The 287583-nt window shown below is 50.7% G+C and overlaps 2 protein-coding genes and 3 long non-coding RNA genes across 9 annotated transcripts; 2 read left to right on the top strand and 3 right to left on the bottom strand.

Moving 5' to 3' along the window:
* Nucleotides 1-4687: 4687 nt before the first annotated feature.
* FOXC2 (forkhead box C2) lies at nt 4688-21977 on the top strand. Of its 2 annotated transcripts, none has more exons than XM_061172569.1 (2): nt 4688-6869; nt 21817-21977. In XM_061172569.1, exon 1 carries the CDS (start codon nt 5187-5189, stop codon nt 6690-6692), a length of 1506 nt encoding a protein of 501 aa, XP_061028552.1. In that variant the 5' UTR covers nt 4688-5186; the 3' UTR covers nt 6693-6869; nt 21817-21977. The 2 variants fall into 2 exon arrangements, with proteins under 2 accessions (XP_061028552.1, XP_061028553.1); XM_061172570.1 differs by lacking the exon at nt 21817-21977 and adding an exon at nt 7190-7546.
* Nucleotides 15875-18903, top strand: FOXL1 (forkhead box L1). Its single transcript, XM_061172574.1, has one exon. The coding sequence runs from the start codon at nt 16079-16081 to the stop codon at nt 17114-17116; it is 1038 nt and encodes a 345-aa protein (XP_061028557.1). The 5' UTR covers nt 15875-16078; the 3' UTR covers nt 17117-18903.
* Nucleotides 21357-32431, bottom strand: LOC133077833 (uncharacterized). Its single transcript, XR_009697794.1, has 4 exons — nt 32369-32431; nt 29569-31126; nt 25637-25844; nt 21357-22106 (listed from the first exon to the last, which is right to left on the bottom strand). It is a non-coding gene; the product is annotated as an uncharacterized LOC133077833 (long non-coding RNA).
* A 1447-nt stretch (nt 32432-33878) lies between these two features.
* Nucleotides 33879-61025, bottom strand: LOC133077832 (uncharacterized). 2 transcript variants are annotated; one of them, XR_009697792.1, is made up of 5 exons: nt 60913-61025; nt 55619-55731; nt 42234-42412; nt 41433-41510; nt 33879-34092 (listed from the first exon to the last, which is right to left on the bottom strand). It is a non-coding gene; the product is annotated as an uncharacterized LOC133077832 (long non-coding RNA). The 2 variants fall into 2 exon arrangements; XR_009697793.1 differs by lacking the exon at nt 60913-61025 and adding an exon at nt 55935-56085.
* Nucleotides 61026-90737: 29712 nt separating this feature from the next.
* On the bottom strand, nt 90738-208817 carry LOC133077827 (uncharacterized). 3 transcript variants are annotated; one of them, XR_009697789.1, is made up of 10 exons: nt 208768-208817; nt 200398-200574; nt 139253-139337; nt 123570-123728; nt 109538-109918; nt 108012-108105; nt 100397-100571; nt 98309-98504; nt 93002-93086; nt 90738-90891 (listed from the first exon to the last, which is right to left on the bottom strand). It is a non-coding gene; the product is annotated as an uncharacterized LOC133077827 (long non-coding RNA). The 3 variants fall into 3 exon arrangements; XR_009697791.1 differs by lacking the exon at nt 108012-108105; XR_009697790.1 differs by lacking the exons at nt 108012-108105; nt 109538-109918.
* Between the last annotated feature and the right edge of the window lie 78766 nt (nt 208818-287583).

The following is a 287583-nucleotide window of genomic DNA, read 5'->3' as shown; positions in this document are numbered from 1 at the left end:
CAGCTGGGGTTGGCTCAAGACGAAGTCAATGAGACTTGGGCTGTTTGTTACTGCAGCATACACCAGCCTCAACTGACTAATACACTGTGTAAGCCAACCAATTGCATAGCAACATGCATAAGGGCAACTGTATAGAACTGGCATGAAACGGGCAGCAGAGAGAGGTATGCAATTGACTCTCTTTAAAAAGAAACATATGTATATCTTTAATGTTCTGTTTTGGAAACATCTACAGTACTCTATTGGATTTCTTGCAATTTTGATGGTATTAATTGTGGCGATGCTTGAATTATAAAGATAGATAAGCTCCTTAGACAATCAGCTTTTGGTTGTTGTTGTTTTTTTAAAACAACCACAAGTTAATGTGATAAACTCCATGGTTGTTCAAGATTGTTTTCCAGAAACTTCCAGAACACAAGGAGAGGGGACATTGGGGGCCAAATTAGGCCCCCACATTAGTGTTTGCAATATGGAAACCCTAATTTCCTTCCATGGAAAGATGTTTGCTCTGTGTCACATCCCTTTTTAAATTTCCAGAGTAACAAAGGTGGTTTTCTCCCAATTTTTTTTTTAATTTTGAAAAATTTCAAACTTAGAAATTGCAAGACCAATAAACAATGAATACCTACATACCATAGGTTCAGCAATTGTCCTCATTTTAGTACATTTTAGATAACTTTCCCTTTCCTTCTCCTCTCTGTCCACACCCTCCCCCTTGGTTGAATCTTTTAAGAGTTGCAGGGATGATGAATATCAGCTCTAAATATTTTGACATGCATCTTTTAAAAACAAGACATGTTCTTACTTGACCACATACAATTATCACACTCAAGAATTTTAACCTTGATAAAAGATTATTACCTAATACACACGTGAGATTCAAACTTCCCCAGGTATTCTCCTCTATTAGTGTTTTTAAAAAATTTCCTCCATCTAGGATTAAGTATTGCATTTAGTTGTTCAGTTTCTTTAATCTTTTAACCAAGAATAGTCCTTACCCCTGTTATTTTGTTGTTTATGGTGCTACCATTTGTGAATGGTGGTTTGGACAGTTTTCGTCAGGGACACACTTTTTGTCCTGGAAAAAATTTCTAGGAGCTGGATTGCAATGGATTTCTAAGAAGCAGCATTGGCTCTGATGAACTCAAGGGTTCATAAGATCCCAAGTAGCTTTTGGAAGCCTGAGACTGCTCTCATTGCTGGTGCCTTTCCCTAAAACCTCATGAGCCCAGGAGAGAAATGTATTGAAAATAGTGAGGAGAGACACAAAAATCCTTTCACTTGTCTAATCTGTTGTTCCTCAAAAGCAGAAGCGGCTGCAGAGGTGTTTTAAGTCTCCCTTAACTTTGGTTAAAGTTAAGGGTTGTTAAAGCCAATGTCAGGCACACACATGCAGCCCAAACATTTTTGATGAGTTCCCTGAAACTCACGCCACACATCGGGCAGAAAGACAGCTGTCCTGGGAAGACACGGAGGAGAGCAATTTGTTAACAGCTCTGGCAAAAATATAGCCAGACTTGTAGACACCTAAGAGGCGCAGGTTTTATTTGCTTAAAACCTCAGCGAGTCTCCCTAGAGGGGATTTCTTGCTCCCCAAGCAGTTTCAAAGACATTTCTGTTTTCCAACACATCATGTTCTTGACACATCGCAAAGCTATGGAAAATGTTTTTTTTTCTTGATCGACGCGCCGCGCACAGTTTATTTACCTTCTCTCTCAGAGATTTTGAACTTTATTCCTGCCATGCAATGCTAAGGTGCATCCATAAGGTGTCAGCACCTCCATTGTAACCAGAATGGTTGAGCTTCCCCCCCACCCCGCCCCACTATTTCAAGAGTAGTTCCCTGATGGGCCTCAAGGTGGCGCCAACACCACAGGTCCGCCCGAGCCGCCTCCAGGTGCAGGAGCCCGCGGCGCCCAGGCAAGGACTCGGTGCGGTGGGGCGCGGGGCCGGGGGTGGGGCAGTGACTTGAATATCTTCTGCCTTTATCGTCGCTTATTATTCTACTAATGCACAGGGCTCTCTGGGGCCCGATTTGGCTTTCGGCTCACTGACAGCAAGGTCAAGAAAGGAAGAAATCAGCAGCCCCCAATCCAAAATACCTTGGCAGGAAAAAGAAAAGATCGGAAACATGGTTTTTGCAAAGTCCAGGTGTGTGGAAGGTGTTGTTTTAATAACCTGAACAAACATCTCTCCCGGAGTCCTACCGAGCGGAGAAGAAACCTAATTCCAGGGGCAAAGGAAAATGTCTCTCTCACCTTTTCTGTCTTGATTATAAGGATTTTTTCCCTCCCATCCCACTTTTTTTTTTGGCGGGGGGAATAATTTAGGCCATTCAACCTAGTTCTTTTCAGATGTCATTGGTTTAAACCTGGACACCCTTGGAAATATAAACTCAGGCAGAAACTGCCATTTTGGGATTTATTTTCCGTGGTCCTTAGCTATTTTGGTTTTTGCCCTGTGCAGTGATAAGGCTTTTTTTTTTTTAAAGCACCTCGTAAAAGCAGAGTAAATAATATTCCTCCAGGAAGTCTACAGACTGAGGAGTGTTTCTTGATCAATAGTTTGAATTTCCAGTAAAATTGTGAGAACTCGGGCTGCCTGTCACGTACTCCAGGAGAAAGACACTTTTTGCTAGAGTTTTTTTTTTTTTTTTTTTAATGGATGTGAAAATACTAGAGGTATGAAAAAATAATAAAGTTGTAGTGGGAGTTGGAGGGTTGTGGAGAACGCTCAAACCATTCACCTGTGAGCTGAGGACTGGGCAGTTTATTTTACTTCGTCGCCCCCCAAAAAATCAAGTTAGAGAAAGAACCCAGAGCACCCATAAAAAAATATAGCGAATGTCTCAGAAGCAGAATATTCGAGGTAATAGGAAACTATTTGGTACTTTCCCTTTGATTTTGAATTTATCAGGAGATAACACCATTCAAAGATAATGCATATAAATGTTTTTCTTTTGTTCTGTTATTGAAAATGAATGAAGTATCCCCAATGCGTTCTATTCACCTCCCCCAAAACTAAGACTGACCGTAGATTCTCTCAAACCCTTTTCCTGGGAATCTAATAAACAACTGATGGGAGAGTGAGGAGGGGAAAAGGAATCCTGAAATACAAAAGTTTTATCCGAAGTCTTCTTCCCTACCCAACCGGACCGACAACTTCCAGAAGAATTCTGACCAGCATTTAGCCCGTCTTATAGATGTCCTGCCCCTTCAGGGAAGCGAGCGGAGGGGGACCTGATTATTCGAGGTGTTGAAGAAATAAATACTCAGTCCACAAATAAACAAACTTTCTGGGACTCCTAGAGAGAAGGAGAAAGCTTTGAAGGGCGAGGATCTCCGAGTCGCTCCAGGTCGATATCCCGAATAATACCATCTCCGGAGGTGTCTTTAACCATTTGCAATCGCTTGCCCCATCCTCTCGCGGAGCCCCAGTGCCCAAATCACCTTATCAAACAGCAGCCAAACAGAAAAGACTGAAATACAGAAAGTTAACTTGGAGAATCCCAAGGGGCTTCTCCAGGAACTGGAGGCAAGGGCTGCGCCCAGGGTTGTGGGTTCCAGCCGGTGGGGCGGCGGTCGGGGGCCCGCTCTACGGACGCGCGTCCAGCGCGAAGCCCCAGCGGACCGCAGAGCGCGGAGTGCAGGGCTCGGAGTGCAGGGCGCGGGGTGCGGCTCGGGTTTCTCCTCGCGCGCAGAGGAACCCGGCTTTCCCGGGGCCGGGTGGCTGGTGCATTGTTCCCATCTTTGGGGAGCGCGGGAGTCAGCCTGTCAAAGGAAATTTATCTCTGGGAAAAGGGAGACACGCTGCGAAGCTGGAGTTGGTGGGCTGCAAGCGTCTACGCGGGAGGGGAAAGGGGGAAATGAACAGAATTATTTCACTCTCTTCCCCAAACCCCACAAAACGGCTCCCGATGTCGTGGATGATTTACTGAATCCACGGCGAATTTAGAGGATTATATTGTCAAGATGTCGCTACTTTCCCCACTTCGCCTTTCCCCTATAGACGCCTTGGCCTGCCTCCTCAGGTTGGGGTGAGGGGCACTCGGTTTCTATAATTTGCCTCTAAAACCTTTATAGGTTATTCTTGACTGCCCTGAACCTGGTAACTTCCCGTTGATTATTAATTATTTGCTTAAATAATGACAACATACAGCGGGGGCTCCTCCATTCCAGTCCAGCACGTTTACTTGGAAGCCATTACACCTGGGCCCTGATAATTAGGAAATCTAATTATTTGCCTCATCACTCATTAATAAGAAAAATAGTCCCAGGTTCTTTGCTACTTACAAGGTCTTTGGGGAGATACTGGACTACATTAATCAATTTGATTTTTTATCTCAAACTGACTTTTATCTGCGAAGGAGCGTCGGGGTTTTTTTTGTGTTGTTTTTTTTTTTTTTTTGCTCTGGGCACGTGGGACCATTAACCAAAATGTGATAATAAAATAAATTTTAATAAGATATAACTTTTTAAAAAATCTTTTCAAGTTAAGACTGAGCTGCAGAAGTCTGGTTTTGCGCGGCTGGGTCTTAGAGCCGACGGATTCCGGCGCTCCTCGTCCTGATTGGTGCCAAGTCCCCACAGCGGCCGGGTTATTGGTCCAAAGTTCCCGGAGGGGGCGTGGCCGGAGGAAAGTAAAAACTCGCTTTCAGCAAGAAGACTTTTGAAACTTTTCCCATTCCCTAAAAGGGACTTCGCCTCTTTTTCCGGGCTCGGCAGGGTAGCACTCTGGACCCCGGCTCTCCGACCCTCACGGCTGCCGATTTGCTGGGGGGGCTTGGAGAGCCGCCTTCCCCTTCCTGACGCGGACCGAGGGGCCAGCCTTGGTCCACCGCGCGCGCTGCATCTTCGCTCCGTCCCCGGCCGCCCGCCCGGGCTGCCACCCGCCGAGTCCCGAGAGCGAGCGGGCGAGCGAGCGGGGGCCGGCGCTGCGTTCGCCCGGGCGCGCCCTCCAGGATGCTGCTCCGCCCGGTCCGCTGAAAACGAGCGCCCCTTCCCGGCCCAAAGGCGGGCGCCCCTTCCCGGCGCCTCCTCCAGGTCACCCCTGAGGCTTCTAGGCGCCCGGGGCTCCCCCCGCCGGCTCCCTTCCTCCCTCTCTCGCTCTCTCGCTCGCGCTCGCTCTGGTAGGGCCTTCCTCGCAGTCCGTGCGCGCAGGCGGTGGCTAGCCGTCTCGGACGCAGCATGCAGGCGCGCTACTCTGTGTCCGACCCCAACGCCCTGGGAGTGGTGCCCTACTTGAGCGAGCAGAATTACTACCGGGCGGCGGGCAGCTACGGAGGCATGGCCAGCCCCATGGGTGTCTACTCGGGGCACCCGGAGCAGTACGGCGCGGGCATGGGCCGCTCCTACGCGCCCTACCACCACCACCAGCCCGCGGCGCCCAAGGACCTCGTGAAGCCGCCCTACAGCTACATCGCGCTCATAACCATGGCGATCCAGAACGCGCCCGAGAAGAAGATCACCCTGAACGGCATCTACCAGTTCATCATGGATCGCTTTCCCTTCTACCGGGAGAACAAGCAGGGCTGGCAGAACAGCATCCGCCACAACCTCTCGCTCAACGAGTGCTTCGTCAAGGTCCCCCGCGACGACAAGAAACCTGGCAAGGGCAGCTACTGGACCCTGGACCCGGACTCCTACAACATGTTCGAGAACGGCAGCTTCCTGCGGCGCCGGCGGCGCTTCAAGAAGAAGGACGTGCCCAAGGAGAAGGAGGAGCGGGCCCACCTCAAGGAGCCGCCCCCGGCGGCGTCCAAGGGCGCCCCGGCCGCCCCCCCACTAGCGGACGCCCCCAAGGAGGCCGAGAAGAAGGTGGTGATCAAGAGCGAGGCGGCGTCGCCGGCGCTGCCGGTCATCACCAAGGTGGAGACGCTGAGCCCCGAGAGTGCGCTGCAGGGCAGCCCACGCAGCGCGGCCTCCACGCCCGCCGGCTCCCCCGACGGCTCGCTGCCGGAGCACCACGCAGGCGCGCCCAACGGGCTGCCCGGCTTCAGCGTGGAGAATATCATGACGCTGCGAACGTCGCCGCCGGGAGGCGAGCTGAGCCCCGCGGCCGGGCGCGCGGGCCTGGTGGTGCCGCCGCTGGCTCTGCCCTACGCCGCCGCGCCGCCCGCTGCCTACGGCCAGCCGTGCGCGCAGGGCCTGGAGGCTGCGGGCGCCGGGGGCTACCAGTGCAGCATGCGCGCCATGAGCCTGTACACCGGGGCCGAGCGGCCGGCGCACATGTGCGTCCCGCCCGCGCTGGACGAGGCCCTCTCGGACCACCCGAGCGGCCCCACATCGCCCCTGAGCGCCCTCAACCTCGCCGCCGGCCAGGAGGGCGCGCTCGCCGCCGCCGGCCATCACCACCAGCATCACGGCCACCACCACCCGCAGGCGCCGCCGCCCCCGCCGGCTCCCCAGCCCCAGCCGGCGCCGCAGCCCGGGGCCGCCGCGGCCCAGGCGGCGTCCTGGTATCTGAACCACAGCGGGGACCTGAACCACCTCTCCGGCCACACGTTCGCAGCCCAGCAGCAGACTTTCCCTAACGTCAGGGAGATGTTCAACTCCCACCGGCTGGGGATTGAGAACTCGACCCTCGGGGAACCCCAGGTGAGCAGCAACGCGAGCTGTCAGCTGCCCTACAGATCTACGCCTACTCTCTACCGCCACGCAGCTCCATATTCCTATGACTGCACGAAATACTGACCTGCCCCGGCCCTCCTCTGCCCTGACCCGCTCTGGCTTCGCCTCCCAGACGCGACCCTCTCAAACAGTTCAGGCTGCAGAGACGCAAAAAGAACCCAAACTTGCCCGCCGCTATTTCCGCAGACCCGGGAGCAGAGAGAGCGCGCGCGCCAGCCTCAGCCCTCTGCGAAGCTGCAGGTAACTTTAATTCGCCGCCCCGTTTCTGAGATCCCAAGAGGCCCCAGTACAGGGACGCGGCCCAACGAAATGAATAATGATTTTAAAATCCCCCACCCCTTCCAGGATGGCTGTGCTCACTGCTCCACTCGGGGTTTCAAAAATTATAACTTATGGACCAAATCCCATAGCGACCCAGTAATGACTCTCTGTAGAGACCCCCATAGGTCTATGGGGGTCTCTATAGATTATGTATGTGCTGTGTGTAATTTTAAATTTCTCTAACCGTGCTGTACAAATGTGTGGATTTGTAATCAGGCTATTTTTTTGTTGTTTTTCAGAGCCATTAATATAATATTTAAAGTTGAGTTCACTGGATAATTTCTCATCTTGCCCGACCATTTCTAACTGCCAAAGTGAAAATTCAAGAAACCTATGCGGGGTTTCCCCCCTGTACAATTATGAGATATAATTCTTTTCCCAGTTGTAGGTCTTTTACAAAACAAGAAAATAATTTATTTTTTGTTGTTGTTGGCGGATAAAGAAGTCAAGTATCTGATACTTTTTATTTACAAAGTGTGATGGTGTTGTATAGTAGATTCCTCCCCCAGCATTCCTAAAAGAAAAAAAAAAACACTAAAAATTTAACTTGACCTGTGTTTGTCTTATGTGGTCTTAATTGTTGTACTTGCCTTAAAATAAACCCATGTTGTTTTTCTGCCCAAAGTCCGGACAGTGTGTTTGTATTCTCGAATTTTTAAAAACCAGGTGTGTTCACAAATCCACCTGTTTTGATTATTTTTGTTACACAGGTGGGTAAATGTGTAGACATCTACAGATGATCACAGAAGACTGGGGGAACTCCCCTGTTGTCCTGCTAGTGTCAGAAAAGGCTTTCGATTAATTCAGAATCCCACCCTGACTGAGGCAATCAAGAAACAGTCCTGCTTGGACGTGGCTGCCTGAAGGGCTGTGAGCCGTAATGACATTTGCTGTAATGCATTTTGTTAAACGCAGAAAAACATGCCAATAGTCAAAACAAACAGTGCCATTCCATCCCAGTGTCCAGCCATCTCCAATTTAGGAGGTGAGGGAGGGGAGGATAAATATTTTCCATTAGCTAACAACAAACCAGGGGGAGTCCTGCTTTTCCTCAGTTTCCTAAAATACGGACTTCCTTCCCCACTTTAATAGTTCTCCAGAAAAGAATTTGAACCCGGATGGCGAAAATCCAAAGGGGATTGATTCTGTACCGTTTAATGACCATCCCTGGCGGTGACCAGATCAGAGGTGAATCTCTGACCTCTTTACTTCTGGATTTGATTTCTAAATCTTTACCCTACTGCAGTGAAAAATTTTAAAGCCTCGTCGCACTTCAAAAATAATTTACAATGCTTTTAGAGTTTTAAATTTGTCAACTTTTCCAGGACTTTAAATAATAGATTATTTTTCTTTTCAATTTTGATACCCCGTCCTTAAAATTTTAAATAGCAATGCAGCCTTTGTGAGGTGTGGCTGCGCGGGGTAGGGGGGGGATGGCTTTACTATCTGTTTCACTGGCCAAAACACGCAACTCCCCTCTTGGCCTCTGTGTGTGACTTTGGGGTCCAGAGCTCCAAATTGGGAATTAGTTTCCCAGCCCAGCAGGTGAGAAGGCACTCTGTACCTTGCCTAGAGTGCAGCTCCTGTGAACTTAACACTTCAGGAGATGATGATTTTCCAGAAGGTGATCTTGCTGGATGCAGTAGCCTTGAATGTAACCTGGGCGTTATGTTGTTTTTAACATGGCATTTTGTCTCTATGTTATGCTGAAATCGAATTGGGGGAAGTTTGAGCATAATAATTTCCCCCATATGTGCAACACAGATTCTTGCAATCTGTGGCCCCAGAGGTGGCACCTGGCTAAGACTTAAAGATTGCATTTTATTCCTTTTCATGACCACAGGAGTGGTGAGCCCCCGGGTCCCTGGTGCTCAGTTGAGTGGGAAGGACCAGAGAGAGGGAGGGAGAGATCGCTGAGACCATTCTCTGAGCTGCAGAATGAGGCCGCAGATCGCTCACTGCGGACTCGGGCACTGGGGTTTCACTTTGCTCCCCCCAGGTATTTCAGAGTCCTCCCTGAAAGCCTGCCCTCACCTTAAGATTTAGAACTCAGAGGAGGTCTCAGAGACACATGGAAAACAGTGGAGAGAGAAATGGAACCACGGGGTCAGAGATCTGATCTGCCCTGGACACCGCGCTGGGGTCTCCTACCTTTGAGAAAGCGTCTTAAAGAAGTCCCCGCTGTGCGTGGGCCGCTCACCTGAGCGAGTAGCTCAAGAAGGCCACGGAGGCCACGGCGAGGGGCCCTTCCATTCCCCTGGGAATGGGGCCACCTGGGGACTGTTGGAGGAGTTATCCAGGCCTCTGGAGGCGGCAGAATGGAGGCGAGTCAGGCCCTGGGGCGCGGAGGTCGGGAGTGCGGGAAGCGCCTGGAGGCCGGCCGCGTGCGGGGGGAGGCCCTGCGCTCGGAGCCAGGCTCAGCCCCGGCCTGAGGCAGCCCGAGCGGCTTCGGGGCTCAGTGGCCTGGGGCGTCGGTTGCTCCGCGGAGTGGGAAAGACCGGACGCCGGGACTGAGCGCGGAGCCCAGGCGCCACCGGCTGCCTTGCCGGTCTTCGCGCCACCCTACGCGTCTGCCCCCGTCGCGCAAAGACTGCGCGGGCCGTCCTGGCTCCGCGTCTCCATCCGCTCGCCGCCCCTTCCTCCGCCGCTCTCCTCGGGAGGCCCAGGGCTTTTCAGGAAAAGCGGAAAGGAGGTCGGGGCTGGAAGGGCCGGATTGCAGGCCTGCCGGGACTCCTTGCTGAGGCGGCTCTGTGGTCCACCGAACGCAGTTTGCGTGAAGCTGCGTCTGATAACCACGTTTCTTCCTGACCCAGTAACATACAGCCGGGCAGGTCTCAAAGATACAGCAAATAAAATGGAAGTGACCCGAACACCACAACAGAGACCGTTTCCCACAGAGATAAGCCTGCGTCCCCGACTGGCCTTGGCTGGGTAGACTGTGGCCCTAACCAGGGTCCAGTTTTGACAGATGATAAAGGCCGCCAGAGAGACCCAGTGGCCTCTGAGCATCCTGCACGCTGTTCTTAGCCCCGGAGAGCCCGCAACTGGAGTAGCCTCGCTTCTTGTTAGACTCGGAGAGACACCCAGGCTCACTGCTTTCAGGGAGAGAGGCTGAAAGTTGGGCTTCTCCCACGGCCAGTCTTGGGTCTGTGGCCCGGCGGCCCTCACTGCTCTGGTTCAAGTGGCTTTTCCCCGAGGACGCCAAAATCGGTAGCAACATGCATCCTCGAGTTGCTGGAGCAGTGGGCTAGGGGTTAGAGGAGCACATCTCGCTGTGTGAACAAACTCCTTCCCTCCCTCGCCTTGGTCTTCTCATCTAAAGTGAGCAGGTGAGTGCAAGGGCATTTCAGGGCAGCGGGCATATGTTTTCCTGCATCCCCGGCTCCTGCGATGGGCCCTCGCTTATCCCCACTCCCCTTCTCTGCTCGCAAGAAGTGAATATCAGAAGTTAGTGGGAGAAGAAAATGCAGGGTCCTGGGAACTTCAGCATTTGGCTCATAAATCTTTCCAGGTCCATCTCCTCCCCTTTACCCCAAGACTGCCTGGGGGGTGGGATCACCTCTGGGCCTGGGAGAGGCTTGTGAGCTTCACTCAAAGCACAGAGCAGAGCTCCCAGGTCCCCAATGGCCGAGTGCTCGCCTCCTCCATCCTCAGCCCCAGCCCAAATCCAGAAATCTGGACCGGGGGGGGGGGGTTGGGCCAGGTTGGCCAATGGAAATTTATTGGTAACCATAAACCTGAGGTGAGTGGAGAGAGTGACATCGAGAAGAGACTCCCGTGACGAATAAGCAGAATGCACTGGGGCTGGGAGCCCGTACCGGGCGTCTCAGGGGATGTGTGCCTGCGTCCTCAGGACCACGTGCTCCTGCCGCTCAGGGTGTGGTGGGAGTGGATAAGTAGAGAGTAGAGACGCCCTTGGGTGCAGCCAGGCCAGGGATGGCTGGGGAGTGGGGGGCAGACTCCAGGTCAGCGGGACCCCCTGGTCAGAGCCACCCCCGAGTGCCTGCTGGCACCACATACTTGACATGCTTTCCCAAACTTTGAGAAGCATTGCCTGCCTGCCTCTTTCTTGCCTGGCCTCAGCTCACCAAGGCATTTGAAATGTTTGCTTTTTGACATAGGCATGTAAGGAAGGGGGTGGAAAGTTTCAGGGAGTCGGGAAGGCTGGGCAGCCGCTGCTGCACCTGGGAAGACGCCACCGCCTCCACTTATGCAAGCCTTCCCCTCTCTGGCTTCTGCAACATTTCTGTTCTGCAGCAGAAGCAGACAGACATCGCTTGTGTAGAGTTTGATTCTTGAAGGTGCCTCTCCGGCGCTGCGTTTTTTCCTGGGTCAGGTCCGTGGGGACTTTATGCTGGGGCTGTGAGTGTGTGAAGGCTGGAACGGAGGAAGGGGGTGGGTTGACAGCTTGCTGGACTTGCTGGCACTGATGGTCCCTTTAAGGGAATGGAGTTGGGGAGCACTGGGAGGGCTTTGTGCTCACTCCATACGCCCACCCAGGCTGGGAGGTCATGGAGGCCAGAGAGGCCGCTCTGACCTCACAGAGGCTCAGTGGCCCTTGATCCTGGACCTTACCTTTCCAGCAGCCCCTCTGGGCGTTCTCTCTGCCCTCATGTTATTTTTCCAGATGGGTTCCCCAGTGGAGATTTTCTCTCTAAGCCAAATCCACATGCACCAACTCAGGCCCTACGCACACAGGCCAACTGAGGGTTCCTGTGACCTGGGGCATGCTACCTCAAGCTCTCTGAGCCCATTTCTCAACTGAAAAAATAATAGGATCATCAAATAGGGTTATGTTGAGGATTAATGAACCCAACACCCGTGGGGAAAGTGCTTCGATATCATCCATTCCATAGTAAGGGCTGTCAGCTATTAGGATTTACCTGGATAACAGAAGAGAAAGGATTCTTTGGTCTCAATTAACTGCATATATCAGGCTAAATGCTGATATGCTTGGGCAGGGTGGTGCCCGGGCCCTAACTGCCCCTTTTCTCTGGGCTTCAATCAGCATCAGCTGACCGGCCAACCATTACCTTTATGGCTCACTTCCCCTGAGAGAAGCAGAAGACACTGCCCCCCAGTCCTTTCAAAGTGGAAGAGGAGGGTAGGGGAGGAGAGGGTGTCCTGGGTTTTGGCAGGATGTGAGGACTCTGGGTCTCCTACTTACAATGCCCCAAATCTCCCAGCTCTGGCGGTGGGGCACTCATCTCTCCTCTCCAGAGGGCCCCCTTCCCCTTTGATTACTCCAGACACACATTCCTCAGCTTCTGTGCTCACCTGAGGGTGTCAGACCTCAGAGAATTCCCCCTTTGGAGGAAACCGTGTGGGTTCCAATCCCTGTTCTATTTACTACCTCCGTTGTTTTCCGGTGCTCTGTGCCCGGCCTCAGTTTCACCATCTGTAAAATGGGTGAATCCATCCTCCCATCTTCCATAGATGCTGCCAGGGTTCTCAAGAACCACACACAGTAGCTATTATAATGTGATTGTTTTCCTGTGTTTGGAACACTTCCTCCTAGGAGACCTGAGGTGAGTTAACTTCCTGGCCTCAGTTGCCTGGTCTGCAGAATGGGAATGATAAATATTTCTGTTTCTTAGGGTTACTGTGAGGATGGAGTGACTTAATACAAGGAAAGCACTTAGAACAGTGCCAGCACATAGTAGTGTTCAAGACATAATTAGTTATTCGTATTATCCTTATTAGCATCATCCTCACCAACATTTTTAGGTTGTCATTAAGGTGACCTTGCATCTTTCCACCCTCACTCTTCTCAAACATATGGTAGAATCATTCATTCGTTCAACTGAATGAATCATTGAATGGATCATTCATTCATTCAAATATATATACAATTTGTTAACCATCTTCACACTTTAAAAAGTGAGGCAGATATTTGGGAATATGGCGCAGATCATCGTTAACTTGAATGTCTGCTCTTTATTTACCGGTGAAGCAGAAGAAGGGTAGATGGGAGCGGGGCATGGGAGGAACTCCTGTCTCTCCTCCGCAGCCTTTTTTTGTGAGGCCTCTTTGGTCCGGGCTGGTGCCTGTCCTGTCCAAGGAGCAGGCTTTCTGCTAGGGAACTGGGAATGGTACTTCCTGCCCTCATTCCACACTGAACCCAATTTGTGCTTGGGCCCCAGAGTTGGAACTGCCACGGTCCTTCCGGAAGCATGATTTCAGGGCTTTCCTGCAATCTGGAAGACGCGCTCCCACTGACTTCAGAGATGAATGTGCTTTTCTGGGATTTGAAGACCTATGAACCTGCAGGGAACTTTCGGCGTCTCCATCTGGCTCTCTGAGTCACCCAGTCTGCCCGGCTGTCTCCTAGGCTCAGCTGGTCCCCCACCGAGCCTCCGATAGGTCCTCACCGGACAGAGCTTCCGCACGAGGGCGCATCCACACTCGGACACTCGGTGCTTGTTCCCTGCGCTCCCCGGAAATAAGCCCCAGCGCGGGGTTCCTTCCTGCAGCGTCCCCTCCTAAGCTCAAGTTACACACTTCACCTGGGAGCCCAGGATTCGTCCCCCCGCCGGAGCCGGGTTAGGGCGCCCTGCCGGAGTTCTGCAGCTGAAACCTCCCAGAGAGGTTGCTAACTGCTGCAAGCACGTGGGGCTCGCCTCTCCAGACCGCGACTAGAACTGGGGTTGTTTTTTCTTTACTATCAGTGCCCTGCCCACCAGCTGCGCGTGTCTCCGCCTGCGTCCCGCCCATGCCCAAATTGGGCGATGTTTATTATTGTACGAATTCAAGCTCCGATTTGCCTTAGAGTTTAGAAGGAGCGCCGCGGCGGCGCGCCTTTCCGGAAAGGCAGGGATGTGCGTGCTGGACTTTGGGTGCCTGGGAAACTCCAGGAAGGGCTCCGGGAGCGGAGGTGGGGGCTCCGCGCAGTAACACCGGTTTGTCTCTTGCTCTGGGTCTGTTAGAGCCGGCACCGAGGCTGGATCCAAACTTGAGCTTGCAGGGGGCGCTCTGGTCTGGAGGGGTTGGGTGACTCCGGCGATTGTGGTACCCGTGCGTTGCAAAAGCGCCGACATTGAGGTTGTTTTTCCATCCCAGGGTTGAAAAGGGTGCTCCGAGGAAAGCCAGGGATCCAGAGAGAAGGCAGCGCCCCGCCCCCTCTTGGCTAGAGGGCCATCCTCAAGACCAAAGCCGGGACCAGGCCAGGCGGGACACTGGGCATAAGTTAGAAATGCAGCGCTGGGGACGGAGGCCTGGATGTGTCCCAGGGCCTGACCTGGCTCTCCCTCAAGACACGCCTGCACCCAAACTGGTTTTTCGACCCTGATCGCGACTTCCTTTTTGGTATTTCAAACGTACCGGGTCCCCTGTAGTCTATTCGGAACCCCCAAACACATGAGTTACTTTCTGGATTCCGCATTTTAGAGTGGGATTCTCCCTGCTTTTCCGTGTTCAGGGGTGACCTGAGCACTGGCAGCCGGTCCCCAGCATAGGGTCGCCTCTCTGTGACAGCAGCAGCAGACAGGCCCCCTCCCTCATTAACGCAGGTTTAGTGCCTCTCTTCCCAATGGCCGGGGAGCCTCGAGGGCCATTACAGCCCTCACCTGCCATCTTCACTCCTATGCCTTCTCTTTGGCATCCACACGGTTGACTCAATGAAACGTTAATTCAGTTATCCCAAACTTTTTCTTTCTTTCTTTTAAAATATATTCAGCAAAGATCATAAACCAGGAACTAGTCACGTTACGTGCCACCCCTCCAAGGCGGTGGAGTAGGGGGAGACACCTCCTTCTAAATCAGCATCATTCAGGGTTTTTGATTCAAACCGGGACGTGGCTAAATGTAAAATGAGACCGGGTGGGGAGTGCTTACACCCCAGGGTGAGTGGGGGGGAGCAGCAGGAGGGCGAGCAGGCTTCCCAAACGCTTAATGTAATCACGGGCCAGCTGCGTGCACTTGTAAAGTTGTTATAACCCCCTCCTTGTTATAAACAGGAAAGCACAGAATATAAAGCAAGAGACCCGCATTCACAAATACCAGCTCTCCTGCACCAGCTGCCAAATTCCCCTTTTATGGTGTTCCTCCTTGCAATCTCAGACCCATCAGAAAGACCTTAGTTTCTCCCCCTCAACTCTCCAAAAGGGTTTATTTTGAAACCTCCCCAACCAAGCTATGGACCCGGTACTGCACGCCCTCTCCAACTCTCAGTGCCCTGTGCCACTGGCTTCGGGAGAAACTGGGCTCCTGGAGTCCTCTTCCCCAGGTCCCCAGGGAGCCCCGAGGCTTGCCCCTTTCGGGATACTAGGCCCCCAGGGAGTACGCCTCCACCCCCCAGCTCCTCTGGGGCATCCCAAGGATCTCTCCAAGGAGGGCTGCATCCTCTTCTAATCAGACTCCCATCTATCTCCTCTCCCCCGCCAAACTATCTAAGAGCTCTTAAAGACCTCAGAAGGCATTTTATGAGACTGTGTCATCTCTACATTTCCTACTAAGCCTGGGAGAAGAAAAGATCTTTTGTGGGAAGCCATGGGATTTCGGGGCTCCCCCAGGCCAGAGGTAAAACTCACCCCTGCGCCCCTCCCACCCCCACCTCTCCTTCCTGGCCTGGCAGACCCCGCTCTGAGCCACCGCGATCCACATCCTGCCTCACTGACTGTGTGTGCTTACAGCGTCAAGGGGTGGACGTGATATTTCAAACATCAGATCAGTGCGTTTATATATTGGGTGCCCGGAAATTTTTCCAAATAAACACAGCTTGATTCAACTTGGGTGGGCGGACTTATCAACAGACTAATTCTATAAACAAATGAAGGAATAACCCCGAAACCGATTGGCTGGTATCAAAAAGACACGTGGAGGGAAAAGCTTGGAGTTTTTCAGCAATGAAATTTTAATTAATGTGGGTGGGCTGAGAACACAGCGACTGTTTATCATAGACAATTTATTTTCCAGCGCTAAGTCAACATATAATAGCAAACTTACAACAATTATTTAACATTTTTAAAGCCATGAAGAAGGGACAGAGCCCTGAGCCGCCGGGGAGAGCGGCAGAGCGGGAGGCAGGCGCAGGGCACGCTCCCCTGGAGGGCCCTTGCGGTGCAGGGCACAGTCCCTAAGCCGCCTGGGTCGCCTGCGACGCCGGAGCGCAGCGCGGGCTCCCACTCGCCATGAGCCACCTCTTCAGTCCCCGGCTGCCTGCTCTGGCCGCCTCGCCCATGCTCTATCTGTACGGCCCCGAGAGACCCGGGCTGCCTCTGGCCTTCGCCCCCGCGGCCGCTCTGGCGGCCTCGGGCCGGGTGGAGCCCCCCCAGAAGCCGCCCTACAGCTACATCGCGCTCATAGCCATGGCGATCCAGGATGCGCCTGAGCAGAGGGTCACACTCAACGGCATCTACCAGTTCATCATGGACCGCTTCCCTTTCTACCAGGATAACCGACAGGGCTGGCAGAACAGCATCCGCCACAACCTCTCGCTCAACGACTGCTTTGTCAAGGTGCCCCGCGAGAAAGGACGGCCCGGCAAGGGCAGCTACTGGACGCTGGACCCTCGCTGCCTGGATATGTTCGAGAATGGCAACTACCGGCGCCGGAAGAGGAAGCCCAAGCCGGGCCCCGGAGCCCCGGAGGCCAAGCGGGCCCGCGCCGAGCTGCAGGAGCGCGGCGCAGAAGCGCAGCCGGAGGTGGGGAGCGGGGGAGCGCGCCCCCGCCCCGCGACCCCCATCCACGAGGGAGCGCCTGCGCGCCCCTCGCCCCTCCGGGAAGGCTCCTCTCCTCCAGCGTCCGTCCACTGGCCCAGGCCCGCGTCCCCCTCTGGGGACGCAGGCGACGCGCTCCAAGGCGCAGCGGCCGTGGCCGCCAGCCAGCCCGCGCGCACAGTGGATGGCTCGCGGTCCCCTCCGCGCCCCGCCTCCCGCAGTTCTCCGAAGAGCTCGGACAAGTCCAAGAGCTTCAGCATAGACAGCATCCTGGCGGGACGGCAGGGGCAAAAGCCGGCTGGAGGGGGCGAGCTCCTGGGGGGCGCCAAGCAGGGGCCCGGCGGCTGTCTGGGCGCCTCGCTTCTGGCCACCTCCTCCGGCCTCCGTCCACCTTTCAACGCGTCCCTGATGCTCGACCCGCACGTCCAGGGCGGCTTTTACCAGCTCGGGATCCCTTTCCTCTCCTATTTCCCTCTGCAGCTCCCCGACACGGTGCTTCATTTCCAGTAAAGCAAACAGTGCCTCATTTTTCCCCTGCCCTGGTCTGAGCTTCTTGTGAGCAACCAGGACTCCCACCGCTGGAGAAAGAAGTTGCGTGTTTTTTTAAAAATGGTTTCCTCTGCCGACTCCTGGGAAGTATTAGCAACCTCTGCGCAGGGATGGGCACACTCCCCTGCCTCCTGCAAGGCGGACCTTCCCAGAACCCGGAGCAGCTTCGGAGATCTAAAAGACGCTGCCCACGCTGGGACTTGGGCATCTCAGACCTCCTACTGCGGGAGCAGGAAAATTCCTTGACCTTAGGTCAGTCCCACTGGCTACCCAGACAGGCCCTGCGTGTCTGGGGAACGGGAGGGCCCAGACAACCCGAGAGCAGATACGTGGCCGCAGTGTGGTCCTTTCTATCTGAGAGCCACGGTCTGACCATCACCAGCTCGGTTGTCACTGTGGCCCGGGCCTTGGCTTTGAGTTCGTCGGAGTGATGGGTGTTCACAGCTAGGTTTGTCCCTGAAGTCCAGGGAGAATTTTTCTCTTTTCCTTTCTAGATAGTAAAAGGAACATGCTATATTCTTTGGCTAAAATGCTTGATTCTTGTTACTGTAAGGACTGCCCTCTGAAAACATCTGTATTAACAACTTCTATTAAGAAAGTGCACTCTATATAATTTAGCATTTTGTTGCATTATGATAGCTTGTTAATCAATACACATGTTCTCCAACGCATGTTACCAGCAATAGCCCTCCTCCTATCTTTTGCTTTTTTGTTTAAGGGGTCGAAAGATTTCTGGAGACACCGGAAGTGTGTGAGGGGGAGGGAAGATGTCTAAGACAGTGGAAGATTTTCCATTTCCATGTTTTTTTCAAAATCTAGGCTTGACTGTTGCTACATTTTCCAGAATTGTGTAGTGAAGGACTACTTTTCATCAAAAGAGTTGGGTGAAACAAACACATAGAAAGCAAGTAGAGGGAGAGATGGGTTAGTGCCAGGAGGAGTAAGGGAGCCCACTGGTGTCTGTGGAGGCGGCTCTCTGGACCCCAAGGAACAGGAGGCCTGGTGGGAGGCTTCCCAGCCGACTGCAACTGGCCCCTCCCTCCAAGCCCCAACCAGGCAGGCCCAGAGCCTGCCGCTAAATAAACACCTATGGAGGTGACTGGAAGTCTGGTGTGAGGGGTGGGCGGGAAGGCGGGGGGCTGAGACAAAGATCTGGTTATGAAAATTGAGATTTTCACAGCCCCGTACAGCTTGGAACTTTTGGGAAATGCATCTAATCTCTTATGGTATCTCTCTTCGGGTTGTTTTGGTGGTTCCGAAACTTGATTTCCTGAACCTCCAAGTTACTTTAATTTTATCTGATGTGGGAAAAGCACAATAAGCCATGAGTTCTTGGAGGGAGGTGGAGACAGGTCTCTGAACTTTTTAGAGCAGTTTCCAGGACATATAAAAATGAACACAAACTTTACATCAGGAGAGCCTGTTGGTTAATATGTTGGATATTTTGGACAGGCAGAACAATTTAATAACTAGTAGGCACAGAGCTGACTTACTGAGAATTCATCCTGAAGGCCGTGTGCTACCGACCCACACATGCATCCATGACTGCTTTCTGCCCGGGCTGGTGGGAACACTTTGGCGGACGAGCTTCAGGGTCCTTGACGTTAAGAACATTGATGAGGTCCTATTGTTGAGATGCAGGATCACTGTGATTAACTTAAAATGTGGTGGAAGGGCCGTCATTCGATATTTTGTTATCCCGAAGTCTCAGCCTCTGTGAATAAAGTTGTTTTTTCATTAACCTCTCAGTGACTGGTTCAATGGATTACTGGGGGGGGGGGGGATAAACAAACAGTGTAATAAGAAAGGGGAGGCTGGGATTATATCTCGGAACCCCAGCAGTGTCTCTGGAGGCTCTGGCTTTCGAGGGAGGGTACACAAACATGGACTGGAGAGTAGGAGCTGAAAACCCCAGGACTGGTTTTCAGTCCTGAAATGTCAGCAATGAGATGAAGATTCTGCTATGTAGGATATATTTTTAATGTTTTCTTTTTATGTTTGATTTGCGATCTTGGGTGTTTTGTTAATTTATGATGGCTGTTTTCTGGAGAAGCAAATAATCGAATACTGTCATTTTAAAAGGATGGTATCTTAGAGTTGCAGTTCCAAAAAGTATAGTACAAACATTATTTTCATGGCAAAGAAAAAAAAGGCAGGAGTATGTATCACTTTGTAAGGGTGTTTATACATACATAAAGAGGGATTCTGTTACCTAATCCCCACATTCATCTGGTTTAGGAAAGCAAAGAGAAACGGACAGTGGGGTCATTTCTATGGATTCTATACAATTCCATGTGTATTCCTTCCTACTGAAGAGAAAGAGGGGCTTTGGGACTTAGCACTCGAAATAGCTGTTCTAATGTTCCAGTCTTAGTCATGTGCTCCAAATTATGGATCAATGAGAGCGAGGAAAGGTTTCCACTCTTAATAAAAACAAAATCACCTAGATTTCAAGTAAACTAGAAGCAACCATATCGTTCTGTTCTTTGGCAATCTGAAGTATGCCTCAGTGTTCTCATCTAAACAAAGGGAACAGATTCTGTTTCCTGTAGATGATCTTTGGTTTAAGCCTTGATTACACACACACACACACACACACACACACACACACACTCTTATGAGTACACTGATCATAATAGGGGTTATGGCAGGTGTATGTACAGTGATAAATGTGTATGTGTACATATATGTATACATGGATGTATGTATATACATACATGGATGTATGTATGTTCTACACACACAAACGGTCAGAAATTCACCTTTATTGCATAGCTGAGACAGATAAACTCAGATCAAGTGCTGAATTCCTTTAGATTTACACAAGTATTGGTACTTTGGGAAAGATTTTGTTTTTCTATATAATTTGAACAAGGAATAATTTAGTTTTTTGCACCATTATAGTGAAACTAACAAGGACTTTATAAAAGAATCTTGGAAGACATACCCACCTGAGACCTTTACCTTCACAACTTTTGCAAGGGCCTTCACAAAGGCCTTTTGCTTTGTCTGCTCTTGGATATTACCTGGCTCTTGTGGAAGCTGATGGCCTCCTGGGTCTTACATGCCCCATAAGGTTTTCCAGAATTGGAACAGGATGTGTTTTGCCATTTTCCAATACAGCCGCATCTCTCTGGAAAGAAGCCCACCCCGTGGTCTCTACCATTTCATGAAGAGTGGTCAGTGTCTATGCATGTGTGGGTTAATGAATTAGCCACATGTGATGTTATTGTTACAGCTGAAGGCCAGAGCCCATCCGCCCGGGCTGCACCCATGTGAGAGCCACGACTCGGTGTACTTCCCATCTTCATGGTGGCTGGGGTCTTGCTTCCATGAAGCAGGGGTTGTTTCATAGAGTCAAAAATACACACGATAATAAACCAAGTTAATTATTAAAATTGAAGAACATGAGTTTGTTGGAAAAGTAAAATTCTTTTTATCCACATTTCAAGCAGTTTTTATGCCTGAATAGCCAAGTGTCAAGTCCTCATCAACACTTGTCTTTATCCAGAGGCCCCAGACTCGGGGTTCTGCAGGGTCAGACAGATCCCATAGATTGTACAGGGACCTAGAGGGGTCCATAGGGAGCGGTGGGGCCTGGGCCCAACTGGGAGGGTCTGTTTCTTCCAATGGCGTCCAGTTGCCAACTGCCCTGGGAAAACCACACAAGTGGCTCATAGGCCAGATGTGGATTCAAACCCAGGGTGTACACTGTGGTGGGCAGATGAGACCAAGTGGAAAATTCACTTCTTCCCCCGGAAGGTGGCTGGAGAGAGGGAGGTGGGAGGGCCTACCCTAAGTACTGGGGATGGGGGAACATTATCAACTCAGGCGTCTTTATTTACCCTGGCAGTGATAGGGGAGGGCAAAGGGTAGGCACTGGGGCAAAGATTCAGTCCCAACCTCCTCTTCCCATTAGCGTGAATCAGGGTTCCAGCAGGAAACAGAAACCTACTTAGATGAACCACTGGAAAAGACCTGGTTGGAGGGACTACTTACAGGGGAGTACAGGGGAGTAGGTGGAGTGAGTGTAGATGTGACCACAGTGCTGGCGCAGGCAGGAGCTGAGGAGAATGACCCGACTTCTCTCCTCTTCCGCCTTCCAGCCTCACGTTGATGCCTCTGATCGGCTAAACCCCACCAGGAGTCCAGCCTACAGGGAGCCCAGGTGATATAGTCCATAGGGCTCAGCCTGCTGGGGCAGAGAGGGGTAGAGAATGCACCAGGGTGGGACCGAGGCAAACAGAGCATGGCCAGCACAGTGGAGGGTCCTGCCTCTGGGGCCAGTTGGTGGCAGCTACCCGGACCACACTGTTGATGTCCAAGGGCCAAGACCAGGATGTCTGGGACAATACCGGCGGCTTCATCTGGCATTCTCAGAGATTGGATTCTCCGGTCTGGCAAGCTTCCAGGAGAAGGTGGTTCTAGACCCTAACCTGAGAGCCTCTTGGGTGGGCAGAGTCTGGACTTAGCTCCTGAGGGCCCTGGCCCTGGCCATACAGTCTCTGCCTTCTCACCTCTGAGCCTGGAAAGGACTTGCTGAGTTGCTGGGGGCTGCGATGACTGTACATAGTTTGTATCCATTTGCTGAGCATTTAACACAAAGTTACTCCTTCCTGGCTAGTGCGAGGAGCGCGACTGATGCTGTGTTACTCTTCCAGAATGTGTGGCCCACACGCCGGTGAGGGCGTCCTCCAGCCGGAGTCCAGGGAAGGGACACAAAGGAAGTGTCTCGGCCGGAGGTCAGGCCCTCTGGGAAGAGTGGGGAAGACGCCCTGCTGTCCACAAGACCATGTCACCTTGGACAACACCAAGTTTAAAGACTGACTCAGGTCCTCATACTGTGCAAAGTGAATATGACACATGTCCTGTCTCCCCAGCATCCTGGGGTCACAGTTCTTTCCCAGGTAGTGGTCACCTTCTACTGTTCCACAGGTCTCTCTGGACACACCTACGAGTGAGGAAAACCCCTCTCATTAATATCTTATTGACTCATTACCATTCAGTAATTTGATGTTCAGAGGAAGGTGGGGAGGGGTATGTTAGCCTTGTCAAGAGTGAGCCCACCAGACAGAGAATAATAACCCAGCTCTGCTCTGACTTGCTGTGTGACATCAGCAAAATGACTTAACCCTTCCGTGCCTTAACTCTCTCATCTGTGCAAATGGGGGCAACGTTAGTAACTGCCTCAGCAAGCTGTTGAAAGGAGTAAATTTAATGATGGGTATAAATTCCTAGGACAGCACCTGACCCAGTTCTCATCTGCAAAATGGGACTAGTCATAATGCCTTCTGCATCGGGCAGTCGTCAGAATTAAATTAGTTAATATATACACATAAAATATCTGGCATGTGGGAGGCATTCGGTAAATGGGAGGTCTTGTCTCTGTATACAGACGTAGCCTCTAATCTAAACACTTCTGTTTTACAAGTCCATTTGTGAACCCACAACTCTGCGCGCATTCCGTAACTCCTCCTGGCCTGACTTCTTCAGCTCTTCCTCCCGGGCAGGCTGGCAGCCATTTTCATCTCTTCCTTGCACTGTTATATCTCTTGAGATGATCCAATCGTTTGAACACAAAACCAAAAGCAAAATAAGCCGCCACACGCGGCGGGGGATCCTAGGAAACCACAGGAGAGCGATTTTCACGAGCGAGGAGGGCGAGTCCTTTGGTGTTTCCTTGCCTTGCCCAGGAGCTTAGAAGGAGCTTCCCAGGGCTGGCCGTCCAGCCATAGTGAACTCAGGGGCCTTGGGAATGAATAAAACTCTTCATTTCTGCCCTCCCCCCACCCCAGCACCAAGACCATGCCTGTTGATCAAGGAGAGGCTCCACCCCTCTCCTGGGGACAAAGGGACCAGACTGGGGAGCAGCTTTTCCTAAATTCATGCGTTTCATAGCCCGCCTTATAAAGTGTAAGGAACATTTCTTTAAATGCTGTGGCTAAATATAGCAGGGGCTGGGTCAGCTAGAACATTTTTAGAAAGCACATTACAAATCAGGAATGTTTTAGAGAAATAAATAAACTTTCCCACATTTTTGGACTTTGTGTCGGCCCTGCAGGCTCCATCTTGAGAGCATGATGGGAGGTGGGGGTGATGAATAATTCACGATGGGCTCTTGCGGGTGCCCGGAGCACCCTGCAAGTGGCTGCTCCTTCCCTTCCTTGGGCGTGGGGCTCTAGGACAGGGGTGGGGTGGGCACGGGAGAGACTGTCAGGCTAGGGACAGCTCAGCGTCCGCATAAGGGCCACTCAGTGACGAGAGGAAGACGGGATCAAGGAGATCAAGGAGAAATACATCTATTTCCAGTGCGTTTCATTTTTTGTCTCTGCTTTCTGTTCCGGGGGTTCACTGGCCTTCCACGTGGGGTGAGAACAAACCCAGGGGGCCGTGTGCCCACCCCTCTGTTGCAGGATGACCTCCCGGTGCTTGTGTCCTGTTCCCAAGGGCTCCCATTCCGTTGGCCTCTGGTGGGACCAGATGGTGTGTTTCTAAAAGTTCCTCAGGGGAGTCTGCAGCCAGGGTTGCGAGCCACCGCAGCGAGGTACCAACGCCATCAGGCGGGTCTCTGGGGGTGAAGGAATTGTGCAAAGCAGGTTGTTCATCTCTTACTCTTTCTTATTTATCCACATTTGTACTCAATTTCCACTTGGTCAAAATAAACTCTCAGCTTCTCTCCATGAACGAAAGCATCCTTTTTCTATTTCTTCGGGTAGAGTTGCCTCCACTAAAACACTCGTAGAAGTTATATGTGTTCACGCAAGAAGTGTGGAATATTTAGAAGAGTACTAAAAAGAGAACCGATGTGTGATCCCATGACCACCTGTAATAATCCCACCACCAGAGATAATGGTTGGTATTTCCCCCCTAGACTATATATATACCTGTATCGACCACAGATATACCATTGATATTAGATCTGTATGTATATATACAAATTGTTCTTTGCTTCATCACTGCTACCACCATCACCATCATCATCACCACCACCATCACCATAGAGCTTTATTTTGTACAAAAATTATTTTGAGAGACTTATTTTGTACAAAAAGTTTTATAGCCCTTTTCTCATTTAAATTTAACCACCTATGGCATCACCATGATCTCCGTTTACACAGACACGGACACAGACACGTACACATGCACACACACACACCCTCTCTGAGAGAGACAGGTGTCTTGTCCTAAGGCACCTGGCTAGTCAGGCTCAGAGTTAGTCCTGGAGCACACGGCCAGCACCGAGGTTCTTTCTGACCCCCTGCCATGAGGTCGGGACCAAGGATGGGGACAGACTCCCACCACATGACCACTGGTCGACAGACCCAATCCGCACCCTCGCTGTCCCCTCCCTCCCCATCACGGGGGAGCCACGCCAGCACCTAAGATCCATTCTTTTATTGGTTTTCATGCTTCCAGCAGTTATGGGTAGAGCTGCGAGTGAGACCTCGACTTTTGCTGTCTGTTTGGATGAGTGGATCTCTACCTGCACTAAGCACCAGAATCCCCAGGGGGTCTTTAAAAAAATGCTGACGGCCGGGTCACAGCCCCAGATGGTATTTTAGGATGACCTCCCCCACCCCCCGCAATAATCCTAGTGTGCAGCTGGCGTCGGGAAGCAGTGGTTTTGGTATCAGTAAGGGAAGGCTTAAGGTCAAGTGCCTGGATTATTCAGAAAAACCTCTGGGCATGAAGAAACAGAGAAGTGCCTTTTGGGTTGAATGAAGCAGCCCAGCTGCTGACATTCATCAGGGCTCACGGCCTCCCCGCCTCCTTGCACACCGTCCGGGGGGAAGGTACTGAGCACATCACCTCTTTGAATCATTTCAGCAACCCTGTGAGGCTGCCTCGAGTCTCCCAACTTGATGGAGGAGGAATCAAGGCTGCGTGAGTGCATAACACACAGTCAGGGAGAACCCGAGTCAAACATTCAGGCCATTTGTTCCTAAAGCTCCGGCTCTCTTTCACAACATCTTCGCTGCACAAGCTAGTGTTTCACAAATAACCACCCACGTTCAGCTTGGGGTAAAGGAAGCACATGCATTTAAGGATATGCACAAAGGAGTAAAAGAGTTTGTTTTCCCATGATCAGGAACATGTTCCAAGTGCCTCTGTCATCAGAATAGCTTGTCATTCTCCATCCATCAAATAGTCATTAAGTGCCAGGCCTGTGACACACCTTAGCCATATACAAATGGACCAGACCCCGGTCCTGTTCTCGAGGGGCTTATATTCAGGTGGGGAAAACTAGCAAAGCAAATTGACAGGCACCAGCGGATGCACTGTTGACATTTATGGTTACTCAAAATCTTTTAAACACTCTCCATTTCCTGAGAGATTCCCATTCCTTCAAGCCGGTCTTTCAAATACAAGACGAAAAGAAAGAACCCCCCGCTCGTCTCTGTGTGCTAGGATGGGGCCCACCACCAGACATACAGGTGTGACCTTGGGGGCCAGGTGGGCAGGGAGGAGGGCATAGTGTACCTGCTTTGATGCTGCAGACCACGAGAGTGGTCCTGGGACCTGGAGCCGTGAGAGCCGCCCAGGATTTGAAGTCCTTGGATCCTACTGGAGGTGGTCGCTTCCGTGGTGGCCAGCCCTGCAGTATTGGCAGGGATTCACTCCTGGGAGCTCAGCTTGGAATCCACTTTGCAAAGATCCTGTGAGCTACTCGCAAATTCTTTCTGTGTAACTGAACAAGAGTTTGCAGTAAAAACTTAAGCTACTCAAAAAGTGATAAGACCTATGAGGGGCTAATCATCATCTTAGTATTTGCTGAGTACTCGGTCTCTGCTGGGGACTGGTCTAAGGATAATACTTGGCATGTATTATTACTCACTCACTTTTCCCCAGGCCCTGTGAGTTAGGGATGGTAGTTTTCCCTCCTTAACAGGTGAGGCAGCAGGTTTAGAGAGCTTAGTCACTTCCAAGGTCTCGTAACCCATACATGGTAGAGCTGGGTTTGGATTCAGGCTCTCCGGCTCTGAAGCAGCTGCCAAGCTCTGTCCTGAGGCCTTTATGTGCACAATCTCTTTTATTTTGAAATGAACTTGGGAGCTGGGGATTACTGTGTCCAGTTCACCAGTGGCATTTTACTAGTGCGCTCCCCAGGTCGCAAAGCGAATCCTTGGCAAAGTATCAGACCCAAGCACACCTGTCTTTAAAGCTCATAGCTGCTCTTCAGTATCACCTGACCGGGTGTGAAAGTAGTGGGCCTACAGGGCAAACACCCCCTCACCTCTTAAAGTGAAGGACACAGGCAGGGAACACACCGCCTATCAAACAGCATCCTGTATGAGGTTCTCAGTCAGGTCTGCACATCAGAACCATCCAGGGAGCTTAACAAAATGTGCTTCCCAGACTCCACTCCCAGACATGCTAGGGCATTTGGCCTGGGTGGGTTGCATGACCACCTGGTGATTCTAATGCGGAATAACCATTGACCTCATCTGGTCCAGCATTGGTCTAGTAGGCTGGTTCTCAACTGGGGGTAGTCTTACCCCCTGGGGCAGCTGGCAATGTCTGGAGACAGTCTGGGTTGTCATAACCAGGGGAGGGGTGCTAATGGCATCTAGGGTGTCGAGGGATGCTGTTGGATAGCCTACAAAGCACAGAACTGCCCCTCACAATGGAGAATTATCTGACTCTATAGCCCTGAGGTTTGAGAAACCCCGTATATTCCCTTTGTGAGATCTCCACACCCAAAGAACAGAGCTAGTGGCGTAGACACATTTCCATCTTCTTCCCGTCTCTCTGGGATTTTCAAGCTAAAGGGCCATAGAATGCTTCTTGATCAGGGATGTATATTTGGATCTTGTAGACCAGTGAGCCAAAAAAGAGTAACTTAACAATTTTAGTAGCCACCTTAAAAAAGAAAAAAGGAAAGGAAACAGGCAAAGTTCATTTTAGGGAATCTATTTTTTTAACCCCACCTATCCAAGACATTATCATTTCAGTGTGAACTTAATATAAAAAATTATCGACATGCTTTACATCTTTTTGGCACCAAGTCTTGGAAATCCAGTGTGTATCCTGCGCTGATGGCACATCTTAATTGAGATAAGCCGCATTTCTTGAACTCAAGAGCAATGTGTAGGTACTTAGCCGCAGCCCCGCTGGACGGCACAGCTTCAGATTCTCTTTGGTTGCCCTTTCATACACTTTTATAGAATTCTGCAGCTCTTTAGATTATTTATCCCAACTGCAATTAGGTCATTATTTGCCCAATGATGAGTTTCGCATCTGTCCCTCCCCACGATGCGATGTGCTCCATGAGGGCAAAGGTTACGTCATTTTCTGTTCTGCCCCCTTTTTCCTATCTGTCCAGCCTAGTGCCTGCCACTTAGCAGGCGTCCAAAAAAAGTCTGTTAACGGGATTGCACTTTTTCCACGCCTGACTCTCCTGCCAGAGCGGGCGTCCCTCAGCTTGCTGTAACCCAGTGCTTGGTGCATAACAGACAGTGAATATTTGTAGGACAGGCATGTGAAGGCACTTGTCCGACTCCGGATGCTTCTTTCCATACAGACTGTTCTCTACTCCTTTACTCACTCAGCCCAGGACGGGCGGGTGGTGGGGCTTATCAGACGGGTAAACATGCGTAGAGCTAGGCAGGCATCCGGGGTCCCAGCCTGGCTTTTTGCCCCTGGGAGTGAGCTGCCCTCTATTTTGTTCTCAAGGGTCTGCTCACTCCCCACCCCAACTATGGGGTGGAGGCTGCAAGAGTCCAGAGGGGCCACTGACTAGCGGGCAAGTCTGTTGCTCACCACAGATACAACCCACAGTCTCCAGCTGAGCTTTCAAAATAAATGTTTTTGACTTCTCTCGGCCCAATCCTGTCATTTCCCAAAGGGTTCAGAATTCAGGCAATCTCCTGGTTTTCCTGGCGAGGACCCCACCGAGGAGCAGGGAGGGGAAGTGAATTCCCCAGGGCACAGAGTTACATAGTGGAGGGTCCCGTGGGGGCGCCCGGCTCCCAGTCTGGAGGGCAGGGGAGCTTAGGCTGCAGCTCATGAGAAAAATGCCTGTCTCGACTCTGGACGCGCCTCTGTAGGCAAAGACCTCCCTGAAGAATCAAAGAGGAGGGCGGTCTTTACAGCACTGTGCACCAGACCCAGGGGTTCCATATTTAATCCCCGCGACTTCCCAGAGGGGCAGGGAGAACGTTCAAGCTGCAGGCGTGACCTCTGGATTTATGGGTTGGCGAGTGAGTCGTATCCCATTCCCCTCTGGCGAGAGGATGCTCCTTGGAAGCTGGAGTTGTGTGGGTGGGGGCGGGGAGGGCTAGGCTCAAGGAGGTGGAGTGGCAGCTGGGGGCTGTGAGAAACAGGAAGAGCCCTTCGAGCTCCATTAGGAGCAAGCGGTTGTCGTTCCCAGCGACCGAAATTCTCCACGGGCCCCATAATTCATACCGCAGAGCCGAGCCTGAGATCAGCTCCAAGAAGCTGCACTCGGTACGACCGCACGATTAGGACGTGCGTGTGTGTAGTTGCGTGTGCGTGGATGCGTGTGCGTGGTTGCGTGTGCATGGGTACATGTGTGTGGGTACGTGTGCGTGGGTGCGTGTGGCAAAGTTGGAAGGCAGAAAGAGACCTTGGGGGGATCGAGAATCTCCATCACTGACTCTCCCTCTGTCCCCAGATTGCGGGGATGCCCGCCAGCATCCAGCACAGCTTCATGAGGCTCGTAAGGATCCCTTCGGTGTCTCCCAGTGCTTCCCAGGACTTTGTTTTCATTAGCAAAGCAATATGTAATAATAGTTGTTAAAATAATTGTATTTCTGTTTTTACATCTGTAAAGATTAAGTTAAACAGTATGAAGCCCATTAAAGTATTTCATGACACGCTGCCGTGAACTGCCCTTCATTCCCTCTGCTACTATTATTCCAGAGTAAACTTCAGAGATCGGGCGGCTGCCACGAAGGGTTATTTATAGCGGCTCATTCATCAATAAAAAACTTCAAAAGGAATCTGTTACTCTTCTATTGGGAAGCCAAAGAAAACTCACATAAAGACAGCCCTGTTAAGAAACAAAGCGGAGCGACCGCAGGACATTTTGTTAAGTAAAATCCTGATTTCTAACAAATACCATGTCGCAAAAAGAGATTGCTGGCAACGTGAATCCATTTAAGCAACTGGGTTCCCATTGGATAGTTAAAATAAGCTGTTAAACAGTTGTATTTACGTTGGCTTCAAAGGCCCCGAGTCTCCTCTTTGGGTTTTAAAAGCGTAAGAGGTCTGTGATCCTGACATAGCGAAGCAAGCCTTTTTTTCATCTTAAGAAAGCGCAGGGGACGGACACATCCCTGCGCCTATGGGTTATGGTTTGATCTACGGTTTTCTTGGCTCTTGGCGTGAAACTGGACTGGGGATTGGAATAGAGTCCCCCCTTGTGGGAAGACCATTTATCGAGCACTTACTGTGTTCCTGGTACTGCCCCGTCGAAGCAGGTGTTACTGGCTCCATTTTGCAGATGGGAAAACCACGGTTGAGGGAGGTTGAGCCCATTACCCATCACGCTGGGCCATCTGTAGGATCCCGTCTTTGGTGGCATCTTAGAATTGTAGCGATTGGTTTGGTATTGGATCCTGAAGCGTGATGAGATGCAGATGTCTGCATGTTCACGAGCAAAACGACCACGAAGGCCAACCCCAAAATGTCAGTGGAGACACGCAGACAACTGGAGCCCCGGCATTTCGTTGTGTTTCCGTGCCTTGACACCAGACAGGTTCTGGGAGGCATGAGGCTGGGTTGTAGAAACGAAACTGCCTTTGAAGGACTCTGCTATGGAGACATCTTGTCCTTCTGGACGTGGAGGCTGGAGGGTGGGTGACGACACAGTCCGGAGCCTCCATAATTGTCGGGCAGCTAGCAAGTGCTGGGAACTCTGCCAAGCGAGAGCAGCAGAGGCCTCTGTCATTTATTTTTTCCAGCCTCGTGACGTAAATACCAACAACAGGCCCATTTTACAGATGAGGGGATTGAGGCTCAGTAAACGATTTTGCTCACAGTTACCCAGCTGGGAGGACACAGAGCAGGGCCTGGACTCTGCGCTGCAGGTCCGGGCGGGGGCGGCCTCTCCTTGGCTAACAGGAGTGGGAAGCTTTGGATTCAGACAGGCCCATGGTGACTGGTCACGCAGCTTGTCCACTGCTCAGAGCTGGCCGAGGGGCCGAGCTAAGGCTGAACATCCAGCCCGTGCATCTTGGAGCAGAGGCGCCTTCTGGGTTCCAGGTGGCCCGGGAACCAGGCCTATCTAGACTGGAAATCTGGTTTTGCTCCTTGTTAGCAAGTTATTCAGCCTCTTGGAGCCTCAGATTTCTCATCCCTCAAATGGGGTAATGACATCAGGGCGGTGCTGAGGATGGAGCAGGGTGAGGTCATTTATCTGCAGGGACTGGCACAGCGTAACAACCACAACAGTGGACGTTGACCGCACGCGTCCCCTGGGCCAGACCAACGCCGACAGCCTTCGTGTAGAAACTCATGCAGTCCCTCCAACCGCACGCTCAGATGGGAGCTATGAGCATCCTCGTTTTATAGACGAGCCAGCTGGGCCACAGAGGGGTTCGGTAGCTCACTCAGCATCGCACGGCTCTACGTGGGATGCAGGCCGGCCCTGAGTCCATTCTCTCACCGCTCTTCCCATCCACCTCTTTAGCGGGTCCTCCGTGAATATGATGGATTAGGCGCCACCCCGTAGATAGCACTGACATGCATGCCGAGAACTGGTGCTTATTCTAGGAACGTGGGGGCCACTGATGCATGTCTGCACCCCTCTCAGGGCTCCATCCACAAGGATTCTCATCGTTAGTTGTGCTCTAGAATGTTTTCTGGTTGTGCAACACGTGATCTGAGATGCGGCCTGTGTGTGGCCTGGGGATCGGGAAGCTTGGCGTCCACCCCCCTGCATTGCTGCTGTGTATCCCGACACGTGACCCCAGGGGGCCCTGTGCCCTCAGCACTCAGTTTCCTCACCTGTAATAAAAGAGAGTTGGCTCCAGGGCTGGCTGAGGGCTGCTCCGTCGTCACCCGCTTTGGGTGTCCACATTTGAGTGCAGAGGGACCCCTGAGTGCATGCCTGACCACAGACCTCCCTCTAGAGGGACTTAAAGAACATGTGCTCGGTTTCTGTCCAGAGCCTGAGGGAGGGGCCCCATCTCAGACACAGAGCTGTGACTACATTACTTTCTTTTGCTGAGCGCCATTTGGGTTTCCCACAGATGGCTACAGGGTGGGTTTGGAGGGAGTCTCTAATTCGGGGTGGGGACCTGAACAGAATGGAAATGCTGCCTTTTGCAATTTCCCTTAATTTCCTTTAAGGCAGTTATCAAGAAGAATGGTGGCTACAAAGACCAGAACCCCTTTATGGCACCGTTAGCCGGAGCTTCAGCTCACAGCTTTCCGGTGTGTGGAGGGGAGGCCTGTCTTCGTTGGATGGAGGAGAAGCTAACAGCCACCCTGGCGTGGCGTCCCCAACTTGTTCAGCAGATCCTTTCCCAAGATCCGCTGTTAGCACTGGATGAATTCAGCTGCATTTTGGATTTGCCAACCATCTCACACTGTTTTTAAAATGCTTGGGGTTTGATAAAACTGAAAAAGATATTTGCCAAACTCCATTCCCCTTCATTTTTTAAACCCATGTGGATTTTAAGGGGAATTTAATCCATATGTTTCTGATTCATTTGCTCTTAACTCATCAAAACCTTGTTTTAAAAAAGCTATTTGATGTCCAAGGAGCTTTTGGAGTTGGGTTTTAAATCTTTTAAAGTCCTCCCTTCCTGGCTTTGAAATGAGATGTTGCCGTCTGCCAAGCATAAATGAGCTCCCTAGCTGAAAAAAGGTTCATGTTTGGTTCACAATTAGAGAACTGTGAATTCTCAGTGGGCTGTGAAATGGGCAAAACCTGCCTCCTTTGAAGACCGGTCAGGACCCCCTCCCCTAAAGCCAGGACCAGGGTCCCACCGCCTGTGTGTCCAGGAGTCATGCCACTGGCTGGGTGAGGGACAAGAATGATGGGTCCTTTTACTTTAGCACCTTGATTCTATCAGCCCAGAGAAGGGCAGCCTGGAAGATGTTGAGGACTGGGCTCCCCACATTTTAGAAGAATATAACTTAGAAGGGACTTAATGTTTACAAAGCCTGATTTACTTTAAACTTTTTATAATGGAACCTTTAAAACATATACAAGAGTAGAGAATGTCCTCATGTATTACTCACCAAGCTTCAGCCCTTATCAGCTCAGTATCAACCTTGACTTTGAGATGAATCCTGGATTTTCTATCATTTCTTTCTTCTCTATTTCTGTCCATATCTCTAGAACATAAGGAAAGACTCTTTAAAAGTCCACAATACCTTGATCACAAATTGGCAATAAATTCCTAAATGTCATAAAAATCCTGATTAATTTCCCCCTATTTTCTCATAAGTTTTAAAAATTGGGTTCTTTGAATCAGGATCTAAACGAAGCCATACATTGCATTTGGTGGCTTTTAGTCCTTTGGTTTCTCTCTTCTTTTTTTCTTTGGCAATTTATTTGTTGAAGAAATAGGTCATTTATCATGTGGCATTTCCCACATTTTGGATTTTTCTGATTACATTCTTGTATTTAACAAGTTTCTCTTCCCCTAAAAATGCAATTTTTTAAGGTTTATGTTTTTGAAAAACTTCATAGAGTCAATTCTAGTAGAACAATATTTTACATTTTGATAGGCTTAATATTTCCTTTTTTGTACCTTGAAATATCCCCTTTGGCCCTATATTTAACTCCATTCTCTGAGTATTACTCCCCCCCATCTCTCTCTCTCTCTCTTTCTCTCTCTCTCTCTCACACACACACACACACACATACACATACACACACACGTACATTTTTGTTTTACTTATTTGGTGCCACAGTTACAAGACATCAAATGCTGCAGTGGCAGGACCCTGTTCCATTATGTACTAAGACCCGGAAGGAATAAGGGGGCAGGAAAAAGCAGAGATATCCTGAAAATGAACACACAACCATAATAAACATGCTTTTCCATATTTGATTTTGAGTTAACATGTCATGAATCACCCAGTGAGAAAGCTTTCCCCCTTTCCATTCTCTTTCGCGCCATATGATGGCATCAAGGAGAGTCTCAGTCGGTGGGGCCGTGGTCTTTCTTCCCTCTAACACCTGTCAATCTTCTCATGTAAGTAAGGCAGATCAAGGCCTGGGGGTGGAGCTGTGGCCAGGTAACAATATCTAGCTAGGGCTGAACAGCATTGCTTTGCTTTTCTTGTACCTGCTTTTGTTTACAATCTACATATCAAGAGATACGGATTGTCCATCGTCAGCCATACTTCAAAGTTTACTTTTTTTTTTTTCTTTCACATAGAAATATTTTAATGAGCCTTTATTAAAATAGGTATTTCAGATGCAGTTACAAGAGATAAAATTATGCCATGTCAGGTTAACAATCTGTTATAGTTCACAGCATAACTTTTTGGGAGTTCAACATAAATGTAGTGTTTTCTAAAATTTGGTGAAGATGTTTATGCCATCCAGGCTGAGGGACTTTTCTCACTGAGGGAGTATGTATAGACAGGGAATTTCAGCACCAACACTGAACCCCATGCTTACGTTCGGATTAGGCCTACTCACTGTGTACAAAGCTTACTTTTAAAGTAAAAAGTGAGAGTCGACTTAAAGGAAAACATTAATGAAATCGTGGAACAGTGGTCTGTGCTTTGGTAAGCCTCACACTCCCGGCGCTGGCTGATGTTTGGCAAGCGGCGCAGGGGAAGAGGGAGATCTGGGGGAGGCAGCGAGAAACTCTGGGTCCTTTTCCTCCCCTTCTTCGTAATCTAACCAGTAAATGCAGGCAGCCACTTCACCTCCCTGCAGGCTGTCTCCCCCGTGGAGTGGGACGTAATCCCTGCCCCGAAGAAGCCCGGCCTCACCTCCCAGGGTTCTGGTGGAGGAACAAAGAGATGAGGAAAGTGATGCCTTGTAAACAATAATCATTACGCATAATTTAATCGTCTATTTCGCACCCCTCCAGACACCATTTCTTCTCTTTTCTCCTCTCCCCCTTCTTCAATAGTCTTTACCCTCTCTTCTTGATGCCCCCATTCACTCACCGTCCTTCTGGAACTATAACAGGAGGAAAAGCAGGTGGTTGGGTAGAGACTAAAAAAACCCCCACAAATCCTTGTCTGAGGGACCAGAAATAATTGGGGCTGGCGGCCCAGGATTCCTCCAGTAGTTACGTCTGCATCAGACTCCACCCCTGGGCCACAGTGATTGGGCCCAGCTTCGGACATGTGACTCCCGTTGGGCCAATCAGAGTCTACCACAGGGTTTTTCCTCACTGGAGCTGGGAAGCACGCGCTCTTTCTCTGAGAAAGATGGGAGCCTGGAGGTACCGGCAAATGTGGTTCCCACCTTTGGTGGGTGGATGGAGCTGACCCGAAAGTCACCCAGTGAGAAGGTTTCCCCCTTTTCAGTTCTCTCCCACACCATCCGACTATATCAAGGAGGAGAATGTCAGTTTGGTGGTTTCTTTTTTCTTGGAATAAAAAAGAGAAAATGTCAGGGGTGGGAGGGGAGAACAGCCTTTGAGTCTCTGAGGCTCACTCTGCCCCAGATATTTGATTAGAGGAACCGAAAAACTCTTAAGCCAATTTACTTAAGCCAGAGTGTGTTGTGTTTTTGTCACCTGCAACCAAGAGTCCTAATGAAATACATCTGTTAAAATTACATTTAAAAGCACATATTGGACAAACAGGATGTCTGCAAACAGATTTGGGACTGGTCTAATTGCTTTGCGATGGCCAACCTGAATTGCTTCAGAGGGAGAAGTTGTAGTCCTAGACTAGGTATCTGAATCCAAGCGTCCTCAGCATCATCGTTGCTAACAGCTGGCTTCCTGTGATAGACTTCCAGCTAGCACCTTGCATTTTGATAACCTCACCGAGTATTTTCATATTTACCCCTTTTTCTCAGCACGTCCCTTTGATATGGTCCAGAATGACTGATTGATTGACTGATTGATTAATTTGACCAAGCAATGTTTGCTGAGCACCTTCAGTGAGTGGGGCACCCCGGTGGAATGGCAAAGATGTAAGATGGAGTTTCTGTAGCCAAGCAGGTGATACTCAAGAACCATCCATTTGATAAAGAAATGGAGGCACTGAGCAAGGTTAAGCGACCTACTCCAGGAGTCTTAGGTCTTTCGGATGGAAACGGGACCTTTTAACTGCCCAGCCTGGGCCCCTGCGCCGCAGCCTGCTGCCTGTTTCACAGTGTTTGAAAGAGGCTCACTCTCTTTCCACCACTCAGCTGTGCCAGCGGTGTCTCTGGGCCCCTGCGCTCCCGACTGGAGAGTGAAGGATTGCATACAGAGGCCTCAGACTTGCAGCCGATGGCTGGGGGCATGAGAGCTTGGCCGTTTTCTTTGGTTCAAAGAAACATATTTTAAAACACACTGTATCTCACAGATCTTATCCTTGGTAGCAATCTCAGCAGCCTAGTGTCTGTTGCCTTACACCTGGCCCATGTCAGTGACTCTTACTATCTTCCTGGCCCTTGTAGACTTTTGAGTTTGCATCACAAGGTGGTCTCTTAGGTAGTTTCCAGTCTTGATATTTCTATGATTATATCTTACTCTTAATATATATATATATATATATATATATATATATATATATGTACAATATCCATAAAATTTTAGACATGTGGACACTCTTTTGATCACCTCTCAGGTTATGATTTGGAATATTTCTGTCACCCAGAAAGTTCCCTTGTGCCCTTTCCCAGTCAATACCCCCCGCCCTAGAGATAACTGCCCTTTTGACTTCTGTCACCACCAGTTAGTTTTATCTGTTCTCGACTGTTGTATAAATTGATTCAAACAGCATGTGCTCTTGTGTCTGCCTTCCTTCCCTCGGTGCTATGATGGAGACTCATCCACGTGGTTGTGTGTGGCAGTGGTTGGTCCATTTTCACTGCTGTGTAATATTCCCCTAGATGAAGAAACCACGACCTCTTCATCCTGCTGCTGGTGGGAGCTTGGGTTGTTTGAAGTTCTTGACTGTTGGGAGTAACTGTGAGTGTTCTTGCACATGCCTTCTTGTAGAACACAATCCTAGATTCGACTGGGGATATACTCAGGAAAAGAAATTGCTTGGTCATGGGCTGTGTGCCCTTTGAGCTCTGTCCCGCCGGACAGTGTCCCAGCGAGACAGAACTCTTGTTCCTCTACTTCTTACTCTTTGCAGAGGGGCTGCATTTACACACGTCTTCCTCTCCCAATACGTGGTGAGCACCTGGCACGCAGTAGGTGTTCAGCTAATGCGGTTCCTTTTTGGAGAATGAATACTGATCAAATCCCCCTTCCCATCATACCACCATCACAGTCACCGCCAGCACCCTGTTCACCGTCATGAGTGACATTCGAGCACTGCCCGCTATGGACCTGATCTCTAATCTCCACGAAGCCCTGAAAGGCTGGCATCATCTTGCCCGCTTCGCAGATGATGAAGCTGAGGCCCAGCAGAGCTAATCACTTTGCCCGAAGGGTCCCAAGTGGAGCTGGGATGCAGGTCTGCCCGAGGCCCATGTGCTGTCACTATGCGGTCTCCTGCGAACATCTCCTCCGCCTCTGGCACCCCCGCAACCCACTTCCCAGGCGGCTCCCAGTGCTTGTCTGTTCCTGTGGAACCGTTTGCAGGGACCAGTGCATTTCTAGACAGCTCGGTTCCCCTGGGAGGTCTCTAGGGTCTACGGTCTGTTTATAAATGGCCCCTGGGTCTTTTCCTTTACTGGCCATTATTGACAAATAAATGGCTGACTCACAAGAGTAAAAATATACTTCTGGTTTAGAGTCGTGTAGAGTTATTAAGAGTTTGTTGTGTCTACTCGGATGGTACAGCCACTGCCCGAGGACAAGGCAGCTGACGCGACTGTAGGACCAGCACAGATAAATGTTCCCTCTCCTGACTCAGTCGCGGCCATATGTTGTGGGTCACGGTGACAAGGCCCACGAGGTTCTAGGGGTCCGTCCCCTCTGGGCTTTGGGTGGAGCAGGAGAGCACTGCATCTGGAGCCGGGAGACCTGGGTTGATGCCACAGCTCTGTCGTTTTCCGGTTATGTGACCCTGGCCAAGTCACCTCCTTAAGGCTTTCCTCCACCCCTGTTGGAAAGTGGGAATCATATAGCTTGCCTCCCGGGGTTGGTAGGAGGTGTGAGCAAACACTATTTCAAACGAGTTGCCAGAGTGACCATTTAGGGATAGAAAGGGTTGGCCTGATATGAGCTCGGAGAGGAGGGCTGTGGCCAGGGGCGCCCTCAGGCAGGGCTCAGGAGCTTGCCCTGGGAAGCCGTTGGATGTTCAGGCAGGGTGAGGGCGCGAGGGCAGGGCACTGGCCGCCTCTGCTGCAGCAGAGGTGGCCGTTGGCCCTGCCAGGAAGCTGCCCCAGAGGCTGGAGAAAGAGCCGTGCTTAGTTCAAAACTCCCCCGCGGTCAGGCGCCCTTCTGCCACGAACTTCCGCAGTGCTTCAGCTCCCTCAGTGGGCAAGCATCTGATGCTTTGAAAGAGAGGCAGGATTCACTATGCAAGGAACGTAGTAAGTACTGAAGACAGGAAAAGATCGCAGATACATTTACCAGTGAGCCGGCAAATACAGGCCCGCTGCTCAGGCCTTTCCCACCCAGCACGCTTCTCCTGAACCTCTGAGCCTCCAGCGAGCCCTGCAGGCTGCACCGCCGGCTCGGAGTTGACGCATGTTGAGCGCTCCTCTCTGCCTCCCAGCCCTGGTCCCCAGAAGCTTACCCGCCGCCGGGCTGTGCTCAAGGGATGGGCTTTGGCAACCGTGGTGAGACAGTATTTAACATTTCCGAGACAGAAATGGCCATCCGAAAAGGCTAAAATGATATGTTTTGGCCCCGTCTCTAACCTTTGGAAGGATGCCCAGCTTCCGACAGTCTCTGACGCTGTTTTGGGGGAGGAAACCTTATGTTGAGGAAAAGCACATTGCTTTTCTTCAAGGTTCTATTCGCTCTTTTCGAAACTCCCATTTCAGGGACCCCAGACGCCGTGTCCCATCGTATTCTTCACTGCCTGACAGTGGGGCATCCCCTGGACTCCCAGGTGGTCAGAGCCTAGACATCTGTTCCAGAAAGGCTTAAAGAGGAAAAAGTCTTCTAAGAAATAACTACTCCTACATACAAAACACTCATGGTTCCTTCCAAGAAAACATGCTCCCACAGTGATTTGAAAAAATTACCCAGTTAAATCCTTTTATCAGGAAGGGATTTATCCCCCAGTGACCAACTCGTAGAAAACAGACGTGTGCCATGATTCACAGAATGAACCCTGGTTTCCATCACTCGGCTCTTACAGACATTGTTGCCAACATCCCATTTAAAGTCCTACTTAGGGTTAAGACTCCACGCTCACAATGCAGGGGGCACGGGTTCAATCCCTGGTGGGGAACTAAGATCCCACAGGCTGCACGGTGTGGCCAAAAAAAAAAAAAAAAAAAGGGAAAGAGAAGAATTAAAGTCCTACTTAGAATCTTTGAATCTGAATCAGATAGAAAACATGGTTTGATTTGGGAATAATAATAATCAAAAGAAACCTAGCACCATATTATTTAAAAGGCAATTGGTTGAATCCATTGAAAAATCAATGCTAATGGGTTATTTATAAGCATAACTACTTATTTGTTTTTCTTTTACCATTCTTAATGGTTTGTTTGTTTGTTTGTTTGTGTGGTGTTTTTAATGACTGAAAATTGTTTCCTGGATTAGTGTCGTATTTGACATGAAAATAAACATTTTTGATTTGAACCACCAGATGACTCAAATTAGTGGAGGGAAGTAAGATTTGGCCTTGTCCGGCTCCTGGGAAATCTTGAGTCACTATCTGAATCTGGGTTTCAGTTTTTCCATTTGTAACACAAGTGATTTGGAAGGAGTCACCCCTCTAGTGCTTCTACAAAAGGGGCAGAGATTTACAGACGATTGCCTAGAACAGCACTGTCCAAAAGAACTTTCTGCAGCGACGGGAATGTTCTCTAATAGAATATACGTGTGCGTGGTCTCCCATATGGTGGCCACCAAGCACTTATAATGTGGAGACGGCAATTGAGGAGCTGCATTTTAAATCTGCTTCAATTGTAACTCATTTACATCTAAGTAGCTGCATGGCTGGTGGCCCTGGTTCTGGGCTGTGAGGATTCAAGGAGCGAGTCTGCAAACTGGTGACTGTGACAGAGTGTTTTCCCCATGGACCACTGTTTTCTCCTCAGAAAAAGAGATGTTTGGGTAGATGAGAGCTTCTTAAAATTTTCCACCAGAGTTCACTGTCACAGTCAGGGTCCAGTTAGGAAAACTGAAGCAATACTAGGTATTTCAAAGGGAAGGGACTGGGTGTAGGGCATTAGGGAATCAAACCTTCAGAGAGCCTGGCGGAGGGATGTCAGGAGAGGTTGTATCCAGCTTGCAGGTTTGCCACTGTGAGTGGAATTCAAAGACTCGACGGGCTGGTGCTGTTGTCCAGAGGTCAGAAAACTGCAGGAAAGCCTTGCTGACAGGGCTGCCTTGTGGGCCCGAGCAGGGGAACACAGAGGCAGCTACAAAAACATGCATTTGCCAAATGCGTCCTCTGTGGCTGCCAGAGAAACACGGGTGGCTTCTGCCTTCCAAACCTTGTGTGAGAGCTTGTCGTCTGTGGAGAAGCGTAGTTCCCTGTCTTCCAGCCCTGTGGTACACGAAGCGGGAATCCATGTCCACTGCCCCAAAACATGTCCAGCGAGTGCTCCTAACATCACAGGAAGGTGAACAAGTGTCCCCGCCCACGTCAGAGACTGGAGGAGTACAGTGCAGCGTGGCCCGGCCCCAGGACAAGATCGACATTTGTTGTTTTGCCCGCTCAGTACAGGCACACCTTGTTTTACTGCACTTTGCTTTATCTCACTTCCAGATTTTTACAAATTGCTGGTTTGTGGCAACCCTGCATCAGGCAAGTCCATCGGCGCCATTTTTCCAACAGCATTTGCTCACTTCATGTCTCTGTGTCACATTTTGGTAATTCTCACAGTATTTCAAACGTTTTCATTGTTATTATATTTGTTATGGTGATTTGTGATCAGTGACCGTAGACGTTACTACTATGACTCGGTGAAGGTTCATGGTTAGCTTTTTTTAGCAACAAATTTTTAAAAAATTAAGGTTATGTACGTTGTGTTTTAGACATAATGCTACTGTACACTTAATGGACCACGGTGTAGTGTAAACATAACTTTTATATATATTGGGAAACCAAAAAATTTCTCTGACTGGGGTAGCTCAGGGAGATAGGATGCAAGCCTGGCGCTCAGGCAGGCATTCTGCCTCCATGAGGGCAGTTCCTGCCTGAGACTAGAGCCAACGTCATCCAGTGTTATGAGGGAGAGGTGTGGGCCCCACAGGGCTGTGTATAGGTCTGGGTTTGTAAACAGCCTGGTGGGGCTTCAGTTGGCAGCCACAATCATTTCAAAATCTTTCTGTGGCAAACAAGTTCCAGCGACTGGGCTCCTAGCTTCTTCCTTGTGTCCATGGGTCCACCAGGGTTCCTGATTGAGCGTGTGTCTTTCTGTCTTGTTACTATGAGCCCACGTCCTGGCCTGATGCTCTATCTTTCCCAGGCTTGGGGCTCTGTTTGACTTTTCTCAGTCCTTCCAGGCTCTGGGCTCCTGTCCCTGAATCCAGCATCACAGAAGACCCTGCAAGGTGCACCCAAACCTCACTGCCTCTGGCGTCTGTCCTCCTACCGCTGGGCTGGGGCCCTGCCCACCTGCTGGAGCTCCTGGTCCCTGGCCACCTGCTGCCCAGCACCACGCTCTCAGATTCTACAGCCCCACCTGCATCACCCAGCGTCCAGCCACCGAAAGTCATTCTGCTTCCCGACCCCGGCAAACCTTCCCAGGGGCTTTGTTTGATCTATTTCATCAACAGCTCCCAGCTGACATTTACATTACTCCTTCCAGACCCGTGCCAGCCAGGCGAGTGGAGAAACTGAGCCACAGAGTCTGAATTGTCCAAAACCTTCCATGTCCCCAACAAATCTTTTACCAACAGCCATTTGGAGCCCAGACACCTTAGAAGTCATTGCAGACAGGCAGCTTCCATCAATTCCACAATAAACATTTAGCCAAGAGAAAAAACTACCTCAAATCTCAAATGATGTGAGAGTGATGTGAAGCCCAGGATGTGGGCATTGAGTCCACGCTGAGCAGAAAATCTCCCTTCCTCCCGAGTGGACCCACCTTGGCTTCAGAAGAGCCATTTCAGCTCAAGCATCACAGTGGCTCATTGTAGAAAGGGCCATCCTTGTGTCCTCTGTACTAAAACGACAAAATGGTTTGGGTAGATTTAGGTCATTTTGGGAGTTGGAGTCATGGACAGAAGCAGACCGTGGGGGTCAGGGCTTGGTCCAGGCAGGTTGGGGGACGGGTCTGGAGGGTTAGTGATGGGCTGAAATTGAGCGGGGCTCGGGCTGTTTGTGGTTGTCAGCCCCCAGAGGGGAACCAGTGGCATTGTTGGCCTGCTTTGCACGCCGGGCACAAGGAAAGGGGCAGCTGGGGGTGGAAATTTGGGGAGAGACACTGGGACATGCACTGAAACTTGAAGAGGAAATGCCAGATGCAGACCTGGAGCCCCCCTGGACATAGTGAGTCTAACTCGGGAAGCCAATAAACAGTAAGATGTTCGCGGGCGGGTTAACAAAAGCTGCCTTCGTGGTGAAGGAGGAGGGAGTAGCTGACTAACGCTCCTCGCCACGCAGGACGCGGGGTCTGGGAGCCCAGGGACTCTTAGCTCGCTGCCCTCACAAGAGCTGCACCTATTCTCAGACTCCCTAACACAGCGCCCGCCGTCCAGAAGAACGGTCTGCTACAACGGAACGTTCCAGAACCTCACTGTCCCAGGTGGTTGACACGTGTGGCTCTTAGAGCACTGAAATGGGGCTGGTGTAACTGAGGAACGGAATTTTCAGTCTCGTCGAGCACAAACCCCTGCCTCGTTCATCTGTTTCTCTGCCCGAAGTGAGTGCCTGGCGGACAGCAAACCTGCGCTGCACGGTGATCTTGTTTTAGTTTTCTCTTTCCCGCTATTTGTTGGGTCCTGGAGATCCAAGAGGTAAGTGGAAGCTGCTCTCTCCTCAGCATATATACATAAAATTCATGCAGGAATTCAACTGGCCAGGCCTGGCCATGGGTCTACTCTCTGTACAGGACCATCTTCACACCTGAAAAATGAACAATAATTCTTCAAAATAATCAGATATCCAGTTACTGCTCAACATTTCCCAATTGCCGTTTCTACATCGATCTATATTATCTGTCATCCACTTCTACCCGCCCATCTCTGTCATCTATCATCTATCTACCTATCTATGATCTATCATCTATCTATACATCTATCATCTATCTATTATCTATCATCTATTTATCAATCATCTATCTATTTATCTATGTATCTATCATCTATATATCTATCATCTATTTATCTATCTATCATCTATGTATCTATCATCTATCTATATATCTATCATCTATCTGTCTATCACCTATCTATCTATCAACCACCTATCTATGTATCTATCATCTATCTACCTATCAATCATCTATCTATCAGTCACCTATCTATCATCTATCTGTCTACCATCTACATATATCTCTGTCTCTATTGCCTGTTTATTCATCCATCTGTCTAGCCCATCATCTATCTGCATCCATGCATCCGAGGCAGGGTGCAGCAGCGCCCACACACGCATGTGACATCAGGGTCTCCGCTCTTCACTGCGCGGCCGATTCTCTCATCACCTGGTCAGTGACACGGACAGAATCAGGGGCCTTCCTCCCAGTCCAGTGCTGCTTTCTATCCCCCACGCTAGCTCAGCCCCCGGGCCACGTCTGGCCAGCTCCCCAGCTGACAACTGTCAGCCCTGCCCTCCTGTCTCCCCGTCGGTCGCCAAGGATGCGCTCGCTGAGCGTGGAGCGTGGAGCTGGCAGCCACACAATCTGATACTACTCCGTCTCGGGCAGATTTCAGCACTTCGTCATCCTCCCAGTCCTGGCGCCAACGTGCGGCCCAGCCCACTGCCAAGCGGGGCTGTCAGGCCCCACAGTGGAGTCTCGCACTCTCGGACACGGCCAGGCCATGTCGAGACAATCCTGAGCACCCAGGCAAACACCCCAGGTCTGGTCAGACTGGATTCAGCCCGACTTCCCGGAGGCCCTCGGCCCATCTGGGCTCTGACAACCCTGGGCGCTGTTTTCAGGGCACACAGCTCTAGAAAGCAGCCCTTTTCTGCTGAGACTGGAAGCCTGGGGGCGGTGCTGTCACAGCTGAAAAACAGATTTCCATCGGGAGCATTTAGATGTTTTCTGAAAAGTTGAAAATATTTTTTCTTTTAATTTCTCCATTTTCCAACCTGACCTCACAATCCTACCTATTCCTTAACACCTATTTCATTCAAGCCAGCACAAATCAAAATAATAATATTTATCATGTGCACATAATGCCTCTTTTTACCTCACAAAGACCTTAGAGGGATCCTTATCATTCCTATTTTACACAGATGAAGAAGGGAGCCCAGAGAGGTTAAGTCACTTGCCCAAGGTCACACAGCAGGGCTGGGGTTTGAGCCTAAGTCTTTTGATTCCAAAGCTTGGAAGGAACTGATTGCCCATCAGACTAGTTTCTTCCTGGATGGCAAGGCCTTGGGGTACCCAGGGGCGTGAGAAGGGCAGAGCCAGGGGGCAGAGCCTGGCAGGATCCCCAAGGATGCTATGGGGACAAGGACACTCTCCATGTGGCCGACGGGCCCAGTCCCAGAGTGGCCCTCCTGTTTCACTGATTTCTCTCTCTCTCCCTCTCCAGAAAGAACTCCAGGTTCTGTAAGAACTGCGTTTTCTCAGGATGCTTCCTCATGCTTCTCAGCCCAGGTGAATAAAAGTTGGGTGTCATCTGCCCACCAGACCACCTGGCCAAGTCTAAGTCCCATTCAAGGCCCCCAGGACACACACACCATCCCTATTTTATAGGTAGGGAAACTGAGGCTCAGAGAACAAAAGAACTCATCCACGGCCCCACGGCTGTGGGATTCAAAGCCAGGTGTTTGCACCCCTAGACCCAAGCACATTAGAATCAAGGGCACAGTTTCAGGAAAATACGGAATGCTGCCTCTGGGACCTGGAAACTCAGGTTCAATTCCCCTGGGATGGGGTCTAAAAGCTCCCCAGGTAATTATTGTGTTCAGCCAGGGTTTAAAACTTGATGTTCCAAGTGGGGTCCCTGGATGAGCAGTATCACCTGCGAGCTTGCAGAAATGCAGAGTCTCAGGTGCCACCTAGACCCAGTTGTTTTGAAAACAATATTTGTTCCTATTGCCTTGGGCACTGGAATCACCCTTAGAAACAACCAGTCCTCCTGCCCCACCTACCGCACCCCTGGGTTCTGACTTAATTGGTCAGGCTGTGACCTGCACATTGGGAGGGTTAAAACCCTCCAGGTGGCTCCAATGAGTTGCAAAGTTGGAGCACCCGAGTTCAGAATCTCTGCTAAATTAGACTTCTGAGAACTAGGTGGTTCTCAGAGTATCTCTTTGGGGTAAAGGACTCTTTCTTTAGTGTAAATAACATTTGTATTTATTGATTGAGCAAATGAAAAAAGTCACGACAAAAAGGAGGGTTTATCAATAAGAAAATGTTAACTTTGGGGAACATATTTTTGGAACACTGGGATAATGAATTGTAGAATCAATAAACAAGTCTACTGTTGGTGGGAATGTAAATTGGTGCAGCTATTATGGAAAACAGTGTGGAGGTTCCTCAAAAAACTAAAAATAGAGCTACCATATGATCCAGCAATCCCACTCCTGGGCATATATCTGGAGAAAACTCTAATTCAAAAAGATACATGTACCCGTATGTTCACAGCAGCACTATTCACAATAGCCAAGACGTGGAAGCAACCTAAATGTCCATCAACAGAGGAATGGATAAAGAAGATGTAGTACATATATACAACGGAATACTACTCAGCCATAAAAAAAGAATGAAATAATGCCATTTGCAGCAACATGGATGGATCTAGAGATTATCAAACTAAGTGAAGTCAGTCAGAAAGAGAGACAAATACCATATGATATCACTTATATGTGGAATCTAAAATACAACACAAATGAACTTATCTGCAAAGTGGAAACAGACTCACAGACATAGAGAACAGACTTGTGGTTGCCAAGGGGGAGGTGGGGGTTGAAGAGGGATGGATTGGGAGTTTGGGATTAAGAGATGCAAACTATTACATATAGAATGGATAAACAACAAGGTCCTAATGTATAGCACAGGGAAATATATTCAATATCCTGTGATAAACCATAATGGAAAGGAATATGAACAAGGATATATATATATATATGTATGTATAACTGAATCACTTTGCTCTACGGCAGAAATTAACACAACATTGTAAATCAACTACACTTCAACAACAACAAAAATAAACAAGGCTAGAATAGAATAGAAAATTCCAGACCATATCGGGGGAGCAGGAATGTTGTCCTGGTTATGCCGGGGTGAGGTGTAAAGCATGTTTCTCATCGTGCATGTGGTACAGACAGGTGGATCTCAGAGGCCTGGGGGCTCTCGCGAGAGTGAGATGTGGTCCTGCCAAATTGTCCTGGGGCCCCGGACTGGGATAGAGATGAGGTTAAGTCCCCTGGAGGTGAAAGGTCGAGCCAGCAGATTGATTAATCAGTGGCTGGGGAGAGGGTCATGAGCTGACTGCAGGCCACTCCCCACCACCGCTGCCAGGATTCCAGGCTTTTCCCAAAAGGGTAGTCTCCCCGTTCCGAGGCTGGCCCATGGGTTACACTCGGAGGGCAGGAAGCAGAGCCTCAGCCTCTCGGGCTGGGTGCTCCTTTGGGGAACAGGGCTGCTAGGGTTCCGTGAGGATGCCATGAGATGATCCACAGCAGACGCTGAGCATGGCAGTGTCTGGGGCGCCTGGCATAAGCCTTGGGTGACAGCAGCCTTTGGACGACGGGGCGTGCTGTCCCAAGCCTCCTGAGGGGTCCAAGGAGAGTCAGCTATGGGGCAGGAAAAGTCCAGTTCCCGGGGTGCCCTCTGAAGCCCGAGACAGAGGCTGGTCTGGGCGGGAGATGCCAGAGGGCTCGCCTGCGTTCCCAGGCCGAGATCCCCAGGGCGTCCATGGCCTCTTTTGATCTGGCTTCTCCTCTGGAGCCTCCTGTCAGGGAACCAAATCACTCTCCGACCCTGGCAGCTCCCCTGCTGCATGTCTTTCCACTATGGGCTGGAATCCTGACTTTTCGGCCTCTTTAAAGGCATGGGCCCCCTGCTCCCCACATCTGCCACTCACTTCTGTAGAGGCCGTGCTGCTGGCGTGGAGGGCTGAGCGGGAGCCCCCACCCGCGGCCCCGGGGACAGGCGCCTTCCCAGAGCCCCAGGGGCCTCTTGCCAGGTGACTTCAATTTGCTGTGACCCTGTACAAAGTATCACTTCGTGTGAATAGTATGTGCCCCTGGTGACATTTTAATTACCGACCTGGGTCCAAGAGAAGCTCGGGGCACCCTGCAGTCCTGATTAGACCCACCGTCTCTACTCACCCCACACCCTCCCAGCCGCCCTCCCCCCACGCCTTTCGGCCCCTAAAGATGCTGGGAGGAGCCGAGCTCAAGCCCTGTGACTGGTGTGTGAAGTTGACGCACGACAGGGCCCGGCCCGACTGTTGGGTGCCGCGCTGGGCAGACGCCAGGCACCCGCTGGTCTTTGACCCTCACAACTGGCGGGGGATCCCCAGAAGCCTACTCTGGGAGAAGAATCCAAGTACAGCCCTTTCTCTGGACTCGCTCTGGTCATCACTGCAATGTAACAAATAACCCCGAAACTTAGCGGCTTAAGACAACGGTGTCTTTTCTTTTGCTTATGAGTCTGCGATTGGGCAGGGCTTGTAGGGACCCCTCGTCTCTGCTCCATTTTGTCGGAGGCCTTGTCTCCATGATGGGAACTGGGGCAGTGGGGTGAGGCATCTCCCTCTGCACGTAGGTCCTCTCACTGGGCCGCGAGGAAGCCGCCTTTCCTACAGGGTGGCTCAGGGGCCGGTTCAGGTGTTCTGAGAGCCCATGGGGGAAGCTGCAAGCCCTTCTGTGGCCTAGTCTAGAAGTCACCCGTGTCACCTCCCAGTATTCTACTGGTCATCTAGAACCAGCCCCGATTCAATGAGGGCCACACAAAGCATGGGCTGCTACCGTGTGCCCAGCTCTGGGCTAGGTGTGGGGATACAGCCACGAACAAACTAGAGGAGGATCAACCCTAAATGGAAAAAGATACACCGTATCAAGTGGCAAAAAGTGCTGGGAAGGCAAAAGCAGGGCCAGGGAACAGAGAGTGACTGGGGGTGGGGCGGGGTGGGTGGAGGGGGCAGTGGTGTCACTCAGGGGAGCGGGACAGCCTCTCAGAGGAGTGGCATTTGAGCAAGGTCAGAGGCACGTGAGGATGGAGGGTGTCTTGGGAAGAGGGGATGGAATGGCCAGTGCAAAGGTCCCGAGGCAGCTGTCTGTGTGTGCAAACGGTTGGTGTGTTGCAGCAGAGTAGGCAGGGGGTCGGGGGGTGGTATGTGGAGGACAGGAGGGTGGGGGTGGGCGAGGGGAGCAGGGTTTGTGGGATCTTGCAAAGACTTCATTAATTCCAAGTGAAGTGGGAAACCACTGGAGGGTTTTGAGCAGGCGAACAGCATCTGACTTAGGTTTTAAAAGAATCCCTGCAGCTCAAGTGCGGGCAGGAGGGTGCAGGGCGCTAGGAGGGAGACATGGAGACCAGGTAACTACGTTCTCCCCTTTCCAGGTGAGGAGGCTCAGAGATGCAGAGAGAGAGAGAGGTTTCCACGGCTGTTCCTCAGCCTGCAGCACCCCAGCCCTTTCCCCTGCTGGCCGCGCTCGCCCATCAGCAACAGCTTGAATCTCTGTGACTCCCCATATCCCCGACTTCAGATGTCCTGGACAGCGTCTGCCTTGCTCCCCTTTCCCCGCCGCGTCCCTAGCTCAGGGCAGACTTAGCATCGAATGGAACAGATGAAAGGGCTGGGCACAGTGGCCTGAACTCAAAGCCTCGGGCCGTCCACAGCCCCACCAACCTGGAAAGTAATGACACAGGTGAGAAGGAGCCCAGGAGCAGGTGAGGCGGGCTTGTCCAAACACGGAGGACTAAGCAAGATCGCCTGCCGTGGGAGAGATTCAACGGCGACCCTCCTCCGGGAGACATCACGGAGGTGAAAGTGGGGGACGGTGGGTGTTGTCTGCATTCCCTTCTTTCCTGGAGAACCGACCATCCCAAGTCAGCACCCAGGCCCAGGGTGTGTTTCTCCCATAGGAAGTATGGTCATTCCAGGTGGGGCTGGGGAACAGATCACCCCAAGGAAGCAAGGAGCGGGCACCCGAGCACCGAGCTTAAGTCTCCAAGTAGCTCCCCTCGCACAAGGCCCCCTCTGTAACTAGCAGTCAGCCCCCATTCTGGTGGGGACCCGGTGACAGTAAGCACGGCCACAGGCCGCCGGGCCGCTGCAGCTCTTTAATCTTCCTTGTAAGATCTGCTCTCACAGATTTGGAAAATGCCTCTCTGATAAAGACTAGGGACTCACGTGACAATAATCGCCAACAGACTGGGCGTCCTGGCCATCACTTTGTCATGAGAAATAAGTCACACGTGGGCTTTAACAATCTTATTTCTGTGAGGTTAGTTACCATCGAGGGAGATCGCTGCTCTGTGTTTTCGGTGCCAGGAGGAGGCGGCTGGAGCGTCTGGCCTGCGGTCAGAGCCCTGTCTGACCTCTCACCTTCCACCAAATAGTACAAAGTGGATGGTGTTCTCCTTAATAGTAACTGAGAGCACAGGGCTTTTCCTCTTCTCTCCTCATGCACACGTCGGCCTGCAGCTGGCCTTCCATGAGAAGTGCACAAGCTGAGGCTCCAGGTGGGGAGAGGAGGTGGAAACAGGAGCCCAGGGGCTCTGGGCGTGTGGGATTTACCAGCATTCCAGGGTTTTCAAGTTACATCATGGCACCACTGCACCACCCTCCACCCCTTTCCTTATCCAGGCTCCCCAGCGATTTGTGGGATCCACTCGTGAGGACAGAAGTCCTCCTGAGGGAGGAGTAGGACCTCCCCACTCTCTGTGTAGGGTGCCTCGGAAGGATATCGAATTATGGGGTGAGACCGAGCAGCTGGGGTGTCTCTCTCCTCCCTAAACATTTCCCAACTGACTCGCAGCGCGTGTTATAAGAAGTCTGGCCTTCGGAGGAAGTGGTTTTCATCCCTAAGACGAAAATGCTGGTGTTAACCCAAACAACTTTGGATCAATTTTTTTCTTCTTCTTCTTTCTTACTCTCCTTTTCTCTCTTTTTGGGAAAAGGAAAGTTATTGATTGGGTAAACACAGATGTGTTTAATGTTTTAAGTCAGTTCACAGTGTATGTGGAGTCAACTAAATATCTCTGGGCAATAATTAGCCCAGAGGTTGTTCATTATGGCTGTAAATGGGAGGCCGCTGATGAGAAAGATTTTTAACGTACGGATGACAGAGTTCAGTAGTGTTGGACATTTGCTAACTGTTTCCACATGATCCTTTAACGTCCGTGAGAGTGCAGGGTTGACTTCTAAGCTCTCTGGTGAAAACCCAGAGACCATCTCCATCACCAGCTGAAAACTACTGTTAGATTCCTAGGTATACGTTATTAACTAGGCTTCCTCCTGGTCCTTTTCGCGTCAGTCCTTCATATGCAAGAGTATAAACACCTACGACATGATGGTTGTGTCAGGCCGCACTGCCCAGGATGGCTGCACCCGTCTACCGCAGCCCCCTGCTTTTCCTACACTGAGACGCTGACCGTCCCCTACTCCTGCATCTGCCCAGGCTGGTGACTGTGGTGTGAGCCATGCTGTGTGACAGCTGAGGCTCAGACATGAAAGGTGATGCTGCGTCCACCTGGACCTCCGGGGATGCTCAGCCTTGGAACCCAGTTGTCATCCTCCGAGGAAGCCAAACAGCCACCCGGAAGGGCCACACGTGCGGTTCCTGATCCCGGCCCATCTGAGGTCCCCACCAGCATCGACCACTAGCCAGGTGAGCCAGAGGGCCTCCAGACGATTCCAGCTTCCACCTTGAGCAGTCCTGGGTGATGCTGAGTGGAGCAGAGATGAGTCGTCCCTGCCCAACCCTGCACGATGCAGAGATTCGTGAGCAAAATAAATGTCGTCGTTGTTTTAAGCCACTGCATTTTCGAGGGTTTCACTCTGCAGCAAGAGATAACTGGCACACTGGAGGTACAAGCCCAGTGCACAGAGAGCTTTTTGCCCTTGGCTGGCTTGATCTTTTTTTTTTTTAATGTTTTATTTATTTATTTATTTATTTTTGGCTGTGTTGGGTCTTCATTTATGTGCGAGGGCTTTCTCTAGTTGTGGCAAGTGGGGGCCACTCTTCATCGCGGTGCGTGGGCCTCTCACTATCGCGGCCTCTCTTGTTGCGGAGCACAGGCTCCAGACGCGCAGGCTCAGTAGTTGTGGCTCACGGTCCTAGTTGCTCCGCGGCATGTGGGATCTTCCCAGACCAGGGCTCGAACCCGTGTCCCCTGCATTAGCAGGCAGGGCTGGCTTGATCTTATTTTCTTTTATCTCAATTATAAGTCATTTTGTTGGATTATTATCTTGGTTCTATCATGTATTTAAACACACTGAAAAGAAGTTGTTGTTTTTAAAAAAAATCTAGGGCAAAATTCACAAAACATAAAATTAATCATTTTAAGTGTACAATTCAGTGCCATTTAGTACTTTCACAACACTGTGGAACCACCATCTCTATCAAGTTCCAAAATATTTTCATCACCTCAAAGGGAAACTCTGTATTCATAGAGCAGTTGCTTCCCGTTTTCCCCTCCTCCAGCCCCTGGAATCACCAGTCTGCATTCTGTCTCTATTGGTTTATCTATTCTGGACATTTCGGACAAATGGAATCATACATGGTCTCCTGTGTCTGGCTTCTTTCATGGAGCATAATGTCTTCAAGGTTCATCTGTGTTGTAGCCTGTATCACGAATTCATTCCTTTTATGTGGCTGAATAATATTCCACTGTGTGGATGGACCACATTTGGCTTATCCATTCATCAGTTTCTGGACATGTGAGTTGTTTCCACTTTTTGGCTATTATGAATAGTGCTGCTATGAATATTCAAGTATTTTCTCAAGTCTTTGTTTTCAATTCTTTTGGGCATATTCCTAAGAGTGAAACTGCTAGGAAGATAAGAATCTTTTTTAAACACCAACAGTGCCATCTAATGCATGCAGTAGTGAGAGGTTGAGAATCTCTTTCACTGAATCATCTGAAGTGTCAAGAAGTGACAGCATCCCAGGTAAAACAGAACATTTAAGATCTATTCTTATGGTTCTTAAGAGACCAAATGCTCACCCCCCAAAAAATGTTGGAGAGTGGCAGTTTGCTACTGCTTGTTATTTAGATTTATAGTTGATGAAGATGTTTTAATGACATTTGGAAAAAAAATTACCCATGGTAGGTCACACTTTGTAACTGCCATTTTGTAAGTCCAAATAATCAACTATTGGCAACTTCCTATGATTCCACTTAATATCAACTAGAGTAGACTCTGCATATCACAGAAGCTTAACCCAGTGCTTCATCAAATGAAGTCAGGCTATGAGGCTTGATTTTCCTGTGCGACAAGGATTCCAAAGATGGACAGTCCAGCACATTGCAGTGGCTGAGGGGCTTGTTAAGAACTGGGTCTCCTTCTGGCTTACTGCCCTCGGTCCTGAGTGCAGGCACTAAGCCTGCATTTCAGGCGTGGAGGAGGTGATAAGAAAAGGGGAAGAGGTGTGTGCCAAGATTTTATTTAAAACAAAACAAAACACGCACACACACGATAGCTTTCCTAGAAACCCATGTCTGTGGACAGACATCTGTTCACATCTCGTTGGCCAGAACCGGGTCATTTGGCTGCCTCTAACTGCAAGGGATGCTGGGTATTTCTTTATTTTGATGATGTTTTATTTTGGAACAATTTTAGATTTTCAGAAAAGCTTCTGAGACAGTGCAGAGGGCTCCCATATACCCTGCACCCAGTCTCCCCTTCTGTTACTATCTTCCATCATGATGGCACACTTTCAAAAGTAAGAAGCAACACTGATACATACAGTTAACTAAACTCCAGACCTTATTTGGATTTCACCAGTTCTCCCACAAGGTCCTTTTCTGTCCCAGGGTCCCATCCAGGGTCCCACACTGCATTTAGTCACCATGTCTCCTTAGCCTCTGCTGGGCTGTGACAATTTCTGAGACTTTCCTCGTTGTCATGACCTTGACAGTTTCAGAGGGGAATGGTTGGATGTTTTGTAGACTGTCCCCCAGGTTGAGTTTGTCAACTGGGCTTTTCTCATGCTTTGACTAGAGTTATACGCACAGAGATATTGGGGCAGGGGCATCATATCCACAGGACTTATCACTGGTGACGTTGCCCTTGGTCACCTGATTAACATAATGTCTGCCAGGCTTCTTCACTCTAAGGCTACTATTAGTCTCCATCCTTTGGAAGCAATGCACTAATTCAGCTCACACTCAAGGGCGGGATGAGGCTCCACCTCCTGGAGCAGAGAGCATCCACGTAGATTATTTAGGATCCTTCTGGAAGGAAGAGTGATGGCTCTACTGTCACCCTGAATAAAATCGGGGTCTCTTGGTAAGGAAGTAGGGGAGCATGGATATTACATCCTCAGTTGTAAATGGGGGTACCAGCATTTGCCTTATCTATGTGGATAAGAGGATTTTTACTCTACTTTTTAATGTTGGGACTTCCGGAAGCTTGGAATAATGGTTGGGGTTCTTATCTGAGGTTGGCAAACTTTGACAGGTGAGTTTATTTATTCAAGACTTATGTACTGGAGATGGGGACAGTCACTGGGGACACAATGGTGCATGGATTGTGGCAGACACAGCTATTGTCACCCAGTATCACTTTCCCTTTCCCTTAGTAATAGAATCCCAGGGCTTCAGCTGGGTATGTGGCTGCCCAGGTAAGGACTTCATTTCCCAGCCTCCCACGCATGGTCGTATGACTAACTTCTGGCCAATGGGATACGAGTGCAAGTGACGTAGCCAACATCTGAATTAAGCCGTGGACCAGGTATCCAGGATGGATAAGTGGGAAGAAGAAAGTGACCGCTGGTTCTTACTCTTTACTGGAGTAGAAGCTTTTGGTGTGGTGGTCCCTTGGGTCAAAGCTGTGGCATCAGTGATTGTAAGATACCCATAAATTGTACACCTGTGGACGACTCAGATGACAGTGAATTCACCAAAGAGAACTTTGTCCTGGGGCCACCTCTTATTTTCTGTGTCAACTCGAGCAAACCACACCACTTCTGTGCCCCTCTGTGAACTTCTTTGTGAGTGTCAATGCCTCTCACACAGATTATTAGGAAAATCCAATGCGCTGAGTATGTAAGATACTCAGTACGGTGCCTGGCAGGTAGTGTCTCACAAATGTTTGCTTCTATTTTTGTTATTGTTATGATTATTACCACAATGTTTGTAGAATTAGAAAAAAACATTTATGATAATAGGGTCAGAGATCATAGTCTTCCTCTGTTTTTTTGTGGGTTCTTTTGGCGGCGGGGGGGGGGTCTGTTTATTAAACATGACTCTAAACTGTAGCCCTAACAAGGCTAGTCTTAAATGTACGAAACGATTTCCAAATTTGGGACCCATGAACCACTTCAGGGCACGGGAATTAGTCTGCATTCCAGATCAGTTAGGGAAATAGTTTGCAGCAACTACGACATTTTGGAACACATCAAATACGAAGAGAGGTCACTGCTGTATGTCAGAGTCAGAGAGAAAAAGTAAGGCATTTCTGTGTGATTTCAAGAATGGTTCACTCACAGAGTCCCCTCTGGAGACGCAAGAAATAGCAGGCCTGTGTCAAAACCACAGTGAACTTTTCACTGACTCAAAGACCTCCCACCCAATCCCAGGGGATGGGGTAATTCAATGGAGATTAAAGGCTCACTCAGTCCTGGTAACCAGAGAAACGCAAGTTCTATTAGGTTACCAGTTCCATTTTTCTGCCAAGCAAAAAGGCAGAGTTTCCCTGGAGGAGACAGAATATTTGCTCTCAGTCAAAAGACCCCAGAAGACCAGAGCTGTTTAACCGAGATTACGAAAAAGAAAAGAAGTTGAACTGCACAGCTTTGCTGGGCCTGGACGTTACTGCCAGCCCCACACTCTGAGCTAAAGCCCCTGGCATTTAAGTCAATGAAAAATGAATAATGCACTTAGTTAAACATTTCCTCCCGCCATGAAAGTCCTCGGTCACCCTAATTTCTTTTTCTACTTGACATTTGCACTTCTTTTTCTGACTAGATATCCATAATGAAATCTGGCACTCTGAGGACAAGTGCTTTCTATGCAAGTCTTCGCCAACGTTCTATTAGGAGCTTTGAAACTCAACACCCTCTTTTTATCCCATATTACTTCCTCCCCTGGATCTGTTCAATCTCTACTCAGCAATCCCATTAGACTCTTCACTTCCATTTTTTTAAAAGCTGATAAAAATGTGTAGGTGTTTGAACCGCATCCAGGGAGGTCGGCTTCCAAGCTCAGCAGAGAGCGGGAGAAGGCTGCACTGGGTGTGTAGGGTGCTGCCGGGTGCTGGGTCCCCTCCCTGGCTGCCCGCCCATGCCTTTGGGGTAGGGAGGCGGCCCATTGTGGGCACATGTGTGGCCTTTGCCGCATGCTCTGGCCGTGGTGGGATTATTGCACAGATTTTTATGTGGCTGGAAGTCCTTGTTTTCATCTTCCTGGTAAGTGGCTGAACTTTGTAAAAGAACAGAGTGACTTAGCAGGAAATGGTGGGACTAATACAGTATTTTATCATGTGGAGCCGGCCAATGTATTCATGCTTTTCCCCTTCTTTTTCAGGAAGGGGAGTTGCCAGCTTTGTTGCGGGGGAGGGAGGGGCGGAGGAGCCTGTGAGGGTGTCCACGGAAGACCTGTGGCCACCCTGGGAGAAGGGGGAACTCTGTTGTTGCAGCAGATGGCGGGCTGTCCCCGGAGCCCGTCCCTGCTCCGCCTCTGCCCTTCTCTGCAAACACCTCCCAGAGGCCTTGCACCCTGGCTCCGGTATAGGTTTGCCCCACGGGGAGCCCTGGCTGAGACCAGAGGTGGAGAGCTCTCTCCATCTCAGCTCCCTCCATCTGAGCCTCCGTGGTGCTTCCAGCCCTTCCTCCGTGGTCCTCAGATGGACCGGGTTCAGCCCCTGCTCTGCTATTGCCTGGCGGGGGGCAAGTGAATCCGTCTCTCTGAGCCTCAGTTTCCACATCCGTTCAGTACAGCCACTCGCACCGACCTGGCACCTGGCTGGGACTCACCGAGACCGTGGTGGTAAAGCACTGCTCAGCCTCTGGTCCCCGCGGGGCTATTCTCATCTGCGTTGGGAGTCGCAGCCCACCAGCCATGCCGTCCGAGTGCCACGGGGACAGTGCTGTTGAAGGACAAAGCAAACAGTTAAACTGAAGATGCATATTTTGATCTCCAGCGTTGGATGTTATTTTACTGATTTTTATCAGAGCACCTCCCCTTCCCTGGCCCCTTCGGCATTCCTTCTGTGATCTGACAAGGAATTGTGTCAGGGGAATACTGCCTGTGGCTGTTGGGTGACTGATTGGATCTATGCCCCACCCTCACCTCTGCAGCAGCTGGTCAGCTTTTCCTCACTGTCATTCAGCCAGCATCTCAGGCACTGCTGTGTGTGGGTCAGTCGTGACAGGTAGTCGTTGTCAACAATCACAATTACAACAGCAGCTGATATTTATCGAGCCCCCTTCTGTGCAGGTTCCCAGCAAGCGTTGTATTGGCTTTTGTCATTGATTATTCTCCTATTTCACAGATGTGCAAACTGAGGCTCCGACTGGCTGAGAAACTGTGCTAAGTGCACACATAACAGCAGCTGCCCTGCGTGTGCTGCTTGTTCCCTGGACACACATGTTCTCTTGGTCCTTCTGTACTTGGACTCGGTCAGTCCTGAGGCTGATAACAGGAGGGAAGTGCCGTTATCACACTCACGTTGCAAAGGAAGAAACTTGAATACGTGACCTCACTGCCAGGGCCCGGCTGCTAAGGACAGGCGGACACTTGCATCCGGCTGGGAGCTGGACACAGAGCCCGCGCTCCCGGAGGCCACAGGGCCAGCACCGTCTGAGTCTGGGTCTTCCCGGAGCAGAGCCTGACATGCGGCTTGGGCAGTGGTGTGTTGGGAGTGAGACGGGGAAGCCAGAAAGGCAATAAACATTCCTTGGTGATGCTTTCCCGCTGTGGGCATGCGGGCGGGCCAGGGCAGGGTCCACTGAGGGCCCCGAAGCTGGGGACGCACCCTGGGATGCTCCTGGGGGCACTGGCTCCTTGGCCCATCTGGCCTGTCCTGGGTGGGGTTGAGAAGGTCCTCAGGAAGCCGTTGGCATGTGTGATGCGGCCTGCCGATGACCTGTGGGGGCCGAGGGCTGCTGGGCGGGCTCCGAGGTAAGTTCTCTGTCGTTAAGCCCCTTTCACACTTATGGTGCCCGGGACTCGTCCCAAGTCCCATCAGAAAGGAGCTGGAGGACACGACGGCAGTGGACAGGACCCTTCCTGGGGGTGTCACTGTGGACTTAGACCCTGCCCAGCACCCACAGGGAAGCAGAGCCAGCACCAGAGTCCGCTGACATCTCACAGGGCCACACGCTGTCCTGGCTTCTCAGACCTCACGCAGACGGCAGGACATCAGGAGGAAAGGTCAGGCCCGTCTCCTCCCGTTGCTCCAAGTTCCAGGCGAGGGGACTCAGCATGATCAGCCTCGGGCGCTTTCGTTGAGGATTGGCCACTCCCTCAGCAGATGCTCTGATGCCAAGCACTCCGCGCCTCTGGGACCTCAGGATCTGATGACGAGTGTGAAGGATGCCAGTCCTCGGCTGACAGGCACAGCCAGGGGCCCCGCACCCTCGGGGAAAGTGCACTGTCAGGGCCGAGTCTCTCCTGGGTGCCTGACCCCAGCCAGCGTGGGGCTGGGAGCCAGGTACGGAGATGCGGCCGGCGGCGTGGCTCCTGGCTGCAGGGATCTGCCCCAGGAGAACATCATTCACGCAAGAACAGAGCCTGCAGAGACCACCTGATCCGCTTCTGGAGTGTTCAGAGGAGAGGGGAGAGTGCAGTCCTGCTGAGGTTTAGTGAGTGTAAGCCTTGTGCCGGCACTGGGTTCAGCGCTCACAAATACTAACTCACTGAACTGCAACAATCCCGCGGGCTAGGGTTGCTCTTATCCCACCTGCTGCAAAGAAACTGAGGCTCGCAGGGGTTAAGTGCCTTGCTGAAGGTCACCAGGTGGTCTGGCTTGGAAGTTCATACGTGAAATCCCTAGGCCATGCAGCCTCAGCTCCATTCTGAATCACAGCAAAGTGTAATAGAGAAAAAGCCTCTGGTATAGCTCATATTCACAGAGTGTTTATTAAGTGCCAGGCTCTAGGGGAAGTGCTTTCTGTGGCTTCTCCACTGAATCCCGACAGCAACCGGTGAAAGTGGCACAATCAGCGTCTCCGTTTTGCAGATAAGGAAAGTGAAGCTCAGAGAGGTTGCATAACTGTCCCAAGGTCACTCAGGTTGGAATCGTGGAGCTGGGATCTGAACTCTGGCGATTGGGCTCTGAGCTCACCCTCTTGAGGGAGTGTTGACTTCTAATGCAAAACCCAAGGGACAAGCCACATGATCTCCCAAAAAACACTTTTACCATTAAAATGCGAAGTCTCGATGTTTTCAGGCCTGTCCTTGTGTCTTGTTCATCCACGGTCCAAGCGCTAACAGAGCGCACCGGATCAGCACTGACTGAGGGGGTGTGAGCTCGGTTCATGACTGGCCCCTTGGGAGACACCAGCTCCTCAAGATGGAACCACAGAATATTTTCCGAGATGCCTCCAGGTTTAGCTCATCCTCCAAAGTGCGCCTGATGGAATAATCCCCCCAAGAGATCCTCCAGAAAAACAGAGTTCCAGGGCCGAACGCTACACTCCCTCCAGGAGATTCAAAATGCCCCTCAGCCCGTGAGAGGCGGTAAAGGTTGTAAGATGCATAAGTTCCGGGGATCTAATGTTCAGCAGGGGATTACAGCTAATAATACTGTATCATGTACGTCGCTGAGAAAGTCGACCTTAAGTGTTCTCACCACAAAAAGAAGTAGTAACTGCGGGCCAGGCTGGAGGCGCTATTAGTTGATGCTGAGCTGGTAATCGTTTCGCTACATATAAAGGTCTCAAATCAACACGCTGCACACCTTAAGCTTACACAATGTTAGGTGTCAATTATATCTCAATAAAGCTGGGAGGAAACTAAGGCATACCTCTCAAAGGAAAAATAAATAAAAGAAGATGTTTCTCAGACTGATTCTTTACCCAACACAAGTTCACGTGCCCGATGCACACTGAGGCCAAACAAACCGAAACGTCAGAGTTTGGAGCAGAGAAAGGTTTGTTGCAGGGCTAAGCAAGGAGATGGGTGACTCTTGCCCCCCAAACCGAAACTCCCTAACAGGTTTCAGCAAAGCATTTTTAAAGGCGAGGTGAGGGAGGGGTGTGGTTAGTTGTTGCAAACTTCTTGGTGTCGGAATCCTTTGTTCTTGCAGTCTTTATTTGTTGCTTTAAAAAAAAAAAAGGACGAGAAACTATGATACTATAATGGTCCTTCCAATAAATCCACAATAGACAGCATTATGGGGAGGAATAGATAAATCATCTGGTGTTCACTAGCTGGAGATTTTTATTTTATTTATTTATTTTTAAAATAAATTTATTTGTTTATTTATTTTTGTCTCTGTTGGGTCTTCGTTGCTGTGCGTGGGCTTTTCTCTAGTTACGGTGAGCGGGGGCTACTCTTCGTTGCGGTGTGCGGGCTTCTCATTGCGGTGGCCTCTCTTGTTGAGGAGCACAGGCTCTAGGCACGTGGGCTTCAGTAGTTGTGGTACATGGGCTCAGTAGTTGTGGCTCGTGGGCTCTAGAGCGCAGGCTCAGTAGCTGTGGCACACGGGCTTAGTTGCCCCGTGGCATGTGGGATCTTCCCGGACCAGGGCTCGAACCCGTGTCCCCTGCATTGGCAAGCGGATTCTTAACCACTGCGCCACCAGGGAAGTCCTAGAGATTTTTAAATATACACTTTTAGACCCTGAGAGCTCAAAGAGACAAAAATAATACATATATGGACAATAACATCATAACTAAGTTTGCTCTAGTAGAAGTGTACAGAACTTTATGCCCAACAAACAATATAGTGATTTTTTTTTATTTTTTTTTATTTTTTTTTTACCACATTGCACAGCTTGTGGGATCTTAGTTCCCCACCCAGGGATTGAACCTGGGCCTCGGCAGTGAACGCGCTGAGTCCTAACCACTGGACCGCCAGGGAACTCCCTCTAGTGATACTTCTGTCCTGGCTCTAAACACATTCCTTTCTTCTTCCTGTCTCCCTTCTGCTCAGCCCTCTGAACCCCGTTCTGTTCTTTTCTGACATGTTCTCCGCGCACTCTATGATTTTAAAATGGCTTGTGCTAAGCATTGACTGAGCATTGAATGGCATTTGCAAATTACTTTGAGTTTGTGGCTTTGAAAGAAGGGTTATGTAAAGTATTGATAGCTAAACTACTTTCTCAGGGGGCGGGTTTGAAAAAATGGCAGATCAAAAGCTTCTTAAGAATGTGTATGGGTATGTGTTGGGAGTCTGTTCTGTCCAAAGGAAATCTCTGGCAGGTATTAATTTGAGGGAGAAAAAAGGAAGTTTTTAAAGGCAAGTCATCACTAGGAGGAAAAAAAGGCAAAAGGAAGAAAAATTACAGCATGTTTTAATTGTGACTCGGAAACTTTATAAACACAATTTACACATGTATCACTTATAATCATTTTCCTGGCCAGAGCAATAATTATGATAAATCCTTTGTCAACCCTGCTTAGGGATCTTTATGAAGTAGTCGGAAATTAGTTCACATACTAGAGAATACTTCAATAAAAATCCGATCCAACCCAGCCTCTCTGCACATGGAATTCCGCATGGCTTGTAATCAGATGTTCACCAAATCACACTTTTTCACTGCCAAACGCCTTGGCAGGTTAGCATAAACAAGTCTTGAATTCATTAAGTTGCATTTTTTAGTCTTCTAATTAGCTAAAAGTTGTACATTTCAAGCACAGCATGTCAAGAACTCAATTTCAAGGTATAATGATATGGCATAGGAGCAAAAGTCATGGCCTTTTGTCAAAAATGTTGGTTGATGACTCTCTGCTTAACTGGTCTTGGGCTGGCTTTGGGAGATGTAGAGAGGGGCTGGCAAGGAAGCATTCTTAACACATGGTCATTCTTACTAAAATGTCACCCACTCCGATCTCTCTCTTTTCCAACACCATCTGAGGTTGGGATGCTAGAAATTAGGTCCTCCCACACATTCACCTAATGCGAAATTTTTTTTAAAACACTTTCAGTTTTCTTCCCCCGCAGTGATTTCACATCAGCAAACTCAGCCACAATCCATGTCTTATCATGATCATGTTGAAACATAAACATTTCTCTCAATAATGTTTCACACACTCATCTGCAGTGCATTCATGCAAAAACGACAGCGTCCCCATAGTATTCCAGCTCATTTGTTTAAACTTACAGTTAAGTAGCTTCGGACCACATAGAGAAGACTCAGGGTGGGGACAGCAAAAGCAGATTCTAAAATGTCAGACCTTAAAGACCACCAAATCTGATTCTCTCCTGTGTTAAAACTGAAAGCTGAAAAAAAAAAACAACAAAAAAAAACCAATCAGGTTCAAAAACAACAACAACAAAAAAGTGAAAGCTGAGACCCAGAAGGGAGGAAACTCACTCAAGTGTACATGGTTGATTAGCAGCAGAGTGGGAATTTGAAGAGGATAATCACATCTGTCTTTCAGAGCATCCTTCACTTTGCTGAGATGCTTTGCCTTTCTGATCTCATTTCACACTCCGAGGAGCCCGTGAATCAGGGAGCTGGGTACCATGCCCCCATCTCACTGCTGAAATACTGAGGAGCAAGAAGGCCAAAGGTCTTGCATGAGTACACGTAACCAGTGAGTGCTAAGGCTACAATCCAACTCTCCTTAAGTTCAGATCATGCCCTTTTCATTAGATCAGGGGATCCTGGGGGCTTTCATAAAGGACAAGAAAGAGTGTCCATGAGGCAGTGGCTTTCAAACATTTTTAAACACATCCCTAATAAGAAGTCATTTTACCTGGGTCTCCGGGGCAGTGGAGGATGCTACCTGGCCTCCATTCTCTCTTTCTTGCTTTTAGTACTAGAACCCCCTCAATTTGAGTGGGCAACCAGTTGCTCAGTTGGAAGACTACATTTCCCATCAGTCTCTCCTAGCAAGTGGGTATGACCCAGAGGCTACCTTCCGGCCTATAGGATGTGGGAAGAAGTGTGTGCACCTCAGGTGGGGCCCTTGGAAAAGGAAAGCACCTGCCTTCCGCTTCCTCTCCACCCTCTCCTGTGGGCCGTACGGCTTGCTGCAGGCGGGGGCCAGGCCAGGCCAGGCTGACGAGGGTCACACCCAGGGGAGGTGGAACACACTGGGAAGGATCTGGGGGTCTAGATTATCCCACAGAGCACAGCTGTCTACTAACTCTGGCCCCCTGCCCACCTCTGGCTGGGTGCAGACAGGGAAGCAAACTTCTACCTTGTTGAGGCACTATATTGTGTGTCCCTTTAATACAGCAGCATAGTGTAGCCCTGACTAACGTGCCCAGGCTACACTCACACACACACGTGCATACTCACGCAAACACACACACACACACACACACACACACACAACAAAACAGATGTTTCAGAGATGATGCCTCTTCTTACCATGTGAAATGTGCCTTGGTCTAGCCCATTCCATTCCATTCCATTCTGCCCTGCTCTACTTTTTTTTTTTTTTTTTTTAAAAAACAGATATGCCTCCTTCCCCTGACCTCATGACCCACTAATGGGTTACGACCTGCAGGACTAGAGCACCTGTCTAGAGACAATGCACTAACCTTTGCCGAGGGACCCTTGAGCAAAGCACTTTGCAAAAAGAGGTGGAAGGAAGCACCTACCCTGGCAGTTACGACAGATATGCACAAATGCAAAGAAGCACGGAGTGGGCTTCCCTGGTGGTGCAGTGGTTGAGAATCTGCCTGCCAATGCAGGGGACACGGGTTCGAGCCCTGGTCTGGGAAGATCCCACATGCCGCGGAGCAACTAGGCCCGTGAGCCACAACTACTGAGCCTGCGCGTCTGGAGCCTGTGCTCCGCACTAAGAGAGGCCGCGATAGTGAGAGGCCCGCGCTCCGCGATGAAGAGTGGCCCCCGCTTGCCGCAACTAGAGAAAGCCCTCGCACAGAAACGAAGACCCAACACAGCCATAAATAAATAAATAAATAAATAAAGTTTAAAAAAAAAAAAAAGAAGAAGCACGGAGCTCGGGAACGACAGGGGCACACTGTGGCTGGTCTCTGGAGTCGGTGGATGCCGCCGACGGCATCCGCGGCATCCGCCTCCGCGGAGGCGAGTTCATAACGGGACGGGCACTGACTTTGCATCCAGTAGCGTTAAAGCATCCCGAGAGTCCAAGTGTGCACCTCTGCACTCTCCAGCCACGCTGGCACCTTTATACACTCAAGCTCAGGTGTGCCAAGGACCAGGTGCCGGGAATAACGAGGCCCTGCTCCTCTGGGCAACTCACTCAGACCACCCGTTCTCTGCTTTCCATTTTCTGGGAGAATTTTCATCTTCCTCGGGTCTGCTCCCACCTCTCCCCTCCTCTTGGCTAACTTTACAAGCAACAGTGGCATCGTAAGAAAGAGTCCTTTGGGCTTACATACTGGCCGCGTGGCCCTGAGGAACTTAGGGGAACTGTTCAATACTCGGTCTGTTCACCTGTAAACTGGGTGCAGTGGCACCTGTCCAGAGAGGACCGAACTCCAGTGAAAAGAGTCAGGTGGCTGGTGTTCTTGAGCATCTACTATGTGACAAGTATTAAATCGGGTACTGGGTTCAGAGAGCATAAAAGCGGTGATGTATGTAGGGCGCTGATGAGGGGTCTGGCTGGGTTTTGGGTTGTCATGTCACCTATCACGGTGTGGCTTTTACCATCATTCTGGGATAGTTGGCAGGTAGCAAAGGGTGGAGAGAGGATTTTCACCTGCAGAGCTGACAACAGAATGAAACTTTCATGGCAGTCAGGGCAGCCTCAGAGGGGAAATTTCCATCTCAGCAAGAAAAGGCATTCATTTCTACCTATTTGGGTTGATGGATTTGTCCACTGAAACCCATTTGAAGAATATATATATATATATATTTTTTTTTAAAAACGACATTTAGTTTATTTTGAGTTAAAATAAGCCTCAGTAAATATTTTTGTGATCTCTCCTTACCCTGCCACAAATAAAATATAATGAGCTCGACGTTTAGATAATCCTCTGATTTTTCTCAGTAGACATTTTAGATAAAAGACAAAGAGTTTCTTATTTTTGGGTTCATAAAGCATTCTACATTTATGGCCTCATTTTTCTGAAATCCAGATCAAAGCCTGGCTGTGAAGTTTTACTGTTCCACTGCTCACGGGTCTGTTGACTTACTGCATACTTCAAAATTCCCTTCTTCCCTCTAGACCCTCTGACCACCTTCTTTTTTTTTTGTAAAAAAAGGACATTTGCATTTGGTGCTATTCAGGACCCTGAAGATGTAGATTGGCAGAGTGAGGCGGGGGGGAGCTGAAACAACATTTTCCTGGGTTCTAATTAGAAGAATTAACTGTATTCATAGCAAGGCCCTCTCCTAGAGCCCCTGATTCCCCCACGAAGCAAGATGTTCTTGTGCTGAATGCAAGTGAGGTTGGTCATTCATAGCCTGTGATCTCCGCCCCCTACCCCGTTCACTAGATGCTTTTATGATCTTTGTTTATATTAATCCCCAAAGAACTAAGCTTCATTTCATTTTATTTGGTAGAGAAACCCAACAGCGAAAAGTTCAGGAGACCCAAATGTTTCCATAATTGCTTTGAGTTCTGAATGTATTTCAGGCTGACAGCAAAGATAAAAAGCCCCTTGCGGTCTGGTGTTGGGAATCATTTTTCAGTGCTGTGTGTGGGAAATTGAGCCTGGGCTGTAACGGGGTGGGTTCAGGGAGGCTGGAGTTTTCAGACTGCAGTGAAATGGGTCCCGGCTGTCACTTTAAATCATCCCTGCATTTGAGGCCTTGGTATCAATCACACCTCGGATGAACAACACCACGTTGGAAACAAATTTGGGGAGAAGCAAACAGGGGGTGGCTGGGCTCTTGTTTACGCCTTCTGTCGTGTTTCTTAAATTGTTCACATTTTCTTTTTCCACCCACTTGGATAATTCCTGCTTTCAGTGGTGACGGAAATGAACAGGGGCCAGAATACTACAAGCTATTCCCATGATGATTGCAGCTGAGACCACAGGCCAAACCATGGATGTGTCATGAGAAAAGCTGGGTCCTGCACAGTTTCCTGGGCTGCAGAGGCTCCCGGGAAGTTTGGAGAACTGGGGGTCTTCCTCCCCCATAACAGGGTGGATCCACCCAGGATCTGCTCTTTGGCACCATCTCAACTTTTTACCTTTATTTTTCCCATCTGAATAATGGGCCCATTTTGTGTTGCCACTTCGTATAATTCTAAAAATCTCTGCAAATAATTTCAATATGGCTGTGAAATACACAGGAGATTGAGATCCTTAGAGCGAGAAGAGTCCTGCATAGGGCATTTTCCTAGGAACTCAATGATCATGCCTCTAAACTTTTCCAGTATCTTAGGAACCATTCCCACATGGAGTTCAGTTTGGGGGGAAATTTCAAGAAGTACTCAGTTTGAGCAGTGGTTCTCAAACTTTTTGGTCTCAGAACCCCTTTACAATCTTAAAAATCACTGAGAGTCCCAAAGAGTTTGGTGTCTGTGCGTTGTATCTATTATTATTCACTGTATTAGAATTTAAAACTGAGAAACATTTAGAATATTTATTTTAAAATAGCAATAATAAACCCATAACCTGGGGCTTCCCTGGTGGTGCAGTGGTTAAGAATCTGCCTGCCAACGCAGGGGACACGGGTTCGAGCCCTGGTCTGGGAAGATCCCACATGCCGCGGAGCAACTAAGCCCGTGCGCCACAACTACTGAGCCTGCGCTCTAGAGCCCACGAGCCACAACTACTGAGCCCTGTGTGCCTAGAGCCCGTGCTCCGCAACAAGAGAAGCCACCGCAATGAGAAGCCCGCGCACCGCAACTAAGAGCAGCCTCCGCTCGTCGCAACTAGAGAAACCCGCGCGCAGCAACGAAGACCCAACGCAGCCAAAAATAAATAAATAAAATAAATAAATTTATTTAAAAAAACCCCATAACCTACATAGTTCACTTTGAATGAAAAATAACAGTATGTTCCCAACCCCTCCCCCAAAATCAGTGAGAAGAGTAGCATTGTTTTAGCATTTTTGCAAATCTCTTTGATGTTTGTTATAATAGAAAACAACTCAATTTTTAGTCTGCTTCTGACTTTGTTGTAATATTGGTTTGGCCCAAATGAAATTTTTGGCCAACCCAATACGTTTTGATTGAAGTATAAGAAGAAAATCCACCTCACACAGATAGTTGGAGAAGGGAGGAGTATTTTGATAAGGTTCTCCAGATCACTGTAGCTTTTCTTCTTTGATACTACACCAAAATTTGACAAGTGGCAGCTTTGTAAAGGTTAGTCGCAATGTGGAATCTGAAACCCTGTGAATGGACTTTTAATTCTCTGGTGCATTAAAATCCATTGGTGTAACTGGTGTCTCTGGTACTCTGAATGGATCTTTTACCTGAGGAAGGAAGGAAATCACCAAGCACCCACCGCGCGCCCATTCTTTCTGTTACATCATTGAATTCTTTCCCGCATTCATCCATTATTGAACTGAGCACATAAAATAACCAAATACTATATGAAGCACTGGCAAAAAGTGAAGTTGTCAAAGACCAGCTCCTGCCTTCAAAAGGAGCTATGAAATGGAAAGAGGCTGAATGGGAGTTAGACAGACCTCAGTTGAAATCCAGCTCGATCTTTCACTGTGTTGATGTTCAGAAGTAAACAGATTTGTGAAACGCTCCTTAGAAAACAAAACGATTTGAGGTTCAAATAAGTTTGTGAAGCACTTCCTCCCTCATGAAGATTCTGAATGCACAATGGGAAGATAAGGACTCTTTAAGTCCTTTAGCAAAGAAACTTGTTTAACCCAGCATCTTCCAAACTTACTTGATCACGGGCTCTTTTTCACGAAATGCCTGCTGGACTGTTGACTAAGCATGAGAGCATCAGACCTGGGTAACCAGACTTGGTTCTGGTGAGGTCTCCTAAATCGCTGGGTACCCTGGAAAATTCTCACCATCAGTGGACGCTGGGGACAGTAAGACCTGCTCTGACTGCCTTGCCCCGGGTTATGCCATTTAATTCTTAGAGCAATCTTAGAGGGGAGGGTATCATTCATTACACCTGCTTTACAGCCGAGGAAGCTGTATAAGGATAGGATAGGGAAGGATAATAACTAACGAGGTTGCTCATCGGGTTTCTGGTGAAGCCAAGACTCAACCCAGATCCGGCTGGTAGACACCACCTTGCCTGATGGTCAGGGTCCCCTTGCTTGGTCTTTTGCATTGACTCACATTGCATTCTTATTTGCATCTTGCATTTTATCTAATTTCTGGCCTCTTAGTCTTATCTCTTGGCTGGATTGCAAGCCCCTGGGGGGGGTCAGGGATGGCTTCTTGGCCAGTTGATTTCTGCTCAGTGCCAGTTATGCCTTCTCTGTGGTGGGTGTTCAACGATGTGCATTAATGGAATGACTGAGCCCACACTGGGCTTCTTTTCCAGCCAAGTGCTCAACTCCTGGTGCCCCGAGTGTCCGTGCTCTGGTCTTTGGGGCAGGGGTGGACCAAAAGGCAAGCTGATTGTTCTTCTCATCCCTCTGTGAATGCTGCTTAGCACTGAACCCGCCCTGTCTACACACTTAATGCTATGTCTCCCAGCTGCAACCATGCAGAAGACACAACCCAGAGACCCCGCTGTTGTCTGGTCCATGGGGAAGGGAAGACGTTCTTCTAGCGCACACGGCCACAGAATAGATATGAGCCATTAGACGGGCAGCTCCACGGATACGATGCCTAAGAAAAGGGTCAATTCCTTGCTCAACTTCTTAAAGAATGTGTTTGGAAGTGTGATTTTATTAACTCGCTCGCACATATTCATTTGGTTTCTGCCATGTTCTCAGCACCATGAGTTATTCCAGAGAAGTTTAAGACCCCAGTCCATGAATCTACTCTGAATTTATTTAATCAGAGTTTCTTTGCTGTCAGGGTTTCCATAGATTTTTTTTTTAAAAAGAAAGCCAGAGATCTCATTCATTTTCATGAGTATTTCACACGAACCTGCTTTCTATCAAATCATCTGTGTTTCCTAATCTACAAAAAGATGTGTGTTAATTCTTTTCTTTCTCAGAAAGTGTTTGTGAACTTTCAAGGGAAAAAAAAAACTTGGAAAAATGAATAGCAATTTCAGGAATTTCCAGAGTAAATGAGGCTTTGAGCAGAGCCTATGATCAGTGTGCATAATTCATTAAAAACAAATCACTCTGCAAAATTGGGAAAACCAACATCCTAAGACTGTCTCTGTGTGCCATGTGGCGGCCATTTAGTCCATGGCTGTTGCTAATGAAGCTCTTTATATAAATTTGAGAGTAAACAGATTTGGACAAATTTATTTGCTGGGAAAGCAGCAGCCGCTATCCCTGCCCAAATCACACAGGCCCTTAAAATGTGGTTTGGAGAAAATTATCCTTCTAGAGACGTGTGTGTGTGTGTGTGTGTGTGCGCGCGCGTGTGCCCGCATGCCCATGCGCCCTTGTGTGCATCGTGTAGAATTATTTTGCATTATTGCAAAGCTCTGGAGACAGATACTCTATGTTTTGAATAACTAATTGCTTTCAAATAGGGGACCAATTAAGAAAACAAGAGCAGTCATAGAACTGAGCTTGTGCTATAAGAACAGGTGATAACATAGTGAACCCTGTTCTATGCCTCGTGTCTTATCATCTTCTCAGCAACCCCGTGAGATATTACAGCCCAGGCTGAGCTAGGGGAAGGGATTTGCACTTTATACATTAAGCATCTTGTAAGCAGCAGACTGAAGACTGAAGAAACTCAGGTTTTTGAGTCCAAAGTATTGCACTTTATTCATAAACCTGGAAGATTCTTTGGAAGAAAATGAAACTGAGAATGCATCTCTTATTTACCAATTTGAATGTAAAAGGGTAATTCTGGGCCCATATGTTCCAGATTAGATGTGGGCCATGCTCATATTCACCTCCAAATTGCGAGTCCTCCATTTTGTCTTTTGTAGATAGGCATGGTTTTTAACGTTTTTAGTTGTTTCTGTTTTCTTTCTGTTTGTTTGTTTTGCTTCATTTTAAGATTATCCTAATAGGAGACAATCAATTTAAGTTCAGAATTATGACTCAAAATATTCCAGTGAACATAGTTCTGGATTGTTGATGGAGTTCTGCAGGAAGGAAAAACACTATCACTTTATCTACACAACGGTTCTCGTCTGGCGTTGGACAGAGTTCTGTAATGATTTCATGACTGATGTGAAAATGTCACCTAGTCTTAGACATTTAAAATATATTACGGTGAGCTCTGTGAAAAGCAACAACAATGACAACAGTGAAGTTTCACCCTAAAAGCACGTTCCTATGCCTACAGATTCATTCCGGAAGTAACCCTGAGCTAAATGTTTCCAGAGGCAAAGCAAAGGATCTGTGTGGTGCGGTGACCAGGACAGCTCTTAGAAAAGTTTTTCCAACTTGTTTTGCAACCTGGGATCTTGTTATTCCTTTGTTGACTTAGCTGTTTTCACTAGATTTGAAAGTGGCCATTTCTGGCATCCCTCTCGTTCCACTCAGTATGGAAGCCAACCTCAGATACGGAAGTATCTCTTCCTAAATAGACATCCATGCTAGGCTAGGTTCACGGAGAAATGGTTCGCAAGGGTGAGCCATGGCAACTCGTTATTTTCTCCCTGTGGTCTGGATTCCTGAGGAAAACTTTGACTCTTTTCTGATGCTTTTCCACCTTATTTACTTGGGGAAAAATTACAGAACACGTGAATATTCTGAACGGTTTCCAGAATGATTACACTTGCTGGTGAGTGATTCTTTCACGTTTCCGCCACATAGAACACCGTGCCATCCCCCCACCAAGCCCTTTTTGGGGGAAATCAGGAAGGAAACTCAGAGATTATGTATACTTCAACGCAGTGAATTCTATTCCAACGAGAGAAGGACCAAGGACCTCTTGACCGCCCGTGTTTGCCTCTATTTTTTTGAACCATCTTGGAGTCTGCCTGGCTGAGTTTCTGTTCTCTGGTGCTTGTGGGCTGGTTGGCGTTGGCCCTGGTCAGGAGGAGAACAGAAAAATCCTCAGGGAAAGTACAGGATGTGACAGAAAACTGAGCTGGTGAATCAGGGGTGGGCTGGTCTCCATTGTGTCAAAAGTGCAAGAGTTCTAGAAGGTTGTGGGCAGGAAATGGCATTGCTGAGTCAGAGGAGAGGACCTTGCCCCGTGAGTCAGGACCCTCGACAGACACACCTTGGGGCGCAGACGTAGATGAAGCCCCGGAGACAGCTGTGGAGGGGTTAACGGAAAAGAGAACTCGCAAGCTTGTTGAGTGTTATTGCGTCCCAAACCTCAGTGCATTCTAGGGAAAAAGATATCTTGAGATGCGGTCTTGGGCAGGTCCCCGAGAAGCAGACCCTGGGGCAAGGTTGTGTGTGAAAGGGGTTGATTCGGAAAGTTCACAGGGAAGACAGGTTGAGGAGGCGTGAGGAAGTGGGAGTGGGAAAGGAAGGAGGCCAGGCCAGGGCAAGGCTTCAGGCAAAAGCCTCAGCCACCGGGGTTGGCTGCTGGGCAGCCAGTGTGCCCACAGGCGGGCAGGAGGTCGGAGGGCACGTGGGGGAGGTGCGGGGCCCAGCTCGCACTGCATCAAAAGAGCAGACTGCGTGCTTCCCAACTCCATGCTGCGCGATGGCCATGTGGGAGTATTTACACCATGGGAATCAGCAAATGCTACAACTCAGGACTTTTTTTTGGAGAGCTACGCATTTACCAGCCTGGGTGGACCTCTGACAATGTCTGGCACAGACACACCCAGCAGACATTTACTGAGTAGCTCCTGTGTGGCAGGCTCAGGTATAAGCATTCCTCTACACATCAGCTCTGTAGTCCTCACAACAATCCCATGGAGAAAATACTATTTATCATCCCCATTTACGAAAGAGGAGACCGAGGCACAGAGATGGCAGGTGATTTGTTAAGGACAAGTCAGCCCGTTCATAAGAGTGGAGCTGCAGCCAAAGCAGTAGAGCCCCAGAGTCTGTGCTCTTCAATATGCAATATTCAACCATGTAAAATATACAGGCTTGCGCTGCACAGAAAAGACTTTCCTTGATGATGAGAAAGCATATGTGTGGAGGTCATTCACTGCAACATGACTTGCCATTGCAAAATATTGGAAATTACCAAAATGCCCACACCTAGGAGATCCGGTTGAACAAACTATGGCCCATCCACACAGTGGAGCCCTACACAGCTGTAAAGAGGAATGAGAAGGTGTGATCCGGACTGATATGGGGCGATATCCAGGGAGCGATGTTAAGGGGGAAAACAACCCTGAGTGCAAAACAGAATGCATAATGTGCCATATTTTTGCATATAATATATATTTATTTCGTATGTGTATCTCTTATGTACACACATAGATATGTATGTGTGTACAGTGTGTGTGTGTGTATGTGTGTGTGTGTGTAATATTTTCCCTCCTCCAAAAGACATGCAGGATGGATAAGCCAAAAATAATTAAGGAGATTGATTACCTAGGGGGAGTGGGAACGGGTGAAGGATTAGGGGAGGGAGTGGAACTTCCAAGTATTCATTTTTTGAATCGTTTTGATTTTTGGAACTAAGGTACTGTTAATATTTTCCCTATTTAAAAATTTAAATCCATGAGGATGGGGGAAACGTCTGCAAGGTTGTAGGTACACTTGCTCGTGTGGGCCCTCTTTGCAACGGCGGTCCTTGGCACGAGGGATTGTCACAATTCACTCACACACGTGCCTGTGGCTCGTACTGCTCTGAGGGAAGCCCCGTCACAAAGGCTACGACACGGCCCCTGGTTGCTGAGGGCATGGGCGCTGCAATAGAGGCCAGCAATGCGCTCCTGGGAAGGCCACGTGTCAAGAAAAGGTTCCCAAAGCTCAGATTTGAGGGTGCTTGGAAACAACAGGGAATCATCCAGGAGCCGGCAGCATCCAGAGACGACTCTCTCCACGTTGCAGAAGACAGCTCTTAGGGGACCCCAGGGCAGCTATGTTCCTCGAGCAAAGAGTCTGGTCATGACCCCCAAAACAGGGGTCAAGAGGTCACGGTGATGGGCTCTAGGTAAAGACCTTGGAGTTCGGCTTTTGTTCAGATCGGTGTTTGCTGTCCCCCTTTTTGTGCCAGATCCTCTCTCGTGGGGGCTGAAAGACTCGCTGGAGACGGGGCCAAGCGAGTCAGCAGATAAGAGAATGTGAACTTCCCTTCCCACTCCGAGCAGCCCAACCAGGCCGTGCATTTCATGAGAACAGCTCTCTCTTGAGGTTTGTGCTAATTCCTTTTCCCAACTGGGCTGGGAATGCCATCAGACAGCTGCGCTGGTGTGGTCCAGGGTGTCTGCGTCTGTCCTGACAGCCACCGGAAAGCGCGCAAGTCCACAGACACAGGGAGGACGTGTCGGGGACTGGCGGCCGTGTGAAATCAGAGCTCCGTGTTTAAGAAGAAGGGTCGCATTGCTTGGTTTTCCAGCTCATTCTCGGGACTGGTTCTGATTTCACATCCCTGGTCACAGGGGCTGAGTCACCTTCTCATCTAATGTACAGGAAAGAGCATCAGTTAGTACAGACCAGCCCTGTATGCTTGTCCTGGTTTCTTCTCTTCCAAGCTGTGTGACCTTGGAGCAGTCCATTTCCTTCTCTGAACCCCAGATGATACAATGGAAATACTGCTATCTGCCTGCATCCAGGGCTAGACCAGGTTGTCTGCTGAAAGCCCTCAACCACTTACCTCTCTGATAACAGCAGCTCTGGGAATTGAACCCAGTCTTGTTCATTCAAAGCCACCAGCCCTTCCTCCCGTCCCAGAAGTCCATGAGGTAAGTGGTTAAAGGTGCAGCCTCCATTTTACTTTGCCTTTTACTGAGCACGTGACTCAATCCCTCTGCCCCTCAGTCCTCTCATCTTTAAAAAAATGGGCCAATAATAGTCCTATCTCCAGGGGTTGATGAAAGATCAAATGTGTTGAAGTCTCAGAATGGTACAAAGAATGTTGGCTGTTGTGGCCATGGTGCCTCTAGACTCACATCCGTGTGTGCTGAGTTCTTTCCTCCGATTAGCCTGAGGTCTAGGTCGGGAGAAGTAAATCCAGGGTACACACTCCACCACGTCCACGGCAGATGTCACCAGTCGCTGGCCTCACCCTTCTCCACGGTCGGGGTGGAGCCTCAGAAGCCTCAGGCAGGCACAGCTAGTTGACGGCAGCTGACGCGTGAGCCTCGCCGCCGTCCACCGGTGTAGGCGAGCGTGGGCCTTTGATCTTCTGCAGGATGATCTGCTTTGCATGGAAACTGAGGCCACCTTCGCAATCTGGAAGATATCCAGGCGCCTTTCACAGGTTCAGAAACAGGCGGCTCCCTCCGAGGCCTCCCCAAATGAGGAGAGCCTCTGTTTCGTCCTGAAGGAACAGGGTCAGACGCTGCTCCTGCTGCCCGGGGTCAGGAAGAGCCCTCTGGAGGGAAGGCAGGGGGTGTCAGTGCACAGGATGAGATGATTCAGGGAGGCCGACAGTGGACTACAAATCCCCGTTGCGCAGAGGAGGCCAAGGTTACGCAGCCAGTGAGCGGGGAGGGGCCAGGTGCCCCCCGCCCGAATGCCGGCCTCCTTACCCCGGGGGCAGCTGCAGCGCTTCCCCTTGCTCTTACAGCTGTTTAAAGTCTGTAAAGCCGCTAATCCCCGGCCATGTGTCATTCCCAGCCAGTCAATGGGCCTCGCTTCAGCTCAAAGCTGAGAGGCCTGGCTCCCCCTCTGCACACTTAGTGTCCAAATTTCTGATTTAGTGGGAGAAGCCCAGCACGGCCCCTCGGTGCCTTCTCAACCAGAGCCAGCGTAGAAGGTGCCAGAGACAAAAGGGCCTTGGGATGCATTTTCAGACGGAAGGAGAGGAGAATCTCTTTTCGGCTTCTCCAGGGAAGATCTCAGAAACAGCTGATCTCTGCTCACCTTCCAGGTGCCGGGACACCGCTAACCTTCACCAGGTAAACCTGGAATTCTAAACCTAAGACGCAGCCAGAGAGGGGCACTCCTGCTGGGCAGAAGGTGACGATGGAAAAACAATTTGAACCTTTTTAAGTTAAGCAAGTGGTTTATCTTTGGGTCTTAAATTCTGCAGAAAATTCAGGATAGAAATGAGTTTCCTCCCAAACAAAGTCTGATTTACAGTTACCTTGGTGGACACTGGAAACTCAAGCCGAGCGGCCATGTCTGTGCTTTGCTCATGCGCTGGACTCAATCAGGCCTGGGTTTAAATCCCAGCTTGGCCCCTGTTATGACTTGGGCCACTTCTGTCACTCTCTGAGCCTCAGTTTCCTCATCTGGGAGATGGGTGATTTCAGACCCCCAACGCCACTCAGTCATCCCAACCAGAATCTTCCGGAAGCGAAAGGTCCCATCGGGGCATCCGACATGAAGAGGGACCCTCTCAGGCAAATCAGGGCTGTTTTGGGAATCATCACCGGGACGAGCTCCAAGACTGTCACCTCGGGTTATGCACTCCTGTTCCAAAGTCCAGGTCCTCCTGGACACCCACTCACAACTCTGAAGTTTGTTTCTGTGGCAAGTGGCACAGAGAGGGAGGGTTGTTATCACTTCTGGAAACACAGGTGAGTCGACTCCGGAATAAAGAAATACTCCATTTTATTTCCGTGTTGCAGACGTGACGCTGGGCGCTCCCTTTGGGGAGGCTGAAGGGGAGCCGCTGTTGTCAGAGGCATCCAGGGGGTGTTGCGAGGACCCCCTCCCGGCCCTGCCTGCTGCCCTCGCCCAAGGGGCCCTGGGACACGGGAACCATTGCCGAGCGGTGAAGACTCACTGACGGCTGTCTTCCCTCAGGCTCTTTCCTGACGTTTCTCCATCACCATCTCTGAAGCCACCAGTCCTTTTCAGGAAAAAGAAAAAAAAAACGCAGTAGTCTGACATTCCAAGAAACCCCAGAAGGAGGAATGTAGAAAATCAAACAGGCTGGTCCCCATCCAGCGGTTCCTCCGGGGAGAGAAACGATTTCGCACGCTAATGGCCCGGCCTCCGACGCTGACATTTTCTTGCAATGTACTTAAGTCCGGTTTGTTTTGCTTTCTGTCTCCACAACAATTACCAAGATTTATTTTTTATTGCTTCGGTTCACGCTGCCAGGACCACACTTCCTTTTTCTCTTTAAAGGAACAGCCATACTGAGCGGAGGGGCCTAGGAAGTGAGCATTTTCAATCGCAAAAATGAAAATAAACAAGGCTGCTTGCCTCTTCTGGAGACGGCCGGCCGCTTCCCCCACGCTCGGTGCCAGAGGGGCTTCTGGCTCTTCTCTGCTTGACACACGGGTTCACCCAGCGACTCGGCGGCAGCGCTCCGCGAGGCGGGTTGTCACAGAGAAATCATCCCCCCGCAAAAGGGGCTCCTCGGAGGAAGCCCGGGCGCTCAAAAGGCACTTTGTTCTCAACCGCGGGAGACTGGGCTTCTTGTGGGGTGACAGGGATGAGGTTGGGGGGTGAATCTTTCTCAGAGTTGATGTGGTTTTCCAAGGTGATGGTTTGGAGCTGGGGGACTCCTGTGAGTGTCCAGGTTGTCTGGGATGGGCTTGTCTGTGTCTTCCCTGTCACGCGGTGGTGCGGGGCCATTCCAGCAAGGGCGGGGAGAGAACCGGCGTGTGTGCATCCCCACTCCTCGAGGTCCTGGAGGTGTGACCCTGGGAAAGTTACTCACCCTCTCTGAGCCCCAGTTTTGTCACTGGAAGCACCTGCCTCCCTGGGCAGCTGTGAGGACCCCCTGAGACCATGGATGGGATGGGCTTGCACAGCCTGGCAGAGGTACCTGGGTAGGCTGCATAAGGGCCCCATCTTGAGATGGGAGATGATCCTGGATTATCCAGGTGGGTCCCATGTAGCAACAGGAAGGGCCTTATAAGAGGGGGGCAGGAGGTCAGAGTCTGTGACGATGGAAGTGGAGGTTGGAGGGGTGCGGGGCAACGAGCTGAGGGATGCAGGCGCCTCCAGAGCTGGAAAAGGCAAAGGAGTGATTCTCCTCTGGAGCCTCCAGAAGGAACCAGCCCTGCGACACCTTCACTTGACCCGGTGAGACCCACGTCAGATTTCTGACCTCCAGACTGTAAGAGAACACATGTGTGTTGTTTTAAGCTGAGTTTGTGGTCATTTGATACAGTAGCCCAGGAAGTGAGCACACAGTGCTGGACCGCTGCTGTCACATCACTGACGGTGGTGATGAGCCTCTTCCCCGGGGCTGTCTCTCAGTTTCCATGTTGGCCTCCAGTGCCCTGAGGCTACACGTTTGTCTGTTCATTCATTCATTCCTGGGCACCCAGAATCTGCTGAGACTCTGCTGGGGCCGACATCTCAGGTGCCCCCTGCCCTTGCTCACTCTCCACCTTGGGCCCGCTCCTAACGCAGAGCCAGAGTTATCCTTCAAAACCAGGTCAGGCCACCCGGACAGGGATTTGTGTCTGTTTTGTCCTAGAGCAGCGTCTGGCTCGTAGTAGGAGCTCAGTAACACTTGATGAGTGACTAAATACGGGGGCCCTGCTTCCATCAGCTCTCTCCCAAAGGCGAATGATGGGCCTGGGGCTGCAGAAGGGGAAGGAACCTCTAGCTGCTCTGGGGTCTCTCCCTCCAGGCTCTCACACACACACACACACACACACACACACGTGTTCACATGAATCAGAATGTGTTTGACATGGAGAGAGCGGGAGAGGTCTCTGTCCAAATCCCCCCTTTTTAATAAGGGCACCAGTCATATTGGATTAGGGCTCACCCTGAAGACCTCATTTTAACTAATTACATCTGCAACAAACCTATTTCCAAATACGGTCACATTCCAAGGCACTGGGGGTTAGGACTTCATCATACGAATATGGGTGGGGGGGACACAATTCAACCCATGACAGCCTCCCTGACATGGACACCCCCTCCTTCCATCACCGCCATCACAGACAGCTCCTTCCTCTGAACTTTCTGAGCATTTTTTACATTCTTCTTTTTCTACATTTGCCATAAATTTAAACCCCATGAAGACAGGGGGTTTGGTCTTGTTTGTACACTGCCATGTCCCAGCACTCCCCAAATAGTGCCTGGTGCATAACAGGGGCTCAATAAATGTTTGCTGAGTGAATGAACAAGAGACCTGACTCCCGAATCCTTCGTTAGACTGTGCGCCCACCCAGGGCAGGAACGTGGCAACTTTATCAGGGCAAACACTCAGTGAATGCTTGGGAAATGGAATCACTTTTTGGTCCAGCGGCGAAATTTCCTGTGACTCAGTAAATCACTTTAACTAATGAAGGAATAACAATCCCAGAGGAACAGAAGTTTCAACTATGCAGATTATTTCTGAGTTTTTAAAAAGTGTCTCTTCAAAGAAATAAGTCCCTGGGGACTGCTGGCTCTCCATAAAGCCTGACTTTCCACTGGCTTAAGTAGCACATTTTGGCCCTGAGACAAGATCCAGTTGGTGGTTTTTAATAAATAATGTTTTCTGTGTTATAAAAGCAAAATTGAGAAAATTTACAGAAGTAGAAGGAATTAAGAAAAAATAACCCATCAGCCACAGACAACCAGATTGTTAATATGTCACTGTATTTCTTTCTGGTCTTTTTTTATATGTCTATTTTTACGTGGTGATAAACAAATTTAAGTGCAATTGGGTTGCTGCTTCAATTAAACAAAATCCATCTTGAAAATATCCTCCAGTTTCCACACAATTCGAAAACCCCAGAGGCGAGAGTCTGGATGGGGCTGGAGGGAGGGGATGGGGAGGGGCTGAGAGCTTGGGTCTGGGGTGGGAGCGACAGGGTGCAGCTGGTCCTGGGCAACATTGTTCCCGGAATCCCAGTCCTTGAATGCCCACGTGGACGGCACTATTGAGATGGATGTAAAACAAGGACAAACACAGCGCCATAAAACCCATTTCCTGGCCTGGGCTCCCAGTTCATCTGCAACTTGCACTTTTCCAATTACACGGCCCTTCTGGAGCACGGGTGGGAAAGTGCGGCCACTTCCCACCGAGTGAGCGGCTCCAGGTCGGCTCGGATCCGGGACAATGCCGTGGGTATTTTGGAGGGGAAATGATACATCCCCACGGCCGAAAGCAATGGGGCCGATTCAGGCTTTGTGGTGGCCGCTGATGTCATTTCAGGGAAAGAGCTAAAAAGCTGCTTTGTTTTTCAGACTGTGTTTCTGAAATTGTCTTCTTTAAAAAAAAAAAAATTCTGATTTTATCCCAATGTGGATGTTCCAAACCCCAAACCTCTAATCCAGGCCTGCTTGAAGGTCCCTGCCCTGGGCTGGTGCGGGCGCCAGTGGGAAACGCAGAGGTCACCCAGTTCAGTCTACCACAGAGCTCGCTGCCGGGACCCTCGTTTGCTGCTGGCCTGCTGGGGGGCCCGCGAATGGGTGGAGGGCGGGGAGGCCAGAGAGAGAGGGACATGTGTCTTCTCGCAGGCCGCCGTGGCTATCCAAGAATGCCACAGCGTGTCTTCCAAAGTTCTGCCTTCTGAGAGTGCGGGGGAGGCTCACCCTTGGCTGACATGCTGGGAACGTTGTCGGGCTGGCACTCGAAGCCGGATAAAGAGGAGAGCGGGACAGGAGAGACCAAGGAAAGGCCCCGCCTGCAAGGCTGGAGGGTGGAAGGGGTTAAAACAGGCCTCCTCCCAGCCTGAGCGCCCCCTCCTTGACCCCCTCTGGTCTGCCCAGTCTCCCACGCAGGAAAGGACCAGCACGGCCCCTCCTCGCAGTCCCGGAATGTGACATTGCTGTCTGGCGGGTGCAGTACGGTTGACCACTAACTGCCAGGTCAAAATTGTGCTGGGCTGCCCAGTCCTGAGGCCCTACTGTGTGGCTAAGTTCAGCTCCAGGGCCGTCCTATGTGCCACCTCAGTCGATCCTCACGGCAACGCTGTGGGTGATCCATTTTACAGATGGAGAGACCGGTGCTCAAAGAGGTGAAGGCCACCCCATGGGAAACAGCAGAACTGGGATTCACGCCTGGGGCTGATGGCTTTTCCTTAATTCCTGAACCGCACTGCCTTTAAGTAAAGGATGCCATGGGGGTTGATATGCCCAAAGATATGCTGACATCCTGACCTCTGGTAGCAGTAAGCGGGACCTTATTTGGAAAAAGGGTCTTTGCAGATGTGATCAAGGATCTTGAGATGACAAGCGTCCTTATAAGAGACAGAAGGGGAGGTGACACAGGCACAGGGAAGAAGGCTGTGTGGAGATGCAGGCAGGGATTCGGTTCTCCACATTTCTGCTTCTCCCAGGAATGCTCAGAAGGCTGCCTTACGATGCTCACTCTACTGATGGAAACCCCGAGGCCCTCAGAAATTCGGAGGCTCATACCAGGCATGGGCTGTGTGCCAGTTACGAACGCTAGCTGCGTGACAAGCCGCCCCCAACAGTAATATACTAATGCAACAACAGTCCCGTCAGCAGCTCAGTCAGGGTCTCTCACGCGGGTGCCCCTAGACGGGGGCTGGTCGGGGTCGCCTCGTGGGTTCAGCACACCCTTCTCTCTCTGACTGTCCCCCCACCCCCCCCCATTGTGTCCCCCCTGGCCCGGCCACCCCCGACCCTCCCGCCAGCTATATGTTGGCCATGGAGTGACTGGCCATCTGGGCATCTTACGTGTCCGTCAAAGATTCCCGAAGTGTCCCAAGATAGACCAGCAGAGGCTGCCTGGCCTTTTCTAACACACCTGGGGAGTCACACAGAGCCATGTCTGCCATGTGCTATTCAGGATGCAGCACCCCCCTAGACAAAGACCGTCACAGAAAGCCTGGCAGGTTTCAAGTCCTCTCTGACTTGACGGCCAATCCCAGCCCCTCTGGCTCTCCCACGCTGGCTCCTCTGGACCCTCTCCTCCTCTGTGTCTCCCTCCTCTGCTCTCCAGCCCCCCGGCCGCAGGGGTTCACATCATGCCCCGAGAATGCCAGTGAGGACGTTCCCACCAGGGAGCGGGGCCAGCTTGTTTGGCTTCGGAGGCCCCGGCTCCACAGGGGTCTCGTGCCCTCACACCCCCAGTCCTCCCCGGCCATGTGAACACAACTGCATCCCAGGGAAATACCTGTGATGGTATTTGGACAAATACCCATGATCTGAGCTCTTCCTGTGACACGGCCACAGAGCTGTCAAACTTCTGAAGCAATACTTTTATAACTGAAGTGTATTTTGGGTGCTGGAAATGTAAACTTCAGTGCTTGAGCAGGTGTGGCCATGGACTCGGCCCTAATGGGACAAAATGCACAGTCTGTGGATTTCTACCACAGGTTTATATTTTTAACATTTACAACCAATAAACATTAGCTCCAACATCAACATAAGAAAAGGAAGACCATAAATCCTTCCTTTCTAGTAGTAAAGGGAACGGAGTCCCAGACCGTAACGCTCGCTGTCATATTTTAATAGCAACTGTTCACAGACTGCTTGCCCCGTGCCAGATTCTGTACTAAGCTCTTTGCATTTATCGTCTCATTGGGTCCTTAAACAACCCTATTATTATTATTATTCCCATTTTACAGAGAGGGAAATTGATGCTTAGAGATGGTTAGTCGCTTGCTCAAGGTCATATGTTAGCAAAGGGCAGAGCCAGGGAACGAACATCCGTGTCACTAAATGAATACTGCATTCATATCCCTGTCACTGAAGCTGTTTTGTAAGGGGGCAGAGTATTTCAAAATCTACACATGGGCATTTACTGAAGTATCTGATTGGAATGCTTCGCCTTTGAACAAATTGATTGTCACATGAAACTTGGAGGTACTGGGGCTGAGGGGGTTTGATGAAATTGGGAGCTAGTAGATGACTTTGTCCTGGAGCTCAGCCCTAGACCAGGGACAAGTGAGGTATTGTCTTAGGGGATTCCTTAGGCACAGGGGAAGCAAGAAAAGGCAGTGCTTCTTTTGTGGAGACAGATTCTGAACAGGAAACAATAGAGAAGACCAATGACCCCCAAAGCTGGTTCTTTCAGAAGATCAATAAAAACAATAAACATCAGATAAACAACAAGGTCCTACTGTATAGCACAGGGAACTATATTCAATATCCTGTGATAAACCATAATGGAAAATAATATGAAAAAGAATATATATATGTATATATTTATGTATATATACAGTCACTTTGCTCTACTGCAGAAATTAACACAACATAGTAAATCAACTATACTTCAATAAAATTTTTTAAAAAGCAATGTCAAACTAAATAAAAAACAAAACTCAAGTACAAAAAAAAAAAATGATAAACATCTAGCCAATCTGATCATGAAAAGGAGAAAAGACACGAATCACCAGTATCAGAAATGAGAGTATTGACACCACTACAGATCTTACAGACAACTTGGAAAAAGTGGACAAATTGCTTGAAAGACACAAACTACCAAAGCTAACTCTAAAAGAAACAGATGATTAGATAGATAAGAGTACTCTCTATTAATAAAATTATATTCGTAGTTAGAAACCTTCCCACAGAGAATACTCTAGGCCCACAGGGCTTCACTGGTGAATTCTGTCAAACATTTAAGTTGAATAATTATTCCAATTTTACCCAAACTTTTCTTAAAAAGTGAAAAGGACTCATTTAATGAATCAGCATTATTACCCTGGTACCAAATCCAGACAAATTTTAAGAGAACTACAGACCGATATTCTTCACGAACATGGAAGCAAAAATGCTAAACAAAATTTAGGAAATCGAATCCAGTGATATATAAAAAGGAGAATGCATTGTGACTAAGTGAGGTTTGTCCCACGAAGGCAAGATTAATTGATTAGAAAGTCAATGTAATTCATCATATTAACAAACTAAACCAGAAAATCATACGATCATCTCAATAAAGATAGGAAAAACCTTTGACAAAATCTAACACCCACTCCTGATTAAAAAAAAAAAAAAAATCTCAGAAAACAATGACTAGAAGGAAACTTTCTTCCCTTGAAAAATACAAAATATCACAACCTCACCATACACCAAAGTTAACTCAAAATGGATCATAGATCTAAACATAAAACCTAAAACTATAAAACTTCTGGAATAAAAGGATAAAACATTTGTGACCATATGTTAGGCAAAGATCTCTTAGATTCGTCATATCTATAGCTTTTACATACACGTGATCTGTGCATGAACAGTGAGAAATTTTGAATTGCATTAAAATTCAAAACTTCTGCTTTCAAAAGACTCTATTAAGAGAACTGAAAAACAAACTCTATCATGAGAGAAAATATTTGAAAATCATAGATCTGATAAAGGACTTTTATTCAGAATATATAAAGAACTCTCGAAACTCAATCATAAGCAAACAAACAGCCTGGTAGAAAAATGGGCAAAAGATTGGAACAGGCACCTCACCAGAGAAGATCTATGGGCGGCCAAGAACCACATGAAAAGACGCTCTGCATCATTAGCCATTTGGGAACTGCGCATAAAAGCCACAGTGAGGTACCACTGCATACCTGGGAAGACAGCCACATTGCAGATGGACCACACCTGTGCGGGGTCTTCCTCCGCTCGTTGCTGGTGAAACCTGGTGGAGTTTCTGGAGGTAAAAGCCACGAAACCGTGGACGTGCCCTAAGCCTGCCCCCCTGGGAGTTTCTCATGCTCACAGCAGCCCACACTCAGCCTCCAGCAACTTGTCATTTGAACAAAATGTTCCTCCCAGTTTACGGCTCCTGCAGCTCCTGTTGCAAGGAAGTACATTGTACTTACGACCTTCTGATGGTTTGCCCTTTGACCCCAGTTCTCTGACGTGTCCGAGGAAAGCCATCGATCTTCAGGTTGTTCAGGATTTTTCTTGTGGTAAGAATGGGAGTGATGCCGATCTTTTTACATGTCAGAGCTGAAAATGAAAGTCAGGACAACCACTTTGGAGAACAGTTTGGCAATTTCTTAAAACGTTAAACATACACCTGCCATATGATGTGGCCATTCCACTCTTAGGTATGTATCCAAGAGAAATGAAGGCAAATGTAGGTAGCAGTTTTGTTTATAATAACCTCAAACTGGAAACAACTGAAATGACCATCAACGCATGAATGGATAAGCAGAATTGTGTTATATCCATATAAGGGAATATTACTCAGCCATAAGAACAGAAAAAACTATTGATCCATGCTACTGTACATCAACTATAATTAAATAATTTAAAAAATAATTTAAGAAATTAAAATAATTTAAAAAATAATTGGAAAAAAACTATTGAAACACGCTACAACATAGATGAATCTCGAAAGAACTGCCAAATGAAAGAAGCTACGCAAAAAAGAGTACATAGTTTACGATCAGATACATACAATTCTAGACATCTATAGGGACAGGAGGCAGATGGGTCACTGCCAGGGGATGAAGGCATTGCTGGGTGGAAGCAGGAGGGAGGGATGGTACAGGGACATGAGGAACATTTAGGGGATGATCGTGGTGATGGCTGCACAAGCACGTACACATGCCAAGACTTACTGAATGGTTCACTTTACACATGTGCAATTTATTCCATACCAATTATACCTCGATTAAGCTCTTTAAAAAAAGAGTCTGAACAAAGAAATACTGCCCAATTAGAGATGTTTTTCTTTTCTAAGAGGGAGGGACATTAGAAACTGAATCTAATCTAGACATTAGAGATTTTCAGCTGTGATTCTTGAAGCCTGAGGCAGAATATGATTTGCAAAGACGGCCACCACCGTTGTCTCATGCCCAGGTGCTCTTACACGTGACCTGCCTCTATAATGCTGTCCCCTCCCCTTGAACCTGGTGACCTTGTGACCACCAGTAGAAAGGAGTGGAGGAAACACTGCATGATGTCCGAGGCTAGGTCACAATAGGTCACCTGGTTCTCTGGAAACTTTTCTTAGGGGAAACTGGCCACCAAATAAGAATTCTGAGCACACAGAGACCCCCATGCTGGAGAGGCCACGCATGGGCACTCTGGGCGACAGTCCCAGCTGAGGGCACAGCCAACGGCCACCATCGACCACCAGCCATGTGAATGGAAGACCTGGGATGTCCAGGCCAGGGGAGCCATCAGCTGCCTGCAGCCCAAGCTGACACCTGGCTGCACCCACACGGGAGACCACGGGGGTAACTGCCCAGCTGAGCCGCTAAATGCCTGATCTGCAGAATCGTGAACAAAATAAAAGGGCTTTTGTTTGACACCAGTTTGTTCTGGGGTAGTTTGTTACACAGCAATAGTGGCGAGACTGGACCCTGTCAGGGATCACCGTACAGCAGGCAGAGGGCATAGGATCTAAAGGGGTGGGGGCTCTGGGACATTTGCTCAGATAAGGATGACTTTGACTGGTTAAGGAAAAGGTCCTCTGATCCAGCCCAAGCCCTTCACCTTGGAGATCAGGCTGCAGAGGCAGGGACAGAATAAAACTAAGTTAGGACAGTTTATATGGCTAGTAAGCGGATGTGCTGGTTCTCACACTTGAACCTTACAACTCCGAGTCCAGGGCTCCGGCCTCAGCACTTCACCCACCCGTTGGGCCATGGGTTAACCCCCAGGTCGGTACGGTACTCTTTTAATGGACCCACTATCATCTCAATAATATAGACTTTAAAAGAAAATGCAAGTTGTCGATCTTCCAAAAGCAAATCTATTTATTAGAGTAGCGTCATCAGCCCTTGTATTTATGAACTTTCAATGCTGATTTGAGAGATCTGCTTTTAATCCGGCAGATTACTCCCATGTGTGTGTAATGTGTGACTATAACTTTGTTTTTAAAACATTACCTAGGGAAGCACGTCTTTAAGAAAGTTGTAGAAAGAACACAGCGCTCTCGCCCACATATCTTTCCTTCCAGTTTCCACCTATGCAGTGCTGGCAGCTCCTTTGAGCATCTGCTGTGTTACCTGTTCCCTTCTTCCCCTGTAACGCCAGGGACTTCTGCAGGCCAGTAAGCCACAGTCGGGAACGCATTCAGAGACCATTAGTACAGGAAGCACGGTGAGATCCAAAGAAACCATGAACCAGTGAGTTGGAAAACACTCCCTGAAAGGCCTTTTCAGCCTGTTTCTTTCAGCAGGAGTTTGTTTTTGGATTAAAGGAGTTTATTCAGGTATTCACAAATACCCAGGCCCTGCACCAGCCGGAGAGTGGAAACCTGCCCGGCATGATCAATTGCCGTGCGGGAGACTGGCATGTTCCGACTGGGGAACACGCGGATGAAAGCGGCGTAATTAGGTGACACGCCTTCAAAGGAGATGAAAGGCCCAAAACATCCTCAAAAACGTAGGCAAAAATATACCCTGAAATCACTACTTTCTTTATTTTGGATGTAGCAGTTCCAATTAAAGGCTGGGTGTCAACGGCATGGAATGTAGCAGTCTTGCACTGGGGTTCTTTCATTCTTTTTCTTTTTTTCTTTCCTTGCTGGGGGAAGAAAAATGATGAAGTGTCATTCCTATATTACCTCCACTCCATTGGCAAGTGGTGTAAATTCCTCCCTCCTTAAAGGAACCTTAGACTAAGTTGATGCTTTCATGGCCTTCCACTCGGGGAGGAGAGGGGACAAGAGGACCAGGGGCTAATGGCACAAGTATCTGACAGCCCCCACCCCGTCCGTCAAATTTTTCTCTGAGTTTTCTGAACGGCTCATTTGTATTCTCAACTCCTTTGCTTCAAAAACAGGGTCTTTTCTCTGCTTATACCGCTAAGAAAACACACAAAGTTCCACAAGCTTCTTGCAAGCTCCTTTTCCTTAGACAATTCTTATTCTCTGATTTTGTTAAATTCAGGAGACTGGCAGGTTTTGATGATGAGGGAGTTCTGTAGCTGGGGGATCGATCCATCTATTCCCCTCCGCTGTTCATTTTCAGATGAGAAAATGGAGCCCCAGTGAGGTTGGGTGTCTTCCTCTGAGCAGGAGGGCTAGAGGCAGAACAGAAATTTGGGGGATTTCGATCCCCACGTGAGTGCTTTCCCTAGTGTTCAATAGTGCTGAAGAGTGTTCAAGCTATTCCTTTTCCAATTGCCTGTATTTTTAATCCTTTAATGGTCACACTCTGACTGCGTTTGCAGCACTCATCAACACATATTTAAATAATTATGGAAAAATCCGCGTTTTATGCATCCTTAAGCACTTCGCCCTCTGGGTCTCTGCAGCTGGATCCGACGGAGCTTCAGCTATTTGGCGCACTGTCATCAGCGCTCTGACGGCCTCTTCTGCCCGTGTGGTCTTGAAGCAGCCACAGCACACCTGCCTTATTGAGCCCCGGGTCTCCAAGACGCTCTCACAAACACTGGGCTTTTTCTTTTTCTTCTCTCTCTCGCTCCCCCTTCCCTTTCCTGCCTGAATTCGAGGGTGCAGAATGAATGTGCTATTGAAAGGCCATTTTGACAACACCACTAAATATGGATTCCTCTTGGTTGCCAGGATTTCTCCAGTTTAGATCAGGGCTGCACGGAAGGGGATGGGAGGGTATTCATTGCCAAGACAGTGGTTATAGCTTGAAGTAGAAAACATGTATATATATATATATATATATATATCTCTTGAGGTAGAAGACATAAGTATATAGGTATATATAGATAGACAAATATATGTCTTCTTTGTCTATGTGTGTGTGTGTGTGTGTGTGTGCGCGTGTGTGTGTGTATGTATCCAAACATGGAATCACACTGTCGTGTGCTTTTGTAGTAGAACATTATATTATGCTCATTTTCCTTGTCAATACGCCTAAAGTTAATGGCATAATATTTCATCATATGGAGGAGCCATCAACTTTAAAACCAAGTGTCTGCTGATGGACAAACAGAAATTTAGTTTGTTTATTTAATTTTGCTATTATTGACAGCATTTGATAGACACCTTTGCATACACACACACCTTTTCAATCTGGTCTGAACACTTACTTGGGACAAATTCCTACAATGTTGTCCTATAAATGTCTGCATGTTTTAAATGCTGACACATACTGCTCTTTTAAAAAAATTCTTCTTGGGGTATAGTTGCTTTACAGTGTTGTGTTAGTTCCTACTATACAGCAAAGTGAATCAGCTATACATAAACATACACCCCGTCTTTTTGGATGTTCTTCCCATTTAGGTCACCACAGAGCACTGAGTAGAGTTCCCTGTGCTGTACAGTAGGTTCTCATCAGTTATCTATTTTATACATAGTATCAATAGTGTGTATATGTCAATCCCAATCTCCCAGTTCATCCCACCCCCTTTTTTCCCCCTTGATATCCACACGTTTGTTCTCTACGTCTGTGTCTCTATTTCTGTTTTGTATATAAGATCGTCTATACCAATTTTTTCAGATTCTACATATATGTGTTAATATACGATACTTGTTTTTCTGACTTACTTTACTCTGTATGACAGTCAAAAAGACACCTGCAACCCAATGTTCACTGCAGCACTATTTACAATAGCCAGGACATGGAAACAACCTAAATGTCCATCAACAGAGGAATGGATAAAGAAGATGTGGTACATATATACAATGGAATATTACTCAGCCATAAAAAGGAACAAAATTGGGTGATTTGTAGAGACGTGGATGGACCTAGAGCCTGACGCATATTGCTCTTAAGAAAGGTGGGGGTGATTGAGAATTCCATCCCCTGTGTTAGAGGATGCCCACTCCCCACTGCCTTCACCAGCACTGTGTCTGGTCATTAAAAGCAGTCTTTGCCCATGAAATTTTGAAATGTCCCATCGACAGAGCAGGTTAGAATGGAAGGGTGAGGAGGGCCTGGGCTGGGAGGGGATGGGCAGGGGCGCTTGTGGAGAAACTGGGACTCTCGTGCATGGCTGTGGGGGATGGTGCAGCCACTGTGGAAAACAGTATGGCAGTTCCTCAGAGAATTAATAAAATTACTATACGACCCAGCAATTCCACTTCTGGGAGTACACTCAAAAGAACTGAAAGCACAGACTCAGACACTTATACACCCACGTTCATTGCAGCATTATTCACAAGAGTCAAAAGGTGGAAGTAACCCAAGTGTCCATCGACAGATGAATGGATAAACAAGACGAGGTCCATCACACAATGGAATAGTATTCAGCCTTAAAAAGGAATGAAGCACTGACACCTGCTACAACATGGATGAACCTTGAAGACATTATGCTAAGTGAAAGGAGCCCATCACCAAAAGATAAGTATTGCATGATTCCACTGATACGAGGTACTAGACTAGTTAGACTCATAAAGACAGAAAGTAGAACGGTGGGTGCCGGGGGTTATGGGGAGTTAGTGTTTAATGGGGACAGAGTCTCAATTTGGGAGGATGGACAAGTTCAGAAGACAGATGTGGTGATGGTTGTACAACAATGTGAACGTACGTAACACCACTGAACTGTACACTTAAAACAGGTTAGGGCTTCCCTGGTGGCGCAGTGGTTGAGAATCTGCCTGCCAATGCAGGGGACACGGGTTCGAGCCCTGGTCCGGGAAGATCCCACATGCCGTGGAGCAACTAGGCCCGTGAGCCGCAACTACTGAGCCTGCGCGTCTGGAGCCTGTGCTCCGCAACAAGAGAGGCCGCGATAGTGAAAGGCCCGCGCACCGCGATGAAGAGTGGCCCCCACTTGCCGCAACTAGAGAAAGCCCTCATACAGAAACGAAGACCCAACACAGCCATAAATAAATAAATTAATTAATTAATTAAAAAAAAAAAAACAGGTTAAATGGTAAGTTTTATGTTGTGTCTGGTTTACTATAATTAAAGGAACACCTGACAGCAGTAGCACCCACGAGGGGTGCCTCCCTCACTACTTGGGGGCCCCAGAGTGAGGCGTTTGGGAGCCCCGCCCCCAGAGGACCAGTGATGAAAGGAGGCCCTTAGAGTCGACACAGGGTGGGGGGCTGTGCCCGGTGTGCCCAGTGCAGGGGCGGCCCTGTCCCATCCATCCAGGCCCAGGTGCCAGCTTTGGGAGCCAAAGGTCACCCAGAGGACACGCTCCCGCAGAGAGGCCACCGCACTGCCAACGTGTCAACACGTCTGCACTCAAAGGCACTGGTGGAGATAAGAATGCAGAAGAGGTGTAACCTAAGTGTCATCTGAAAGCTACCAGGGGCTTAGCTGCACTTCAAAGACGACACAGGGCGGGGCCCAGAGACAGCCAGCGCAGACAATGCACTGGGCCAGTGATTGTGACTTATCACGTTCCACCCGCTGGCGGCGGCTGGTGTGTGAAAAGGTGGCGGGACCTCTCCGTGGGGCTTTACGGGGATGGTAACTGATAAATCCCAGGAAAGTCAAGAGAGCTCTGAGCGGGAAGGGACACCTCGTCCCCAGCAGCAGCTGAAGTCTTGAGCCCCTGATTAACCGATTAAGCACAGTGAGAAGAGCAGGGCCGGGACACCAGGGCAAGAAGGAAGACTCAGGCGGCCCCAGGCGGGAAGCACGCAGTGTGCCCACGGAATCTGACTCGCATTCCAGGAAGATGAATGAAGGCGGAGAATCTAACTCCCCCAAGTCTGGGCTACTTTAGTCCAAATAAGAAAAAACCCCAAGTGCCTGAAAGTGCCCTGTGCTAGCAAACACGACGCCTTCTCTGCAAATGGCCGAGGAAATAGGATTCCCACCATTTGGTGGTAGTTTCGTTTCAGGAGGAGTTGCTGGGGGGGAGGGCAGAAAAGAGCGCATTGCATACCTTCCGTTGGCCTCCGGGGTGGGGGTCAGGAAAGGGGGGCCGGTAGGGGCCGGAGGTGAGAGGGAGCTGGTGTAGGAGGGATGCACTCCCGTTCCCTGTGGCGGGAGCACAGGGTGGGGAGTGCAGGGGGATGGGAAGTGAGCCCAAACAATCACAAATTATTTGGGTCTTTACCTGAGGACCGCGAGAAGCCCTGGGATGGTTTCAGAAGAGACGGTGGGTCCCACGGCTCAGGGTCACGGCTCAGGCTGAGCACTGGGCAGTGCGTTGCATTGGGTGGGGCAGGGAGGCAGCTGCTGGGGTGTCCGGGCGAGCTGACGCTGCGCGGGCCAGGGGAGTGGCCGTGAGGACCCAGAGGTGAAAGGAACTGGGTGAGGCTTAATGGGGTTCTTAATGAGCTTTTCCTAAAGTGCTTTATCACAATTTTTTTTTTTTTTTAGCCAGCTTCTGCAGTCTGTCGTAGAAAAGAGGTGACATAATTTGTATGGCAGGCATGATCTGGGAAAGGAGAGGGAGGGAGCGTGCAGAAGCAGAAAAACCAAAGATACGGTTGGAGTCCGTTTCCTCTGCCAGAGCTGTCGTGAGTGTGGGAATCCATCGACCACATCACCTCCACTCTAGCGCAGAAAAGAGCAGAGAGCCGGCACCCGGCGTCAGGAGGCCTCAGAATCCAGAGCCCACTCTACTGCTGGCAAGCCTGGCCTGCCTGACCCTGACGTGGCCTGCCGGTTGCAGGCACAGACGTCCGTGGCCCCCGAGCCTGGACGCCCCCGTTGCTCACATGTTAATGCAGAGCTCTGGCCCTTAGCCTGTGCAGTCTGGTGGGTGCCAGGATGACCAACTGGGTGAGCCACCTGGGATGGCACAAGTCCAGCATGTGCCGCCCAGTCTGCTCCATCAGCAGAGCAAGTAGACGCCCCAATATGGAAACGTGGGGATGGAAAGGCAGGGGGTCCCCAGAGGGGCCGTGACTTACCTTGGTGGTTCAGATCAGCAGGGGTACGCTGGCGGCTGTGCATCTGTGTGGGTCGCAGGCTCCCGGCGGCAATCTGGGGACACAGCCCGGGACGAGTGGCCGGGGCCTCGGGTGGGGCCCATCGCCCGTCTGATCTCAGTGTCCTCTGGAGTAGGACGAGTGGGTGGCCCTTCCATGGTGAAGGTCAGGGTCAGTTTTAAACCCGCTGAGTCTGCAGTAACTGAGGTATCAGAGGAGACCTGTCCGAGGCCCAGAGGCGCAAAGAGCAGAGCCCAGGAGCGAGACTGCGGCCGGAGACGCAGATTCAGACTCATCGGGAGGCTGACGGGAAGGCAGCTTGGAGGCTGGGATCACAGCCTGGCTCCAGAGCCCCACTCCGCCCCCTGCCGCTGTGCCGCCTGAGGCCACTGGCTTCCCCCCTCCTGTGCCTCAGTTTCCCCATCTGTGAGGGAGGGACAGTAACAACCCCCCCTCCCCGAGTTCTGGGAGGTCCGGGAGCTGCATATGGAGGATGCACGGCACGGGGTCGGCCTCCAAAGATGTGGGTCCATGGTTTCCGCTCCCTGCTCAGCATTTTGCTGTATATTCTGGAATCAAGAGACGTCAGAGTGTAGGATAAATTATGAGACCCATACGGCCCAGGTCAAACTTGCCCAGACTGCTAAACACACCTCTGATTTAACTCTGCAGAACACTGAGTGGTTTAACCTTCCGGGTTCTTTAAATAAAGTCTCTCTGCTCTGAACGCCCTGCTAGCTCGGACTGGAGCCAGCAGAGCAGACGCCCCTCTGCCGCGGCTCCGTGCTCGCCGGACGGGCCTCCTCGCCTCCTCGCCGGGCGGCGGGCTCGGGGCCGTCTGCAGTCAAGCTGCACGCGTCAGCCGTGAGCGAGGGCCTTGGACAGACAGGCACAGACGCCCTTGGCTTGAAGGAGACGTTTGCCTTTTGCGTTACTCCACTACCGGAATGTTCTGCTTCCTGCCAAAGACGGTCCAGTCGGGGCACATCTCCCCATTTTAGACAAAACAACAGTTTTACAGGAAAACTCTGACGCAGCCTTTCATGAGCACGAACGAAGGCTCCCATCCCTCCAGCGCATCTGGGGACCCAGGAGATGGCACGGAGTGATTTGTGATTAAAATGCTCCCTCTTTTCATGTGCAAGAACCTCCTGGAAAAGTGGACCTGAAACAGCCCAATTCCAGAGGGGAGGCTCCCAGATGGCAGGTCACTCCCGCAGATGCCAGGATTGAAGACCCCAGGAGGTTATGGTGCTGACTCCAGGTCAGACTCAGGGAGACCCCATCCAAGCTCTGCGACCTCGGGCATCTTCTTACTTATCTTTTTGTCTGTCTATAATGCTGTTGTGAGCATCACGTCAGACCATGCGGTGAATGACGGATAAATCACTACAGTTTACTGAGTGCTTGCCACACACGAGGAACTAATGTTAACAGCGTCTCATGTTATCAGTTTTTTAAAATCCCGAAAATAAAAACCCTGCGAGATGATAATCATCATCCTCACCTCACAGATGAAGAGTTTGAAGCACAGGAATGTTAAGTAATGTGCCTCAGGTCACCCAGCTGGACAGTTCGGTCTCTTACCAACCATAGCACGTCCCCTCGTGTTAGCTTTCCTTCTTCTTCTATTACTCTTCCTACTTTCCAACCCCTCCCTCTGCCACACCCCTGCCATCTGACAGCCCAGCTCATTGATGACCTTGTCCTAGTTTCTTTTCCTTCCTGGTTCTTGTTGCATGAATAATATGCATGAACTTGACTCTCCCAGATGAACTTGAATTCGTCTTTCAGGGCTGGGGCTCAAGCATAACCTCCCTTAGGAAATCTCCCCGGGTCCCTGCAGTCAAGGTCATGGCTCCCTGCTCTGTGCTTATCTCAGTGCCTGGTGTCTGTTCTTCCCATTGCGTCTGAGAAACGGTCACTCATTCTTCCTTCCCACTGAGGCTGCAGTCTGTTTCTCCACCCTTGAACCTGGGCTTGGCTGTGGGACATGCTTTGGCCAGGGGGACTTTAGCAGATACGATGGGGGTGCTCGTGCCCGGGGCTCCATCCCTGGCTGCTCTTGGGACGCTGGGAACTGGTGTGAACGAGCCTGGGCCAGCCTGCTGGAGAGTAAGGGCCACAGGAGGACCAAGACACGTGAATGAACACTTCCTACTGCATCTAGCGCCCAGCTGACCACAAAGCAGGAGAGAGCCAGCAGATAGCAGCCAGCCCATTCCAGGCCAGAGGAACCAACCAGCCTCCTTACAGAATTGTGAACTAAATAAGTTTTGGGGTGGACTGTTACACAGCACTAGCCAGCTGATACACTCATGTATCTCCACTGCCTAGATCAGTGCAGGTACTGACACAGGTGCTCAAGGAGTGAATGAATTATGGCTCAATTCATAGTTGGAAGAATGGATGGGGAGGACACCAGAGTGTGACTTGGAGGAAACTTTACCTAAATCAGTCCTGGGAATGTTCCCGTTTCCTCTATTTCCCATCTTCAGCTGCTGTAATGAACTCCACTAACACCTGTCAGCCCGAGTCACCACGTCAGCACTCAGCAGTTACTTCCCGTCCACTGTGTCACCCAGACTGATCAGCAGTCAGCACTTAGAGCTCACTCAGCTGCAGGAACAAATACCCCCATAGTCTCTTTGGTTTACAACAGCAAAGATTCGTACTTACCCACGCTGCAAGTCCACACACGGCTGGCAGGGGCTTTGCACCTCGTGTTCACCGCTAAGGGGACAGCCTTCGTCCGCAGCACCGCCTTTGGGGGGCAGATGGAAAAGAGAAGACAGTGAACTCAGTGCTTTCCAGAGTGTCCTGCTCACCCCTCTCCCCAGCATGTAGCACAATGCCTGACAGGTAGCAGGTGCTCAGTAAAACTTAGTTGAATGACTGACTGAATGATGTGGTAGGTCAGTCGTGGGGCATATGACCTCCTAGCACCTATGATTCTTTCATCAGAGGATTAATTTTGAAATAATTGTAGACTTACAGAAAAGTTTCAAAAATCACAAGGAAAGTTTCCATTTACCCTCACCAAGCATCCTGTAACATTAACTTCTGACATAACGACAATAAATTCAGCAAAACCAAGGAGTTAATATTGGTAGGGTACTAATGAAACTACAGACTTTATTTGGATTTCATCTTCCTTTCCCACTAATGTCCTTTATCTTCCCAAGATCCAGCCCAGGATCCCGTGTTGCATGTAGTTGTCACGGGTCCTTGGTCTCCTCCAGTGGGGGACAGTTCCCCAGTCTTTCCTTGTATCTTAGGCCCTCAGCATTTTTGAAGAGTGCGGGTCATGTATTGGGTTGGCCAAAAAGTTGGTTCGAGTTGTTCCGTAACAGCGTACAGAAAACCCGAACGAACTTTTTGGCCACGCCAATATTTCGTCGAATGCTCTTCCGTTTGGATTCTTCTGAAGTTTGCTCACGATTCGCTTGATGTACTACATTCTTGGCCTGCGTACCCCAGAAGTGATGTTCAGTCCTTTTCAGAGTATCGAATTGAGGGGTACATGATGCCCATGTGTCTTATTACTGGTGATGGTGACTGGATCTCCTGGTTAAGGTGGTGTCTGCCAGGTTTCTCTAAAGATGCTCTTTTCCTGGTCACATTCTAATTCAATGGCCAGCGTGCTTGTCCAGCTCCCCTGGATGGACGCCACTGGAGGACAGGTCCGTCTCTGTTTCCTCATTGTATCCCCAGCACCTACGACCATATCTCGTAGTTTTTTTGCGCTCAGCAACATCTTATTAAATAAATGAATGTCCTGAAAGATATAACCTATTTTCAGGGAGCTGATATTCAGGGAATAGTGGGTTTTCAGACTAATTATCCTGAATAGAAAGGGCAAATGATTCCATCCATGCCTCTTGCATTTCTCATGCATTTTATTTAATCTCATAGTTTACCTTCTCTATCCTCTGATTCTTACCCCACAGCTGAAGGAGACAATTCATTTAGGGGACCCATGATTTGGGTCCTATGAAATTTTGGAAGACTAGGTACAAAGCAAACAACCTTTACATAAGCAGTAGAGAACTGATATTTCTTACTGACCCATTTTCATGAAGCCCACCTTCCCCTAGCAGCCATCCTGATTTCCGAGTCTTTGTGAAGGCTCCAATTGCCAACGTCACAGCCACTTCCAAAAGGAGGTTCAGTGTGATGTCTCAGCTACAAGTGACCAGGAATCTGACTAACATTCGTATAAACAAGCTGGGTAATTATCTCTGTCTAGAGAAGCACACAGGGAGTTCCAGGTTTGTTCAATGGCTTCATGATGTTATCAAGGCCCAGGCGTGTCCCTCCTCAGCCTGTTGGCATTTCGTCCTCAGGCTACAAGACGGCAGCCCCAGACGTAGGCATCACATCCTGTCTCACGACAGCGTCCAAAGCAGATGCGGGGAAGGGGGTTTCTTTTTGCATTTCCCTTATGTCTTCTTGGTGGGAACTGGGTCATAAGACCCTCCCTAATTACAGGAGAGCCTGGAAAAGAGAGCACCTAGCATCACAGCCTCCACCGTGGGAGGTGGATCTGCCAGCACACAAGCGGGACGGTCTGACTTTGCCTAGACAACTCGTACCATCTGCTATGGGAAGCTTCTAGGTGGGGTTTCTGAGTGGGAAACTGGCTGGACCCCAGGGCCATCCAAGGAAGTGGAAAGGTAGAGGTGGTCTGGGCAGACTTTCTGCATTTCCGAAAGTGTTTTATCAGGTCAAGACCAGAACTGGAATCCAAGTCTCCCATTTGCTATCTTCTTGGTCACAATCCCCATAAAACTTACAATATATAATCACAGTGAAGCATGCATGAAGAGCAACTGAGGGAAAAACCCCATCCATGCATCCTTCCATTCATCCATCCATCCATCCATCCATCCATCCATCCATCCATCCTCCATCCATCCATCTATCCATCCATCCATCCATCCAATCCATCCATCCATCCATCCATCCATCCACCCATCCTTCCATTTGCCCATCCATCATTTTATCCTTCCTTCCTTCCATTCTTTTATCACTTCTTCTCTCCCTCCCTCTTTTCCTCCCTCCTTCCACCCATACTTTCAATGTTTGGGGGAGCCATTTGACCCAGTTATGACCAATGAGACAGAACAAGTCTGCTTCTGGGGAATATTTTCACCCCCTTGTGTAAGGCAGGGACATTCAAGAGAGGCCTCCTTCTTCTTGGGACGCTATCGGGAGAGAGTAAGATGCTCGGAGCTGCCACAGCCATGTTGCAACCATGAGGCAAGACACGTGAGGATGAAGCACTCTGAGTCTCACACTGAGGGTGCACAGTGGGGAGGGAACAGTTCCTGCTCTTCCGGGCTCGCACTCCAGTGCAAGAGACAGAGAGAGACGGGCAATTACAATCCCGTGTGAACTCGTACTGTCGGGGGATGTGCTGGGAGGTAAAACTGGGTGGTGATGTAGAGGCTCAATGAGGAACAGAAGGGAGCTAGAGAAGAGAATTCTGGGCAGAGGGCACAGCCTGAACAGAAGAGCACGGAGCTACGATGCATTCAGAATGGAAGGGCTGAGAAAGAAGGTGGAGGTAAGCAGGCTGGACGAGAAAGACAGTGGGACCTCCGCCGCGGCTCACTCTCCCCCGACAGCCCTGGGCTCCCGAGGTTGTACCGCCAGCTCTGTCTCCTTTCTGTCAGGTTCCTCAGTTAAGCTGGTGCCCGCCCAGCCCCATCCTGGGGGCACACTCAGTGGCGAGTTGGGGCCTTGCTTCTCTCCATGATGTTGAGAACCTCCTGGCCTTTGATATCTGCGCTGGACTCCTGTTTCCTGCTCTCTGCGGTCTGGGGGTGGACAGAGGATGACAAGCCCCTCCCTGGCTGCCCCTCTTCGCCCCTCCCCCTTGATAAGTTCAGTATGAAAGGCCCGCAGAGGAAAGCGGCAGAACTCAGGCCCGCGCTGCCACCGACAGGTTCATCGTGCACAGAAGCCGCTGACGGTCTGGCTCTGGGCCGTCACCTCGGAAAGCCGGAAAGCCAAACTCGCCCTGAGCCATTGGCAGGCACGGCTCCTGGGAGAAAACCTCCGGGATGTACTATTGACTGCTGGGGGGAAAATCCCGAAAGATAACAAAAGAGCAACAGAAATGAAAATGGCCAGGGACATGGACCCACCGTAGATTTTCCTGGGCAAGGTGGGCTGGGGAGCTGTGGGGACACGCTTTCCGAGAGACCGAGGCCAAAGGAACAAAGGACCTGCCACAGCTTGGCAGGAGCCCCTTCCCCTGTGACATTAACTGCTTCCTGTTCCCTTCCAACGGGGCAGGAAGATGGAAGTGAAGGAAATGGAAAATGCAAACTACACACCAATTTAGCTTTTTGCTGCTTGGAGCTCAATTTTTGCTAACTCTGGAAAAGCCAGAAGAGAGAGGTGTTTTGTCAAGACATTAAAAAAATTATTTTTTAAGGGAAACAAGACAGGCTATTCATGACCAGCAGGGAAAGCACACCTCTCGGGGTGCTCGGCACTCCCACTGCGCCCGGTAATTTGATTTAATGAGATGATGAGGCTGCCATGAGCATCCTCTCTCAGCCCCAACGCTGTGCCACGAGGGCCAGGGCGTTAACTCAGGCACAGCCAGGCCTCTGAAGCTTTATTTTGTTTTCCCCTCTCCCCCCTCCCACCCCCTGCCAATTAACACCAGGGAGAAATCACATCCAGGTGCAGCCTCAAGCTGGCCCTGCCAGTAGAGTCATCTTGTCCCTAAGGGCGAGAGGGCGCTTCAGGGCCAGGAGGTGCCAGGCGAGTCTCCAAGCAGAGCGCCTGGCATCAGGGCTGGGATGCAGGGGCGGCGTGCCTGGGCGGCTGGCGTGAGCAGCTGATCATGGGACGACGACCCTCTGCGTACCTTTGTAACCGTGGCTCCGGCACTGGCATGCCCTCCCTCCAGAGCCCTGCGTGGCTGCCTTCCTCATGCAGTTCAGGTCCGGGCCCAGGTGCTACCTCCCTCAGGAGGCCTTCCCTGACCCTCCCACATCTAAAAATAGAGCCGCCTCCAAATGGATCACCCTCCATCTCCTTACCCGGATTTGTTTTGGTTATTTTTCTCTGTGGCACTTGCCACTACTGAAAACACATTATTTATCTCTTGTTTTCTTTACTTTACTTGTTTGCTTGTTTTTCTGCCTCTTGCATTAGACTGTCACCTATAAGAGGGCAGGGGGTGGTGGTATACACTTTTGTATTCCCAGGGGGATACCGGACACAGAGCAGGAGCTTAATAAACATCCCTGAGTGTGTATGTGTGAGTGTGTGTGTGTGTGTGTGTGTGTGAGCGTGTGATCTCCTAACACGGAGCCTGGCGTGCAGCACACACAGGTGCCATCAGTATCGTTCATTCATTTATTCACTATCTAGGCATTTGTTCATTTCACACTCATGACAGCTCTTTAAAGAAAGTATGGACACCAAGGGGGAAAGGGGTGGTGGTGGAAGGAACTGGGAGATTGGGATTGACACATATATACTATCGATGCTATGTATAAAATAGATAACTAATGAGAACAGACTGTATAGCACAGGGAACTCTAGTCAATACTCTGTGGTGACCTAAATGGGAAGGAAATCCAAAAAAGAGGGAGTATACTTATATGTATAGCTGATTCACTTTGCCGTACAGTAGAAACTAACACAACGTTGTAAAGCAACTATACTCCAATAAAAATTTGAAAAAAAACATTCTTATTTCTGTAAAAAAAAAAAGAGAAAGTAGCATAAACCCCCTTTGGCAGTTGAGAAGACTGAAGCTCAGAGAGGTTATGTGAATTGTCAGTGCCACACAGCTGCGGAGTCGGGTTTGAGGCCCAGGGCTTCCTGACGCCAGCATCCCCACCCACCCTTCTGAGCAGCACCTCCCCACCCAACTGCTCACGCTGGGGTAACTGGACCCTGTCGATCCCGGGAGCTGCCGAGTCTGGGAGGCCCAGGAGTCCCACATGGGGCTGTTACCAGGGCGCATGCTGTGTTCCCCGGCAGGGTTTCCATTGCAGAGACGGGTCTCAGGGATGGGTGGGATGGCTGGCAGTTGGCCTCTCGCTGTGATAACGACTGCCCTTCATTCAGCCCGTTTGCTGACGGCCTGCAGTGGGGGGTTGTGTTGCACGGCCCTGGTGTCCGTTGGTGAGGGAACGCTGGACAGGACCTGCTATAGAGCATATGTAGGTCAGATTTTATCCTTGTAGCCACACACCTGCCCATGTCTCACACATACACACACACTCACACACACACACACGCCAGGTCATTAAGGCAGGGGAACCTTGCTGCATCCACTGAGGTCATTAGCTCGTGGCTCTTGGTCATTAGCTCGTGGCAGCTGGACCAACAGCCACGGACCTGAAGAAAGACTCCAGGGCTGAGGACACAGGCACCTTCTAGCCCCAAGGAAGCTGGGCTGAGGTCCTGGTCACAATCTCCTTGATCTGGGGCACGAATGACTTTCCAGTGGACAGCGACGGGTCCTGAAGCCGTGAGGACCCACCCTTGTGTTCCGTGTCCGGTGGGATAATTCCGTGCTGGTTAAGATGGTGCCGACGGAGCGGTAGCTGAGCAGGGACTGAACGTGCCAGCGCCTGGGGTCCAGACCAGGGAGTGGGGAGCCCAGAGGGCTGGAGCTGCTGGATCCCGCGGTTGCTCCGGGTTTCACAGTTCGAGGAACTGCCAGGCTCTTTCCCAAAGTGGCGGCCCCATTTCACATTCCCAGGTGGTTCTCTTTGGTAATGATCTTTTTCCTCTTCTGCTTACTTGTATCTTATAAATTGTTGGCAGCGCTTATCTGCCTCTTACAGGTTTTTTTTTTTTTTCCTGAAGATAACGTTACCCAACAATAGAAGGTGGCATGGAAGACGGGTCATATCTGGCCATATCGTCTGGGATGCTCTTGGAATCCAGAAGTGGCCACATACTCTGAGGCGATCGGGACATCTCAGGGGGGGAGGGACGTTGTAAAGGACACAGGTTCTATGGAGAAACAGGGGGTTTCTTGAAGGGCTCACAGGTGCTTGTGTAGATCACCAGACCTCAACTCCAGCAGAGGTTTTATATTCCAGCTTGCATCACTGCTGTGGAAGTGAGGTGCACCCCACATAAAAGTGAGAAGGGGCTCCCGTCCCCCTTTCCTTTCTACACCTGGAGTCCTACCTCCTGACCCTGGGAGCCTGGAACGGAGGCTGCTCTGGGCCACATGGGAAGTTGCCACTAACCACATCAACATCTTTAAAATTAATGACATGAATTCCATAGCGAAGGGGCCTGGGCCGGAGATGGAGGGCTGCTGGCTGCTCCTGGGCCCCATGCTGCAGGTGCGGAACAGGAAACCTGAGGACAGGTGAGCGCTGTCCTGTCGGGACATAAGACCTTGAGGACTTGGCCGTTACTGGGATCAGATCCATCCAGGCTGACTGGGGATGGGTTTCCCGAGGTGTAGAGCTCTCATTTCAACGCACACTGTCATATATTTATGACTTAGATCGAAAATAGGCTCTTTCTACTCCCCCCAAATGCACCTCTCCTCCGTGTGTTTGGTTTATAAGGATCCAATCTTTTTATTTGAGGGCTATCCTATGATTCAGGTTTTGTAGAAGTCCGAATTCTTAAATTCTGCAGCTTCAAAGACTTCAGAAAGTCATCCAGTTCAGACTGGCCTCTCCCTCTATCCAAACAGACCCTTATACTGATCTGAAGATCAGGAGGGATCCTCTGGGCAAGTTTCTAAAGCTCTTTCTCTAAGCTTCCTTATCAGCAAATTGGGCAAAATAATAAGGTCCATCTCAGAAGGTTGTTGGGAGGACTAAATAAGATATGTATGTAATGTTCTTAGCGCCATGCCAAGCACATTGCGAATATTCAATATATGACTGGGTTATTACTGTCATCCGCATCACCAATGCACAGTATTTTCTTTGTGTCCACCTCTCACCTTGTGAATCAATCAAGTCTGTAGTTGGCTCATAAATGAAAGCTCCCTTCCCAGTTCCATTACAACACAGGGCGCAGAGCTCTTAAGTTCATTCCAGACCAGTAGGAACAAGCTCTTACCTTCTCAAGGGCTGAGGTCAGAACACTGGGACAGCCCAGGTGGCACAGTTGGCATCTATGACGCCACGCCCTCTAGTGGAAGGATGAGGCTCCTGAACTCAGGTGTGCAAGGAGGCAGGTGAACGGCAACGTGGCAAAACCAGGCGAATCTTCATGCCATCTGAATTCAGTCCTCCTGAAACACAGACAGTAAAAACGGTAATCAAGATTACAAGGCAACGCAAACAAAAAAGTATCTTGAGGAATTTACATTTGCAGTGCCCTTTTCGTGCTTTGTTTTCTAAATCTATGCTCAAAACCAAAGAGCAAGATAAGGGAAGGGGCTGCTCATACGGAGGGGGCTTCCTTTTGAGCTGAAAAAAAAATGTTCTAAGATTAACTGTGCTGATGGTTGCTTAACTCTGAAGATACTAAAAACCACTGAATTTTATACTTTAAGTGGGTGAATTGTATGGGATGTAAATTATATCCCAAAAAAGCTATTTTTAGAAGTTGACTTTTCAAAATGTTTTATTGTTTTTAGATATTCCCCCAATACTTATTTATTATGAAAATAGAAAACACCCATAAAAATAGATTTTTCTCGAAGTATTTATTTGCATTCTTTGAGTTCCAGATGCATTTGTAGTTTGCCCCACCAGAGAAGTTTCCCTGAGGTCAGCAGTACATCCCAGCGTGTGCCAGGTGCCGTGGAGATGGGAGACGTGCAAACCTGGACGGTGAATTGAAGTCTCTTGTCCAGTTGTGGAGCCCAGACTGACCCTTAGAAGCAACGGGACGAAAAGAGACAAGATGGCTCAGAATAAGGGGCTACATTATTTGTTGAGTGAGTTAAAAGAAGGTTACTATTGAAGGTTCAAATAATCCAGGAAGGCTTCATGAAGGAGGGACCTGAGCTAGAACTTAATAGGTTTAATAAAAAGAACAAATGAAATATAATACAAATAAGTAAACTAAAAGTAACACAGAGTTAGGATAACAGCCTCAGCTCTCCCTCCCCGGGCCCTACCGTGGGCTGGCACTCTGCATCCTGCGCGTCGCGGACGTTCCCCAGAAGACAAGCGTATCATTCAGGGAGGAGAGGGTCCCGCTTCCCCCTCTCCAGTCTCCGGCTGGCACTCCCACTGGCGGACCCCAGCCGGAAGCCAGAGAGCAGGGACCACTGACACAGACCATGTGGCCAGTCCCCAGGGAGAGAGGATGGAGGAAAGGACGGAAGGGTGATCGGGAGGGCTGCGTCGAGGTGTCCAGCACCTCTAGCTGGGGCTGCAGGGGGTTAGAGTGTGACCCATCTGTGTCCCAGAGGAGAGGGGGTTTTCTCAGGCAGACTGACGGAGGACAGAGATGCGGGCCCTGAGCTGCCCCCGGCTTTCAATAGCAGAGGGGCGAGAGTGTGACTTTGATTGTTAGAGTTTTGATTGTTAGAGTGTGCGGGGCTCTTGTTAAGGTCTCTTTATTCGTTTACTTTAGAGCCTCGCTACCCCGCAGGTGAGGTGGTCCTCAGCCATCACCTGGGAGCTGGTTAGAAATGCAGAATCTCAGCCTCACCTGCACACGCTGCCCTAGAACCTGCATCTCGACCAGATGTGCCTGGCGATTCAGGTGCAGGCTGCTCTTGGAGAAGCTCTGCTTTCAATCACCCCAGGGATGTGGGTGGGTGGGGGTGGTTAGGAACAAGCCAGGTTAGAGTTCAAAGGTGGGCGTGTCCACCCTGCTGCAGGTATTGGGCCTCAGGCATAGGAAGTCACGGCTGCTGGCCTGTCCGTCCAGCAGGGTGGACACCGCTGCTCCACCGCCTCACTCTTCCCTGCAGACGCCAGGAGCAGCCCCACAATCCTCTCTACACAATATACCTGTATCCACTTCTTGGCCATCAGAGCGGGCAAGTGAGACGAAATTTAGTTGCCGAAAGTATTTATGTAATATCGCCCATGTATAACTTTTGGCAGAAATATAAAATCCACTGATTCCCAGAAAACAAACACCCTGCCTGTTTTGTACATTCGTTATCCCTGTAGACCCACACAGTCCGTGGCCAGCAAGCAAGAAGCTCAGAGTCCGGTCAGGAGGCGGAGAGATGACATTGACATTGTACGTCCGAAGTACCAGCCCTGAGAGAAGTGCCGTGTGCTGTGGTCTCTGAGGCCAGCTCTGTCCCCACGGGAGGGAGGAGGAGGGAGGAAATGCCCTTGACCCAGGCCTGGGAGGATGGGCCTGTGTGGCCAGAGGACACAGACAGGGAGACAGAAAGTCACTCCCACCGAGAAGGAAGCCACCTGCTACAGAGCAGAGTTGAGTCCAAGGCCCGACAGCTGTGCTCACCTGTCGAAAGGTGTGGGTCTGAGCCGGAGGAGCAGCAGGTGTGTCTTTCTTTGGCTCCCAAGCATACCTGAACTGATACTGTTATTTCTTAAACTTCTAAAAGCGAAGTTAAACATAGAAACGACAATATGGATAACCACGCGTATTTGACAACCATCTTGGAAGTCTGTCAATGCGGAGATTTAAGGTGCGCCCCCTCCCCTTATCTAAAAGCGCTCTGCTTGAGATTGATGCGTCGGTCACCTGTGTATCTTGAGCAGATGTTGAGAAAGGCAAAGGTCCAGTTCTGAGGTCTTGCAAACTGCACAAGACGGCAAGAGGCGGTTGCTGCAGCTCATGGCGGCCTCACACCATGTGGATGGAGACGGCTCTACCTGTGGGAGAGCTGGGCTGTCCACACACTGTGGGCCTCGCAGTGACCCTTGAGAAATGGAACAAAGGGACCTTAAGTTGCATCTGATTGGATTCCACCCGGTGCCTAATGCAGTGTAGACACGAACTGATGGCGGGTGTGGGGCAGCGTGACTTGCTGGGGCGGTGACATCGTGTCACATCGAGATAACCTCTGGCGTCAAAGGAGACATATGCTGGCTCTGCTGTGCACCAGTGAGTAACCTGGGGGACGCAAAAGTACCCAGAGCTCCGAGCCCCTCCCTGCAGTGGAGAAACAGCAGTGGTTAGCGCAGCCCCAGCGCTGAGGGAACACTCCGTGCAAGTGGTGATGGGAGAGGGTTGTTATCCTCCTGTTATCTTCAAGATACTGCTAGTGTCCCTGCACAGGGAATTTGCTAAAATTGTATTATACAACATGTTTTATGTTAAAAAACATGGGGTGGGGTGGCCGCTCTTGGAAGTATTTCACCCATGACTACTGTGTAGGATCCATGAAACGACAGGACCCATGTGCTCTTAAGTGTACACACTCCAACTCTGCGTATGCCATGTCATCGACACGGAAAACACTCCACACTTACACGTTCTCCAAGCTGTCAACACGTGTGGGGCGTGTGGGCTGTTCCCGGGCTGTTGCCAATATCGCAGTAGAGGGAGGGGTGGCTTCGATGATTCAAACCATGACACTGACAGCGGGGCTGGGAGAACCCAGTGATGGGGGGACGGCATCACGGGCGCAGCCTCTTCTGGACTTTCAGTCTCCCGGCGGCCAGTCCGTTCCATGACCGGCTCCACCAAGCCTCTCACTCTCCGTCCCTGCTCTTGAATTAGTTGTCTGTTTTCTCCGCAGGTGTCCCTTGGAGACCACACAGCCTCCTTTTTTTTTGACACGATTTCAGACAAATGGAAGAGGAGCACAAAAATTCTCAAGATGCCCTTCTCTGAGATTCCCCAAATATGAATATTTACCTTCTTTGCTGTATCCCCTCCCCCACACACAGAGGAAGCTGCATATAAGATCTGCCTCTCCACTAAATACTACCATGTACATTTCCTAAAAATGAGGGATTCTCTTCTGTAACCACAGGACAATAATCAAAATCAGGAAACTAAAATTGACACAACTCTGGGCTAATCTACAGCTCTTATTCAGATCCTCCGACCGTCCTAAGAAAGCTCTTGATTGGCTGAAAGTGGATGGACTGACAGGCTGAAGAAGATGTGTCTCATCTTCAGCTGGCTCCTGCCCTACTCGGCCTCTCTGTTCCACTCCTGCATCATTTTTCATTTTTGGTCATTTCTAATGATGTCCTACTTCAGAATCAGTAGTCATACTCATGATAGGAACGGTTCTGTATGGGCTTCTCTTTCTGTAATAAATCTCCGTTTCAAGCAACACTCCAAAGACTAGCCAGTAGGCCACGTGTTTCAGAGCTATGAATGATCACTGAGGTCTGCTTTGATTTTGAGATAACTTATGAAACTAGTTGTGTGTGTGTGTTTTGTAGGAAGCATGTGTGCCCATGTATGTGAGCACAGAATAATACTGGGGCAGCTGAGTTAGGCTATCCGAGTGGTGGTCTTGAATTTATACAGCCCTCCTGGTTGACTCTGGGCAAGTAAATTCAGTCCCCCGGAGCTTTACCCATCACCTGTCGACTTTCAGGCAAGACCATTGTTATTTAAAGGGATCTGTTTTGTTTCAACATTCTAAGTCCATAGATACGCTGAGAATCTATCAGTGGAATATTATTCAGCCTTAGAAAGGAATGAAGTACTGACAGATGCTACGACATGGATAAATCTTGAAGACATCAAGCTAAGTTAAATATGCCAGTTACGGAAAGACAAAACCGTAGCATTCCACTTCTATAAAGTACTAGGGGAGTCAAATTCATAGAGACAGAAAGTAGGACGGAAATGGTACAGAGGAACTTATTTGCAAAGCAGAAATGGAGTCACAGATGTAGAGAACCAAGGGGGGAAGCGGGGGTGGGATGAGTTGGGAGATAGGGATTGACATTACATACACTACTATGTATAAAACAGGTAACTAATGAGAACCTACTGTAGAGCACAGGGAACTCTACTCAGTGCTCTGTGGTGACCTAAATGGGAAGGACATCCAAAAACAGGGGATATATGTATATGTATAACTGATTCACTTTGCTGTACAGCAGAAACTAACACAATAGTGTAAAGCAACTATACTCCAATAAAAAAATATGTTAAAAAAAAAAAAGTAGAATGGTAGTTGCCAGGGACTAGGGGAGGGGTAGGGTGGGTTCGGTGTTCAGTCATAGAAGATGAAAAAGTTCTAGAGAAGTTCTAGGTGGTGACAGTCAAACAACAGTTTGAATGCACTCAATACCACAGAACTGTGCACTTAAAATGGCTACAATGGAAATTTTATGTCAGGTATATTTTACCACGATTTTAGAAAAATAAATAATTTTTTAAAAACTTGCATTTCAGAGGAAGTCAGCATTTTAATCCCTTGCACGGAGAAGTTTTGCAGCAGTGTCTACAGCTGTCATTATTCTGGTCCCTCTAAAGCCTTCCTAAGTTCACTAGCCACCCCAGTGTCGCTGTCCCCGATTCTCTTGAATGTCACCCAGAAAAGTGAGCAACAAGGGACACACTCGTAAACGTTTCTCCCGACAGCAGTCGTCAGCCTGACGTTAGAAGTGAATGATTTTCCATTGTACCAGTGACCCTGTTGTGGGTTCTATTAGCACCATATGTTACATGTCTACGTTTTTAGTAAAGCCTGGCGTTGTGTGTCCTCTGCCATCTGCCCTGGCATCAGCACAGCCCACGTGGTGCATGGAGGCCAAGGGCTTCCTCCACCCAGCATGGTCTTGCATCTCTTCCCAGCCAGAAAGCACACGTGGGCAGAATGCACGGGACCAGGGGAAAGGTGGATTTTATCAGCTCCGCAAGTCACAGTGAAGTGGGCCCGTGTTTTGTAAAACATGTGTTTGGCAAATGATTCCCTGTGGGCTGCAGAAATCCAGATGGAGGAAGTTTTCTAAGTGCGATGTCAGAATTTTACATCTGCTGATCCCAACAAGTGCATGGCGCCAAGGAGAAGAAGCAGGTTGTCTGCCCACAAAATCTGAGAGCACGGATGTGGTTCTGGGGGCTTGTTCAAATCTAGAAGACAAAGGCACAGTGTCTTCAACCCCCGCTGGGCTTGGGCATGGTGAGAGCAGGAGAAGTCTTCGCATCGCCCAGAAGGGCTCTGTTTCACAGACGAGGAAACAGAGGTATGGGAAGGTGGGCAAAGTGAGCTGCCCAAGGCTGCCCAAGGTTGCAACTTGAACTTGGGGCTCTGTGGACTCAGTGTGGGGTCCTCTGGCCTCACCACGCTGGACATGGCATTGGCAAGTAGCCCCTGACACTGTGGGTCTGCTTGTCTGGGTGCTGCCGTTCACTGCTGTGCTGCTATACCCTAAGTCTGGTGCTGTGCCACTCTGATTCCTGGTTCCCTGTGCGCAGATGGGAGGCTTAGCTGACACAGTGCCTGGTCCGTGAGGGACTGCTAATGGTGAGTCACGGTACAGGAGAGGCCAACAGGACACGGCCTGGGTGTCCATGGCGGGTCAGAGGGAGGGCTGGGAACAGCGGGGGAGATTGCCAGCAGAGAGGGGCCTGCAGACCCCATTGCCACATTCAGGCTGGGTGTCCTGTGGGCTGAGACAGGGCTGAGAGACGGGAGGCTTGTCCGCACGAGCCCTTTTGAGGCTGCATGGCCACGTGCTCCACTTTGACGATGGTACATGGAAGCCGTGTTGGCTGTTCTCCACTCACCCCTCCAGATCCGTCCTGCATGCCTCTCTGTGCCTTGGGAGGCTGCCCTGCAGGGACTGTGTGACGGGGCTCCCACACTTCCGGTCGGGATCAGCCAATGGGACATGCCAGAAGCAGATTGGAGGGCGGGAGCAGAGAGAGGCCGGGGGCTTCTCCTCTGCACCCCTCATGCCTGGCTGTAGCCTCCCCGGCTCTTTCCCCTGCCCCTTCCAGCCCAGGTGGTAATGGCCCCCCACTCCTGTTAGCCTCTGGATACCTCCCCATCCTCGTTGGTCCCCAGAGCCCTGCCCTTGCTCTGTAAATACTGCCCTCCCGCCCTGACACTGTCTTCAGTTATCTCTGGCGGAGGCTGCTTTCCTGGTGGGACCATGATGGATACAGGAGGTGATCGTCAGACCACAGGAATGCTGACATCTAGATTCAAGGTAAGGACAACGCATATTCTGTACAGTTTGGAAATCCCCTCGAGATCCCACATCAAAGGGATGAAGTGTTAGGGAAAATGACCAGAGGCCTGGGCTACTTCTGCAGTCGTGGAAAAGTCTGCAGAGACCAGAGCTTATTTAGAGGCCACAATGACTCCCCTCCCACCCAGACGGAAGGGTGTCTGAGGTCTCTGGGGCTGTTCTGGGAGTTAAATTGGAGTTCAGTCTATTGTATTACTAACTAGCACCCTCCCTCCTTCCTTCCCTCCCTTCCTCCCCTCCCCCCTGTTCCCTCCCTCGCCAACACCCTCCGCAACCCGCTTCCTTTCTTCAGGAAGCACAGGGCCAAAGAAAACACATGTAAACCCCATTCTGGAGCTTTTAACCCAGTTCAGCAGTTATCAACAGTGGTCCTTGGACCCTGAGGTGTTTCCAGGGCCTCTTCATAACATTTTGGAATGTTATAAAATCATGCATGGGTAAAAGATCCATGCAAAGTTCAGGACAGACCAACAGAATTGAATGTAATAAGTACAAAACGTTCATTCATTTGGTTTCAGATTCCACATTGCTACTAGTCTTTAAGGAACTACCTCTTGTCGAGTTTTGGTGTAGTATTAATGAATAATACCCATAACCATCCAAAAAGACTATTAACTTACCTCTTAATTTCCAAATCCATATCTGTGTGTGGCCAGGCTTTTTTCATATGCACCAGATTGAATGAAGAAGCAGATAAGAAAACCCAGCTGTTTCCTAAGCCAGACATTAAACACGTTTGCAAAAATGTAAAACACTGTGAATCTTCTCACTACTTTTCTATTTTGCAAAACATGATTATTTCTTTCAAAAATACGTCATTTGTGTTAACATGCAATGGGTTTACCCTCGTTCTCATTTATATGACTTAATGGATAAGATATTTTTAAATTTTATCAATTTTACTGTTAAATTCTGTAAATTTTGACAGATATAAGCCACAAAAGCAAAGCTCTTCAGGGTTTTCAACCAGTTTTAAGAATGTAAAGAGGTCCTGAGATTTAAAGGTTTGAGAGCCTCTGTTCTAGGAACGATATTGTAAACACTAATATCAGTTGATGCCTGAGGAAGGGGCAGATGGTGCCCATCACCCATGCTTTCAACAAATCCCCACTACTAAATTACGCGCCAGAGATTTAGGGTCTGGCCATATAGTGTCAGAGTGCCCAGGAGGTTAGGGTTTTGTTCCATCAGTGGGAAAGCTGTGCCACCCTGGGCAAGTTCATTTCCTTCTCTGAGCCTCATCTGGAAATGGGGATTCAGTGCTTCCCTCTTGACAGGAGTGTGCGTTGTGGGAACTAAGTGGTGGTGGAGCTGAGGAGGGTGAGCACGGGCTCACCCAAACGGGTGCGTGTGCCGGCCCTGCGCTCAGCATTTCACAGCCAAGTTCTCCCTAAGTCCTCGTGCAGCCCCTAACCCGCTACTGTCACCCCTAACCCACTACTGTCACCCCTTCAGGCTGCTTGGGAGGGTGAGTGGGACGGTGCCTGTCCGTGCGAAGACCGTAAACCCCAAACCTCTTCAGCGCCTTCCTATCGCTAAGGGTAAGGACTCTTGCAAAGATCCTTTTCTGAAGGTTAGGGATGCCCGCTGGGCAGCAGGGAGCCTCACACCTGGAGGACAGCACACATCTGGGAAAAGATGCCAATAATCTCCATAAAACTCTTTCCCGGCCTCGGGCCAGTGGGTTGTTTAGAAACCTCCAGGGGGCAAGGAAGACCAGCCCGCTGAGGGGCCTGCCCTTCCCGGATCCTTGAGAAACAGGTATTTCACGCTGTATTGGCACACAGGGGCGGCCAACAACCCCTGCGCCTGTCTGCCTGGCTGTTGGGTAATTTTACAAATTGGCTTTTACTGGCAAGGGAGGTGGGCGGATGTGGGTAGTGGAATATTCCGCAAGGTCACAGGATCAGATCTGGCCCGGCTATTGGAGACTTCTGGGGTTATCTGCCCTCTGAGAAGCTGTCTATTTTGGGGACCTGGGTCAATGCTTTCAGCCAGCAAGTGTCTGTGAAGCACCTACTGGGTTCTAGGCACCGTGCTAAGTGCTGAAGACACAGTTGTGAGCAAGGCTGATAGAGTTCTCATCCCCACGGAAGGTCACGTTCACAGGTTCTGGGGATTAGGATGGGGGCATTATTCTGCCTACCTCATGGAGGGGCAGAGCTGTGTCTCCAGCCCGCCCTGTCAAGACTGTGGATGCTGACCGGCTGCGCTCCTGCATGGACGCGTGGCTAATGATTCGGTCAGTGGCTGAGCTCGCTCTGGCTGCCCCACACGCAGCCACGGAGCACGTCTCTTCTCTGACGCGGCCACGTGCCGTCTCCTGCCAGCGTCTCCTTTTGTTTCCAGAGCGGAGTCCTCAACTTGACTGCACATTCAGTGGCCTGGGGCCTTGCTGGAGGGCCGGCGGGGCCCAAGAGTCTGCATTTCTAGCCCATTCCTGCTCCTGGGGACAGCGTGGCTGCTGGTGTGGACCACACATGGGAGGGCATGGGTGGAATTTCTGCTCAGTGCTGATCCCCATGGCCTGGAACAGAGGTCGGCACATAGTAGGTGCTTAATAAATACCCAGTGAATGAATGGATTCCCCTTGGTCCCTCCCCTGTTTCTCAGGACCAGGACCTGGCATCTTTCTCTCGCTGACAGGCCCTCTGGAGTTCTGGTGGAGGGAAGGAGCCCGAAAGGCACCAGCTGGAGTGACAAGTAACAGACCCGACAGGCAGACACCGCTCCCTTTCCTCCATGATTCTCTACCTCTATTATTTGTATACTGTTTCACTTGCTATGTGTAACCCAAAACCTCATGTTGCCACACCAATCCCACCAAATCTCCAAAAATGAGGGCCAATTGAGCTGCAGTGGTCCCCTGCCCACCCCCCCGCAAAGGCACGCACACATTCGCCAGCTACTGTTATGGCCCCCCAAGCTTAGTTCCCCTCCCGCCTCGCACCGAGGTCCAGCCACGACTCAACATGGGCTCTGTTTATTATTCTAGAGAAGCAATTTTCAAGGGGCTGAAATACTTGTTAAAATTAAGGTAAAGAATGTAAACCACAGCCAGGCCGGTTCACCTTGTGCTTCAAAGGCCTCTTGTTTCTCCAGGCACCGCCTCCTGCAAGCTTCCTGCAGGTCTCCATCAGCCCCGGCGAAAAGGAAGGCCGGCCGCCCAGCGGACGGGCAGAGCGGGGCCCGGGAGTGCGGCCCGTCTCCGGGCCTGCACAGCTGTCCTGGGGCAGGAGGCACCTGCTGGGCCCGGGTGGAAGACGGCCCGGGAAGGCTGAAGACAATCAGTGGAGGGGGCTTGACAAGTGATGAGGGAAGACGGGAGTCTGTAGCGTCCACAGGCGTCTGAGGGGCCCTCTGTGCCCGTGGAGCCGACTCTGTCTCCCAGTGGGTGGAGGTACACGTCTCTCCAGGCTGAGTCCTGGCATCGCGGAGCCTGGCTTAGGTGGAAGGGCAAGGGTGGAGGACTTTGACAACGTAAACGCCGAAAGGCAGAGCCCTTCAAGGAGAACCACCCAGGGCTGCTTCACGGCATAGACTGCCGCCTTTTGTTCCAAAAAACTGCTGCTTCCAAGCGGCTTTGTATTTTCTGCAGACATCTCCCTTAAAAAATGATAACAGGGGAAGGAGGGCTATTTAGGGAGCTTTAGCCTTGAAAGCCCCTCTTGCAGTTGGAGGAGGGCCCTGGAAGGCTGGGTGTGCGTGGGGCTCCCGTACTGAGATTCTTGAGAAGGTCTCGCCCTCCCAGTGGGTCCAAATCGGTGGTCCAACTTCCTCTGGAGATTAGATCGGCAAATGGGGAGAACGATTAATTAAAATAAAATGGATGAATCTGAGCTTTTTCCAAAGTTGGTTCAGATTCAAGTTCAGGCTACATCTCCGCGGGCTCTTGGCACCAGCACGGCGCCCTCAGCCCACGCCTGTTAGATGACTCACTGCTTCTGGTGGAGGGGGTTTCAGGACCCAGGTTCCAACCCAGTTCCTCCGCTGTTTGGGAGCTGAGTGATGCTGTGCATGCCCATCTTTAGAACATCTTCTAAAGACAGGGCGAGGGCGCTGCAGACCCCGACATGGGGCGTGCACTGTGGCAGTAGGTGAGATGGTTAGAACTTCAGACGGGGCCCTTGCAGCCAGGCAGGTGGGGACCAAGTCCCCTGCGCGTTAACTATGGATGGGCCCTCGGCTGTGTGTTCAACCTTCCTGTGCTGCAGGCCCCCCTCTGTAAAGGTGTGCATGTGAGAGCACCTGTGAGGAATGCAGTCCTTGGGAGCTGTTTCTATTCATGTCTCTGGCATCATCCGTTGGCCATGAATTAGAAATAAGATGACACATCCAGAAAGCAACGATTTAGGAATACAAAAGGCACCCTTCTGGCCTTGATCAGTGGCCGGACACATGCTCAGTGAATCAGGGGAGCTATGCTGTAAGCCCCCATCTGAATCTAAAAGCCCAAGAACCAGGAACACTGACGTCCGAAAGCAGGAGAGGGTGGATGTCCCAGCTCAGCAGAGAGAACAGATTTGCCCTTCCTCCGACCTTCTGTTCTACCCGGACCCTCAATGGATTGGGCGATGCCCACAATGTTGGAGAGCCATCTGCTTTCAGAGGTTCACCATCTCAATGCTCATCTCATGCAGAAACACCCTCCCAGACAGAAAAAGTGTTTCATCAGCTACGTGGGCATCCCTGAGCGCGGTCGAGGGGACACGTGAAATTGACCATCACATCTGCATGGCAACCCGCAGCTTCCCCGACGGCCGTGCAGAGCCCCCGTACCCTGTGAGGCCTGCGGAGCTTGCCGCCGTTGGGTGTACCATTTCCAGGTGAAGAGCGTTGATTTAGGTGTCTGCCGCTTTGGAGCCGTCGCACGTGAGGCTACAGGGGACCCCTTGGCACCTTTCTTTTGGGCGTTGATGTCTGCTTTGCCGCGGGAAAGCTGAGTGAGATTCCTGGGGCCCAACGGGGCGGGCACTGAGTGTATCACCACGTGGCCGGAGCCCTGTGGGTCGGCTTTGAGCTGTGCAGCCAGCCAGGGCCCTCGCGTGAGTCTAGGACAGACGAGAGACCCGGCTAATGCGTTCCTCCGTTGGAACGCAGAGTCCATCACAGGAGAGCCTGACTCCGGGTTTAGCAAACGGAGGGTAATTAGGACAGTGGGTGGTCCCATCGTCATCAGGCAATTAGATCTGAGGAAGCACTCCCCCCACAGAGGACAGCCTGCATTTATTCAGCTGCCGGGTGAGCTCAGCGCCCTGCACGCCTATCCCTCCTGACAGCTGCGGGAAGCGTGGGGAAGCGGCATCCCCGGCTCCAAGTCAGGCCCTGGAAGTGCCACAGGGCGCAGCAGCAGCCACCACTCAGGATGGGGAGAGGAAGTCTGTGCTTTACTTCTTGAGGGAGACAGTGGAAATGGTTCCCAGAAGGCAGAGTCTCTCCGGGAACGCTTTAATAGCCGGAGTGGGCGTGGATTCACTCCGTAACATGGGTGTCAGGAGAATTCTATTTATTTATCTGATTTTTCTCAATCACACAAATCCAATTGCAACTGTCCCTTCCCTCTCCCCCTACCACGTATTGAGGTTTGTGAGAAATTTAACCTGTGTCATTTTGCCTTTTTTGAGGCGGGTAGGTAGCAGGGAAAAGTCAACTCCCTAGAGACAGTTACCTGTCTTAGGCGGTCTTAAGCAATTCAGAATAGTTGAGGGAGGGGTCTGGTGTGATTTCCACCATGGCTACTTGGAGCCCAAGCACAGCAGCCCACGTGGTTGGTCTAGTGCAGGGCAGACAACTCCACCATAGTCTAAACAAGCGTAGGCCAGGAGCTGGTGGAGGTGCAGGTGGAGGTGAGGAGAGCCTGCGGCGGGCAACCGCCCCTCTGAGCACTTTGCAGATGCCCTGCCTGAGTCACCAGGGAAACGAGCACAGGGGCAGGTCTGGGACACTAACCGGGCCGTTGTAACCACTGCTCTGGAGGGATTCCGGGAGTAACCTAGAGTTGCCAGATCCAGCAAATAAAAATGCAAGATGCCCAGTTAAATGGTAATTTCAGATAAACAACTGTATGAGTTTCCTAGGGTTGCCATAACAAATTATCACAAACTGGGGGGCTTAAAGCAATAGAAATGTATTCCCTCGCTGTTCTGGAGGCCAGAAGTCTGAAATCAAGGTGTGGGCAAAGCTGTGCTCCCTCTGGAGGCCCTGAGGGAGGGAGGGACCTTCCTGGTCTCTTCAGGCTTCTAGTGGCTACTGAAATCCTTGGGGCTCCTTGGCTTGTGGAAGCATCACTTCAATCCCTGCCTCTGTCTTCACGTGGCTTTCCCTTGGTGTGTCTCTGTGTCTTTACATATTGTTCTTTTTTTTTTTTTTAATTTATTTATTTAATTTATTTTATTTTTGGCTGCGTTGGGTCTTCATTGCTGCGTGCAGGCTTTCTCTAGTTGCGGCGAGCAGTGGCTACTCTTCGTTGCGGTGCGTGGGTTTCTCATTGCAGTGGCTTCTCTTGTTGTGAAGCACAGGCTCTAGGCGTGCGGGCTTCAGTAGTTGTGGCACAAGGGCTCAGTAGTTGTGGCTCACAGGCACTAGAGCACAGGCTCAGTAGTTGTGGCGCACGGGCTTAGTTGCTCCGCGGCATGCGGGATCCTCCCGAACCAGGGCTCGAACCCGTGTCCCCCTCACTGCCAGGCGGATTCCCAACCACTGCACCACCAGGGAAGCCCCTACATATTGTTCTTATAAGGGCACCAGACATTGGATTTAGGGCCACCCTCATCCAGTGTGACCTCATCATAACTAATTATATCCGTAAAGACCCTATTTCCAACTTGACACGTTCTGATATTCTGGGTGGACGTGAATTTTTTGGAGGACACTTATTCAACCCATGACAATAATGAAAATAGTTTTTTAGTTGCATGGGACATATTTTATACTAAAATTATTCATTTTTTTCTGACATTCAAATATTTCAAAAGACATATTTATACTAAAAATTATTAATTTTTACCTGACATTCAAATATTGCATGGGACATTATTATATTAAAAATTATTCATATTTCATCTGGCCACCCAACTCCTGAGACCCATGGCATCTGTGTCCTGTGCCATCTGAAGTGCAGGCCAGTGCAATCCCGGGAGAGAGCACAGCCCTTCCCACCCCGAGGCAGTGTCAACACCCCCTGGGCCCCGGGCCCACCCTGCAGGTGTAGGAGAGCTCAGACTTTGGAAACTGAGTAGTGGTCTCCCCTTCCTGGATGGGGGTGGGGAAAGGAAGTGTTTCACTGAGGTTGCAAAGCAGAAAAGAAAATCAATGTTACCTCTTTTCTCTCTGTCCCTTAGGGCAAGAGCTGAGCCTCTCAACTTGAGGAGTGGTGGCCTGAAGCGCGGCACAATCGCCCGTGCAGATAAAATGCAGGGCAAGGGCTGAGAACCAGGGCTGCCTGCTCGCTGATTCAGCAGTTTGTTAAGCACCGGGCGGGGGGGCGGTGAGGGGACACAAACACGCTCAGCCGTGAGCGTGATGCGTTCACGCCGTTTGGGCAGCCCCACACCAGGCTCTGTGGGCGGCCGCTTGCAGCCGCGGCACGCCGTCAGTGCGCCCAGCCCTGGGCACCGTCTCCTATTCTCATGACCACCAGTAGTTCTCTGAGTGTCCCTGTTTGCACCCGAGGGGGCTCTGGGGGGTCAGGCAGTCAGTGACAGAGGGAGTGGGCTTTGAACCCCCTCCCCTGTGCCTGACTCCGACTCACACACACTCGCCAGCCCAGGCACCGAGCTTGTCCCCCACGTGGTCACGCATGCGTTTATCCACTGCACAGGTGGTTAGCGTGTTTTATCAAGTGCTTGTGGCCACTCAAGGCTCGGGGTCCCTGCAGGAGGCTTCTGGAGCTTCCGCCGTATGTGCAGGGGGTGATGACTGCATGACGGAGAGTGAAGAGGGTGAAGGTAAAAGAGCAGTGAGCGCGTGCGAGTGTGTTCGTCTGAGTGTGCACGCGTGTGTGCGTGCGAGACGGCCTCTATGGGTGAGTGTAGGAGTGTGCACATTTGTGTGGGTGAGGTTTTTTTTTCTTTTTGGTGGTTTCCTCTTTATTAATGTGTCTCCTACCGTCCCCCCACAATTTCAGTCCCTTCCATCTACCCTCCCCAAAAGGAGGCAGTGAAAAGAAGGGATTGTTGGAGTTCTGAGCCCCTTGGGCAGTTAGAAAGGGAACAGAAACCAAAACAATCAGTGGATGTGACAGGGACTGACAATCGAGAAATCTAAAGCAGAGCGGGAAAGGTGGAAGAGAAAGAGGGAAGGAGTGTTTGCACACGCGTGCACACGTGTATGTGGTGGTGTGTACCTGTTATTCCATTTAAATAACAGGGTATCTGGCCTAACTCTGAGATGTAGATGTCAAATGCTTCCTTTTTTATTACTTTATAATTTATTCATATATTCAACAAAGTGCCGAGTGCCTACCATGTGCTGGGCATGTCTCTTTTATTTGATGACAGTCCCCTAGGCTCCTATGGACGAATGACAAGATTATATTTAGACGAAATAAAAGTGAGACCCCAAATCATCAGAGGGCTCACTGAGTCACTGTATACCAAAAGGCAGCTTTGAGAAAGCATCCTCTTGGGAAGGAGCCATGACCGTAATGGCCGTAAATATCCATGCCCCCAAGATCGCACCTCACTCTTCTTCTAAGACGCAAAATCTCTCAAAAGGTTCAGGAAGGGGAGCCAGAAACACAATGGTAAGAGAGTCTGCCAGCTTTTAGAAGATCAGGTGATGGAGAAGTGCTGTTAGTTTGACTTACTGAATACACAACAAAAGTTGTATTGAAAAGGGAAACCCCAGGCTGGTGTCAGCCCAGACACCACCTCTTCCCCCTTCTTCTCAGGGACTAGACCTTCGTTGTGACCTTGGCCTCCTGGGGAGACTAATTACAGCTCAGCGCTGGGTCCTGCCGTCTTGCAGGGACCCTGCAGCCCCACTCTCAGCCCCCTGCTGCCCAGCCTGTTGCCCGGTCTAGGGCTGCCTTCCACTGGGTGGTCCCTCCAGCACTGCAATGGCCCTCACAGCCCGTGGGCCCTAAGCCAGGCCCAGCAGCGCCCCCGCTGTCATCATCCCGCTGGATGGTGCGTTAGAGCCTCCCAGACCACTTCCTGCCGAGATGCCGGGAGGGAGTTGCACACTAAGCTCTGGACTGTCCAGCCTGTGAGGGGCTGGAGCCCAGTCAGCCAGCCTCGATCCAGAAGCCTGGGAACTCAAGCCTTGAGCATCTTAGGGAAAAAACAAGAAAGACTTTCCTAATTCTGCTGTCTTCCGAATACCACTCTGGATTCTGGCTCCAGCCCCTCTGAGATTGTAAACATCTGGGGGGACAGACAGCCTGACCCTGTGACTCCGCCACAGGCCCCCTGTGGATACGCAGATGACGGGTGGAGAGCGGTCAGCCGTCCCAGCCCGATAAGGGTCCCTAAAAACCCCAAATCAATGGGCAGATTTAGCCTTCTCAAACCACGCCACATACCAGCATCTGTGACATATGGTACAAATAAAATGGGCTTAGTCTTACATCGGGAAGGAGGTCATTAGAGGCAGCTGAAACTGGGAAACCTCACGGCGAAGACAGAAAAGGCCAGGCTTGGAGACGACACGGCTGCACGTCCAGCTGCGCACGCTCCGTGGGTCAACGCTGGCTTTGCGTCCAGCCTTGGAAGACTCTGCTCCTTCACTGGAGGCTAAATTTGTCCCCGAGCGCCCACTGCCCTGTGGAAAACCTGGGCTAAGACTTCAAATATGACCTAAGTCTTGGTCAAAACACAGGCAGGCATTCATGTGAGTAACAGACGTGTCACTGTGTGCCTGCCGCATGCGGTGCCCGTGGAGGGGAGGAGACCAGAGCTTCTCCTCTGTTTCAGGACCCGCTTTGGGTCCAGCTTCCCAGGACAGGCCTCCGAGGGTCTGTCCTCCTCTTCCCTCTACTCCCAGCGCCCCGAGTCTGCACTTCCTGTGCATCAGAGCCGGAGGCCACTCCTCAATTCCACAAGCTCGGGTCTAAATGCACCAAAGAGGAGGGTCCTCCCCCAAATGAGTGCCTCCTTGATAAATGGATGGAAAGGGCCCCAAATCTCCCACCTGAAAAGGGCCAGGATGTAAGGAGGCCACAGAACACGAGCGGTGATGCGGCCATGGGGACGGGGACCTGGCCGCCGTTTTCAGTAAATGCTTTTACTTCGTTTTATTTCCCCCTTTCTCTGTCCAGGCTGAAGGGTCCCTAATGGATCCGGGTCCTGAACATGCTCTGGGACAGACGTCCCCTACCTTTCGTCCTCACAAACTATTACATCCAGCACCCTCCCCACCCCCGCACCCACTGCCAGGCCTGGGAAAGCCCGCTGAGCCATCTCTGTTTTGTTTGTGTTGATCTGTTTAATTGCACGATTGCTTTTGAGGCTTATTTAAGGAGTGGTTTAATTTGTTTCTTCCTGGTCTCCTGGCCCCGCCCCAGACGTCAGGTCCTACAGACAAAGGACCTGAGCTGTCATTTGCACGGAAGTGTCTTGGCGCCTGGAATCTAGTGAGCGGCGGCTGACCAGAGGAGGGGGTTGCCCATGACATTGTGGGGTGCAGCCACGGCGAGCACTCGGGCTTTAACTTTGACTGTGGCTTTTACCAATGAAACATTCCCTCCCTCTGCATTTTGTTCTAAGAGAAGCAGTAGCGAGCGGTGAAGACCTCGTTGTTTCCATCACCGTGGAAGCTGGCATCTCATCTGGAAGGCACCAGCCCTGTCAGGCAGGCCCGGCCCATCCAGCCCCCAGATGGGTGTCAGGCTGCTGGGACCATCCCAGCTGGCTGATATTATGGTGGTTACAGTAATAAAGACCAGGGTTAGCTGACAAACTTGGTATTTTCTTATACGGCTGCTGTGAATTTTACAAAGTGTGAGGCAAGCCTCAGGTCGGCAGCACTGCAGCAAAACAAAAACACACAACAGAAAAAAACCACACTGCTGAGGTCAGCTGTTGAGGTTCTCCTCGTGTACAGCTGGCTGAAAAATACAATACAATACAACACAACACAACACAACACAACACAATACAATACAATACAATACAATACAGGCAGCTGCGGCGTGGGGAGAAGTTAGGTCAAATCCAGGACTGAAAGAAATCTGTTTGGAGCTGCGATTGGGGGTGCAGGGCTGCCCCGTGGAACTGTTGCAGGGATTTAAAGAGGCAGAAGTTCATTTCCTGCGATTTAAGGAACTTTGCTGACGCCTGTGCTGGCGCGGGGTTCGAAGGACTGGGAATGGACCTGGCTGCCCAGGCGCACAAGGCGCACGCTCCCCCTGCAGCTCGTCTAAATGCGGGGCTGCTCCACCTTGATTGATGACCCAGGCAAACGACCTATTAATCCAACAGCAGCCCCACTTCTACTCCTAACTTACTGGAGGCAGAATGGCCACTGGAAGTGGTTTTGAACTGCTTCCTGTGGTTCCCCCGACTCTGTGGGGCGGGGGCTTCTATTTTTAGAGAGTGACCATTGCCATGAAGGTCCAGTCGGCCATAGATGCGATGTGGGGACTTGCGGGTGGCCAGGGCAGACTGGGTGGGCTCTTCATTCAGATGGTATTTTAAGAGTTCCTTTCAAGTGACGCATAGTGGAGAAGGCCACCACTTCCTCCTGAAGGGTAAGAGGGTGTGTCTAGGCCAACAGACGCTAGGACGCTTGGCCGTAAAATGTGTCTTTGTGTTTGGAGGGCTGGTGACCTCCCCATATGAGGCTGCACGGCTGGTGTCCATGAGACACCAAGATGTGTACATGCTCATTTGCATTTACCATGTACCTTCTCTGAATATGACGGTACGCTGTGGAGTTTTGTTCAGAATGGCTCAGTTTCACATATTCTGTTCTCTTCCAGTCAACGGGTCCCGTGTTAGTTTGGGTTTCCTGGGAAGCAAATCCTGGCACAAGGGTTCACGTGCACGTTGCTTCTGTGGGAGATGGTCCCCGTCAGCACCCCTTGCGGAGTGGGGAAGCGAGGCAGGGATGGGCGAGAGCCAAGAATGAGTCGGAGATTCCTCAGAACGCACTGCGGGGCCAGTTGGCCCATTTCTCCAGCTCTCCGAGGCCGCAGGTTCTTCTGAAGGTGAGGGACCCTCTTTGTGGCCAAGATAGGGCTCCAATGGACAGGTAAGCCTCCAAACATGGGACTAGGAAGCAGGGAACGGAGCAGGGAAAAGAATTCACAGAGAATTTGGACGGCGAGAGCTGTGGTTTCTGTTGGTTTTCCTGCCCCCTTGGCTGTTTTTTCTCATGGCTCTCATTGCATCACAGATGAAACTTTGTCACAACTCAGTATTTGTATAGCACTCCTCCTGGCTATGAAGCTTGATCTGAATGCTTTAGATTCGTTTCTTTTTCTCTCTCTGTTTACTCTGCATCTTATTTTGTGCACTCATTTTATGCAAATCACACCCCCAATGAAATATCCCCACGCGGCCACAAGGACAACTAAGGTTAAAAAGGCTGATAATTCCAAGTGCTGGCGAACATATGAGCAACAAGGACTCTCACACGTTGTGAAGAAAACAGGATGGCCTATCTTATAAAGTTAAATACAGACTCACCATATGACCCAGTAACACCCACTTCTAGATGTTACCCCAAGAGAACACATGTCCACACAAAGTCCTGTGCATGGATGAGCACAGCAGCACTATGCATAGTAGTCCCAAGCTATCTGGAGCATTCTGCCTGGGTTCAAGCCCCGCCTCTGCATGTTGAAATGCTGAGTGATCTTGGCTTAGGAACTTAGCCTCTTTGAGCCTCTCTTCCTCATCTGTCTAATGCAAATAACAGTAGCGACCACCTCATAGGGCTGTTGTGAGTATTAAATGAGTATTAAATGAGAGCTCCATATTGGGTTACTTGTGTCCCTCAAAAAGATATGTTCAAGCCCTAATCCCTGGAACCTGTGAATACGACCTTATTTGGAAACACGGTCTTTGCAGACCTCACCACCGAGGGCTGAGGTGAAATGCCTGCTGGGACTGCTTCCCAGAGGTGCACGGCACCACCCAGGGCCTTCTCCACCGCGTGCAGCAATGAGAGACGGGCTTCACGGGCATCCCTTGGGCCAGCAGATGGCCAGGGGTGTGGCCCAGCTCACCTGTATCCTACCTGGGCCATCTTAACGGGTCCATCACCCCCTGGGGCTGCCCCCGCAGAGCTCCGCCAGCCTCCCTCCAAGCACATGTCCTGACATCGGCGGGCGGCCAGGCGCGCTCACACACACATGCTTGAGCGGAGATGCGTATCAGAGCCCCTGAGACGTGGGTTTTCTTCCAGATCAGATATCGGCCGAGGCCTCGCAGCTCCAGCAGAAGGGAGGAGAGGCACCGCATCTGAGTTGCATTAGCCAAACCAGCCCCAATTTATTTTTCCATGCCTGAGAATAATGATACATTTTTAGTCTTGTGAGATGCTGCACTTCAGGGAAAAGGCACAAAGACTCAAGTAACCCTGAATGCGGTTGTGGCCAGGCCCCTTCCGTGGATTTCTCTCCACCTTCCCGGGACTCCGAGAGACCCAGCTCCCATTCCTGGCGTCCTTCATCCCACCCCATTCCGCTCTCGCCCCCAACACCCCTCTGCAGGTTGCCTTTTATTTCAACACAACACGTCAAAGAACGAGGTTTGGTTTTGGGAGCCCAGGTTTGTTGCTTGCAAAAGACTGTCTAAATGGGGTGACGCAGGTGTGCTTTGGGGGTGGTCTGAGAGACAGAGAAGCCCGGGGACAACACCAAGCCCGTGGGCTAGTACAGCCCCAAACCGGAAGCTTTCCAGCCAAGCAAGCACGGTGAGGAGAGATTGCATGGGTCTCAGCTCAGACCACAGTCATGATGAGATCCACGTCGGTTCTCGGCAAGTGTCTGATAGGAGAAAAGTCTGCCTTCCGTCCTACACCACTTTCTGTTTGTGCTTTTTCTCCCTTATTTTAATGCAGCTCCCTCTCCCCTTTAACACACGTTTAACCCTCTGTGACCTTTTGCACTCTCAGCAGCGCCGCCCTACTGAGACTTGTTCCAACACACCAGGGTCAGTCACTTACACATAAGTATAAATAAGCCATGGACGGGCTCCTTTTCTGGGCTGGAAGTGGCATTTCAGCCTCAGTTGTCCAGCGCTTGAACCAGCAGGCAGGTTGCGGCTGGCCGTATCTGTAGCTGAAGCTGCTCCTGCCTGAGGTGGACAAAAACGTGTTTGCAGCACATACTCATCACGGGCACATGGGCACACGTGCGTGTGCATGCGTGTGTATAGGTGCATACGCACACTCTTCCAGGATCCCAGGGTGGAATATAAGTCACAGTTTCCAAAGGTCTTTATGGGTGTTCCAGCACTGAGAAGTGCTGCCAATGTTGTCCTCCGAAAAGGAAGCAAGTGAGTGTTCCCGTGCTGGAACGAGCCGGCTGTGTCTACCCTTAACGGTGGCGGGTGGGGGGAGGTCAGGCCCCAGGGACGCTGATGACCCTGGGTATGGGGTGTACGGGGCTTTGCACTTATTACAGAGTCGTGTTATAAACAGGACTTCTTTTTAATGGTAGTGGGCACCAACTCAAAGATATCTGCTGAAAAACTCTGTGCTCTTCTCTCTGCTGACTCATTTGGTGGGAATTACAGCCCCAAATGCCAGCATGTGGCTGAGCCACATGACCCTCCACTGAAAAATAAGGACAGGACAGTTTCAGTCTTGCAACCAAACAACGGAGATGCAGCCAGATCTTCTTCCTCTGTTTGTTTTTTTCATTCACATCAACAGCTCTACACCCAGCATTCAATGTGACCCCTCTGGGTCAGTGCCTCCAGATTTGAGAAGAGAGAGGAATGGGTCACAAAGTGACCGCACCGCTTTTTTTATTTTTTAACAAGTGAAAAGGAACCTTGGTATGTAACAGAGGGAGGAAATGAAAACTCTGAATGGTCTGATTTTTCGGCTGAGTCCTAGAAGTAGTAGCACGATAAACAAGCTGAAAGGAGAAACAAACCCTGGATTCCAGTTCACTCTGCTACTAACTAGCTTTGTCACCTGTACTGCTATTTTCCCTCTGGGACCCCAGGTTTCTCATCAGTGAGACGAGGAGGTTGGTCTTGGCCAGAGTGGCACTTCCTTAGAACATACAACCCCAGGCCAGCACCCACCCCAGGCATGGCTTATTGGTCAGCTCATGTTCTCCGGCAGACCTCTGAACCCTTCTCAACCCCGCTCTCTGTGAGCCATTAGCAATCGGTCAGAAATCTAACTGCTACATGTGGTTGTCATATCCACATGTGCTGTGTTTGCCAACTATTTCCAGTAGTTTCCTGTCCAGGATTTTGGTAGGATTGCACTGCCTGCCTTTTTGGGTGACTAGTTCAGGCCAGTGAGTCATGAGCCAGTGAGAAGTGGGTCACTTCTGGGCTGGGGTGCCTCAGTGCTGCCATGAGACCCTCCACATCCCCCATCCCTCACAGGGCAACTGGAATGATCAAGTCATTGAGCAGAGGTCCCTGCCGACCTACAATGGACCTGCCCCATGAATGAGAAATAAGCCTTTATTTAAAAAAAAAAATAAAAAAGCAAACCTCAGAATTTGGGGGTTGTTTGTTACTTCAGCATGTCTTGGCCCTTCCTGACTGATACATCATCCTCGGCCTCTTTGGCCCTGCGGTTTTACAAGTCTGGGTCTGGTGACTTGGCCGTTCTGCCTGACTCAGAGCTGTCCCTTGGGACACTGACACCAGACCAAAAAGTTTATGGCAAGGACTCCCATGATGTTAGCGCTCAGATCTGTTTATGGTCCTTCAAGGACAGTTTTCCCAGCTAGTCGAGACACACCAGAGCCAATGTCCAAACACTGACCACACCCTTCTGGTGTCAGGATGTCCTGAGAAGCAGTATAACAGCTAGCAGTTCTGCGTTCACCTCTCTTCGTTTGTACGACATTTGCCAGCTTGAAAAACAAGTTCTCACACCAGTTTTCCTTTAAAAATGGTGGGTCCGGGGCTGTCCAAGGTTCTGTGTTTTACTCCTAAACCTTTCCTCTAGACCAGTAGGAGCCATGACACTAAAGCAATGTGTGAAGACGGAGGGAAGGAACGCCACCCGTGATGCTAACCGACCGGCATCTTACTCACCAAAGAGGTAGCTTCCTCCAGGAATCATCCGGGCCCACGTGTGTGCGGGGCTGTGTAGGCGCAGAGATGGAGAGAAATGGACCCTTTCCTCGGGGCGTCACTGTCCAGGGGGTAGAGTGCAGTGTAGCAGGAGGTGGAGTCTGTCAGGCTTAAACCTCCCTGTTAGAAAGTGAGAATCCCGAGGTTAGTCTTCAGCAGAGAGGCTGAGTCAAGTAACGCTCAGGCCTCTGGAGCCTGCAGACCTGTCTTCACAACCAGTTTGCCCACTTTACCACTTAATTCACTGTAAACTTGGGCCAGTTGTTTAACTGGACAAGCTGAAAAATCACCTGTAACTAACACAACACTGTTAATCAACTATACTCCAATATAAAACGAAATTTTTAAAAAAGTCATCTGTAAACCAGGCAGCAACATCCATTAGCACAAACTTACATATGAGGGATGGAGCCCATGCTTTGCGCCCGAGCCTGCTGCCCGACATCTGCTGGGGACTCCCTAACCGCTGGCTGCTGTCACCCCACTTCCAGCAGGAAAGGGACACCCCGACACTTGAGGGCACCCCACACGTTCTGTCCCTGCCACCCTGTGCTCAAGAAATCTAAGACTCACTCCCTGAAAGAAACATTGGGCAAACGAAGAGGCTCTTAGGAGCCCGACAAGCCTTTGAAGGTGCCGGCAGCCCCATCTCTGAAGCTTTAAGTCCCGAGAAACAGTCACTATATGAACAGAACACTTGCATTAAATGTGCTAGACATGTCTAAGAGAATAAGAATAGAGAATCCCTGCTCTTTTTTTTTTTGCCATTTACAAAATTTTTATTCAAAAATTAACATACCGTAAGATTAATTTTCAAAATTCCATTTATAATAAGGAACTAATTCAAACATACAGAAGGGCTCAACCAGCCCTTGCTTTGCACACTGCCGTGTCAACCCAACTCACGCAGAAACCCACGGGCACGTGTGCCCGTGAATGTGGAGCCACCAAAGCCAGGACTCCTTACAGAGAGATGTGGTAAACACTTCTCTACCCCCTCATGGGTTTGACAAGCTTTTTAAACACTGCAATGGGATTTCTGGCAATTTTTGTTCCATCCTTTGCACTTCTCTGTGTTTTTTTCCCCTTGAAGTCTGTATATGGAACATGCATTCCCTCTGCAATCATACGTTACGGTTAAAATAATAATGCAAAACAATAATGCATCTTGAACTCTGCTCTTGAAATGTTTACACTTGATAGCTTGTTTCATTTCCACCACACCCATGTGAGATACTTGGGATTAGTACTATTTGATTGTTGAGGATACAGGCTGAGAGAGGCGACGTGAGTTGCCCAGGGTCACACAGCTCCTAACGGGGTGAGCTGGAGAGTCAATTGGTGTTTTTTCATGTAGGACAGCTCTTATCATTGAACCAGAGCCACCTCCTTGGACGGTGAAAAGTTCTTGGGAAAATCTTACTGCTGAGATGATATGCCTTTTATTTTAAAATTTTATTTATTTATTTATTTTTGGCTGCGTTGGGTCTTCGTTGCTGCACGCGGGCTTTCTCTAGTTGCGGCGAGTGGGGGCTACTCTTCGTTGCGGAGCGCGGGCCTCTCATCGCGGTGGCTTCTCTTGTTGCGGAGCATGGGCTCTAGGCGCGCAGGCTTCAGTAGTTGTAGCACGCGGGCTCAGTAGTTGTGGCTCGCGGGCTCCAGAGCACAGGCTCAGTAGTTGTGGCGCACGGGCTTAGCTGCTCCGTGGCATGTGGGATCTTCCTGGACCTTTTTTTTTTTTTTTTTGGAAAGATGTGGCATTTTATTAACAGATGGTCATAATGGAAATGTTTCACAAATAGGGAAACTGAGGAACACATAAACGACTGGAATCAAATCACAAGACCTGAATGAATACTGATGGGATCGGCTCAGTCACAGTTACAGCTCTGTTTGCTGCCCATTTTTCTTTGAACCCGTGTCCCCTGCACTCGCAGGTGGCTTCTTAGCCACTGCTCCATCAGGGAAGCCCAAGAGATGATACGTCTTTAAAACAATGGCACACGCCCCTGGTTGAAAGAAGCATTTCTCTTGAGTTAAGGGGTAGGAACTCACTCTCCTTCAGAGAGGATGCTGAAAACAAGCCGTCAGCCCTTTCTCCCTCTCCCTCAGCTGAAGAGTAAATATATTTTGGCTGTGTTTAAGTTAGGAGAACGTAAAGAGAGAGAAGTTACTAGTTGTGGGTAATCTATACAATCTGTAACTACAAAATCATTTCTGTTTATTTTGAAGGGTCTAACCTGGTATTCTTTTAAAACAACCCATGTGTTGACTGCAGAAAGGAAAGCTAACCATGGCAACCGTGGTCGTGGAAGACAGAGAGCTGACAACAGACAGCGTGCAATCGGAGTTTGGGGCTCAGAGATCATCTAAAGCAGCACCTCCTGAACTTCGCTCTGCGAGCAATTTTCCTGGGGCTCTTGTTCAAATGCATACGCTTATTTGAAGGTCTGGCGTGGGGCCCAGGACTCTGCATTTCCAACCTGGCGTCTCAAGGGCCTTGGATCTGGTTTCTCAGCTCGGAAGCACATTAGAATCACCTGAAGCTTTGAAGATCCTGGCACCTGAGCCCAACAGCAGACAGATTAAATCACATACCCTGGCGCTGGACCCAGGTGATCCCAGTGTGTGCAGCCAGGCTTCAGAATCACTGCTTAGAACAAACAGTTCTCAAACCTTTAATCCCAGGAACACCTGACACGCTTAAACATGATTCAGGATTTTTTATTTTTATTTTTATTGGAGTATAGTTGATTTACAATGTTGTGTTAGTTGCAGGTGTACAGCAAAGTGAATCAGTTACACATATACATATATCCACTCTTTTTTTAGATTCTCTTCCCATATAGGCCATCACAGAGTATTGAGTAGATTCCCTTGTGCTATACAGCAGGTCCTTTGATTCAGGATCTTGAAGAGCTTTTCCTATCATATTTATCTCATTAGAAAATAAAACTAAGTCATATAAAAATTCATTTATTGATTCATTTCATTTTACGTTAAAATGAAAACGTGTTTTATGAAAAGTAAGTATCTCACCAAACAAACAAAATCGAGTGAGGAGAGTGGCACTGCTGCATGTCTGTGCCTCGAGCATCTGCGTGACTAGGACACGGCTGGGGCTTCCCGCTGCCCCTCCCTGCATCCCACCTGCCGCTCTTTATCTTGTTTCATCCCCAGCGACGCTGACCCAACGTGGAACTCACGGAAGAGGAAGCCGAGCTCCGAGGGTGCAAGGTCTCTGCCCAAAGTCACACCGTGAGCACCAGGGCCCAGGCTGACTGACTCTAAAAACCAGCACTCTCAACCGCTAGGCTAGATCCCCCCATAGGTGGATGAGACACAAGGGACTGGGTCTCATGCTCCTTAAGACCCCCGTGAACGTTTCCTGGAAGGTGCTCAGTGGGCCCCCAGTGTCCTTCTGTCTGACGCCTGCAGCCTGGACTGTCACGTGTCCAGCCTTCTCACTGCCCAGCCTGCAGTGACTGATGCGTTTTTGTTTGATTCCGTGAGATTGCGCAAATTCATGCAGCGCTTCCTGTGGGTCAGGCACTCCTCTGGCATTCCATAAACACCAACCCCTTTAATCTCCATGGTAACCCTGTGTTGTAGGTGCAGTGTTGCTCCCATTTTACAGGTGAGGAAACTGAGGCCACACAAAGCCAGGATTTGGACCTCTGCAGTCTGGCTCCAGCTAAAGGTCTGTCCTCTGCTGCGTCCAGTGACAAAGGGACCTGCTCTGGTCTAGAAGGCCACCCTGAGGCGGTGAGGGCCTCTGCCTGGAATACTGGAGCATCTTTCCCTCCAGTTCAGAGTGTCCACCTTGGCACTGGGCTCTGGAGCCATCCACTGGCCCTGCCACTGCTCAACCGGGATTACCTCTGTCAGCCTGCAGTTCCTCCTCCGTTCTGTTACCTGCTCACAACAGCCTCTCCTCTGTACCTTGCTGGCCATCACTGTGGCTGGGGTGTACTTCTCTTCCCCCTTGGTGATGGCTTTGGTTAGTGGCATGTGGGCAGGAGTGACAGCATGTGAGTTCTGAACCAAGACCTGGAGAGCCACAGTGGATTCCTCTTCACCCTCTAGCACTCCTGCCACCATCACGGGAGAAGCATGCCCGTGTAGCTGCTGGTCTTAGACTAGGCAACACGTGGAGCAGATCTGAACCTGGCCCACAGCAGAGCCGCCCGGCTTACAGATCTGAGAGAAAGAAACACGTATTTGCTACCGGAAGCCTCTGCGATCTCAGGGTCATTTGTTACACAGCATTAAGTGCCGACTGTGTCATTTGATGACAAGGGTGGAGACGACGTGTGAGCAGCTCTTAGTGCGGTGTCTGGCTCCGGGCAGCCCCCGTGAACGTGAACCATCGTAACAGCTACTTCAGATGCAGTTTCCACACGGCCCCTCCTCTTTCTCCCTTCCTTAGTCTGCCGGGGCTCTGCAGCCTGCCCACCCTCCCCACCCAAAGGAACAAGGTGCTCACATACCACTGAGCAACAGGCTTGGGAGCCCGGCCAGGTTTGTGGAAAACGGGAAAAAGCCCTGGCCTCAGTGAATGGGGTTTTTCAACTTTATCTCGAATTCTCTTGGTGTGGCTGGTGGGTTTGTGCCTGACGGTGTTTTCTGAAAGGGTCTTTGTGGTATGAGCGTGGATGAAAAATGAGAACCAGGAAGGAAACAGGCTTGACTTTGTTAAGAAGTGTTCCGGGTTTCAAAGGAAACTTGAAGGTGAGTCCAGGGCATGGGCCTGGCTACGGATTGACAGCAGGCCCAGGACTCAGTGCCAGGCATGGAGGGAACCTGCCGTCCCAAAGGTGTCCTGGACGCCGTCCTGAGCCTGCTGGCGCCGCACCTGCTTTCTCTCGTTGACGTCTCACACAAACACACAACTTCAGCTATTTACTGGACCGGGAGAGCAGCCCATGATCCAATCCTTTTCTGATCATCTACAGAAGGTAGTAGAAAGGATCTGCTGTCAGGAGCTCGTTTCTCTCTGAGCTGTGTGACCCTGGGCACGTTACTTTAGCTCTCTGAGCCTCGGTTTCCACGTCTGTGATACGTGGACACTGTAATGCAGACCTCATAAGGTTGTGGTGAGGACACAGCAAGAGCGAGCGTGTCCGAGCTTCCAGCCCCTTAACTGTGGCACGATGCTGGCTATTAGGACTGCGGTCCTCACCTTTCTGTTTCAACGGATGCCAAGCTCTCCCACTTGTCTCTCAGCTCTGACTCACAGTGGCCGCTGCTAAACTGAAATGCCCTCTGTTTATTGACATTTCTCATCTGCAATTAACATGTAATGAGTGCCCTGGATGGACGAACGAAGAAGAACCTTTTCCTTCCAAGGAAAGTGGGAACTTACTCTGTGGTACTGGGCAGCATAGTTAAGACGAATGGAATGAATGAGGCAAAGGAAACTCAAGCTGGATATCAAGAAGTTGTGCGCATCACAGCTATTAGAGGAAATGGTGACAGGGCCGTGTGGTGAGCCAGGCGGAACCAGGCTGGGAAAATACTGGCAATCTGTAATTTCACAGCAGGACAGTGGGAGACGTCGTATTCGTGCCCAGGCAGAGAGGGAAGCAGGGAAGCAGGACGCAGCCAGCAGGGTGGCAGTGACTTGCTACCCTCACGCAGGTGTCGTTCGGGGGCTGTTGCTAACCACTAGGGGTCATTGCGACTAAGCTGGGCTGTCATTCGGGTCATTGCTGAATCTCAGAACAGCGCAATTATCGGCGAGAATTTGGAATCAGGCACTGTGAAGGGACGCATTCATTTAAAGGAGGGGCTTAATAATAATCTATAACAACTAAATAATAAACAATAATCTATCATAGGTAAACAGCGAGCAATAAGCTATAAATAATACGTCATAATCTATGACAATGGAAGGTACCCCACCTTCTTCACTTTTCACAACCACTAAGAATTCGTTTTCCAGAACATTCCCCTCCCCACCCCCAGTTCTCTTTTCCCAGACCAAGTCAGACACAAAACTCTCGCGGTGCTGAAATCACGTCTCCATCCAAGGCTCGCACGTGGACCGGCTTGCTTCCTTGACTTGTTTTTATTCCTCATTAATCATTACTTGAATGTTCTGGAGGTTTTGCATTCTGGAATCTTCTTTGGCCTTCTCGTTTTTTGTAGTTTTCCCAATGAGATAAGACATTTGGGGTCTGTTTTGGGAGTAGTGAGGGGTGAGTGTCAGTAAAAAAGAAAAACCCAAAAAACGGGAAAAACTGTCTTCCCTTCGACATCCACAGACTCTCAGTCCATAAATGGCTTCTTTATTCCATTCCTGTTTTGGAGATCGTCACAGACAATCCCTGACACTGCCTTCTGCTGATCTGCAGTGTTTCTCTGTGTCTCAGGAGTCACTGTTTTAGGGCAAGAACACGGGGAGATGGGGGTGACCCAGCTGACACGGCAGCTTAAATGCGGCCCCAGCGTGTCCCCACCCCGGGGAGACAATGCTGGATGGAAAGTCGGGTGGATGCACTCATTGCAGCAAAGTGGGGATTGTGCTCCCTGAGCAAGTGCTCTGCAGACAAAGGGAAACTGAGTCGAGGAATGTTAATTGCTTCTGGTACCGTCCCGTTTAGCCATGGATTAACCCTTATCAGCAAGTGGCTTCTTAAGTCTAATTTTGTCCCAGAAGGGAGGCTTGGCCTGTGCCGAGCTGAAGTCGGCCCTCATTTCCCAGGATTACCTGGCCAGTGGGGTCCCACACTAATCCCCACCTCATTTTAGTTAATTTCAACCTCCTGCACAAACCCTTTCCCCGAAGCTTCCAATAAGAGACAAAAAAAAAAAAAAAAAAAAGCCCAGCTTTGCTTCCTCCTCCTGTCCTTGCCCAGATTTTCGGAGATAAGAATGAGCCTGGAAAGGCCACCAGCAGACTCCAGAGCCCCAGAGAAGTGGACAGACTTTCCCCTGGGGAAAGGCCGACGTCCTCTTTCTTCCAGGCTGTGCAGAGGTGCCATCTGTGCCCGTCGCTGGACAGGGGCATACGTTTGGACCTGGCAATCCCCTGGGTTAGCTGCTCTCTCAGCCTCGCTGGTTGGGGACGACCAGGGCCCCTTCGTGAGGCCGATTTGGGGCTTACAGCCTCTCCCGGATCCCACATGGGGCAGCGTGCTCGGTCGCGATTACTCCTCATGGTGGAGAGTTGGTCCAGGACTTTTTCAGGGGTCCCACTAGAGACTGCATCTTTTTTCTCTCCTTTCTTTCCCCAACTAGCATGGGGAGCAGATTCTACAGGAATAACCAGGACAGGCCTGTGAGTCTGTGCCCTCCTTGCTAGGGATCAGCTCAGGGCAGGGGGGCGATCACACTGAGTCTACCCTCAGTGGGAATTAACGGGGCGGGGGCAGCGCTGCAGCTGTGTGAGCTCACAGAGGACTCGGGGCCTGAAGCAGCCAGGTGCCTGGGGAACAGATTACGCCCCCCAGATCGACTCCTAGTGGCTAAGCTGGGGACTTCAGCCAGAACTGGGGGACCCGCAGGGAGAGCAGAGGCACCCCCGTGGGGGAGAGGCTGCACTTTCCTCCCACTGGGTTTTTATTAATACGTCGCTCTCTATTTGAATTTCCTCCTGTATGCAAGAGAACAAGACAAAAATTCAAAACACCTGGTAGTTCAAAACTTACTCATTAAAAAAAAATCCTGCTAATAAAGATGATAGCAGAAAAGATGAAGTCCAGATGAACCACAGCTGCCGGTTCAAGTGACAAATTCGCATCCCTTTCTTCTCTGTGAGTGGGGAAAGGGGAAGGTATCAGCGGTTTAAAGTCGTTTAATGCAGATTTCCATCATTGTTATCCTAAGTGGAATCATTGTTATCGTTGTAATAACATTTACCCAGCGTGCCTGCGCTGGGTGCCCTGCATATGGCGACCACATTGTCTCACAGAAGCCTGGAGCTTCCCGGCCCTGACAAGGGGGATGCTTCACGGGGCGTGGGGAGGGGGCTGGCGGGCAGGACGCGTAGCCCTCCCGATTCGGTTTGGCAGTGTTTCTCAGAATCTCGTAGACTGTTTGCAGCAGAATCCTAAACGCCTGTCACATCGAATGCAAGGGGACTCTGCATTTGTTTAAACAAATGCTGCAGATTACTCTTGAGCACATGAAAGTCTGAGTTTCCCCGTCTATAAACACAGACAGATGCTAATGCCTCCCTCACAGAATTACTGTTGGGGTGTTCAAAGAAGATGATCCGGGCAAACAACAGGACAAGGGCACTGATTACTATTAAAATTCAGCAGTAATTATTATTGTGGTTGTTACTATTATTGTTATTATTGACAAGCAAACCCAGGCCCAGAGAGGGAAAGCAACTGGCCCAGGGTCACACGGTGATGAGGGGGCCAGCACCCACTGTGAACCCCACTTTGGGGCTCTCCCCAGCTCCACACTCCCTAGCTCCCTGTTATCACTTATCGTGTGGACCAACTCCAGGGCTGAGGTGAAGGGTGCTGAATGCTGAGTCCCTTCCCTCGTCTGGGTTCCCTACAGGCCCTCCCCCAGAAGGCATTTCCTCTGCTTCCAACAAGAAGAGAACATTTCAGGGTTCTCCCTGTTAGAGGCGTGATGACTCTCTAGATGTTTAAGTTCCCATCAGCCGGAACTCCGAATGGGGCTGACATGAACCATCTCAAGGCAGGAGGTTCCATCAGAATGACCTTGTGGCCATTTTCTTAGGGAAAACAGGCCAATCAAGGCTTGATTCTTCTGGTTCCCACACACTCCAGTGGGATGCGGACGCCAGTTTGGCTGCACGATTTTGTCCGCATTCAGAGTTTTTTCTCGCTCATTCCGTAACCCGATCAGGATTCCGAGCCCATGTGTGTTGGGCTGTAGCAGGAAGCCCAAGCTCAGGGCTATAATCGTGGCCTTCAGGCCTGTCTCAGTGACCCAGGCAATTTGGGGGTCAGTTGAACAGAAGCGGGCTGCAAGTTCACAAGAAGGCCAAGTTGTGTGAACAAAATGCTTATGAGATTCCCGGGTTCACATCTCGCCTTGAGATGGCCTCACAAGTCTCCCCGGCAGGCAGCAGCAGGCCAGGCGGTACAGCTGTCGACGGGGAAAAATGAAGAAAGGCTGGCCAGCCAGCGCATGGGGCTGGCACAAAGCACATATGGATCATTGGTAGATTATAGAATCGAGTGGTTCAGAAACGTAACACGTCGTGTTCTCTTCCAGTAGTGGGTGGAAAGATCTGGGTAAGATGAGAAGCAGCTTGAATCCGTTCCATGGAAGATTCCAGGAGGGGCTAGTGTTCTCTAATTCCCACTGCCGATTCTGCCCTATAGATTTTGTCAGGCACTGGGGGCTGAAGCATACCACCTTCCTCATTCATTGGGTTTTCCATCCAGGATAAACTAGGAAATAATTGGAAACTTGAAAGAAATCCCTCAGCATGTGTTTCCACGCCAAAGAGGCTGTGTTGTTTCCCTGTCTGGAACCTCTGAGTAACTTAAGGTCAAGGCACCCATCAGATGAAGAGTTTGGAGGCTAACATCTGGTCTTCGGTCAACTGCACCCAAGGGCATGTCCAGGAAAGGCTAGGTAGAGTGGACTCTCTCTGGTTGCCTCTGTTTGATTCTGGGTCACTTATTGCCTCCGTGGTCATGGTCCATTTGGTCTTGGCATCTCAAGAGTGTGAGTTCTGGAGCCAGGCTGCTCCTCCCATCCCTGCTGTGTGTCCTTGGAAAGTCAGTTAATGTCTCTGAGCCTCAGAGGTTTACACTCTTCATATGTAAAGCGGGGATATTAAAAGTACCACATCACATGGCTGTGAAGATGAAACGCCGGGGGCGGGGGGGAGGGAGGGTGATGCATGTAAAGTGCTTCACCCAGTGCGGGGCACAGAGTAAGCCCTCTTTAAGGATATGTTGCTATTATTGGTGTTATCATCCTTATTCAGAGAGTACCCATTAGTAAGCATAGCTGTGATCCCAGCTTCTCTTTTGTAGAATAAAAGAGCCAGAGGTGGGAGAAGGCAAAACCAGGAAGAGAAATTCGTGGGAAAATGTCCGAGTCTTTCTGAGCTCCTTTGCTCCCTCTGTGAGTGGGATGGAGAGGATGCACCAATACTAGCTGGGTTGCTGAGCTCTTGAGAGGAAAGGGGTCAACGGCAGGGCTCTACCTGCAGGAAATATGTTCTTTAGGCAAACCTCTGGGACCTTTCCCTTCCTGGGCTGGTGTCTCCTTCTGACCTCAGAGGTGAGTTTGGCCAATCCTTTGGGTTATTCGTGTCTGTCTTGTTTGAGATCCCCAGAAGCTGCCCCAGGACAAGGATTCTAATGTGAGTTGTTTATTTGGGTGGTGATCCTACGGAACACCAGCAGGGGAGTGGGCAGGTGGAGAAGTGACCCAGAGAAGGGACAGAGTCAACTGGGGAGGGGTTGGGAGTGTCATTATCAAGCAAGTTAATCTGGGAAATGATGTAGAGCACAGACCTCAGAATTATCGCACCCAAGGAGAGGGAGCTGGGGTATTTACATGCCAACCCTCATTAGTCACTGACTGGGGGCTACTCCTGTGGCGGGGGAGGGCGGTTAATTCCCTGGAACTCTGTCCCGCCACACGTGTGTGTAGGCAGAACAGACTCTGGGGACCTTGGACAGCCCTCCACCAATGAGATGGGGGTGCTGAGAGCTGGAAGAGGTTAGGCAGTGCCCCGATGGTGTCTGCTACAGATCACTCAAGAAAATCGTCTGCCTTCCTCTAGCCTACCTTGACTTCTTCCTCTGGTTTTCTTTCTTTCGTATTTATTTCCCAGTGTTGAAATGCTGCTGCCCTGCAACTATATTTTCAACTTATTTTACTGGGTATATCTTGTGCCCTGTGTAGCTGATAAGTTCTCTTGAGGGCGGGAACACGGTTTCCAAATGCTCAGATAACAGGACACAAATTCCAAACACAGGTGTGTTCATGGGTTTCCTCTGTCCCTTGGGGCCAGTGCAGAATATTCTAAAATCGCCAACGCTGCCTTTCTCTTCCCAAAGGAAAGTCTTCAGCGAATGAGCAGCTAGGTCTATAGCATAATAATGGAATGCGGGGCTGGGGGGAGAGGAAAGTGGCTCAGGGCTCAGAGTGGAGTTTGGGAAGAACTTTCAGTGTGAACAGCTCTGATGCAGCATCTGGGCACACAGGGAAAGGAAGACAAGGAGGGTCCTTCTAGGTATGCTGTTAGGGATGGTGGGTCCAAGTCCCTTTGTGGTTTTAAAGAAAAGTAAGTAAAGGATTGGAGTTATTCTGAAATTACTTTTGATTGGTATACTGTGTATTTGGATTGCAATGGATTTTTGAGACTGAACTATGTAGTTTCTGGGCTTAGATAAGGACTCAACTGTATTTTCCAGAGGGCAAAAATGCACATGCCATAGGTAATCAGTAAATGCTTGTTGAATGAATTAGTGGATATTTATGAACGTTTAGAGCTGGAATATGCCTTAGAGACTCTAGTCTAGGTGTGTGAAGCTCAAACGCCTCTAAAATTTCCAGATAAGATGCAAGATGCCCAGTGAAATTTGAATTTCAGACTAAAAAAGAGTACTTGTTAAAGTATAAATATGTCCTAAATACGACACGGGACAAACTTACACTAAATTTGCTAAATCTGGCAGCCCAGGTTTAGGAAATGTGCCGGTCGTGGAATTTAAATCAAGTGCAACAAGCCATCAGAGGATCGGGAGCGCCGGGGAGTGGGGAAGTTTCAGGATTGGTGGGCACAGGTCCTAAGTGCCTTTCTTTAAAAAAAAAAAAAAAAATCATCCTCTGCGCAAAACAAAATGCATCTTTTAAGCTAATGTTCTTATTTTAAGTAAGGAATCTGAAATGCAGAGGAAAGGAGAAGCAAGGAGCCTGCAGACCCCAGGCAGTCAAGGCAGAGACGAGGCTGGACCCAGGTTCCTCCCCGCAGGCCGCTGTCCCCCTGGCCCCACATCACAGGGCAGGCTGTGCGCGTGTCTAAATGTATGGCTTTCGATGCGCGCCCACCTTCAGAGGGCAGGTGATGGGCGAGTATTCAGGGTAAGAGCAATTTCGTGGATCACTAGGTGTAGCCAGTGCACATTCTCCCCGAAGACAATTAAGCCAGACTCTGAGTGGACCCCCCTGGTCTCCTGTTGCATCCAGTAGGCACTACGGCTTTTCTCCCAGTGCAGCCAGCTGGTATTATTTTTCTTCATTTTTGCCATTTGAGGTGCTCTTGATGAAGGTATAACAGTTGGGATATTAGGTAACATATTCCATATCTTGGGCAAGTTATCCTGCCTTTCGAGTCTCATTTCCCTCATCTGAAAAATGGGAGAGCTGGGAGGATGTCAGGTCTCTCTGATCTCTAATGAGGGGGACCAGGCGCCCCACTTTGCCTGGGAGTGTCCTGGTTTATGCCCGTTGTCCAGTGTAGTCATCAACTGCGTTCCCTTTGTACCCTCCAAAGCATCCTAGTTTGCATGAAAAATGGTACACTCCTTCCAGGCAGTGGTGTGCTGGAGTCACCCAGCATGGGCTCTCCAGACCTGATGACAATGTGTTCCCAGTGAGGTCCCATAGGTAGCTTGAAATCAGCCATAGACAGAGTAGTTACACCACGGCCATGAGCAAGCACTGCTTCCGCCCAGAGAGCTGGCTGTTAACACTAGTCAGCACACCACGGACTCTGCTCTCATGGTCGACAACCACGTTACACACATGTCTGGACAAACTGCCAGGTGGTCAGTGAGTGAGCATTTGACTACAGAATCCATTTTATTTTTATTTTTATTTTTTGGCTGCATCGTGTCTTCATTGCTGCGCACAGGCTTTCTCTAGTTGCGGTGAGTGGGGGCTACTCTTCACGGCGGTGCGCAGGCTTCTCATTGCGGTGGCTTCTCATGTTGTGGAGTATGGGCTCTAGGCGCACGGGCTTCAGCAGTTGTGGCACGTGGGCTCAGTAGTTGTGGTTCCCGGGCTTTAGAGTGCAGGCTCAGTAGTTGTGGCACACGGGCTTAGTTGCTCCAAGGCACGTGGGATCTTCCCGGACCAGGGCTCGAACCCGTGTCCCCTGCATTGGCAGGCGGATTCTTAACCACTGTGCCACCAGGGAAGTCCCCAGAATCCATTTTTAAAAAGATATTTTGGTCCATCCATGTTGTTGCAAATGGCAAGATTTCATCGTTTTTACGGCTGAGTAATATTCCATTGTACATATGTACCACATCTTCTTTATCCATTCCTCTGTCGATGGACACTTAGGTTGCTTCTGTATCTCAGGTATTGTGCATAATGCTGGGAGGGCAGAACGGGTGGTGGGGGTCAACAGCATGGGACGGAAGGAAACTAGACTTCTGGTGGCGAGCATGCGGAGTGTGGACAGAAGTACAAATGGAATACTGCACACATGAAACTTATATAATGTTATAGACCAATAAAAATTTTAAATAATGAAAAAAGCTACTTTGGTGACAACTGACTTGACATAATCAGTGTTCTAGTTCTTCTGTAACTGACCCATGAAAATGTCCACTTAAGCCAATGTCTGTCCTGGTCCTCAGCGGTTATAATGCCGTGAAATCAAAGTTCCCCGGCTTTGAGTGAGTTTTTCTGTTTCATCCGTCAGTTTGGTTGGATGCACCCAGTTACTGTGGGACACAGTGTCTCAGCAAAGCTGAAAGCCCCAGATGCTCTCAAGGAAAGAGCAGCCTGCAGTTAGCTATTCCGGGTCTCCCCCTGGTTGGGTGACCATTTCACCTGATGCTCTTCTGAAAAAGCGCATTTAAAATGCAGCCCTTGCCACATGTGGAGAGGCTGCAGGTGAGGCTAGCTTCGCTCCTGGGCTTCCTTCCCCGTGTCTAGGCCGACAGACTAGGAACTTTTCCCTTGAGATGGGGAGTCTCTTCCCCACCTCACCCTTGGGAAGGGGTACAGATATCTCCCCACCCTTCAAGAAGGCATGCCTGAAATATGCCATGTGTGTCCTGAGCACAGCCACTCACAGAGCCACTCCCCCGACCTCTGACCTCCTTACGTCATCGGCAGGGAGCCCAAGACCCAGGGGTCATGGATGCTAAAGGCAACACAGAGGGTGAACGCCGAGGGTTCGACTCCCAAGAAGGGTGAGATTCAAGCAGCCTAGAACATCAGAACGGTGAAGGCCCTTAGGGGTGATAAAGTCAGCCCAACTCATTTTACAGATGGGGAAACCCAGGCTGAGAATGGGCGGGGCCTCCAGGGAGGCGTCTGGACCTGGTTCCCCAGGAGACCTGGCGCCGATGAGACACAGATACTTAGAACACTGCACCTCTTGGGTCCCAGTTTGCTCATCTACAAAATGGGGAGATTAAGTGTCTACAGCTGAGGGGTTTTGAGACTGAAATGAGATAAAGCCTCCAAGGCGCACACAGAATGAGACGGTTACGCAGCATGGTACTAGACCCACTCAGTTTGATAATCAGAAGTTTGCTGTTATTGTTAGCTGTTGTTGGGTTTTTTGTTTTGTTTTGTTTTTTTTGCAGTGGCTTCTCAGAATCTGTGATCCCCCTTCCTCCCTTCCTGCAAGGAACCTGAACCTCCTAGTCATGTGGTTTGTTCAGGCCCCAGGTGGTTTGGAACAATCACATACTTCACCTGCTTTGACGCTGTTATGGATTCAAGAATGGGGCTGCAACATAAACCCATCCAATCAGAGCAAATCTCGGGACTTGGGTTGGGTGAGGTGGGGAAGACACCCTGTCTCTTCTCCTGTAGGTGAAGAAGGAAGCATGGAATCTGGTGCAGTTGGCAGCCACCTGACCACCTCGAGGGAAGTCATTCTGTAGGTGAAGCTGCCCTCGAGAAAGAAGCACAAGTCTGGTGGCACTGTCAACTGCTGGAACAAACTGAGCCTGAAGCTCGCCTGATCTCTGGATTCTCCAGTTATATGGGTCCATAAATTCAAATTAATGCTTAAACTAGTTTGGATATGTGCTACTTGCACCCTAATCCGTTGAAATGCTTTTCTGCGGTGAGGCAGTGCCAGAGCCTTCCAGCTAAATGAGATAGTGTACTGTGAGATAGTGATAGTGAAAAGCATCTCCTACAGCATTTAACACATAAAGGCGCTCCATTGAAAATTCTTAGCTCTCCCTTCCTTCCATCCCTATTGTATTCAAAGCAATTTCAACTAGACCGTCAAAAGTTAGATTTCCAGACTGCTCACAGAAAAAAGGCTTTTTAGCCTGGACTGTTTGGGGCTTTTTCAAGTAATTGCATGCCTTGGCAAATCTTAAGACGATGCCTTTATTCCTCCCTTGAGACAGAGTATGTGACACACAGACCCGCTTGGAATGCAGTGAAGCACTAGAACACTAGCTACAGGGTTGAATTTAAATCTGGGAACTGGTTATGTTCAGTTAAGATTTTAAGAGCTGCTTTTCCCCCATTCCGCTTGCTGCTTGGGACTCAGAAGCAAAGACAGGGAGTCCAGCTGAACGTCACTCCTTAGGCCAGCGGGCAGCTCTCCCCTCCAAAGTGCAACTCAGGGACCCAGGCCTCTCCCGCACTGCAGCTCTCACCTCCTGCAGCAGGGGTTCATGACCTGCACCCTTGGACCACGTGGAACCCAGGAGGTCCACAAACCAGGATGGGAAAAACATTCTACCACTATTTGCACTAACCTCTCGCTGAATCATAGATTTTGCTTCCGATATGAATGCGGGCAGCAAATGATGGCAGCATAGCAGCACCAAGGAAACTTCTCCCCTGCAGAAATCAGATATTTTCATATCACATTTCCGTTGTTGTGGATACCTTGAAACTTTGTCTATCTTCATTCGAAATTACAGTTGACATCTTGTTATTGAATGTATTTTTGTCAAGAAATGCATACATTACTACATCACAGATGTTTACGGTTATTGCAATGCTCTTCTGTGACCCTAATATGCTGGTTGTTGTTACTATTATTATGTAATCATTATGTCCCCACATGTCAAATGTCCCTGTCATTCTCCCCAGGGAGACTGTGAACCCCTTGATGAAAAGGGCCGTGTCTGACCCATTTTTATTTCCTGCATTGAGCACAGGGTTGAGAACCCAGTAGGAACCTAGCAAATATTGGGCCAAGTGAATAATGAGGATGTACAGTTACTTTATGACACTCTTGTCATAAGCAAGGTGAGAGGCCTTCTCAAGGGACATGTTGGGACATGCACTTAAACGTGGACCACATCCAAAACCCTGCTTCCAAGAGAGGTTTGCCTGCTCGGTCACACTCGTTGAAAATCAGTCCCACAGAGGTTGGGATTGACATGTATACACTAATATGTATAAAATGGATAACTAATAAGAACCTGCTGTATAAAAAAATAAATAAAATAAAATTCAAAAATTCAAAAAAAAAAAATCAGTCCCCCCCACACACGTGCACACATGTACACGCACACACTTACACACACGTACACACATACACACATCAGCCAGAAGCTGCCTCCTGCCTTCTCTGACTGCCCCCTGCCTCCAAGGAGAATATTTATGATTTTTAATAAATTGGGACCACGGCTCATTAGGCTCCTCACCCACGCCCCCGAGGCCCCTACAGGGCTGTGACGGTTGACTTTTCATATCTGAGCACAGTGAGGCCGCGCATGCCACACCGATGAACTCACAGGGGACCCGGCTCTGTCCCTGCCGCCCAGAGAGCGCTCCTCTTTCAAATCAGATTAAAAGAAAACAAGAGTGTGGCCCATCCCCAGTGCGAGGAGCACGGAATTGTGTACTTCACCGAAGGAGGAATGTGGCCCATTAATTACTATTTGTCGTCAATTAATTGCTATTTGAAATATGGCCCCAGCTGTGAGGAGAAGGGGGAGTGACAGTCGTGTGCTTATGAGCTGGTGTAATTCATCCCGGGGGCGGGCAGGGAGGCCCACGGTGGTTTGGGGCATTTTTGTCGGGAGAGGAAAGATCCAGCAGCACGTTTCCTGAACTCATGAGTAACAATGATAAGTGAGGGGCTTGGGCCATCGGGGGCCCAGGCCAATGTATCCCATGCAGTTTAGAGGTGGGTCTTGGAGCCGGCACGGTTTTCTGGGGCAGTAACTGAACATTCCTGGCCACTGACGCCAAGGGCGGGCTTGATATGGGGGGAGGTGTGGGGCAGCAAACTCCTTCCCTGCGGTGGGTTAAGGGACCTCATGGTCAAGAGACATTCACGGGCCAGCTTCTCATGCAGGGGAGGAAGGAGCGGGGTGGCAGGGGGGTAGGGGGCGTGATTTCACTCCCGTGGTTCCCCACCCCGACCCCGATCACCAGCCCAGGGGCCTGGGCAGTGACTTAGGTTAGTCAGTGAACTCAGGGCCAGCTGGTCCCAAAGCTTGGCCGTGGGGCTGAGTGTCCAGCAGTGCAGTTATTTCAACTGTTAAGACAAGAGTGTCCCTCTTTGGGGGGATTTTTGAGCGAAGGATAGCAGACGTAGGGTAAACGGCACAAATCTGAAGTTTGATAAACTTTGCAAAGCAGACGTGCCTGCGTAACCATGACCCAGCTTGAGAGCCAGACGCCCACCAGCCCTCAAGGCTGTCCTGTGCCCCCACCCAGGTGGTTCCCCCCACAGAGGAGCCCCCTGTTCTGGTCGCTGTCGCAGGAGAGGTCCTGGCTGTTTCTGAGCCTTTGACCGGGCTCCGACCGTTCCTCTCACTTAGCGTTAGGGCTGTGATGCCCGTCCGGCCCGCAGCGCGCAGCCCAGACTTTCTCACTGTGAAACGGCAGCACTTCTCAAAGCCTTTGGTCTCAGCACACTTTCACTTTCTTTATGTCTATGAATGTATACTGAAATTTAACAAAATGGAGAAATTTAGAAACATATTTATTAGCTTATTTGGAAAAGTAATAAACACACTACGTGTTATTATAAATAACATGTTTTAATAAAAATGACTGCATTTTCAAAACATGCAGTGAGTGGAGTGGCCTTGTTTTGCCTTTTTACAAATCTCTTTGTGTCTCACTCAACAGAGGAGAGCTGGACTCTCACATCTGCCCCTTCATCCTGTCTGCTGCGATGTCACATCACGCAGGAGTTCTTCTGGAATTCTCCTCCAGATGCTCTCGCGATGGGAGTATGAAAGCAAATGGATCTTGGTGATGTTATGAAAATGCTCTCTCAGATCCCCTGAAAGAGTCTCGGGGACTCCCAGGGTCCATGCACCCCACTCTGAGACCCTCTGCTGGACACTATTCCAGTGTGCGAATATGTCACAACGTACTTTCCATCCTCGTGTTGATGGACATTTGCGCTGCTTCCAGTTTGGGGCCATCATGAATGAATCTGCTATGGACATTTCTGCGCGTGTCTTTTGGTACACCCCCCCCCACCCACACATACACAAGCAGTTTTGTTGAGCACATACCTAGGGGCAGGATTATTGCGTCCTAGGGTGGCTCATATTAGGTTCAGCAGCTCTTCCCAAACTGTTTTCCAAACTGGTTGTTCCAGGTGGTACCCACCCCCCCAACCCCGGGCAGCATATGAGGGTGCCAGCTCATTTTTCTCCTCTTTTATTAAAAGTAATTGATCTTATCACAGCATAGTGATAGTCAATGCAGGGGAAGAAAACTTGTGAACCACGTATATTTTTAAAACCTCCCATTTGGAAATAATTTTAGGTTTTCAGAGTTGCAAGATTAGTAAAGAGAGTTCCTGAATACAGTCCACCCACTAAAGGTAACTTCGCACCCGACCCGTGGACCTTGATCAAGATGGAGAAACCAACACAGCTACAGTACTAAGACACGACCTCACTGGGATCCCTGTTTCCCACGAAGGCCCTCTTCCTGCTCCAGGATCCCATCCAGGGGACCATGTCACATCTAGTTGTCATGTCTCCTTAGGCTTCCCCGTCTGTGACAGTTTCCCAGACCTCCCTTCTTTTTTGTGACCATAATGCTCTGAAGAGTCCTGGTCAGATCTTTTGCAGAATGTCCCTTAAATTGGGTTTGTCTACTGTTTGCTCATGATTAGACTTGAGGATATGGATTTGGGGGAAGAATATCACAGAATGGATGTGTCCTTCTCATCCCATCTATCAGGAGGTGCATGCTGTCTGAATGGCTTATCATGGGTGATGATCACTTGATCACTTTGGGTGATGCCTGCCAGCTTCCTCCACTGAAAGTTCCCTGTTCTCCCCTCCCATACTCTATTTGGTTAGGAGAGAGTCACCAAGTCCAGCCCATATTTAAGCTGTACGTCTTGGAGGGCAGAGTATCAGATAATTTGTGGACATACCGGCTACAACCGTAACAGCAATCAATAAATCTTTTAGGGGAGACACTTTGAGGCTCTGCAGCTATTCTGCTTCTCTTTAAAGTTCCACCTACTAACTTTAGCATCATCAGTGGATCTTGCCACAGCAGCTCTTCCTAATGGTGATTTCTTATTTCCCTCATTCCTTGTACATTTATTATTTGGAATTCTTTTGTAGGAAGGATTTGTCCCTTCTCTTCCATTTATTTATTTATTCAATCATCTATTTATATCAGGATGGGCTCATGGACATTTATTTTATTGTTCGGGTAATAACCCAATACTCTCATTATTTTATTGTTCAAATTGTTCCATTTTGGCCACTGGAAGATCTTTTGGATTATTGACTTCTGTGTCCTCTTGACACTGCCCATCTTTTTTTCAAAAGCACACACTTTCTTAATTTCTGGCACTACAAGATGCTCCGGACTCATCTTGTATTTTCCCAGCACAGCCTTCGAATCAGATCTTCAAGGAGCTTTGAACCAGGCTCCTTTTCAAACTTCTCTAAAGTTATGCTGATCATTTACACGTGGAGAGTATTGTATAGGGTATTCTGATTTCCACAGGGTAAAAGTGAAATGTTTTGTGTCATCAGTGGTTGAATGTGTGTTTTATGCTCTATCTTTATGATGTAATCAAGCAGCTGTTTTCCTGGTAACTTTCTTTCACAATTAAAATGCTTATTTATAAAGCAGGTAAGGATTGCTACATGGTGGGGGCACCCTGTTGGTTGAGGATCTGTCACACTGGAGTCAGCAAGCGGCTGGCGGGGACGTGGGCGGCGGCAGCTGAGTGCACAGACATTTCAGGCTTCTCCGTGATTGGCGTGATGTGTGTTGACCAGGTCACTACACCAGCGTTCGGCCATTACTGCATCAGAAAGCAATGCAATCACCCAGGGTGACTGCGCTGGCAGACGGGACTCTCAAATATAAACCCCTAGGAATTCTACCCATTAAACGTTCTTCATACCATCCTCGACATGGGTGACGCACTGAGTGGGTAATTACACAATTTAGTGATGATGATTTAGACCCGTGACGCTACTCTAAACACATGTAAAAACATAGCTGGTGTTGAAAATGGTGCTGAGAATTCACGGCACGGCAGGGCCATGGCTCTTTTCTGCGGGAATGGAAGGCTTCTGATTTCATCCCTGGCCAGTGGTCATTGAGCTCCTGAAGCCATAATTTTGGTTTCCTCCTGAGCCCCCAAATGTCAATGCTCTTTGACACTTTTCCCTTGAAGTGAGCAGTGTGACCTGGGCATGTGGGCCACCTCTCCATTCGGGTAGGAGGTCGCAATCTGCACACACATCTGCTCTCCCTCCCAGAGAAAGGCGCTGACATCTGAGGGACAGAATGGCATTTCCATGTTGGTTGCTATGGTGTTTTTGGCAGGAAAGGGACTAGAAAGGGTCTCCCTCTGGGGAGGGTATCTATCTTCTGATATAATTAGCCCATGTGAATCTCACCTCCTGTGGTTCCCTGGCCCAGGAGCTGTGCATTTGTCAAAGGGCTGTGATGGGACCCCCCACCTTGCAAGGGCGACACGGGGCTGAGGAATTTGCATCACCAGGAGCCCGCCTTGGGGGCTCTTCGTTCCTGATTCATGACCTAAACTGCCCACGAGCCGCCTTCTCTGAGCAGCCTTATTCAACCGGAGCTGAAGCCATTGGAAATGAGAGCTTATGGAAATTCAAAAATCACCATCAAAATTTTCTTTCTTTCAAAGGCTGGATCTCAGTGAAAGCCTTTCAGTTATTTTAGTGAGTCCTATTGAAGAATAATTTGGGGCAAAAGGGTCCGTCAAAGCACTTAAGGAAAATGCATATAGCAATGCAGAGTCTTCTAGGCAGAAAGGGTTCTTGTATTTTAGCTCCTCTCAAGCTAAAGTTGAAAAAAAAAAAAAAAAAGCTATTATTTATTCAGTGCTTTCCAAGTGTTGGCATTCGGCTAAGCTCTTTATATATTTGAACCATATGAAACTGCCCGTTTTGTAAATCAAAACAGGTTGAAAGTCAATACTTTATACGGTTCAAACTAAGAGCTTGCCTCATTTCTTGCAAGTCTGTGAGACAGTTGGTAACATCCCCATTTTATGGACGAATAAAGCAGAGGCTCAGACAGGTCAAGTAACTTGACTTCGGTCACATAATTAATAAAAATGGCAGAACCAGTATTTAAATCCATGGCTACATGACTCCCAAATTCACCCTTGAAATGACCACGATACACGGCTCATGCTGCACAGATTAATTTCTGTGAAGTGCTCAGAACGGTTCTTGACACAAGGTAACTGCTACATAAGCAAGGCTCAATAATAACAAATTACAAAAGCATTTTGTATTCATTCCATTAATTACAGCATTAGATCCTAGTCAGCTATTTTGCATAAAATCCTCCATATATGGCTATGTTTGGGACTTGCCAAAAAATCTCCCAATCCCCCAGTCTTGCCGTAAACCATCCACGTGGCCCCAAACACCACCGCCTCATCCATCAGAGAACACTGTCCGCCAGATTCTTGCATGTAGAATTCGCCCACAGACCCTGGTCAGATTATAAATCTCCATTTTTCTTTCTGAAAACGTGGAAGCCATTACAGGGGCTGTGTTTTCTTTTTTCATTACAGGATTCTAGAAACTTAGAAATGGAAAGTTCCAGGGAGAGCATCTGGCCTATTAGAGCATCTTCCAGGAACAGAGGCTGGTGACAAAAGGCCTGGATGTTAATCCTATTTGTGCCCCAAACCAGCTGTGTGGCCTCAGGAGCACCTCCGACTTCTCTGGATTTGTCTATCTGTCTGTGACATAGGGGTTGGGCCAGATCTTTAACATTCTTCTTTAGACCCAAGGTTCTATATGATTATACGATCTCACCATGAGACAATGAATCCTTGTGAAATGCCATGTTCCCATAGAGCAGGACCTCATGAGAGATGGTCATAGGCTTCTACTTAAAACTATTTTGTTGTCTACCCCCGATACCAAAACCAGACAAAGATACCACCAAAAAAGAAAATTACAGGCCAATAACTTTGATGAACATAGATGCAAAAATTCTCAACAAAATATTAGCAAACACATGAAAAAGCTCATACACCATGACCAAGTGGGATTCACCCCAAGTTCACAAGGATGGTTCAACATACGCAAATCAATGTGATGTGCCACATGAACAAAAGAAAAGACAAAAAACACATGATCATCTCAACAGATGCAGAAAAAGCATTTGACAAAATTCAACATCCAATCATGATAAAAACTCTTACCAAAGTGGGTATAGAAGGAACATATCTCAATATAATAAAAGCTATTTATGACAAACTCACAGCCAACATAATACTCAATGATGAAAAGCTGAAGGCTTTCCTGCTAAAATCTGGGACAAGCCAAGGATGCCCCCTCTCACCTCTTCTATTCAACAGAGTATTGGAAGTCCTTGCTACAGCAATCGGACAAGAAAAAGAAATAGAAGGTATCCAAATTGGAAGGGAAGAGGTGAACGTGTCATTATATGCAGATCACATGATACTATTTATAGAAAACCCTAAAGACTCCACACAAAAACTACCAGAACTGATAAATGAATTTAGCAAGGTAGCAGGATACAAGATTAACACACAGAAATTGTTGTGTATTTGCACGTGTTCCGAATGGCTAACACATGCACCCGGAACAAAATTTACAAGGTACAAAAGGGTTTTTAGTGAAAAATGACTCCCCTGCCACCACTGTCTCTGGCCACCCAGCCTCCCCTGGAGGAGACGCGTGCAGCCATCACTCCCTCGAGGGTCCTTCCAGAGGGGGGTCCCTGCGTGGGAAAGCAAATGCCCTCAATGTACAGGGTGCAGTCAGCTCACCTCACGTCCACCCAGCCATCTGCATCTCACCCGACCCCCGGGTAGCTCCTGCCTGTGTTGAGACAGACATCCCTGCTGTCGTCTCTGTGTCTCTCTTTGCTTTGGAAACTGAGTCCAGTTCCTCGGACCCAGACCTGATGGACCTCCCCGCATCCAGAGGAGAAGCAGCTGGGAGAAAAGGCCAAGTTCAGGTAGGGTGTGGAAACGGCGAATGCAGTTCACTCCCTTCAAGAGAGAACCCACCAGGAAGGGCGGGGAGCATCTTTTCTGCAGCATTTTTTATTGCGTGTTCATCTAAAGCAAGTATAAGTGATTCCGTTTGGACTGGGAACCCGGAAAAGCATTAACACTGCCAATGTCTCCCACGAATCCATGACGGGAGGCATTAATGCAACAAGCTTTGCACGTGGAGTAGATGGGAATTTCCTCACCGCAGCCCACACGCCCTCTGGGGTTTGGTCCTGTCCATCTCCATGGCCTGACCCTAAAGCAGCCCTGCCCTGGGCTCGGGGCCCTTTTTTCTGTTTCTCCACCACTAGAACCTTTCCAGCTGGGGTTTTCGGAATATGCTGATCAGTCACGCACTCACTCTTCCCGTGGCGATTCACAAAAGTGGCTCGTTTCCACCATCCAGCCACCACTCCAATGTCACCACCTCAGAGAAGACACCCCGGCCCCTGGGCCTAAACTAGCTAGTGCAACCGAGGAATGAATTTTCACTGGTTTGATTTTAATGTATTTACATTTAAATGGCCATACATGGCTAGTAGCTACCATGGCTACCACACTGGACCCATTAAGTCAAACCAGGATGACAGTGTAATGGCTCAAAGCTCAGACTCTGGAGCCAGAAGACCTGGGTTCCAATCCCAGCTGTGTCCAAGAGCAGATTCCCTGACTGCCCAGTGCCTCGGTTTCCTCATCCTTTACATGGGAGATACAGCAGTGCCAATATCATAGGGGTTTTTAAGGATCAAATCAGCTGGTGTACATAAAGCACACTGCAGAGGGCCTGGCATGCCGTGGACTTTGGGTAAATATCAGCCATTATTTTGAATTACGTTGGAGAGATGGTGGCCGTGACTCCACCGTGGGGCTGTTTATTTCTTTTTTAAATATTTATTTATTTATTTGGTTGCACCAGCTCCTTAGTTGCAGCACGTGGGCTCCTTAGTTGTGGCATATGAACTCTTAGTTGCAGCATGCATGTGGGATCTAGTTCCCTGACCAGGGATCGAACCCGGGCCCCCTGCATTGGGAGCGCGGAGTCTTAACCACTGTGCCACGAGGGAAGTCCCGGGGCTGTTTATTTCGAATTGGATGCTTCAAGACCTCAATGACCAAAATAAGAGAGGATTTAGGTGGGATGAAGGGTCAGCGAGAGAAGGTATTCTGGGGTTAACACAACGCTGACAGCTAACGACAGTGGGGGCTCCAAGGGTTCAGGGTGCCGTCTGTTTAGTGTACCACCTGCGCCTGAGCACCGTGGTCGGGGGCCTGGTTGGGGTCTCTGACAAGACGGGTATCTTAGGAGCAGCGGGCTCGGCCTACAGGGGCAGATCCCCCTCCTCTGACACACCAGGAAAGACTTCCGGGGGAGGAGAGGCTCATCCAGTCCAAGATCTCATGAGTTGGTCCAGAGAGCAGGTTCAGCTGGGATGTCAGGACCCAAAGGGAGCAGCGTGGTTTACCCCTGGAGAAGGGGTGTGTCCACCACAGCCCTGCCACCTCTCCAAGCCCCTTCGCCCCAAATGGGACATCAGGTCCTCCCACCTGCCGTGGCCCCTGCCTCACCTCCTTCCTTCTGGAGGCGGGGATGATGCAGCCTAGGTCTGGAAGCAGCAGATTCCCCAGAAATGGCCTCACATTTTCCCTTTCCAGGCCAAGCAGAGGAGAAGGATGCTCTGAGTCACGGCTCTGCCTGCCCCTGACCAGGCTGGCCAGAGGCCCTCCCTTGTGTGAAGAGCCAAGAGGGCAGCCTCAGACGTTCCTGCCACATCACCGGCCCCCGTGTCTGTCCTGCGTCCACAACTGCTAGAGGCTCCCAGCTGGTGAGGGCTCAGTCTGCATTTCCCCACTTATTCCTTGGGGCAGCTCCTTGCTCCAGAGCTGCCCACGACCCCAGCCTCCACGAGCGCCGTCCCTGCCCTTCTCCGCGCGTAGCGCACGCGTGTCCAGTCGTGAACGTGTAAGGGAGCCCTGCTGTGTTTGAGCTCTACGAAGCACCATCTTCGTGGCTGTGTACTGGTGACTTGCTTCCTTTGCTTGCCACCATGTTCACGAGTTCATCTGCAGCCATTCACCGTCATTCTTATAAGACGGCACCACCGTCATCCACTGGTGTGATTGTTCTTACATATTTGTGTTGTTTCCAGCTGGGGCACCTGGTGATCATGCTGCAGTGGAGTGTCTTGTGCACCTGGACCCGGGTTTCTCCAGGGGATACACCCGGAATGAAATGTACACAGCTTCCACTTTCTAGATGATTCTAAACTACCTCTCCAAGAGGCATCCTGGTGTGTGTATGTTTTCCATCTGCAATCAGCCTCCATGTAACGTCTACCCATTGGTTCAAATTGTGTCCTCTGAGATCCAGAAGGGCCCTGCTCCTTCCTGCCCTCCTTCCCTTAGATAGCAGACTTCCCAGTGCATAACAGATGCTCAGAAAAACACTGTGGAATGAACGAGTGCATGAGTTCAACTGGAAAGTGGTGTGTCCACCCTCCTTTTGTATTTGATGGTCAAATTCTTTTGACCAGAGCGATGCTCGCCTATGAGGCATCTTTGTGCGAATTAGGTAGGGGCACCCCCTCTGGGTGGGAAAATTGCAAAAAGTCACCGCTCTGCTAGAAGCAGTCCCAGCAGTTCATGGCATGGCCAGCCGGACCCAAGCTGGCTCCAGTCCCCTTGGCCTGGTGCTTTGGTGAAACACACAACAGGGCACAGCCCACGGGGAAGGGCAGCCCCACGTTCACCTGCCTCCCCGTGGTATCCACGCTTGTCCCCGCTAATCAGTGTTCCTCCTAAATGGCTACTCCCAGAAGGTCACATAATTCCCCCAATCTTTCTAGTTCCCAGGAAAGCAAATTTTCTAAACCATGAAGACAGGGACGTGGAATTGAAAAATATTACAAAACTTCTGTTTATCCGTGAACCTGAGGGAAATGACAGCCATGGATGAATCCAGCCAGGGACGTCCCCAACCCCATTTTTAAGGCTGAGCCTGATTCTAAACCTTGGAATCCCCTCTGGCTTCTGTTCTGGAGTCTCAGGCTGGTTGCCCAGGCAGGTGGCACAGTGACACACAGAGACATCGTCACACCACGGCCCCCACTGCGTGAGGGTGCCGGTAATTTCAGTGCACGATTTCCAGAAAAGAACTTGACTCAGACCCAGTGGTTTGGAATGAACCTGCTCAGTTCACCCAACTTGGGAGCAAATCAGATTCCACATTCGGGGGCACTGTCTGTGCTGGAGGCGCCGCGGCAAGTCGATGAGCAGGAGTGGAACTTCTTAGTAAACAAAGGACAGCGCTGGGCAGCCCAAACCCTGCCAGTGTTCTCTAAAATGGCGTTTTATTGCTACATAATGCAATTTCATGACAAATCCTGGGCTGCCCTCCCACGCCTCTTATTAAGTTATTTCTTTTTATTTTGCTGGTTTTATTGATGATGTCATGACATGGCCCATCAACCTTTAATTAAAACCATGGCCGCAATGTTAGGCTTCCTTTAAACCGTGAAAGCCAGGGCTTTGGAGAGGTCCCTGTGGAGAGTCACGATGCTCGGGAGCAAACAGTCACTGTGGATTTCAGGAGGCACCAAGAGGTTCCCAGAGGGGCTGGGGTGTGGAGGGACTGCTGGGTGTTATGGGCTGAATTGTGGCCCCCGGAAGAGATACGTTCAAGTCCTGATGCCAGGCACTTCAGAATGTGACCTTCCTTGGAAATCGTCATCACAGATGTAATCAGAGATGAGGTCAAGATGGAGTAGGGCGGACCCTAACCGAACACGGCTGGGGTCCTTACGAGAAGACAAAGGCACAGAGGGTCAAGGAAGGACCCCTACAGGTTGCAGAGGGAGCACGGCCTGCCGACACCTTGATTCCAGACTTCCACGACAACCAGACAATAGTCTGCTGTTTTAAGACACCCAGTCTGTGGTTCTTTGTTATGGGGCCCCCGCAAACAATACACAGGGTTTGCTTGGATCTCACTGGGTTCCACCGTGCCAGACCAGAGACGGCAGGCGTGCGGCAAATCCCATGTTCCCTCCATCTGAACCCCAAGCCGGTCTTCCCCAGCGGCGTTCCTGCCCCGGCATTCAAAGGCATCCTGTGCATGGCTCTGCTCTGCGCGTGGCTGGGTCAGACCCAGCCCTGGACACAGTTCTGATCTGAAACCTCAGCATTTGGGGGAAATCAACACACCCGGCTAATTAATGCTAGGAAGACGGCTAGGGAGGCTCTGAGAGTTCCCTGGGTTTGATCTCGTCTGGGCTCCCTAAAAGGGCTTTGGAAAACCGGGACGGCTCCAACATGACGGCTCACTTTCCCTTTATGCAGCACAAAGTTTAGGACCCCAACGTTGGGACCCCTGGACCTGGGCGAGTGTTTTTACTGAATCCTGGCGGGAGCCTTGGTCTCCGTTTTCAGGAGAAGAAATGGCTGGGCCCGAGGTCACACCGGGATGTCCGCACGGCCGTGACAAGCATGCGGGTTGGCTGGGGTTACAGATGTGGTGTGTGTGTGCATGGGGAGGTGTGAGTACATGTGTGTGTGTGCTTGTGAGACAGGCATGTATAATTATGCCCCACGAGGAAGGTGAGAGACCCGCACTCTTGTTCTCTCCCTGAGGTTATCAATGGTCATTTTTCATTTAAAAAATTTCTTCTCACTGAATAGCTTCTGTTTCTTTCCCATTGCTGTTTGTGTTACTGTGGTAAAATACACACAACACATTTGCCTTTTGACCGTCTAAAGGTGTGCAGTCCAATGGCGTTAAGTACATTCACAACTGTGAGTGCCCATCACTTGGTCCAGGACCCGAGCAATTTCATCACCTGAAAAGACCCTGCGCTTGTCGGCTGCCACTGCCCACCCCCAGCCCTGACACCCACACTTCTGCTCCTCCTGGTGCCACGGCACACGTCCCTAGGCTGAGAGACCCGGGGGGGAGACCTAAGGGAGAAGGTGACCCTCCTTTATTTTTTTTTAAAATTTATTTATTTATTTATTTATTTTTGGCTGCGTCAGGTCCCCGTTGCTGTGCGCGGGCTTTCTCTAGTTGCGGCGAGCGGGGGCTACTCTTCGTTGCGGTGCGCGGGCTTCTCATTGCAGTGGCTTCTCTTGTTGTGGAGCACGGACGGGCTCTAGGCGCGTGGGCTTCAGTAGTTGTGGCACGCGGGCTCAGTAGCTGTGGCTCACGGGCTCTAGAGCGCAGGCTCAGTAGTTGTGGCGCACGGGTTTAGTTGCTCCGGCAGCACGTGGGATCTCCCCGGACCAGGGCTTGAACCCGTGTCCCCTGCATCGGCAGGCGGATTCTTAACCACTGTGCCGCCAGGGAAGCCCTGAAGGTGTCTCTCTTCCTTGTCATTCTCCACTGTGGCTTATTGTGTAAGTGGCCAAACTTATCTGATTAGGCAGATTAGGGCCAGGTACACACCAAAGGGTCCAGCACCTGCTTGGACCCAGGGCCGTGTTCTCTGTAAGAAGTCATGCTTCAGATGCTTAATCCAGCTCAGACTTCAGGGCAGTCCGGGGTGAGGGGTGTGGTGAACTCTCCCTGGCCCACAACATGCTCACAGTGTCAGGGGTCAGAGGGCACGGTGTGGGATTTAAACCAATCACCAGCTCGCAATTCTACGGACAATTATCCATGACACATGTTAAAAGGCCAGCGAGGACCGAACCCAGTCACCACACACGTCCTCCTGTAAGGGCTCATTTCTTACAAATGCACAAACAAATAAACTAAAAAGCCTGTCTCAGGATTTGGGTAAAATTATTTTCAGGATTTCTCAGGATTTGGGTAAAATTATTTACTTTGCTTAGTGATACAGATGCAGTAAGAACAGCTTTCAAGGGTACGGGGATGCCTGGTGATTTAAAATGAACGGAGCCGGGTTAGGGAAGAAAGAAAATAGGATGTTTCAAACACCAAAACCCCCCAAATTCTCATCCCAGGAAGTCAGTGACCCCATGGATGGGCAGTTGGAATAAAGGGTCACTCGGAATGAGAACCTGAGACCGTCTCTATTACAAAGAAAGCAGAGGCGTAAGGGAATACCAATTGGTAACAATTAGAGCCGGATCAGATAGGTGGGGGAAAGTTCAGATCCCCTCTGGGGTATATTTATGTATCCTCTCTAGAGCGCAAGGCTCGTTAACCTGTGACTGGCTATCGGCTTCCTCCATCGGTGACCTGATTCAGTCCCCCTGCAAGGAATTTCAACTGTGGATGACTTTCCTCCACATGAGTTGTGAACACGTCACAGAGGACAAGTTTCCCCAACTGTGTGAAGCACTGCAGACCCAATGGCCTACGGGGACCAGGCAGGTAGTGTGGCCTAGGGGGGCGGGTGGGGGCAGGCAATAAGGAAGAGGGGGGACTGGGCAAACTGAGAGCGCAGGGCTTGCCCAAAGTGGACGCCACAGCTGGACTCCGGGCTCTTGTTTCCAGAGGGGAACACTGGCCTGCTGTGGCCAGATCTTCGGAGTTTATCAAGAGCATCAGGCTGTGTGGATTTACACATGGGATGTCCTCATTTTTAAAACATCGAGGGCCAACAAAATATTCCTGCAGCAGTTGAAGACTCCTGGACTAAAGTCACAGGAAATGACAGTGACTTCTCTGAATGCACTGACCAAAACCTTCTTCTCCCGTAAAGGGGTGGCCTTTGGTGCTGGGCAAAATACAGGTCTGCCCACTGCCTTCTGGCTGGGCCAGGGAGCATCCCACCCCAGACCTTTGCCCAATCTGTGCCTCGTGCCAGGAGGCCCTTCTTGCCCCTCTCTAAGCGCAAGTGGAGTATGAAGCCACGAGGTGAGATTTTCTTTATGATTTGCAAGGAGTCTGCCCGTGACTTGACCGTGTAGATGGTCTCCAGTTCCCCACTTGGCTGGTCCACGCACCCTAGACCTTGGAGTTCCAGTACTTGGTCCCGTCTCCAAGGCAGCTTTATTCATTCACTCACAAGAACTGACCAGATGCCTTCATGGTCTGGACACTGGGCTCTTTGGTGGCATTGATCTAAAGCTCAGCCACCAGTTCACCTGGCGAAGAAGCTGACACAGGTCTGATGCACGAATGGTGGATCCATTCGAATCTCTGGCAGGGTGTGTATTTATAAAGCTCCCACTGAGATCGATGTTCGTTTAAGCCTGAGCGCTTCCATGAAATCTTCTTATCCAACGAGCATCTCTCCCTCAAAATGTCCCAAACTTGTTTCTGTTCATTTGATACATGGGACCACAAAAAAAAAAAAAGAGTACATTAGAGATGACCCGTAAGGTCAGGGACCACATTTCAGCACCTCCGATACCATGTTGTTCAAGAAATGGCTGTGACGACGGATGTCTCCACTTTCAAAATGACCAGGTTTATCAGCGTGAAGCTCTGGTTAGGAGAAAATCATCAGTTACCTGGTTTAATAAGCTAACGGCATGTCCCTCTAGAGAGGCTCAAACTTGAAACCCACATGAATTTAAAAGACGCAGAACTATGGTGGGGTCCGATCGCCCTGGAATACGGAGCAGAGCTCACCAGAGCCGTCACCTCTGCCCTGGGATGGAAACATGTCCCACTGGGTTCAGCTCTAGCAACTTCTTGCTGTGCAGCGGGTGTGATACAATTCACATGAGCAAACAAAGCAGCCCAAGTAACAGGACCGGCCTCGGCCTCAGCGTTCAGATGTTAATCCACCTAAGCCCCTGTGGTTGATAACCATGACATTCTGGAAACCAGACACCGTGGCTCATTACAGAGCAGTGGCTTGTGCCCTGAACTCTCCCCAGTCCCTGGGTTCAAATCCCAGAGGCCGACTTTAGTTCTAGATTTTTTTTTTTCTCTTTTCGGTGGGACACAGTGTAACCTCCACTTCGCCTGAAACCCTTGGGCCAGGGTCACCTTTCAGCAAAATAGAGGCACCCTGCACATGGTCAGTGTTTATTTTTCAGTTGTCATCCCCAGTTTACCTTGCAGAACTTGATCTTTAAGTGAGTAACAAATAGCTACTGAAATCTGCCCAGGACTTTTTTGCTTTGCAGGCAGAACAGCCAGTAAACCAATCCCGGTAGGAAAGAGTGGGGTGTCCACTGCAGAGCAACAAGCTTTTGAAAGACAAATCACACACCTCCTTGGGCACATAACATGAAAACAAATGACCCCGGAACAATAACATGCCTTCTTTTTGGCTGTGGGAGTAATGTGTCTATGTGGATGGTTTTCCAGGAGCCCCTCACAGTTACTTTGCATAAAGCGAATCTGGTTGGTCTCCTTGGCCTTATCTTTTCCCTGCCAACTTCAAAAGCTGGAGCAAGCCCTGTCCCACAGGGTAAAGTTTCCAGGGTGACAGATGCGAAGAGCAAATCGACTTGAGGTCAAAGGCAAAAAGAAAACAGTCTCTCATCTGATTAATGGTTTGAATTTAATTAGTGAGGAAAAGCGCAAATCAGACAGTTTGTGACTTGGTCAAGCCCCAGGTCCCTTCTTGCAAAATTGCAAAACAGAAAAAGGGTCGGTGGGGCTGAAGGCTGACCTTTCCGAGATGCCTGCCGCTTCGCGCTGGTTTAATACGAGTTAAGTGCGAGTGGGCGGGTTGGTGACGTTCCAAGCCAACGGTGAAAAGGTGGTTTCCAAGGTTGTAAATGTTAAGGTTTTGGCAAATGAAATAAAATTTTGAAAACATGGCAGCAGCACCATCCCATGTTCTAACCTACCACCCTGTGAAATGTGAGGGGCTTGGTTTTCGAGTTTCTAAGAAGTCTGGATTTAGAGCCATAAAGGATTAAAGCAGGTAGGGAGGGTGCCTTTCCAGGATTAAGTTCAGTTATTTGAAATAACCCTTGCATTTGCTCATGCGTTCATTCCACAAGTATCTGTTGCTACTGGTGCCGGCAGCGGGCTGGGTGCCAGGGATAGGGATTTAGACAGGGTCCTCCTGAGAAGGAACCGGGGGCCAAGGAGCCAAGGGACTCAGCTAAGACCACACAGCAAGCCCGGGCGGCGTCTCCAGGGTCCAGCCACCGCCCTCACTATCATACACGGGTCCCCAGTGGCACCCCACTTACAAAAACCAAAGAAGTCTGCACTCCTAGGAAGGGGAAATGGGCGAACGCATAATCGTATTTGAAAAGAGCTGTATTTCAGAGTCGCTTCTACCCTGGATGCACCTTAGAATTAACCTGGAGATCATTACAGAAAGTAAAGAAGGAGTGAGACTCCGACCCCTCCCAGACCGGCCCAGCCAGGATGGCTTAGAGGGGGCACTTGGGCACCAGGCCCTCTCAGAGCTCCCAGGGAGCCTGGGTGAAGAGGCCATCCATGGCTCAGGGAGCTTCAACACAGGGCCGCTCTGGGTGAAGGCCAAGCTAGTCCATCACCATGGTCTCCGGGTACCACGTTCAGCAGCCTCCTCCCTGGTGGAGAGCATGGAATCTCTTGTTGTCCGGGTCTGCAAGTAGAGCCCTGAGTCACCCCACACCCCCGTCCCTCTGCACCACCCCCAGTCCTGTCCATCCCGACCTCCTAATCCTGTCTCCACTCTCTCCACCCCCTCTTCCCCCAGCTCCCCACCCCAAAGCCTGACCTGGGCTTCCAGGCTTGAGTGAGAATGATGTTTTGCTATTCTTCCAAGATCAGTCTCATTACTGTATTTCCACTTGTCTTACGTCTTACTGATCCCAACGTCCCCTTGGGTCCCTCCAGTTTCGGTTTCCATTTCCTAATTATTTTAAATCCTAGGACTTCTCCTCCATTCTGAAATGGATAGCACAGAGGCATAACAGCTCCAGCTTGGGGATTCCATGTCTGATGCTGGAGAAGCAGCGTCTTCATCCTTTATCCTTGTGAATTATTCACAGAGGGACCAACGCCTTCCTGTGTACTCTAGATGACCTTCTGTAGACACACTTCCCATCCTTAATCATGTCTTCAAACAAAAAGGAGTAGCAAAGGGCTCAAAAAATCCTCAATAAATATCTGATTAGTGAATGAATGAAGGAATGAAGGAATTGCAGAGAGCCCAGATTCTTAGGGCAGATGGACCTGGGTTTGAATCCTGGTTAAGCCACTTATTAACTGGTGACCTAAGGCAAGTTGCTTAATAGCTCTGAGCCTCGGATAAGGAAGCACAACCTCAGAGGGTGGTAGCGAAGATTAAATTAGAGAATCTTTGTGAAGACCCAGCAGAGTGTCTGGCACGAAAGAAACAACTAATTAGATGAGCTGAAAACAACAGCAAGGAATAATGTTGTACAATCATTCGGAGGTGAAGATGCCAAGCAGTGTTTGTTCAACTGTCGAGTTAAACAAAGCTTTTTTATTTTTTAAAAAAGTTGGAAGACCGTCCCTACCCTGGCCCTGTTTCTGGAGAGAAACTTGCTTTCCAAGAACTGAGAGTAGCTCCATGGTTTGGTATGAACATGGTTTAAATAATAATACTATCATCTTTATGCCTTAAAAGGATCATATTTCACATACGGTTCTACAACTTCCTTTTTTCATTAACTATACATATCATTCACGATATATTATTCACAGCACATCAATTTACAAAGATATCTCATTTTTAGATGTTTCCATAATACTTCACCACATGAACATTCCATAATGTTCTTGCCTCACCCCCTATTAATGCACTTCGGACTACTGCTAATTTTTTATAATTCGAAGTTTGATGTATATCCTTGGACATAGACCTTCATACTCTTTTTTAAGGGGTCAGTTGCTGGGAATGGAATTTCTAGATAAATTTGATAAATGGATAAATAACAATTTGATACAAAGGGCCTAACTGGCTTCTCCAAAATGCATACCAGCCATGTTTGAGAGGACTTTCTTCCTGGCATTCTGACCAACTTGGAACATTTTGGCTTTTTTAAAATCTTGGACAATCTGGCAGACAAAAATAAGGTCTCGTTTTAAAATGTGTGCCTGTATTTGATTGCTAATAACGTTGGGCATATTTTACATGTAAATTAGCCAAAAACAACATACAGTACTTTTGAGAAATGTCTGTTTATGCCCTGTCCTTTGCCCATTTTTCTATTTTAGTTGTTTATATGTTTCATACTGATACGTAGATGTTATTTTATAATATGAATCTTAATCATATGTCTGCCATATGTATTGCAAATTTCCAGGTAATTGTCTACCTTTCAATCTTCTATTACAAATTTCTGTAAACCATATTGTATATCATTCTGTCTTATTTCACACAAACCACTGAACATAATTTAACTTCTTATTGGTAACCATAACCTGGCCCTTCTTCAAGTGCTCCTCAAGTCTGTACAACTGTTTGCCCTCTCATTAAATGGCCTCAAATTGCCATACTTACGAGCACTTTTCTCTATTTTGTTATTTTGGTTTCCCCCTTAGTGATCCACTATCCACATGTATTCCTTGTTATTAATGTATTAAAAATTATAATATTCTCCCCCGATTTCCTTAATGCATTTTTCTCTAGCGGCTACAGCTGGGGAATCAGACAACCAAGTCTGTAAGAACTAAAACTGTGTCTGAAGTAGGAGTCATTAGGTCATACATGAGAACCCTAGGTGCTCTCCTACCAATAAAATGCATGAACTCTACAGCATCACTTCAGAGTTCTCAGAGTCATTTTGTATTTTCTTGCTCATTCTTGGTTCTTTTCCAGCTAGTTAAGAGTGCCTGATATTTGAAACCCCAGTTAAGTGAGGTGTTCCTATACGCCAGAGACCCTTAAACAGAAGCCAGTGACAGTGCCATCCTTGTTGACTGATCGACTCTCGGACCCAAGATTTAACCCAGTCCACCTCCTCCCTCCCCCCCAGGGTTTGAAACTCTTCAACAACATCCTCAACCAAGTGGTCCTCTAAATTTTCTGAACAATTCCCATGGTGGACAGACAGACCAATTATTTAATCAGCGTCTTCCATTTTGGACAGCTCTCATCATTCCAAGCGGTATCGACATATGGAACCTAATTCCCCAGAACTTGCAACCCAAGGTCCGACATCTGCTTTCTGGTTGGCCTAACTCTACCATGTGTCTTTTTCACAATAAGACCAATGGTTGCTCTGTGATCTGCACAGATCTCCCTGGGTGGGCCTGAACCCCCACACCAAAACCAACCTTTTCCTTCCCCGGGATAAACACCGGGCTTTCCAAGTCCCGCGGGGGGGTGTGGAGTCATACAAATGGAGCTGCTCTAAGCTCAGAGGTGGCGCCAGAGCCGAAGAGTGCCAACGCAGATGAGGTCAGCGCTATTCCAATCCACTTAGCCTCCCCCAAACACTGCGAGAAGCCTGCCCACCAGGCAAGTTGCATATTAAATGTCAGCCGAGAAGGGTTCTAAATCAAGGCAAGTTAGGTATTTAAGCTTCCTAAATCCTGGCTGCTGCTTTGGATGCTGGCAATTGGCTCTCGTTTCCTTCAGAGGGCTTCTGATTGTTTTGGCAGCGTCTTTGACTGCATCTCCAACACCAATTCTTCCCCCACGGATCCCCCAAAAGGAAAGAAATACGCACAAAGCAGGTAGTTGTTTCTGTTCAACGATCTGGTCGCTCAGAAATGAGAACCTGGGCCTGTAAGCCCAGATGTTCCCCTTGAGGCACAGCACCTGCCCCAGCCGCCATGGGGGTGCCCCTGGAGGTGGGTCCTTGATGGCCCAGGAGGCAAAGGGGCTGGCCCAAGTAATGCTCTGGCAGAGGGCAGCTCAACGCAGGGGTACTGAGCCTCAACCCTGCACAGGATAGAGCAGGTCAGAGGAGGATGAAGACCACATCACTGAAGAGTGCATTTGGTTGGCCAAACCCAAGGACCACCCTTCCTATAGGTCAGAAAAATAAAGTGCTAAATACCTGTAGTCTCGGGCAGGAATAGAAATACATGGAGCTTTCCTCCCAGACCTTTTGGTATTTTCTCATCCGAAAATACCGAAATCCAAAGGGGTAGATTGGACCAGAAGATCCTGAAAGTTCCTATTAAATCTAATGCTCTTAGAGTCAAGTTGGTTACTTGGAGGAATGGGCACCAAACCACATCTACTGCCCTCACTTTCCAGGACAGTTTGTGAAGAAGATGTGCACACAAGTCAGCACTGACGGTGCTGCGGTGTCCACTGGACCCTCACGGGTCTGTCTCCATTGCTGCCATCATTGTTATCGTCATCGTCATCACCACCATCACCTAGGGCTCTGGGATGTTTAGCTGGAATGAACATTCAGGAGTTAGTGGTCGTCCTAGAGATGACACACTGCCTCTCACTCAGTGAACATAAAAATTGTGTTTTACGTTGCCTATTTTGGTTTTCATCTTGACAACACCCCTTTGCATCAAATTCCTCATCCCTTCTCCATCAGCACATGGGTGCATGCACACAGTTTACAAACGGTGTGGGAAATGGGATAGAGTAAGGTGTGAATTTGATGACTGAGTGGGGGGATTCTGTAAGCAAGACGCCATGGGTGAGCAACAAAATACAGTCGAGGAAGCAGACGAGCTGAGGCGAGGGTCTGAGGAGCCAGTGACTTTCCTGCACACTAGCAGGCAAGGGGGAGGACGGCGATTTCTCTCTCTATTTTCTAAGCCAATATGATATACTTTGACAGAATCATGTACGTAATGTCTTTGATCTCTCTCCACTTCCTGCTCCTCCACACAAAAACCTTTCAGACCATCATGTAGAACAAGAAAAGGAGGAAGGAAGAACTTTCACCGTGTGTGCATATATCAAAACGTCAAGTTGTACCCCTAGAACAGTGGTCCCCAACCTTTTTTGGCACCAGGGACCAGCTTCATGGAAGACAATTTTTCCACAGACTCGGGGTGGGGTAGGAGACGATTCAGGCGGTAATGCGGGTGACGGGGATCAATGGGGGGGCGGCAGATGAAGCTTCGCTCGCTGGCCCGCCGCTCACCTCCTGCTGTGCAGCCTGGGGTTTGGGGACCCCTGCCCTAGAATATATACAATTTTGATATATCAAATGATCTCTCAATAAAGCTGTTGGGGGGGGGTAAGAGAGAAGGGTGGTAGCAGAGGGAGAAGCGAATCTCAGAGCATCACGTGTCCACCTCCTTCTCCTGAAATCTAGAACAAAAGCATTTTGAAAGAGCACTAAAAATATGTCCGCCGAGTCATGGAGTAAAATCAAAGTCTTGAGCACTGGCTATACCAGAGGTCCACCAGTTCTCAGGGGGACCATGTAACTGACTGTCCAAACTGGGGCCCATTTGAAAATGAAAGGAGACGTTAGAACCAATTAGTGGGCATTAATTAATTAACAATCGCCTCAACTTAACTGTCCCAGCCCAATGGGGACTTATGGTCATCCTACAAATATGAGACCTTGGGCTCAGCTGATCTATAACTAATTTTTACCAAAGGATAAGTGAGAAAAATAAGGACAATGTAAGTATGTAGAGATGTGTCTACCATCATCCACTCCCCCTTCTTGAGAAGGTCCATCCTTCACCTGTGATGCTGTTCTCCCCACTTTGGGTGTGTGTGTTAAAATGTTCTTTTTAAAATAAATGAATTTGTTCTAAGGGTAGATAATAGGGATATGTTATTTCCGTTGATCTGTTTGTTTGCTTGTTATTTTTCAAGTACTTAATTGACACAGTAAAAGTTGGTGAGCCTATGTCAATCCACCCGATATTTAAAACATTTCCCAAATTGTTTAAATCCCCAAATCTGGGACTACTTATGTGGATCTCTCCAGCTGACTAGGGAAAGAATACCCTCTGGGTTTCAGCCTGTTGGCTGCCCTACACCCACACAGTGCTCAGACACACCCATTCCTCCAGTTGTGCGGCATTATTACTTCCTAAATATTATTGCCTATTATTCATTTTTAACTTGGACCCCCTTCCCCGCAAATCATCAGAGGGGGTCAGGTCCCTTGAGTCCCAGAAGGGCAGCACCCGCACCCCACAACGTTCGCCCATTCCCAGCCCTCCCCCACCCAGGGAGCCTCGGCTCCCCCAGCATCACAGATACTGGAATTTGCCTCAGAACCATCTGGCCTGCATCGCCATGCAAACGACATCCCCACTGAGGGAGCCCACGGCCGGGTTGCTATCTCAAGACCCCATGTTGGTTTGTTGTTATTTTTAAAGACAGCTCATTCAGCCACGGCAGGGAACTAATTTCTTTTCAGCAGGGCTACAGCACCCATCCTGAAGTCAGGGCAGCCGGACAGAGATGGAGGAGCTGGGGGCGGGGGAACTCGTATTAGCACAATTTCTAGGATCAAAATCCTTTGTGACCTGAAAGATCTCCGGCTGTTAGATTATAAATTGGGGTTTAATTAGAGTCTTGTCAATCAACCCTTATCCCTGCCTTGGTTTGGGCAAATGGTTCTTAGTTTGGCAAGTCATTAATTAAGAGTTTGGAGAACACACGCTCAGGTTTTTGTGTCAAACAGAGAAGCAGATGCGGCTGTTTTTCACTCTTCCAGAACTTTTTTTGTTCTCCTTTTAGAGAGTAGAGATGCATTCCATTGGCTTCAGAAAAATAACCAGAGATGGGGAGGTTTACAAGTCTTGAAGCATCTATATCTTGTTAACTCAGGGGCAAAGACGAAGGCACAACTTTGTCTAGAGGTTAAAGTCTGAGATTTGTGTTAACCGCCACCTGACTCTCAGTTCTGACTGTAGCACCAAGCAGCCTCGGGCAGGCTATTGATAGTCAGCTACTGAGCTTCATTCCTCCCCTCTCCAAGGTGAGAGCAGTGATAGTAGCTAACTTGTCATTAATATTACTCTTTCATTCAGCTATTATTTATCGTCATCTACTAGGTCACAGGCACTGGGCTAGGTTCTGGGAGTCCCACTGTCAATAAAGCAAACAAAGCCCTTGCGGAGTTTACATTCCGAGCAGGAGAGTGAGGGAGGCAACAGCACACCAATAAACAAATAAATATACAATGTAATGCCCCGTAAGGCTAAGTGCCAAGAAGAAAAATGGAAGAGAGTGTAGGGAGAAAAATCAGAGGGAGGTGTTAATGCACGTTGAGGGCTTAGTATGGTGCCTGGCACATAATAAGTGGTCAAGTTAGGGATGTGATGATAATGATGATGACGGTGACGACGATGACGGTGGTGATGATGGTGAGGATGGTGATGGTGAGAAGGTTGGTGAGAGCGATGATGACGACGATAACAGTGGTGTCAGTGATGATGACAGTGATTCCTGAAACTCTGTTGGCACACCAGATCCCTTCCTTCATCTGTTTCCATCCTTGGAAACAATACTTCAACCATCCTAACTGGAGTGAAAGGATGCCCAAACCATGCCCACTTTTTCTTTTTTCAAGTTCAACACTTTTCCTTAGATTTGGCCAAAGGTTTTGGAGCAAGTGTTCAGCTAGAGCTTCATTAAAAAGCAACACACATGCACAGCCCCAAAAAAGCATCCAAACTGGGAAAGAAAAGCGTTCCTTGTACTTTCTACTTGGCAACGAGCTCGTCTTAAATCAGAACAGGACTGATTCCTCGTAGATAGGAACTCTTAGAACCAGCTCTCCTACTGCCCTGAGCCACACATGGCTGAGTGCCCCTCAGCTACACCTAGGCCTTTTATTAGATTCTGGGAGGAAAGCTCTTAGGCCAGGCTGTTCCATTACTAATTTAGCACTGCAAAGGCAAAACAGCACAAGGAATGAACTTTGCCTGGCCCCCCCCAGCCCTTTATGATTAGTGATCATCCCTTGGCAAAATAAAAGCGATGGTCATTTCCCTGTGAGCCTGTGACAGTGACAGAATAGTCCTGTTCCAAGGGCGTTTCTGGCTTCATCCCAAACATGAGGTCATCGTGTTCATCTAGTTTTGGACAAAATCCACGTATTTGCCATTGAGGCTAGAGCCAGGCTAAGCTGGAGAATGAATCATCCCCATCCATCTCTCTCTCCCCGTCTCCATGAGTGAAGGCGAGAAGATAGAAGGAGATGAAAAATAACACTAAGGGAATCCCAAGCATTGCTGTTTCCGCTCATCCAGACACATTAAGAGGGAAAGCATTTTGTTGTATTAAGGGGCATTCAAGCAATACTGTTAACCAGGAAGGATAAAAACAAAATTCCGTTATCTGGTGATTTTTTCATTGCAGTGAAAACATTTCTAGCTTAAGAAAAAAAGGAATCCATGGGTTGTTCTGGGATAGTGCAAAGGCTTGACAGAATTCCAGAACCAGGTCTCAGAATGGCTGGGAAGCTGCACAGCTCTAGGGCCCTGGCGGGCAGTCTGTCCCCAGAGACCACTGTCAGAATGAGTGGACGCCAACCATTCTAGCCTTTGGGTCAATGGACACCAGCCCAGGCGGCAGCGGATGGCTGTTTAAGGTGGATTTGCTATGGACTGGGAGGGTGCCGGGAGGGGCAGATCGAACTGGAGGCGACCACCGAGGTCTTGGCGTGGCAGGAATGCAGCAAGAGCGGACATTTCGGGTGGGGGCGGGGCGGGGGGAGTCGAGAGTTCAGACTCGAACGTGAGAAATCTCTAACTCCAAGAATCTGAAGGAGTAAATCAGCCGGTGCAGAGGGAATGCTGAGCGTGCTGCCTGGCACCTGGAAACTACTCAGAAATATGACCCATTTGGCCGCTTCTTGATCACCGTACAGTGGGCAGGGCTCTGCCTATCTTGGCGTGATTGTCAGCCTCCTTGCATTTATCTCCCTGTGAAGGTCCAGGAAATATGAGCTGCGGCTCGATGGGGGCCATCCCGGGCGGCTGCGGGGAAGATCAATGTCCTGTTTGAAGGGCGAGTTCCCCAGGGTTCACGCGCCCACGCATCCTGAAACCCGATCACTGCTGTGTCTTTCATGAAGATGGAATCCTTGACAGGTGATTATTTTTGCTCCCCACTGCATATCAAACATGTTAAAGATTAGTCACTTGTTAAGGGCCACCTGTTGACAAGGAAGGCGGAAGGCGGCAGGCAGAGATTCCTGCTGTTCCGGCCGGGATCTGATTATGCGAAGCACCAAGTGCCTTCACCCCTGAAGCCACTGACAGCCAGGGAGCTGGGACCTGGGGCTCTCTGGAATTTGGGCAAAGACCCTGCGGCTGGCTGGCCTCTTGGCTTAACGAGCTCCTACTGACCATTCAGGTCTCAGCTGAAATGCCCCTTCCTCCAGGAAGCCGCCCTGCCCCAGCCCAGAGGAGCCCCCATTGTGCGCTCTCATGGAGCACCTGCCTTTCCCCCTCCAGCTCTTCCTATATGCAGTGATTTTATTAATCATCTCTTATGATGTGTTCAGCACTTATCTCCCATACAACTGAGCTTCCTGGGGCGGAAGGCCCCAATCTTTGGATTCATTAACTCCATCCTGGACTGATCAATATTTATTGACTGGCCGTTGGCAGCAATCATGCAGAACGGAATGGGAAAATATGGGTTTATGAGTAAATACAGTACAATCATCACTCTGTGCCATTTTGACCTAAGAGATTAAAAACAAAACCAAAAAAACTTGGATGACAGGTATTCACCAGTAATCTAAAACCACTGGTTCCAATCTGTGGGCTACAGGGAGGGGCAACAATCTGAATTCATACTGGACCAAGTATTGTCTTTATTGAAATGTTTTATGATGAAAATTGAAAGACGTAAGTAGGGGAAAGTCTAATGAGCTCCATACACCTACCAACTACACTCATCAGTGTAAGACTTTGCCATGCTCCCCAGCGTTCATGTCATTTCTTTTTTTTCTTTCCATACTTAAAAATGCATCTTTTAAAAATATAGGCATTTTCTTCCAATAATAGCAAAAGCATCTTGAGAGAAAATACTCTGTCCATATGAACTGGATTACGATTTTTAAAATGCACGCTATTGCAATGACCGATTTTCTAAAATTAAGAGTGTTACAAATGCACAGAAGGCATTTTTGTCAGGCTATATTTTCTTAACTCACAGACATTAAAAGTAACAGCGGCTATCCTGAGGAGTCTGGGATATTTTCTGATGTCAAACGTGAAAAGCATGGGAAACTCTGATTTAAAACTTCATTTTAGCCATGACCAGGATTTCTCCCTGGGCCCCCTCCTGTTGGAAGTGGCAAAGGGAACAGATCAGAGAGGCGTGGGGGTCTTTTTCTTTGCGTGGTTTCTGCTCTCCCCATGCCGAGCTGCTCCAGGAGAGGTGGCGGGGAGGTGGCCCGTGGCCCAGAATGCGCCCAGGGTGAGGCCAGTCCAGAGCGGACTCGGGTTTCTAAACTGCTTAGGGAGATGGATTCGAATGTCCAGTGTGCGGGACACCTAACAGATAACCTGGTCTCGTCCTAGTCTGCTGTCTGCTAACCGGGTGTCATCGCTCCATGCTCTTAACACCTGAACTTCGGTTCTGGTCCTTTGCAAAATGAGTAGAAGAATTCTGACCTCCCTGCCCGGCTTCTCAGGGTGAAAGACCCAACTGAGAATCTAGAGAAGTGTGTGCAAGCTGCTGAGTGCCGCACACATTTTCAAGGGCGCGTGATGTCCACCTTTGCTCCGGGCTTTGTGAAGACTCCTGCTTGTCGGGGGGGTGGGGGGCGGGCGGGGGGCGGGGTGCATCTTGGCGCTTCACCGAGCGTCGCAGCCACTGTGCGCTCTCACTCTTTGTCTTCATCCCAGCCGAGGTGGCCCCCGCCCGAGGAGGCCAGGACATCTGGACCCAACGCAAAGACACCCAATCAATCAGCGGCTTTGCCTACGACACGCCAGACAACTGCCCCAGCGGGTCCTTTCCTCGCCAAAAAGGCCAAATGGCCATCAAACGGTTGATCCCAACCCCCGCCCCAGTGCACACCCCAAGGCTCCATGGCTGCAAATGCAGGTGGCGACGGCGTGGTCCACAGGGAGCAGGCTGGCCACTGCGACTGTGTGGTCCAGTGCAGCAGTTTCAACCCTGGCTCCTCTCATCCCAGAATCCCCCGGGGAGGCTTCAGAAAGGACCCTCACCCAGGCCTCACCCTGGAGACGCCGGGTTGGACTCTCCGGCGTTGGGGTCCAGGCACTGGTGTTTGCTGACAGCACCCAGGTCGTTCTAATGTGCGGCCGGGGCTGAGAACCGGCCGGCTAACCGATCGCTCAGGTCACTGACTTGCCTGTTCCAGCTGCTGAGAAATAAATTAACCAAATCACTTGTTTGACGAAAATCGTTTTCTAACCAAACAAAATAATAAAAACTTTATCCAGAGCCACATGGAGATTGACCCACAAAGATCAAACAAAACCACCACTGGCCTCCAACCCTCAATGGAAGAGATTCCAGTGGGATGAGTGACCGTGACAGCTTGGCTGGTCTTGTCCGTGTGGAGTTCACCTGGTGAAGCTGTTGCTGGCTCAAGGGCCGGAGGTGAGCTTTGTGCCTGAGCTACTTTAACCCCTTGAGTGTTGGCTGTTTCTCTGACAATATCCTGTTCTGCCAGGACCAATACTATTCATTCGTTCGTCATTCTGACGGTTGTGGAGGCTTCCTTGCACACCAGCTGTGCTAAGTCACAAGGATATGTCAATTAGGATTTGATCATTGTCTTCAGATGGGGAGGAGTTATGGGAATACAACAATAATTATAGCTGTAATTTATTGTGTTTCCTTTGTGCCAGGCATTCTGCTAAGAACTTGACATGCATTCTCTTGTCTGATCACTACAGCACCTCCATGAAATAGGGAGTATTATTATAATCATTCTCTGTAGAGGAATCTGAGGCTCAGAGATGTTAGGTAATTTGCACAAGGTCACACAGCAAATAGTGCTAGAGCTGGCATTTCAACCCAGCCCATGACTCCAGGTGGATGCTCCTCAGCTCACACACTGCTGCTTCCCACAGTGGAATCACCAGGACATGGATCCACAAGCATCAGGAGGCTGTCAGTGAATGCAGAGGCTCCACTTCTGGGGCCATAAGAAGGTTTCCCCTCCAAGGCAGCTTGTTGATATCGGCTGATTTTCAGCTCTGTTTACGCTGACTCCAGCGTGGTTGGGAGGGAACAGTGGGGCTGATAAGTGTTTGACAACCTGCACCCTGCATGAAGCCCTGATTGGCTGAGTTTGCCAGTTTCCATGATGTAAACACTCCCACCATGGCTGATTTTGAATTTCCAATGTGATGTCACTGAACTCAGAGCTGGGAGAGATGGCCACAGTCAGCTCTCACCGGCTGGGGTAAGTGGGGTCCAGCAAACCTGGGAGGACTTCTGTGATTCTCTCCACTTGAAGGTCTTTGGAGGACCACTGGGGATCATTTGATCCTTTCTAATTTTGGTTCACGGAGGAATTTTTAGACTGGACTCTCCATAACGGAAGGGGCCGTTTCCAGTCTTGCTCACCATTCATCTACCCTTCTACAGCTCCTGGCTTAGTGCCTGCTAAAGAGTCGTCCTCTCTGGCTTGATGGGACGATGGCTTGGCCAAGGTGGTAGTGATGGAGCCGGCAGGATTAGGACTTATTTCAAAGTAGGGTTGATGCGATTTGCTGTTGTTGGGTGTGGAAGGCAAAAGGGAGGGGCCAAGCCCGACCCCTTATCCTGAGGATTGGAACTGGATTTTACTGGGATGGGAACCACTGGGAGGGGCAGGTTTGGGAGGATAGAAATGCAAAGCCTGGTTTGGACTGTCCGAGTTGCCTGTTAGACCTGTAATAGGAGGCTGAGTAGGCTGTTATATATGCCAGTCCAAGGGACGGTGACGATGCAGCAGGGAACAGGATTGGCAACCCCGGACCCCACGAACTGGTGGAAGAAGGGATGAGGTGGGAACACTGGAGATGGTGGTTGGTGATGAGATGCTTGGGACTGAAGAGGGAATACAGTGACAGTCCATAAGCTCTGGGGTTTGGCCACGGAAGGGATGGATAAGAGCTTTGGAAGAGAAGATGTGTCGGCTCTGAGAGGCTTGAAGCATCATCGACAATTCGACATCATTATTAGGGCCACAAGTATCAGGACAGAAGCAAGTTTGGAGAGAGTGAGACATTCAGCGTATGAAAGAGGTAGCTTTATAAATCAGTGGGCAAAAGTTGGGCTTTTAAATAGGTAGTCCTGAGGAAATTGGTTATCAACAGGAAAAATAGATTCTTACTTCAGATCATTTACAAAAATAATTTCTAGATAGTTAAAGTCTTATAAAAGGATAAAACAAAGTTTAAAAATCTCCAGAAGAAAATGTAGAAGACTGTATGATATTAGGATAGAGAAGGACTTTTCTAAAAAGCATCAAAAATTCACAAACCATAAAGGGTTATACTGTCAAATATTATGCTGTTAAACGTTACAACGTGCTAAATAAAGTGAAGAGATAATCCACGTGCTGGAAATATATTTGCAGCACACGCATACATGTGGCAAAGAATTGGTATCCAAACTACATATGTAAAGAACACCAATGAATCAATAAGAAATGAAAAACAACATAATAGGAAAAAAGGAGCAGAGGATATGAGCAAGTGATTCGTAAAAGAGGAAACCCTACTGACCTGTCATGGGGAAATGCCAGTTAAAGCCAAAACGAGGTACTGTTTGTTCCCCACTGGTGGGTTTGGAGAAAGGAGACCGCGGGGGTGTTGATGGTGTCTGTGAGCTTGAGAAGCTGACACCACAACTCCGAGAACAACCCCCGTCTCTACTGAAATCCAGTATGTGCGACCCTCTACCCGGATGGCACGTCCGCATAGACACCGAGAGGAACTTCCATCCACACGTGGGACGGCCCACTGCTGCTGAGTGAATTGCAGCAAAAACTCTGAAACAACACAGACGTTCACCGACGGGAGAGCTGATAACTAAATTGGGGGAGGTTCACTCAAAAGCACACTCCAGAGTGGCGAACTTGAGGGACAGAGCTACGGTATCACCACGGATCAATCTCCAAGCATCGTGCGAAGCCAGCAGAGCAATTTTCAGGATGAAATGTGCAGTAGGAAACCATTTATAGAGCATAAAAACATGCAAACCTACACTTCACATTGTTTATGGATGAATCTACACATGGCCAAAATATAAAAACATGCAAGGGGATGACAGACATCAAAATCAGGATAGTGGTCGACTCTCGGGAAGGGAGAAGGGAAGGCGGGGCAGGGGAGGAGTACGGAGAGGAGTTCCAATGCCTCTGCAATGTTTTCCTTCATAAGATAATATCCAGATAAACAGTGTAAAAGGCTAATGTTGGTAAATCTGGGTGCTAAGTATATGGTTACTGGTTACTTTATTCTCTGTACTCATCTGTAGGCTTGACATATTTCAAAGTTTTTAAAGGACAGACATTCCTTTCTTACTGAGCTGGACTTTAGATTCTAGATCTTTCGGATTTTAAATCTAGAGGAAGGATTTTACATATTGTTGAATGTCATCACTTTGGGCCCTTCATTTCAACCTGCTAAAATTCACTTAGTTCATAAACATTTATGAAAGCAGCTCCTAAACAGCAGGTCCTAAGTTGTGGGGTTTAAGTTGTTTAGAGAGGCATTGGGCATAACTGTCTACTGTCTTTTGAATCACTGCTTTCTCACCCAGCTCACGAGAATTACTTCTGAGCTTTGGGAATTCTGCTGTTTGATAAAATGGTTTGTTTTCAGTCAAGTATTTATAAAAAGAGTGATTAGGTCTGCTGCCCAACAATGTACATATAGTTAACATTATTGTACTGTACACTTAAAAATGGTTAAAATGGTACACCTTATGGTATGTATTTTTTAACTACCAAAAAAAAAAAAAACGTGAGTAGGACAGCATTAAATGCAGAGCCCTGTGGCAGGCTACTAGCGACTTCTCTCCAGATTAACCTTACATCCTAATCGACTCCGTGCCCGTGCATGCACGTGTGCATGTCTGTACACACTACATTTCACTTACAGAAACGTGGCCCAAGTTTTAGATGGTCAATTCAGGAAGAAAAATATCCTGAATCACCTCGAAGCATTTTAAAATTGTTTGCTCAATTAGTAGAAAGAAAAAAAATTTTGCTGGGCACAGATCTTTGCGTGTCTGTTTGTGAAACCCAAGTGACAGCATTACGGGAGAAAGAGAACCCTCCGAGGGCCTTCTGCTGGGGAGAGTATCCCCTCTTTACTCTTCACCCCGGGCAGTGGTTGGCACCTGGCGTTCCGAGGCCCTACAGTGGGTTTCACGTCTCTTCCTGCCTGACAACAAAATCTACCCTTGAACAGCCCCTCCCTGAGCTGTCTCATCTCCCCTCCTCCTTCTGTATTTTTATTTTCTTTACCACTCTTCTTTTCCTGCATGTTTTGTTTTTTTCCTGCTTTGCTATGCTGCTCCATCAATATTTAGTTTCTAAATATTTAGTTTCCACATTGCTGTTCTTGTACTGTTTAGCCAGAATCACTTGTCAATTCACTCATTCACCACACAGCCCCTCGGCCCTGGCTGCAAGAAGAAAAACGTCTAAGAGGTACCCCAGCCCCACAGCAGGCCAATTAAGTCAGAATCTCAGGGTGAAGATATTTGTCAAAAGCTTCCCAGATGATACTGCTGTGCAGCCAGGGTTGAGAAATGCTGATTTCATAGATATTAACTAAATCCTTCTGTACACCAAGTTGGGGGTTCCTAAGGGGGTGATAAGGAGGCCTTCCTGGAAGAGGTGACGGGTAAGTGTGGTAGGTTGCATTTCCCAGGGCACAACAGCAGCGCCCATCCCAAAAGCTCCTGTGCCATGGGACCCTGATGTTGTTCATCACGTGGTCAAGTTCTCCCCACCTTGAACCTGGGCAGGCCTGTCACTGCTTTCACCAGCAGAATGATGGACATGGAACTATCCTACTGCCAGCCCTTACCTGGGCTCTGCTTCCTCTCTTGGTAGTTCCCGTCTTTCAAGGAACAGGTCTATCTCATTTAAGTTATCAAACTTGTGAGCATGGAGCTGCTCACATAATTCCCTTTTTATCCTTTTAACGTCCATGGGATCAGCAATAACGACTCCGCTTCCCTTTCTGAGCTTGGTCATTTGTGTCTTCGCTCTTTTTTTGTTGGTTAGCCTGGCTGGAAGTTTATCGATTGTGTTGATCTTTTCAAAGAACCAGCTTTAGGTTTTGTTGATTTTCTCTAAAAAATTTTTAAAGTTCCTGTTTTCAATTTCATAGATTTCTGCTCATTTTTAAAATTATTTCTTTTCTTCCACTTTAGGATTAAATTCCTCCTCCTTCTCTAGTTTCCTAAGGTGGAAGCTTCATTATTGATGTTAGATCTTCCTTTTTAGTATTTGCATTTAACTTCATACATTTCCCTCTTCTAAGCACTAGTTTCATTGCATCCCACAATTTTTGATAAGCTGTATTTTTGTTTTCATTTAGGTCAATGTATTTTAAACAATTTCTCTGGAGATTTCTTCTTGGACCCACAGGTGATTTAGAAGAGGTCTGTCTTCCTCCTCCTCGGGATGCTCCAGCTGCCATGACAGGGGAGGCCCAGGCCACAGGAGAGGCCAAGTGTGGACACTAGTGGGCCGCCTGCACTCAGCCGTGTCACTGAGCCCCCGAGGGGCCTGCACAGTTGAGCCTTCAGGCGGGGCAGCTCCAGCTGAGCTCTGCCTGCGATGGCCATGTTCAGCATCAAGGTAGGATTGGGCAGCCGCCGCTCTAAGCTGCTGAGTTAAGCCGTAAGCGAGGAGCAGCAAGTAAATTGACAGCCAGTGGAAACGGCGGGGACAGGTGACAGGCTTCCCAGCCAAGGGGAGAGGAGTGCAATCCCAGGTTCGGGAAAGGTCCGGCTCCTCTGTGGGCTGCAGGCCTCCAGCGTGACTAGAGCGCAGGGTCTGGGGAGAAAAACACCACCCACTCCACTTACAAAACAGCAAAACGAGGAAGCGGAAACTCGCACGTCCAATGTTTCCATGTTGCAGCTGTACCAAAGGAGTAGGAGAGCCGAGGGAAACGTTACACTGGCACAGCTTCAACTCGGGGCCTCTGCATCTTCCCCCCCTCCACACCCCGTCCCCCAGGGAACCTGCAGTGCACCCTGCGTGCAGAACAGAGCCATCTCCCCTCTGGGTTTGGGCCGAGAGTGAGGCTGGGGTCAGCTTTGCTCTAGAAGCTGTCTGGATGGGAACAAGCCGTTCCTCTCACTTGCCCTTTGAGAGTTTTGTTTATTATTCGGTGAAATGCCACTGGTGATGATCTCTCCTTGTGAGCCGCTTCCCAGCCGGGCGCCGAGAACGTGACTGACGTCCAGACCTTCGCCAGCACCATCTCTAGGTCTCTGGCCACATCCACGACTGCTGCTGGCAGCTCTAACGGGAGCTTTGTGGTCATCGTTTACCCTTTGTGACATGCAGACACGCTTGGCTCGGGCACTTGGGGACCATACGTGCTGCTGCGAAACTGCCTCTGCGCCCACGTTGCCCCATCTTCGAGAGCAGAGCCCAGGTTTTTGTTGGGGACCCTTCCCCATCCTAAATGAAAGGCTGGGGCTGACCCCACCCAGGATCCTAGGTCCTTGCAACTCAGGTCTGGTCCGTCAGTGTATCACCTACTCCTGCCAGAGTGATTGGTTCATGGGACTGACTCAGTCCCAGGACTTTTGTGGATGCACCCTGGTATCAGGCCCAACTTTTCTACTCCCAGGCATGTGTCCCAGGATATAAGGTTCCCGCTGATATAAGGGCAGAAGGGGCAGTTCGGTTTAGAACGTTCTCGCCTGGAGCATCCTTGCCAATTGTGTGACCTTTGCCCTCCATCTCTCTGCTTTGTGGTCCTCCCAGCTGTAAAAAGAGAGAGGGGTTGGCTTCGCTTCCCTCCAGGGCCCCTTCCAACCCTAAGACTCTGGGAATCCAGGAAATCCCAATTTAGATACACAGCTTCGGAAACTGGCAGCAGACAGAGAATGGAATCCGGAAGGCCCTGGCCATTGTGAACGCCAAGTCTAGACGATGGAGAGGGGGCCACTGAGGCAGGAAGAAGTGAAAGTCCCCTTCTCAGCGCCGCACCTTCCAGGAAGCAATAACCACACAGGTCTCAGCAATGCTCCCGAGGCTGCGATCTGGTTACCCTGGGGCACAGCCAAGGCCGCTGTTATTGTCCTCTCTCTGTTCACATCCAAACCCTCACACACCCAACCTAGTGCTTCCTCTGTGATAACACCAGTAGCAGGAGCTGCCCCCCGTGTCATCCTGGACAAACAGGTGATGTTTATTTACAGCATGTAAAAGAGACCATCTGACCAGCCGATGCCAGCTGAGAGCCACGGAGGCTGATAAAGGCGGCTTATCACAAAGGATTAGCAAATGTTATTTTCTCTTTGTTTGTTTGAAGTCCGGTATTTGGACAGTCACTGTGAGGCCCAGGGTGGTCGGGGCCAAGTTTAACAGTGACCACAGAGATGGCAGTGATTGCTCGGTGAAGATGAAACAGAATGAAATGAGCCAGCCGGCCGGCGCTATGTGCCAGGGAGAGACACGGCAGGGACCGTCAGGCTGGTTTGACAGAGAGAGACACAGTGAGGGTTAGTGAACCAGGTTGGCTTTGGACAAAATAACCACATGAAGCGAAAATTCTATGTGCAGAGGACCTGGGCCTCTCAACCTTGATGCTCATCATAAATCACTGGGGCACCTGTGCGTACCCGGGCTGCACCCAAGCAAGGGAATCCGACTCTGGGGGTGCAACTTGAGCGTCAGTAATGCAGCCGAGTGTGAGATGCATGCCCTAGATTAATGCTTCTCTCTCGTGCATTACGACCCTGGGAATCTGGTTAAAGTGCAGATTCCAATTTGGTAGATCTCGGGTGGGGCCTGAGGTTCTGCATTCCTGACATCTTCCTGGGGATGCCCACACTGCTGGTCTGGGGACCACACGTCAGGTAACAAGCCTAGCTGACTGTTGTTCAAATGCCTCCAGCATTGCCCCTAGTACTCCCCGATGCTGGCAGAAGTGGGGCAGAGAGAGGGCTTCTCCTCAGTGGAAAAGGTGGGCTCAAGCTGCTACCGACCCAGAAGAGCAGAGCAGAGGTTGGAGCCTGGGGCACCGCTGCAGCGGGTGGGACTGCACGCCCTCTCAGGCAGGGGCCCCCAGGCTGAACAGGGCTGGGCTTTGTGGGTGAGCACCAAATGAGGGTCGGGGGATAAAATCTCATGATAAGATGTTTTCTAAAACATCTTTATTGAGATATAATTCACATACCATAACATTCACCCACTTATCGTGCACAGTCAAGGATTTGTAGTATCTTCCCAGAGTCTGCAGCCATCACAGCTATCTGGGGCTAGTATATTTCGTCACCCCAGAGGCTGCTATTTCAAGCCACTTTCACGTCAAGGCCAGCGCCACCTGCAGGAAGATTAGGTGCCTGCAGACTGTGTGCGAATACTAGAGGGCGTTGAACCCTTGGTTGGAAGCGTGGAGCACCAGCCCATCCGTCAGGGGAGGTGGAGGATGTTGATTATCACCGACTTCAGGAAGCCCTCCAAGCCTTCCACACCCATTAACCTCCCCAGCCAGGCTGGGGACCCCGTGAGGGCAGGGTCTGTGCCTTTCTTCTCTGCAGCCGCATGCCTGGCCCCGTGCCGGGCCACAGTACGGTACAGTGAGTACGTGTGTGCCAAGACCTTGCACCCAGACCCCACTCTGCTACGGCGCTAGTGTCTGGGAATGGGCGGGGTGTGGTTTTGAACTTGTTCTCTATGATTTTAGTAGAACAAACACTGAATTACCTCCCAGACGGCTTTGTCTCAAGCTCACAGTTGGCACCTGGGTGTCCTCACGTGTACAACAGAGATGAGCCCCCTCCCAGGCCCAGAGCTGTGCCAGGGCTTCTGTAACCCAGGAGCTCTGAGGGTAAAGTTAGAAGCAATGAATGGAGTTAAAGGTTGGAAAACTCTTGTTGAGTATAAAGCAACGGAGATTTCCTTGAAGTTGGAGATGGCTTCAGGGAGGGAGCCCCCATTCCTGGAGATATTTTAGGTGAACGCTTTCCCAAGATGTTACACAGGAGGCGTAGGTGACCTTGAGATCCTCCTGTGACAGGGTGCTCCTTCGGGTAAAAGACGGATTCTTCCTAAGTGCCGACCATATGCTCACTCGTGATTTCTATCCTCCTATCAGCCAGGACGGACGAGGCTGGCTGCAATAACAAAACTCGGTGCTACGGACATAAAAGCTTGTTTCTCTTTCACACGATGTAATCCGCCTGCCATGTGTTCTGATCTCCCGAGTGCTGGCTGGGAGCTCTCTTACACTGACCCTGCCACCATCCGTGTGTTACCGGCCACCATGGCACAGGCAAAAGAGTCTCGGCGAATTGCACCCGGGATTTTTAAACTTCCACTCGGAAGATACGTCACTTCTGCACACCTTTGTCCTCACCGCAAGGGCACAGAGAGATGCAAGTCTACATGGGCCTAGCAGTCGGGGATCAGCCCCACTGACCACCACAGTTACTCTCATTTTGGGGGCTGCCCAAAGGCACACAGGCTGTGGCTATTTTCCAGGCTGCATTATTATTATTTTATAATAACAGTCATGGTCACGGTAACACGTATTCAGTCACTAGGTGCAAAACACCGCTCCACGTGCTTTCCATGAATGCATTCTTCCGTCATTCCACAATTATAGATTGAGGACCTACTACGTGCTGAGCGTTGAGCAAAGCAATTTATAATCATTTTCTCATTTATTCTTTGGGACAACCCCATGAGACAGCACATGAGTCAGGGCTTATCAAGCTCACGCAGAACAGGAATATGTAGCAATTTCTGTGCCAGACTCTCTGAGCCAGATTCAGGCCCAGAGGCGCTGTAACCAGGAGTAACAGCTCACGGCTGAGGCCCCTGGGAGGCGACACCGTAGCTTGAGGGCCAGCACTGGGCAGGTCCTTCCCGCCACCAGCCTTCCCGCGAGGGAGGGTGGGAAATGGTCTCAGGAGGCAGCACAAAGAGGAGCCCTGTTTCAACGCTGCTCAGAAGCCACAACTCAGCAAAGGCTCACGACAGACGTCCTGCGGACGACAAAACTGAGCCTCCAGGAGGTTCAAAATAAACCCACAAAGTAAACAACCACCACCACCCAGGCCCCAGCTGGACGGTGGCACAGCCAGGCCAGGGCAGTCCACTCCTGGCCCCGCTGCCGAGCTGCAGGGCCTGGGTGTCGCACGCGAGCACCTTCTAGGGGGACGTTCACAGCCAGGGAGGCCGACGTGTGTCCCCCACTGTCACTGCAGCCTCCCAGGCTCTCAGATCCACAAGGGCAGGGAGCAGACAGCTCCCCGCAGACAACCTGCTCCTTCCCAGCTTCTGCTCAGCCTCTGACCCCAGCTGGCCCCTGGGCGCTGCCTTCCCGGCCACAGGACGGCTGCGAGGCTGGTGAGCAGTGGGGGTGGGGTGGGAGGGAGGCACGTCTCAGGCTGGATTTATGGTCTCACTCCAGCCTCTCTACTAGGCGAGCATCTTGGGCAAAGCCTTCACCCGAGTCTCAACTTCCCGGTGGGTAAAATGGGAACAAAGTAACATTTGTGCAGCAGAGCTCTGATTCTTACTGTTAAATGGGGATGATGAGCGTGACAGCTAGTTCCAAGCTGAGAAGGGCTTTCTGCACATTAGCTGGTTCTCAGTGTCACCTCTGAATGAATTTGTTTCCATTTTGCCATAGACATTTGTGGATTATCTCCTGGTAGGACAGTTACATCTTAACTAGTGGTGCCATAGCCCAAAGATTCTAACGACAGCTTCTCCTGACCCCCAACAAAGCCGTGACCTGCTCGCCAAGAGAGCCCCAGCCTGGTTCCAGCATGGGGAAGGCGGCCCTGGGCTCCGGGGCAGTGGGTGTGGGAATGCAGTGGCGGTAAGACTCACACAGCACGGTGGGGACTGTGGGCTGGCTTGATCCTTTCCTGTGTCTTCTATGAAAGAAGAAGGAAAAAATCCTCCTGAAACAAACCCCACTACGAATAGCACTAAAATACTCATTTACAGACTCAGAATCAGACGTCGTTTGGCTGTGAGATCATCCTCTACATCTGACAAAACAGAGAAGAGTGGCATCTGCCCTGCCCCTCCCCTGGTCTCCTCCTCCACCACGTCCTGGGACACAGCCTGCCCAGGAGATGACCGCAGGTGGGACATTTGGGGCCCCTGGAAACCACCTGGCGATGCTCTTCTAAGTACCCCGAGGAGGTGGGGAGGAAGCCCCCAGCCAGTGGAGTCTTCCTGGCCTCTCACACGCACAGATCGCCCCCTTTAACGAGCTGCAACAGGCTTTGGCTTGAAGCCTCTGGCAAACCCCGGCGTCCAGCGTGAGTTTCATAACACCGTTATGGTTTATTGCGTTTATTTTTACGTTAGATTCTAATGGTGATGAGAAATTACCATTTCCATCGACGGCCGTGATGCAAACTTCTTGCAAAACAAAATAAAGTAAAAACGAAACAAGACTTGATTTAAAGAAGAAACAGTAAGTGCATGGTAATAGTACAAATGGAACGGAGGTAAGGGGAGACTCAATGGTCGAAGTTTCAGAAACGTGGTTTTCATTCAACCAGACTGAATGAAGGTGAATAAGACAAAGTGTATACAGCAAGAGTCCAATGTTATCAATATTTTAATTTACGTTTTCACTTCTCTCCTATTGCAGGAGTTTCAAAACATCACAGTGGCTATGTCTGGGGAAGAGAGTAGGATCTCTACAGGGGGATAAGAAACCGCTGTCCCGGAGAATCATCAACTTTCAATAGCGAAGTAGAGACAGGGTGTCATTTGGAAAACGCATTTTCTCACCCGACCCCCGGGGCCATCGTGTTCTCTGCCAGAAGCACCTCAGAACTACTCCCCCGCCCCCCAGTCTCTCCTCTGCTGACCAGTTCAGCACCTCATCTTGGCCTGGGTTGTTTAAAAAACTAAAGCAGGCCTTTTTTTTGTAAAGGAAACGTTAAAAACAATAGTCACAGCTACCGTGCATTACACATTCTCGTAAATGTTTTCCCAGAGTTATCTCTTCATCACACGCTCTGACAGGACTGTAGGCCTCTCCTTTCTCCGACGGAGCCGGGGCTCCCCTGACACCACGGGGCAAATGGCAGAGGCTGGATTTGGGCCCAACTCTGTCCAGCCTCAGGGAGGTAGAGCCATTAACCTTGCAATGAGGACTAAAAACTGCAAACGAGGGATGCAAAGAACATCCAAAAAGCCTAAGAGAGGGAACAAGGAGAAGATACAGAACAGCAAGAGAAGGATGGAAATCAGAAGAAACAAAAGGGGGAAAAAACAGACGAAATTGTAAAAACCAATAAAACATGTGAAAGGAACCATTCTGTTGAACTTGGGCTTTTGCAATCTCAGGGGCAGGATCACTTCCCCTTTCTTTTCACTAATGAGATGCCTCTATGCTCAGCGTGTGACAAATCGGTTTGGAATTACAATATTTTGACAGCCTCCTAATTGGCCTTCCAGCCTCTACTCCCACCCCCTCCAGGCCACTCTCTCTGCTGCCAGGGACATCTTTCCAACATGCAAATGTGACCTTGCCACTTCCCTGCTTTGCTTTGCATTTTTCAGTGGCGCCCCTGAGGGCTGGATCCAGTCCCAGGTGACCCCAGGCAACCTTTGCAGCCTCCCTGCAAGGGGCCGGCATGCGGTCTACTCCTCCACCAGACCCCCTGCCCTGACTTCTCTCTCCAACTCAGGACAGCCTTGGGCTCCTTGGAGGGTCCCTGCGACATGGATACCTCGTTCTTTGCCCTGTGGCAGTGTCCCCACCTCTGTGGCTGGTTGTGTATAAATCTATCTTCTCTTTACTCCTAGAGCTCTGCGAGGGCAGGGCCCACGTTCTGTCCATCTCTCTCTAGTGCCTCATCCAGGAAGAGAATGGCAGAGGCCAAAAGAGATGAAATGACAGAACAGTTTGGTCAGATGTCTCTCAGAGAAGTACAGATCCGGTAGGAGCAAATAAAAGGGGTCGTCAACCAAGTGTGGGGGATGGGCAGGGCAGGGACGGCTTCCTGGAGGAGGTGATGGGCAAGCCGAAAGCTGAGCTGGAATCTGTCAGCTGAAGAGGTGGGGAAGAGTGTTCTTGGCAGGGTGGAGGGTTTGGAGGAGCAGGGAAGTCTGCCTCTTTGAGTAGAGTTGGGGGGATGGTGAGAGATGAGGCTGGACAGGCAGGTCAGGGCCTGGAGTCCTTGTTACAAAGCTTAGGCTTCATGGTGAGAGCAGTGTGGACGCCTAGTGGGTTTCTGTAAGCAGGAAGTAGTGTGGTTGGTTTCCATCTCAGAAAGGTCACTCTAGCCACAAAGGGGAGTATGGATTGGGAAGAGAGGTTGATGGGTGCCACGTCTGGTTGTGCAGGTTGGGCACTGCACAACTCTAGGGGTGCTACTGTCCCCTCTATGGTGGCCGTGGCACTTGAAAAGGGCTGACCTCATCTGATGGCACGGATTTCTGTCAGACGGTTGTCAAGGCAAGTTAGTAACAGGAGTTGGGATGTGAACCAGTGGCCTGGCTGTGACTGTAGAAGGAAGGGACCTGGTGCGTCCAAGAGACTCAGATGTGGATCAAGGAGGGCTTTGACCCTGTGACTTGGAATCAGCCCGAGGCACAACCCAGCTGCCAGCTGGGTCCCTGAGTGTGTTCCTTGTGGGATCCAGGGCCACAGAGAGGTGGGTTCATCATGACGCCAATGCAGTTTAGCTTCGGGGCCTGAACGTGCATTGGTCTCTTCTGATGAGTTCCCAAGGTCATAGGTTTCTGGGAAATTGGCAGAAGCAAGATGTCCTCATCGCAATTGGCGGTGACTTCTGTCTGCCTCCCTCTGACTTGCCCTCTGCTGGGTGGCGTCTGCAGTCTCGGAGTGTGGCTGAGGGCAGCTGGCACGTGGAGTCTGGCTCGTGGAGGATGGACAGCTGTGGAGCAGTCGTTCTGGCACAGTCGGGATGCTGCTGGCTGTCCTGGCTGTGGGCACGGCTTCCTGTGCTGACTTTCCTCATAGCACAATGCGAAGGTGCAGAGCCAAAAGTTGGACAGGTGGGCCGAACAGGCCCTGTGATGCCGCCACAAGAATTGCGTGGCCAGTGGAGGGTATATGAGGTTGGGAGGCATGGAGCCAGTCGCTGGTCTGTGGAAAATTCCTCCAAACAGACGCGTGTGGTCGTAAAAGGAAGATTCGATTCTCTTGGACTCAAAAGTCAAAATGGAAATCCATTTCCATCACGAGTACACTCAATAGTGCAGCATATGCAGTGACATGTGTGCCATCACCTTTTCAAGCATTTTTGGTGGGAATGGTATATTTGACAAAGTTTGAGTATGCCATTATAATTGGAATTTGGAAAGGCATTTTGGAATACTTCAAGGAAACAAGTGAAAAATTATGAATGTATCTGAAAGGTACCTTCTTTTGTCATCTTTAAATTCCACTATTAAAGAATCAAGTGACAAATTGAGATAAGATACTAACAGAATATGAAACAAAAGACGTAAACACTCTGACTTGAGAAGTGAATTATAACTGAAAATGTCCAGATCATAACAAAAGCACTAATTAATTTAGAAGAGATCAATTTCAGATACAAGCAATGAAGAAGCACTTGGATAGACTGAAAACCTAATGAACGTGGAGAAGTGAATCATGTAATAAATATTGCAAAAATATTTACATTTCTGGCTAGTTTGACACAAAATAATCGACATTGAGGAAGACAGCATAAAATTCACAAATAAAAAGTGCTAATTTTCCAAGAAAACTTGAAATGGTGAAATCTTACAGGTCCTATATGAAAGAAATTCAGTAGAAGTTTCCCCAAATCTCACCACAGGCTTAAAAATTTTCCACAACTGTTGCAGTTGGTATCTATGGGCCAGGTAAAAGTATAATTATGTAATGGGAAACTAAAAGACTTTTTTCTGAGCTACCAACAAGCATACACATACAAAAGCAAACTATAGTCAAAGATGTCACAGGAAATACTCGGCTATCTTTCCATTCTCGCTATAGAAAATGATGCAGCCAAATTCGTATTATATGAAAAGGAGATCAAAGCTTGTGCAGCCGCCCGAAAAAGGCAGGGAAAAAAGTATCATAGATGTGGGTCAGGCAGCTAATCAGTAAAAATATTATGTTAATTTGTGTATTTAGTGATGTCTGTCACATTTGTCAGGTTTTTAATATCTGCCATTTGTTAAGGTTTCTCTTCTGAGTATTCACTTTTGTAACTGCTTTTATATTTGGATTTTGAATTAATTTTCTTAGAGAAGGACCCCCAGATTGTGTACTGTTGGAGCCCAGAAAACCTGAATCTGCTGGTGGGGCCAGGAATATGTGTAGTAACTTCAGACCAAGCAGAGGTCACCTGGGGTCAGACTGATACGCGATGGTGCGGCTGCAGAGCTCAGGCTGGGAGCCTGGCAGGGGCTCCAGCTGAACTAACACGGCTCTGACCGTGGGTTCGCAGTTCTGGGGGCCTTTGCAGGCCGTCCCATCATTAATATTACCCGGCTCAAATCTATGAAGTCGACACCTCCCACCCAGTGCTCTGTCCTGGAGCCAAAATAACACACTCTAAGCTCGGATACAGTTGAAAGTGAAACCGCATGTTTTCTAAAGGTTTAAAAGCTCTTTTGAAGAAGGGCAGAGGGTCAGGAAAGAAGGAGCTGCATTTACAGAGCTTTGGCAACCCTTTCACAAGGAAGAGTCCCACTATAACGTGTGCGTTCACCCTGCGCGCTGCCCTGGGTGGAACGGACAGGCCGGTCCACCTTTGTGTCCACAGTGGTGACAAGGCCTTGGCCTCGCAAGTCAGCTCCTGGGAGCGAGGCAAGCTCAGGTGCTTCAGAGGTGGAGGGAGGGCTCAGCTCGGCAAGGAGGCGGGAAGAAGGAAGTGGGGTAGAGCTGGGGAGAGCCCTGAGCTGCAGGCCATCAGATGTTACAGCTGGCTGGGATCTCGGGAACGATTTACTCCAAATGATTCTCATACGCCCAGGGGAAAACCACCAAAACCCAGGAGCTTATGCATCTTGCCTGAAGTCACTATGAAATCTGGGGGGCAAAGGGTTGATTGGAAATCTGCTTTTCCACAGGAGCCTTTAGAATCTTATTCATCAGATCGACACATAGTTGGTGTTCAGATTTTTCTGAATGAACTCACTGCTGGGGTACCTAAAAGGCTGCTGGGAGACTTCCCCAGTCATCGTTACGCTCACATTTTAAGGTACCACTTTGGGGGCCCTTGTATCATTATTAACAACAGCAACAACATTAGTAATGCTGGTAGTCCCTTCCATCTGTGCTTTGCATCTTAGGAACGTCTTTCTTCTGCATCATTTCATAAAATTCTCACAAGAACCCTAACAGGTAGGCAGGGACACGGATACCGTCCAGAGGTCTTACATGGGGACATCAATCCGCACTGAATGTGACTTCCTTGAGCATTTCTATTCCACTCCATGCTTTGCAGGGGCGGGAACAGATGGCGGCTTGGAATCTAAGTTCTGTCGTTTTTGGCTGTAGAAGCCGGGATAAGAGACGAGACATCATACAGCCTCAGTTTCCCCGACTGTAAAATGGGTCCGACAGCCGTGTCCCATCCCTGGGTAGCTCCAAATCCTAAATGCAAACCTGAAAATACAGCCAAGGACCTGCCCCAGAGGAAGTGCTCAGGAAACGCAGCTAAAGAACAAAATCAGGTACCAAGCATTGGAGCCATTAGACACCTACGGGGTCTCACTCCCTGGGGTGGATGGTTTTATGTGGGCTCAGGGTGCCCAGGGAGCTGGTAACACGCTAGGTCTGGGTGTGTCTGGGAGGTGCTTCCAGACGAGACTAGCACTTGAACTGGTGGCCTGAGTAAAGAGGCCACCCTCAACAATGTGGTGGGCATCTCCCAATCCAGCGAGCAGAACAAAATCCGGGAAGAGGGACAAGTTTGCTCTCTCCACTTGAGCTGAGATGTCCACCTTCTCCTGCCCTCAGATGTCTGACACCCCTGGTTCTTGGGCTTTTGGACTCAGATGGTAACTTACACCATCAGCCCCCTGCCCGTAAACCCCCAATTCCCGGGCCTTCAGACTTGGACTGAATCACACCCCTGGCTTTCCTGGTTCCCCAGCTGGCAGACAGCAGCCTTCTCAGCCTCCATAACCAAGTCCTATAATTCATTTTTATATATATATATATATATATATATATATATATATATATATATATATATATATATATATATATATATATATATATATATATATATATATATAAATATATAAAATCTCCTATTGGTTCTGTTTCTCTGGAGAATTTAACACTTAACGACTACTGTCAACTGACTGATATGGTAAGCAAGGGTGGCCCTACCATTGCTTGTTGAATGAAAGCGTGCATGAGTGACTGAGTGAGGGGACAACAATCTGGGGGGCCCATCTCAGTTATCCCTTTTCTTCTTATAAGCACTTTCAAGGATGATGATTTGGCAGGTTGTCAGTGCGAATGTCTTCAGAGGCAGGCAGGTGGCCCGGAGGAAAGAAACAGGAGGGACTCAGATGTCACTTTGTTCCCCACCAAAGACACTGAAAAAACTGGATGTTTAAAGCACGGTGGTCACTGAGTAAAATATACCCCCAGGTCTTCCTGAAGCCCACCAGTCTGCGACCTCTGACACGTCACCTGGGGACACCTGCTTGCTGGCGACAATTCTAAATGAGATTATTTCAGATCCCCAATCCCTTATTTGAAACTGCTGGGGCCAGATGCATGCAAAACTCAGAACTTTTATGGACTTTAGGAAGGTAATAGGGTGACTGTACCCTACACCCCATCATTTTCCCGTGGGTTTGGGGCTGCCCTGTATCTTCAAACGGTTCTGCAGTCAGTGGTTGAGCTTTCACTTAAGGGCAGACTTCGTCACCAATGGAGGTTTTTTTAATCTAGGTTTTTCGGTTGGGGATACTGGAATTGAGGGGGAGGCATCGCAGATCTGTGTTGCCAGGGTTTTTAGTCTCTCAGGCGGATCCCAATAAATGTGCTGCCTCGAGTTTCCACGGGTCTCTCTCCCTTTGCCCGGCGGCGGCAGAACCTCCGGCTTCTCCTCCAAGACCAGGCACTTCCTCTGTTCTCCTCTCATCACCGACCTTTCCATCCAGACTTCTGAGAGCCGTGAACGGTTTTTCCTCTCTGCACATCTTGCAGCATCCAGACTCTGAGTGCAAAGGCCAGTGTAGCTGCCGACTCAGAGTATCAGTACCAGGTGAGCAAACTGGTATCAGATGAGCAAAGGCAGCCCGTGAGGGCCACCCAGCCAGCCGTGGCGAACCGGGGCTGGAATCCCATCTTTCAGCTCCTGCCTCCCAGCATTTTTCTCTAAGAAAGAAAATAGCCCAGTCTGTCAGGCCGAGGACAGTACATCGTGGCTGAATTTGGCGAGGAGGTCTGTGGCCCCGATTCACATCCATCTAAAAGCCTCTTGCCTTTGGCAATCGTTTCTCCTGAAAGTGAAAATCCCTTTTGTCTGTGGGAAAAACCTCATAAAAAAAGAAAAGCCCAACCGAAAAGCACATTGGTTTCTATTTATAATTGGGGGGAAGGAATTTCACACAGATTCAACTCACATATGAAAAAAAGAACCAATTACTCAGAGGCAGATGTGTTTCCCATTTCCTATCAGCTCTAATTTTTTAGGTCACCACTCAGCTATTTGGAGATTGTTTCATTTGAAGATGATTTCCTTATCGAGGACGTTGGGAGACGCTCAGCGCACTAGACTAGGAACATGCCCGTTCGCAGGGTCCCTCTCTGCTCACATACAGAAGGACAGTCACCCACCAGCTGCCAAACAGCACCTGCTGCGTTTACCCCCCAGGAAACCTGTGTCACCTCACAGGTAGCCCCCAACCTCAGCGTGGGGGAGATGGTTGAAAGCAGTGCCTATTTTCATTTCTTGCTCACAGATAGGAGGAGAGGAATGAAAGAGAAGATGAGGGACCGATTTCCAGAAAGCCAACAGTGGGAGGATGGAGCTGGAATTTCCAGCCACTCTTTCTGCCTTGCCTCTCTGCAGCTGGCAAGTTCTATGGAAAATGAAGATGCCTTTGAATGAATTTCATTCCGTGGTAAAATCCAGTCTCAAGGCTGGAGGAATTCAGGGAGATTTGAAACTTTTGGCCCCTTGGCTGAGTCTGTCTGTCTGTCCGACTAGTGGCCATGAGGAGGTCATGGTCTCCTCCCATCAGCCAGTTAGATCCAAGGACGGCTTGACCACAACCATGGGGCTTGCCACCAATCGTCAACTGAAAACCCCCAGAGCTGAATTAGCGGGATAGGTGCAGCCTTTCTGCTCTAGTCAATGTAAACCTGGGTACCTGGTCTAGTGGTTCATGAAAAAGTAAGATAACTACAAAAAAATAAACCTAGCAATAGCAAATCTTGCTAAGTGGTAAGCATTTGCAGATGCTGCAGGAAAGGACTTTCTTTACGTGAATTTTCTCAATCAACTCATGGTTGAATTGTGTCCCCCCGAGAGATGTTGGAGTCCTAAGCCCCAGTACTTGCGAATGTGACCTCATTTGGAAAGAGGGTCTTTGCAGATGATCCAGTTAAGATGAGGTTGTTGGGTAGGCCCTAATCCAACCTGGCAGGTGTCCTTATAAAAAGGGGGAATTTGGACACAAAGACAGACACACATGGGGGGAGACCACGCGAAGACAGGTTGAATGCCATCTACAAGCCAGGGGACACCGGAGGCCACCACAAGCCAGGAGAGAGGCCTGGAAGAGACTCTCCCTCATAACCCTCCAAAGGAACCAACCCTGCTGACACCTTGATCTCAGATTTGTGGTCTCCAGAGCTGGGAGGGTGCCAGAGCTGGGTGCCTTTACTATTCCTGTTTTACAAATGCTAGTGCTAGAGAGAAACTTTATAGATGCGGAAACTAAAGAAGTTAAGTGACTCCCCCAAGTTTAAACAGCTAGTGAATGATAGTCAGGCCTTCAACCCAACTCTCTCTGACTACAAAGCCCCAAGGATGTCAAGGATGCCCAAAGAGGTCCCAGAACGTGTGCAAGGTCACTTGGTCCAATAGCAGCCACGTGCACATGAGGACCAGGTCACTGCCAGGGGTCGGCCCCCCACGCCAGGCTGACCTCCACCCTGAACCAGGCAACGAGCACATTCGGGTCTGGAGTTCGGGTGGTGCCCGGGGATGCCCGTTCAATCGGGAGAGCAGAAGGTAGAGTAGGGGAGGAGGCTGCCGCACTCAGCTTCTCACTCTGGGCCACGCGGGCAGAACGGACATGGCAGGCGGGGGGCAGGACACCTGGAAGAGTGAGGACACTCATTTCCAGAGCACCAGTTTACTCCAGGGTGAGTTGCTGCAAATGTTACCTTTATATTAAAGTAATAATCATAACTGACATTCTCAGTTAGACTTGTGCTCAGCTGCTGGTGATAAAGCCCTGAAATGAAAGTGGCTTAAGTAAACCGAGAGTTCCTTCTTTCTTGACACAAAGGAAGCCCGGGGGCTGGTGCGGTGCCTCCGCGACAGAAACATCCAGGCCCTGAGCAGGAAGGAAGGGCTGGAACCTGTGCACACACTTGCTGAGGGGGATGGAAGGAGGACTCGGGGTGTGGGGACCCACGGGCAAGAGCAAGGACCAGGGAATGTCCTGCTGGGCCAGAGATGAGAGACCAAAAGGTCACAGGGGATGTCAGACTGAAGGGTTGGGCTGAGGGTCCACCACGGATGGCGGCGGCATAGAAGAGCGTCCTTGGGGAAGGGAGCACAGGCAGGCGCGTTCGCACACCCACACCCTCCTTCAGAAACGGGGACAGACAGGATCTGGGGTGATCATTACCCTTGCTAGACTGCCCCCCACACGCACCGATGAAGAGGGTTCTACATTCAGCTGGCCTCACCACCACAGAGGATCCTGACTTCCCAGGTTCTCACTTCTGTCACAAAAGAAGAGAGGGGCGGGTCTTGCTTCTGTTTTAGGAGAGAAATGGGGAGCAGCTGCGACGTGTGAGGGGACTGGACGGGACAGCAAAAGGATATTTAAAAATCTTTTGCTTTGGTCCATTGATGCCCTTCATAGTGGCTGACAGATGCAAGTTAGCAACTTGGGTTATTTTTAAGTTTGCTCTGGTTGCCGGACTCGGCTTCTCTGATGACTGCACTGTCCCGAGACTGGACCACATGGGTGATGGCTTTGCAGACAGGAGGTCTGTGGGTCAACATGGAGAGAGGGGTCACTTCTAAATCCAGTCGGTAATGCAAAACCACGGTGGTCAACGGTACCCTTGAGAGTCATTTAACTCCCCCTGGAATGGCAGGAGCTGAGCCCTTAGGAAGCTCAAAAATCTAAGAAGTGACTTCTTTTGTTTATCTATGAATTTTGGCCAAGGTGTCCCTTTCCCTGGGGCTGGCCTAGTTAAAACAGGAGGAAAGGAATTTAAAACATGATTTCTCTTCAAGCACATCTAATCAAATTCCGGTCCGAGAACTGTCCGCCTATGTGTGACATTATGATTCCACTGAACTACTTCACGGAGGAGGGGCTCACTCATCCCTGCAAGGTTCGCCTGCCCTCCCTGCCCCAGACCCGCCTTCCAGGAGCCAAGGGCGTACTTTTTCTTGTCTGCTCCATCTGACAGATGCACTTTTAAGAAACAAACCCTCCATGCAATCCAGCCTTGGGGCTTGGGGCTTGGCGACTTCTCCGCGCCATTCATCTTTCTAAAGTGGGAACATCAAGGTGGGAAGAGAAGGAAAAGTCAGCAAGCAGCCAGCCAGGAGCCGGCCGCCAGGGGAGGCTGGAGCCCCCGACGGCAGGACCACTGCTCAGAGCCCGGGGCCTGGGCCAGGCGGCAGGCACCCTCCGTGGTGCAGATGGAAACATCACAAACGGCCCTTTGTCGCCCCGCCGGGATCTGGGGCGTCCTGTGAGCTGCAATGCACACACACCCACTGGATTAAGAGCCGTCAGACTGGTTCCCAAAGCAAACACTGAGTTAATTTTTCCAGCATATTCCTTTCATGTCTGGGCTGCTTCAGGCTTCTCTGGGTCACTGGGCTCTTTGTTGCCGGCTTCGCTGAAGCCCCCTGGCCCACTCCGCCTCGCTGGCTCCTGGAGTCCCCTCCCCTCTACACCCAAGTCCTAATACAGTATTCCGTTTCACTTGGGCAAGAAGAGCCCCCAAAGAGATTGGCCTTTGAAATATGTGAGTCAGTGAGAAGCAGCTCCTGGAAGTTTCAGATCACATTTCTCTGGGCCCCTGGCACGTGTTGGCCTGTAGAAGCCAAGTCCTCGTTTCGGGATGTGTCCCAGAGTCTGCTGGGGCGTGGGAGTCTCACCTCTCCCCTACTCACCACGCCACACCACCCCTAATCCTTCTTAAAGTGCACCAGGGGCTCCCGCTTCCCTCAGATCACAGCCACACTCCTCCATGTGGTTCACAAGGCCCTGCCTGGTCCAGCCCCACCCTCACCACTCACCCCAAAGAACTCTGAATTTATTTTAGTTCCTTGAATGTCCCTGTGCTCTCTTACTGCCGGACACAAGAGGAAACCTATTTGCCATCTGTGTCAGTTAGGGTCCAATCAGGAGAGTAGGGAAAGCTCTGAATATTGAAAACAGAGAGAATTTAATACAGGGAATTGGCTGCACAAGTGATGGGACTGGTAAGAAGCCAACGAGGGGACAGTGAGGCGACCCACAGATGAACAAGAGCAGGCGGCCTCCAGCATCACGAGGCTGGGGATGGAGGGATGGGTCACCCAGCAGAAGCAGGAACCGTGGAGGAGGGAGAGGAGACAGCCCCTGCTGGAGACGTCGCCCGAGGCAGGGAGGGAGAAGGGAACCCCCCTGGCTTCTCCCCTCCTGCTGCCTCTGACTATCCCCCAGCGCCCTCGTTGGCTAAACCGGCTGGAAGTCAGCCAACGCAGAAGTCTGGGAAGGCGGCCTGCAGATGGCGGCCTGCCCGTAAGACAAAGCAGGATGGGGAGGGCAGGGAATGCTCCTGAGGGCCAACAGACACAGGATCGACGCCCCATCTCCGACCCAAGGTCTGCTTAGGAATCCTTCACTCCGTATCTGTACTTCTTATCATCAGCTGCATCTATTTTTCAAAGTTCTATTGATTGTAAGTGACAGAAACTTACCTAAGCAAGAAAAGGAACATCGGTTTGACTAACTGAAAACTCCGCTTTTGGGATTCGGTAGGGCTGAATCCAAGGACTCAAACAAAGGAAGCAGTCTCCCATTTGGACCTTGTCAGCTCTCAGCTCTGCTTTCCTCTGTGTGGGTTCCATTTTCAGGGTGAGCAAGATGGCGGCTGCAGGCCTAAGACCCACCTTCTCAGAAACCTTGGTGGAAAAGTTGTCCTCCCTCTGCTAATAGCTCTAACCAAAGCCCTGGAACTGAGTCCTACTGGCCTGCTTGGACCTCTTGCCAGTAACTGCACCAATGACTATGGCCCAAGTAGCAGAATGTTCTGATTGGCCAGGCCTGGAGCCAGGAGATGAGGATCAACCCCACCCAAACTCACGGACTAAAACGGGAAGAGGAGGTAATACCAGTACAGGAAGTAATCGATGCTGGGATGACAAAAAGATCCTTTGCTTATTTATGGCACTGCTACCCAACCCAAAGAATGGGACAACTGGTTATATTTATCTGTCTGGTTACATCATCTGAATCTCCCAACAGAGATGAAATTTATCCACTGAGGGGCCACACGTCCTCGGAGCACTTTATTCTGGTTCCCTTCTCATGGGTCTGCTCTTCACATAGCCTGGATCATCCACAGTTTTCCAAGGCTTCCACATCAGTTGTCCCATTTGTTCATCCTGATTATCCTGAGGAATAACTAGGAAAGAAGATTTTCTTGCCTCCTAGCAGGGGAGACTGCGGACCAGGGGGGTTGAGAGAAGTGCCCGGAGCCACTGCAAGGAACACCAGTAACGGCTACAGCCACCAAACCCACTGAGCACCGAGTAAACACCAGGCTTCTAGAATCCTAACTCCTCTGGCCAGCGGCCCAGTGAGGCAGGCACGATTATCCAGTCCTGATGAAGAAATCGAGGCGCTTGCTTGAGGTCACACAGATGGTTAGTGATGGAGCCAGGCCTTCATATCAGGAACTCTGACTCCAGAAAATGCAGGCTTTATGCCTCCCCCAATTCATCCTCTCTTTGCCTAAACGTCCCTAGTTCCTTCAACTCCGTCTCGTGGGCTGGCTTTCCATACCGCCTGCCCGCCCTGGACAGCTCTGGTTTACACCCACGTCCCAGCGGAATGACCAGTAGCTGCCCTTCTGCCTGGACAGTACATTACACAGTCATCCCAGCCACAGTCAAACCCACAGCTCCCATCATTGTGCTGACCCCCTGCCCCACCCCTCTCAGCGCTTCCTCCTGGCAGATGCGGGTACCGCCCTGGCACACCACCCAGCACCCCTGCTCCAGCATTCGAGGTTCAGGAGTGGAGGGGACCAGCAAGGCTTGGCTCAGCTGTTCTATCCCGAGCCAGGCCCCCGAGAGCCCCACACCCGAGACGTCCCCGTTCCTTCTTTCATGTCTGACTTTTCCCATCCGACTGGCCAAATACGAGAGTGAGGCCTTGGCTTTAATTTCCGAAACACTGTTGAATAAACCAATTTCTCGTCAGGGACTGGTGACCTGGGAAGCTCTCTCTTAGCTGGAGGCTGTGGAGGTGACAGATGGGATTCACCCTGACGGGAAGTGCCAGCACCTTGCTCTGCGGTGTCCTGGCCTTGCCCCAGGATGACCGGGGATGGGGATCTGCAGCGCTGGGCTGGGTGAGGGTGCACCGCAGGCGGGGAGGCTGGCTGTCAGAGGGAGCCACGGGGGCCGCGGGGTCTTCAGGTTGTCCTTCCTGTCTTGTCGCCACCGGCTCATTGGTTCAGCAGGAGACAACTTTCTAAGGTCAGGGTTCCATTGGTCTTCGGATTTTCTGCCCAACTTCACTCTATAGGCGCGGCAGTGAGAAGCGACGCAGGAATGAGGAGCAGGACCCGGACCAGGAGCCGACTCCTCCAGCAAGCAGCCCCGTCTCCCACCCCGCCTTCCCGCTCGCGCCTGGAAGGAGATGAGTGCTGGGGCTCCGGCATGAATCCTGGCACCAAAAGCACGTAGGAAAAAATTAGAATCAATCTTTTCAAAGGAACGCAGGCTCAAAGGGCTGTGCTTTCCCACTGGGAGGGGTGAGAACCCATCCCACCATGTGGCTGCAAGGGGCTGATGGCCAAGCCTCCACCTCTCAACTGGCGAAAATGAATTACAATCTGACGCTCCAAAGGCAACTCACTTCTAAATGTTGTGTTCCTCAGTGACTTCCCATTCCTCGTCCTCCATCACTCCTGCCCCAACGCTCCATCCTCCAGCCACACCGACCTACTAAGACTTCCCTGACTGCTACGTGAGGTTTCAGGACACGGCACCAGAAGGCTGTCCCATCAGCCTGGAGTGAGCGTTCTTGCCTTCTCCCTTGCCATTTGTTAAGACCCAGCCCAGATTCTGTCTTCTTTTGGAAGTTTTTCACACCCTGCCCCAACTCCTCTGCTCTGTGGCCCTGCAGCACCTGCACGTCCTTCGATTGTAGCTCCTACCTGTGACTGCACACCTGTCGCCTCCAGTGGGCTACGAGCTGCTTGAGCCCTGGACAGACACCTTTTTCTTCTGTCCCCACTGACTCTGACACAGCATTTGGAAGACAACAGGCACTTGGTAATTACTGAACGAAAGCATACTACGGGCACTCGACAAATACTAACATGGAAATGGAAATTGGTTGCCTGCTCTGTGCTAAGGTGGTTCTCAGCTCTGGCTGCACCTGGGGGAGGGCAGCTTGCCAGGACCCCACCCTCAATTAGAACATCGTCAGGGTTCCTCCAAAAACTAAAAATAGAACTACCATATGACCAGCAATTCCATTCCTGGGTATTTATCTGAAGAAAACAAAAACACTAACCCAAAATGATACATGCACCCCAATGCACACGTTCATAGCAGCACTATTCACGATAGCCAAGCCATGGAAACAACCTAAGTGTCCATCGACAGATGAATGGATAAAGAAGGTGTGGTACATATATGCAATGGAATACTACTCAGCCATAAAAAAGAACAAAACAATGCCATTTGCAGCAACATGGGCGCAACTAGAGATTATCGTACTAAGTGCAGTAAGCCAGAAAGAGAAAAACAAATGCTGTATGATATCACTTACATGTGGAATCTTAAAAAATAAAACAAACTAGTGAATATAACAAAGAAACAGACTCATGGATATAGAGAACAAACTAGTGGTTACCAGTGGGGAGAGGTAAAGGGGAGGGGCAAGCTAGGGGTATGGGATTAAGAGATGCAAACTCCTATGTATAAAATAAGTAAGCTACAAGGATACATTGTATAGCACAGGGAATATAGCCAATATTTTATAATAACTATAAGTGGAGTATACTCGTAAAAATTGTGAATCACTATGTTGTACGCCTGAAACTTGTATAATATTGTACATCAAACACATCTCAATAAAAAGAAAAAGAACATCACTGGAACATTCTAAAAGATCTCAAGGTGAACTTAATTAGCCAAGGGTGAGCCTGCCATGCTAGGGAATAAAAGCTGAGTAAGGCATGGTTTCCCCTCCTTAGAGCCACTGACATGACCAAGCTGATTTTTTTTCTCCAAGACAGGAAAAGAATAGTTCTCAAAGTGGGGTTCCAGGAGCAGCAGCAAGGCCTCGCCCAAGAATGTGTTAGAAGTACAGATTCTGGAGCTCTGTCCGTGAACTGCTGCATCGTAAGCTGCAGGGAGGGGCTGTGCTCTAACACAACCTCCCAGGGATCCTGAGCGGGCTGGAGTGTGAAGACCACTGCTCTAGAACTTGTCTCCCAAACTGTGACTCACTCACAGCCACATCAGAAAGGCCAGGTGTTGTGAACGCATAGATTCCTGAACCCCTTTGCAGTGCCAATGACTCGGAGCCTCGGAGAGAGGAGCACACCTGTATCAAGAGTTGGGAGATGGACGCACATTTTATAAATAGCTTCCCAGGTGCTTCTCAAGCTCACGGAGGTGTGGTAACCAGTGCGCTAATACGATGACAGCTCAGATAAATGCCATCTGTCCCACTGCCCTCCCCTCTCAAAGCACGGACTTTGGTGAATCAGGGGACAGTCAGAAAGTTGGGTCCAGCTGCTTTCTGTGCGTGCACCTTCCGATCTCCTCCTGAACCTCCAGTACTTAGCGCAACCTGGAAGGTTGCCCAGGACCCTGCTTTGAAGTCTCTGGTTTGGTCAATTACCAGCTCCACCTGCACTTGGGCACAGGGGGAGCCCGAGCACCACCCCCCACTGGCGCCTTGCCAGTATCTCCTCTGCACCCTCCTGCCTCGGGAAGGGACCTCCTCCTTCAGGCAGACGGGCCATCACGACTAACAGACATGGACGAGTGTGGAGCCATCACTTGGGACTCTGAGTCAACTTCTAGCTACACGCCTGAGAACAGAGAGCTGCCAAACCTTCCACCAACACACATTTAATAATCATAACACCCCCGCTTGTGAGCCGAGATTTCATTCTGTGCACATGTAAGCGAACACGTGAGCTTCTCAGCTGCTAACTCGGCAAGTGTAATTATATCCCGCGTTCCATTTTTATTCCATTGGTGAAGCCGAGCCAGACTTGGAGGGAAACGGGGACCTGTCCCACCGAGGACAGCAGAGGCCCGAGCTCCGCTTCCTGTTGGTGCTCTTGTGATAGACACCGCGCCAAGCTGCCCCTCTGTACACACCAGCGGAAAGTTCTCATCAGGCTCCAAGCAGCTGCCCACTCTGCTGTGCACAGCGTCTGCAGAGCTTGTTAATTGGAGACTTTTAGGCCTCAGCATTCGTGGGTGGGCAAGAATGTGCCTGTCGGGGAGACCAGCCATTTCCAGATTCAGGAAAGAAAACACCTTGCTGTCAAAGCACCTGGTGAGCCCCACCGAGTGCAGTGCATGCTGAATTTCGTCCACTCCTCACCACCTCAGGACCACAAAGGACGACCCAGATCATATAAATAACCACACGGCCCACTGGGAAGGCCCATGAGAGAGTGGCTAGGGCAGTGATTTTCAAACTGGGCTCCAAGGAACCCTAAGGTGCCTCAAGGAGCCGATGGGGAGAAGGGGCTGGAGCATCTACTGATCACTGGTTGGATGACCTTGGGCAATGAATTCCCTTCTCTGAGCCTCACTTTCCTCATCTGTAAAATGGAGGTAATAGTGCCTACTTTGTCTACTTTGTACAGTTATTTTGAGGATTGAATGAAACACCATCTAGACATGAGTGACAGCCTGATGCCCTTGTACCCACTTTAACCCTGGAGGGTGATTTGGCAGAGAGGGCAAAGGGCATCTGAGGAGAAAGGATGGCCAGGTGACAGGTGCATGCGTGTCACGTGCTGGGTAAGACGCACCGACCCAAGTGGATGGCAGGGCTCCACAGCTTCTGAGCACTGGCATCTCTCACAGCTCCCATGGCCCCAACTCCTTTCTAGAACAACCAGACTTCTCCTTTCATTTGCTTCCTGGACCCACACTGATCAGAGTCAGGCAATGGGTTTCTCTTTGGCATCTTCCTCGATTTACGGTGAGGACACACTCTGGAAAACATATTATCTGACTGCCAGAAACATTCGACCCTTGTAACCACAGATGAAATTGCTTTGTTATCCCTAGCAATGGTCGTGGTGCTAAGACCATCATCATCATCACCACCATCACCGTCTGATCATCTAACCTTCCCAGTACCCCTATGTTAGGAGCTAGGATTACTCTCATCTTGCAGACAGGGAAAAACTGAAGCCCAGGGAGTAATCTGTCCTCGGCTCCACATCCTGGCTGTGCTGGGATTTGAGCCCAGACTCCACTGCTGACACTCTCAGCCATGGGTGCTCCTACACCAGTTTCAGTGCCAAAGGGTGGCTGGAGGCTACTTTAGCACCATGTACGTACGCTCCATCAGCCCCACAATGTTAATGGCGGGGATGATGGGGGCGGTACTGGACCCCACGGTGAGGAGGAAAGCTGGACACGGTGGTCTTTTAGCTGGGCACCTTGCCCCTTTGCATAAAATCTGAGTTCTCTTAGGAAGAAAGCAGGGGAGGTAGTTGGGTATTAGGACTCCTTCTGACATTCAAAACTTGACTTGGGTTTATGATGTCTAACATCACTATGGCCCTGCCTTCCCCACCGAGGGCCTTCACGAGCTGGGTCCATGGTCCCACAGTCCCTTTGAGGAACACAGTATTAAATGGTGTATCTGGAGGGAAGCCCAGGGATAAGGGAAGAGTGGCTGCGTCTTTTCTGAAGGCAAGAAAAATCTCCCAGTCCTGCAATTCACTCCAGAATTATGGCCCGAGTTCTTTGTAGTGATCCATGTGATAGCTCTCCAAGCTCGTGTAGGACTGGGGGTGTGGGAAAGATGGTTTTCAGTCATTAGAATTCCTGGGGGGGAACCCATTCTCCCCCTAAATTTCCCCCTCCAGCTTGAATCCTCTAAGGAATTCCCTCGAAGGAAATTCTCCAGCATGTCCTGTTCATCGAGAGAACACAGCCCACGTCACTTCAGAGAACATTCAACAAGGCAAGTTCACAGCTTTGGAATCCATCACACACACCAAGGAAACCTCCTTCTCAGGCCCCTTGGAAAGGCTTTCCAAGTAGGTTGTAAAGCAGGTCCAATGTGGTTGTTCACCAGCCAGAGGCGTGTCTGCACCCAAGGGAGCCTTTGTTCTTCCCTCTGCAACCCTGAGGCCTTTACGCCGCTGTCGTATTGCCTCCAAGACACATACAGCTCGTGAACCCCTCAGGTCTCCTCTTCACGGACGCAGGCTGCACATGCGACGGGAAATGCATCCCGTAGTCACTGGGTGCGCTGGTTTCCAAAGCTGCTCCTCCACTAGCAGGGTGACTCATCAGAAGGGGCTCCCCATGGTCACAAAAGTGAATACAAGAAAAATCACGTATTTCTTATTGGAAATACAGGCTGGGGCTTCCCCGCCTGGCTGTTCTCTCCACATTCAAGGAGTTGTCCGGGGGGGCACTGCTGGGGGACGAATTCCCTGAGAGAATCCTACCCTTCTATCCAGGACTCAGAAATCTGGAAGTCCCATTCATTCATTCACTGATTCTATAAATATATTGAGCATCTTCTACACACCAGGCACTGTCCAAGGCAAGGAAGGGTGGCAGGGAATGAGGCAGATTAAGTCTCTGCCCTCATGAAGCTTACATTCCAACAGCAAAGTGGTGCGTAGCCAATGCCGGGGAGGGGCAGTGCTCCGGGGACGGTGTTTTCCTCGGCTGGGAGCTGGGAGCAGGGCAGACACGGGGGCCTCAAGGCCTGTCCGTGCATACGACTTCACCCTCTTTACAGCCAAGAGGTTAATCCATTGTATGATTCCAAACAGTAGTTCTCCTAAATGGATTTAATGAGCAGGGTACAGAGTGCTGACCACCAAAATGGTTAAATCTTTCTACGTTCATGATTTAGAAATGCAGTGCACTCTACTCAGCCCCTTACTTTCACTACGGGGCCAGTGGAAGCCAAGGGATTAAGTTTGAAATGAAAAGACCTGGTGTTATTTTTATTATAACATCTCCGGGGATGACAGATCAATTTCATCTCGCCAACTTCCAGCAATTGGTACTGAATCCCAGACATCCTGTGTCGAGAAGAAATGAGACGCTAGCTTCAGATTCTGTGTGAGAGTGTCACTAAGGCCTGCCCTGGGCCCAGGAGAAAGGGCAGCTCGTGTGTACAGTGTGCCCTGGCCCAGGTCTAGACGGACAGTCCCAACTCTGACGCTGAACCCTCTGCAGATCTCAAAATATTAGCAGACATAAAAAAATCTGTCTATAAAATTAAAGTATGCTGATTAAACAAGGTACACATCACACAACACTGCAGGGAGAGGAAGAAATGGGATGGTGTCAGGTGCTAAAAATATCCCACAGACCCTCCTAATGCATCACAATTTTCCAAAGGGTGGAGCCACTGACCTGATTAGTGACAGGAAGGGGAGTTGGGGTGGCATGTGTGTATGTTCCATTTCTAGAATTCAGATGCCAGTTTCCTCGTTTGGGGGAAAAAGTGTTTAAAACAGATAAAACACAAGGAAAATGGAAAGTTGTTCAATTAATGTTGTCAAGGTTACAAGGCTCACATAATTAACATTGCAGCGCTTTGATGTGGAGATGCTCCACATGCTTTGTGAAGCCTGTTTGAAGTTTCTGACTGCTGCCACCGTCACCATCATCACCATCTCCATCAGCACCGTCATGACCACCATCACCATCACCATCACCATCATCACCACCACCACCAAGATTAACATCCCCACCACTGCCATCATCGTCACCATCATCATCATCATCATCATCATCATCATAATCACCATCACGAGTGCCATCATTACCATTATGGTGATTAATGTCAACAAGCATCCCAGAGTAATTGTGAGATTCTAGAGCAGCCTGAGTCAGGTCAGCAGGAGCAGACGCTGAGGGGAGCCTCATAAATGGCGCCTTTCTCTCTCGCTCCACTGTACACAGTTATAGGTAACCGGGAGCCCGGCATTTTATGCACCAGCTGTAGTGTCACCTCTGTCCCCGAGTTCTACCCAGAGCCTGACCTCGTGAGTCAATTACAGCTGTTTTCATCGTGCTCATCGGCCTCCAGCATCCACCCGGCCCCGCTTTCAACAAAGGGTGGATTCCCATGAACTCGCTTCTTTATTGCCAGCTGGTTCCGATTAGGGATGAACCAGTAAAACGAGGGGGTAATACAGTCGCAGTGTGTTCCTAAATGTAGCACTTTTCCATGTGTTTTGATTTACCAGTTGACCAATAAAACCCAGTCCTTCAACAAGGTGGATCCCATACCTCACATGTTTTACTTATTTTGGTAAATGCAGCTTTTTAGAGATTGAAAAAAGATGGGGGGTGACTCAGGTCGATAACATCTCTTGCAGTGCGTGCATGTGTGTGCGTATGAGTTTGTATAAGTGTATGAATGAGTGTAGGGGTATGTGTGTGAGTATGTGAGAGCTTGTAAAGGTGTGTGTGAGTGTGTATGTGTGTGGGTATGAGTGTGCATGATGGTCAGAAGCTGGGTCTCTCTGGCAGGGTATTAGGCATTGATTTCAGAGCATCTAATATTCCTATCCAAATACTCCTCGTCAGCACCCTTGGTTAAACGGACTATGAATCTAAGAAGAAATAAACAACAGGGATGTTTCCTCCCTCATTTTGTTAACTGGGCCCTTCCCTCCAAAACATCTACCTTCCACCTGCTTGTCAGCTCCCCTCTGAAGGCAGCTGTGTCTCAACAATCTTCCTTTCCCTTGTGCTGGATGGAACTGTTGACTATTCAGGCAGCAGGACTTTTATCTGAAGTAGAGAAAGCCCCACACAGTAGCTTTCTAGCCTGGGAGCAGCTCTGTAGGGTTCCAGTTGGAATGAAGGACAGTGTCTTAAACACAAAGAAACGGCTTGGGAAAATTAGTACCAGGATGCTTTGGGTACCACTCAGAAGACCCTAACTCAGTGTAGAACAGGAGCCAGTGATGGGAGGGAAGATTCCTAACCCACAAAGCTCCGTGAGCCCCTCGCTCCTTGCATCTGTGCTCTGTTCCACGGGGGCCAGCCTGCGTGTCTGAGACAATGCCGCTCACGGCTGAACCTCCAGCCAAGTGCGGTGCAGGCATGCAGCTGGCGCTCAGTGTATGCAGGATCAGAGAGGGCACGGGGAGAGGCCTAGGAGCGGTTTCCTGAGGGAAGCGGATTTGAGTCTGGTACTGCGGATTCGATTCAAGAGAGAAAGGAGGTTTTACATGAGACTCGGACCTGACCGTTGGGATCAAAAAAACAGAAGGGGACTTGGAGACCACCCGGCCTGGTCTCCTGCGACGCACGGAGCACTGTGCCTTTAAGAACAGGAGCATTTTACGTTATAATCTATCATTCATTCATTCATTCATTCAGAAACGAAACTACAATGATGAGTCCCTGCCCTCATGGAGTTTACCCTCCAGGTGGGAAAAAACAGAAAGTCAACAAGTAAACAAGCAGGAAAAACAGGTGATGAGCAGAGCGCCACACAGGACGATTAGGACGATCATTGTCTCTAGAAATTCCCGAAGCCAAACCTTAGGGAAGAGACGGGAAGAGCATTCCAGGGAACAGCGAGCGCACAGGTGATGCCAAGGTGCACCAGGTTGGGAGCCACTGCTCAGGTAACAGGGAGCAACCTCGGGTGTTAGGCACGAGAGCTGGCTTATCTGAAATCTGTGCCCCCACAGTGTGCTCAGGCCTTTCGGTGTGAGGACGGTCACGGCCACGGGGCAGACACGGGTCTTTGGTTTGAACACAATTATCCATTAAAACTTAGTAATGCAGGTTTTTTCCTCCATTTTTCCTTAAACTTAGCAAGTTTTTCTGGCATTCAAAGAAGAAAAAACAAACCAATACAAATATTCCTTACTTGTATCTTTGCACAAGACAATGTGCAGAGGAAACGTCCAGTTGCTTCCTCTTCCAGAGGTCACTGCAGAGGCTGAACTCCGTGTCTCATGCAATCACGGCATCCCTGGTGCTTGAGGCTGCGTCGTCACTCTCAGTAGGAGAATTGAAATAAGGTCAGTCTTCCCACTGGGCCAACCTGTGTGAAGAGGGCACTTTATTGTTTTAAGGTAGTTCAAAGGTGGTGGAAAAAAATCCCTATAAAAACAAGCAGGAGTTTATTAAAACTCTAATGAGTATAAAGTTGCAGACACAGCGATTCATTCCTGGACATGGTTCCTGGGTTCATTTCTTTCCGCTCCCACGTGGAGAGATTTCACCGGATAGAAGCACCGAGCAGACAGAGCCAGCCCAAGTGCTCCTGTGCAAGCCTTGCCTTACACTCTCCAGCAAATGGGACCGCGTCCTGGGAGAAGGCCTGTGTGTTATGTCTCCCATAGGAGTGATTCAATTTCTCACCATCACTAGTCGGACCGTCATGACACAAGTAGCTGGGGGTGGGGCTGTCCAGCTTCCTGCTCGGTAGCCAATATTTAACGCCAGCCGACCACGAAGAGGCTGGAGAAGATTCTGCCTGGCATGATTCATGCTGGGGGAGCAGGGAACCCTCTCTGGGGAAGGAGGCACCTGAGCTAGTGCTTTGTCACTGGTACTGGTTTCCTCTTTATTACAGAAGTTTCCTGTTGAAAGCTTAGAAAATAGGGATGAGCAAAAAGAAGAGTAGAAATCACTAAAATTGTTGTGATCATATACTTCATAACTGGAGCACTATGAGTAATGACACCAGGGGGAACCCAGGCACAAACTAGGGCCCTGCGGGCACCCTATTTCTAATGCTGCTCCTGGGGGCAACCACTGTTGACATTTTGGAGCGTGTGCTTCTGCAACCCTGGCAATGGTGGATCGAGAAGAAGCATTCAGCTACTGCGTGAATTCTTGAGAACTGCCCAGCCTAGCAGCTGCCTTTATGTCACCATCCTCACAGCAGAGCAGAAGTAGTACAGAGAATTTTCAGAAAGGAGTCAAGTGTGTGGGGGTATGAAGTGTGTGGACATGCATGCCAGTGCCTCATTGGGGTGAAAGCCAGGAAAACAGCAATATACTCATATTTTAGGTCTATGCTTACATCCCACTGGATGGTCACTGTCTGATACTAACCAGAGAATGGGTCCCTGATAGCTACTTTCATTGCCTCCATCAAATGCGGTTTGTAACTATTGATAATGATGATGATGATGGTAGTGAGACTGGTGACGATGGTGATGATGATGGTGGTGGTGGTAATGAGACTGGTGATGATAATGATAAGATGGTGATAATAATGTCAATGGTGATAGCAATGGTGATAATGATGATGATGGTGGTGATGATGATAACGATGGTGATGGTGATGGTGATGATGATAAGATGGTGATAATGGCGATGGTGATAATAATGTCAATGGTGACAGTGATGGTGATAATGATGATGATGGTGGTGATGATGATGATGATGGTGATGATAATGATAAGATGGTGATAATGGTGATGGTGATAATGTCAGTGGTGATAGTGATGATGATAATGATGGTGATGATGATGGTGATGATAAAGATAAGGTGGTGATAATGGTGATGGTGATAGTAATGTCAATGGTGATAGTGATGGAGATGACGATGATGGTGATGTTGGTGATGATGATGGTGACGACTAACACGTATATGGAACTCACAGGTGCCAGGCCCTGGTCTAAGCCCTTTGCATACATTAACCTCTTTAGTTCTCATAATTACCCTGTGAATGAGGAATTATAATTATCTCCATTTCACGGGTGAGAAAACTGAGGCCTAAAGAGTGAAGTCCCTCGTCCAATCTCAACAGTGACATTTTAGAGAAACTCACTCTGGGAGTAGTGGCACAGAGGAGTTAAAATAAAAGGTTTTGTTTCTTTGGAAGCAGTAAACATAACTATAAAAATTTGTTTTTTAGCTCATTTGGAAACTGAAGGTCAGCAGGGTCACCTTGCCTTTTCTTTTCTTTATTTCTTCCCTTTTTATGTATTTACTTTTAAATATTTGAGCCTCCGTTTCACTGATGGTCTGTGAAAAATATTTGTCCCTCTCGAGGTGTTTATTCACCCTGGAAAACTGGCTGCCGTCCAAATGCTGTGTTTTCCAACTATCAATGTAAACTAAGGATTCACATTCTCAGAACAGTTAGGTATTGTTCATTCATTAAAAACCCTTTAAACCTCACGCTGTTTATCTCATTGCTTTTACCTTGTTTATTGTACAAAAAACAGCACAAACATAAAATGGAAAACAGACAAGACAGACGGAGTGTGTTTAGGATTTTCCATAGGTCCTCGACGTTTTCCAGTGACGTGGAAGCGGAGGGTAGACGGGTGAAGAAACGACCCATTGCAGTCGGCACACAGTGCAGAGCGTTTGAGGAACCAGGGCACCACCCAGGGACTCGGGTGTCCGCTGGGAGCAGCAGGCCGTGGGTCCTGACTGGGCTTGTGCTCCGTGCGGATCCTTCGCAAAGCTTCATGGTCCCGCAGGAGGGCCCCGGGTTACGTGCCCAGGGTAAAACTGGGGAGAAAGCTGAAATCCAGGGACCAGAGGAACTTCAGTCTGGGCCAGGAAATGAGCAGAAATTAAACAGGAACGTTCTATGACGGGTGACGGCAGAGACCATTCCGTTGTATTTTCCTTTTCCTGGGCACACAGAGGAGTTCATGTATTTCTCTTCCCCCTCCCAGGCGGGCTGGGGCCAGGTGATGAGGTCTGACCAATGGACTGGGAGCCGTGACCCCTGGCACTTTGGGTCAGAGGCAGTTAGGGCAGGACTGAGCTCGCGACACTCTCTCTCCTCCTGGCTGTGCCCAGAGTGGAGCCTCCATCCACCCGGGTCCCTAACTGGTGATGGGGAACAAGGCCCCAAGGAATTTCTTTGAACATGGACCCCCAGTGAGAAGTAGACCTTCGCTGTGTGACGTCACCTAGGTTCTGGGGTGTCACTCGCCCATCCCGCTGATACAAAGGGGCAACCCCACAGTGCTCTGGGGTGCGGGGGAAGGTAGCGGGCGGAGACGGTGGTCAGCAGGGGCGTCCCCAGGCCGTGAGGGGTAAACTGAGCCCCAAAGGAGTTGGCCAAGTGATAAACAGAGGGAGAGCATCCCTGCAGAGGGAGCAGCTTGTGGAAACGCTGACAGGCGAGAACCTGGCACATCCAAGGAAACGCAGACGGTCCAGCAGGAAGGGAGGAGAGGGCGCAGGTGCGGCTCACAGGTGGAAGGAGCTGGGACCTTGAAGACCATCCTAAGGTCATGGTCTTAGCTCAGGCTGCCGTGACAAAGTACCGCAGACCGGGGGGCCAAAACCACAGACACGCTTCTCACTGCTCTGGAGGCTGGAAGCATGAGATCAAGGTGCCGGCAGATTTGGGTCCTGGTGAGATCTCTCCTCCTGGTTTACAGACGATGGCCTTCTCCCTGCGTCCTCTTCCTCTTCTCATGAGGGCACTGATCCCGCCATGAGGGCCTCAACCTCTTAACTTCACCTAAACCTAATCACCTTGGAATTACACCTGTGAATACTGCCACATTGGGGTTAGGGCTTCAACATGTGAATCTGAGTGCGGCGGAGCAGAGTGTGGGGGACACAGTTTTACAGCACTGTGAAAACCGGAGAGAGTCACCAGGATGCTCCAAGCAGGGGTGACACAACCACACTGCACGGTAGCCCAGTGTGGCCTGGAGGCTGGAGAGGAACAGACTATAGCGAGAAACTCCAGCTCCTTCTTTCACCCATGCACACATGTATTCCATTGATACGTACCGAGGACCTAGTACGTGCCAGGCACTGTCCTAGGTGCTGGGGACACAGCAGGGAGCAAGACAGACCCAGACCCCTGTCCTCGTGGAGCTCACACGAAGAGACACACGTGGGGCTGGGGACACGGGTCGGGGGTCTGGGTTCTCTTCTGCGTATATGTTGTATGTCCATAAAATGCTCAGCGCTCTCAGGCGATCCGTATTCCAGGGAAAGGTCTGACAGTATATCTAGGGATAGTCCCTTGGGGAGGTGGAATAGGAGCAGGCCACCTCACAGCCCAGGGATCCCAGCCTCCAGCCCTCTGCCGGCTGGCCCAGCAGCTTCCAGACAGGCATGCTTCCCCGGTGGCCCTCGAGGCACTTTCATGGTGCGTGGGTGACGCGTCTGAAACGTATTAACTGGTTTGTACTTACAATAATGTATTTTAAGAAAAAAAATGACATAACCCACGCTGATAATTGTACTGTTTATGATGAAGTTGAGTGAAAAATGAGAGAGGAGGGTGTCAATTCGAAGTCGATGCCAAGCAAATATTCATCAAAAGAGTCATCGAAGACGTGGCAGGAGGGTGAGTCACGGGGCAGCCGGGAGGGAGGCAGCGACCCCCCCAGCTGGAGCCGGGGCCACAAGCGCAGGGGCGGAAGGGCTGCTGCCTGGATCCCCAGCGCTCCCTTTCCTCCTCCACGAAATTAGGACATAACCCTCCCCGATCACCAGGTGACCATATCCCATCAGTACTGCAGTGACTTCTTATCGTGCAGACCAAAGCCAGTTCCAAAACTCATCCTGCAGAGCGTCTGAGCAAGAAAAAACTGAAGATAAAAATGAAACGGGGAGATGCTGCCCCCTGGGCCGCTTCTCAGACAAGCAGACAGAAGCAGGTGGTGGGCGTTCCCTGAGAACTTGGAGGCTTGGGTGACAGGTCGTGTGCCCTGGGCACCGAGGTCCACGGTGCCCGGGGAGGGCAGTTTCTACAGTAGAGACCACAGCTTCCGGTGGAACCTGCTCCTGGCCACTGCAGGGACCCACCGGTGCCCTGTGTGCAGGGCAGGGATGTGGACCCTTCCCTCGCTCTTGCCCTGTCTGGGCACCGTGCCCATAGATGGTACGGATGTCATCAACTCTCAGTGTTTATTTTTTGCTTTTTCCACTGCACATGCAGTCAGCTATCAGGCCAGACACGTTTTGCTTTTTTAATTTAACCTGGCCTGTGACTCCAGCGTTGAGACGGGATCTAAGGGCAGGCTCTATCTGCGTTGACACAGAAGTGCCAACTGTGTCTCTCTGATGACAAGAGAAAAGCAGTTTTCAAAAAAGGGGAGAGCACGTGCAAAGCAGAGGTGGGGCCTCCCTGCCGTGGAGGGTCCTGGGGAGGCGGCCACCGAGCCGCGTCTACAGGGGACGGAGGGGTGCTGTGACCAGCCGGCAAAGCCTGGAACTTCTCTCCTTCTGTTTCCACCGAGACGCATGGTGGGTGGTGGGGCGGCTGAGTCCCTGGGGCGCGGGGGGAGCAGCTCAGCCAGCTGAAGGCCCCACAGCACGCGGAGCGGCCCAGGGTCCCGCAGGACGTTGCCGCCTCCCTAGCCGTGTCGGCCCAGTGGTGCCTGCTGCCACCTCTCATGTGCGCGTATGCTCTGGGGACATAACGGTGGGTAAGACGGACCCACTCTGTTCCCATGGGGCTTCCCGTCCGGGAGGAGAATGGATCCCGTGACCCACAGACGGTCTCAGAGCAAGGGTGGTCCTGCTCGTCCCCCATGCTCCCCTGGTTCCTTCCCACCCCTCCAGCTTCCCTCCTGGGCTAACGCTTCCATGCCTGACCCTGAAATAGCAGGGCTCCCCAGGGCCTGGGCCGGCCCTCTTCCTACTCCACAGCTGGACCAGGCCTCTCCTTCGACTCTCAGAGTTCCACCGAGCATCTCTGTGCTGTTTCCAAACAGAGCTCAGCCCTCTCCCCTGACCTCCCTCCAGCTGTGTCCCCTGGAATCCACCCACCCACCTGTCCAGCGCTTGGGCAGCCTTGCACGGGGCAGGGCACTCCCTCCACCTGCAAATCCGCGCCGACCCTTAGCCCGGGCCACGGTCACCGCTGGCCTGGATCTACCGGGAGCACGGCATTGGCCTCCCCCCGTCCCACCCGTGCCCCTGCTCCCCCTTCCTCTATCTCAGCCCAGCAGCAGGAGTGGTCCTTGCAAAGCCCAAGTAGATCTGACAGCAAACGCAAGGGATGGTTTTAACACCGGAGCCAATTTCCCGGCATCAGTTTCTCCCACTCCAAACCAGGCGATGCCCTCTGGCTGAAAGAGGGTTATCTCCCTCACAGCCTTCTCACAGACCACCTGCCCCAGTCCCAGCGGCCTGCTGGGCCACTGCTGCAAATGGGCCGGTGGCACCCACTGCACCTGGAGCCTGGGCGGCCCACCTGCAAAGGCAAAGGTGAGCGTGAGTCACTGTTTGCACATGACTGGCTGAGCATTACAAGCCCCTGTGCGAGCCGGCCGCTTCGACGTGGAAGCAGCATTAGCCACAGACGACCTAACTGCTCTTTCAAGGATTCTTCCTTCTGTACTGTGCTTCGTTGGGGCTTGCAAGCTGACGTCAGAACTTACTTCAAGGAGAAGGAGGTCAGCCCCACTACACACGGCGCCAGGCCCCCTGCCCCCTCACTGCCACTCCCAGCCAAGGGGCCCAGAGACAAAACGTCACTCACCGTCCCCTGGCAAGACCAGGGGTGCCAGGAACCACAGAGGGCTGATGGCCTCGCCTGAGGGTCCACGCGGCTGACGGCCCTCAGCAAACCCGAAGCCCTGCACGTGCTCACAGCCCTGCACACGCATGCACGTTCACCCACGCGTGTCCTCCTCAGCTCCCTGCACACGCACTTCGGGGTGGGGATGGCGTCTGTCCAGTGGAGGACAGGACTGGACGTGTCCACCTCCACGCCAGCGCCAGAAAAGGGCCAGCACAGACACTGAGGTCTCTGCCCGCCACTGGGGTGTCCACAGGCCCCCACCGGGTGCTGACCTCCACGGAAGGTCTGCCGCTGGCCACGGCCATGTCCACCCAGCAGGGGCTCAGCCAGCGCTTGCCCAGCCAGGCAGGCGGGGTCCAGAGTCGGGCACAAGGTTGAGGTCGGCACGATTTAAAATGATGCCAGACCCCCCCGAGAGCAAGGACAAGGGCAGGAGGAATTTCATTCTCCCCCCTCCCTCCGCCCTGCCTCCATCTCCTTTGTTCACTCAGCGGACAAACATGGAATGAGCAGGAGCTCCCGCGTGCTGCGCCGAGGGACTCAGGTGGACGAGAGGTGAGTCAGCGCTGGCCCTGCCTCAGGGCCACAGAGGCGTGTGTGGCCCCAGCCCCCTTTCTCCTCCACGGCTCCCCCTCAGCGCAGGGCCACAGCCGTCCTGTCCTGGCTGCAGGCCTAACCAGGCAAGCCCCCGAACCCCGCCTGAGTCCGCGCTGGGCAAGCCCTGCCCAGGCTGCAGCTGGGCCTGAGGCTGCCCTCTGGCCACCGATGCGAGGTGATCGTGGAAGGGCAGGCGAGAAGCCCAGAGAGATGGCTGATGAGGCCCCTTCGGCACGTGGTAAACGCCCTGCAGTCCGACGCTCTCGTGTGTAGGCAGAATCCCAGTCTCCCTGACTTACAAGCCCCTGGAGGTGCCGCTGGGAGCCCGGCTACCGCCACGGGGCGTGAATTTAGTTTGCTTCTTTCAAAAAGACTTAGTATTTATCAAACATTTAAGAACACAAGACTCTACCAGTGAACTCCACTTCTAGGGATTTACCTAATGGATCTACTCGAGCATCTGTACAAAGAGATAAAAATATTGTGCCAGCATTGTTTGTAATAACCAAAGATTGGAAACAACCCAAACGTCCAGTATCAGGAGACGGGGCTCCATGCATTGTGGGCGTCCAAACATGGAGTACTATGCAGCTGGTTAAAAAGAACAAGGCTCTGCTCATGTGGCAGCAGCGTGAATTCCAAGAGAGGCTGCTGAGCGACAGAAGACGAAGTGTGGGACGCGGGACGAGCAGGCTGCCGTCTGCGTCTGCGTCTGCGTGAGCAGGGGGAGGAGGCCACCCGTTACGCCGGCGCCTGGGGGAACCGCCCTGGAGGAACCGCTGAGCGGGGAGCGGGCTCCATCCTAACAGCGAGAGGGACTCACCATCCCGTTTTACTCGGAGGCCTGACTGCTCCGAAACTACTTCTATTTCCCCGTCGCGGCTCGCAGGTCTTCTCTTTACGGTAATGAATTAATGAATGGCTGTGTGCGGGCGGACACAAAGCCCTCCCGTTCCCAGCGAGTCTGTTCTGGTCTGCACGACGCTTGCAGCACAGAGAAGCAGGTTCACGCTGAGCCCTGGCTTGTGCACACTTGAGCCGCCGCGCCTTCCTCCTCCTCCTTCCCCTCCCCTCCCCCTCCCCCCCGCAGACTCGCGCGTCATATGGAAGAAACGAGTGAGGGTGTTTACGGCGCACGAGGATCTGTTTATTCCTTACATCCTTACCGTTTAATCGGCGTCTACACTCGCTCACAGTGCTTTTACTCTCCCATCCAAACGCCGGACGAGAGACAAACTGTTTATTCAAAGCTGAGAGCTTCAAGGAATGAATCGTCGTCATGAGGGAGGTTCTGAACACTCCCCAAAATTAACCTTCTCAGGACGGCGTGGCCTCAAGGCCAGCAAGCGAATCCGGGAGGTGGGGCCTCGCCCTCACACACACTCACACTCTCACACATTCACACCCTCACACACCCTCACACCCTCACACACACCCTCCCACATACTCACATACCCTCACACCCTCACCCTCACTCACACAGCCTCACACACACTCACCTCACACACACTCACACTCTCACACATTCACACCCCCACACACATTCACCCTCACACACACACCCTCACACACCCTCACACACACACTCTCACACATTCACACCCTCACACACCCACACACCCTCACACACATTCACACACTCACACACCCTCACCCTCACACACTCACACAGCCTCACACACTCACACCCTCACACATTCACACACACACACCCTCACACACTCACACAGCCTCACACACTCACACCCTCACACACACTCACATCCTCACACACTCACACACACTCACACCCTCACACACACTCACACTCACACAATCACACCCTCACACAAGCAGACAACAAAGGCTGCTGTCTCTCCCTGCAATGGGTTTTCCCCTAATTCCCTAGAACTTTCCCATTTATTTCCTGTCCTTGGGAAAGGGAAATTTCTAAATCCTTTTGGGGTTTCTCATTAAGTCCTGACAAATGAGAGCACAAGAGGAACTTGAAGCCCACCATGTCACCAAATATGGGATAAAAATGTGCCCCTTCCCCTGCCCCCGCATCCCCGGGCATGAGCGCAGGCTACCTAAGGCCTGGGAGGGCTATTCCTCCCTCCTGTCTTCCCCAGCTCCCAGCAAATGCTAAATTGGCCGGGTGGCCACACAGCCGGTAAAACCCAGGATGCAAATGGGCTGCTCTTCAAAAACAATACGGGGCTTTCTTTCAAGCCAGCCTGACCCGTCCCTGTGCCCCTGCCTCTGCCCTGATTGACAGGGCCCCTGGGACCCACAGGGTGAGGCCCTTATTAGGGCTGTGGCCTTTTCTGGGGCTTAGAGGCCCCCAGCAGATTATCGGGATGGCCCCGTGGGGACCCATCTTTCAGGTTTTCCTGTCAAAGGTTCCTGCCTCCTACTTGGGACGCAGCCGAGGGGCCGGCGGGCGAGTGGGCTCATCCACCATGTGGTTCCTTCCATCCTTCCATGAGCACACGGACCACCCCCTGGAATGCCCTCATTTCCATCCCGGGGGTCCCGGTGGTGGAGACAGGCTGCGAGCCATGGGTGGGACGTTGGCTGCGGCTCCCGCCCCTGGGCCATGACTGTCACCACAGATCTCCGTGAAGAATGAGCCCCTAATCCTCGCGGGCGCACAACTGTGGCCTTACATTTCCCCACAGCCCCCAGTGTGACCTCAGGCCCCACGGCCAGACTAGGAGGGGCTCCTAGTGCCACCCCACCACGTGGAGACATCGAGGCCCCAGAGACAATTCATCGCGGCTGCAGAGTTGGACACACCCGTGAAGAGGTTGGAAAGCTACAAACCCAGTGCCATACGCTTCTTCCGTCCCCACTCCAGGCCCACTGGTCTCCTCCTTGTCCTCGAACACGCATGACCTGCCTGCCACAGGGCCTTTGTACGTGCTGGGCCGCTGCTTAGAGCGCAGCTCGCCCACTCCATTCACCCAGGTCCCTGCCAAGCGTCCCCGCTCAGTGAGGCCTCCCTGCCCACCTTGCCCGCTGCCCCCACCGTGTCTCCTCACCCGCCGGATGCTCATTAGAGCCCTGCCTCCCCCAGCATTAATGAACCGACCTGTTTACTTGTTTGTGGAGCCTTTCCTCTGCTATGTTGTAGGCAGGCTTATGGAAGGTAGGAATGTCCGTGTATTTTGTCCACAGATGTATCTCCAGGCCCTAGAGAAGTGCCCGGCACATGGCAGGAGCTCAGTTAAGTATCGGATGGAAGCGTGGACAAAAGAAGGAGAGACGAGGGACCTTAGGGTCAGCGTCTCCGCTCTCAGCCGCTTCCCGTAACTGCCCCGTCACCCCCGGTGCCCTGCTCCCACCACTGAAGCCATCTATACAGCGTGCTGACCCCCCCTACACAGCCCCAGACACAGGCGGCAGGTCCAGGGAGCAGCCTGACCCCAAGTGGGGCAACCAGAAGTCAGTCCCCTCCCCGAGAACTTGGAGCTGGGACCAAGAGAGGAGTCCAGCTTTAGGTCCTAGACAGTAGGTACACCGTTGTGAAAACGTCCCCCGTAGCAGGGGAGACGGACTCAGGGGAGAAGGTCAGTGAAGCAAAACACAGACACACACGGGGGGTGGGGAGAGAGGATTCCCACACCGTCCGGGGACCTGGTCCCACCCCTTCCAGGGTCCAGCTCCATCCAGGTGTTCTTAGAAATTCCCCTTGTTTTGCGTAAGCTGGAACCCATGCTCCCCCTTGGCCTGTCCTCCCACTGGCGAGGGGGCACTGGGCTTTGTGGGGATGGGACTGGGTGTCCCCGCACACCACCCCGACCTCCTGTGCTCAAGGAACCCGACCTGCTCGCGCGCGTCATTTGGGATGTGCGTCCACTGATCCGCAGGGTCTTCTGAGCCCCTCTCTGTGCTGGGGACACGGCGGTGAGCCCACGGGCATGGCCCTCAGGCCGCAGGGCTCACGGCGACGTCATGACCCCGAGAAATAAAGTCAGTTATTACTCTGTCAGTGTGATGGAGAGAGCCGAGGGGCAGGGAGGGGGCAGGTGGCACTGACATGGTGACGGTGGAATGAAAGGGTAAAGAGGGTGCAAAGGCCCGGGGGTGGGGCACGCCTGTCTGAGAAACGGAGAGCCAGCCATTGGTCTGGGTGGAGGGGAGTGAGCAAGGGGAGATTCTGGAAAGAACCCTGGGAGGGGGGGCCTCAGGGGACAACCGCAGACACCTTTACAGGCCATGCCTGTGACTTATTTGGGTCTCACAGGATCTCGGCGGGTCAGGAATGAGGAATGAAGACTCACAGAGGTCAGGGGAGTTTAGGGTCACACGGCTCCTACAGGGAGGGTCTGGGGCTCGAACACAGCCCCTCTCCTTCCCGCTGAACAGACCCTGTGGCCTAAACCCCAAGTTACCGTTCTACGCAGGGTCTGCACCGTTTTACATCCCCGCCAGCAGAGCACGGGTGTTCCCCTTTCTCCGACTCCTCACCAGCACTTGTTATTTTCTTTTTTTTTTTTATTCTAGCAATCCCAGTGAGCATGAGGTGGTATCTCATGGTGGTGTGATTTGCATTTCCCAGCGAGCATCCTTTTACGTGCTTGTTGGGCACAAAGGCTGCCGAGTGTGTGATTCCATTATGTGAACTGCTCAGCACAGGCAAGCCCACTGACAGGAAGCAGACTGGTGGTTGCTGGGGGCTGGGGGAGGGGCTGGAGAGTGGCTGCTAGTGGGCTCTGGTTTCCTTCGGGGGTGACGGAAATATTCTGGAACTAGAGGTAGTGACTGCACAATGCTGTGGACGCGCTAAATGCCGCCGAATTGCACACTTGAACACGGGTGAAATGGTGGCCTCTGTGTTGGGTGTGTTTTACCAAAACAGGAACAGAAACGAAGGGCTCTCGGGGGTTCCGGGGAGGGCTCCCTGGTGATAACTGTATCTTCTCCTAAAGCTCCTTTTTTTCTGTATTTTGGCAAATTTATGGACAGGCTTGGACCCTCATCAAGGTTTTCAGGAATATACCTCAAGGAGAAAGTCTCAGGAAGGCCCACCAGGGCTTTCCCCACGTGTCCTGGTCGGATGTCGGGGCCGAGGTGGAGACTGCCGACCTCCGGCTTCATGATAAACCAGATCCCGAGGTGCCCAGGAAGCACCCCTGAGGTCACCCCCAACGCGGCCGGCACCCAATTAGATCCACGCCCAACGTGGAAGCTCGAAGAACACGGACTAGTAACAATAAACAGCTATTTGGTTACTTTTTATGGACATTTGGACTGCATTTCAGGCAATTTTATGCGCAAATGCTAAAATTTCCGAGGGTTCCCAAACTCCCAAACTGCACGTGAAACATCTGCAGGGTGGACACCTGGAGTTTTACACTGCAGCCCCTCGTGCGTGCTCGCGGAAGTAAATCTGAACCCGTCCCAGGACCCCGGCGAGACCAGTCCGGCCCCCAGTGTGCTTTATCGCCAGTCAGACAGGCCCATCTGGCAGCGGCCCCGTGTCCACAAGATGCAGACCCCATGGAAGGGGCAGCGGGCGGTGTGGAGGCGAGGGCTGCGGGTCTGGGTCTCTCGTGCTCAGTGGAGCCTCCAGCCTTTGGTTGGGCTGTCGGAGACCATGCCCAGCTCTCTGCCTCCTTAATTTGGGTTTGTCCCAGGGGGCCCCAGGGGGATGAACCACCATCACCTCCCTCCAAGTCTGTGGCCCCTGCACAGCGGGAAGGTTGTTCTCAGACCTGCCTACGGCTTCTCAGGGGCTGCCACTGCTGGTGGGGGAAGATCAGGCTCGTCACCAGGACTCCCCGGGCTGACTCCTGCCCACCTGCCCTCAGCGCACCTGCTCGCAAGTTCCCGGGTCAAGAACCCTGCATAGCAGACGTTTCACCGTTTGCGAGTAAACAGCTTTACATAAATTCACAAACAGCTGAGTGAACAAACGATGTTATCTAGTCGACGAACGCGCTAGAGCGAAAGCCAGCTGGCCGTGGGACGCACCTTGGCGTCCTTCTATCCTGACGGCTCAGGACGGCGTCAGCTCCCCCTCACCCCGCTGTCTTCACCCCCTTTTCACTGGCGCGTCTCCTTTCGGCCTGCTTCCATCTTTTATGACGATCATCTTTTATGATGATTTTTTTATGATTGCAATTAAACATGTGTTTTTCTGCCTTCTTACATTAATGTTCCATCATTTATATTTTCCCAAGTTTCTGTAGGCTCTTCAATCAGCTGCTAAATAGTCCATCGTATTTTATTGTTTCAGAATCGGACAACCATGTCCTTTATTATAGAAGCGGGGCAGCAAACAATGGTCTGGGGGCCAGATCAAGTCTCCCTGGAACGAGTCACACGCACTCATTCACGTGTTGCCCGTGGCTGCTTTTGTGCCACCTCGGCAGGGCTGAGGAGCTGTGACAGAGATCTTAAGTATGTGGCCCGCAAAGCCAAAAATAATTTCTACCTGGCCCTTTGAGAAAGAGTTCCCCAACCCCTGTTCTAGGATATTTAGAGATTTTCAAGATATTGGGAGTTAGATAACCTAGCAGGGAACATCCTTGTACATTTGAGTTTAAACTTTTGATGCCACTTCGCTTTGGTATAAAATCTTAGAGACGGAATTTAGTAGACTAAAGGGAACGAACATTCTATTTCCCTGAATTTACAGTCATGTTGTACAAAATTTACTAGGCTACCAAAATTCAGTGAACTCTCTAGTTTCACTACTACAATCAAATAAGCACTGAATGTCAATGTTTAGAATGTCAGGGGTTAACATGGGAAGCAGAGAAACGATACTTGAGGGCTTCTTTAATTTCATTACTTTGAATATTTAGAGACCAGATTTATATTTTGGTGATGTTTTTACTTTCCCAAAAGTCCAATGATGAAGCCATGGTTTAAAGAGATCCCCAAACACCTTGGCTGTTGTGAAAATCCTCTTCTAGGGAAAAGGAATTCCTGGGAAGAGGAAAGGGGGTTATTTTTCTAAGAGAATTAAATTTCTGTGGGGATAGCAATTTCAGAGGGAAGCTTCTCCTCTGCCTTGGTATGTTTGCTGGGGAAAACTGACAAGATTAGGTCTAGGAACCAGCTGCTTTGGAAATGTGGGGTTTCCCCATAGCCTGTTGCTTGTAAGCCCCCAGGGAAACTCATAAAGAGCATTAATGCAGCTCTAACTGACCCCCTCCCCCACCCCTGCTCCAGCCTTCAGGTTGGAGCCACGGCTCCCAAGCGAGCACTGCTGGTCGACCAGGTGGCCAAGAAGTGGCTGTTCTGTACCGCTGGCTCTGGTGGGAGACGGCTCCAGGTTGGAGCCGTGTGTGCCTTTTGTGTTCCCATGGCCCTCTCCAGAGCAGATGGACACTTTCTAAGAGGCTGACAATTCCGTGGCAGCCGACCAAGAGTCCCCAGGCGGAGGAGAAGCAAAGTTCCATGGTTTGTTTATGCTGCTTCTCAAGTTGACCAGGAAGACGTTGTCGGGTGTCACTCAGCCCCCGGCCCTCCACCCTGCCTTTACCCTGTGTGGCAGCCCCCTGCTTTGAGCCTGGATGTGGAACAAAGAAAATTCCCTGGGAATAAAGTTGTAAATGAAAGTGTATCTCAAAACAGACCAAGTCAGGAACCCTCATGACTGTGGCCAACGCGTCCCTTCACGATCCACCCTGGGGGATTTTACCCCCAGCTGCACATTAGAACCCCCTTGGGGAGCTTTTGAAAAAAAAAACACTGACATTTACTTGGGGGTCCTACCCCCATATATTGTGAGTTAATTGATCTTGGGTGGGACTGCATCACCTACATTTCTTAAGGGCTTCCCACGGAGATTCAAGGAGCTGAGTGAGGACCCACGGCCTCTACATAACTTTCCAGCTCCTCCCCTTGGCCTCTCCACCATCCCTTCACCCCCTCTGCCAGCCACACTGACATTCTCTCCACCCCTCACCACCTGACCAACCCTCACTCACCCATGAGGACAAGCATCCAGTAAGATAATGGATGTGAGTGTGGATTGAACGTGGCCCAGATTTCAGAGGCTGACACACCTGCATTCTGATCCCAACTCCAGCATTCAATGATTGCCTGATTTGGGGCAAACTTCTGCATGCTTTCAACCTATTTTCGTATCTGTATGCAAGTCATGATGGACTAAATATGAAGAATACACTCTCAATAAATTGTGGTTTTTAAATTACATATTATTATTTCTAAAGCATTGGCCCTTTAGAGGGAATCCAGCCACTGACTTTAATGGCGCTGTGAGTCCCAAACATGCTTCTACAAAGGGTCTTTGAACACTGCCTGCTTGTTGCCTCTTCAAGGATATTTGTGTGTGGACTCTATTTTCGATCCTCTTTAGGGATAGCAAATCTTTATAAGTAGGTTTGAATATTAGAATAGCCAAAAATCTTTCAGAGCCAGTTCTGATGATTCACTGATTTAACAAGCATGGCTTGTATTCCAAGTGAAGAAATGAAACCAATTTCACAACTGGATTCTGCAATACCTGCGTGGATCTGAAAGTCTCAAATGTCAACGACTAATCTAATATTGATGGTGCCTTTGCAGATTGGGGATGTCTACCTATTGGTTTGTTTATTTAACAAGTGTCTCCCATTCCTTTGCAGAAGGAGTCTGGAGAGAGAGGGAGAGAGAGACAGAAAGAGAGAGAGGATACATACATATATAACAGAAAACTACGTTGTCTTATAAAGTACACATAGAATAATCAAAGAGCATTGTGAGAAGACTAATGACAATCAGCCTTATGAAGCAAAATGTGTTAAGAGCCATTGTTTAGGACAGCAACCCTCAGTTAAATAAGCAAAACTTTGAGCAGAGACTGGAGGTGGTAGCTGAAACCTGCTCCTCTCACTGCTAAATTAAGCAGTGAATCATTAGTGGACAGACTTAAGTTAGGACACAAACATGCAGATAGAGTTGGTTATCCCAGAGCCAATGTTAACCACCAGTATATAATAATCATAGGTCATAAAAGAAGTTTATGTGCATTTCCCGGACTTTCTGTCTCAAGCCATTGGTTTCCTTCAAGGCAAAATCAAAGTGAGGAAGGGCCATGTGGGGAAGTGGTTAAGAGCATTAGCCTTGCAGCCAAATGAGCCTGCGATGAGTTTGGCCCACCACAATCTGGCTGTGTGGTCTGGGGCAAGACCCTTGAGCTTGGCACGTGGCCTGATGGGAGAATCCCTGGCTCTAGTCCTGGCTCTCCAGGCAGTTTTACACAGTAACTGCCCCTCAGTTTCTGCCTGAAGTTAGGTCTCTGCACCATTTCAAACACAGCTGCTAATGATGCTTGTCATAAAGACCAAGCAAGTGGGCCAGCTGTCAAGCTGTCATCTTAACCCAGCCCAGCATGGCAGCCATTCCAACTCTGTGTGCCTGGGTCATTGGGACTGTCCTGCTGAGCAGGGCCTGGGCAGCTCCTCCAAGTCAGGGATGGAAGAGGTATGGCGCCACGGACAGCATTAGCCAGAACATCGAAGTCGGGAGGCCCTCTCAAGTCCAGTTGTGTGACCTTGAATGAGCCACGTAACCTTTCTGAGTGCCAATTTATCTCTAACTATACGGATGTGACAGTGTCTGCTCCAACCAGGGGACAAGTGTCTCTAAAGGTCAAAAGACACCTGCTGTTCCCTGATGCCAGTGCTAGAACACTGTACTCTTCTGCCTGTCAGAGGGTGGGGGAAGGGATGGGCCCCTTGAGGCAGGGAACATGTCCTGTCCATCTACACACCCCCAACCCTGGCCATGAGAGGCCTCAGTTCAACTGGGAGGCCTGGGTCCAGGTCCTCTCCTGTTTCTTAACTTCCCTAAGCCTCTTCTATTTTCATCAAAAGAGAGGGACAATAATGGTTCCAGGAGGATTAACCAAATCTGTATGTATTACACTTCCATGGCACCTAGAGGTGCAAAGTGCTCACTGTACATGAAGGGAATCATCACCATCATCACCACCATCATCACCATCATCACCACCATTATCATCATCACCACCATCACCATTGCCACCATCATGATCTCTAACTTCCACTACATATTTTCCATGTGCCAGGAACTGACCTAAGAGATTTTGTAAATTGACCCACTTAGCCTCCCAACCCGTATTGTGGGTACTTTGATCATTATTACCTTTGTTCAGTGGAGCAACCTGAGACACAGAGAGAGTGAGTAATGCTTGAGGCTGACCCAGGCAGGAAGTGGCAGAGGCAGGATTTGAACCCAAGTATCTGGCCCCAGAGCCTGCACTCCAAACTCTCTTAGCTAGGCTGAAAGCCTGTTTAAAGCTAGTTGAAAACTTGCCGTTGGATGCACTTACGCATAAAAACTTTATTTATATGCCTGAATAAAATTAGAAGATTTCACAGTTAATTTAACACATTGGACCGTTATGTTGGATAATCCAAATCAGCTATTCTATTTGATCTTGCTTGAATTTGGTTGATGCTGTTATTACTACGTGGCTAAAAATGAAGAGGAAACACTTCCTGTGTTGTCTTATAGCCAAATCAGCTGAGTTTTCTAATACCTGTAATTATTAACTGGAAAATTTGTCCTGATCTCCGCAAAAGAAAGTTTCCAAGTAAGATCTTTACCAACCAACACATTGTGGATATGGAGATAAACAGCCCAGCTCACCACAGATGCCTTTTGTGTTGTTTATTTTTTAAGAACATGCATGATTTCATTTGAAGTTGGGCATTTTTGGTGGCTGGCTCTCTTGGCCTTCTGTTTTCCCTTTCCGCAGGTCAGCATTTCTTCCACATGGGATGTAGAGCCACTGGGATGTTCGGGGCCATGTCCTACGAGGAGACTGGCTCCTTTAGACCTTGAGACCAGGCTCCTGGTGAAAATTTCAGATCAGTGACCACGATGCTGACTCATCTGAGGTCAGGTGCTTCCCCACGAGGTTCTCCATCCTAAAGCTTTAGGCCAGAGATGTTCTGGGGAGGGGTGTCGTTTGCTCCCCCTCTTTGGGGTGGGCAACCACAGACTACAACAGTAGTGATATAGAATAGAAAGGAACATTCCATTTTGCAATATTAAAAAATTATGGGTGGAAGCTTTTTTCACAGAACTTGGAAACAAAGAGTGACAGAATACTTTTAGTCTGTGGAGATTTTTAGATGGGGTTGTGATTACTAATGAGAACTCTAATGAGAAGTTCCTCTCATAGCCCTTTGGGGGAATGGGCGTACAGATCAGTATGTGAAATGGGACATGTTTCTGGAAGGGGATATTCGTGTAAGAAGGTTGAGAAACACTTCTTTGGAGAATGAGTCAGAGAATTAGTTGAGAAGAAAAAAAACAGTTACTTTGCATTTATTCAATAAGTTATGTATTTATTCAAAATATATGAACATCGCACCTGCTGGGTGGTCAGCACTGAGCATGAACGTGTCTGAACTGGGGGAATGACAGCTCTGACTTAGGGGGTGATGTAAGAGCCTAATGACACATGGCTGGGGTGGTGGCCCATCCTAGCCAAGACCCATGGCGGCCCATGGGGGCCTGACCTTCCTTCTCTTTGAGACCGACGTTCCCATCATGAAGAGCTGTCAGAATCTGAGTTCTTAAGAAAGATCACCGCCATTGCTAAACCCTCAGTGGATGAGCTTCTTCTCAGAAGTACCATTTTATCACCTGTTCCTCCTGCTATTGCACAAATCCCTGCAACGTGCCAGCCGCTCTCGTTTACGGTGTGGTCCTTCTTTGGGATGCTTCTCCCTCCAGCTGTGGAAGCATCTATTTATAGTTTTCCATGGAGTTAGAGGGAAAGGATCAAATCTTCTGGGTTCCACCACTTGGGAGACTGTTCTCTAAGGCCCATGGCGGTGAGGGGCACGTCCAGGGTCACGGTGGGGCTCACACACGCATAGCTTCTGAGACTGGAGGCTGTGGATGGACACTATGCATAGCCTGCCACGTGGAATCTGGGCCCGATGTTGCCAAATTTGTTAATTTTTTAAAAGGTGAAGTCTTTTTTTATACTGGAAAATTCTCTCATTTTTAAAAACCCTGGTTTTCCAAAAATGCACAAAAGCTCAGTTGAATCCTGTCAAACAAACTCGAGTAGAGGGGCAAACTGCAAAAGGGCAGGTCTGCACTCTTCCCAAATGCTGATGAAATGAAAGGCAAAGAAAGGCTGAGGTACATTCCAGATTAAAGGAGACTCGTGTGACATGACACTGAATGCAACGTGTGGTTCCAGGTTACAGCCTGGATTGGAAGGCGAAAGTTGCCAGAAAGCACAGTTCTGGAACAAACAGCGAGATCTGAATATGAACGTTTGCTAACGCACCGTGACAACGTGGTTGTGCAGGAGAATGTCCTTGTTCTTAAGGGGACAGTGCTGCAGCGCTCAGGGGCAAAAAGGGACACATCCTCCACAAGTTACTTTCAAAGAGTTCAGCAAAAATAAAGAGGTAATGATCACGATGATGTTGACCATGAGAGAGAAAAGGAGTGAAAAAGCAAACATGGCTAAATATTGACAGTGGGTAGATCTAGGTGATGGGCACAGGGGTGTTCATTGTAATATCTGGCAATTTTTCTATGGGTGGGCCCAACGATTTTTCAAAATAAAACCTTCAATAGAAATAAATAGAACAGGAAAACGTAAGGCTGAGTGAGCCACACCAAGCTCTCTCACACGTCTGCTCTTCGTCGTGGACCCCCAGATGGAGGCTCCCAATGAGAAAGCATCCACCGCTAGAAGGGGCGCAGGTTACTAACTGGGTGTCTGATTGCAACCTTCGCGTCATCATTCAAGGCTATGGAGGGCCAGGCGCAGAATGGGAGGAACAAGTCAGGCAGTTCCTGCCCTCGTGGGGTTTGTGTTCTAGATGCATTCAGATAACCACCTACATAAAACGACAGACTGTGCTAGCATGATGAAGAAAGCAAAGTGACAGTGTGACAGCCACATGACGAGATGCTGTGCTTCAGCATAACCCAGGCGGGAACGCCAGCTTTAGATGGGGTGGTCGGGGTGCTGAGGAGAAGCCCAGCCGTGAGAGCACTCGGGAAGGACAGAGGGATGGACGATCAGGCTGGAGACGGTCCCGAGGTGGCAGCCAGTGTGACGATGGGGGGCCGGGGAGCAAGGCCCACGTGCCCAGGCCCAGTGAGAAGGATGAGGCCTGGGGGCCATGGGAACGTTATTCTAAGGGTAACTGGGGACCACGGAAGTGAGTGACATGCACTTGACCCTGACCCTCTTTCTTTCCGCGTTGTTTTCGGAGCCCTGTGGCTGAAGATCAGAGTAAGAACAGGACCCCTTACATCCCACTGCTGTGTGTCAAGCACAGCTCTGAGTACTCTGCATCTCTGAGCCAATTTAATCCCCACATCAGCCCAATGAAGGTGGGACTATTATCCCTATTTTACAGATGAGAAAACTAAGACGTCCAAGCAAAAAGCGCCCTTGTGGAGAATAGCTCTGAACTGGGTTCATTTGTGTCCCCTGAAAAGGTACATTCAAGTCCTAACCCCCAGAATCTGTGAGCGTGACTTTATTTGGAAATAGGGCCAAATCACTGTGTCCCAATAAAGAGGGGAATTTGGACACAGACACACACAGGGGGAAAATGCACATGTGAAGCAGAGGCAGAGAGAGATTGGAGTGATACATCTGCAAGCCAAGGAGCCCAAGGACGTCAGCAACACCAGAAGGCAGAGAGAGGCCGAAGGATCCATGCCGACACCTTGATTCTGACTTCTGGCCTCCAGACTGTGAGAGACTAAATTTCTGTTGTGTGAAGCCGGAGGTTTGTGGTACTTATTTTGGGCAGCCCCAGGAACCCTCCACCAGCTCGCAGAAAGAGTTAGACTCTGCGTGGACGCACACCCGACAGGAAGCTGGTGGCACTGAGGGGGTTCCTGGCCTCATTTTGGAATCGACCGCACGTCATTTGTTAGGGTCCCCCCAGCACTCATCATCCCCACCCCCAGCCCCCAGAACTGTCCGACGGATGTCCTATGGAGCCCACTGTCCCGCAGGCAGAAGGAAGAGAAGCCCCACGGTCACCAGTCCCTCCTCTTCCTTTCTCTCCTTGGGGGCCCAATTACATAAATTATGAGCTGGGGCCACATCCAAGTTCTCCCACCCATGTAAGGGCCGCCCAACCTGTCCTGATGGACAGCTGGCCACGGAGGGGGCGGCAGCCTCTCAGGGCCCACGCCTGCGGGACGGGACGGGCTGCACGGGGCCTCCGAGGGGTGAGAGCCACAGCCCCGCCCAGATGCCCGACCAGATCAGGGCGCGCAGCTGTCCAATTCCTGGTCCTGAAACCCGACGACCGACCGGGGCTGCCAGAGGTCAGGAGCACCCCCTTCCTAACGAAACATTCGTGGGAGAAACAAAGGAGGCTTTCTCTCTGTACGCACGTCTCCCCTGGGAGGCAGGGAGAGAGGACGGAGGAGAAGGAGGGCCTCCGAGGCTGCGGAGGAAACCGGCGGACCCTTGCCTTCCGCGAGGCTCCTGCCCCGCCGCTGGAGGACCCCCGCCTCCGGGACATCTGGCTCCCAACCGGGAGCACCGTCTGCGTAAACAACCCTGTGAGCCCGCGAGCTTCTCGGCTGTGAGACAGCCAGTCCCGTGGGACCCTGAACGTCGCAGTTTCCACTTGTGAGTAAACAAGCCCTTTGATTTCCCTCACGGGGTACGCTGGGAGTAGATACTTTGGTCCGACATCCAAGCCGGGAGATGGCCTGCTTTTTGTATAACGGTAGTGGCTGTTTAGAGAACGGAGCAGTCGTTCGGCTTTCAAGTCTCAGCCAGAAATTACACGTAAACAAACTGTCGTGACGGCACCAATGAGCCCCAGATGTGGCTACAGGTAGAGGGTGGGGGCTCCTCTAGGCCGCCCCGGATCGGAGGACGGTGGCCAGAGAGAACCAAGCCTCGGTGCAAACAGTGGGCGCTCTGTAAATGCGTGCCTGTGCAGCGGACACCAGAATCACAGGATCCGAACTCAGGTCAGAGCAGCGTTCCAGTGGGCGCCTGGGGTCACAGCAGGGCTTCGTGCAGGGAGTGGTGGCAGCCACACTGCTCATGGACTAAGCGGGAGACTAAATACGCCGAGGCCTGAGATTTGCAGCCGTCACCCACGTGAAGGACGCTTCCACCCTGGATCCCGAGTCAGATGGCGACACAGAAAGCAATGCCGGTTGTAACAGGAGGACGGGATGACGCTGTTCCGGCAGAAGCACGTGGCTCTGCCCCGAAGAGCCCAGCATCGGTGTACACTGTGGATGTCACGACGGCCGGCAGCATCGGCGTGGCCCACGTGCCAGGCGCTGAGTGATTCACGTCCATCTTTCCTATTAATTCTCCCAACATCTCACCAGAGGCCCTGTTGCTGTTCCCACTCTACTTCTGTGCTGGCTGAGGCTGAGCGAGGTTAAGCAACCTGCAAAGTCCCGCAGCTGGCAAGCAGAGGGACAGGGAGTGGGTGCATGGTGGCCTGACCCCCGGGCAGCCTGTCCTCCGTGCTGGAGCGCTGGTCTCTCTCAGTGGCCTTTGCAACTCCAACAACCAGTCTGCTCAGAAATTCACAAAGTATCGCTAAGTCGTGCATTAATCCATCTGAGTCTTTACTGAGTGAGTAGCTACTATATGTCAGGCCCTGCAGGCAGTTATGCACAGAGGATGTGTCTAGGCACTGGGGCTAAGTCAGAGAACCGAAACAGAGAGAACCCCTGCTCTCCTGAAGCGGACATTCTGGTGGGGAGAGACACAGAATAAACATGGTAAAGAAGTAAATTACATCACACGCTAGGAAAAAACAGAACAGGATGGGGGTTTGGAGAGCTGTGGGAGGGTGTGCGTGTGGATTTACCATGTGCCAGATCTCTGCTTGAAGCTAAGGGTGAAAATATGAACAATGTGAGGATCCTGCAGACAAGAAGTCACGGCTCATCATGGGGACCAACACGGCACCAACAGTCACGGGAGAAGAGCTGCGATGAAGGTAAAAACAGGGATGTGGCAACAGGGGAAGTGTCTAAGTCGGCTCCCAGATAGTCTCGGGCGGCGTGGGGAGGGGCAGCCCAGAGGAGGGGCAGCCCCGAGGTGCTCACGTGGTACATCCCCTGCGGGGCACACAGCTACTGCTGCCATTGCCATGTCTCCAGGGCTTACCCCAGGCCAGCCCCTGCTAAAGGCTTCACATACTTAGCTCCTTGGACCCTTAGAACACCTCCACGAGGAAGAAACAGAGGGCTCAGAGACGTCAGAGCACCTGCCTTGGGTCCCACAGGGAGTAAATGGCTGATGCGGGATTCCCACCCATATCCAATCCCCTATATCACGAAACTCCTGAAGGAGGGAACTACTGCTTTTCTTCTATCTGCTGTAGACCTAGCATGGTTTCTTGCATAGATTAGATGCTCAAAAAACATGTGATGAATGAATGAGTGAATGAATGCATTTTACAGCTGTGCTTTGTTTCCTATGTCCATCCATTCTCTTTCTCTCTGTCTCTGTCCTGTCTCTCTCCCTCTCTCTCCTCCTTCTACATGTGTGGGACAGTGAAACATTTAGAGACACACATGCCCAGGTTGCAGATGTGCAGCCGGCTCAACTTCTGGCTGAAGGGCAAGCTGCCTTTCCTCCCAGCCGTGTCCCTCTGCCCTGCCTGACATGAGGACGTCTGCAAGACACTCGGTTCTACAGCAACTTGGTACCGGGGCTTCCTTCTCCTCACTTCCCAAACCATCCACCCTTGGGATATAAGCGCACTGGATCATTCGCAGGTCCAAAGCCTTGGCCTGGCGAAAAGTTAGGCCTCTTGCTAGCCCCAGGCCAGGTGGCCTCACTTTGCAATCCTCCAAGGCCGCAGGAAGCCATCCAAACTCAAATCCAATTAGCGGCAGCTTGCAAGTCCCTTCTGAATGGGAAGGCATGGAAAGGTGTGACCGTTCTTCAAAGGCTCCCAGCTCCTCCCTGCGTCTGCTGGCCTGAGGCCTGGGCTGGCCCCGGAGCGGAGCGGGCTGAGGTGAGGACGAACTCGCCCAAGAGGCTCCGCAGGCTCGGAAAGCTGTCCCAGAGCGGGTGGGTCGCAGTGTCCGGCTGAGCCAGCTCTGAGTCCAGGGTGTCAAGACGTTTATGTGAAGCCTCTCCAAACCTCTCACGTTGGAGAAACTGCGCTCAAGGCTGCCATCCATCAGTTTTCCAGCGAGACTCTGGCACCCCTGCCCTCCATCCTGGCCAGAATCACCGGAGCCAGCATCTTTGCTTCCACGGCCCAGGCCTTTTCAGTTGCACACAGAGCCCCATTGACTTCAAAGGCCAGAGGGGAGAGGACGTGGGGCCGGCTGACGGTGGAGGCTGCCCTTGTGTGAGGCCGGCATTTGCAGCCTGACCCCAGCAACAGGGCCAAGTATCCATCTGGACTGGAGGCAGGGGAGGAGAAGGGGGAGGAAACCCCTCGAAAATGAAAACCGGGTCAGGCCACACTCGCGTGAAGGCGGGCTCCAAAAGTGCAGGGGAGCCCCGAGCGGGGGCCCTCTTTGGTCCAGGAATTGTCCTCAGAGCCCCCATTCCCTGAGCAGGGACCACCCAGGCCCGTCAGAGTCAAACGAAAATCAGAAGGATGCCCGCGCATCCCTGTGAGGACGAGCTCCCTCTGGCAGCAGCTGCTGCGGGGAAGCAAGCGCAGCCAGCGTGAACTGGGCCCCGAGAACTGGGCCCGGAGCTGTGAATGGCTGGTTCCCAAAGCAGGCGGCCGGAAAATGGCAGAACCAGGGCTGGAAGGGGAGTCTTCTCTTCTGCTTGTCTTTTCCTGAACCACTTCCCAGGTAAGACCTAGCTGGGGATAGGGTCTATCATTCACTCATTCACACGCTCAGTAAATGTGCCAAGGCCTCCTCGGGGCTAGACCCTAGTCCAGCCTGCGAGACACAGAGAATAAGACAGAATTGAGAGTTTGATAGAGGATACAGACCAGCAAACCAACAATGACAACATAAGGACTGCAATTACTTACAATCCAAGGTATATACCCTAGTTTTAAAAGCTCCCCAGATGATTTAACGTGAAGGCAGATGTATCTTATTCCCACCATGGTTCCCCAATAAACGTCATTCCTGCAAATGCAAAACAGGGAGCTACTCCCCGCACAGGAGACATCGCCCCCCTCTTTTGACCCTGATCTCCACGTTAAATCCCCACACTTCGGATGCCTTTATTAAAACATGCTTCCAGAACCTGAATCCAGCTTTTACTCCTGGCACCCAGCGATATTTACGTGGCCAGTCTGGTGCTAGTCTTCAGCATCTATTCCAGACGCCGCACTGAGGGATGGATGTGGTAACATTGTCACGCTGGCCCGGCCGTGGGTCAGCTTGCTCCACTAGACTTCATCTTGACTCACTACACAGCAGATCCTTGTTGAACGCCTACTCTGAATTAAATGGTGACTTCACTCCATCCAAAGAGGGTGAGGTCTTTTAATGTAAATCCAAGTCAACTGAGGTTTCCAAAGGAAACCTGATGGTATTCTCAAGCTGGATCTCCTGCCGACACCCCGAGCTTCACGCACCCCCTCGCCCCTCACCAACCCGAGCTTACTGCCCCCCACGCTGGTTAATGTCAGCACCAGCCTTCCTCTTCCTGCTCAGAAACTCTGACCATCACTTATGACTCCTTCCTCAGCCTCCTCCCGTGTTTCCAAACCAGCGCAGCTCAGCAAACACACTCAGCCCCAAGACGGCTTCCTTTTCAATCCTTCAACGTACGTGCTTTCCATCCAGCTCCAAGTGTCCTCCCTCCTGGCCGACTGTCTAATCTCCTCCTTCACAGAGAGGACGGCTCATTGGGCATTAACCTGCCCACGTAACCACCTCTTCCCCCTCCCTCCCTCCCTTCCCTCCTCCTTTCTTTTTCTTTCTCTTTATTCTTCTTTCTCCCTCAAGGTTCTGACATTCTCAGAACAAGAATGCAGATGGACCCCAGAATAAGGGTTCATTTTCTGAAGACTGTGACCATGCAGGCCCCTCTGACCACTCGGTGCTGGCTCACAGTAGCTCTGCAGGGAATTCTTGTTGAGCAGAGGTGACCAGACTGTTCTGAGCCCAAGGCTGGGATTTGTGTGAGCGATGGCTCTTTCCCATCAACAACCTATAACCCGTAGGGTCCGTGTGGGGTTTCCTGGTCTGGCTAGTTATTATACGACCATCCGGCACACCCAGGTCCCTGGGATGGAATTAGAATTTTGCTGCAGCGAGGGACCCCCTATTTACTATGGTGACGACTGCTATTTTATCAGTGCCAGTGCTGGGCTATGAGTCCTTTACATCTTTCGACAAGAACGCTTCCAAGATTAGCATCGTTATCCCCATTTGACAGATAAAGAGACTGGACACCAGGAAGGTGAGAAAGCTTGCCCAAGGTCACCCAGCTAGGAGGCCAGGGGGCTGAGCTGAAAGCCTGGTGAGAACACTGCAGCTCCCCTTCCCGCCCTCCGCACCGTGTTCCAGGTTGAACCCTCCGTCTCTTCCCGCAGCCTTGGGACCACACCTCTCCTTCATGGTCTCTGCACACTCGCCACACCACCTGGACGGTGGGACAGGGCATCTCCGTGGACTTCAGATTCTCAGAGTGTCAGAGACAAAAGCATCCTCAGGGATCACCTGCTCCCAACACTCTTGCTTTGCAAACCGAGGCCCGGAAAGGCTTGGGGGCTTGTTCTGAGTCCTAGGTGCCACCAGATCCAGAAGCCCTCAAGTCCGTTTTTCTTCCGGCATTTTGCACTGGCTTGAACTTCCCCACTCTGGGAGGGAGGCAGCGGACAAAAGCTCCAAACTCCACAGCAGAGAAGGAGGGACAGTACTGGACGGAGTCCTGAGGTGGCTCCAGTAGCCCCCCCACTTACACGGGCGTCAGACGGCTCAGCAGTCTCTGGGCCGGGTCAGCGGAGCCCGGGCACAGACCCAGACTGCTTGACCGCCAGTCAGGACTCCTCTCTACATTCCTCGTGCCCTTGCAACCCATCTCTTTTCTCCTTTCCAGGCTGTTTAAAGAATAAAATGAGAGACTCTGAAACAGGATCACAGATTCAAATGCCTACAGCAGCCAGGCATGTGCTTTAAATTACCAGAGTCTGGGCCAGGCGCAAGGCGGCAGGGAGCGCTGGGGACTGGAACACACTGAGAAGCACAGCCTCGTCCAGAGGGGACGCCCGCGCCCACACCCAGCCAACTGCTGCCATATCCAACTGCAGCTGGGCCTTCCAATTTGTCAAGAGAAGCCGGAGATCTAGGTTTTTAAATAAAATATTCTGTTTTTAAGCGTTACGAGGCAATTTTTTAAAATGTAAATACATCTACTGACTGATTCTGCCCCCAACCCACCACTTACACCCTCTGCTTCAGAAAATTAAAATCTCTCCGGCAGGGACGTCACTGCGCCCCAAGCTGCACGCCAGCCCCACAAGGCCTGTTCTGTCGTGGCCAAGCATAGCAGGAGGAGCTTTCTGGCCGAAATGACAACCGACATCAACTGTTTGAAATTAGGCATGTCTGTGCAACCTGCCACCCGTCTTCACGTCCGCAGTCTGCACCGCTATTAGCAGCTGCGCTTCACGGCGTGATGAGGACAGCAGGCAGAGGCCTGCACAGCGTCACCGTTCTCATCCTGTCATTAATGAGAGTCAGTTTACATGAGCACCAAGTGCTGATAAGGGTGTCTGAGGCCCATCACTGTAGCTGCTCCATAGAGCAGACAATTTATTGGACAGCCAAGTCCAGCCCATTAGTCATGGACTATTAGAAGACGTTTCAGATGTTGTCTTCAAACCGTCTTTTGAAACCCATTAGACATGAACTTCACGCAGGTAATAGCAGGGAGGGTGGGAGCTGAGGGTCGCCTGGCAACCAATGCAACAATTTCCATCCAGACACCCGCATGGACTTTTCGAGGCTCGGTGCCTGGGGACCAGGAGACCTGGGGGGGTGCATTCAAGGCAACCTCTAGCCAACTCTGGAAGCTTCAGGAGTCCCAGGGCACCTCCAGGCTTCAGTATGTTTCTCTGTAAGATAAGTGCATCGCACAGGGGACTCTGAAGACACCTTCCAGCTAGGGTGAGGTGACCGGAATCCCGTGTACTCGGGACTCTCCTGGTCTCATCACTGAAAGTCCCTTGTCTCAGGAAACCTAGCAGTCCCAGGCACACCCAGTGCTTGGTCACCTCACTTCTAGCTCTGACTTTTAAACACCCATCACACCAAGGAACGTGAGGACACCTCTCATTGTCAAAGCTCGGCAATAAACACCAAGGTGGCATGGACACGTCAGGAGTGGTCAGGCCTTCTGAGAACCTCACGAGGGCTGGTCCCTCTGTCAGGAGCCTTTGCGTAAATGCCTTGAGTTTTCATGACACCTGAAGTGGGTTGAAAAGGGGGGGGGGGCGTGAGAGCCTAAGTTCTTTGCAGATTCTTTTGTGGGAGAACAAACTATCGCTGTTTCCCTCTCGGGCTGAGTTTATTGCCACACACGTCTACTGAGGGGCTTTCTACGTGCAAGACCCTGGGGACGGGGACAGCAGGGAGTGGCCGCTGAGAGGAAGCCGCCTGCCCTCAAGGCTGACCGAGTTCCGTGAGGGATGCAGCTGTAGCACTGTGTACGGGGTCGTTCTCTACCCTGCCTTTGTGCTGTTTTATAGGAGGTAGAGAGGGATCCACAGATGTGACTTAAGGTCTCAGGGACAACATGTGCGTGAGCTCTCCAAGAGCTTCACGTAACATGACTCCCTGGGCTCCTGTTAAAATGCAGTTCTGATCCTGTGAGGCCTGAGCCTTACACTTCTAACAAGGGCCTGGTGACGCTGAGGCTGGACCGGGGACCACACCTTGAGCAGCCAGGGGCTGGGTGACTGACTCCTGCGGCCAGAAGCTGGGCCTGACCCATCTTTTACCCACAGGAGCAAACACGCTCTTCGGAGGAGTCCAGCGGATCGGGAACAGACGAGCGAGGCACCACTTAACCCGGCCTGACTGCCCAGACCCCCAGTCCATGCTGCTCTCACCCCAGGCTCTCTGCAGCCCCAGGCATCCTGTTTAGGCCAGTCCGCACGTCTGAGAATATTCATCATGTCGATGGAACTGCCCCGGAACAGAACCGATCACACTGGTAAAGATGACCGCAATCCAAGCCCAAGCCCTCTCTGCCCGATCCGCCAGGCCACAGAGGAGGTCCGCCCCTTCTCCATCAGGCCCCAAGGGGGTGACTCCTCGGTTCTTCCCCCTTCTCCACACGCCAGCCTCCCCAGTGACTCGAGAACTTTGTATTTGTAAGCTACCTTTGCTCCAATTCGAAAACCGTTAAAACAATCACAGATAAGTACAAGGATGTGCAATCTGGCCTGGTCTATAAATAAGAAAAATTAGGAATAGCCTAGTCAAAAAAAGGGCTTGATTGAGTAATTTAAGGCATATCTATTAGATGGAATACTTGAGTACCATATTTTTGCGTGTCAACCACAGGAAGTGATCACCCTATGATAGTAATTGTAAGTACAAGGTTGCAAAACTACCTAGAGAGCATTACTGATTTTTTGAGAAAAAATATTCCATAGAGGAAAGCTCAAGAGAAACTGTCTAAAAATCTTAACAGGTTGCTGTTAAGGGTGTGGGGGTCACAGTGTTTTATCTTCCAGTTTGTCCTTTGGTGACATAGTCAAACGTGGGGCTCTGGACGCAGATTTCTGGGTTCAAATCCCAGCTCCACCACCAGCTAGTTTTGTGGCCCCAGGCAAGGTCTGAGTCCGCCGTGCCTCAGTTTCCCCTCTGTGATATGGTTTGGAGGGCGGATCTGGGAAAGGTCTGCGGGGAACTAACAGGTCTAGGAATTAAGGGGGAGATGCAAGGACCCATCATGAGACAAACCTGGGGCGCTTCAGACACCCTCCTCAACCCCCGCTCAGGTACAACACACACGTGCACGCACACACACGCCCTATTTCAAGCTCGACTGGCCCCCCGGTCCTGTCTGAGATGTGGGTGCCAGAGTAGGGCCTCGCCCCCTCTTTGCTTCTGTCTCGCCCTCCCCCTGCCAAGGGAGCAGGTGGTGAAGGAGCTGCAGATGGGGAAGCAGCTTCTTCATGAAGCCAGAGCTCCCGGCTGCGGGCCTCCCCTTGCTGGGTCAGCCCCAGGCTCAGGCTCCACGGGCAGCGTCCTGGGATGCAGAAGGGCAGGGTTGGCCACAGGTGAAACCAAGGGGGCACCACCACTGTCAAGTTGTTTTCTACGAAGGTCCCTGTGGGTCCCTCCACATAACATCACAGCAAGCCTTTGTGCAGAAGGAAAAACAAAACCCAGGGGGCTTGATTCGGCTCTGGATATGCACATACACAGGTTGGGATTTTCTAAATGACAGCACCTGTTAATTGTCTGGTTAGGTATGACCTATTAAACATTTACCGCCCATTTCCTGTACACGTCTGGTGAGGCCGGCAGGAAATTTAGAACAAATTAAACAGCAGCTGCAATCCCTCATGCTTTAATGGCCCCTCCACGATTCTGTGCAGTATTGTAAAATATTAGGGGCAGATCTATTAGGGACAGGAGGGTTTCATCAAGGAAGCCTCCACCTCCTCATCCTCCTGCCAACCAGGCCCCATAAAGTTAAATTGGCCAGGGCGCATCTCCCCCTTCCCTGCTCCCCCCCACTGCCGTATATTTCAGGGGAGGCTTTTTCATCTGCACACCCCACTCACCCTCCTCTATGTTCCCCCACCCCCTCCCAACCGTTCCCACACGATTTCACATGTGGTCCGAGAGGGGCACTTCCTGCCGTTATAAAAAGCAAAACCAAGACCCCAGCAAAAACAGGCTGTGCACAGAACACCCAAGTTGACAGTGTGAGAGAGAAGGCCTAATCCATTCCATATGACAAACAGCAGTGGCCCGCAGGGGAGGCCCAGCCCTGCGGAGAATTCACAACAGCCCCTCCTCCGCCCCTGTCCGCCTTCCCAACCGCCCCCCCCCCCCGACTCCCTCCTCAAGTGGACCCTTCAAAACAGGAGAAAAATATTCTTAGGAGCACGCCCCTAACTTTAAACTGATTATGTTTGGGTTTAATAGCCTACTATGCATTGTTCTTTCTTCACTTTGAAAATAAACTCTAGGAAGCATTAATGCAAATACAATATAAACACGCTCGTTCCTAAATTTTCGCATCTCCCTGGTGTGTTTGGGTTTGCGCCTTAAGATCGTGGCTCAGCTTGATGTAAGAACCAGATGGATCTTTAAATTGGAAGCTTTGCAAATAGCTCACCGTGTAAATAGACAGCTGTCCGGATGATGTGAGGGGCGAAAGCACCCCCAAGAATACGGCTGTTAGTAACCGCTTCCATTGTCCTTCCGGGAACAGCAGAACGGAGAAGGTCTGTCCAAGTCCTCTCTGGTGGTTCTGCCGAAAAAGGACAGACGTTGCCTCAGTTGTAGAAAGAGGCGTAATTACAGAGGTTCGGATTTTAAGACAATGAAAAGAACAGATTTCTGTGCCAACCATACTTTAGTCAATGTTTTCACATCTCTGTAGATAACCTTTGATGCTGGGTGATGGACAAACGTGCTTCATTTGTTCAGTCCCACCACTAGCAGCTCACCCAGGGTACCAAGCCTTAACCTGCTTATCAGCTGCCACGTCCAAAATAGAACTTTTCTACTTCCTGTTTCCTACTTCCTGCTTCCTGCCCCCCAGTTCCATAAACCATTCTCCTTCAGAGGCGGTAAAAATGGAAAGGAGGAGATGAAAGAGTCCGTCAAAAGATTTACACTGGCCCATAAAAGTCTCCTCAGTGTTCCGTAGACTAAACTGTCAGTCCCGCTTTCACGGAAACTTTTATTGAGTAGTCAATCTGAATTTTGTCTATAATTCCATTAAAACCTATGAGGCCAACCGTTTGTGGTTTGGTTGTTCTGGATGACTTGACAAATTAGTCTAGTAAATTTTGGGTGTCTTAAGTACTAAATTAGGTCATTTGTTTAATGAGCCAATCCACTGCCCAGAGTTTGACCTCAGCCCACGGAGGGGAGTTCACAGGGAGTTCCAAGGCGGGGGCCTGGGCCCCTCACTTGTCTTCTGCTTCTAGAGAAAGTGCTCTCAAGCCAGGACTGGACAACAAATTCCAACCTTAATGCTGACTTGTTAGTGACGATCAGCAAAGCAAACTCCTTTGCTCCAGTCCCTCTCCCTCCCATCCTCCTCCTCCAGTGCCGCTGTCATTGTCACTGTCAGCCACCTGCATCATCTCACCTGGCCCTCCCAATGACCCCACAATGGTGAGCTGGTGCCATCACTGTCTCCTTTTCTAAACGAGAAAGTAAATCTTGGAAATGCTAATCTCCCCAAGGGCACATTCAATCTCTCAGCCTCACTCATCCGTTACCTCTTTCAATAAATATTTAGTAAGCACCCCCTAGGTGTCAGGCCTGGGGTTCCAGAGCTGATTAAGCCATGGTCATGGCTTTCAAGAGCTTCATCATTCGGTTGAATAGTCATGCATGTCAATAAATGTAATACAATTCTACAGTTGCCGTAATTCCGGTGGACCGAAGGTACACGTAGGGCACAAAGGAATAAGCAACCACCTTGTCTCTAACACGCTCCCTGAATTATGTATATGAAATCCAGCCTCTTCACTGATACCCACCCACCAGCATGGCATCCACTCACAAGTTTATGTGTGTGAACTTGTTACCTTCCAGCCATCGGAGCGTCCTTACTGGTTCTGGGCATATATAGTACAAAGGGATTGGCATTCACAGTCATGACTCAGAAGAACGGCCAACCCCCCCACTGCTCTGTCAGTTGGCCACTGCTCCTTTCTGGGCAGAAAGACAGTGTCGCTGAGATATACAACCAAGAGCTCCTTGAGGGCACGACTGGGTCATTTTCATTCGTGACCAACAGTGCTAAAGACAGAACATGGAACATAGCAGTTTCTCCCTAAATGTTTGTTGATTTGAAAAGCTTTGATTTGAATGAGTTCTTTGAACACCAGTTATACATGTAGGTTCTATGTGGTAACTCTCTGTTAACCAGATCATTCGATTTAGTGGAGTCATTTTTTCTTGTAGCACAAATGGGATGACATGAGCTTGCTGTAGACTCTCCAATAAAGACCATCTTCACTCAAGAATCAATCTTAGGTTTAGACATGCACAGAACCTTAATTTAGCAAGAGAGAGTATAGGAGCCATCTTCCGTTATTATTTTATCCAATATCCCCACACTTGGTAGCGTTCCATTTCCTGTCTGCCTTGCTCTCAATAGTTAGGGACCGATCATCCCAAGCCTGGCGAGTAATCAATCCACAACACACGCTCCTCTGGGGCAATATTTCGTTTTATTATTTTGTAAAGGGATCCTGAGATAGCTAACTGGGAAGAGGGACTTCTAGGGGGTGGTATGCTCAGGACCCTTACAAAGGGTTGTCACATGTGCGACAACTGCAGTGTGACTGTCAAAGTGACAGCATCCCGTGGCTGCCTTCACAAACCCCCACCCCGAGCCAGGTGGGAGTTCACTCTTCTGTCCTCTGCCTAAATATACACGGACAGGGTCAGAGGCCAAACCGGAGGTTTAGGTGTTTAGGAAAAACAAGAACCATTGAATAATTGCCTGGTGTACTTAGACCATGGGTGGTAACAATGCCAAAGAAACTGTTTGTTTAAACTTTTTGTATTTGGTGCAGGTATGTAAAAGCTCAAATCAGACACACACATACAGAGAGAGAGATTCATGTACGTGCACACACACTGACATGGACCTTGAAAACAATATATGAAGGTAGAGATAAGCCTCAACGAGGGTCTGAAAGAGACTCTAAATCTGTCTAACTCAGGCTTCAATGTCCCCTTTCTGCCCCACCACCCCAGTCCCTACTGGTTCATCCCTTCTCTGCACGCCCTGGAGTGAACCAATCACCCAAACCAGGCTGCAAGCGGGTTGAGGACAATGCCTGTGCTTTTTCCTTAATTTTAACTGAAGTGTTATAAATACATAGTAAAGCGCACAACAGCTTAGTGAATTTTTAAATATGTAAACCCTGGTGTAGCTACCACCCAGATCAAGATAGGGTGTATTTCCAGTATACCAGAAGGCTCTCCCGTACCTCTTCCCAATCAACATCTCCAAGGGCACCCCCATCACCATGGGTACCATCAGTGTTGCCCACTCTCTAACTTCACATGAGCAGAACCCCACGGTGCGTACTCTTGTGGTAGGACCTCCTTCACTCATTGTCAGCTTGTGAGAGTCATTCGCGTGTGTGCAGAGGAGTTCTGTTCTTTTCTATTGCTGTGAATGTAATCCCTTCTGTGAATGTACCGCAATTTATTTATCCATTCTGTAACTGATGCACATTTGGTATTTTCTCACTTGGGGTTACTATGAATAAAGCTGCTATGAGTGTTCTATGTACATGTGTCTTTGGTGGATGTACAGATTCATTTCTCTTGGGTGTATATGTTGGGTCATAGAATAGGTGGATGTTTAGTTTTGAAGGTACTGCCACCCGGTTTTCCAAGGTGTCTAATGATCATGCTGCTTATAACAGGGCATCCACGGCTGTTTTTTAACCCTTTAGCCCTGTGGGTTTAAGGCTACGTCTTCTTTCTTCTCAAAGGCTCCTTAATGCCTATTTGTCAACACTTGCTGAGCCTTCCAGGTGACTTGTGTGTGAGCCTCCCTCCTTCTGCCGGCTGCCCCCAGAAATGAGCAGAGCGCGGCGGCTCGAAGCACCAGCCTGGTCATGTGGCTTCCTTCACGGCTGGGTGACATTTCAGATGCTCCGTTTCCCCAAACCTCCATAGAGTGGCAGCAGCCGTCATGTCTTCCACCTCCTAAGGTTGTCTGGGGATAAAATGAGGTAAAGCCTGCAAGGTGAGCAGCACAGTAAACGCTCCATACAAGCCAGCGATGGTGGTCAGCGTTCGCGTAAAAACGCCAACAAAGCAGGCGCTGCCAGCTTACCCGCTCCGGCGTGTCGGGCGCCCCACAGCGCTTACTCCCCCACCACTCTGGGCTCCACGTTGCTGCCCGGAGCCTCCTGCTCTCACCCAGCTCCGTGGGTGCCGGGGAGGTAGCGAGAACACAGCTCGTGTCCACTCCTGGTAGGAGGGATCCTGGGGCCCCAAGGGCTTCAGTGGTCCCTGTAAGGCCCAAGAGGAGCACTGGGGAGCAGACCAGGCACAGATGCCCCCCTCCTGGCACTGCGGCTCAAATCTCAATCCCGACTCTGAGGGCTGAGTTGAATGCCACGTAGGAGGATGTTTTCCTTTCGGTCCTTTGCTTTGCTTTTTGGTTTCGGTAGGGGAAGCCCCCTCGCCATCACCTCTTCCCACTCCCCTGAACAAAAACACCATTCTCCACGCTGAACTTTGCCCCGGTGCAGGGGGGTCTGGCTTCCTTTGCCACGAAGCCTGTCAGGTTTCGATTAGGCCAGGGAAACACCACAGGAAATGAGTCAAAGAAAGGAAGGCTGTGATTTTTTTTAATTTCAAATACCAGATTTATTTTTTTTTTTTTAAATGACAGTGTCCCGGCCGTGCCAGGCCGAGGAGGAATGTGGAAAATGTGCAACTCGAAACGTCTGAGGGGCAGCTGGATCCTCCAATTGTTTCTCATAAAAACCCATGGGAAGCTCTCGGCGGCCCCCGGGAAGACAGTGCACCCGCTGGAGGCCACGGACGCCAGGTCCCGGGCGACGTTTGGGCACGGAGGTGGCCAGTGTGGCTGGGCTTCTCCAACCTCCGTCTCCTGGCCTGGCCACGTGGTGGCCATGTGATGGACCGGCCACCTTCCCTGCCTCCGAAGGGCTGTCATGACTACTTAACGCTCTAACCCTTGTGAAGCTCAGTTCTTTTGCAGAAAGCGCAGAATATACAGGCCATTCAAACCCTTCCACACACAAATGCCATCAGAACTGCCTGTGAGTGGAGGTGGCGTTAGCATGGCTGGGGCCACAGGTGTCGCATTCCACGCTGGCTCTGCCACTTCTGCGCTGTGACGCCCCAAGCGAGTGATAGAACTTTCCTGGGCTTCCGTTTTTTCCTCAGCAAAGCAGGAGTTACTAGTTACACCTGCTCTGTGCCAGCCAGTCTCAGTGCCTGCCATGGGGTAACTTAGCCCCCATCTAAGGAGGCGGGCACTCTTATTAGCCCCATGTTACAGATGAGGAAACTGAGGCAGAGACGTTAGACAAGTCGCCCTAGGTGACACAGCCGTGGTGCGATTGTGTCAGTCTGTGCCAGACCAGAGGGAGACAGATAAGAAGAGATTTAGCTCAAGAGTTGGCTCAGTGAGAGCGGGGCTGGCCAGACAAGTCCAGAATCCGCAGGCCAGACCCCCAGGAGGGCAGCTGGCGGCTGGAACTGCGCAGCACGTAGCCTTTTCAGACGGGCCTGTTTCCCTTAGCAATATGTTAAGTGCTCCTCCACGCTTTAGCATTTAAGGTTCCTCCGCGGCTTTTCAGGCCTTGAGAGCTCATTTCTATCTAGTGCTGAATAATATCCCACTGTCTGGATGTGCCACCGTTTATTTAACCACTCACCTACCTAAGAGCATCTCGGCTGCTTCCAAGTTTTGGTGATTATGAAAAAAGCTGCTATAAACATCCATGTGCAGGTTTTTGTGTGAACGTGTTTTCAATCCTTTGGAGAAATACCAAGGAGCACGATTGCTGGATCGTGTGGTAAGAGTATATTTAGCTTTGGAAGGAACTGCCAGACTGTCCTCCAAATGTCTGTACCGTTTTGCCTTCCCCCGATCATACTGCTAATAATACCTCCTTCTATGAAGGGCATGGAGTAGGGGTGGGTATACAGGTGGCACTCAACGCAGGTGAGCTAAGATCATCCCTGCCATGCACAGGTGTCCCTCTGTGGGAGTCTGTCCACACACCATTCCTGCCGGGGGGGACCGGCGGGGTGAAGTTAACCCTACCAGATCTCTGTTCTCTCCCAAGCTGCAGAGGCTTGCTGAGAAGCTCCTGGTGTAGACGGCGCCCGATGCCTCTCAGCAGCCACCCCAGCAGACCCTCTCTCGATTTCAGCCCAGGTCACGGCAGGTTCAGTTATTTGAACTGCTTCAGGCATCCGTGTCCTGCGGGCCTCCCGATAGGGAGGCCGGAGGAAACACTGAGGATGAAATCATGCTGCTCTGGCCTGGGCGAGTGTTTCTTACTTTTCATTTGCAAATAAAAACGATCAGGCCATCCAAGGCCAACAAACAGGGCCACCTCCCCAGCTGCTCAGCTGGCTGGTCCCTCCCCAGCTGCAGGCTGCGGCCCTGGTGTAAGCAGGCCCCGTTAGGGCCTGGGACACAGGAGCACCTTCAAATCCCAGGATGGAGGCAGCCAGGCCCAGGGGAGGCCCGCACAGGGCCTTACGTAGCTCTTTAGGGCCCAGGACGTATTTTCCAGGTGAGGTCTATGAAAGAGCAGCAGTGACGGCGGTCCTCGCCATCATGGGGGCAAGTGTCTCGAGTGCTTACTGATCGCTTACTGCACGCCTCGCTAAGTGCTTTGCCCACAGTCTTGCGTGGCCTCCAAGCTGCCCCGTGACCTGGGCGCTGTTACAGACACAGAACCTGAGGCTCGGAGGGGTCCCGTGGCCTGCCAGGGGTCACCAGCTGTTGAAGGCCAACCTGGGGGTTCAGACCTAGGTTTCCGTGACTCCAGAGCTCACGGCACATGGCAGTCCGTGAACAGCTGTTGAGTGCCTACTGCATACTAGTACATTTAGCTCTCAACTCGCATTTAGACCTAAAACCTTGTAAGGCAGATGTCATTAATCCGACGTACAGACGCCGTGAACGAGGCCAGGGCACTTGAGTAAGACCTGGTTGTCAGCAGCCAGAACTGTTTCCACCTGGGAACGTGAGTTTGGCATCAGTCAGGCTCCTGCCCCAGCCCTGCCCTGAACAGCTTCACTTCGCTGTTGAGTTAGTGACTTAATGGCCTCGTCAGAAACCCTGGAATCACAGTGTCTTCTCCATAGGCTTCTGGAAACAGCCAGCCCAGGCCCCGGGCACAGAGAGCCCAGAATATTACAGTGGAGAGAGGCCGGCACCACCCCCCGGTGGGACCCTCCTCAGTGGGAAGAGAGTTTTGGCGGGAGGGGGGGGGCGCCCTTTGCACCCACCCATGAGAAGCCCTTTCCAACCTCCTCTTCTGAACAGCAAATGTCTGTCAGCTTCCCAGTTCCACAGCCAGGTCCCCGGCTGAGCAAGAGTGAGCAGTGCATCAGGTAAACAGAGAGCAAGTGCTGTCACTTAGCAGGGAAAAGCCCTTCCGCGTCCTCGCTCTGGACGGACACCAGCAGGGGTGCACTGGACGAGGAGGACGCACGGCGCATCCACGAGCTTCCAACTTCTTGATGGGTTCCATTCAGTGTAAACATGGCTTAACTCTTCAACCAGATCACTGAAGTGCTGGCCCAGTGTCCCGGGCCTGGACACCCTCCCACCTGGCTGGAATGGTAATTCGCCAGGAGGCAGCCCCCGGGAGGCCCTGCCCTCCTTTTTAAAGAGGTTCCAAATGGCCCCCAAATCGTGTCTTTCTTCCTTGAGGCTCGGGCAATTTGGGTGTCACGGAGGCCTTTGTAGAGACGTCAATGGATTATTTCACGAGAAGAAACCCCCTCTTGACACCCTGACGTGGCTTCTGCTATGGAGATGAAAGATCCAGGGAGGCAGGCTGGAAAACAGATAATTCACGGGACTGTCAGAGCGCGATGTGAATTTCACTCACACCAGGCAGAGCCAAGGAGAGGGGACAGAGATCCCGCCCGGGGGTCTTGCTCCAGGGGGAAGCGGGCTGGGCTCTCAAGTGCCGAAGTGATAATCCAGCCCGCGGGGCGGACAAAGCTGGACATTTTGTCTTCACTGTCAGAACGCCACAAGCTCAGGAGCAGATGCAGGGGTGTCGGCAGTCGTAAAGCGCCCCGCCCCACCAGGGACAAGCAGCTTAACAGAAGGGATTGGCGCCATGCACGTCATAAAAGCCCTGCAGGCCTGTCATGTTCCGATAAATCTTGATTTGGTAACGGAACAGCGCTGTGGTTCCCAGCCTTGGGTTTCACAGGTGAGCCGTGGGCTGATGGATGGTGTGGAAGCCAGTGGGGGAAGGGGGCAGAGGGAACCTGACCCGCCCACCCCTACCCCCTCTTGGCTCCGCAGCGCCAGGCAGGAAATCCAGCCTGCAAGAGGCCGGGGAGGCGTGCGTTCCCTCGCCGCATCCACGCTGGAATGCTGGAAGGCAACCGGCTCCATCCTCATCTCCTGGCCCTCGTGCTGGTATCAAACTGTAGGAGCTCAATAAGCACTGTCTCTTCTCAGTTAGGCTTCTGGGCTTGCCCACCCATCAGAGAGGGGCTGTTGAGGAGGACAAGGCCCTGCTCTGCACACACAGGCTTGCTAGCCCTGCCCGGCACCCTGCACCCCACACCAGCCCCCCGAGGAAGGCGCACTTTTTCAGAATCCATCTGCCCAGAGGGGGCACTTTGGAGCCATCCGTCTGTCCAGAGGGGCTGACGTTTGTATTTTGCATCAAGGCGCCATCTTGCTGGCAAGAGCCTGGTGAAATGTCCACTCTGAACACTTTCAACTAATGGACAGGGCCTGGAGGTGACACGGATGAGTGGGGCAGGCCAGGTGGGAGAAGAGGAACCCACGGCCTGGAGTCAGGTGCAAGAGGGAGCATCATAGGGACATGCCCACCAAGGGCACATGATCCAGTGGTTGCCAGGAGGGACTCAGATCTTCTGACATTGAGAAGGAAGACAAAATCTGGACTTCTCCTGATTAGTAAGTATTAAGGAGTCATTCAAATGTAAAATATGGTGCAGGATTTAGCAAGAAAAACCAGGCAGGCAGCTTGGCCCCGACAGCCCCAGGCCTGGGTTCTGCGGTAGGATCTCAGAGCACAGAGCACAGAGAAGACGGTCCTATAACTGAGGGGCTCACAGGAAGCCCCTTCCCCTCTGAGCCCCAGTGGCCTCGCATTTCCGGTCCTGCCTCCAAGCCTCCTGCCCGCTTTCCTGTCTGCGCCCCCGCCACTGGTCCTCCTGGGCTTCACGGTGAGTTCTCTGCAGTTCCCAGAGGGACCGTGTTCTCTGATCTTGGCCATTTCCCTTCCTGAGGCCCCTGCCCCCTCCTCCCTTCACTTGGACCCCACCTCCCACTGAACCTCACGTTTAAACTCAAACGTATGTTGTGTGCCTGTGGTCCCCTCTCCTTCCTCACTGCCCACTGGCACCATGTCGCAAACCCTTGGGCCTTGTCTGCCCCCCCCCCGTCCTCCCCACCCCCACCGGGCCTTAAGCTCCCTGAGGGCCGCGGCCCCCTCCCTGGGTTATCCCAGTGTCCCCCCTGCCATGCCACCAGTTCCAGCCAGAATGCCAGCAAGGGTGGCCCCCAGGGCTCAGACACACCCTGCCCGGGCTGGCCAAGCACCCCAGGGGGCCTGGGAGGTAGTGGTGACTCGGAACCAGGACAGAGGAGACACGAGGGGCGACGGCCAGCATCTAGTCCACAGCTGTCTGTTAACCAGTTGTGCACAATGGAGATGGGAAGCAGACTTGGGGGTCGTAGGTCTCGGGAATGAGGGGGCTGGGGTGACAGCTGAAGGGTGCAGGGATGCTTTGGGGGTGATGAAACTGCCCCGAAATTTACTGGGGGATGGCTGCACATATCTGTGAATATTCGAAAAACCATTCAATTGTACACGTTACATGGGTGAATTGTATGGACGCAAATTATATCTCCATGAGGCTGTTAAGAAAAGGCTTGAAAATGGAATCCCGTGGCCTGTCATGACGGAAGGCAGTGGAGGGCAGGACCCCCAGGCGCCCTACCTGTGCTATTCGCTGACGGGGGCCTGTCCCTCCCGCCTCCCTGGACCAGCGTTTCCTCGCGCAGGAAGGGTGATGAGCTCTGTGCCCCATAGAGGGCGTTGAGACGATTAAACACGAGGTAACGGAGTGAAGCGCTTGGCACGGCAACCTTGTAAATTCTCAAGAAATGGCAAGAAGGCCAGCAAGAAGGGAGTGATTATCGTTGTCCCAGCGTGAATGTGGACCAGGTGCCCGCGAGTCAGCACTCGTTTCTGCAGCAGCCCTGCTGGGCCATCCCGTCAGCACCTGGCTTCTGGGGAGGGCGGGCTTCCTTCCTGGAGGGGTGGTGATGCGGGAGCCGCTGCCCTTCCGTCAAGGCAGCGCTGAGCTCTCTCCCAGAGATAAGCGCCGGCCTGCGCAGCCGCGTCCTAATCGGCAGCAAGACCCTGGGCTTGCGGGCTCTCCTGGCTGTCAGGAGGAACGAGGGCCGGAGGATGATTAATGAAAGAGAAGGAAATGTAATAATGCATGGCCGGCCCGCCAACAGCATAAATCTCTCTGGGGATTGTAGAAAGGATGGAATCCTCCCTCTCTGGGCCTTGAGAAAGGGCATCCTCCAGGTTCACTGGAGTCTGAGAAATAACCACGGACATTAAATCAAAGCTTACCTGCACTCAAGTCACACAGGAACCCGCTGGCTGAGGAAAATCATCATCCCGTGGGCCTGAAACGAGGGGCTTGGGTTAGTGGCATGCTCGGAAAGAGGTCTGGCTGCAGTCGGGCGATGGATGAAGACCACACAGCAGGGGCCTGGGTTCAAATCCAGACCCCACCACTCACTAGCTCCGAGACCTTGGGCGAGGTCCTCGGTTCTCTGCTTCAATTGCTTTCTCTGGAACCTCCCCCTCATGGCATTCTTGTGGGGACTGCCTGGGCCACCTGGGTAAAGCTCTTGGGAGGGAGACTGGCTGCTACTGTGGCCACGCATTTGCCCTGCAGCATCTCAGGTAATCACCGACACTCTCAAGAAAGAGGAATTATTATTAGTCTCATTTTACAGATGTGAAAACAGAGGCCCAGAGCATGGCCTAACTCCTCCAAGGCTCCCCAGTGGGGACCGCCTGACCCTCACCGCACTGCCTTCCAGCAGCCTGAACCGGGAATTCGAAATCCTGCGGTCCCGTCTCTGACTTCTCACGGGTGGGTCCCAGGGCCTCCTGCACGGCCCTCACGCTACCATTTGTTAGGACTGACTGCAGCAAGAACAAATGTCCCCTCACCCTCCCAGGGCCTCCACAGCCGCCACGTTCCAGTGGCCTCACATTTATCTCCGCGGGGGACTGTTCTCCGTTGTTCCTCTCCCCATCTGTCCCTCTTGCCCACTGTCCCTCTTCATTTTAATCGAGAGACGTCCATTTCGCCCCACCCGGGGTCTGCACAGTGTATGGGCAGCTTGGAGGTCGGAAACCCGAGCCGGGCACTTCTAGGGAGGGACCCCTTAATGGTTCTAGCAGATGCCGCAGGAGGGAGGGGGCCCAGGCAGCCCCCAGCTGCCCACCCGGAGATAACCCCTGACCCCCTGCCTCTCTCATGGGGCCGTCAAAAAGCCCGAGCCCTGGGAAGGCCAATAAATCCTTGGGTGTTGCCCTCTCAGGATTCCGGCCCCTGCCTGGGAGAAGGCATTTAAACTTCTTAAAAGAACTCTTTTCTAAGCCTGCAGGAAGCCGCCTGGGCCCTCGTGGGGCTGAGGGCATTGGCTTCTGCGGGGTTCTGGGACCTCAGTGCAGCAGAATTCCCTCTGTGCTTGGGCATCCTTGGCCCACAGCCAAGCAGCACCACCCGGGGGCAGGGCGGGAGTGCCTGGGAGCCGAGACGGGAACAGGCGGGCACTGAGCACCCCTTATCCAGGCTTACTCTCACTGCCCACAGAAGGGCCCCTCGCTTACCTCTGGGACACCCAGGGGAGAGGGCAAGGGTCCTTGGGCACAAAGGGGGTTGCATATTATTCAAGAGGCCACCCAAGTTTAGAGGATAGTATGGAGCTTTTTAATTCCTTTTTAAGGTCATATATTCACATGGTCAAAAATTCAAGATATAAAAAGGTATCTCCCTCTCACCATTTCCCACAGCCACCTTCCCAGGGCTACCAATATCTAGAGATCTTTTAGGAATATAAACATATAATTATGTGCATGTAAGTATATGAGTATGTATACTTACGTGTGTAAGTGTACACACACACACACAAAATCTTGTTGCTTTTCATTCAACTACTTTGGTGATCATTCCATATTGTTATATAAAGAACCCTCACTCCTTTTCATGGTTGCATACTATTCCTTTGAATGGCCCATTCATCATCTATTTATTTAACAGGCCCCCTACTTAATGATAAGGGCCTTCATGATAAACATCACATCTCCCATGGACTCAGGTATTAGGCAGCATCCCTGCCATGGCCATCTGGGACTGCCGGTTACTCTCAGTCTCATCCTCCTTTTTCCTCCTCACAGTCTCTGCAATCCCCTTTGTGGGGTCCAACTCCAGCCTGAGGCTCTGTTCATGGCTGGGTGAGACTCAAGGTCCTTCTGCATCTTTAGAAGCACTCTTCTTGCTGATTTTGACCTCCTTTCACACACCAGAGCTTTCTCTTACATCTATACCGGGAGCGTAGTAGGTGCTGGATCATCCTCATTTAAAGGAGGGTAGGAAAGATAAATCCTCATGGAGGGAGTCCCCCTCCACATGCCTCATGGGTCATAAAAGAGCAACGGGTTTTGCCAGAGAGCACTGCACGTGGTGGGACAGGAGGGGCCCAGCGGAGCAATGGAGGATTTGGGATGTAAAGATGTGGGCTGGCCTCCTGGCCGTCCTGTCTATTAACCTGGGCCACCCTCAGCCGCCCCCACCTGTCCAACGGAACAGAACACACATGGTATGTTCACATGGCAGAAGCATTTAGCTGTTCAATCCTGGGCTCTGAAGTCAGCTCCAACTGGGTCCAAATTCTACCTCTCCTTCTTGGGCAGATACCTTTCCTCTCTGAGCCTCAGTTTGGATAAATGCAATAGGATGCCCTCGTGGGCTTACAGGCTTATGTGATGATTAAAGAGATTAAATGCATACATCTAGCCACTCGGCATAAACTAGCGAATGGCAAGTGCTCAAGACATTTTCGCTTTTATTGTTGTCATTGATGTTGTGTGGTTGTTGCCACAGCAGTGGTGGCTGATCTCTGGACACACTGTGCTCTTCTCCACAGATGTCCCCCACAGATCTCAGCGCAATTGTTCAAACCCCAAAGCGCTAGCTGGGCTCGCAGACTTGGACAGCTGGCGGGGATTACCACGTCATCATTCTCCGCAGGTGCTCGCAGGTCTGTTTTCTTCCCAAGCTACCACTTGTGTCCTTGCTTGTTGGAACACACACGATGACTCTTTGCTGGGAGAATCCTGCCTGGAGGCAGGGGACTGAACCAAATGACCTTCTGACCTCACTCCCAACCCCAATTCCAGGGTTCAGGATAGCCCAGCATGCACAGGGGCCAACGAAATTAGCCACACTTTCCGGAAGTAGGAGGTTATGCAGCTTATGCAGCGTTCCACAGCTCCCAGGGGCTTTTAGATAAGACTTGCTCCAGGCTCTTTTCTCCCCAGGACTTGTGGAAATCTCTGGGTCTGTCGGACATCAACTTGTCTCCTCGTGATCCCACCAATGACCTTCCATTGACCTTTGGATACCGGCGAGAGAAAACGTCATTTTTCCCCTAACCCACTGAACTCTCAGAAATGACAGAGTGACAGAGGCCAGCCTGGCCTTTCCCGCCGTCGCCGTGGCTTAGGGAAGGCACCCACCCCCAGCGAGGCCAAGTCACCGAGAGACCCCTACACCGAAAATGAAGTGAGGTCTTCCTGAGAGGGTGTCTCCTGCGAGGCACGGGAAGAGCGAGCAGGAAGGCCACGGGGCAGCCGATAGGACACCTAAAGGAAGAGGAGGAAATGGCCAGCGGAGTCTAGACGCGTTATCTTGCCCCCTGTGCGGGCACCGGCCCACGCTCATCCATCGTCCCTGGAACTGACTTCCTGCCTCAGGATTTACACCAATGACTTCACCCTCTTGCTATCTCGACAGTCCCGCTGCTGCCCGCTCTGGGCTCTCAGGAATTAGGGGCCAGATAACAAGTCTAGACAGCTCAGAAGTTTTAAATGCATTATCCTCCAGGGGGAGGAGGATGGCTAGCGACTAGCTCTGGGGACTCCAAGGCTGAAACCCTGGACCGCGTTCCGATTCTGAGTCTGTGCGGGGAGCGTAAGCCATCCTCGCTCCGCCTGCCCCTCCGCCCCTCCCTCACCCCCTGCCGCCCGGAGGTTGAAACAGGCACAGAAGAGCCACTCACCACAGACTCTTCTCCACCTGCCAGTCATGGGAGCTCCACACCCCACCTCCCTGCCCCCAGTTCAGGGAGGACCCTCGGGGCTGCCTCGACAGAGCTGGATGAAGTCCAAAGGGCCCTCGGGTTCACAACCAAGAGCAGTGGTGAAGCCACACCAGTGGAAGGGAGCCCGTTCATTCAAACCTCAAGGATCTCAGATGAAATGCTTGGTGCCCTGCTCGGCAGGTGACCTCGGCACCTACCTCCACCTGCCTGGGGGCCTATGCTGACCCGAATCAAATGCTCTCGCACGCGACGTGGCAGCCCCCTTTGCCGCCTCCTCCCACCCTTTACGTGTTGAACCGCGTCCTCCCCAAGCTCCCATGTTGGAATCCCAACGCCCAGTACCTCAGAATGTGCCCTTATTTGGAAATATGATCCTTGAAGATATAATTAGTCAAGATGAGGTCATATTGACGAGGGTGGGCCTCCAATCTAGTACAACTGCGTCCTGATAAAAGGGGGACTGTGGACACAGAGGGCACATAGGGAGACGCCACATGAAGGTGACGGCGGAGATCACGGGGACACGTCTACAAGGCAAAGAGCACAGGATGGCCAGGGAACCCCCGGAGCTGGGGAGGCCTGGAGCAGGTCCCCCTCGCAGCCTTAGACGGAGTCAGCCCTGCCCACACCTTGGTCTCAGACTTGGGGCCTCCAGCCCGTGGGAGAGGACATTTCTGCTGTTGAAGCCCCCGTGTGTGGTGCTTTGTTACTGCAACCCCAGCAAACTAATACACACCCCACCTTCCTGAAGGACAGGGCCAGGCGAAGGAGTGCCTGGGGACCGCAGAGAAATTACAAGCACCCCCTCAGACTCCTGACAACAGAAGGCTTCCCTGCAGTTGTCCAAGCCACAAAGCTGTCCAGTAGCAGCTCACAGCTGGAAGGCAGAGAGTGGCTCCGTGGGGACCGGGGGAGGTTTTGTCAGCTCAGGACACGGCTGGAGCATCACCGTTGGTGTCCAGCCTGTAGCCCTCGGCAGGCGTCGTCCCAGACAGCAATGGCTTCCTCCGGTGCCTGCGGCCTTTCATGGGAGCTTTCTCTGCTACAGGCGAGTGCTTGGCCCGCTCGCAGACGGGCAGGCCAGAATCGCCAGGGGCCACTGTCCTTGGGAGCGGTCCTCAGTCAGTGACAGTGACAGCTGGTGGGCAACGTCCCAGCTCCCTGGCTGAGCAGCTGAGAAACTCCGAGGGGTGGTCCACACAGTCCCCCCAAGCTCTCACCGTGGTCACAGGGCCAAGAATGCACCCGGCACTGGCCCGTCTCTTCCATCTCTCCTTCGTCGATGCCTCCTGAGGTCACCTTCCAAACAGGTGCACCCAAACTTGACCCTGGTCTGCGTTGGGGGAATCCAAACCGAGACAATGGGAGATTACACCTCGAGGCACAGAACGACCGGGAGGAGAAGGCACATCTCGGCTGCACACGAAAGGGGTGACCCCCTGTGCACTGACTTCTCTGGGTGTCTCAGATAGAATATCTGTCCCCAGATTAACACCAGCCTGATGCGCGTCAAGGCAGAAGTTGCTAGTTCTCGCCAATATCCATTCTCCTTCTTAGGGGATACTGTTAACTGTAACTAGGCATGACCGTCCTTCCCAAAGACTCACCATCCCAGATGCCGTTCTTACTAAAGGTGCAAGGTCCCAGGCGCGTGTGACCCCGTGTCTAGATTCTGGCCAGTGGGATGGGAGCAAAGTGATGTCCCGCCCCAGACACGTGCCCGTAAGTCCCCTTCCCCCCTCCTCCTGTCTGGATGCAGGTGTGGTGATGGGAGCACATCCTGCTCCTCCTCCTCCTCCTCCTCCCGTCTTTCTCTCCTCCTCCCCCTCATCTCACACCAAGAAGGCGTGAGGGTTAAAAAACGCTGCAGAGAGTCTTGTATCGGTTTTTCTCCAACAAAACCGACTTTGAAGCTTCTGACCCAAGCAAGCCTTTCATCCATTTTAGGAAGCCAAAGACAGATTTCATTTACATGAATCCAAAAATAATAAAGTGAGAGAATTAAATAAAGGTTGAGAAAGAACACCGGTGAATCCCTGAACTTGCGAATCCAGGAAGTGTTGGGAGAGCCGGGCTCCTTCCAGGAAAGACCAGCCTGTTCTGATGAATTCTGGAAAGTGTGCCTCCCCAGTGTGTGAGAGGTGACCGGACACATGGTGTGGGGGGTCACCGGGAGGCCCCTCTGCCCGAACCCACAGGAGCCCCACTGGGAAGAACTTCCTAAAGTGACAGTGAGCAGGAACAACGGGTGAGTCAGGTCTTTAACTGCCAGAGATTATCCTGATCTTCATAGCAATGCTGCAGTGTTTAGAAGGTCTGTGTCACATGGAGATAAACTGTGTGAGGCTCAGAGGCTGAGGAGCAGCCCAGACCAGTTCGGACTGATGTCCTGCACCGTCCCCCACAGAGGGGTGAGCGGGCGGATTTGTATCTAAGATCGCTGTGGGTCCGGCTGCCGGGCCCCTGCCCTGCTTGTTGGCTGCACAACGGCCGGTTCAGGGGCCGCACCTCATCCCGGCTGGTCTGAGTGCATCCTTAGGGCGACCGGGAGGAGCTCAAGATCTGCTGGGACCACTGTGCTGACCACGTCCCTCTTCCTAGGAGCGAGAGCGTGGTTCTGGTTCTTCCCAGCTGTGTGCCCTTAGACAAGGCACTTAGCCTCTCTGAGCTGCATGCGGCATGTCTCTTAAGTGAAGTCAGTACCCCTCTCTTACTGGGTACCTGTGAAGACTGGATGACGTCATATGACTGTGGGCTAATGTCTGAGTCCCTTCGGGCTGCTATCACAAAACAGTACAGACTGAGTAGCGTAGAAACAACGGAAGTCCATTTCTCACAGTTCTGGAGGCTGGAAGTTTGAGACAAGGACACTAGCACCGTCGAGCGGCAGCCCTCTTCCGGGTCACAGACTCTTGCTGTGTCCTCACGGGACAGAAGCAGGGAGGGAGCCTGTGGGGTCTCTTTTACGAGGGCGCTAATCCCCTTCACGAGCCTCCACCCCTGTGACCTCATCACCCCCCAGAGGCCCCACCTCCCAACACCATCGTTAGGATTTCAACATGTGAATCTCAGGGGGACAGAGGCATTCAGACCACAGCAGGTGATATCTGGTGCACGAATTTCCTATCCAGTCTCCTCCTCTACCATCTCCCTTCAACAGCCGTGGACAGAAAAACTGGGCTGATACGGGCCTGGGGCAGACGGAAGGCGGCGTGGTGTGAATGCGAAGCGGGGGGGGTGTGAGGGGTGTGTGTGGGTGCCGTGTGGTGTGCGTGTGAGGTGTGAACGTGAGGGGGTAGGAGCGTCCCTGGACGGGAAGCCAGGAGCACTGGATGGGTGGGAACATTGAAAGAAAAGTTCCAGTTGTACAGTTGACACTATCACTGTGGAGCAGGAACGCATACTTCCTGCGGGAGCGGTAGGGGTATAAAGCATACACAGGAGGAGGGACCCGACTTCCCACAGAGGTTACCCTGGGGAGGGACGGAGGGAGGGAGGGAGGCCTTTGGCTGCTTTTAAATGGACAGCGTGGAGACAAGGACTGACCCCGAGAGGCGGTTTGTCCAAAAGCCAGTAAGCGTCTGGAGAGGGGTCCATCGTCACTAATCACCCCTGCACTGCTTCACACCCACCAGGCGTGCAGTGTGTGCCGACGTGGACGCACGGCTGTCGGCCTCGTATCCAGCGGCATGACCATGCACACAGCCACTTGGCAGCCTCTGGTACAGCAATCCCACTCCGGGCGCCCACCACCGAAACCGGGTGCTGTGTAGACAGGACACACGCGCTGGGAAAGGCAGAGAAAGTTCAGCCCGGTCAGCCTTCAGAGGTGACAGGGAGCTTAAGTTACAACATGAGAACTTTGGGGAGGTCCGAGGGTCCGAACAAACCACAGACTGATTTGTTCTGGGTCACAGGTTATCAGAGGCTGTGCTTAAAGTAAGGGGAATGAGGAAGCGGGGTGTTTCATGTGGGTGTCTGTGAGCAAAGGCAGGAAATGGCAGAGATTTTCTCAGACCAGGGAGGAGGGTGCAGCACCCCCTCCCCAGCAGAGCGCCTGCCCCGTGGACACCCCGGCAAACCGATACAAACTCGGCAAACGTGTGAATTCAGCTCCACACACACCTGAGGGCCATTTCAACATGAAAACTCAGAGAAAAGAAGCCGCCAGCCAGTTCCCTACCCCAGGTTCACCAAAGTGTGCGCCTCAGAACAGCAGGCCCAGGCGAGGTTCCTACACCACACACACACACGTGCACACATACACACATGCACAGACATGTGCACGCACACATACACATGCATACATACACACATACATACTTGCAAACACACACACAGTCAACGGGCTCAGAGTTCGGGGAGGGGTGCCGACAACCGTCCTCTCAGGAAGTCGCATTAGACAAAAGTACTCGGTCTCAGGAACTCCCACCCCTCAGTCTCTTTAACACTTTTATCGAGATGTCATTCACACACCAGACAACCCACCCATTTAAAGTGTACAATTCAATGGGCTTTAGTCTATTCACAGAGTTGTGCAACCATCACCACAGTCGATTTTAGAATACTTTTGTCACCCCCCAAAGAAACTCAGTGCCCTTTAGCCATCGCCCTCAAACCCCCATCTCCCCAAGTTCTTGGCCACCACTAATCTGCTTTCTGTCTCTGTAGATCTGCCTGTTATGGGCGTGTCCTGATAAATGGATTCATCTGATACGTGGTCTTTGGCTTCTGACTTTCTTCACTCAGCACATTCCCAAGGTTCCTCCACGTGGTAGCTACGTCAGCACTTCACTCCTTTTATGGCTGAGTAATATTCCACTGTGAGGATGGACCCCATTTTATTTATCTTATCTTTTGTGGATTTTGCTTTGAGACCAGTGCTGTTTTCTCACTGGTACACCAACACTAGTTCTGAGGTGAGGGTATTGTCCCGTGCTTCAGGTATTCTCAGTGTTCTCAGACAGGGGCCGGGAGGTGGATGTGCTCCCCAGTAGTGCTCCAGAAGCTGCCTTGTCTGAGAATTAGTGAAAGAGTACACATCTGCTGACACATGTGACTGCAGCTGCCAATAACATCATAAAGTAGGCAGGGCAGCTGTGCCCACCCCCCAGTGTCCAGATGATGAGGGGCCCCTGGGGGATGACGAGGGGCACTGTGACGGTGCTGCAGTGCTGGCCACCCTCCCTCCACGGACCCTGACAGCTTCCCTTGTCAGTTCAGAGGTCGTCCCTCTGCAGGGTCCCGGGTGCCTGGCCATTTCCTCACTAAGTATGTCCCAGGCACAGAGTCCAGGCTCGCGGTTCTGATGGACATGGCCTGAGCTCGTGTCCATTTCATGGCCTTCCTCTCCTGACACAGACCTTCCCACTCCCCCTTTTAGCTCCCCGTGGATTGATGTGGTGTGGATGTGGCAGGCTCTGATTTCACTAAATGCCCAGACATGAGTCCACGCTCCAGCAGCCGCGCTGTGCCCGCTGTGGGCACAGAAGAGCCTCATCACTTTGGGGACACAGTCATGCTCTTATCTCTTATGCCTTCAAAGCAACCATATTTGGGAGTCAGATATTTTTCATAAACAAATAGGGTCAAAAGCTGATAAAAATCAATACATCTGAATCAACGCGCGGTTCCCGGTATGGCGTTCCAGCGGATATCTTTCGGCCCGCCAGGTCCCTTTGAAATGTTCACAACAACAGAAAGGCTTGTTTTTCCATCCAAAGCAAATGGAAATACTCGCAGGAGGGCAAAAACAAATATTGTTCAGGGGCTGGAGCGTTTCAGACAGCCCAAGGAAACTTTGGGACCCAGGAGATTCACAGCCCTCTGCTGTGTCCATCTGCCCAAGAGGGGTACCCACGGAGCATGGAGAGACGGAAGGCTGTCTTGGGGCTGGAAGACTGCGTGAGAAAGAACTCAGAGTGTGCGGAGAGTGGTTTCTGGAGCCACAGGTGAACCTGAGGCCCATTTCTGCTGCCCCCAGATTCCTTATCCGGATTCCTTCCCTCTTGGAGCGACAGTTTACCTGTCAGCCAAATGGGACAGTAACGGCTACCTTGGAGGGGTGTTGAGAAGGTAAAATGAGTCACAGAACATGGTTAGGTCAGTTCTCCAGATGTCCACATTAGCAACATTTTCATATTGGAAACTAACGAACTACAAGTCCTTTTCAAATAGCTCATTTTCCATCTGTACCATAAAATCCAGCACGGTTCCATCTTATATTGCTGTTTCATGTCATTTTCAGAACCAGTAAGTGATAACCATGTACCTTCCAAGGGTTAGGCCCTGGGGGTGAGCCTTTTAGAGGCCACGCCTGATACTCCTTCTGTGCCCACAGTGGATTTGTATTAAGTAGTTACAGCTAATGGTCACTGAGCCTTGATGAGCAGTACTTCCTACATCACGGCTCACTTAATCCTCGTGACAACTCCATCATCCCCAATCTACAAATTGAGACTGAGGCTCAGAAAGGCTGTGACTGCCCCAGCGGCATCCAACTTGTGTGTGGCAGGGCCAGGATTCCAACCAAGACAAGCAGCCCCTCTGTGTCCACATGGGGAAGTGAAGCAGGGGATAGGAAGCTGGGGTGGTGTGGACACTGCAAGGAGGACGGCCAGAGGACGGCTGGGGCCGGAGGTCAGGGGTGACATCTAGAGCAGTCACGTTTGGGAGAAACCAGGAGAGAAATATAAACCAAAGAAGTGGAAATGTAACATGGGGCAACCACAGTGGGCAACAGTCTGCCAGCTCCTCAAACAGTTAAAATAGAATTAGTATATGACCCGGCATTTGCACTCCTAGGTATGGACCCTAGAGTGGAGAGCAGGTGTTCAAAGACACGTACACACATGTTCACAGCTACACTAATCACAGTAGCCATGAAGGTGGAAACAACCCAAACGTCCATCGGTGGATGATGGATAAACACAGATGCGGCCTCTCCATACGATGGAACGTCACTCAGCCATTAAAAGGGATGAAGTCTTGACACACATTACAACGTGGAAGAACCTTGAGAGCATCACGCTGAGTGAACGAAGCCTGTCACAAAAGACCATACTGAATGACGCCACTTATATGAAATGTCCAGAACACGTAAATCCATAGAGACAGAAAGAAGACGGTGGTTTCCAGGGGCTGGGGGAGGGCAAGTGGGGGTGACTATATCATGGGTGTGGGGTTTCCTTTTAGGGTGACTAAAATGTTCTGGACCAAGATAGAGGTGGTGATTGCACAGCAGACTGAATGCACTAAATGCCACTGAACTGTTTGCTTTAAAATAGTTAATTTTATATTACGTGAATTTCATGTCAACCAAAAAAGAAAGAAAGAAAGAAACAAAAGGGAAGAGGCTGCTATACAGAAATAGAGAGAGAGAGAAAGAGATCTGTGTACCAAAGGACAGAGGAGAGCCCCGAGGTAGGAAGAGGCAACGTCCACTCTGAGCAGGGACGTGGACCTGGGTCAGCTCAGAGGCAGAGGCAGAGGCAGAGTCAAGATGTTGCTGAGGAGCAAAGAGAAGGGTCCAGGCTTGTTCTCGCCAGATGTAGATTGCTTGGCAAGTGGGTGTGGACCACACAACCTCACCCAAAAGGGCAGGCGGCTGAAAGGCAGTGGCATGAGGGTGCTGCCCACTTTGCCAACAGTGAGATTCAGTCATTCACTCATTCATGAAACAGCATTAACTGAGCACCTATTATACCCAAGTGGGAACATTTAGTGGAAAAGGAAACCCAATTCTTGCCCTTGTAGAAGTTGTATTCTAGAAAGAGACACAGATGGTCAGCAATTGTGGTAAGTGACCTGAAAACTTAGTAGGTGCCCCAGTGAATTTCAAGGACCCCTGACCTGGCCAGTGAGTCAGGGAAGCCTTCCTGGAGGAAGCGATATTAACCAGGGAAAGAGAGGAAAGGAAGAGCATCCCATGAAGACAGGACGGTGTGTGCCAGAGTCCCAAGGTCACTGGGGGAGAACAGTGAGCCTGAGGGATGGAAGGAGAGCAGATGTGATGGGAGCTCAGAGAGGGAGGGGGCCCAGCAGGTGGTGACAGCAGTGCCTAACGTTTATCAGATGTTAACCATGTGCCAGCCGTGGAGCTCAGAGCCCGACACACGTGCAATCGTGTCATCCTCACAGCAGTCTAGGAGGTAGGCTCTACGCTTGTCTGTATTTTCCAGGTTGGGGGATGCTCAAGCACAGAGGGATAAATTAACTGCCCACGGCCCTCAGCCATGGAGCATGGAGCAGGCTTGCACCCAGCCAACAGACGACAGAGTCTGGGCTCTGAGCGGCACACCCGTACATGAGGGAGGGCGGCAGGGGCCAGGCCAGTGTCGGATGTCACGGTAGGGACTTCCCACTTTGTCTTAAGAGTACGGAGAAGTTCTTGAGGGTCAGGGTCAGGGTCAGGATTGCATCGTGAAGGGAACATTCCTGGGAGAATGAACTGTTAGGCATGAAAGGCCAAGCAGGAAGACTAATTAGAAGTTGGGGTTCACATAAATTTTCACTGAAATTCATGAAAATTTTTGTTTTCATGAAAATTTATGTATGTTCACAGCAGCTTTATTGAAAATAGAGAAAAGCTGGACACAAGCCCAGTGTCTTTCCTAAGGTGAGTATTACACAGACAGCAGTGCATCACCGTGGGGAATACTACCCAGCAGTGAAAAGGAGCGGATCCATCAAACAATGTAGCTGGAGCTCAAGAAAATGACACTGAGCGAAAAAAGCCTGTCTCAAAAGGTTACACACAGTGTGATTCTATTTATATAGCACTTTTGACATGACAAAATGACAGAGATGGAGAACAGGCTGGTGTCTGCTGCGGAATGGAGGCAGGTGGCAGAGGCTATGAAACGGGGCACGAGGGATCCTTGGGATGAGACGGAGCTGCCCTGTGTACTGACTGGTTGTGGTCACACAAGTGGACCCATGTCACAAAACTGCTCAGGACAAAATACACACACACGCGCACACACACACACACACATTTCACACACAAATGAGTGAAATCTGGTGAAATCTGAATAAGGCGGATGGATTGCGTCAATGCCGGTTTCCTGTCGGAGCTGCTGTACTGTAGTGATGCAAGGGCTATTACGGGGGGAACTGGGTAGAGGTACAGGGGTCTCTCTGTATTATATCTTACAACTCCATGTGAATCTACAATTATCTCAAAGTAAAGAGTTTTTTAATAAAACTGAATTGAATGTCACATAAAAACAAATAAAAATAAAATAAGAAGATGGGCTCACCAGGTGGGAGATGGGGGGGGCCTTGGGCGAGGGTGGGAGCAGGAGAGCTGGGAACCCGGAAAGGGACCACGCAGATACATCGCTGATCACGCTGCTGCTTCTGAGCTGCTGTGACGACCTCATTCTCCTTCCAAAGAGCAGGGCTGGCTGAAGCAGAGCTTCTCAACCTGGCTGCCTGTCAGGACCACGGGGAATGAAGGCTTCCTGGGCCTCAGGTGGGGCTCTGGCACTGGCATTTTTTTAAGCCTCCCCACATGGTAGGAGTGCGGGCAGCCAGGGGTGAGAGGAGCCCACATCTCCAGCAGGCCCCGTTCTTTAGGGCTGGAAAAGGGGCTCTTCCCTCAAACCAAAGGAATTCAAGGGCCCGGGAAAGAGTCCATGCCCGCAGAGACGTGGCAAGGGTTTGGTGTGGGCCGTTCTGGAAATTCTTTTTATTCTGCCTGTTCCCCCATCATTTTCTCGAGGGAAAAATAAATACCAACATCCCCTCTTGTGTCAAAGTGACGGGTGTGTACACCATCAGCGTGAAAAGTTATGCCCCAAAGCCCGGCTAGACAACCAAACGAAACCTCCCTGTCAGTGAGTAGATGTGTCCAATATTTCAAGCAAGAGGGTTTAAAGCTATTTTTGTAACGTGACTCTAAGTGGATAATGTAAGACTATGGCGAAGCCCGGGGAATGAATACATTCTTGTTTGCAATTTGAAAATCAATAGCAGACTTGGAGAGCCTGCGAGCGTTCCTGCACAAGACGCCCGGTGTCCCCTGAGCCGGCCCGGCGGCAGCTTAGATGGAATGAGGCGGCCCGGAGCAGGGACAGACCTCCAGCACCCCTCCGCCCAGCGCCAGCCTGGGGCACAGAGGGCTGGCCTCTCCGCCCCGTGCTGCTGACAACCACCCGCGTGCGTGCAAATGTCGTCCCTGGGTTCCAAAGCTCTTTCCAAATCTAACCTGCAACGCTGGGTTCAATGCCAGGGAAAGTTTACTTCACCTGCAATGAAGGTCTTGCCCGTGTCCAGCCTCGCTTGGCCTCCTTGGGCCCCAACATGCCAAGCAATGCCTCCGCTCTCATGGGCTCCCCTTGAGGGAAGGTGGCAGTCCTCCCCAGTATCAAGGCAGTCAAGTACTGAGCTCCAAAGTCCTCAGAACCTCCTGCCTGAATTGTTAGAAAATGCAACCAAGCTGAGTGATAGCTGGGTCCACATCTGGCTTTGGGGCTCTGTGAGCCCACTGGAGCTGGGTACAGAATTCCACGCAGGAGTCCACTTTCCTGTGGCCAAAGTCCATCAGCTTTATAGGATTCTCACAGGAATCCTGAAGCTTGACCCTCTCTCTCCTAAGCTGGCCCAACTCCACTGCTCCCACCCAAACGCCTGTACAAGGCTCTCTGTCACACCACTCTTGGAGCTTTCAAATATCTTTTTTCCTTCCTACAAAAGCGATGTGTTCTCCTTCCAGAAAGATGAGAAAGTCCAGACAACATGGTGATTCCAGACCCCCGATGCTAAAACTCAGGTGTGAGGGTCTCTATTGTTTCCCACCCCAAACACCCATAGCGCCCAGCATTCCGAGGTGAAGCCCAGATCCTGTGCTGCCTGTGGGCCTCCGGGCCCCTCGCTCCCCACCCAGCACCGGACACCTATTAGCTGCTCTAGAAAAGTATGCATAATAAGGACATGGGTGTTTCCAAATCGGCATCTGGCATCGTAGAGATAAGACGAGAGATGTAACCCAGAGGACAAAGCTTGACCAGTAATTTAATCTCATTCTGCATCCAGCCCCTGTGAATAATAATAACTGCAACTATTTAGTGAGTGCGGTCTCGGTTGGGTCCCCCCAAGCACACGTGGGGACAGTGAGCTATTTTGGAGGTGAATTCAGGTAGCACCTGGAGGTGGCTGAGGGGGGTGAGAACTGGAGGGAGGAGCCAACCCAGGGGCGTAATGAAGAGCGTGCTGCTGGTGTAACGGGGGTGCTGGCCTGGTGGGGACCCTCGTGGAGCCGTGTGAAGACACCTTGGAATCATCTCCCTGAAGGACAGAAGGGCTGGAATGTTTGCCCACCTTCTCCCGCCTCTCACTGTGGCGGTGGAGGGGGCGTGCTGCTCTGGGGGCACTGACCCCCTGCATGGCCCCCATCCATCTCTGAGCCAAGAAAGTTCTCGGTGAAGAGAAGCAGGTGCTTAAAGGGGGAAGCTCGGGATGATCCACCCAAGTGTTAGGCGACCTCTGGAGAGGCGACGGAAGGTTCCGGTCACTAACCGAGCATTCACTCCGAGCCAAATGCCCTGCGAGGAACTTGCGCGCAGTTTCTATTTTCTCATTAATCCTGACCACACCATGCGGTGAGGAGTGTGGCCCTCACTCTCATCCTAACTGTAAATAAGAGATGCCGAGATTCAGGGAAGCAGAGGAGTTCTCCCGTGGTCATCCTGAGCAGCTGGTAAAAGGCACATTTAAACCAATTCTTGTCGATGCCAAGTCCCACGACCTTAAGCGCCGTGCAGGGCGCCTCCCTGAGGAAGAGGGCTGTATTCCTCTTCTCCCGGCCGGGAGGGAAGGTGGTAGCAGCAGAGGAAACGCTGAGTCACAGCACCTGAAATTCTGCTGATCTGATCTGTCCCAACGCTTTTAGGAAAAACAATACACCCTCTTTGATCCATGTCCAGGTCCACGACGGGCTCAGGTTCAAAGTCAACACGTTCCCAAAGCGTGGAAGCCCTTGGGTTCTGGGAAAGTGGGGAGAACAGGGTTTTTTCTTCCTGGAGTTTATTCAAGGTTTCCCCTCCTGGTGCCGCACAAGTACCCCTGAGGGGTAGCGCTGCAGCCAACACCTGGAGCGCATGATGCCACGAGCCCTGCCCAGCCCACGGCGGGCACGGCCTTCCAGGAGAAGCCTTGACGAGATGCAGGGCACCGGGCTCCCTGGAAGTCATTACCAAGACCGGCTGCGGTCACAGACCAGCGAGAGGGAGAAAGCACACACGAGGCCCCAGCTCCATCTCACCTCTGCCATCACCACGTGGGAAGGAGCGTCACAGACAGTGAAGCTCTGAGTCTCACGGGGACCCAGACGTGAGATACGCATCTGTGTGTGACAAGGAGGGCTTTGAAGGGAAGAGCGAGGTGCAGAGGAGACGCAGAAAGGGGCGCCGATCCTTGCTGGGGCACGTCAGTGACCTCTGGCCACAATAATGTCCCGTGACCAGCAGTCAGAACCTTAGGGCCAACAGCCTCACTCTAGAGGCCCTGCTTTCTGCCACAAGGCAACACTGCCTCCTCTGGGGTTTCTTTGCCAGGGTAAGGAATCTGGGCACCCAGAGAGGACCTTGGAGGTCCTCCACGCAATACCCTCCTGTGTTCTCAGGCCGTCTGCAAACGGGGAAACTGAGGCACAGAGCAGGTAGGGGAAGTTTCTGAATGCACTGGGTGATCAGAACCCCCCTAAACCAGGGGTGCCTAGGTCTCCTCCTCTGGGGCCTCTCGGATTCTCTTCGAAATGCAGCAGAAAGAAAAGTTCACGCAGGGGAGCAACTTCTGATTTTTGGCTTCATTTTTGATGAAAAGGACTTCATACGGGAGGTTGGGAGGTGAATGCAGGCTCGATAAGCACGCATGCACTCTCTCCCGGGAGGCAAGAGGCCAGCTCTGATGATAATACATTTCCGGAGAACATTCCACTCTCCCCGACACACTTCTAACTATGTCTGGAGTCTTTCCTTCCTAACCCACAGGATGAGCTGGGTGTGCGCTCAGGAGTCTTATCTCTTGTGCGGCAGCCTGGAGTGGAGCCAAGAGCTGTGAAGGCAGAGCAGGAGGGGAATCCCGGCCCCGCAGCGGCGACCCTGAGCATCACCCACCTGAGCCGCATTTTCTCACCTGCTGTCTGCACACGCAGGTGTCACAGGAAGGACTTGATGGTAGGGTGAGTGGGAGTCCTCCAGCCCCCCGGCGGCCCCGGCCCCGAGTGCGGGCTCTTCCTGCTGTGGTTCCGAAGGTGGAAGGCAAACGGCAGCTTCCCTCCCATTTTCTTTACTGTCTTCTCGTTCTTAAAGCCAAATGCTTCTTCAAGAACAGATGGGGCAGCTGGGCCAGCATGTCCCCACCTGGTGTCACAGCTCACCAGGGGGTCCCCAACCATCTCACAGGGGCACCATGCAGTTCCCGGACCGAAAGAGAACTCAGTTCTCTTTACGTAAATGGTATTATAATAAATCATAGATCTATGATGCCTATGTTTTCCATATAAAATAAGGAGGTGACGCTGCAGCTGGGGACAACAGGTGAGTGTGCAGCAAGGACTCAGGGGCAGTAAAGCCACTCAGCCTTGTCCCCAAGCCGTGGGACGGGCCTCAGGGGTCTTGAGTTATCACCCCGGCCCTGCCTCTTAAACCTGGCCTCTCCAAGCCTGTTTCTGGATCTGTCACAGGAGGGCAAGGCCCCCATCCCGATGTAGCTGATGCATTCTGCAGCATCCTGGGCGCTGGTTCGTTCACGCCTGTGATAGCTCTAGGAGGAGTTACTCCATCAGTCCCTGGGTACAGACAAGGAAACTGAGGCTGGGAGAGGTGCATTCTCTTGTCCGAAGTCCTGGGAGAGAAGGTTCTGGAATCCTGAGTCCCAAAGCCCATGTCACGCAGGTCTGTGCATACACCTCCCGGGCTGGCAGTCAGGACTCCGTGTTTCTTTGTCGGCGCCTTCCAGGCCAGCAAACGCAGCTCTCAACACACATCCACGCTGCTGTCTTTTCCTCCCCTTTCTCTGCGGGCCCCCGGCCTCCACTGATCCCCCAGCCACTCTCTGATAACGTGTGAGGAAACGTTGGGAGAAGGGGTGCCTCCACCCTCCCACCTCCTCCCAAGACGGCGGTCTATGCTCTCCACTCTTGGGTGGGGTTGGTCCCCGGAATCTGGCAGCCCTGGTGGCTTAGACGGGACGGTAGAGTCTGCTCTTTAGCAAGTCTCATTTCACTGCACCGGGACCTCGAGTTCCAGGTCTCGTTTTCCAGCATCTTAGTGATCACAGCATCCCCAAGGTCTTGCACTGTGCCTGGCACGGGGCCAGCAGGTAGTACAGGTGCACGTGGGCTTTGGCACCAGACAGACCTGCTACAACTGTACCCGGCTACCTATCAGTGATGTGACCACAGGCAGGTTACTTCACTCCTCGGAGCCTCAGTTTCTTCATCTGGCTCACTGGGCTCTTGGGAGGATTAAATGGAATGTATATGGCACTTAGCACAGTGCTTGGCTGACAGCACTCTAAAATTGATAGCTATCACCACCGCCACAAACACCAACATCACCACCACCACCCCCATCATCATCACAATCAACATCATCCCCACCACCACCACCATCATCATCACTATCACTATCACCACCATCATCATCACCATCATCATTATTATCATCATCATCACATCACCATCATCACCTCCTCTGTGGATGCTTTGCTGAGACAAAGGCTTATCTCACGTCAGACACCGCAGCTCAGCTTAGAGCTAGTTGAGAAGCAATCCAAAACACACCTGAAATCTGGCTTTCCCCAGTTCCCCAGCACGTTCGGTTTAGCTAGCCCACTCTTGTCAGTGGCATGACAAAGGCAGGAAGCACAGAGAAGAGCCAGTGCCTCACATGATCTGATCCCTGGGGGTCCTCCATGCAATCTGGAACAGGTGGGCGGATTTCAGCAACACCACCTCTCCCCATCTCTGCAACAGAGATCCCCACTGGCTTCAGCCAGGGCACGGTGAGAATTACTCCATGGCCTCCTTCAAGACCTGCCCAGGAAGTGAAGAAGTCACTTCAGAGGCCCCCATCCAGAAACGGAACATTTTCTTCCCACTTGTGAGCTCAGTGTGTACTCAACCAGGATGAGAAGCACGCCAACAGGCTGTGCCAGGGTGTCAGGAACGTTTAGATCCCTGAACAGGGAAATGAGAAGCAGGGCTATGCCCGCATTTCCGATGACCGGTGGCCATTGCTGAATGTCTCCACTGTGGTAACAGCTAATGGTTTTCTAACCCCTGAAGAATGTGGGTGACAGGGGAGATGCCCTCAACCTGTTTCCTTCCCACCTTCAGCATGGAGCTTATGTCATTCTTGGCAGAGGATGTGGTGAGCTTTTATGATTGATTCCTTCCCAAGAAAGTGGTTGTTATACCTGTTTCTTTGAAAAGGGGCCCAAGTCCAGATGTACCAGGTCCATGCTGAGAGTTGGACAATGTTTGCTGGTGAATTCAGGCCTTGGTCTGATCTCTGCTTGAACCCAGTTTTCTGAAATACGTGCTGGCTGATGTTTATTGAGGGTGTGCTGATGGCTTCATGTATGCTATCACGTTTGCTCTCCATAACAACCCAATACGTTAAAAATTTTCACCATCCCCTGTTTGTGGATGAGGACATCAAGGCCAAAAGATGTTATATAACTCACTCAAGGTCACTCAGCTAAGAAGTGGGGACCTGAGATGCAAGGCCAGGAAATCTCTCCCCAGAACCCCATCATTAGCCACCTGACCTTTGGTCTGTGCTGGTCAGGACAGCCCCCTCCCACTTCTCACTGCTTTGTATCTCAGGGAACTACATTTCCCAGGCTCCCTTGCTCTCAGACTCCTGGGTAAGCTCAGCCAATGGGAGACACTGGTGCAGCTGGGCAGGGCAAGAGGAGGGAAAAGCTGGAGTATTTCTCCTTCTCTCTCTCTCTGCTCCTCTCCTGTGGGAATGTCCCTCCCTCCACAGTCCCTGTTCCCAGCAGACAGGACCACGAAGGTGCCAGCTCTCACCAGGTAGCCCTGGCTCCTGGGTTCCATGACACCATTCCCTCCTTTGTTCCTCCAGCCCAGGGAGTGCTGGTGACTTTCTGCTCTTGCTAATCCAGGTGGCACCTCACTGTCCCTACTTGATGTCTCCACTCAACCACCACCTACAAATCCACACCCCCATATTAAATCCTCTCTGTAAAACACGTGGAGTGGCTGCTGTTTGTGGAAGGGACACAGTGCTCATGAGAAGAACGGGTGGGAGGGAATGCGGATATGCAGTGAGTGCAGGCCATCTCCATGGCATCACCCTCCATGCCTAACAGACATCGGCTCTTTTTACCCTCACAAGAAAACCCCATAAGCGGGTGTCATCATTAGCCCCATTTCATGAGGAGGAAAGTCAAGCAACTCGCTTGTCTGACAGAGAACAGAGATAAGATCCAGACCTTCTCTTCTGGGCACCAAACCTGGAGCCCTTGGCCCTACACCCCAGTGCTGCCCCAAGTCCACTGCCTACCCAGGTCCCATTTGTGCCTCACGGGATGAGCTCACGCACCTGATGAAAACAAGCCCTAACCACCACCCGTGGAGAACATCACTCCCGCCACGTTCTGTCCCTTGGATTCTGACCACTTCTGAGTCCCTGGGCCTCTGGTGGCCGCACTGTGTGGCCTGGGCTGGTCGCCCTGAGCCCAGAGCTGCTGTGGCAGCCCCAGATTTATGGCTTTGTTATTACTGTGTTTTGGAGTTTTTACAGCCCCGCGCTCCCTGGAGAATCCCAGCGCTTTCTCTAGGACGTATCAATCAGACGGCAGAGGAAATATCCAAAATGCTGGGAACATCCTGTGTCATAGTGTCTCCCCGGCCCCCAGGTACCGGCAGCCTTTTGTTTGCAGCCAGGGGGAGGAGGAAACTGATAAAGGGCAGGGGCTGGGGGGAGGCCGCAGCCGGCACCTCTGTGCCCTGGCTTGTCCTCCCCCACGACAATGTCCCCAGCTTCCTGACCAAAACAGTCATCACCTTGGGTCCTCTGATGTGCAGCCAGCGCTCACGCCGGAGCGAGCCCTCTTAATTAGCCTCTCACTCACTCTGGGGCAGGACGCTGACTCCGCAAGGAACCAACACACTCGCCAGTGGGGTCCAGGGGGGTTTCGCCCACACGGAAAACAAGACCCCATTGTCCTGCGGCTGCCCCTCCCCCACTGCCCGCCTCCCTCTCCCAGAATCCTCTGGTCCATGGCTCACTTGGGGAGATTCAGTGAAATTCTGAGGGGGGCCAAGGTGGGAGGGGAGAAATGGGCCTGGGTACAGGCGGAAGGATGAGAAAAAAGAGCAAGTTAGTATCACAGTTAGTGCCTATTAATAAATACACACAAATAGTGAAAGAAATAATGATCAAAATAAATAGAGGTCTGGAACCATAAACACTAAATGGCTAAAGGGTGGTTTTCTTTGATGGGTGGGAACAATTCTTTGTTTTTGTTTTTCCTTTAGATTGTTCTATATTATTTAGAAAATATTTAATGAGCATCTATCATTTTTTATAGAAAAATTATAGTTGTTTTGATTTAAGAAGTGTAACGTTGTTTATCTCCTCTAAGTTTCCTGCCAATGAAGCAAGAAGCAAAGAGGTATTTGGGAGGAGTGAGTGTGTAGACCCTGCCGCCCTGTCTCCCTGGCATGTGGGTGGGACAGCTTCTTGGTCCCTCCCGTCCACCGGTTCTAGATGCTTCCTCGTCCTACTTGGAGGGAGGAATGGCTCTTACGGGACCCCTGTCCTGGGGCCATATCCCCCTTTGCAGTCACAGCCCTCATGAAGCCCCCAGACCAGAAGCGGCAAATGCGAGACCAGATAGCCCCGCTCCCCATCCCCCGGTGTACAGTACGGGGCCAGGTGCTCTCAGGACTTGTGGGCCAGGCCTCGGTGAGAGCCCGAGCCTCGTCAGCCAGCAGCCAGGTCCACAAGTTCACCTCGTGGGCTTTGCGGTCACAGGCTGGGCCCCGGGTGGGCAAGGGCTGGATGGGGACAGAGGCACCAGGGTCACAGCTCAGCCTCCTCCCTTTTAAAGAGAGGCCACCCAGGTATCGGGCCCGGTGTCCCACCCTGAGAAACAAATGTGACCTGTCCTCTGACCTCCAGCTCATTCGCCTCCCCTCGGACCCGCCCCCAAACCCAGGGCCCTGAGTCCCTGTCTAGGCAGCTGCAAGGCCATGCCTGTGCTTTCAAGTGCAGGTTTTCAGCTTCCCCAGTACAGGCTGCTGCTAAAAATACATCGTTATTGACGGGCACCATGTGGAGGGCTGTTTTCGCTGTCGGCAAAGCACAGTGGAGCCATTCATAATTTTGGCATTAAGGGGCAGAAGAAATGCCCCCCCATGGTGACAGATGTCCCCACGTCCAGATTCCAGTCTGACCCGGGCCTCTGAGTTGGCGCAGGGCATCAGTGATGGTGAGCTGTGTGCAGATCGGGCTTCCCTCTGTGTACAACTCTCCTCTGGAGCAGCCTCCCAGAGTCCCTGGAAAGTGTGCCTTTTGTGGCGAGGGAGTTCCCCAATCCCTGAGCAATGGCGTGCCCACACTTCACCTGCTTCATCTCACTCGATTCACCCAACAGCATCGTCCACGAGGAAGTACCATTCCCATTTCAGAGAGGGAAACTGAAGCAACACTTCCCAGCTCAGAGGCTTTGCAACTGCTATTCCTTCTACCCAGAATTCTTTTCCACGTGATCATCACACAGTGGACCAGTGAGTCAGGCATGCGAAGCACGTAGAAGTCTGGATGCCCTAAGGCATCACCCTGGAGGGACCACGTAGGGGGAGAGACGCCCGAGGAGCTCCAGCTGCCCCAGGGCCCAGCTGTGTGAGTCCTCCCAGCCCAGCTCCTAGGAGAAAAGAAGCCTCTGAGATGAGCCCATCTACTGGCAGCTGTGTGAGACAGCCTGAGTGAGAACCTCCTGGCTGAGCCCAGGCAACCCCTGGACTGGTGAGCCACAGCTTTGGGATGGTTTGTTACGCAGTGACAGCTGACTGGAACAGACCTGCAAGGCTGAGCCCCATCATGCTTCCCGGGGAGAGGGCATCCAATGCCGACAAACTGCTGGCAAGAGACTCATGTCCCAGCTGAGTCTCCCTTAGCAAGAGCCTTGGGGGACTCTGACTTGCCTTCTCAGCTGCATCTCAGGAAAGCGCCGAGTGCCAGGGCTGTGGGGAGGGTGATAACACTGAGGAGGGGCTGTGTGATTCTGCAGACGGTGACGATGTAGGGAGGGAGACAGCAGCCCACGTCTCTACCTGAATCCATAAAAGCTTCTAAGGAGGAAAACAAGGAAGCCACGCCTGAGTCCAGCGGGCATCAGGAATTTTCACGTGCATTCCCCTTCCGTCCTCCCCACCATCTCATGAGTTAGGTGTTATCACAACTCCCCTCTAGAGAGGAGACTCAGAGACCTAGAGTAAGGTGTCCAAGGGCACAGCCGTGACTACCAGAGCTCGGATTCAGACCAGGTTTGTCTGATTCCGCTTTTTCTGCCAATAACAAAACCACTTGGGAGGAAGGAGAGGGGAGAGGGTCCACACTGTGGAACCCACAAGCCAAAATAAACTACCCAAGTTAAACACAGTACAGCTTAGAATTCTGGGGTTTGCTCTCATTGGGTTCAATACTTGTTCTTCCACTGAACAGTCTGGAAACATATGGCAAGCTTCAGGTGGCATAAATGAAGAGATTGCGTGGGTGGGCCATGGGAGCCAGGGGTCCAAGTGGTCCCCTGCAACAGAGAAAAGAGTTAGACCACAGACCTGGGCCCCATCCCTTCTGGTCATCCTGTTCTGTGAATTCAAATCTTGCTCCAAAGAGCAGGGCCAGTTAGTTGAAAGCTAGTGCAGGACCTGCTTTGTCCACGATGAGCCTTTCACACTCTCCATGCTAGTTCCTTAAAGGTGAGAATCGGGACCTCGTGGCTCCCTTAGAAAGAGCCCACGAGAGCTCTCGTCTTCCCTTTTATCCTCATTGCTATCGTCATCCTCATTGTGAAGATATCAGAAACTCAGTTATTCAAGGAATCAGGTTAAATAAGAAAGTACGTGCCTTTAAGTACCTCAAAGTTGGGGACCGAAGCAAAGTCACAGGCATCTCACTCTGGGCCTGCGGACTCACAGCTTAGGCACATATATAACCCTTAGCCATTTTCAGAGACAGAGCTAATGCGTCAGCAGTGGCCTGGGACCTGTAATCCAAAGGGGTGGCTTATAGTCCTGGCTGTGCCCCCGCTTCCCTGAGCAAGTTGTCCCATGTCTCTGAGCCTGAGTTTCCTCTTCTGTGCAATGCAGCAACGAGATGGATGGGATGACGGTCCTTTCTAAATCCATAGTTTGGCTGAACAAGCCAGAGAAGGAGACTGGAGGAGATATGTCCAGCCGCAGGGAGGCAAACAAAGCCATGAGGACACAGAGTTGCTGAGGGGGCAGCAGTCGAGACCCAGGTCTTGGGCAAGTTCACTATTTTCATGCTGGCGTGTGACCCTCAGCCGGCCACTTGACTGTCACAGGCCTGTTTCTCTCTCTGTCTGAACTGGGGTAACAATGCCTACTTCCCAGGGGAGCTGTGAAGGTTAAACAAGGTCATAGATCAGAAATGCTCAGCTCAGCACAGCACCGGGCCCGGAGGGAGCACCCGAAGCCTCGGCATGAGATGAGACAGCAAGCCTCGATCACCATTAAACCCAGGCGTCACAAGCCACTCCAAAACCTAGGCCCACAAAACAACTATTTTATTATGCGCCTGGATTCTGCAGGTCAGGAATTTGCTTAGAACACAGCAGAAATGGCTTTTCTTTGATGCACACCTTTGGGGGCCTCAGCTGGGAAGATTCAAATGGCTGGGGTGAGGTGAGGGAATGCGGATGTCCAAGGACTTGAATCTTCTGGAAGCTTCTTTAGTCACACACCTGGCAACTGGCCTGGGACAACTGGGAAGAGGAAGCCCGCTGGGACTGTTGATGGAATGTCAGCATGTGGACTCCGTGCACGACTCGAGCTTCCTGACAGCATGGCAGCCTCAGGTCAGTTGGACTTTGTACACGGCCGTCAGGGCTCCAAGAGCAAATGTTTCCACAAACAAGGCAATGGTTGCACAGCCTTTGTTGGTCCAGCCTTGGGAGACACGGAGCATCACTTCCACTGCATCCTGTTGCTCAGTCACCAGCCCACCCAGGTTCAAGGGGAAGGTCACGGGCCCACCTTTCCAAGGTGTGGTGTGTGCAGCTGTGTGTGCAACTGCCACACAGGGACATTCTGTATGGCCCAGTGGCCTCCATCTCACTCAGAAGAAAACCAGAACCCTTACCAAGACCACGTGGTCTGCCCAGCCCACCCCTGCCACCTGGGCCTCTCTCTGACCACACTCCCATGGCCCCCTCCATTCCGGCCATGCTAGCTGCCTGGCTGAGCACATGCTCCCCCAGGGCCCCGGCTTGCCCGTTCCTTCTCCCTCACTGAGGTTTCTGCTCTAACTTCATCTTGTCAAGGAGGCCTGCTGCCCTATGTGGCTAAAAGAACATCCCATCTCTCTCCACCCCTTACTCAGGCTGTTGGTGTTCACAGAACTTACTGCTCCCCATGTTTCAGAACGTCTACCCACAGACGCACTCAGCTACAGCTCCCCCGAGAACAGGACTTGATTCACAGCTGTACCCCCAACACCTGGAACAGGGCCTGGCCCTTAGCAGATGTGCAACCAGTATTTGCTGAATGAATGAATGAACGGGTGACAGACCCAGTAGCTGATCTTGAGTTCCAAAGGAAACGGCCCGGCCAGAGATAACGCCCGTCCCCGCCTCTGCACTGAGGGGCTTCCCGGACTAATGACGCCAGCCTGCCTTCTCCCTCAGCTTCTTCCCCAAGGCTGTTTTGGGAAGGCCCACCAGGCCCAGCTGCAGAACGCGACTGAGATCAGGGTGTTTGTCTGCATTTGATGGAAGACCCGGCATCCAGGGATGCTAATCCCACGGCTCTGATAAGAAGTCACAACTGGACACAAGGTGTGACAGGCAGACGAACTTTCCCCAGGAGAGGTGGGCATCTTTAAACACTTAATATACCATATACTCATTGTAAAACAAACAAACATAGACTATAGGAACACAGCTGAGAAACCGTTGCGGGGGGTGGGGGGAGCAGGCGAATTCTGCGGAATCCCAACATCCAGAAACAACACACATTTTTAACATGTTGGTGTGGTTCCAGATGTTTTGGGTGACAAACGCTTTTTGACCTTTCCACTGAATATATACACAGGGAAAAGCACACCCATCATAAGTGTACAGTTCAGTGACTCTTTGCCAACCAAGCATGCGTGTGACAGCGTCCGCGGGGAGTTTAAACACAGAAGGTAGAGGTGGGGCTAGTCCCGCTCTGCTTTGGCCTCCATTCGCACAAACGTATTTTCATCCTCGCACACACCCCGCCCCCCACCCAAGCCTGCTCCTGCACACGTCAGCGCACCTCCTTTCCAGGGCAGGCCGCCCACCCAGAAAGAGCTCAGGGGCTCCCGCAGGAAGTCACGGTTTTCCACGGTGTATAACACGAGTGTATCCCCCCCAGCTGGACTGGAGCCCCCAAGGGCAGGTCCGCCAGGCCAGCTCTGCTCCACAGCCCCCAGCCCCTGGCCCCAGGTCCCACTCCAGAGCTTCAAGTCTCCTTCCGAGAGACTCAAGATAGCTAGCGCGGTTTCCTGAGGCCGCAGGGGCCCTGGCACCACAGCTACCCCACCTCCCAGCTCCCCCACAGGCTCCAGGAGAAAACGGGAGCTGCCCCCAGCCCACTTCCTCCCACTGAGACTTCATGGCAGCCCAGCCAGCCAGGACGCAGGGAAGATACCAGCCCCTCAGCCCTGTAAAAAGCATTCTGTCAAAGAATTTGAAAAACGCGTCTCATGTTCAGAGTTTGGAGAAGAAGCAGGGATGTAAAACGCATCAGTCCCTCAGTGGCTGTCCAGAAGCCGGGGCATCGGGTCCTGACAGACAGTCAGAGAGCCCTCGGGGGCCTGGCAGCCAGGTGGAGAGAGGCTCCTGCCCAGCACTGCGTGCCCAGAGGGGAGGCCCACACGGCCTGGCGGGAACCAGGGACACACAGGGTAGAGAGGGGAGAGCCCGAGAGGAATGGGTCTGGGAACGCTGCTGACAGAGCACCTGGCCAGGTGGGGTGTCTACACGTGGGGGAGGGAGACGGATAAGGAGGGGGCTTCCACACGGGCACACAGGGTTAGGGGGGGCACCACCGACTCTTGGCTCTGGAAAGTCCATCGGCTGATTCCCCAGGGCCTTTGCACTCACCAGTCCTCAGCCTGGGACTTTCCCTATGTCTTACACCGTTTGTCTCATTTCGTTTTAGCCAATGCCACCTCCTCCAACAAGCCTCCTCCAGTAGCACACCCTAAAGACGTGCCCCCAACATTACAGCCATGTGTATGTGCACACACACGGGCCTGCATGGGCACTTGCACGCACAGCTGTGCACACACACAGGCATGTGTGCACACAGTCGCATACACACACACTCACGCACACCGCAATACAGCAAGGTGATTAGAAGACAAGGCTCTGAAACCACGCTGGCCTAGTTCAACTCCTGCCTCTGCTATGTGACCTTGGGTAGGTGACTTGACCTCTCTGTATCCCGGTTTCCCTGTAAGTGAAATGGTGGATGATACTACTGCCCACTTCCTAAGACTATTGGGGGAATGTTAGAAGAGGTAACGGGTGTGCAGGACTTAGCCTGACTTTGCAGGGTTAGGACACAGCGAGGCAGCTGGCATGCTCACCCATCAGCACTATGTTAAGTTATTTTAGCTGCTTGTTTGCTAACTACTCATGCACCTTCCTCCTTGTAACGTAAGCTTCGTGGGGGCAGCCTGGGCTTCAGTGGAGGGAGACAAATAATAGTGGGAGAGACGAGACGCTGATGAGGGAGTCTTCCCAGCCCCCTCCCTGGGAGCCTGGTCATGCACAGACCGCACAGGCCACACGCAGAGAAGGCCACTGTGACTAGGGGCACAGCACCACTGTCGCGACATATGACGGGTACGAGCCAACGCCCGGGTGCCGAGCACTGTGGTAGGTCGAAATCTCATTTCATCCTTGAGACCAGCCTGTGAGTTGGGTCCTTTAACAATCATTTTTCAGAAAAGGGAAATGGAAAACCAGAGAGGGTAAGTAAGGTAGCCAAGGTCACACAGCTGTTAGCAGTAACGACTATTTGGAACTCAAAACATTCCACACTCATACTCCTGTGATGTGGATGATAAAAAGTCTTTCCTTTTTTTCTGGCTACACTGGATATACATTTTCTCTTTGAACCTCACAACGAGCCTATCGGCAGGCCCTACTACGATCTTACTAGCAAGTTAACTGCGGCTTGGGGCAGTCGGTGACCTCCTCAGAGCCACCCAGAGTCACAGTGTGTGGCGGAGCCTGACTCAAACCCAGGCCTGACCCCAGGCTCTTGTGCACTCTGCTGTGACCTTCACTGTTCCCTCCCCCATATAGACGGAGGCAATGGGGCTCAGGGAAGACAGAGGACACGCCCAAGCCCCCAGGGCGTCAGCACTGTGCAGTGAGGACCAACCCAGGGCCTGTTCCAGCGTCCATCCGCCCTACCCAGCGCAGCGATGCTGGATCTTGGGATTCTGGCCCACGGTTTCATAGGACACCCGCCCGGATGGTCACAGTCACAGTTGGGAAGCAGATTCGTGGTCGCCTTCCCTTTCCCGATTCCTCCCAGTGGGTTAACGAGGAGCAGGTCCCAGCCCTTCCCTCAGAGCCCCCAGCCCGCTCTGTCCCCAGGGGCCCCCAACGCCGAGGTGACCAGTGAGAATGACGGCAGCCAGCTGCTCACTCTGGCCCCAGGGAGACAACGCTGCTTCAGTGACATGCTTGGAACTTTCCCCACGGTCCTCGGCCGGAATCACCGGATGGCCAGGCCCCAGGAATCTGCCTGCTTGAAGGAATCAAATCCACCACTGCGCTGCCCACGCTCGGGACCCGGGGGGTCTCTTGGAATAAGGTTTACAGGCAACTTCTGGATTTGATTACAAGGAAATCTGCTCCCCATCTCAACCCCTCAACTCTCCCTGCCCTCCACTGCAGGAATGTGACGCTGGCTGATTTCTCAGCAACTCCCTCATTTCTCGCAGACACTAGGCTGGGAGCCAATATTCCACCTAGCTTGTGCACCTCATGGATTACGGGGCAACTGAAAGAAACAGACTTCTGAGCATCTACTAGGTGAGGTACGAGTTTCCTAGGGCCGCTGCAAGAAACTGCCACAATAGAAATTTATTGTTTCCCAGTCCTGGAAGCCAGAAGTCTGATATCAGGGTGTGGGCAGGGCCAGGATCCCTCCGGAGGACCTTGGGAGGGTCCTTCCTGCCTCTTCCAGCTCCTGGGGCTCCAGGCGCCCTTGGCTTGTGGCCGCTTCCCTCCAGCCTCTACCTCCGTCTTCACATGCCCTCTCCCTGCGTGTGTCTCTTCTGTGTCTCATATAAGAAACTTGTCACTGGATTCAGGGCCTGGCCAGGCAATCCAGGATGACCTTCATCTCAAGATGCTTAGTTTAATCACATCTGCAAAGATGCCATTTCTAAATAAGGTCACATCCACAGGTTCTGAGGATGAGGACACGGATGTATCTTTTCTGGGGGGCAGGGGGCACCATTCATCCGGCTACAGTGAGTTTTCTCCTTTCTTCTGAGCAAGTGCACAAAGGCCCATCACCTCCCAGGGCTGTTCCTGGGAAGAACTGAGCTGGCAGGTGGCGGGGGTGGGGAGGGGCATGCACTGTGGCCTCAGGTCTGCACCCTCAGGAGACCTTGGTCCTGCCACCAACCTCTGTGCTCAGAGCTGAGGATGCAGCATGAACCACAGCCAACCGAGGCCCGGCCTTCTCCGAGTTTACAGGCCGGTGGGGGAAACAGACCATAAACAAACATGAGAATAAATGGATAAATAAATACATAACGTGGTGATAAATACCACAAAGAAAAACACATCGGGGTGAGGCTAGAGAATGAAGGAACAAGAGTGCCTCTTTAGACAGAGTGCTCACTGGAAGTCTTGATGACGACCAAGCTGCAGAGGTAAGAAGTGAGTCCTGAAAATGGCCGGGGGCTTTTGCAGGCAGAGGGCAGCGCCGTGCAAAGGCCCTGTGGTAGGACTGCACTTGGCAGAGCAGCAGGGAGGCCAAGGGGTCAGGGGGACGGTGAGGCAGGATCATACAGGGGCTGAGGAGCCCCAGGGAGGGTTTTGTAATTTTCCCTAACTGTGCACAGAAGCTGCTGGAATGTGTCCAGCAATAAGCGATAGAGTTGGATTTGCCTTCAAGGGGATCACTCTGGATTGTGAGTGGACAGTAGAGTCCAAGGAGGAATAAGCAGGGAACTGAGGGAAGCCTCGGAGCAGGTGGGGGCGTGGCCTGTGAGTCAGCTTTGGGCAAAGCTCGAATCCTGCTTCTGGCCCTGGCACCTCATCTGTGCAGTGAGAGGTTAAATGGGAGATCCCCACAGACCACACTCAGCCACTCAGGAATCACGCAGACTTGTACACCTATGTCCTTGTGCCCCGTAAGGAACAGGACAGCACAAACCGTCTCCACCTGAAACAACCAATCAACAGCCTCATCTCAGAGCATCTTATGGGAAGTTGGGCCAAGAACAGGGCTTTCCCACCTCAGCACCGCTGACATTTGGGGACGGATGATTCTTTGTGGGGGACCGTCCTGCGCATTGTGGGGTGTTGAGCAGCACCTCTGGCCCCCACAGTAAATGCCAGTAGCACCCCCTCCCCCAGTTACACCAACCAACACTGTCTGCAGACATCGCCAGTGTCCGCTGTGGGGTGCAATCACCCATTAGAACCCCTGTCCTGGGGGATGGTCGGCACCATCTGGCACAGCACAGGGCTCCTGGTCCCCCCCAGACCCAAGCTGGCCCTCAGACCTTGGTGGGGATAAGAGTGCTTTCCTGGTCTCCGGTGGGGCGAGAAGGAGGCCACTTGCCCAGAGCCTGGCACCCAGCAAACCCTGGGTGCTCGTAGATACCCCCGTCATCACCACTGGGTCCCAAGGGCCCATGCTCTCATCCTTGTCTGTGAACACCCAGCCCTGTGGCCCGGCGGGTAGCCTGCCCTCTGACGCACAGACTTCTCAGCCCTGAAGCAGGACCAGTGATAGAATGAGCTGGTGTGTGTGGACCAGCACCTCCTACCCTCGGTTCTCGACCCCAGAGGCCCCCCGTGCCTCCCAGCTCTACGCCCATCGCCCCCTCCGTGTCTGCAGCTACTCTCTCGGGACCCTCCACACCCCTTCCATGTCCAGCAGCCGTGGACAGTGGGTGCAAAGGAGGGTGGCAAGAGGACTGTGTTTGGGCCGTGTGACCAGCTGCAAACCAGGACGGGTTCCCGGAACACCCGCTACCTTGGTGGGTGACGGGCTTTGATGGTCTGCCAGGAATGATAGCCAGGCCCTGTTTGCTTCCCTTATCTGAGTGTTTTGCACCAATATTACCTCCTGGCCCCTGTGTCCCCTTATGGTGGTTATCAGCAGGCGGCCACGGCATCCGCTGCGAGGTGAAGCCCGCAGTGACCTTTCCCACGCCCACCTGTCTGCACCGAAGATCGAGTCCCCTTCCCTTTACCTGGACCTTCCAGAGGGTCACCCCCCAAAAGACCTGTCCTCTGTCAGAATTTATCTCTGTCCCGGGAGTGCTCTAGAACCCCATCATCTCCAAGAAAGAGCCCCAGGGATGTGAACTTTTACGAGTGAGGAGGAAGCTCGGCTGTTTTCTGTTTCCAATAAGCCAGCACATTCGAACCACCTGGTGTGTGAGTGTCCTGGGGCGGCCATAACAAAGGACCACAAGCCGGGCGGCTTAAACAATGTCCCCTCCCACAGTCTGGAGGGCCGCAGTTCGAGATCAGGGTGTCATGTCAGCAGAGCTGATTTCTTCTGGGGTCTGTGAGGAGGCCCAGCTCTGGGTGGTTTGCTGGCGATCTTTGGGCTCCATGGTTTGTAACTGCATCACTCTTATCTCTGCCTTCATCCTCACATGGCTGTGAGTGTCTCTGTGTCAAAATGTCCCTTTTATAAGGACACCAGTCACAAGATTAGGCCCACTCTAATCTTAACTCAGTCTTAACTTGACCTTCATCTGCTGATGACAACCCTATTTCCAGTAAGGTCGCATTCACAGGTACTGGGGGGGGGCAGGACTTCAACATCGTTTGGGGGGACACAATTCCACCCCTAATTTAAAATAATACATCAAAAGTCCTGTCCCACCCCGATCAAGTAAAGCAGGGTGTGTAAGGGGAGGCCGGGTGATTCCAGTGTGGAACACGTGAACTGCTGCCCTAGCCCATGAGATGTGGGGAAACTGAGGCTCCAAAGCAGGAGTGAGATGCCCATGGTCACCTGCTGGCACAGGCAGCTTGCAACTAAGCTCTACTCCTCCTAGTTCGTGCCACGTCCTCGGCAACAGGCTTTCTTTGCAAAGCCGGGTCGGGGACCACTGCTCTCAAGCCTGCACGGCGGAAGACAAGCACCCACGGCTGAGCCCAGAGCTGAGCTCCGTGTACCAGTTTTCCAAACTAGTATTCTGTGTTCTTTGGGTTTTAGCCTCACAACCTTAAATGGGGCGTGGGAGTATGGTCTAAGATTCAGAGAGGCAAATTCACTTACTCAATGTCGCACAGCCTAGTAGGGGTAGGGGGATGGGGAAGCATTCAAACCCAGGCCCGTCCAACTCCACAGACGCACAAGTTCCCCAGCTGATACTGCCCAGGAAAGTCAAAGCTGCTGGTGCTGGTCTGTTGCAGACAGTTATGGGACACACTTGACCAAGTGATGGGAATCTTCCTGTGGTCGATTCAAGAATAGCTCAGAATGAGACAGACCCATGCTCTAGTCCCAGCTCTGCCACTTTCTAGCTGGGTGTCCTGGGGCAAGTCACTTAACCTCTCTGTGCCTCAGTTCCTTCACCTGTAAAAGAGGCATGAGAGCAGCACCTATCGCTTACGGTTGCTGGGAGATTAAACACACTAATACGAACAACACGCTTCTCATGGTGCCTTGAGACACATCAGCTCTATCATTTCCGAGGGCAGCTCGCGGCTGCACAGAGCTGGGCCCAGTTGTCCCCCAGCTGCTCTCCCCAAATTTACGTTTCTGATCAGTTCCTGGCCCGTCCCCACTCACACCCCCCATGGACCCATGACATCTCACTCCAAGGCCTGTCAGAGCTACTATTAAGGTGATAAATCTCCCGCCAGCCCTTGTCTGCCCTCCCTCCACTCTGCACGGAGACTGTGCTGTTATAAATGTGTCCGGCCTGTGAAACCTAACCCACCGTGCCCTGTGAAGGGGGCGGCATCTGCACCCACTGGCACTTTAACTGATTGGAAGCCAATGCCTGTGCCGCCCCCCAACCCCAGGCTCCAGGGGACGGTCTTGCCAAGAGGGGCTTTGCTGCTGATTCTAATCTGGGCGCACCACCAGGGCGGTCAAGATTCCACAGAGGAGGGCCAGGTGCAAGCTACAGCAACCATAGACGTTAGCACAGTGGGAGACGAAGAGGTGAGTGAGCCCCCAGCCTGTGCTCTGGGATCTGTCTTGCCGTGTGTTTTGAGCAATGATAACATTCTCATCTGTTCTTTTGTAAAAGGAACTTACTGGCTTATATAACAGAACAGCCCAAGAGTAGTTTAAGGGTTTCAGGCACGGCTTGCTCCAGGATTTAAACAATGTCTCCAGAAACTGACCTTGTCTCCATTTCCAGACTGCACCACAGGTTCTAGGGACTTGATGTGATGTCTTTTTTCAGGGGGAGGGGCATTTCTCCACATATTACATGCACACATACACGGTGCAAAAAAATGCCTTGCCACTGGCACAAACAACAAAAATGGTTACTGTTGCTAAGGACAAAAACTAATATTCGATTTTGGCCCTCCGGTTTATGAAGCCCTGTGCCTGGAAACTTTATTTAACAAATAGGTACTATTTATGAAGTACTTACTATACGTGATCTACTTTGAAGCTCTTACCTGCTTTCCAAGGTAGGGGCTACAAACCCATTTTGCTTATGAGGAAAACTAAGAGAGTACTTAATTTGGCCAAAGGCAGAGTATAGATTAAGCTGGATGTCATCTGACTCTAGAGCCTGTGTCCTTTTCAGTACGTCCTCCCGTTTCCCTTGTCTGAAAATCCATCATTGGAAGATGAATTAATTTCAATGCTATGCATTAATAAACCTGAGAACTCACGACATGCTGCACTGGGTTAGTACTTTCCTACGCTCACTGACTCAACAAATATTAAGGCATCTTTCCATGCAGCCAGACATGATGGTCATGTAGAGAAGGAAAGGCATTTTTCTCTGCCCTCAAGAAGCTTAGAATCTGATGATAAAATATGACTGCTGCAACCCACGTACTCCACATGAAAATTCTACAAGCAGGCATAATATTGATTGCTCTGTTGGTGATGAGGACACTGAGGGTCAAAGAGCCCCCCCACCCAAGTCAGTGAACAGCAGAGCCAAGGTTTACCAGCCCTATATCTTGTCCCCCTTCAATGGTTGGTAGCTGTGTTCTTTGGTTGAAATGCTGTGAATTTTTTTAATGTGAACTTGGGAAAGTTAATTAACCTCTCTGAACCTCCTTTTTTTTTCTATAAAAAAGGATGTATCTGTTAGGAAGCCATTACAAGTGATAGAAAAACCAACCTCGAAATGCCCTAAGAAAAGCAGAGAATTAATTGGTTCACATAACTGAACAACGCTGGGGTACAGCCACTTCACATACACCTGGACCCCTGCGGAAACAATGTCAGCACGAATGCGGTTTTCTCTCTCCATTTGCCAGCACCTCAATTTTGCATCCATGCTCAGGCCTGTTCCAGCCTCACAGGGTGGCCACATCTGTCCAGATTCTAGTCCAGCAGGAGAGAGGAAGCGTCCTCCTTCAGCCTAGGCTCCCTGCATGGTCTCCAGGCATCTTCCAGCTGGGCTGCCCCAGTCATTCATCCGCCCTTGAACCAAGCAGGCTGGATGGGGTGAAATGACCGGCTGAGCCTGGGTGAGTCTAAAAATCAGGGATGTTATCCAAAGAAGGAGAGATGGATGCAGGGACGTACATACATAACAAGCACCCACACAGAAGGGCTCAATGTTCTCTGCTCTGAACGCGCACTGAAATCACTTGGGGCAGTCTGCAAACATGCCAGTGCCTCCTGGGCCCTGTGTAAGATTAGGTACATCAGAACCTTCGGAAGGGACCAGATGCTGTGCTTTATCAGCTCCCCTGCTGACACTGCTGGGTAGCGAGAATGAGAACAACAGCTCACATACTCGACTGAGTTTTATTTTAAAGAACAGTGTCTTAGTCTGCTTGGGCTGCTACAACAAAACACCAGAGATCGGTGGTTTAAACAACAGACATTTATCTTTTTACAATTCTAGAGCCCAGGAAGGCCACTATCAGGGTGGCAGCATGGGCAGGTTCTGTGAGAGCCCTTCTCCTGGCACGTGGATGGCCGCCTTCTCCCTGTGTCTCTTCCTCTTCTTACAAGGACACTAATCCCATCAAGAGAGCCCTGCCCTCATGACCTCTCTAATTCTAATTCCTTCCCAAAGGCCCCATCTCCAAGCACCACCACATTGGAGGTAAGGGCTTCAACATATGAATCTGGGGAGGGGGACAGAATTCAGTCTACAGGGAATGGGGTGGCACCATATTGTTAATATAAACCCACGAATGATGCTAAGATAAGGTAGGAGAAATGAATATTCTTCTACTTAATAAAGTAAACGTCACAATGATGATGATACAGGGGCAACAGGCATGGAATCTAAACATGCATCGAGAGGCCTTCTCCATTAAATGGACTCACGCAGATGTCCGCTGAGGGGCCCAGTAAGCGACTGACCCCACTGCAAACTGTTTTTCCACTCGGTATTAACAGAGAAGAGGGCCAGACATGGTAAATTACTTGGAGCCTTAAGATGACCCAGTTGGAGTCCCCCCTGTGTGAGCCCACCAGCTGCCTGGTGACTGACGGGTAGACACGTGGTACAATCCATCACGAGGGCCTGACTCGGGAAAGACAGATCAGTGGTGGAGCTAAAACAGATGTCGGGTGGGAGGGGCACTGAAGGAGACTGGAGAGCCAGCCTGGGGGCCCAGCCGAGTGGCAGCGCAAGGCATTGGGACACCATCTGCCTGACGGCTCATCAGAGGTGGTTCTTCTCGGTGGCCACAATCTCAGGTGTTGCTCTCTTTAGAATAAGCGATTAAATGCTTAAATATTATTGTGACATCAAGATAGCTATAATGAACAAACGCCAAATTTTCAGAAAAATTAAAAATATACTTTTTCATTATCAGTATATTTGGGGTCAATTACTGTCATTTTGCTGTAGGGTCCAATGTTATTCATACTTGAGGGAGCCTTAGTGACATCACTTGTACATCCTATGTGGGGACCATCACCATAAAGAAGACCTCAGCCAAAACACCGAAAAAAATATTAGCACAATATTCACACCGTGTTAAGAAATACATCTAACATCTTGCCAATGGTTTCTGCCCCAAAATGACTGAAATTTAAAGCAAATTTTGACTTTTTGGTCACATTAAAAATTCCCTGATGTTGTGTTCGATATGTGTTTCCTACTGAAATTTCAGTGTTTCTCTAAAGAGTTTTGATTAAGGGTACTGCACAGTCCTGGAACCAGTTCCCAGGCTCGAGACTTACACTAACTGCCTGCTCTGTGGGAGAGATGTACATCCCACAGAATTCCAGAATGCCCAAGCTTGAAAACATTCCTGGAGAAGACTTGCACCGGAAGTTTTCCGACAGTGATCTCTAGACTGGATGCTTTGAAATCGCCTGCGGAACTCACACTCTTACGGATGCATGATCAGTCCCACTCCTCCCGAGCTGCAGGGCTTTCTGACTCAGTAGAGCTGGAGTATGTGGGGCCCAGCCATGTGCACTTTTCAAACGCTCTCTGAGGGATTGGGATGGACATCCAGGGACATAACCCTGAGCCTGGTTCAACTTCCTCATCTTAGAGACAGGGAGTGCGAGCGTCCATGAAGGGGGAGCCGACGGTCTGGGTCCACTCGGTAAGGAGAAGAGCCTCAAGGACTGTGGAACGCCAGTAGGGCCCTTGGCGCCCACTCTGCCTCAGAGCTTCACCAAGACAACGTCGGTGGGAGAAACCCCTTCTCAAAAAAAAATTCGGCCAAGTCCTAAGCCTGGTCTCTGTGAATGTGACCTTATTTGAAAATAGGGCTTTTGCAGATGTAATTAGGAAAAATGAAGTCAAGCTGGATTAGGATGACCCCTAAATCCGTTATGACAGGTGTCCTTATAAGAAGAAGGAGATCTGAGACACACACAGAGGGGAGTCGTGGTGACAGAGGCAGAGATGGAGTGAAGTGGCCACAAACCAAGGGCCACCTGGGGCTGGGAGAGGCAGGAAGCATCCTCCCTTAGAGCTTCCAGCGGGAGCACCGCCCTGTGACACCTTGATTTCAGACTTCCGGCCTCCAGGGCTGTGGGGCAATAAGCGTCTGTTGCTTTAAGCCCCCCAGTTTGTGTCTTTGCTACAGCAGCCCCAGGACATTGACAGACCAACTAACTGCAGGGTCACCGGCACGACTTGCCTCACCCAGCTCTGAGCAGAAGGGAAGTGCCAACCTGGTGGCTGCAGCTTTGAGCGCAGCTGCCTCTACAGAAACTTCTGTGATATATGTCCTTCCTCCAAACACACAAAACTGGGTGTTTCCCGTAAGCAGAGATGATGGTATGGGAGGCCTCTGACCAGCCGAGCCGGGGGTAATGTGCATGGGAGGCCTGGGCAGGCACAGAATACTCCTCCCAAGCGCAGGCCTCTGTGCCAACCTTCCCATCCCCCGCAGTAGCCCCGTCGCTGAGCTGGGACGCACTTCCTCTGCTGTGGGGGGGTGGGCGGGGCAAGAGAAGTCCCATCCAGTCCCGCAGGACATCGGAAGCGTTCCATCCGCTCCCAACGCCATGTGTCTGCTGAGGAGTCCAGGTTCCAGGCGGACTCACTGCCTTCAGGACCTGGCACCCCACAACACTGGCAGTGACGGGCCAGGCCCAAGTCCCCCTCAAGCGGAGGAGGCAACTTGGCGCAATGGCCAGGGGCGTGTCAGGGCCGCCCCACTGCGCTGGAACGCGACCTCCGCCGCTGACCAGGGGAGAGCTTGGGGAAGTTACTTAACTCCTCGGAGCCAAACCTCCTCATCTTCAAAAGGGGGAAAAATCGCATTTATCCCTAACGGACGGCGTTGGGAATAAGAGCCACAGTCTTAGCACAGGAGGCATGTGTGGTGAATACGGCCGTTACCACCGGCTTGATTCTGGCTCTGGCTGTCAGCAGCCACATCCCAGCTGTTGGGCAGCCCCTGGGCAGCTTGGACTGAGGACAGAAGGCCTTTGGAAGCCCAGCGGAAGCAGGAAGCAGGCGAAAACGAGAGGCCTCTGAAGGGGGCCCTGGGCATGTGCCGGGCTGGAAGCAGCTCCGTGTGCACAAGCACAGCCAAGGAGGCGGGAACACCTGGAGCAACATCTGCTTCTGAAGACGGAGGTGGGGGGCGGGCAGGGAGCCGAGGTCCAGGAGCTCCGCAGGGGCAGGTCCTGCTCACAGTGCCCACCACCGCTTTCTCCAGCCACTCGTGTCCTGCCCCTGAGAACCTCCAGGGGCTCCCTAGCGCCCCCAGGGTCAGTCCGAGTCCCTCTCAGTGCTCTCGGGTCTGGCCTCTGCTCACCTCGCCAGCTTCATCTTCGCCAGCCAGGCCCACCTGCTTGAGGTTCTCTTGGTGACCAGTGTCCCGTGTGCAGGCTGGTGGTCACTCTTTCCTGGAGCCCTCCTAAGACTCTTCCACACCTGCCGGCCTTTGGCTCGGCCTCCGGGGCTCAGTTCTGATGCCCCTGCCCCTCCTCTGTGTGCTCAGGGCCCACCCTATCTCCGCGGCAGCCCCAGGGCTCAGCTCAGTGCCAGGCACATGGCAGGTGCTCAGTGAATGAATGGAATAGGCAGATTTGATTGGACTTGACAAGTAACTTTGAGTAGCTACTGTGTGCCAGGCTGTTCTAAGTCCTGAGCTCTCAGGCTCTCATTCTGGCTGGATGCATTCAGTAAACAGGGAGATAACTGAAATATGTTCTACAGCGTGCTAAGTGCTAAGAATATTAAAGAGCAGACGCATGGCCAGTTAAAATGCACAAACAAAACCCCGAATTGCCAAAGCAAACTTGAGAAAGAAGAACAGAGCTGGAGATATCACTTTCCCTGACTTCAAACTAACAAAGCTACAGTAATCAAAACAACATGGTACTGGTACAAAAACAGACACACAGATCCATGGAACAGAACAGAGGGCCCAGAAATGAACCCACACTTATATGTTCAATTAATTTACGACACAGGAGGCAAGAATATACAATGGGTAAAAGACAGCCTCTTCAATAAATGCTGCTGGAAAAACTGGACAGCTACATGTGAAAGAATCAAACTGGACTACTTTCTTAACCATATATAAAAATAAACTCAAAATGGATTAAAGACATAACTGTAAGACCTGAAACCATAAAACTCCTAGAAGAAAATGGGCAGTAAGCTCTTTGACATTGGTCTTAGCAATATTTTTTTGGATCTGTCTCCTCAGGCAAGGGCAACAAGAGCAAAAATAAGCAAGTGGGATCACATTAAACTAAAAAGCTTTTACACAGCAAAGGAAACCATCAACAAAATGAAAAGGCCACTGACTGAATGGGAGAAGATATTTACAAATGATATATCTGATAAAGGATTAATATCCAAAATATATAAAGAACTCATCCAAACAGTATCAAACAACCAAAAAATCCAATTTGAAAAATAGGCAGAGGAACTTAACAGGCATTTTTCCAAAGAAGACGTACCGATGGCGAACAGGCACGTGAAAAGATGTTCAACATCACTAATCATCAGGGAAATGCAAATCAAAACCACAATGAGATAACATCTCACACCTGTCAGAATGGCTATTATCAAAAAGACAAGAGGGCTTCCCTTGTGGCGTAGTGGTTAAGAATCCGCCTGCCAATGCAGGAGACACGGGTTCAAGCCCTGGTCCGGGAAGATCCCACATGCCATGGAGCAACTAATCCCATGCGCCACAACTACTGAGCCTGCGCTCTAGAGCCCATGAGCCACAACTACTGAAGCCTGCACGCCCTAGAGCATGTGCTCCGCAACAAGAGAAGACACCGCAATGAGAAGCCTGTGCACTGCAACGAAGAGTAGCCCCCACTCGCCGCAACTAGAGAAAGCCCGCGCGCATCAACGAAGACCCAACGCAGCCAAAAATAAATAAGTAAATTTATATATATATTAAAAAAAGACAAGAAACAATAAGTGTTGGTGAGGATGTAGAGAAAAGGGAACCCTTGTGCACTGTTGGTGGGAGTGTAACTTGGTGCAGCCACTATGGAAAACAGTGGAGGCTTCTCAAAAAACTAAAAATAGAACTACCATATAATCCAACAATTCCACTTCTGGGTATTTATCTGAAGAATATGAAAACACTAATTCAAAAGGTATATGCACACCAATGTTCATTTTAGCATTCTTTATAATAGCCAAGTTATGGAAACAACCTAAGTATCCATCGACAGATGAATGGATAAAGAAGAGGTGATATAGATAGATAGGTATAAAGAGAGAGACATAGGAATAGTATGCGACCATAAAAAAGAATGAAATCTTGCCTTTTGCAACGACATGGATGAACCTGGAGGGTACTGTGCTAGGTGAAATAAGTCAGATAGAGAAAGGCAAATACTGGATGTTTTCACTTATATGTGAAAGCTAAAAAATAAAACAAATGAGCAAATATAACAAAATAGAAACAGACTCACAGATACAGAGAACAAACCAGTGGTTGCCAGATGGGAGGGGAGTAGGGGGATGAGCGAAAAAGGTGAAGGGAACTAAGAGGTACAAACTACCATTTATAAAATAAGTAAGTCACAGGGATGTAATGTACAGTACAGGGGATATAGTCAAAAATACTGTAATAACTTTATATGGTGTGTAATGTATAAAAATATTGAATCACTACGGTGTACACTTGAAACTAATATAATATTTTAAGTCAACAATACTTCAACTTAAAAAGAAAGAAAGAAAACAGAAAACTGAGGAGGAACATATGAAATTGGGGGGTCAGGAGAGTTGAAAATTCTAGAGTGGACTGAGAAGGGCTTTCTGAGAAGGTGATCTTTGAGTATAAACCTAAAGCAGTGAGGAAGTGAGCCATGTCGATGAATGGGTGGGAGAAAGGAAGGATGGATGGATGGATGATGGATGGATGGATGGAAGGGAGGGAGGGAGGGAGGGAGGGAGGGAAGGAGGATGACGGATGGATGAGTGAATGAATGAATGAACACATGAATAGCCCTATGATATATACAGACAATTTTTCTCCATCACTATTGCTGTTCTCCTTTCACGTCTGGCTATCTGCATCCCACCTGTCCTTCAATGTCAGAGTTGGAAGCCTCTTATAGCTAGACTGCATCCATATTTTCTTACACAGGTTCCTTAGAGTCTGTACCCCCAATTCAGGTGGACTCTACAACAGCCTTCCCTGGTGTGAAATCAAGCAAGAGAGCTTTAAGGCTCACTTGTGAAAAAGTTACCTGCAAAACGAATCTTTCTACAATGAATTCCATTTTGTCTTGTTTATTTTTATCAGTTTAAATATTAACTCTTTTGTGAGGGAGAAAGGAGATAGTTTCAGGGTATTAAAATTCAAGAGCACTGAAAACATTAAGCAGATCAGTTCATGCCATGCTCTACTATGTTCACGCCATGTTCTGGTGCTAATCTGAAGTCTTACAGGGACAGTCTTCCCAAATAAATGCCAAAAAAAAAAAAAAAAGGGATGACAGATCTTGGCTTGCTTCCAGTGGTTCAGGAACTTTTCCTTAATCATAAGCAAAATTTCTTTATTTGGGGATCTGAGGAGAATATCAAAAGGAGCCATTGCATGAAGCCTCACGATGTGTGGTTTATCTCGTTATCTGCTGATGTGAAGCTGCCCAGGGTCACACAGCTACTGGGTCGCTGAGCCAAAATTTGATCCCGGGTGTGCTAAAAATATTTTTTTCTCCTACAGAAGGGCTGTGTCCTTAGAGAGTGACCCCCTTCATGAGAGGAAGTTGTGAGTTTAAGATACAGATCAAGGCTTTCAGAGCAAGAGTGACCCGGCTCTCCTCTTTAAGTGGGGCCAGTGTGTCTGTCCCAGCGTATCGAGATGGTTAAAAGTTCAGCCCCAGAGTCCGGGATCTGACTGCCTGAGATGGAGCCCAACTCCTCGACTTACGAGAGCGAACCCGGGCCACGGCTTTCACTCTCCTGTCCCTCGGGGTCCTCGTGTGTAAACAACACCCGATAACACATGAAACCCATCTCAGGGTTGGCAGGAGGATTCAGAGCAGTAAGACGTTCTAGTGACGCAGAGCTCGTGTGCCCTGTGCCAGCACTACTTCTCCTGGGTGCCCCCCCACCCCCGCCAGACTCGGCCCGTGTGTCCACCAAACCTGCCCCGGCTAGACCGCCCCCCACCCCCGCGTCCAGGGAGGAGGCAGCAGGTCAGTCCTGTGATGCTCATGTAATGGAGACCCTACAGCAACAAGGAGCAAAGCATCACTGCAGGAGACAACTCAGCCTCCATGGACACCGTGAGAGGGACAAGCCCAGCACAGCGCAGGCACTGTTGGGTGGCCACTAGCACTGTGCCCCATCGGCGAGACTCACCTCTGGCGCTGGGAGTCGGGGAGCATCTGTCTGGCGGGGTGGGAGCCTAGGCGTGGACAGTGAGCTCCTTCTGGATCACGGTGCGCTCAGGGTGTGAAAATTTATATACAAATCTAGATGTAAAGATACGCAGATATTATAGCTACAGATATGTACATACAACTTCAATGAAAGTTTAAAGAATAACACCTGTAACATCCTCACTCAGTACAGTGCCTTTTCCCCAGGGAGCCCTCAGGACCCACGCAGAGAAGCATCTCGCACGCAAGCGCAAGTGTTGTATTCCATCTCCTCTAAGACTCCGGAGGTGGGGTCTGCTGTTACGTTCCTCGTCCACTCCAGGTGGACAGTCACCGAGGAACCGAGCAGTCAGCACAAGGGACGAGCCGTCCCCTCTACGTGGCTTCATGCCGTGGTTTTCATTCCCACGTTCAGGGGTGAGGCAAGTGTGACCGTGGGTGGTGGGCAGGCTAGAGGGATTTAGAGCTGAGATGACCCGGTCGGTGTGTCCACCCTGGGCTGTGGCAGCAGCACGGCCTGAGGAAGACCCTTCTCAAGGTCCAGGGGAGCTGGAGGCATAGACAGAAACGGCACAGACAACCCACTCCAGGAAGAAGGAGGAGGTTAGACTAGGGAGGCCAGGCAGGCAGAGAAATGCCTCCGCTTGTTAGGTGACTTCTAAAAGCATGAGGCTGCGACAGGAGCCATCCAGAAGCCCAGGAGATGGAGAGCAAGAAGCAGGCGTGCAGAGGTGAGACAGGGCAAAGCGGTGGGGTTGTAAGGTGTGGGTTGGGACACGAGCAGAGGATGCTTGGGGGGCCTTTAGGTAGCAAAACTGCTCTCACCTAGAGTTGAGGGGCCCAGGCTCTGCCCCCCGACCTCCACCCTGCCCTTCTGACACCCCTTTATGGGATCCTTGGGGTCCATGGAGCAGTTTGTGAAGCTCTGGGAAACAGGACTGCTGGGAGGGTTAAATTTATGTGTCCACTTGGCTGGGTCACGGTACTGAGATATTTGGTCAAACACCAGTCCGGAAAAATTTGGAAAATTTAAATGTGATTCATACTGAAATCTGTAGACTTTGAGTAGAACAGATTGCCCTCCATAATGGGGGTGGGCCTCACCCAATCAGTTGAAGGCCTGAATACAACAAAAGACTCACTTCCCCAGAGCAAGAGGGACTTCTGCCAGCAGACGGCCTTCAGACTTGAGCTACAGCACTAACTTTTCTCTGGGCCTTCAGCATGCTGGCCCACCCTGCCGACTGTGGACTTACCCGCCTCCACAACCACATGAGCCAATTTCTTAAAATAAGTAAGTAGATAGACATATATATACGTATGGGATATATATATATATATATATTCAAGACAGAGAGACAGGTGGGTCACATGGCCACAATTTCCTGCTACTGGACGCAGCCAGCCACTCACTCACTACCCAGGGACAACTTGCTTGCTGATGGGACCTCAGGACCTAACAGTGCTTGGCACATAGTAGGTGCTCAATAAACAAGTGTCGACAGATGGATGGCGATTCCCTTCCAGGTCTGAACACCTTCAGGGGGAGGTTTCTGTGCTTCCCCAGGGCTCTTGCACATGTGGCACCTGCGGTTAGCTGACGTGTTTTGGCTTGGTGTTGTTTCCTTACTTTAGAGTTCATCTGGGTGATTCGTGTCATTGAGATGCACTATAAATATACATATTTGTGACAACCAGGTGATTTAATATTATAAGGATCACAGGAAGAAGCCTAACACTGTTCCTGGCACCTAGAAGTGATTTTTTTTTAAAAGGTATTTCCCTTGGAAGTTTCACGGAATAAAATGTTAGTTAAGCAATTGATAAAGGCCCCCAAATAAGTCCTTTAAAATGTAGTACCCTCTATGATGCAACAACACAGATGATTCTCCCAGGCCTTCTGCTGAGCGAAGAAGCCAACACAAAAGAAAACACTCAGTACGGCCCCATCACGGGCAATTCAAGAACCAACAAGACTAGTCCAGTGTGGAGGTTCCTTAAAAAACAGAAAATAGACGATCCACCAATCCCACTCCTGGGCATATATCCAGAAAAGATGAAAACCCTAATTCGAAAAGATACACGCACCCCAATGTTCATAGCAGCACTATTTACAATACCCAAGACATGGAAGCCACCTAAGTGTCCATCAACAGATGAATGGATAAAGAAGATGTGGTACAGATATACAATGGAATATTACTCAGCCATAAAAAAGAATGAAATAATGCCACTTGCAGCAACATGGATGTACCTAGAGATTATCATACTAAATGAAGTAAACCAGACAGAGAAAGACAAATGTTATATGATATCACTCATATGTGGAATCTTAAAAAAAAAAAGATACAGGGGCTTCCCTGGTGGCACAGTGATTAAGAATCTGCCTGCCAATGCAGGGGACACGGGTTCGAGCCCTGGTCCAGGAAGATCCCACATGCCTCGGAGCATCTAAGCCTGTGCGCCACAACTACTGAGCCTGTGCTCTAGAGCCCGTGAGCCACAACTACTGAAGCCCGCGCGCCTAGAGCCCGTGCTCCGCGACAAGAGAAGCCACCTCAATGAGAGGCCCATGCACCTCAACGAAGAGTAGCCCCTGCTCGCCGCAACTAGAGAAAAACCCACGCACAGCAATGAAGACCCAATGCAGCCAAAAATAAATAAAATAAAATAAGTAAATTTATTAAAAAAAAGATATAAATGACCTTATTTCTAAAACAGAAATAGACCTACAGACATAGAAAATAAACTTACAGTTACCAAAGGGGAAAGGGGTGGGGGAGGAAAAATTAGGAG

The sequence above is a fragment of the Eubalaena glacialis genome, chromosome 18, assembly GCF_028564815.1.
Source record: "Eubalaena glacialis isolate mEubGla1 chromosome 18, mEubGla1.1.hap2.+ XY, whole genome shotgun sequence".
Taxonomy (NCBI): domain Eukaryota; kingdom Metazoa; phylum Chordata; class Mammalia; order Artiodactyla; family Balaenidae; genus Eubalaena; species Eubalaena glacialis.
Note: the sequence above shows the minus strand (reverse complement) of the source record. Positions and strands in the feature narration are given on the sequence as shown.

Excerpts from the sequence above, each read along its gene's own strand:
- FOXL1 (XM_061172574.1), top strand. The coding sequence starts at position 16,079 with ATGAGCCACCTCTTCAGTCCCCGGCTGCCTGCTCTGGCCGCCTCGCCC.
- FOXC2 (XM_061172569.1), top strand. The coding sequence starts at position 5,187 with ATGCAGGCGCGCTACTCTGTGTCCGACCCCAACGCCCTGGGAGTGGTG.